The sequence below is a fragment of the Rhinatrema bivittatum genome, chromosome 12 (assembly GCF_901001135.1).
Source record: "Rhinatrema bivittatum chromosome 12, aRhiBiv1.1, whole genome shotgun sequence".
In the NCBI taxonomy this organism is placed as follows: Eukaryota; Metazoa; Chordata; class Amphibia; order Gymnophiona; family Rhinatrematidae; genus Rhinatrema; species Rhinatrema bivittatum.
Genome location: NC_042626.1, coordinates 67555379 through 67819434, shown reverse-complemented (window position 1 = coordinate 67819434; position 264056 = coordinate 67555379). Strand labels below are relative to the sequence as shown.

At 46.1% G+C, this 264056-nt stretch overlaps 1 protein-coding gene across 4 annotated transcripts; it reads left to right on the top strand.

Moving 5' to 3' along the window:
- The first annotated feature begins 85153 nt into the window (after positions 1-85153).
- On the top strand, positions 85154-225766 carry MARCH10 (membrane associated ring-CH-type finger 10). 4 transcript variants are annotated; one of them, XM_029573956.1, is made up of 11 exons: positions 85154-85297; positions 103754-103860; positions 118013-118168; positions 129196-129373; positions 130018-130158; positions 130766-132251; positions 184187-184353; positions 204207-204316; positions 207853-207975; positions 208664-208706; positions 225476-225766. In XM_029573956.1, the coding sequence occupies exons 1-11, from the start codon at positions 85207-85209 to the stop codon at positions 225535-225537; spliced, it is 2664 nt and encodes an 887-aa protein (XP_029429816.1). In that variant the 5' UTR covers positions 85154-85206; the 3' UTR covers positions 225538-225766. The 4 variants fall into 4 exon arrangements, with proteins under 4 accessions (XP_029429816.1, XP_029429815.1, XP_029429813.1 ...); XM_029573955.1 differs by having other exon boundaries at positions 129988-130158; positions 207853-207966; XM_029573953.1 differs by having other exon boundaries at positions 129988-130158.
- Positions 225767-264056: the final 38290 nt, after the last annotated feature.

Sequence of the window (264056 nt, the reverse complement as noted above, 5' to 3'; positions counted from 1 at the left end):
AGGTCAATTTTTAGCTGAAATCTTAGACTCCCTAAATTCAGCTGAAAATATGCATCTCACTTAGAAGCCTAAATTTAGGGGCTCAGCTTTTTTGAATATCAGCTTCATTGACCTGAGTAAGAGCCCAGTTCAGGGTAAGGCTTCGGTCATCGGACAAAGACTGAAAAACCTCAGTAAGATGTGGTGCCAGCACTTGGCTCTCACAACTCAGAGGAACTGCTCGGCTTTTCTACAGTAATCGTCCTGCTCTATATCTCACAGCACCCCAGCACCCAAATGCTTACAGATGCATGAACTTCTATTAAAAAAAAAAGTAGTCTTCGGTTCTTTTTAGATTTATTCTACAATCCCAGTGCATTCACACCTTCCAACTTTCCAGTTGCTAATTATAATTCAAGAATGAGAAAAGAACCATAATACTTTCTAAAAGGCTAGAAACAGTTTGCAAAGCAACATCTATTGCTATACTGTGGATTTGAGCCAGAGAGCAGATCCATAGAAACCAGCATACAAAATGAGCACTAGAATACTTCACAATAAATATTTAGTTCATATTTAGTCCTCAGTCTTTCATGATTTGTATTCTAAGTTACATTTTTTGACCCCCTTGGTCTTGCCTTCTATCTCTGTTTCACTTTCTCCTTACTAATAACATTCTGAAAAGCGAAGTGCAGAGACCGAGGTCCTATTGTCAGGGCTAAAACTCAGCTCCTCTGAGTCCTTGCTCCTTTTCAGCACTGGTCAAGAACTCCTTTGAACTTCCTCAATATTTTGAGTGCTGCTCAAGAGTCTTTCCAACCTTTCCCAACATCTTGAGCTCAGGTCAAGAACCTCTCTGAACTTCCTCAACATCTTGAGCACTGGTTGAAAACCTCTCCAACCTTCCCCAACATCTTGAGAAAGAACCTCTCTAAACTTCTTCACCATCTTGAGCACCAGGCTAAGATCCCCAGCATATTGGTAATTAACCTATCCAAACTTCCTCAACATTTTGATTGCTGGTCAAGAACCTCTCTGACCTTTCTCAGCTCCCTTATTAATGAACCGGTACTCCAATTCGTGAACACATTACACCTGTCTTACAATCATTTCACTGGCTTCCAATAACTTATCAGATACAATGCAAACTAGCAACCATTATTAACTCTCTCATTAATAACCTACACTCCCCTTGGATTATTGCTGTTATGAAAATTCATACTCCCACCAGAACTCTGTGCTCAACCAGCCAAAACTGTTAGATATTCCTTTGCCAAAGGCAGATTACCTATTTGAAACCAGGGAACGTGCCTTTTCAGTAGCAGGCCCAACACTTTGGAACACTCCAAAAAGAAATTTGAAGCATCCAAAGGTCTTCAAGAAGGCCCTAAAGACCCACCTATTTAAGCAGGCATTTGAATGTTAAAAAGTGTTACACATAGGCCTCCCAGTACCTGGACAAAATAAGAACACACAAAGGTTTTTGACGCACGTTTTTATTGCAGCTCGCTCTGAAATTGCATTTTATTGGAAAGGCACTAACATGCCGGGCATAGCTAAGATTCAACATAGGTTATACACACATTATCAACTCAGTAGACTTACAGCTGTACTTAGAGATCGATTGGGCGCCTTTGAGAAAATATGGGTACATTACATTAAGTGGCTTGGCTCTCAGGCTTCTCGTCCCACGAATCCGTCTTGCACTTGACTGTTCCCGGGTTACGCTGGTGTTTATTGGCCTATTATGTCATCATATATAGCCACTTGTTTATTTATTCTGGCTTGTTTACCCCTGGTCCCGATGAGGAATCTTTGATTTCCCCATTATATTATTTATTATATTATTTATTACATATTATTTTTTCTCTCACCCTTTCTTTTTCACTATTCTTTCTCTCCCCAATACGTACATATGTCTCTCGCTGTGGGGGTGGGGGGGGGGGGGTATCGGGGATGGGATGTACTTATACATTGTAAAAACTGTTCAATCGTGCTTCCTGTTACATTTGGTTTGGACAACTATAGTCATGGAACTCTTCAGGTTCTGACACGAGTTCAGAGTTCCTAGTTTGTTTTCTACTGTATTGTTGCTTTGATTGACAGTAAAATTCTATATATTAAAAAAAAAAGTGTTACACAGTCTCCATTCTTTAATTTCATCTCATTAAATTTTGTTGTGAAGTATGTGATTTTATATTGTTTATTTTTATTATGATGATGTATGTTATTTTACTATGGTTTGTTTTAATGTAATTGGTTTTGGATGTTATGATATACCCCACCTTGAATGTAGGAAGGGCGGGTAAGAAATGCTTTAAAATAAAATAAATTAATAAATATATTTTGTTATATTTATACTACTTGTGTATCAATATTCAAAATCCTTTTCCCATGACTAGGTCTGGGCCAACAGAAGTGTTTTCTTTATAAAGTGTTCTTTCTTTACCCTCACTTTTAGCCGTTTTTTGGGGGGTTTTTTTGTAAGCATCTGATATGTAATTAAGCATATCTGTTTAACTTGTACATTTGTCATTGCACTATAAAACTAATAGCAAATAAATCAATAATTTAAAAAAACTATCTTCACTAAAATGGATGTTTTAGAGCCAATTCTTGCTCTCAGTTTTCATTGGCACAGAACTGGAGAAGACCCTTCCTGGCCTTTGAAATTCAGGCTCCCGGTGGTGCAACGGAAACACGTCAGTAGTTCATGCCCACGGAACTTGAGCCTTTTACTGAGGACTGAACAGGGCTTTAAAGAATAATACTGCTACTCAATCCAGTTACAAGAGGCTGGCTGGGATCACTTTGGAGTTATCGCCGTATACACTTTCAACTGCATCTCTGAAAAGGACTAAATGAAAAAATGCATGGATTTATCCCCAAGTACTTTAAGATGTTTCTTGGTAGCTGCTCCGAGATATATACTAACCAGTGCCACCACTCACTAAAACAATCTGCAGGCAGGGGAATTTCAGGAGAGAAGAACTGAGAAATGTTATCTTTGAAGAGTCCAACTGAGGGAATCTCCTTCCTAACAGTGGAAAGTTGAAAAATCTGTAATACGTCATTGCTACCCTCATTTTTGTTTTGGCTGGTGGACTAGCACTGTACAATGAGTGCACAGGAGGACATTGCCCCGCATTTGTTGAAACCTTCCTTCATAGCCTATCTCCCGCAGGGATTTCCAATATCTTAACCCCAAGAAGCACAATTATCACTAAAGTGATAATTTAGTATCCAGAATTTCCTAAACACTCCACTCCACCCTGCTACGTTTCAGGAAGCCGATGAGAATGCTGCAGAAATACAGAGTGCAAAACACATGTTTCTAACAGGAATGGGCAGGCTGCCTTGGGGCTCTGTGTTTTTGTAAGCACACCACACCACATTTTTCCATTTTAAGAAGAAAAGTCAACCGAAATGTCCCCTAATTAGCAGAGCTGTTATTATAAAGTATATCTGTGCAGTGTAACACTGTGTTTATAGCATTCCGGGCTGCAGGACTGTCACAGCAAAAGTACCTTTTAAGTTTGTGTGGGCTATAGCCTAGAGATATTCTGACTGCTGACTCGCACCTTTAGCAAAAGGGGCACACTGCCAGGCTTGTGTTCATATACTGTTGCACTTGAGCTACCATGATGTGCATCTCAACCTACAAGCAATGGGGGGGGGGGGGGGGGGGCGGCATTCACCCCCAATTCGTTTTGGGCTCTGATGGGTGGACATCTGCAAATACGGTTTTGCCACATAGCACTTGCCATAAAAGATCTACTGGGGAGATATATGGGATGAATCAAATATAGTCAGCATGGTGCATCAAAGATAAATTGAGCTTGTACCTAAACAGGAGCCACCATACACATTTCATAAATGCCCCCTGCTCATGAAGCAGCTCACACGGGGTTACTCCAGGGCTTCCCAAACTAAGAGGGTCATTTTCTATTGGTATCGCATAGCGATAAGAGGCTATCGCACGCAAAAAGTCCCTTTTTGCGTGCGATAGCTTGCCGGGGGCAGAGTCGGGGCGGTGAGGAGAGGACTCGGGGCGGCGAGGAGGTGGATGCGGCAGTATCTTTACTGGCGGCAATAAGGTAAGCACCGTTATCGTCGCCAGTAACGTGCCCAATAGCGCCACCTTTCACGGTGGCGCTATTGGGTGCGAAAGCCGGCAGCGATAACACCGCGGTGGAGCGATGTCTGCCGGCTTTCGCAGGCCCGCCCCCCTCCTTTGCCCCCCGCCCCCCATTTTCGCTTGATACACCATTCTGCGATAGAATGGTGAATCCAGGCCTAAGGGTCATAAAACCTTCAGCTGGGCTCACAAGTGCCTCAAACAGCAGCAGTCTTCAGGCACCAGAAGCAGCAGTATTAGTGCTGAAATCAGTGTGGAGCCTGTGATTCAGCATTCACTCACAGGCCATGCTGTGGCTCTGCCTTCACATGAGTGTCTGTGGTATCAGGAAGCTCCGTGTGAGAAAACATCAGGGCTTTTGCAGGGTGTGAGCTTGTGCTGGGGGCTCCATGTTGTCATTACTAATGCTGCTGCTGTTGTTGGAAGATCACCATTGGGTATGGGAGGGGAGGCCTCAGTGTGCGTGGGCTGGGGGAGATTACCACTACTTCCCTCGCCTCACCCACCACTGAACATAGCCAAGAAAAAATGTTGCACATGTCATCAGTCTACCTTCTCTTCCCATCAGCTGTCATCCACCTTTGGCCTGGGGCCCAAATATAAACGTTGCTGCTGATCTTGGCCAGGGGGATTTTTGAAAATGGGGTCATTTGAAGGGAAGGATCAGATGCAGGAGGGTTAAAGTTCAGAGACAAGATCTTACATTTAATGTGCCATATAACTGGTAGCCAATGTAAAGATCGGGTGGAAAGGGTTTGGTTAAAATGGTGTGAGAGGAGGTATGACAGAAGACCAACCGGTGAATGAAAGAGAGTAGTTGGGGGTGAGAAGGGATCATTGGGGAAGATGTAAAAAGAAGGGATGGATGGGAAGATATGAAGTTGAGAGGTGAGAGAAAGGAAATAGGAAATAATGGTTAGAAAGGAATAGGGAGTGAGTGTAGAGGAAGGGGATGACAGGATCAGTTAGAGGTTATAAGGGCTTGAGGTGAGAAAGGATCAGCTGTGAAGATGCAAAAAGGGCTGGAGGGGTAAAAGACAGTAGGTGGGCTGGGAAGGTGTTGCGATTCATGCTCACAGAGTTTCCCCTGCTTGCAGGCCTCTTACCTTCCTGCGCTGCCTTCTCCTACGCGGCTGTGGCCTCTGACTTCCGCGGCATGGAGCCGCCCTTTGAGGCCTTGTCCGCGCGGCCAAGTGTCACTGACGTTCCCTTCACAGCCCTACTCGTGCCACCCATGTTCCTTCCAAGCGGCCAGGAGGCCGCTGCTGCCGCCGCACCATTGCGGCCCAGTCCGCCACCCTCGGGGCCATCACTTGCGGCAAGAAGCCGCAAGTCAGCTGCTCTTCAGCGGCAGGACTGCCGTGGACTTATCTTCAGCGGCATGGAGCCGCCACTGCTGGGGCCTGTCCTGCGGCTTGGGGCCGCCCCTAAACTATTAGTGTCAGGAACGCCGCCGACAGTCTCACCTTGCTTCTGCCTGCATCTAGGCGCGTGGCTGTGCCTCTCTACAAGATTTAAAGGGCCCGTGGCCGGATATGCCCTAGGCCCCACCTGATGACATCCTCCTGGGCGTCTTCCTGGTAGCCCTATTAAAGGACTTCATCTCCACTTCTGCCTTGCATCAGAGTTCTTCGTCCCTGGATATTCGTCTTCCAGTGCTCCATCAGGTCTTCGTTGGAGCTCCATGTCTTGTCTTGATTCCTGAGTCTTCGTGTCTTCCTGATGTTCGTGAAGTTCCATGTCCTGATGGTCCGAAGTTCCGCTACTCATTGCCTGTTCCAAGCCCAGATGTCCTGATGTTCCTCGCCCTGATGTTCCGAGCTTCCGCCCCTCCTTGCCTGTTCCAAGTTCTCGTCTGAGTCTTCCTAGCGCTCAGAGATCTTTCAAGTCTCTTGTCCTTCCAGCTCCTCGAGTCCTCCAGATGACATCCTGTTGGGTAAATCTATTCCGTCAGTTCCTGTTTCCGTCATTGGAGTCTCATCTGGCTGGGTTCCCTTCCTGCGCTTGTTCCGCTCTCCGCATGATCCGTGACCAGGCTTCACAGGTTGTGTAGGGCACGCAGTGGGACAGGGTGATCCGTGACCAGCCCATTGGGTCCACCCTGTCGTGGGCTGTGTAGGGCGCCCTGAGAGACAGTGCCAATTTCTGAGTCTTCCACGTTCCTCTTCCACATCCAGAGTCATCCAAGTTCCTCATCCACGTCCAGAGTCTTCTAGTCTATGTCTTGAGCCTTCTACATTCCTAGGCCTCCGTTTGCCCTCATCCTCTGTCCGGCCTGCTGCTTCTTGCCATTTCCCAGTGGCAGGTCCGAAAGGGCTGGGAATGGCCGGAGGACCATTCAATATCCAACATTGCATTGTTGGCCTTCCAGAAGCATGCAAGTCTGGTAAAGGGTTTGACCTTCCGTCTTCACCCATGCTTGGACATGCCTCACCTACCTCGGTACTACTCTGGAGTCTTCTGGGGTCGTGCTGAGGCCTAAGGGCACACAATCTCCTTAAGATGGGATCGCTCTCCTAGCGTTCCCTAACAGAAGGTGAGAGGAGCTGGGGGATGTAAGGATGTCCTCTGGAAGGGGATCAATGGGAGAGGGTGGAGTTTAAGAACATAAGATATTCCAGACTGGGTCAGACCAAGGGTTATCAGTCCAGCATCCTGTTTCCAACAGTGGCCAATCCAAATCACAAGTTCCTGGCAAGTACCGAAACATTAAATAGATCTCAGGCTACTATTGCTTCTTAATTAATAGCAGTTTATGGATTTTTCCTCTAGGAACTTATCCAACCCTTTTTTAAATCCAGTTACACTAACTGTCATAACTACATCCTCTGGCAATGAATTCCAGAGCTTAACTATGTGCTGAATGAAAAATAATTTTCTTAAATTTGTTTTAAATGAGCTACTTGCTAACTTCATGGAGTGCTCCCTAGTCCTTCTTTTTTATCTGAGAGACTAAATAACTGATTTACATTAACCTGTTCAAGTCCTTTCATGCTTTTGTAGATTTCTATCATATCCCCTTCCTCCGTTGTCTCTTCTCCAAACTGAACAGCCCTAACTTCTTTAGCCTTTCCTCATAGGGCAGCCGTTCCATGCCCCTTATTTTGATTGCCCTTCTCTGCACTTTCTCCAGTGCAACTATATCTTTTTTGAGATGTGGTGACCAAAATGGCACACAGTTTTCAAGGTGCGATTTCACCATGGAGTGATACAGAGGCATTAAGACATCCTCCATTTTATTTTTCATTCACTTCTTAATAATTCCTAACTTTGTTTGCTTTTTTGACCACCACAGCACATTGAGCTGACAATTTCAATGTACTATCCACTATGATGCCTAGATCTCTTTTCTGTGTGATAACTCCTAAGATAGAGCCTAACATTGAGTAACTGCAGCAAGGGTTATTTTTCCCTATATGCATCATCTTGCATTTGTCCACATTAAATTTCATCTGCCATTTGGAAGCCCAATCTTCCAGTTTCACAAGGTCCTCCCGCAATTTATCACAATCCGCTTGAGATTTAATTACTCTGCATAATTTTGTGTCGTACACAAATTTGATCATCTCACTCATCGTACCCCTTTCCAGATCATTTATAAATATATTATAAAGTACCAGTCCAAGCACAGATCCCTGAGGCACTCCACTGTTTACCTTTTTCCACTGTGAAAACAGACCATTTAATCCTACTCTCTGTTTCCTGTCTTTTAAACAGTTTGCAATCCATAAAAGGACATAGTCTCCTATCCCATGACGTTTGTTTTCTTAGAAGCCTCTCATGAGGGACTTTGTCAAATGCCTTCTGAAAGTCCAAATATACCATATCTACCGGTTCACCTTTGTCCACATGTTTATTCACCCCTTCAAAATAATGTAGGAGATTTGTGAGGCAAGACTTCCCTTGGGTAAATCTTTGCTGGCTGTGTCCCATTAAGCCTTGTCTATCTACGGGCCTCATTTTCTAAAGTATCGTAGGCCTGCGATACATTAGAAGATGAGGGGCGGGGGGCCGAAACGGGGGGAGGGCCTGCGCTAGCCGGCAGCGATCGCACCGTCGCGGTGCGATCACTGCCGGTTTCGCACCCAATAGCGCCACCATAGGAGGTGTAGCTATTGGGAGCGAAAGCTGCCGCGAAAAGGCACCTACCTTTTAGCTATCCGCGGCATCAGCGCAGAGTCAGCCCCGGTGACGCCCTGATTCCTCCTCTTCCAGGGCCGACTTCGCCCCAACTCTACCCCCATCCTGGTATTGCGTGCGAGCGGCATGGAAAATGAGGCCCTAAATGTTTTGTGATTTTATTCTTTATAACAGTTTCCATGATTTTTCCCAGCACTGAAGTCAGGCTCACTGGTCTATAGTTTCCCAGATCATCCCTGGAGTCCTTTTTAAATATCGGGGTTACATTGGCCCCCTTACAGTCTTTAGGTATAATGGATTATTTTAGTGATAGGTTACAAATTAATTGAAATAGGTCTGAAATTTCATTTTTTAGTTCTTTCAGAACCCTGGGATGTTTACCATCCGGTCTAGGTGATTTACTACTCTTCAGTTTGTCAATATGGCCTACCACATCTTCCAGGTTTAACATGATTTGGTTCAGTTCATCTGAATCGTCACCCTTGAAAACAGTCTCCAGAACGGGTATCTCCCAACATCCTCTTCAGTAATCACCGAAGCAAAGAATTCATTTAGTCTTTCCGCAATGCCCTTATCTTCCCTAAGTGCCCCTTTAACCCTTTGATCATCTAACTGTCCAACCGACTCCGTCGCAGGCTTCTTCTTTGGATATATTTTTTAAAGTTTTTACTGTGAGTTTTTGCCTCTACGGCCAACTTCTTTTCAAATTCTCTCTTAGCCTGACTTAGCAATGTCTTACATTTAACTTGCCAATACTTATGCTTTATTCTATTTTCTTCTGATGGATCCTTCTTTCAATTTTTGAATGAAGATCTTTTGGCTAAAATAGCCTCTTTCACCTCACTTTTTAACCATGCTGGCAATCATTTGGCCTTCCATCCTTCAGCTGGAGCATGGGGAGTGTGAGAGTGGAATAATTTTTGGAAGGGGACTACACCCCTGTGAATTTATTTTGGTCATACTCTGGGGTCATATGAATTGTCAAGTGCTAAAATGGGGTAACATTGGCTTAAAGTTTGGAAGCTCTGAGTTAATCATTTGCACTAGCAGCTTTTTATTTGCCTCCCTGAATGCTCTGGTCCAAAATATATTTACCCCAGCTCACCAGAAAGTCCTTGTCACAACCAGGCACCTCCATTTATAGTCTATAAGAGCATTTTTGGGTCACTGTATTTCTTTTTTTTTTTTAATTTAAAATTTATTGAACAGATTGTAATAATGTATTGCTATTCAAACATGTGCAGGTATATTTATTTATTGTAAAGATTTTATATACCGACAACCGTTTGCACATCGTATCGGTTTACAGATAACTTAAAAACTTATAACTTACAAATAAATAAGGTATATAACATTGCAAGAAAAAAACAGCATATTAATGTAACCATGATACTAAACAGGCAAATAAACCATGGTGTTAGACACGGTCACTGTATTTCTTTTCCTGTCATTGTCAAAACAGTCAACCCAGCTGAAACAGGCCATGCCCTTTTACTCTAACCCATGTAATGGGCAAGAACAATGACAAAATCCACTTTTGACTGAAAACCCACCGTTTAAAAAGATAGTATCACTGCAGATGAAATTGGTTTGTCGGACCCTGTGTAACAGAAGCAGCCCACATTCATATACCCTATTTCTGATCTTCATAATCTCATATGAAGATCATACTTACCACACCTGAATGTCATTTGCCTAGAACTACTACCACTGAAAAGACCTGAGCTAAATACACAATAAAACAAATAAATACATTTACTCTTGCACTCATGTCCAGTAATCATGCTCACACACAATTATATCAACCAGAAAGTACGCTGAACACAATATTTATATGAAAATACAATTTTTACTGGAAATGATCGTGAACATTTTTTTCTTGCAGTTGTCCTCTACAGGGGTGTGGATCCCATGCAAGGAGCTGGAGAGTCCCTCTCATATCTTGAGGGGAAAATCCCAGGGCATACAACTACTGGTGGGGAACCTGGACTGCAGAACTCAGGCCCTTTAGAGAGGCAGCTGCATGGTCTGTCTGCATGCCAAAGAAAATAGAGAACAAGAGAAAAATAGACAATACGAGATGGAAACAGTTGCACACATGGTCACAGACTGACAATGGAAAATTAGAATCTGCACAAAACAAAAGAAAGCAAAACAGAACAAAAGCCACAGGAATGACATTTACTTCATATCCAATTTTCCTTTGCTCATTACACAGTAACAGTAAATATCAGCAGAAAAAAACCCAAGTGGTCCATCCAATCTGCCCAGCAAGCTTTTTTTTAAATTTTTTAGCATAGTAACTGCAGCTCTGTGTAGCTTAACCCAGTTAACATAGGTTATCACTTTTCTTCATTTCCACTAGGGATCTGTTGCACTCAGGGGTGGACCCTTGTCTTGTGGCAGTGGAGATACTCCTCCTGGTAGGGATCAGGAGGCAACTGCCCCCAGGGGGCGGAGCATGGAAGTAGACAGAAGCTAGGAAGAGCTTCACCACTGGAGGCCCGAGGTCCCCCCAGAAGGAGCCCGTAGGGACCCGGGCCGCTTGGACTTAGGTGGGCCTCGCAGGGTCTCCTGTGAGAGTGGAAGTCCAGCGTGCCCACAGACAGAAGGGGAGTGTGGTCAGGTTCGAGACTGGAGGTCAGGTGGAACAAGGAGGACCAGAAGAGTGTAGATGATGACAAGGCTAGGAACAGAGCCAGAATCTGGAGATGAGGTCAAACAGGCAAAGGTCAGAGTCCAGGAGTCAGTCCGAGGAATGGCCAACAAAGCAAAGGTCAGGTACCAGAAGTCAGACGAGGTCACAGGCAGGCTGGGATCAGAAGGCAGGCAGCAGGCAGACGAGTCGAGTAGCAGGTTGGAGTCAGGAGGCAGGTGGCAGACAGACGAGTTGAGTAACAGGCTGGAGTCAGGAGACAGGCGGCAGGCAGGTAAGTAGAGTAGCAGACTAGGAGGGAGGCGGCAGGCAGGCAAGCCCAGTAGCAGACTGGAATCAGGAGACAGGCGGCAGGCAGGCAAGTCGAGTAGCAGACTGGAGTCACGAGGTCAGTACCAGAGACACAGTCCGGGGTACTACCTGGATAGACGAATAGACGAACAGGAACAGGAGGACGCTGGAACTACGAAGCAGGAACAAGGCAGGAACAGAACTGGAACAGAAGGATCCTGGAATGAGACTTGGAACAAGACAGGAACAAGTACATGTGCGGAGACAATCTAGCATAAGCCGACCCGATTGCCAAGGCAAGGAAGTGCAGGCAGGGACTTCCTTATAACAGACTCTCCATCAGGGCGTGCCGCTGAGCTAAGACCCGCCCTTGGCCCTACAAGAGGCCGGGCGGCCCGCGCGAGCTCCGGCGTGAGGCCTGATGCGCAGTAGAGGACCCGGCGACCACTGCCGCGTGACGCCGGGGCCTGGAAGTGCTAGCAGCTGCCACTAGGGAGGCCAACCCAGGACCTGCTGTGGAACCATGAAGGTGAGCAGGCCCGGGCGCAGGACGGGCGCAGACGGGGCACGTAACAGTACCCCCCCTTCTAGGCCTCTCCCTACGCGGCTGTGGCTTGTCAAGATGAGCCCTATGAAAGGCTTTCAGAAGCTCTTAATCAAGGATATTATGGGAAGGTTTCCATGAATTCTCCTTGATCCCGTAACCCTCCCAGGCTAAGAGGTATTCCCATTTTCCTTGACGCCGCCGAATGTCAAGAACCTCTCTTACCTGGAGGGAGGAGTCAGGTTCAGCAGAGACCCATGAAGGAGAGGGAACTCTGCGTGAGGGCCAGGAGAGGACCAACGGCTTCAATAAGGACACATGAAACGTGTTATGGATACCCATGGCACGAGGTAGCTGAAGTTGGTATGATACCGCTCCCATTCTTCGAACTACAGGAAATGGTCCTATGCACTTTGGAGCCAAGCGATGAGAGGGAAGTCTCAGTCTTATGTGTCGAGCACTTAGCCACACCTTTTGGCCAGGACGGAAGAATGGAGCAGGACGTCTATGAATATCAGATTTACATGGAGCTTTCAGTGGCTTGAGAAAGACGCTCTTTTACTCGGTTCCATACCTGACGAATGGTGTGAGCCATGGATTGTTCCGCTGGAAACGGAACTGTCACGGGAACAGGAAGAGGCAGGCGGGGCTGCCGTCCGAATACCACAGAGAACGGGGAAATGTCGGTGGCTGCAGCAACATGCGTATTGTGTGACAGCTCGGCCCAAGGAAGAAGATCAGACCAATTATTTTGCTGATCATTTACATAGGAGCAGAGGAACGTCTTCAGAGTCTGGTTGCTCCTTTCCGCTTGGCCATGATAGGCCGATGTATAGCTTAGGGAGATGTTGAACTTCTTACATAGGGAACGCCAATACTTGGCAGCAAACTGTGGTCCCCAATCGGAGATGATCTCCTTGGTGAGTCCATGAAGACCAAAGATTTTCTTTAAGAACAGTTTCGCAAGTTCCGCGGCTGAAGGGAGGCCCGGCAGAGGAATAAAGTGATCCATTTTCGAAAAATGGTCGATGATGATCCAAATCACCGTGTTGTTCTGGGAAGGAGGCAGGTCCATAATAAAGTCCATCGAGATGCTCGACCATGACTCGGTAGGTGCTGGGAGTGGTTGCAGTAAGCCCCAAGGCTTTCCAGTAGGCGGCTTCTGCTGAGCACAGATGGGACACGAGTCCACGTAGTTTTGGGAGTCTTGCACCATATTGGGCCACCAATAGTGTCTTCGTAACCTCTCTAAGGTTCTGGCACGGCCCGGATGGCCTGCCAACTTGGAGTCATGAGCCCAATTCAGAACTCATTCATGTAATCTCTTGGGAACGAAGTTTTTCCAGTAGGAACTGTGGTGGTCACGGCAAGGGAAAGACAAGCAGGATCATTAATGAAGCTAGGAACTTCAGGGATATCTTCAATTTCGAAAGTTCTGGATAGCGCATCAGCACGAAGGTTCTTAGAACCAGGATGGAAACAAAGCGTGAAGTTGAATCGTTCAAAGAAGAGTGACCATCAGGCTTGATAAGGGTTCAGGAGTTGAGCCTCTTTCAGACGCTCAAGGTTCTTATGGTCAGTGAAGATGGTAAACTTGTGTTGCGCCCCTTCCAACCAGGGGTGTTACTCTTGCAGTGCCAACTTGACTGCAAGGAGTTCATGGTCACCAACGGTGTAATGCTGTTCCGTGGGGGAGAACTTGTGTGAATAGAAAGAGCAGGGAATCAGTTTGCCCTTGGGGGAAAATTGGCTCAAGACGGCTCCTGCGCCAATTGCTGAGGCATCGACCTCCACGATGAAAGGACGTGTGGGGTCCGGGTACTGCAAACAAGGACCGGAGCAGAATGCTTCCTTGATAGTCTGGAAGGCGGCAAGTAGAGATGTGAATCGGAACTGAAATCCGAACCGATTCTGGTTTCGATTCACATCTATAGAGATGTGAATCGGAACTGAAATCTGAACCGATTCTGGTTCCGATTCACATCTCTAGCGGCAAGTACTTTGGGTGTCCATACCCGGGTGTTGGCCCCTTTCCTAGACATAGCAGTATGTGGGGCTACTAGGGAGGAGTAATTAGCAATGAAGCTCCGGTAATAATTGGTAAAACCAAGAAAACATTGCAAGGCTCCGAGGCCTACTGGCTGGGGCCAGTCGCGGATCCCCTGGACTTTCTCGGGGTCCATGGAAAATCCTTGGTCAGAAATGATGTACCCTAAAAAGGGTAAGCGATTACGCTCAAACAGGCATTTTTCCAGCTTGGCGTACAAGTGGTTCTCTCGTTGCAGTACGATCCTGACGTGATCACTATGAGATTCCAGGTCTTTAGAAAAGCTCAAGATGTCGTCAAGGTATATGACTACGAAGGACTACAGAAGATCTCGGAAGACTTTGTTTTATAAGGCGTTGAAAGACCGCTGGGGCATTACATAGCCCAAAGGGCATCACAGTGTATTCGTAGTGACCGTCCCTTGTATTAAATGTGGTTTTCCATACATCATCAGGTTGGATGCGTACCAAATTGTACGCACCCCTCAGATCCAGCTTGGAGAAGATCCATGCCCCTTCAAAGCGATCGAACAGTTCATTAATGAGGGGCAACGGGTATCGGTCTTTGTGGGTTATGGCATTGAGCCCCCTGTAATCAATACAGGGGCGGAGACTGCCATCTTTCTTCTTGACGAAGAAGAACCCCGCACCAGCAGGGGAGTCAGACGGATGGATGAAACTTTTCTCTAGGTTCTCCTTAATATACTCCGACATAGCCTGAGACTCAGGCTGAGACAACGGGTAAGTTCTGCCTTTGGGAGGCGTAGTGCCCGGAAGTTCAATAGGACAGTTGAACTTGCATAACGGAGGCAAGGTATCAGCTTTCTGCTTCGAGAATACATCATGCAAGTCAGAATACTGCGGAGGCAAACCAGGTAGGGTGACAGACTTCAGGACAGGAACTACTGGAGATACGGAATGCAAATAAATCTTCTGGCATTTGGAGCCCCATTGTACCAACTGTAACATTTGCCAGTCAAACTGGGGTTCATAAGCCTGGAGCCAGGGAAGACCCAGAATAATTGGGTGCGTTGATCGCTTCAGTACATAGAAAGACATCTCTTCCTTGTGGAGGGTACCCACGGTAAGACGGACAGCCACTGTCCGGTGAGTGATGAGTCCTGGGAGATGATCCCCCTCAATGGAAGCAATGCAGAGACTCACCTCCAACAGTTGGAGAGGGATGTTCAAGAGTTTGACGATGTCGTCCATAATGAAGCTGCCACTAGCTTTGGTAATCACAAGAGCGGTGGTATCGAAGGTGTTTGCCTTGATGCCCAGGGAGACAGGAAGCAAAAGTTGAGGGCCTGTAACAGTTGCACCCAAGCTCAGGACCCCCGCCGGGCTCAGGCGTTGTAGTTTCCCGGTCGCACTGGGCAGGACTGCAGACGATGTCCAGAAGTGCCACAGTAAAGGCAAAGACCCTCCTTCCGCCGATGTAGCTGTTCGATCGGAGACAAATGCCCACGATTCACCTCCATAGGTACCACCACGGAGGAAGATGATGGTGCAGGATTCTTCACTGGAGGACTGGAGACACTTGTAGGACATGATATAGGAGAGTGTGGAGCCTTTATTTCTAGGCGTGTTTGCTGGAGATGATGATCAATCCTCCCGGCCAGGGAAATAAGGTCCTCTAGAGACGTGGGAGTCTCACGGATGGAGAGTTCATCTTTGAGAGCACAGGAGAGTCCATCTAGGAAGATGGCTTACAGACAATCTTCTTGCCACCCAAGCTCTGTGGCTAGAGTTCGAAACTCCACCGAATACTCGGAGAGGGTCCTTGCCCCGTGACGGAGGTGGAGTAAGTTATGGCTAGCGACAGCCTGGCGGCCTGGTCTCTGAAGGTCTGCTTGAAGAGAGCGATGAAGTCAGTTAACTTAGAAAGAATGGGAACAGAACGTTCCCATAAGGTAGAGGCCCACGCAAGAGCCTTCCCTTCCAAACGAGTCAGAATGAAGGTCAACTTAGTGATTTCCTTAAAAAATAACGAGGGTTGCAGTGCAATGCCCATAGGGACCCGGGCTGCTTGGACTTAGGTGGGCCTCGCAGGGTCTCCTGGGAGAGTGAAAGTCCGGCGTGCCCACAGACAGAAGGGAGCGCGGTCAGGTTCGAGACTGGAGGTCAGGTGGAACAAGGAGGACCAGAAGAGTGTAGATGATGACAAGGCTACTAAGTAGTGTAAGGAAATTTAGATGGTAACCGTGGGCTACTATAGAAAGGACCCATTGGTCGGTGGTGATTGTGTGCCATTTGTTGGTAAAGTGGCACAGGCGGCCTCCCACAGGAAAGGTGGTTGGAAGGGGGGGTTGACTGCTGCTCTCTAGATGGAAGTCAAAACCCTGATGCAGGACCAGTCTGAGGAGCTGGTTGGGCTTTTGGGGGCCTGTGCTGACGAGGCTGGCCTCTGTGAGAGGGTCTGGTCGGTCTAGCCCGGGATGGAGGAGGGTAATACCTACATGGTTTATAGGTTAGTCTTCTAGGTCTCGTCGAAATGTTCTCTTGGTAGTAGACGAGAAGTCCAAGGGGATAGTGGACAGTTGGCACAAAGGTTCATGGTGGTCTTTGAGTTACGCTACTGCCTCTTGAATTTTTTCACCAAACAAATTGTCCCCTGTGCATGAAAGGTCTGCTAACCTGTCCTGGACCTCCTGGCGTAAGTCAGAGGATTTAAGCCAAGCCCAGCCCAGCGCCTGGTGCTTATTACTGCCGCTGATACTCTGGAGGCAGTGTCGAAGATATCATATGCTGCCCTGATCTTGTGTTTCCCAGCATTGAGTCCCTTCTAAAGGATGGTAGACAATCCTTCCTGGAATTCCTCAGGCAGGGTCTCGGAGAAGTCTTGGACTTGTTTCCAGAAATTTCTGGTATACTGTGTCCTGTATAGCTGATAGGTCGCTATCCGGGCCATCAGAATAGATCCCTGGAAAACTCTTCGGCCGAAGGCATTCAAGGACTTCTGCTTTTTGCCAGGCGAGGCAGAAGAGTGAGGCTGGGATCTTTTAGCTTTTTTCTGTGCAGATTCAACCACTACGGAGTGGTGGGGGTAGCTGGCTCTTTTGAAAACCTGGAGCTGACTGCACCATTTATGTAGCATCAGTTTTCCTGTTGGCTGGTGGCACTGTTCCAGGGTTTTCCCAGGTATGGTGTAAGAGGTCAAGCAGAACTTCATGGATCAGAATTGCCATTACCTCTTTGGGGGCATCCATGAACTGAAGCACCTCCAGCATTTTATGTCTGGCATCCTCCTCCTTTTGTAATTTAAAGGGGATGGATTCAGACATCTCCTTTATAAAACTCACAAATGATAGGTCCTTCGGAGGGGAGCAGCATCTTTCTTCCAGGGCTGAAGGCTCTGACAGAAGGTCTTCAGAATCCTGAGAGTCAGATGAATCATCACCCCAAGGGTTGTATGGTGGGTCTCCTCCACCCTGCGGGTCTTCAGATGGAGGCAGAAGTTTAAACCCAGCTGGAGGAGGAGGTGGCACCGATGGAAAATGTGGAGGCACCAAGATAGGTGGAGGCAGCATAGAGGACGGTGGTGGTGGTACCGATGGTATCGGTGTTTTTAATGGACGTTGGTGTACGAGTAAACCCGATGGCCCAGGAATCAGTTCTGGCATCGGTGGCTCCTGTAGAGGAGAAGAGGCACAGTCTGGTTTTTCATTGTCCGAAGACAGAGGAATTGGGATCGATGCCGGCGGAGGGCTCGATGGTTGTGGAGGCTTCGCTGGTCCGGAAGGAACGGGCACGGATGGAAGTGCACTAATAAGGATGTCCAAGCGTTCGAGGAGTGGAGCCAACATAGTAGGCACTGAATCAGGCGTTGGTATGGGAGTTGGTGCCGGCGGTGACTGAAACCCTCGAAGGGCCTGAAGGACTGCCTCTTGGACCATCCAGTCCAATTCCTCCTGGAAGGCTGGTATGGGTAATGCAGCGGACAGGTTTGGAGGCTCAGCAGGCATTGCCGGAGGGTCCACAGGAATTTGTGGAGTCTCGGCACCCAGCACCGTTGTAGGTGGGGAATGCCTCAGTGTCCTGGGTCCAGAGGAGGATGGGGGCTCCTCTCCCTGGGACTTCTTGGAAGGCGGCTCAATCGAAGTTGATGCCGATGGCTTGTCGGTGCTGGCACCGGATGAGGATTCGCGTCGGTGCCGGTGCTTCTCGCGATGCTCGGCCCGGTCCTTCTCCGGCGCCGAGGACAAGGATGTTGAAGACTTTGAGCGGGGCGATGCCGGTGATGGCCAGTCACCGGTGTCTCGATGTTGTTGAGACGTCGAAGGAGAAGGAGTCGAGGATGAAGAAACCTTCCGACTCGATGCACTTTTGGCTGGAGTCAATGGAGACGAGCGCTTAGAGGCAAACAGGTGCGCCATCTTCTCCAGGCGGGCGTGGTGGCCTTTAGGGGTCATTTGGGCACAACTAGTGCACTGTTGGCCATCGTGGGAAGGCCCCAAGCATAAGACGCAGACGTCATGAGGGTCCATAATGGACATAGTCCTCGGACACTTGGAGCACTTCCGAAACACGGTCGCCATTTAGAAAAAGAGGGCAGCGCTCGGTTGGTGGTCGTTGGGCACCGATAGGAACACCGCCGGGAACCAACCGCAACAAATGAGGTAAACTTCCCGGCTTTAGTGGAAGTTGATGGTCGATGGGAGACCCCGGGATGGGAAAAATGTTTACATTTTTTAGAAAAAGTTCCATGAGGAAAAAGTTGTGAGAAATTCTCACAGAGCTCCTAAGAACCGCGATGCAATTGCTGCGCGGAAAAAAAAGAGACTGAAGGGGGACCCCCTGCTGGATGCAGGGTTAGTGGCTTGCTGGACATGCTCAGTGTGCCAGTCAAAGTTCTAGAAACTTTGACAAAAGTGTTCCATGATAGGGCTCCATCCGATGATGTCACCCATATGTGAGGACTACCATCCTGCTGTCCTGGGAGAAAAAATCTATTAAATTAAATGAAGTTAGCTAGTGAAGAGATTTTTGAAGGAACATTTTCAAAGTGTCGTTACATGCTATACTCCATTGCAAACAGAACATGTGTAATGATGGTTACTGGGCAGAGACAGCCTTAGCCTGACTGCTATGGTCTTGTACTAGGATATCTTGTTCATCTCCCACCCTAGTGTATTCTGGTACCTGTACCTGGTATCTTCATTTCCATGCTGAACTGCAGAACTATGGGGCTGCAGATAGAAGGTGGAAAATCAAGGCTGGCTGACTAGAAACATCTAGTGGGTAATTTGTAGAAGAAATATGTGATCAAAATTGTGAGATATCACCTTATATCTTTTATTAATCTGTGATGGAAAATTTTTGGCTAATTTTGGAAACGTATATACCCATGCTGGTGCATAAAGATCAAAACAGCTTTGTTGCTAGATGACAGGCAAGGGATAATCAAATACAAGATCTCACTTCAAAACAGCACAAAAGAACTACCGATAATTCCTGATTTAGTGAACCATCATATACTGGCACTTGGATAGCATCAATGAATTTTATGTCCTCTTAAATGCTCCTATAGTTATAATCATCAGGTTAGTAAGTCTCAGATTGAAAAATCATTTTTTTAAAAATTTTCTTATGCAAATACAATATCATATAGTCCCTTTTGAGATGTTCATGCCAGGAATAACATAAAACAGTTAATGAGGACTTTGCAGAAAGTGTTCTCAAGGAGCCGCTGTTATCTCATGTACTATACTTGCATATCAAAAAATGTACAACACATTTAATAAACAAGGTTTCCAACATCAAGGGTTCTGTTGCCAATGGTGTGGGGATGTGATGTATCTATAAATATGGACTATACCCATATTTCATTTAAAGAATGGACATTTCATCTCTGTTTTCAGACTATGCTCATAAGCATGTCATGAATGCAGTTTAACGAGGATAAGTCATTGTCTTTTTCTTCTCTCCAGTAAGAAGACGATGTATTCTATGAGATATTGTCAATGCATCTCTGATTCATTATGGTTTTTATGTTTGTTTACTCTGTTATTGAAAAACATATGCATATTACTTCCCTAGGGAAGATTACTGTTCATTGCTTGTCTGACAGTAGGGTATTTGCTAGATTACACATAATTCTTTTAACTGTGTTTTTCTTATCTTCTAACTACCCTCACTACCACATTCTTGAACGCATGTGGAGGCATCTTTCAAATAATAACCCACGTCCTACTTTTCTGGAAAACACTAGATACACCTTCTTCAGTAAGTAAGAATAGGTCCTGTCTCCTTATCAAGCTTCAATTCACTGGCTTGACCTCCTATAAGGATTGGACTAAGTCATGCAGGTGTTGATCCTCAGCTCTGCTGAGCGATAACATTACCTGCTCTTGTTGTGCCCCCAGGCTGATATCTGGCTGCAAGCATGACACGTCTGATGGATTAAAAAAAAAAAAGACTGTCAAAAACTGCAGAATAATCCTGTCTGAAGAACAGAATAACTAGAGTTGCAACAGCACCAAAAACACTATTGTGTAAATTCAAAACCTTACAATGGGGTTTATTGATGCATCAGTTGCTTGTTGTCTTGAATAGGCTCTGTATCAGGGTGATTAACTAACTTCAGTTCCTAGCTAGGTAGATATAGAATAAGTCATCATGTAAGGACCCTATGGCATAGCTGGTTCATCCAATTTATTTCCTGGTGTACTGCCATGGACCCCATTTGATCTTAGTCTTTTCCATCACTACACGACTAGGGATCCTGTGGGCTTATTCCAGATTTTGTCGAATTCTGGGACTGATGCAATAAAAGCACATAGAAAACAGGTGCTCGTATTAAGTGCTCATTTTCCTAACGTGCGTCCATCTACTTCTCCTTGGCGTGTGAGGCAATATGTTAATGAGGTGCTGTGCTAAAAAGGATGCACTAGGCATCAAGTGTGCGTCTCTAGTGCATCCTTGTCATCGGGCACCCAAAGAGGTGGTTGTGCATGGGTTAGGAAAACAGAAGCTCAATTTACAAGCAACCATTTACCTAACCTGACCACCATCAAGACTTTTTTTTTCCTGATGCTGCTTTCTGTGGTTCCTCTTCTTAATACTCTACCATTATTTAGTAGGAGAACCATAGAAAAGCAATATTTTCTTCTTTTTTGTGGAGGCTTGGAGTGCCTCAAGACTTTATGCCACCTCCAGGGCTGATATTAATTTCTGGGAATAAAAACGTGCACCTTGGCGCATGGTAAAGTTTTGCATAGGGGGTAAAGCGCAGTTGCTTACCTGTAACAGGTGTTCTCCTAGGACAGCAGGATGTTAGTCCTCATGATGGGTGACATCATCTGATGGAGCCCAACAAGGAAAACTTTTGTCAAAATTTCTAGAAGCTTTAACCAGCACACTGAGCATGCCCAGCATACCGCTATCCACGCGTGGTCCCCCTTCAGTCTCGTAATAGAGAAAAAATACGAGTGAAAAAATAAAACAAAAAACCGTAAGGAGAACCCAACTCCGTGGGGAGGCAGCGAGATTCCTGAGGACTAACATCCTGCTGTCCTAGGAGAACATCTGTTACAGGTAAGCAACTGCGCTTTCTCCTAGGACAAGCAGGATGGTAGTCCTCACATGTGGGTGAGTATCAAGCTCCAGATTGTCCCCTTTAACAGGAGAGACCAACAGCGACCGAACAAGGTGCCAACGGTCACAACTACAACTGCTGTGCTGTGGGTCGGTAGGGAACTGTCTGGTTCCCACGAGAGGCGTGAACAGGAAGAGTTGGGTTCAGGTCTGGAACAGGTTGTGCAGGACGGACTGACTGAAGGCACTGCCTTGACGCCCATCTTTGTCCAAGCAGTAATGAGCCACAAACGTGTGAAGAGAACTCCAGACTGGGGTCGACAAATTTTGATGATGGGGACTGCATGCAAATGAACCACCGACATCGCCATAGCTCGCACAGAATGAGCCTTTACTCTGCCAGCCAGCGGAAGTCCTGCCTGCGCATAGCAGAAGGTGATGCAGTACGCCAGCCAGTTAGACAAGGTCTGTTTACCCATCGCCGCTCCCAGCCTGTTGGCATCAAAGGACACAAAGAGTTGAGTGGACTGCCTGTGGCCGGCTATGCAATCTAAATAGAAAGCCAAGGCCCTTTTGCAGTCCAAGGTATGAAGAGCCCATTCCTCCAGGTAGGAATGAGGCCTCGGAAAGGTGGGTAAAACAATGGACTAATTGAGGTGAAAATCAGTCACTACCTTGGGCAGAAACGTAGGATGCATATATAAGATCACACGATCGTGGAAGAACCTTGTGTATGGTGGGTACATAACCAGAGCCTGAAGCTCACTGACCCTAAGAGCCAAAGTAATCGTCACCAGAAATATAACTTTCCAGATGAGGAACTTCAGATTGCAGGATTGCCAAGACAATGTTGAGGTTCCAGGATGCAACAAGAGGCTGAAGAGGAGGCTTCAGCTGGAGGAGGCACTGCATGAAACGGCCTACTACAGGCTGCACCGAAACGGGCGTGCCAGCAACACCCAGATGGTAAACCCTGACTAAGCTGGTCTGAAGCCCAGATTCGGAGAGGTGCCACAGGTAGTCCAACAGCTGGGGAAGGGGACATGAGAAAGGATCCAAGCCATGGCCCGCACACCAGATGGAAAATCTTTTCCACTTTAAGCTGTAGGACTTCCTGGTGGTGTTATGGTTATTGATGTTTGGGTGGATCCTTGGAAACTGTGGCAGCTGACCATGCCCATGGGGACAGTCCCGTGAGGGACCACAGTGTCAGGCTAGACTCTGGACCCACAAACACAGATTTGAATCTTTTATTAAACAGTTTTGGAAACCACCAGAGGTGGCAGTAGTGAGTAGTAGATGTTGAGCCCGGCTGGGCAGGTCTCCCACAGAAAGCTGGAACAGCGAATCCTCTGCTTGGCTGTGCTGTAGTGGAGAGAGACTGACAGTTATGAGTACATGATAAGAAGCATTCAGAGTCCCAGGTAGAATTAGGAGAAGCTCCGAGACAGGGAGAGCAAGCCCTCGAGGAGCAAATACCTGATCCCTTAGAGCAGAGAGACTCAGTTGTATTGTACTCATGTAGCAGCAACAGAGATTCCACTAGACGAGAGGTTTGGTACCGGAACAGAGGGCAGGCCCTCGAGGAGCGAGTACCTGGTTCCAGTGAAGCAGTACTGTGGAATAGATGGTAGTTGTACTCACAGATGGAAACTGTTAGTGAAGTCTTCCAAGTAGAAAGGTTTGAAGATGCAGGCGGCATCTCAGGAAACATGGGCTCTCGAGGAGCGAGTACCGGTTTCCTGATAGCACCTGAAAGAAGCAGATGAGGCCCCCAAGGAGCGGGTACCCCGTTAGCAACCCCGAAGGGTGTAAGAGTTCCAGATAGCGCTGGAGTGACAGAGTAGCTTCGGTACGGAGAGCGAATCCCATCCGTAGGTTACCGTTGCTAACTCGATGAGCTAGCAAATACTGTAGGCTTAAATATCCAGGCAGCGTGACGTCATATCAGGGGGACGCCCCTGAGGTTCGCGCCAACGTGGAAATAAAGATGAGGGCAGCGTCTGTGCGCGCGCCCTAAGGTACCTTGGAGGAGCGTGGTGGGAGGCAGCACCAAAGCTGGTCCGGGGACGCCGAAGAGGACGGCAAACAGACGCCGCGGCAGCCAGAAGTACGAGGTAAGCGGGAGGAGCCGCAAGTAGTGAGAGGTAGGCGGGGCGAAGCCATCGAAGACCGACGGTCGCAACAGGTGGAAGGCTTCCGAGATGCCACCAGGACCTGGGAGACACAGCCCAAGAGTGCCAAGGGCTGAAGGACTACATGTTCAACAACCAAGCCGTCAGAGCCAATGCTCGGAGATTCGAATGGCGCAAGGCGACTTGATTCTGCGAGATGGTATCGGGTGCCGTCCCCAGCTGGATGGGGGCCTACACTGACAGGTCCCGCAGAAGCAGGAACCAGACCTGTTGGTGCCAAAAGGCACCACAAGGATCATGGTCCATCTGTCCTGTTGAAGCTTCAGCAGTGCTTTCAAGAGGAGCGGTAGAGGAGGGTACGCATATAGCAGACCCTTCCCCAGTGGAGGGAGAAGGCATGGCAGGCTGGATGTCTGCCCTCTGACCACAGGGAGCAGAACCTGCTCTCCTTGTAGTTGTGTGGGGAGGCGAAAAGATCCACATCTGGCATTCCCCACCGGCGAAATAGCTCAGTTGCTATCTCCGGGCTGAGGGACCACTTGTGTGGCTGGAAGGAGTGACTTAAGCAGTCTGCCAACACGTTCAAATGTCCTGGCAGGTATGTGTCTTGCAGAGGCATCCCCTGTGACAGGGCCCAGGTCCACACTTGTACCGCTTCGTGACAGAGAAGGAATGATCCCGTTCCGCCCTGCTTGTTGATATACCACATCGATACTTGGTTGTCTGTCTGGATCAGGACTTCCTTGCATGACAACTGGTCTCTGAATGCCCAGAAGGCATAACAGATCGCCCGAAGCTCCAGGAAATTTATTTGACAGCGGGCTTCAGAGTCGGTCCAGAGACCCTGCATGTGGTTGCTGTCCGCATGGGATCCCCAGCCTTGAGGAGAGGCATCGGTGGTGAGAATCACCTGAGGTGGAACAGTTTGGAAGGGAAGTCCCCTCTCCAAGTTGGAGAACATAAGAACATAAGAAACATAAGAAAATGCCATACTGGGTCAGACCAAGGGTCCATCAAGCCCAGCATCCTGTTTCCAACAGTGGCCAATCCAGGCCATAAGAACCTGGCAAGTACCCAAAAACTAAGTCTATTCCATGTAACCATTGCTAATGGCAGTGGCTATTCTCTAAGTGAACTTAATAGCAGGTAATGGACTTCTCCTCCAAGAACTTATCCAATCCTTTTTTAAACACAGCTATACTAACTGCACGAACCACATTCTCTGGCAACAAATTCCAGAGTTTAATTGTGCGTTGAGTAAAAAAGAACTTTCTCCGATTAGTTTTAAATGTGCCCCATGCTAACTTCATGGAGTGTCCCCTAGTCTTTCTACTATCCGAAAGAGTAAATAACCGATTCACATCTACCCGTTCTAGACCTCTCATGATTTTAAACACCTCTATCATATCCCCCCTCAGTCGTCTCTTCTCCAAGCTGAAAAGTCTTCCCACCAGGAAGTCGTCCCACCAGGACAGGGACACTCACAGAGGTTCCGTGACTGCCACGTGAGTCTCGAGGTCATGGGAGGCCTGTCGCCATTGCAATCTCAAGGTCCATTGAGCCCTCCGAATGCACAGGCGGGCGAGAGGGGTAACATGGATGGAAGCCGCCACGTGGCCTAGCAGATGGAGCAGAAGGTGAGCGGAAACCTGCTGGCAAAGGCTGCCAGTGAGGCAAGGGCAAGAGCCCAATCCTGGGGTAGAAATGCTTTTGCCTGCGCCATGTCCAGCCTGGCCCCAATGAAGTCCAGCTGAGGAGATGGGCAGAGGTGTGACTTGGGGTAGTTGAGAACAAACCCCAAAGCCTGTAGCATCTGCACTGTCAGGGCTAGAGTGCTCAAGGCCCCCGCGCAGAAATCGCTTTTGACCAACCAGTCATCTAGGTACGGGAAAACATGCACTGCCCGACGTCTGAGATACGCCGCTACCACTGCCAGGCATTTGGTGAAGGGGGGCCCGAGGCCAATGTGAAAGGCATCACCCTGTACTGATAATGGGCGTTCCCCACCACAAAGCGGAGATACTCAATGTGGTCGGGGAAAATGGCTATGTGAGTGTAAGCCTCCTTGAGCTCAAGGGAGCAAAGCCAGTCTTCTATTTTGAGGAGGGGAATCAGCGTGCCCAAAGAGACCATCTTGAATTTTTCTCTTGCAAGAAGCTTGTTCAGCGCCCTGAGGTCAAGGATGGGGTGCAAGCCGCTATTCTTTTTCGGAATGAGGAAGTACTTCAAATAGAACCCTTGGCCTGCTGGGGGCTACCGCACCTGCTACAAGAAGGGCGGAGAGTTTTGTTTGAAGTGTAACCTGCTGGGTGAATGAACCTCATGATGGACATGGGGGAGAGGTCTCTGGGAGCTGACTGAAGTTGAGACAATACCCCTGACGATTGATGGCAAGGACCCAATGGTCCAATGTAACATCCTCCCAGCGATGGGCGAAGCCTAGGAGCCTGCCTCCCACTGGGGGATCCAGCATCAGGGGTACACTCAACTGACTTTCGCTCCCTCACCACCAGTCAAAAACCCATAGCCGGAGCTTGCTGGGGTCTGGGCACTCACTGCTGGTGAGGGAAGCCCCTGGAGCTGGAGCGTGGCGGACGAGCCCGGGAGGCCGGAGGATAATACTTCCTCTGCCTGTAGAAGGGCTTCCGAGATCCTGGCCTGGAGGATTTCCTGGTGAGGACGGGGGGTTGGAGGTGCTAACGGAAAGCTGTTGAAGGGTGTCATGGTGATCCTTCAATTGCGCCATCGCATCCCGGACCTTATCCCCAAAGAGGTTGTCACCTGTGCAGGGGAGGTCAGCTAGTCTTTCCTGCACCTCTGGACGGAGGTCAAAAGCTCTGAGCCAGGTCATTCTCCAGGCACTGATGCCCACTGTGGCCACGGGGGCCACTGTCTCAGAGACAACATAGGTGGCATGCATCTCATGCTTGCCAGCTTCTAGACCCAGTAGGACGATGGCCGAAAGTGCCTCTTGCTGTTGAAGCAAGCTCTCTGTGAGGTCCTGGACCAGTTTCCAGAGGTTCTGGTTGTACTGGGTCATGTATAGCTGGTAGGCGACAATACGGGTGACCAGCACAGCGCCCTGGAAGACCTTTCTGCCCAAAGCATCAAGCTCCCTATGCTCTCGCCCTGAGGGGGGGGGGGGGGCAGAGGCATGCATGGGGAAATGCCAAGCCTTTTTCAGGGCAGACTCCATGACCACCGACTGGTGGGGGAGGTGCTGCTTCTCAAACCTCATGGCTTGCTGCACCAAATAAGTGGCATCAGCTTTTCTATTGACAGGGGAGATGGAAATAGGGTGCTCCCACATCCGGAGATGTCGTGGATTGGAACTGCCACGATCTCCTTAGGAGTGTCGACAAACTGGAGTACTTCCAGCATCTTATGTTAAGCATCCTCCTCCATGAGCAACTGAAAGGGAATGGCTTCAGCCATGGCCCTGACAAACCCTGCAAAGGACAGATCCTCTGGGGGTGACCAGCGCCATTCCTCCGATGGGGAGGGCTCTGAGAGGGGGTCGTAAGAATACTCAGAGGATGACTCCATGAAATCATCTCCCCAAGGGTCGTAAGGCCCTTTCTCCTCACTAGGGCCAGTGTGACGCTGGCAAGACCCGTGAGGGGCAACAGCCCTGGGCTCCGAAGGCTTCGAGGCCTCGAGGGCATTGTGGGAATCGGCGGTTCCCCTGGCATCGAGGGGACCAGAGACCGCAGAAGGCCAGAAGAACCCGGCAGGGGCTCAGGGAACCGTGGTCTGGGAAACATGGTACCGGCGTATCTTCCTCCTCAGAGGACCTGAAAATCGGGATTGCTCCGGTGGGGGGCATCAGTGGCCACTGGGGAACCAAAGGCCCCTCAGGGACCGGTTGCATCAGTAGGGCACTTAAAGGACGTCCAGACGCTCCAGCAGAGGTGCTAAAATCGTCACGGAGGCTCAGGCACCGATATGGGGGCCGGTGGCGATGGCAGCTCAACGCTCTGAAGTGCCTTGAGCACTGCGGATTGCACCCTGTGGTCCAGCTCCTCCTTCTCCCCCTCCTTCTCCCCCTCCTTCTCCCCCTCCTTCAGCCCTGGCCTAAGTGGCCAGGGCTGAAGGAGGGGGATGAGGCGTCACCTGCTCTTCCTCGGGTCTCTGAGGTGGCACAGTGCCCGGCACCGATATCAGTGGGGAACGCCTGGGACTCCCGGGGGCATTGGAGGATGAGGAATCCAATGGCTGGTGTTGCTTCTGTGGTGGCCCGGTCACCGCCAGTGCCATACTGGTTCCAGAGCTGTGTGTCGATGGTGACCAGTGGCAATGCTTCTAGGATCTCCCATGATGCTCAGCCCGGTCTTTCCCTGGTGCCAAGGAGGCGAAGGTCAGGACCCCAATGTCCAGGAGAGCGATGAAATCATTGAGGGTCTATCACCATTCCCGCGATCCTTTGAAAACCCAGTGAGAGGAATGGCGAGAGGGAGCGTAACGAAAGGCTCCCCACGACCTCTCAGCATCAATGGTTCCAACGCAGGAGTAGAAGGAGCAGACTTTGAATAACCGAAAAGTTTCTTCATTTTATCAAGGGGCACCCAACGGGCTTTGGGAGTCATCTGGTCACACAGATGACACCCATGGATGTCGTGCGAGACCCCCAGGCAGAGGATGCAAACCTCATGCAGATCCGTGATAGACATGATCCGTGGGTACTGCAGGCACCGACGAAAACTGGTTGCCGCCATGAAAAAACACCTGGCATGTGGTCGTTGACCAGCGGTCACCGTAAGGTGAGTAGTTGGGAATCGACCACAAAGTTGAAAAAAGGCAAGAGTAACCTACCAACCAAGGAGGCACCGACCACGAAGGAGGACCCGATGAGGAAAACCATGAAAAAGACCCAATACTGTTAAGAAAAACAAGAAAGTAGAAGAGCTCCATGAACCACGAGGCAACTGCACCACGGAAAAGAAGAGACTGAAGGGGGATCTTGTGTGGATGTGCGGATAGTGGCACGTGGGGCATGCTCAGTGTGCTGGTGAAAGCTTCTAGAAACTTTGACAAACGTTTTCCGTGCCGGGCTCCATCAGATGATGTCACCCACATGTGAGGACTACCATCCTGCTTGTCCTAGGAGAATAGCTAATAGCCTGATCTACATGGCATTTACATGTGTTGAGCACTATTAGCTACGCACTGGTTTGGACACGCATTTTGAACATGCTAATTCCATTATTGCATGAGGAGTTATTGTAGCGCATCCAAAATGCACGTTCAACCGTGCAGCAAGCTGTGTGCTAGGCTTACTGCACTGTATTGCTTGGCCTGTCTGTTAGTTTTTGTTTCCACTGCCTCTCCTGGGAGGCTTTTCCATCATCCACCACCCTTTCTGTAAAGAAACATTTCCTAATGCTACTCCTGAATCTAGGCCTCAGAGCCTCATAGCAACAACTCTTATGCTACAGATTTCTTTACATTGAAAAGATTTTTTCCTTGTGCATTATTTATGCCTTATAAAATAGCGTAACCACATGGCACCCAAAACTGGATATTTTTCTCCATCCTACTCCAAGCACTCTTGCCCCAGAAGGAAATTCTGATCTACATAGCCTATATAATATGGAGGTGTATATTCAGAGAGCCAGCGAACAGGTAAGTTATCCTGATACATCTATGCATGTACCTTTATTCAGATATGCAACAGAATATATCTATGTCTGTTGCTGAATATACTCTGATAAAGTTCCCCTCATAACTGTACCCAGGTAACTTCAGGACCACTCCTCTTCTGAGCAGGCTTGTGTATGTAACTTTAGCCAGCCAGCTCTCAGTGGAGGGAGGGGAATCATTTTTAACCCATTCATGTGCAAAAAACACATGGATTTGTGCATGGCAATATCTTATTATAAAACAGCTCAGGGACTGTGCCTATTAAACTATGCATATAACCCGATTTTGTGTGTACATTTATGCTCACAAAAGATAGGAATTCGAGGGAGCAGAGTTAGGATTACATGCATATCGTTGATTTTAAAAGTATGTGCATAAATTAACATGTATAAGTTACCCCTTGCAGATGAGTTTGTATGCATTAGTTTGGATAATTTCCAAAGTGGATTTATGTGCGTAAGTCTGTTTTGAAAATTGGTGCATTTTAAACATGTTTTTGCTAACTTCCTTCTGGGGCTGTTGGAAAATGACCCTAAGTTTGTGCTAAAATTTAGCCCCGCCTCTGGAGCACCTCCAGCCCCGCCTCTTTTTATCCAGATAAATTTTGTGTACACAATACAAGGTGTGCATGAAATGCATTCATTCGGCGGGGGGAGGGGGAAATATTCCATTCTTGGCTTTGCATGGCTAACTCCAAAAGCTTGCCAGATAAAGCCTTTGAGTATTGCCCTAGGGTGATCATACAAGTTATTTTTTCACCCATGACCTACATCACGCCAGATATTGTTATGGTATTTGAGGATAAGCAGTGCAACCCAGAAAACTCCAGGCCTGGATTTGCCAATAGGCACACTAGGCCTGTGCTTAGAACAGCAAAAATACGGGGGGGGGGGGGGAGGATGACGACAGCAGGTCAGCTGAAGATTTGCTGCCTCCCAGCTGTGCTGAATCTCACTGAGCACAGAACAGGCTTCTGCCTTGCACAGAACAGGCTTCTGCCTCCTGATCAGCAACTCCCTTCCCAGTGCAGAGAACAGGAGGGGAGTGGTGAGGCTGGAAGGGACAGAGGGGAAAATACTGCTCTGCTCTTTTCCCCATTCTAGCCTCTCCCCTCCTGTCCTGTGCAGGGAAAAAAAGGAGAGCGGTAAGGCCAGAGCAAACAGCAGGGAGCAAAGGAAAGCCACTCTGCTTCCTGATCCAGCCTCCCTCATCCTGTCATAAGCCTGGGGCAGAGGCAGCAGAGGGGGTGGAGGGTAGGGCAACAGTACCAATGGTGCCTAGCAAAAGCAAAAGCCTAAATTTATCACTAAAGACTGAACAAGATGTTCTAGGTGGGATTAAGGCTGGAGAGTGACCTTGTGAGAGAAGGAGAAGAACAAACAAAAGAGACAGTATTAAAGATGGACAGGTGTTAGAGACAACAGTGGTGTTTCTATAGCACAAATTATAGTAATACCAGGTTGTATTTACATCTCACTTTCCCTAGGCAGGGCTGGCCCTAAACCAAATGGCGCCTTCTGTGGGTGTGTGTGGGGGCGGGGGGGTGGGGGTGATTCCCCCTTAGATGGTACAGTTCTGTTGACTCCTCTCCATTGCAATTAATGGGTACCAGCTCTGTCTTGGTGGCAGGGTGGTGCACTGCCCTGTAGAGGGCCTCCAGGTCGGCTGGGGCTGGAGATGCTATGGGGGCAGTGTTGGTATCCTCTGGAGGGTGGGTGGGTGGGGGGAGATTTGGTTATCGTTGTGGCGAAACCTGGCAGCTGGACTATGAATCCATGATTCAGGGTCCTACGAGGAGCCTTGGTGCATGGCTCCTGGTCTCGGGACCACAGAGATTCAATAGTGGGAGGCTGGGCCTGATAAGATAGTGGAAAACTCCCTGGGTAGTTGTGAATGAATGCTTATGTTGCCACAGCGTCGACATTTGTTCTGAGTGTGCTAGAAGGTAAAGGAAAAAGGAGGAACTACTGGGCCAAAAAATATGATGTCCAGAATTTGGGATTTCTTGATCAGTCACAAATTGCAAAGAAGATTAAAAATCCTAAACTGTAAATTTAACAAAATCCCTGATCAAGTTAGTAACTTTGATAGTGATTTTCTTGCGATTCATAGTTGCAGTCAAGGAACCCTTGCCTGACTTCTGGAAGTCCCCAAAACTCTGAGCATGTTTTCACCATCTCTCTGCTATGAAATCCCAGATTCCGATCTACTGCAAAACGAGATTAAAGAATCCCCTCCCCCTTTCTCCTCAAAACTCCTTAATAAGAGCTTGCAGATTGCCTGCTTAAATTGTCTTCTCCAAGGGAAGAATGCACTTCCAGTCAAATTCACATGCACTTCCAGCCTTTTCACATTATGAAGAGTTCTTGAATCCTAAGAAAATAATCAAATTGAAACCCCCTCAACCCGATGCCATCAGCAAATACAAATAGCTACTGTATATGAATGATTTTGTTTTAGGACCTAACATTTCATATAGCTATCACATATTTTAATGCTATGGATATAATAACAATTAACCTTTAACTGTGGCCAGTTATCACTGAAAATCCAGGGTGCAATAAGGGGCCAGATTTGAAATTGAGGCATTATGTATTATTAAATGCCCCCCAAGAGGTTTTTTATTTAATTCAATATCCATGACCCATATAATCCACAGAAACCTCTGGATTAGACATTGTGCTTTAGCTGTGAAGACAACTGCTGTCATAGCAGCCAGATAATATACAGAAGAGTTCTTGTCTTGTTGACCTGCCTCTCTCTACTTGTCTCGCTATGCTGTAAGCAGCCCCATTATTTGTTCACTCCATTCCTGGATTTAGGAATTGCCTAGGGCACCAAATTCCAAGGCTGATGAGGAACCTGCTCTTGCCTCCTTTAGAGCTGGGTGCTGTGGCCCTTGTATTCTCCATCCCACTCTCTACTATTGCCTATAAATGCGGCCTGGATTCACTTTGCTGTGGAAAGGAGCTATCCCTTCCGGAAACCTAAGGATCTCACCCAAATAGGATGGCACCCACCTTTGAAATCCAGATTCCTTCATTGCCTTGCAAGACAGTTTCCACTGCATCATGGCCTCCATCTCTACTTATAAGATGACTTTGTTAATGTGCCCCTCTGCAAGGGTCAGTACATGGGACAGGAAAAGGCTCAGGATATATAGTCTGCCCAAGTATTTAATTCTCTGCAGCTTCAGGGAAGGAAAAATATTTACAGAAATAAAGATGAGTACAAACATATTTTCCACACAAGGTGTTAAATTTAAGCAGCTGACATCAAGCTGGAGATGGCCCGTTGCATCAGTTTATTCCGAAGCCAGAGCAGGGCTTAAAGCTCTTAAAAACAACTCAAAAGCTAACTTAATCCTGCTTCCTGAAAATGTATTTAACGTTAGTTTTATGTCATGGTGCCTTAGCCAGCTTCTGTGATATATAAGATAGATACATCCACTGATATTGCATTTATACTGTGCACATGGGCTTCTCTCTCACACACAGGTGTCTTTCAAATAATAAAAGCAAGGTCCTGTCTTTGTACATATATACACGCTCACAGTAAAGCCTCTGACATAAAACCAAAGTCATGACCCCTAAAGTAAATATTAGATAAAATTTGCAATATCAGTCAAATTCTGTTGCAGGAAAGTTTTTTTTAAATAACAAACAAATATTTGTTCTCTCTCTACCCAAGTTATATGCAGGGAATTGTATTTAAAAAAACAAACCCCAGTAACTACTCTACTGTCTGGTTAATGTTGATCTAAGTGAGTCCGAGAGTGGGAAGGCCATTTTTATTGACAAGAAAACTCTCCTGTGATGTCCTCTACTTAACATGTTTATTCAGCCAGCTATATTTCAACATAGCTTATTTATCCAATTGCTGTTTCTTTTTTTTTTTTATCCCTGCCCATTGTCAGATCCTAGCTGAGGCTGTTTTCAGAGCTTTCTCTCCAGTCTGGACCTCTGAGGATTTCTCACTCAAGACCAGCAGATGGCGACAAATAGGCAAGCACCATTGAAGATTCCAAGAAATGTGTACTACTGCTCACATTGTGTACGATCACTTCCCCTATGACAGCACTACAGATACAGTCCATCCCAGATCAGATAGAAGCTTCAGTCAAGCTAGGTAGAGAATACAGTGTACAAATCTACTTTTATTTCAACTCTCAGCACTCCTACTGACACCCAATCTTCAAAGGCGTCTACTGTCCTGTTTGTACCTGTGATAGTGTATCTTAAACTGCCCCCAAGCCTTCCTTGATCCCTCACTCCGAGATTTAAGTCCACCCTATTATAGTGCTATAAATAGCAATGAGATCTCACTTTGCTATATTGAGTCTCTGTCTCTCTCTCTCCAAAATGCGATAAAAACCTTTTTTTGTCTGGTACCACAAATTGCCATAATAGCGTGGACTGCAATCTCAATTTGCGGTAAAATAACTATGTGTTCAAGTAAATGGGAAATTTGCGTAGCCACGTCCCCTTTTTCTAACACGGCGTTAGGCTTGCTATAAATATAGCAAAACGATAAATCTAGGCCTTACTGTGTGTGCTAAATGGCTTTAGTGTGCATGCTCAGCTTTAGCACACAGGCCCCGGAATCTTTGGAAACTTACTGTAAAGGTCTCCCAGACTGCCCTCTCGTCCATCTGGCTTTCCAGATTATTTTTGCTTGATGCTTATTGCAGCACAATCACGTCTGCATGGTATCCTGCCTTTCGGTACCAAAGCCTTTAGTGTGATGCCTAACATTCATTTCTTGTTTTCTGTGACTTGCTCCAATACTTTCACAATTAACAATAATTTAATTTCTATGACGTCTTTCCAAATAATGCTGAAGACAACTGGTAAGTGAATTTGAGCTAAAAACAGGGCCCTAAATTTCAACAGCTCAGCTTTCTTGTTGGAATATCAGCCTCATAAGTTACATAAATAAAGAAATTGTCCTTCTCAAATTGAATTAACGCACATTTGTATTGCAGTGTGTTGGGAAAGCAGCCGCTAAATTAGTTGCCTGTATTTCAGTCAGAACTTTGAATACTAAATTTTCAGCTGAAACTTCACTTGAATATAGGATCTTGAGAAGGCACAATTTAGGCCTGCTATCCAGCTGCCTCTGTAACTGCACCCCTCGAGCCACCCACCTTTTATGATCCTAAATTTAAGCACACAGCTCTAGTAAATTTTCAAAGGGGCCAGTTTAAGTGCTCAACTCCCAAGTTAGGTACTTACACCCTTTGAAAGACAGCCTCGAAATAATTGTTTTTAAATGAATGAAACCATAAACAAATAAAAGAATGAAGACTCCAGTGCTTCGCTCAGTGAAATGTTAAAGAACTAAGCATGGAAAAAGTTAATTGAATCTTCAGGTATGTAATGATATTCTATCCAGATGTGAAAGTACAAGCACACAGTCCCAGAGATACTATAATACCTGTTTTGAAGAAGATAATCCTGCAGCAGCATTCTTGCTGTCTGCTGGAGGGCCAAAAAGACAAGTCAAATAGCATAAATAGTTAATGCAGTAAGTAAACAGGGTTCAGTGTTTAAAAAAACACATTTTTTTTTTCACAAACAACCCCAAGCTACCCAGAAAAGAGCATCCCTCAGCAACATTGACACATCAGACTTCTCTTCTTGGCACGCTAAAACAGACTTAAAACAAAAAAAGGAAAGTTAAACTGCATTTTTGGAGGAGTTATTCTTGCTTTAGTTTCAAGTCTCTGAGTAGTCAGCCTACACCACAGAGAAAACGAAAACCCTCACAGGCCTCTTAACATGTCTGTGGTAAATGGAATCACTGCTGAGCTGACAAGGATATTTTTTTTCTCCCTATTCTCGCAAGAGCCATAAGGAAATGTAGAGCGAAGGTAATGGAATGTGAAATAGAGCCTGCATTTGGGGAAGATTTCAGACCTGTTCACTGCGGATCTGTGGGTATATTATGTCCAAGCTGACAGAGACTATCCTAAATTCAGCCAGAACACACATGAAAGGCTCCCTCTCAATTGAGAAGAAATGTATGCAGGCACATCTTGGGAAAACGGTAAGACACGTGGCCAAATGATTCAATACGCAGATGTGAGAAGAGACCTAGAGAAATCAGGGTTCAAATCCTGCTTCTCCGGGGAGGTCATGTGATGTGTAGTTAGAGTGCAGAAGTAAAAGTGCAGCACTCCCCAGACCTATTTAAAACATCTGGAAAAAAGTGAGATTTTGGTGGAAAACGAAGGCAAAAGTCAACAAGGAATTGCAGGGGAAGTCCCTACCAGCATTATAGGCTGAAAAGTCCTCTAAACCACCTAGACAGAACAAGTTTAAACTGCTGGAAAAGTAGCAGCCTGTGAGAGGAGTCGGCTTCGGAGGAGGAATGGCTGTTACCCACAACTCCTATGGACACTATAAAAACTCTATAAGAAATGCTAAATAAATACCTGCCCAATTGTTGCTGGGGCCACGGGAGCCTGGGGAGCTCCCAGCAGCCAGACAGAGCCCAAAAGTGCAACGATGAGTTTTTTTTTTAAATAGGTAAATGCTGCTCAGTGCAGTTGGTGTCACACTCAGCAGCAGCGCAAGGAATGCTGCTGCTGCTGCCAGCTTAAACCAGCAGAGAGTGTCAGGGCCGTAATCAAAGCCCTGGAGCGATTACAGTGCAGGCCAAAGGTGTCTTTACAGACTTGAGGCAGTGACATCAGCAAGAAGCTGCCTACACAGTGCCTGTAGGAAAATTAAAGTTTAAAAGTTAATACAACTTTTAATTAAAAATTAATAATTTTTTTAATTTAATACATTTTTTAATTAAAAAATTTTAATTAATTTTTTAATAAAAAAGTTAATAAAACTAATGATCTTAAAAGTATAAAAAGGCGATGTTTCAAAAGGGGAGAATGCAGAGAGTCTCCCACCTGAGTGTCAGCCCCTGGGAAGCACCCTGGTGAACCCAGTACCAATAAATGTAATAATTTTTATTAATAGGCAACATTTTAACATTTTGCAAGTGTTGGTATGAATTAGGAGTGTCTGACCATATCTGGAGTTTGGGATTAGAAGTGAAAATTAATTCAGTTATCCCACCTGTTTTCCCTGGGGGTCCCTGTGATTGAAAGGTGATTAAAACCTGTCAGAAACTGGGGATTGGTTGTGGTGGTCACCAGGTGAGATCATATAAATATGGATTTAACCTTTGGTTTGGAAAAAAATGTTTATTATATAAGTTAAAAAATATAATTAGCTGTAAAAATGTTAAACTAGCTAATATGGTCATGAAAAGACACAGGACTACTCTTACCATTTATTTGGAAACTAACCTGAAAGTTTGGTGTGATTTTGAACTGTGCAAGTAGTTTGTTTTTTTATTCGTTTCATTTTCCCATTCAGTTTAATGGGCAATCTAAAAAGTGATAAAAACAAGCTCCATGCAGCTCTCAGAGAAAAAAAAGAAAACTCTTTGCCATCCCATAGACCATGCCATGGTAATGCTATAGTAATGGTAGCCCACATCAGTGTCTATGCAAAGCAGCCGGGTGATCAGGTCTGCATAGCTACACCAAGTTGAGGCAAAACATAGAAAGATTTGAGAAGTAATTTGCCTTAAAAGAACGTTTTGAACATACTAAAAATTCTTTTAAAGCTGTATTCCTTAGTCAAGGAGTTTTTAAATGATTTCTTGGTGGATAAGAAGGTTTATTTTTTTTTAAGTAGATGAGAACTATTTCTTGAAAGGACTTCATAGAAGTAAGGATCTCTCTTGAGGATTTTGCAGAAAGCATGTGGAGACTGCAGGGAGAGCTGTGCTGGAGGCTGCAGGGAGAGCTATTCTGGAAATCTGAGGCAGAGCTGTGTTGGTGGCTGCAGGGAGAGCTATGCTGAAAATCTGAAGCAGGGTTGTGTTAGAAACTTCAGAGAGAGCTGTGTTGGAATCTGAGGCAGAACTATGTTGGAGCTGAGGCAGAGCAGTGCTAAAGATTGCAGGGGAGAGACACAGTTGCAGGTTTTTGTCACAGAAGCCTAGACTAAGTGGAAGATCACCCAAGTATCCTAGGAAACACTAGCTGTGTGGGAGGCAGTGTGTGAAAGTGGTGCTTATTGTAATTCTAATCCTTTCTAAAGTAAGGAATTAGTTAAAATTAAGGCTAACTTTTTATAGCTGGTCCGCAGTGTTTTTGCCAGCTTTGAAGGTTAAGTGGATGTGAAAAAAGTGGATGACTGATGGTCTGATTCTGAGCTGATTTTATTGAAGTACATACTACCTCAGAAAGAAAAATCTTCATTAAGTCCCACAGACTTCAGATTGTGTATACTGCACACCTGTAGATAAAGATGCTACAGTTTTAATCACAGGACTTGTAAATGTTGTTTCCTTAGAGGAAAACAAATCTTTGAAACAACTTGGAATACAGAAGTCGTACAACTTGTTCCTCTCTTTATTGGCAAATAAGTGCGGAATGTGAGAGAGAAAGAGTGATTAAATATTTTCTTTACTTTGTGAGTTCTCTCAAAGCAAGCATCCTTAGACAGGGTTGAAATAATTATTATTTGATTTCTATTAGCAAGAACTCCAGTTTCATTTAGACGCACATACTAGCAACATTGTACATTGCAGAAGACTGGCGGTGTGAAGCAGTCAGTCTTTATTATTGATTTGGTCTGAGATAGCGTAGTAGGTGAACCACTGTATCCTGAGACTTCTTGGTCAAGAGTGGTAGATCAAGTCTGTGCCATCAAGCAGCGTGAGCTATTCCTCGATCACAAGCCAACAAAGCTTCATATCATTCCTGGGTCAGCGCTTTCAACAATTATTACCCAGTAATGAAAGAAAAGTGAGCTTATCAATGAACTCTGACATAATTTTGGTAAATTGCACTAGTGCAATATACATAGACATGCAAAAGGTCAAAGTCATTGAGTTAAATAAGGTAAAAGATAAAAGTTGTTTCTTAGCGTCCAGTCAGATGAATCCAGAACAAGTGGGTTATGCACCTCTACCAGCAGATGGAGATGGAGCAAACTGACGTCACACTATATATATCCCTGCAGAGTTATATCAGCCTGTCAGTATTCTCCGTCTGCAGCAGATGGTGGACGTGCATCTCCCTACTGGGGATTTATTCATTTTATAAAAGTAGAATTAAAGATATTACATTGCCCTGTTTTCCTGCAGTGATACCAAAAGGTCCCTCCCCCAGTCGAAAATTCCTGAGGTGATATCCATGGGCCCTCAAATGAGTGACTTGGTATAGTAGCTGGTTTTTCAGCCGGCATGGACTTAGCTGCTTAAGCGGCTGAAAGATAGCGGGTATAGGAAGCCAAGTGCAGCGATGATGGCATATGCCCTCTCCCCCCGCAACCAGAGACCATATCTGTACTTAGCCAGGTAAGGCTCAGCTCAGGTAAGCTTTTAAAAAAAAAAAAAAGAAGAAATAAAATATATTTACAGAGACGTAAAAGCAGGCTTTTGTAGCATAGGGTTTCCTCCTTTTTCCTGGTCTCCGTGCTCAGAGCACCGTTCTGACATTCAGCCAGCTCCGTGGGAGGTCGAGGGACGTGGATGCCTAACAGGTTCAGCAGCCTCTGTAGACTAGGCCCTGCTCTGAGGCTTTTTGCTGCATGTCACGTGGTAGGCTGCAACGGCATTTCATGTGCTTTTCTTAGACTGTCCTCTGCATCTAGGTTGTGTGTCCAGTTTTTGAACGCTTAGTCGGGCCTTGTATCTCATGCATCTAAGTTAAGCGGTGCTTTACGTGGCTGCATGCTTACCTGCGCACTTAAATTGTTTTTATGGTGCTTAGTTTTGGGACTCCTAAGTTTTGGATGCCTAGGCATTGGGACGCCTAGGTGTGAGACGCCCAAGTGTTGGATGCCTAATTTTTGGACGCCTAGTGTTTTTGGATGTACGAAAAAAAAAATAGGTAGACATGCCTCCGGCCACTGCTTAAGCACGCTATCAGCCATAATGGCGCCTATGCCTAAGAAACCTAAGATCCTTTCTCTTTGCACTGCCTGTCATATTTTGACATCTCAGCCAGGAGTGCCCGCTAACCTGTGCCAGTGCTGTTTGGAGGCTCAAGGAGAATTGCCTTCTTCTGATTTCACTAAACCTAGTACTTCCCAGACAGATATAGGCCTGGGTGCAGTCAGTTCAGGTGGGGCACCTGATTTTGGAACTCCCCTAACTGGTTTCTCAGCAGGGGATGGTAGCTCAGTGTGTACACCTCAAGTACCTCCTGGATTGGATGCTTCTACCTTTTGTGGGTAGAGTTTTTCCAGGGATTGCAATCCTTTCTCCAGGTGCAATCTTCAGCCCTTTTTAATACTCCCAGGGAAGAGTCACAGGTAGGAACTTTGCCAGGCCTTACTGTTAAGCACCGGAATACGGCTAGTGTGGCAGCAGGATTTCATGATAGAAGTCCAGATGATGACGCCAATCTAGACTCCCTTGAGGATATGAATTTCCTCCAGGATTAGAATCATGTAGAACTCTGCTACAGTTCTTTCATAAAGATGAGCTGCAAGCTCTGATTTCCCAGGCATTGAAAATGCTTGGAGTTCCTGGAGCAGACGCATTGACTAAGCCAAAGAAAAATCTCATTTTGGTTTCCTTGCGTGAGGCCTCTTGTTTTTTCCCTGTGGTGGAAGCCATCCAAGAATTAATTGATCTTGAGTGGGGCACCCCAGAGGTTAATTTCAAAGGGGGGTCAGGTTTTGGAAGGCCTGTACCCTTTGGATCCAGTGACAAGAGAGCCTTTACGTTTCCAAAGGTAGATGCACTTGCATGTGCAGTCTCCAAGCAGACCACTGTTCCTGTAGAAGGAGGAGCGGCCTTGAAGGATGCTCATGATAGAAGGATTGAGACTATCCTTAAGCAAGATTTGATGCAGTGGCAATGACCTTGCAGATTGCTTCTTATTGTTCCCTGGTGGCTCGATCTTGTTTACTTCTCTCCCAGGAGGTCGATGACTCTGGGGTGAACTCCAGGGCAGTTATGGAACCAGCTGCTGATTTTTTGGCAGATGCGGGCTTGATTTGGTCCGCTCTTCAGCCAGAAGAGTAGCTTACATTGTAGCGGCCAGGTGTCAGTTATGGTTGAGAAATTGGTCACCCGATACAACCTCCAAGGCTAACCTTACCAAATTGCCCTTTAAAGGCTCGCTTTTATTTGAAAGATAAAGTTGAGTAGCTCGAGCACAAACTGCATCAGATGAGTGAGAAACTAGATAATATTGAGAATAGGAGCCGGCGGAAAAACGATCAAATTATGGGCCTTCCCAAGCAGGTAGAGGAAGTGCATACGGTTAATTTTTTTCGCAAAATGGATAACTGAAGTGCTAGGCCTAGAAACCAAGAGCGGCCACGTGAAAATCAAGCAGGCATATAGAGCTTTAGCTCCCTCACCAATTCAGGGTGGCAAGCTGTGGGCGGTGATCCTTCAGTTCCATCATTACATGGACAAGGTCAGAGTGATGGGCAAAGCTCAATTGATGGCAGCTATTAAATATCGGCAGAGCCATGTTTTTTTTTTTCAACAACTTTTTGCAAGCAGTAGAGAAGAGGAGAGTGAGTTTTGGTGAGATTAACAAACTGAGGCAGCAAGGTTACAAATACACTCTTGTATCCAGCGAAATTGAAAATTTTTGCGAACAATAAGAACATATTTTTTGACACGGTTGAAGCCACGCAGCACTTCTTGGATGAAATGGGAGATCCTCTGTCTCAGAGCAGCTCGGTGCATTATCGTCGGTGAGCGGTGCATAGAATAACTGGCAGTGGAGTCCTTTTTAGGGTTTCCTTTTGGATGCAGCAATTTATTTCTGAGTTAATGTTCAGTTTTCTCAATTTTCGGGGACTACCTAAGAACTGGTTGTACAAGTGGAAAGTCTGGGGAGGGTTGTGTCCTGACCCTCACCTTTCGAGACTGGAGACAGGAGGAGACTTCAGTAACAGATCACTTTTATTAATGTTTTTATTTTTGTTTTTCTGAGGCTTTTCTCCTGATTTTGTTTTTTTTTTATTTTTGCGGTGAGACTGGCAGATGTGTGAGAAACTATCTCCAGAGGGATATGACATTGCAAAATAACTGGCAACGTTGTGGGAGGATGTAGACCATCAAAACATGGAGGTGGTGATGGAATCTTTCTCGTCTTGATCACATGGCTCAGGACTATTTTTACCATCCACATTTTTCAGTTTGGTATATGGTTTTCTGGGGGACTTATTGGAAATACGGTCTCACTGTACTAATTGTTATACAAGATTCTCCTGTATTATTCCAATCTTTCTATTTTTATTCTTTATTATTATTTTTTGGGAGGCTGCAAAGCGTATTTGGTTTGTTTTGTATGCAGCGATATGGAGCTAGTGCCCGGGATGTGATGTTTTCCCCCTGGGCAATACGCTTTGTTCAATTCACACATAGTGGATGACCTTTTTTTTTGTTTTCCACCACATGATGTTTATCAAAGAGCTGGAGCACTGGTTGAGTTCGGGGGGGGGGGGGGGGGGGGGGAGGGAGAGAGGATGGGGGGAGTTAGGAAGGAGGGTTGTTGACATTGATGTTGGGGGAGAAAGAAAGTTACACCATAGCCACAGGTTTGGAAATCGATGACATGTCAAATGGTTTACAAAAGATGTATTTTCAGAAGCTGTTGTTTGTGTATGGTGTTGTATCGCCAATAATTGTGATGGGAATGTTAAAGGCGTGAACTAAGATGTGTCACGATACTAAGATAGTTTCTCTGAATGTTCGGGGAATTTCTTTACTGGTGAAAAGGTCTAGAATTCTTCAATATATTAAAAAACAATGTGCGTTAATTGCATTTTTGCAAGAAACACATTTAGTGGTTAAGGAACACGAGAAATTTAAAAAGTCCTGGGTGGGGCAAGTGTATGCAGCTTCTTATTCATCTCATAGTAGGGGAATATATATCCTGATTCACAAAGATCTCCCACTGCAAGTACATCAATCAAGATGTGACCTGGACGGTCACTATGTTATCATAGAGGGCAGTCTTTTTGGCTGTATGTGGCTATACTCGGTCTTAATAGTGGTCAGTCAGATTTTTATAATCATCTGAGCAAGATTCTCATGGGATTTTATACTGCAAAATTTGTGTGGGAGGCGATTGGAATCGTTGTGTTGATCTACTGGTGGACCGCTCTCGTACCAATATAGCTGGTGGTGAGGCGAGGAGAGGTCTTGTAAACCTAATGCAGTTATGTAACTTGGCAGATGTTTGATGGGAGTGGAACAGAAGTGGGAAAGACTATACTTTTTTTCCCCATAGGCATCAAACCTACAGTCGTATAGATTACTTTTTATGTAATTGGGTGCAGACTACCACAATGCTAGATGCAGATATCTTATCAAATACTGAATCAGATCATTGTGCAGTTTCGATTACATTTGAATTGAGCCCAATTCAGGGGGGTTATAGACCATAGAGATTAAATGCCTCTTTATTGGGTAGGAAGGATTTTAGGGAAAATACCTTGGAAAGTGTAGGATTTGCCAAATAGCAACTGTCATTAAAAAAAAATGGCCAAAAAATTATTTGGCATGGCTGAAAAAATGTTTGGGGCACACAGGAGGAGCTGCTATTGTTGCTCCATTATCTCTCAGGCCTCTCTAAACCCATGGACTAGCCCACACAGGGTTTTCTCATTGATAGTCCATTTCTCCTCATCTCTCCTCCCAAAGCTGCCGAAGGACTAGCCAACATAGGGTTATTCGCCCATACACTTATGCCATTGAGGCTCCACTTCCTACTGCCGATGTCCTGGGTTGATGTGTTCAATACTGTTGCAATATATCAGGTTATGAAAGAAGACCATTGCTCCACATCTGAATGCTCTGGGGAAGCAATGGGTGCTGTGCAGGATTAAGGACCTGCTGAAGTCCTAAGCTATGTCAACTGTAAGATTCTCCACAGTGACACCAAAAAATGTCAAACTTGAAATGTATTCATTGTTTTTTGTATTGCACCTCAAGGCCCTCGTCTTACATGGAACAGGAAATGTATTTAACATGCAAGGCAAGAAATTGAATGTATCCGCTAATTGGCTCTCCTGCTGTTGCTTTTGGAACACCTGCCAGTGACTGACAAAGACAGAATGTCTTTAGGGCAGCAGATTATTGGAGCAGTGCTTGGCAGGAATGGTCATTCCCTGCCTGGAAGTGCCTGCGTCACACTGTAACTCACCTGCAGTGAAAGTAAGAAATTGCCATCTCTGAAGCTGGCAATCGCCTGCCAGACAACCACTGTGAAAAATTCAAAGAACAGGTTACGGCTGCCTGAAATGAAACACTATTCTGGCACCTAAATAGAGATTTATGGCCTTGTTGAGTTCCAGAAGGTTTGAAAGGCTGATGGAGAGTGGACATAACCATGGTTGGTCCCCCTCCTTCATGGAGGCTGTTTTAAGCAACTGTCCTTAACACTCTGGTACAGACAGAGATTTTCACAGCGCATTTGTCAAATGGCAAGGCTAGAAAAGGATATCTCTTTTTGCCCAAAGAGTATTGCAACCATTAATTATTACCATTGACAGGACTGATGATAGGGAGGGGTGACCAAACAGAGCAATTGCCCAGTGGCCCAGCACACACACCCCCCCCCCCTCCGTGAAAGCTGCATAATGTTACTGAGGAAGTGTACCAGGCATTCCAGCCCTGTTGACACGCATTACAGGAGATGTTATGGTGTAAAACGGTTACCCGATGTAAATTTGATCAGAAAGAGCCAAGAGAGAAAAGTGGTTCTGTACATAGCATGCTTGCACTGAGAGTAGATGGATACATATAGCAGTGCCACGTTGTGCTAGCCAGCAGGAGTTGAAACTTCTCTTGTGCAGGCGATGCCTTTGATCCCAGTAACCCAGCCCACAGAACTGGAGCTCAAGCCTAGGATGGATCCTCCTACTGGATCATCAGACAGAGCCCCACCATTCCTGTTCTGACAACCAGAGTGAACAGTTATTACACTGGCACTACATTCACTTTCAGAGGTGGCTTCCATTCCACAAATAAATGCCTCAAAAGGGTTTAAATATTACAATGGGATAAAATATCATTACCAAAGATACAAAAACATAACAAACCAAATACATAACCCAACCCCCATTCTCACTAGGGGTGTGTAATTTCACATTAGCTAAAACGTTCAGTTGCTCATCCTAAACCTTTATTTAATTACCAAACCACAAACTTCTGCTTCTGCTACCAGCCTGTCGCCATCCTAAATTCAGGGTTAAAAGAAACCAGGAAGAACTGCTGCCATAAAATAAGTGGCTACAGTTTAGGGCAGAGTGTGTAACTGCACCCCTTGCAGGGGTAAGAGAACTGGAGGCTGCCCACAAGGAGGAAAGCTTCAATATGCCAGCTAGGACTTTAACAAAATAACATAAAAACAAAAACTTGGGCTTGGTTTTCACAGCCATTTCTGTGCATAGAGCAGGGTTGTTTGCAGATATTGACTTTTATAAAATCCCCCGAGGCTCAGTCACACAAAAATATGCGTGTACCACTGATTTCTGCATTGGGAAGAGGGATTCGGGGGGGAGGGCAGGGAAGAAGTTGGCACTTAACACACATTCTTTTCTAATGTCAAAAGCAGGCTGGTAACTTAATCTACACGTTAAGCCCTGTGAAGAGTGGGTGTAACTTTGTGCCGGGTTATTCTGCATGTAATGAAGGCCATAATCCATTTATTTAAAAACATTTTTGTTAATCACTTTACAGATGTCAATAAATCGCCCAAAGCGATGTATATGCTCCTGGGCCCAGGACTCATCCTCCTTTTGGGCCCACCTGAAGCTCCCTGGGTCATCCCCCCCTCCGTTCCCACTCAAAGGGGCCAGGTAAGACATTCTGGGTGGTTGCTGATCTTATTACCCTGTTCACTCAGCTGTCTCTAAATCAGCAATATAACTGTATTTGTCCTGTCAGCGTTGCCTCTGGGACTTAGGAGTCTTAGACTCTTTATGATACAGATCTGGATCCTGCAAAGGAAAGAGTTCTGGAAACTCCAATTCTTCACTGTTGTGGTTGGGCATGCCTGTTGTGAGCTGGTTCCAGAGGCTCTTAAAGTTTGAACAGTCCCGTCCTATCACCACGGGGTAGAGTAACCAAGGAAAAACTCTGACTTCACATTTTGTCTTAGCTGACCGGGGTCTTTAGTTGTACTTATGTTGGAGTCATTTCTTGTTACTTTGGTTTAGGATGTATGTAGAGGTTAGGCCGTATGGATTCACCCAGAAACAGACTAGTTTGAAGGCTACAGGCCAACCTACTATTTTATACTGTGAAATGCTTATGAACAGTGGAGCGCACTGTTAGCCCAGGTTTGGACACGTGTTTTTTACGCGCTAGCTTCACCCCTTATACAGTAAGTAATAGTGCGTCAAACGCGTCCAACCCCCCCACCCCACCCCGAACCTAATAGCGCCCGCAACATGCAATTGCATGTTGATGGCCCTATTAGCTATTCCCGCGCGATAGGCTGGCATTAATTTTGGCCGGCACCGGGGAAGTGTACAGTAAAAACCGCTTTTCGGTACACCCTCCGACTTAATATCATAGCGATATTAAGTCGGAGGCCCCAAAAGTAAAAAAAAAAGTAAAAATTAAAAAAAAAAAAAATTAAAAATCAGCCTGCGGCTAAATTATGCTGGTGTCCGTTTTATGAACCCGTGGCTGTCAGCAGATTAGACAATCGACGCCGGAAAATTGAGCGTCGGCTGTCAAATCCGCTGACAGCCACCGTTCCTGTCAAAAAGGAAGCGCTAGTGTCCCTAGCGCCTCCTTTTACCGTGGGCCCTAATTTGCATAGGCCACCCTCCTGAATCGCCACCCAGGAGAGTGGCCTGGGCGCTCGCCGGTTCTGCCACGCGTTTTTCTGTATCGGCCTGTAAGTTTTGTACCTGAGGCAATGGAGGGTAAAGTGACTTGCCCAAGGTCACAAGGAGCGACAGCAGGACTGAGGGAGTTTTCTGTATATCCCCTCACAAGTACTCAAGCATGATAAACACATTCAAGAGATTTTCTCTGACAAAGAGAGTTTTCCAGGCCCATATATCATGTCTTAACCCTCTCTTGCGACACTAGAAAACCCAGTAGCTCCTGATTTTCTGTAACCCTCCAAAAGAAATATTTCTAAAATTCCACAGCACTTATAAATGGAGTCATTGCTACCAACCAGGTAAGGTTAAATATCTATTTAACAAATTCAGATGGATTGTATTGAATTCTGATTCAACATGATAACAAGAGCCAAAAAATTAACTGGTAATGTCACTGATGTTGAGAATCCCTTTAATGTGTCCGAGTTGCTAGCAAAACTCCTAAAAATATCAGAGGATTCCTAGGTTTGTGATTGTCAAATTAGTCTGTTTTAATATGTAGAAACTAGGGCCTGTAAAAAATGATGAGTAAAAAGGCACGCACAGGGGTATCCTCCCTGCCACCTGGGCTGCGCCATATCTCAGCCACGAAACTTATTTTGACAGCAGGTCAGTGCAAACATGCTATTACGCTGCACACGGGCTGATACTCCAAAACAGGCTTGACATGAGTACCCATGCCCTCAGCCGCAGGAAACATCCAGAAGAGTGCCGTCTTTGTGGCTCATAAGAAAAACATTTGTATTATATTTCTTTTTCAGTTAAAATTTTGGGTGGGATACTGAGAGGACAACCTAAGGAAATGAAGTCAGTCATAAAGTCTCCCAACAATGCAGTACAAATATGCTCTTTGAGTGTAACACACACACAGTGACCAATACACAAACAACAAATTATATGTGGACAGAAAGAGTCAACAGACTGTAGGTGAGATCTTTCTATGGGACTAACAAAATAGATCTGTGATGAACCTTGTAAGACTCTGCTCCCTTTGGCAGGTCAGTGAGGCAACAATACAGTTACACTAGGTTTAAAAGCAATGAGCTGGCCAAAAAACACTGACCTGATGAAGGGAGCAGAACTCTCAAAAGCTAGTCGCAGGCGAGGTGAGGAGATATTACCTGGTGACTTCGCATAAAGTTTCCTTTACTTTCCTGCGGCTTTCCACCTGAATTAAGGATTTCATCTTACTACCTGACTGCAACGGGACTTCCGGGGGTAGACGCGAGCCTGCCCCGACGGTAGCCAGAACAGCCAACCAGCAGCTGCAACGTCAACAGGAGGGGCCGAAAGGAACTTTAAAAGCCTTGCCTTCTGTGTTTCTCACTCGAGGTGAGGAGATATTACCTGGTGACTTCGCATAAAGTTTCCTTTACTTTCCTGCGGCTTTCCACCTGAATTAAGGATTTCATCTTACTACCTGACTGCAACGGGACTTCCGGGGGTAGACGCGAGCCTGCCCCGACGGTAGCCAGAACAGCCAACCAGCAGCTGCAACGTCAACAGGAGGGGCCGAAAGGAACTTTAAAAGCCTTGCCTTCTGTGTTTCTCACTCGAGGTGAGGAGATATTACCTGGTGACTTCGCATAAAGTTTCCTTTACTTTCCTGCAGCTTTCCACCTGAATTAAGGATTTCATCTTACTACCTGACTGCAACGGGACTTCCGGGGGTAGACGCGAGCCTGCCCCGACGGTAGCCAGAACAGCCAACCAGCAGCTGCAACGTCAACAGGAGGGGCCGAAAGGAACTTTAAAAGCCTTGCCTTCTGTGTTTCTCACTCGAGGTGAGGAGATATTACCTGGTGACTTCGCATAAAGTTTCCTTTACTTTCCTGCGGCTTTCCACCTGAATTAAGGATTTCATCTTACTACCTGACTGCAACGGGACTTCCGGGGGTAGACGCGAGCCTGCCCCGACGGTAGCCAGAACAGCCAACCAGCAGCTGCAACGTCAACAGGAGGGGCCAAAAAATTTCATATAAATTGACTTCCTAACGGCGCGCTGCCGAAGCCGCGCGCCCAAGGGGCGCGCGGCTCTGACCGGCTCCGACCGGATTCGCAGGATATGCAGGTAATTCTTTTAAAAAAAAAAATTTTGCTTTTGATGAAAGTTTATAGTATTTGCTTTTGAAAAACTGGTGGAAACAGCTGCAAGAAAGAAAAGGTATATTCATATATAATTCCTTAACCTCCCTTAAAGAGTAGTGTATTTGATTATAAGTAAGCACAGCCTCTGCCTGCCTGGAACAGGGTTTTGCTTTAAGATATTTATGCCGCATACGAAACGTAAGGCCAAAATCAGGCCAAGTTCAAGTACACCAATAGCGAACTCTGCTCAAAGGACTGTGACAGATTGGCTTAATTCCCCACAATATACCCCTGTTGAGGGGGCCGCTATGGGGACGGATATGGAGCATATTATATCCCCATTGGCCGAGGACATCTCTTTAAGTCCAGGGGCTCCGCACACTCCAACACCGCCTGGCAGAGAAGGGATATCATCCCTTAATATGCCAATAAATCCCCAAGGAGAAACTGGGAGGATGGAAGAAAGTGAAGTGATAACTGAAGGTGAGCTGGAAATCCTAAATGTAAAGGTTGTGCCCTCCACAAGTGCAGATAAAAAATCGGAACGAGATCAAACATCTGGAAAAGGTTCTAAAGAAAAAAAGGAAGTTGCAAATGAGGAGAAAATATTACATGAATTGACTGTGAGACCTACAAACATAACCTTAGAAACTTTATGGACATTTTTGTCTAAATTGGACTCTTCTATTAATAATTTAACACAGGCAGTGAATGAGACTAATTCAGTAGTGAAAAGTAATGCAGAGGTAATGGTAGCACAACAGAAAGATATGAAAGATATGGAAAAAAGAATATCACAAATAGAAAAAATACAAGTACACCAGATAAAAGGGGAGACTGAGATGTTGAGGAAGTTAGAGAACATAGAAAATTACTCCAGGATATTGAATTTAAGGATCTTAAACTTTCCAATCACTAGTAAACTAAGTTCTATTGAACTTTTTAGATCCTATGTTTTACAAATCTTACAGATACCGGAGGCACTTATGCCAACAATAGTCAAAGCCTTTTATATTAATACAAACACTGGTACCGTAATAAAAGAGCAAATACAACAAGAAAAACAAACTAAAAAATCTGAAGAGAAACTGAATAATGCTGAGTTATCATTAGACTTATCAGAACTCCTAGAAAAATCTCAGGACGAATTAGTAATTGAAAAGAGAGGAAATATGCTAATTACATTGGCTTTCATTTCGGACAAAGAAAACATATTAAGATACTTTTTCCGAAATAGATTGAAAACTTTCTACGGTTACAAGATCTGGATATATCCAGATATAGTTAAGTCAACGCAACTTAGGAGGAAAAGATTTCTTGCTCTGAGACAATCTGTACTTGAGAGAGGAGGGCAGTTTTTGCTTCGATACCCTTGCAAATGTATAGTTAAAATGAAAGGACAGACTTATCATTACACCGATCCAGAACATCTCAGTACACTTGTGGGATTAGATAAGTCGGGGGAGAAATAGAAAATAAGGGAATTAGCTTACTTTTTCTTATTAGCTTACAATAAGCTTTTCATTTGAAATTTGCTCCATAATGTACACTTACTCTTTATTTTCTTGCAATATATTACAGAAAATGGAAGATACATATAATGTGGTTAGTAATAATTTGTAATTGATATTTTTTCTTTCCTTCTCTGTATTTTACAAATACAATAGTTATATCTTTGTATTGTATTTAAAAATCAATAAATAATTTAAAATAAAAAAAAAAAAAGCTAGTCGCAGATGTATAGAGAGAGTCCAATAAAAACATCTTACCTGTATCCTACGGAGGATTCCTGAAAGTTCATGGATGGCCTTTCATAGTGGAGTGCCTCAGGGATCTGTATTGGGACCCTTACTTTTCAATATATTTATAAATGATCTAGAAAGAAATACGACGAGTGAGATAATCAAATTTGCAGATGACACAAAATTGTTCAGAGTAGTTAAATCACAAGCAGATTGTGATAAATTGCAGGAAGACCTTGTGAGACTGGAAAATTGGGCATCCAAATGGCAGATGAAATTTAATGTGGATAAGTGCAAGGTGATGCATATAGGGAAAAATAACCCATGCTATAATTACACAATGTTGGGTTCTATATTAGGTGCTACAACCCAAGAAAGAGATCTAGGTGACATAGTGGATAACACATTGAAATCGTCGGTACAGTGTGCTGCCGCAGTCAAAAAAAGCAAACAGAATGTTGGGAATTATTAGAAAAGGAATGATGAATAAAACGGAAAATGTCATAATGCCTCTGTATCGCTCCATGGTGAGACCGCACCTTGAATACTGTGTACAATTCTGGTCGCCGCATCTCAAAAAAGATATAATTGCAATGGAGAAGGTACAGAGAAGGGCTACCAAATTGATAAGGGGAATGGAACAACTCTCCTATGAGGAAAGACTAAAGAGGTTAGGACTTTTCAGCTTGGAGAAGAGACGACTGAGGTGGGATATGGTAGATATGATAGAGGTGTTTAAAATCATGAGAGGTCTAGAACGTGAATCGATTATCGGTTATTTACTCTTTCGGATAGTAGAAAGACTAGGGGGCACTCCATGAAGTTAGCATGGGGCACATTTAAAACTAATCGGAGAAAGTTCTTTTTTACTCAACGCACAATTAAACTCTGGAATTTGTTGCCAGAGGATGTGGTTAGTGCAGTTAGTATAGCTGTGTTTAAAAAAGGATTGGATAAGTTCTTGGAGGAGAAGTCCATTACCTGCTATTAAGTTCACTTAGAGAATAGCCACTGCCATTAGCAATGGTTACATGGAATAGACTTAGTTTTTGGGTACTTGCCAGGTTCTTATGGCCTGGATTGGCCACTGTTGGAAACAGGATGCTGGGCTTGATGGACCCTTGGTCTGACCCAGTATGGCATTTTCTTATGTTCTTATGTGTTTGAGATTAGTACTTTGGTTAGAAGACAGAGCACAGATCTCCTGATAACCAAGCCCATAGGCCAGGAGAACACAAGAAAATTGAGCATGAAGATGCAAGCCTGGGACATCTACACTAAACCCAACTCAGTAGCCTTTGGTAACAGGAATTGGAGCTCAACTCTGCCTTGTCAATAGTGCATGTGGTGCTCATCTTATTACCAGAAGAGAAAACCCTGATTCTTCTTACTCCCCCACCCCCCTGAGGTAGCCTGCCCTGCCTTCCCTTGCTTTCTGCATGAGCTACAGTCATCAACTGAGATTTAAAAAAAACATAGGCGACAGTAACATGAACTTAACAGTGGCCTTTCCCAGAGCCTTAACACATACTAATTATTTTACACTAAAGAGGCGAAGGAGATAGAATGTAACATATGATTATGATAGTGAGCTCTATTAAAATTTAAAAAAAAGAAGCGCTCTTATGCTGGCTGCATTTCCCAGTTACAGACCCCATAGAAACTGGTTGCTAGGTTACTGGGGGGGGAGGGTGCAGGAGGCTTCAGTTTGGTATCTGCTGATTTAGGATGGGAGCCATAAAACCAGTTCCCGAGTGATACAGTAGTCCAGGCCATCTCTGTTGCCATGGAGACCATTCATAAGTGATAGATCCCAAATTGAAGGCCCTCTATAGGCAAGGACGGCTTTCCTTCCCTTTAGGCTAATTTGTGCTTCATTGCAGAATATGCTTGTGGGACCTCCCATTATATCTGCCTTTTTCCATCTATTTCTATGATCTACCTAGACTATATCTATACTATATACATGTATATGTATAGAGAGAGAAAGTCGTTGTTAGAGATTACAGTTGCTAACTGGCTCTAAATCCACCCAACAGGGTTAATCCAGGGCACGCAGGGACTTGCAGTCTTACTTTTCTAGAGATTGCAATAGAACTACGAGTCCCTGCGTGCCCTGGGGTAAAGTCAGGACTGGCTGAACCCTGTCAGGTGATTCTGAAGCCAGTGGGCCACCCTAATATAGATATAGAGAGACCTGACAGGAAAGTGCTTATGAATGCTTTAAAAACAGGTTACAGGCTCTTTCAGTTTCAAAGAACTCACTGCAAAGCAAATACATTCAGGAATAATCCTCCCCACCATTACTGCGGTGTCATTCCATTCTTACTGAATTATAAGACCAGAGCAGGATGTTTAGCCAATCGGATCTCACTTTGCTGGCACCCTGTGTGAGCAGAGGCTGCTGCCGGGAGCCACAATAGGTGGCAGTCAGTATGGGCACAGTTTTTCCCTATGCCATCTAATGGCAAAGTGTGAGGGGATTTTTGTGGCTGCTTACTTTTATTTTCTCTTTGAAAATTCCCTAACACATGGGTAAAAACGTATCCATGTACTTTCTGACCTGCCATATCTGTGGCTGGGATTGGGTGAGGGAAACTAGGTAAATATATTTGAATATTCAGTATGTATGCATAGTGGATGGAAAACCTTCTGAGCCACGAACAAAAACCAAGCCAGGAACATGAGGCAGCAGTTGTCATCTGGCTTGCACAAACAAAAAGCTGTAAAGCGAAGAAGAAATCAGAGAAAGTGTCCGCAGATTGCTGCAAGCTCTGTGCTGCCTCAAGCCAGTTGCGTTCGGCGGTCCATGGCACAGGGCAGTGGACCACCGCGCTTACCTCCAGCCCTGGACCCGAGCCAGCCTCAGCAGATGCCAAGGAAGACCCCCTGACAGGCACGCGGCAGTCTGCTGTAAGCTGTCTGCCTCTTCTGCTCCTGGGAGCACCGCAGCTGTCCCCACCGGCACGGCAGGCTGCTGCGCCCAATCAGCCTCCAATGCCGCATCAGTCCTGGGCCCTTCTAGGCATGCACGCATGCTAACCTTGCCCTTCTTAAAAGGCCAGTGGCGGGAAACTAGGGCCGGCACTGCCTGATGACATTACTGACTGAAGGATATATAAGGCCACTCCTGCAGTTGCTCCTCACCTTGGCAATAGGTTGACTCCATTGGAGTAGCATTTTGCCTCTTCGTGTTAATGATCCTGATCCTGGCTGTGCACCTTTCCCGATTGTGTTCTTGAGTTCTGTGTCCTGTCCCTGTTTCTTGTGTGGCAGTCTGGTCTGAGTTATGTCTTCTTCATGGTCAGTCTTCCCCTGCATCTGTCTTCAGCGTCTTCTTCCTGCTTGTGTGGCTCCTCGTCCTCCTGCTCCCTCTTTGTTCCTCACCTCTTCGGATGGACTTCTGGCTTTGACTTAGGATTGAACCTTGACACTGCTAGACCTCTGCCTGCCACTGACCACAGAGATGTCATTAGGCAGCACCTGCCCTGGTTTCCCACCACTGGCCCTTTAAGAAGGGCAAGGTCTGCGCATGCGTGCCTAGGAGGGCCCGGGACTGATGTGGCATTGGAGACTGGCTGAGCGCGGGAGCCTGCCACGCCGATGGGGGACTGCAGTGGAGCTCCCAGGAGGCAGACAGCTTGTGGCAGGCTGACGTATGTGTGTCAGGGGTTCTCCCTTGGCATTTGCTGGGCCAGCTCAGGTCCAGGGCTGGAGGTAAGTGTGGCAGTCCACAGCCCCGTGCCATGGACCACCAAATGCACAGTACCCCCTCCCCTAAGCCCCTCCCCTGGGGGTTTGGATTTCTTGGGATGCATGGAATGAAACTCTTTTAGAAGACTCTTATCCAAAATATTGGAGGCAGGCTCCCACGTATTTTCTTCTGGGCTGTATCCTTCCCATAAGGTAAGGTATTCCCTAGGGATGTGCATACATTTTTTTTTCGGTTTGTTTTTGGGTTTGGGGTGGACCATTTCGGTCTACTCCCCGAACCTGGAAACATTTTTCATTTCGTTTTTGGAAACAGACCAAAAAAAAAACCTGCCCCAATCCTTCAAATTTACTTAATTACAACTCTCCCCCCCACCATCCTGATCTCCCCCAAGACTTACTAAAAGCCCTGGTGGTCCAGCGGGGTCCTGAGAGCAATCTCTCCCTCTTGGGCTGTCGGCTGGCACTAATCAAAATGGCGCTGGTGGTGCTTTGCCCTTACCATGTGACAGGGGCCACCGTTGCCATTGGTCAGCTCCTGTCACATGGAAGGAGCAATGGATGGCCCAGCCATTTTGATTCCTGGCAGGCCCAACGTCCCGAGAGTGGAAGATCGCTCCCACGACCCCCGCTGGACTATAAGGGCTTTCAGAAAGTCTTTGGGGGATCGGGATGGTGGGAGGTGGGGGGGAGTTGTAATTAAGTAAATTTGAATGGTTGGATTTGGGGTTTTTTTTTAAATAAATGTGCCCCTCCCCCCCCCCCCGCGCTAACCCAAAAACAAATTTTTCACGAATTTCGGGAAAAATCCATTTTGGGATTCGGGTCTCCCGAATCCCAATGAATTAGGCAATTTTGTTGAAATTGCCTAATTCATTCTAAATTAATGCACATCCCTAGTATTCCCATTTCTTGCCCTGTTGTCTAACGTCTAGGACCTCTTTTACCTTATAGATGACATTATTCTCTGAGGATACTTCTTGAGGTTCAGGCAGTTTCCTAGAAGGTCAAGAGAGGATTAGAGGTTTTTACAGCAAAACATGGAATACGTTATGGATGCTGAGAGGGGGGGGGGGGTAAATGTAGCTGGTAGGTTACTGGGCCAAGCTGGCATAGGATTGGGAAATGTTAGATGTATCGGGAAGCAAGCCTCATGGAGGGCATCCGAAGCTGGATATGACGGGTGCTTAGCCAGACCTTGTCCCCTGGCTTAAACTGCGGTGCAGGTCTTCAACGCAATCCAAGAACTAAGAATGGAATCAAACAGTAGAACGTTTAAAAAGGGCATTAAAACCTGGCTCTTCCAACAAGCTTTCTCATAATACTGGATATATATAATTTCTTATTCATTTTATTTATAACATAGTTATCTATCTTTACTAGAACAATTAAAAATTTATACAGCGCTTAATTGTATTTTATGATATTTTAACTATGCTCTTATAATTTGAATTTTATTGTATTTTATGATATTTAACTGTACTTTTATTATTTGATGTTTTTTATATTGTGATCTCTTGTTATTGAATTTTATTTATTGTAAACCGATATGATGAACCCCACGAACGTCAGTATATAAAAACAAATAAATAAATAAATCTGTAGTGTGTTTGGCCCTTGCGACCGCTCTTTAGAGAATCTCGTTGGTGCGAGTCCAGAGTACTTGGAGCTCCTGGACAGTCAACTGGACTGCCAATGAAGAGACTGTTATTGGAACGGGTAACTGAGGTGATGATTACTTCACATAAACAATTTGGAAAGGCGATGAGCTTATCGCTGCGTAAATGTGTGAGTTGTGGAAAACTTCTGCCCACGGTAGGAGCGATGTCCAATTGTCTTTGTTGAGTGTACCAGCCGCGGCAGGCCCGTGCCTGCTCCAGCACCTCGTTCTGCCTCTCTTGCAGCCGTGGGCAGCCACCTCCGTGTCCGGGCCATTCCCTATGCTCCCAGCTCCTCCGCAGATGTCTCAGCTCTGCGACAGGCCTCCCTCGTGGTCCGCGGGGAGACACTGCCATCTCACGCTGCGCCCTTCCCTAGGAGTGCGCAAGCGCGCATTAGCTCTGCTTTTAAAGGGGCCGCAGCGGGAAACCACCCTGCGGCCTCGGATGATGACGTCACTGGGTCCCGGTACTTAAGGCTGGGCCTAGCCCGTGCTTCCTTGCCTTGGCAACAGGTCTCCACGCTTGTTGTGTGCTTAGTTGTTTGTTCCTGTGTTTCCTCCATGTTCCTGGTTTGTTCCTGCTTCATCTGTGTTCCTGTTCCTGATCCTAGTATCCGTTCCTGCTCCTGTGTTCTGTGTCTACCCTGCCTATCTACCTCTGACTGATACCCTGCTTGACCTCTGCATCATCTGACCACGCTACTGACTGATATCTGGCTTGATCTCTGCTACGTCTGATTATGCTCCTGCCCGTCTCCTGGTTTGACCTTTGCCTTGCCTGACCATTCACTATCTGACTCCTGGTTTGATCCATGCCACTCTTCCTTGGCTGCTGCCTGCCCTGACTTCAGCCTGCTCTATGACGCTACCGTTGAATCTACTCTGGACTTGGCCTCTCAGGCTTCAGCATGTTCTTACTCGGGCACCCTCTGTCTGTCTCCTGTTCTCATTGGCACCCGGGTCTCTGGGACTCTGCCTCGTCCAGACTGGACCACCTACTTCTACCACTGCTGCTGGCCCCTGGCTGACTCCCTCGTCATCCCCAAGAAGACCTTGGATGGAGGCCCACCTAAGTCAAGCCGGCCCCAGTACCCAAGGGCTCAACCTGCAGGGAACGAGGGCTGGTATTGACGAAGCTCCAGCCAGCCTCCGTCAATCAGCCAGCTCCGCCTGCTGACGGTGGGGACCCATAGGGCTTGCCCTGCGGGTAGCGTCAACCCCACATCGGCCCAAGTGTCCACTTCCTGCGCAACAGTCTTGGTGCTCGTTTGCATATGCTCGGAGGAAACTCTTGAGAGTGCGGTTGGTTCGCTCAGACTGCTCATTTGCCTAGGGGTGTAATCCAGAGAAATGTTGAATTTCTTGCAGAGAGTGCACCAATGTTTGGCCATGAATTGGGTCCCTCGATCGGAGACGATGTGTTTGAGCAGGCCATGCAAACGAAAGACGTGGTTTGTGAATAGTCGGGCCAGCTCCGGAGCTGTGGGGAGTCCAGGAAGTGGTATGAAATGAGCCATCTTTGAGAAACGGTTGACTACAACCCAAAGAGAGGGGAAGGTCCACTATAAAATCAGTGCACAAGTTGGTCCTGGGTTCCCTGGGGGCTGGCAATGACTGTAACAGCCCCCAGGGTCATCCTGACAAAGATTTCTGCTGTGAATAAGTGGGACAGGAGTCCACATAGGCCCGGACATCGTTTTGCATCTGTAGCCATCAGTAGTATTGCTGGAGCAGCACGAGGGTCCGGGCCCGGCCAAGGTGACCTGCAACACAGGAGTCATGGGACTGGCCAGTCCTGCAGTTGCTCCTCACCTCAGCAATAGGTCGACTCCACTGGATGGGTGTTTTGCCTCTGCGTGTTTCTTCTCCTGGTTCCGGCTGTGCATCTTTCCTGATTGTGTTCCTGAGTTCTGTGTCCTGCTCCTGGTTCCTGTGTGGCAGTCTGGTGTGAGTTCTGAGTTCTTGTCTTCTTTGTGGTCAGTCTTCTGTATCTTCTTCCTGCTTGTGTGGCTCCTCATCCTCCTGCTCCCTCTTCATTCCTCACCTTTTTGGTTGGACTTCTGGTTTTGACTTCAGACTGGACCTTGATACTGCTTGACCTCCACCTGCCACTGCCTGTTTTACCATTTCTGACTGAACTCCACCTGCCTCTGACCACTGCCTGAACTCTGATACTGAGTGAACTCTGCCTGCCTCTGACCTCAGCCTGAACTTGACCTTGATCACCTGCTGCCTACCCTGACTGTTGCTGGACTCTGACTTTGCTCCTCTACTGTGTGCTGGCCTGTACATCTCAGCTTTACAGATTTTCACCACCACAGAGGCCCACGCCTAAGTCCAGCCGGCCCCAGCACCCAAGGGCTCAACTTAAGGGGCACTTGGGCTGGTATTGGTGAAGCTCCAGTTGGGCCTCTGCTTCAGCCAGCTCTGCCTGCCAACGTTGAGGACCTGCAGGGCTCCTCCCTGCAAGTTGTGCGAACTCCACTTTGGTCCAAGGGTCCACACCCACAACACCAGTTTGTTTGTTTTAATGCACAGTAAAATGCAAATAAGAAGCCGCTCCCACCAAGTAAGCACGGTGCATAGATTCACAGCTTTGTGACTGACACTGCCATATTGTCATGAAAGAACTTGTTGTGTCTGTGGACCCTTGGGCCAAGGCAAGATTGGCTCTGCTTGCAGGGAGGAGCCCTGCAGGTTTTTAAATCAGCAGGCGGATCCAAATGAGGCAGAGACAGGTCAGGACCTTCACCTATACCAGCCCATGTTCCTCCTCGGGTTGAGCCTTTGGGTGCCAGGGCTAGCAGGACTTAGGTGGAGTCTCTGCAGGTGAGAGAAGGGAAGGTCCGAAGCTAGCTAGGGTTGTGGGCAGGTGTCAAGCAGGTGTATCCAAAGTCCAGGCAAAGGTCAGAGGCAGGCGGCAGTCAGGCTTATCCAAAGTCCAGGCAGGGGTCAGAGGCAGGAGGCAGTCTGGCATATCCGAAGTCCAGGCAGGGGTCAGAAGCAGGCAGCAGGACATATGTGAAGTCCAGGCAGGGGTCAACTGGGTATCTGTCTGAAGAAGAGGGAGAGAGACAGATAAGGCTGAGGCAAGCAGGTAAAGGCTGGAACAAGCAGGACAGTGACTGGAGTCAAGCTGGATGAAGACTGGAATGCTGAGAAGCAACATGTATTACTACAGAGTAGCTGGACCTGTTGCTGAGACAGTGAGGGAAGGACTGAAAGGGCCGTTCATAGGGCTTGATGTGTGAGGTTATCAGTAGACTTTTCCTGCCACAAGCCCTTTAAATAGCGCGAGCTGGGGCGTGCACATACCTAAGGAGAAGCATGGCTGGATGGGACCAGCGGCATTCTGCTGCATAAAGAGCTGCTGGCATTGCGCTGCTTTGGAGCACAGCGTCCCGCCACATGGAGGGCCAGTAGTATATGGACATGTTGGGAGCCAACGGGTATAGTCCGGCCGGGGAGGTAAGTGCAGCAGTAAGTGCAGCTAGTTCTGGCTGGCTGAACACTCGAAAATTCCGTAGATAGCTGCCCAGTCCCTACTAACCTGGCCTGTTTCCCATTTACTAACAGCCATTCCGCCTCTGTTCAGCGACAGGGTGTCTTTAAGCTTGTCACAAATATGGAAATGAAAGCACTGGTTGGATAGTGCAAGATCATGCCTTCTGCAAAGATGCTGGCTTGGTGTGCTTTGCAATGTCTAAGGTGACCAGTTGCCTCCAAGAACCCTGGCACATATTTATAAGATTAGTAAACGACGCCTTGGTATTGTAATGCATGACATCCCAAACCCGAAGCATCCCGTTATCTCTGTGTGCCTACATTTTTTTGAATCCTTGGAGTAATATATGTGTAGTTTACATGTGAAAAGTCGCTACCACTTAGTTTTTTTTAAACAAAATAAACTTTATTGATAAAAATGCAATTTAAATTACATAGTAACGTAATAATGTCAGCAGAAAAATCCATCCAGTCTGCCGAGCAAATTTCTTATGGGAGTAATTGCCACGCCATATTTCTGTTAAGATAGTAACTGCTGATCTGTGCAGGTTACCCCCAAGTCTTTTGTTAAGGATAGTAATATAAACAATCAAAACCAAGTAACTGTCAAACCCATAACAAAATTACTGTTAGCAAAATTTCCACGGGGTGAGCAGCGTTCCTGATAATTCAGACAATGCTGCTTTAATGTGCTTTGCTTTTGGATACTTGGTCATAGAAACAGTCCTACCCTTTTTCCTAATGCTTGCAAATCAGTACCCTGGACCATAAAAGTCAGAACCTAGCATTGGCTGTCATCTGAATCTAATTCCCCTCTCCTCGCCATCAAAGTGGAGAGTGATGCTGCAGTTGCATGAAAATCATGTAAGGTAATTGGTTAAGAATAGTAATCCCTATGCCTTCTGTTGGGGTAATATTGCCGCTCCATGCAGGTTATGCCTCTCTGTGAAGAAATAAATAAATATTTCCTGTCTTTGGTTCTGAGTCATCCCCACTGAAGTTTCATATCGTGATCCCCTAGTTCTACTAGGAGTCATTATTAATGATTAGCAATCTTTAATGCAATTCAAAAAGTAGAAATCAGCGACATACCTGTTATAATGGGCAAATTTCATAATGCTTTACAAACTGAATATCTGAATTAAAAACATCAGTCAAAAGCTGTCAGGCCAATACAGTAAAGGTCGCGGGAGAGCTAGCGTGTCCTTAGTGTTGCGATCCTGCCCGCGAGGAGCACGGGCAGGCTCTTATCTCCATTCAGCCAGTCGGGCCGCGGACGCTGACTCCCTACGCGGCGGGAGTGTCGCTGTTGCCGGGCTCCTCCCCAGCTGCCTCCAGCCCTGTGCAGCAGGCTCGGGCTGCTGGGAGCTCCTCCATGCGGCCAGGTCCTTTGTTGCTGCTCCTGCCTCTCCCCGATGAGTTCAGCCGCTCCTGGGGTCTTCAGCCGGCAGGGAGGCCGTCCCTGCCCGTGCCTGCAGCTCTCTGCTCTTCCTGCAGCCAGCCCTTCTTCTCTTCAGTCTTCCAGCTTCTGTCTTCGCGGCTGGGAGCCGCTCCTGCAGCCTGCCACCTCTCCAGCTTCAGGGCAGGGCTGCTGCGCTATCTACCTGGCTTCCTTGGGCCTTCCACGTGGTTGGGAACGCCAACAGCGGATCCTGCTTCTCTTCTCTCCAGCTTCCTTAGGCGTGGGCGCGCGCCTCTCGTCTGTTTTTCAAGGGTCAGCCAGGTGTGGCCCTTTGCTGACCCCTCCCTGGGCGTTGTCCTCTTCAGCCCTACAAAAGGGATCAGCGTCCATTCCAGCTTGGCCTTTGCAAGGAGTTGGTCACTCCTGGGATCCTGCTGTCCTTCGCTCCAGGAGTCGTCCTTGTTCCAGTACTTCTTCAAGGTCCTGTGTTTCCTATTCTTCGTTGAGCTCCTCGTCTTGTCTTATTGTCTCAGTTCCAGTCCTGATGTTCATCTGCTGTTCCAGATGTCCGTGTTCCAGCCCTAAGGTCTGTCTCCTGATCCAGTATCTGTGTTCCAGTCCAGATGTTTGCTCCTGATGTCTGTGACCCAACCCTGATGTTGCTTCTCCTGATCCTGAAGTCCGTAATTCTGTCTTGCTCTCCTGAACCCCTGGTTCCTTGTTCCTGAGTCTTCTGCAAGCTTGGTACCTCGCGGCAAGCCATGTCATGGTCCGCAACCAACCCCACAGGCAGGCTGAGTAGGGCGCTTCATGATGCAAGCCTTGTACCTTGTTCCTGAGTCTTCTGAAAGCCAAGTACCTTGTCCTGAGTCTTCTGCAAGCTTGGTACCCCACGGCAAGCCATGTCGTGGTCCACGACCAGCCCCACGGGCGGGCTGAGTAGGGCGCTTCATGATGCAAGCCTGGTACCTTGTTCCTGAATCTTCTGAAAGTTAAGTACCTTGTTCCTAAGTCTTCCGAAAGCCAAGTACCTCGTTCCTTCCTGCTCTGGTCCCTCTCCCGCGGATGTAGGACAGGGTGGTCCATGACCAGACTAGTAGTACTGGCTGAGTAGGGCGCCCTGACGGATCGCGCCACTGTCCGAATACCCGAGTCTCGTCTGTGCATCCAAGTACCTCGTTCTTGAAGTCTACGACTGTGCGTCCAAGTACCTCATTCCTGAAGTCTACTTCTGTGCATCCAAGTACCTCGTTCCTGATTCTCGTCTGAATCTCCATGTTCCGGTCTTCGCTGCCCTGGCCTCCAACTGGCCTGCCGCTTCTTGCCGTACCCTGCGGCAGGTCCGAAAGGGCTTGGAACGGTCCGAGGACTGTTCATAGGACCATCATTGCGTTGTTGGTCTTCTGAAGCGTGCAGGTCCGGAGGAGGGTCAGTATCTCCAGTCCAGCCTCACTCCTGTCCAGCCCATGCTCGGGCATGCCTCGCCTACCGCGGCACCTCTTCAGAGTTCATCTGGGGTTGAGCCTTGGCCCAAGAACACACATCTCTTGGTAAGTGGGACCGCTTTCCTAGCGCTCCACAACAGATTGCGAAGGCCAGTGTTCGGCGTTCATGTCCTTGTGATGGGCTCATGCCAAGTTCCGGAGTTTCTTTACCAAGAAAAAAAAAATTTTTTAAGGAAAAAACTTCCATCACAGTTTTTTCGCTGTGAACTACCGACCTGCTGGAGGCGCCAGCTTGCTTGAATTTTTTGTTTTCCCACACTGCTAGAGGCTTAGCACCTGTCTCCACCAAGTGCCTTCTTGAGACTTTGTCTGACCTGCAGGAGGTGCCTGCGCCCAGGTTCACCATCTTCCAAGCTGCAGCATCTAGTTCCTGTTCTGCATAACCATCTTGTCCAGAACCTTTTATTTTTCTTCTGAGCACTCTTGTGCTAATCACTGGACTCACCTGCTCCGTAGAGCTTATCTTGCTGGAATCCTGCGCAATTCGTCTATCAAGTTCACCATCCCGCAAGAGATGTCTTCAAATCGCCAGCCTGTGGCACTTCTCTTCAGACGACCTGCAGGAGGCGCCTGCACCCCATCTGTGGTCATCCGTTCAATGGGGCCTGGAGCATCGGTCATTTCTTCAAGTTGAACCAGCAAACTCCTTCGCTCTTTCCGCTCAGTTTCTTCAGTGCTTCCCGTTACCACATGCTTGCCTCACTCACCACTCCAAGCTCAAGACCAGCGACCTCTTCTCTGGAATTCGCTGCAAGCTTCACCATCCAAGTAAAGGTGCCTGTCCAAGTGTGCCTTTTCAAGTACTTCTATTTCCAGCTTGCTCTCAAGTAGTCCAGAGGACATCCATCTCCTACCATCAGTCTAGGACCACTCTAGTATGAGTGTCAACTAACCAAGCATCACCAAGATTCTGCCCAGTCTTGGGGCCCACTCCTAAGATGGGAATTACAGAACTTTTGAGCCTACTATACTTCTGCTCTGCTTTAATCCTGAGTCTCACCACCAGTGACTTTGAACTACCAGTTCTACCAACCTGAACATCGGCAATACGTCTACACTAGGGAGTCCAATTACCAACCAAAGGACTTCACCCAACGTTCCTTGTCAGGTGTCATTCCGTTCGTGACCGCCAGCAGTGAATAAGCATCCCACCTGCCAACCTGAACTAATGCCTTCCAGGAAGTCACGCTTGCCTCTACTTCCTATGTTCTAGAGAATGTCAAAATCATCCGGTCACCACTACTCTTCAGCTCTGATCCTTGAACTACTGGTTGGTACCCAACTCAAAGTGTCCCACCATACTTCAAATCCAACTTGAACCAACTGTGGGATATCTTCCATCTTCTAGTGATACCAAGATTAATCCTTGCCGCATCTCAAACTGCTACCTTGTCTCCATGCATCCACCATGAGTCACTGAAGTGCTAAGTTCCTAAAACCATCAACCCAGCGTCTAGTCTTTGCCTGGTTATTTCATCCTGCACTACAGCTTCAGCCTTAAGAAGTATTAAGGACTTCCGTTCAAAGTCTAGTCTTGGATGAAGCCTAGCCTCTGCCACCTTGATACTAGAACCAAGATGCCATCTTGCGGTTCTGTAACCCTGCATCCTGCCTGATCTGCGCCTTCAGCATTCCATGTTCTGTGTTTCTCTTGCCTGGACCTTGACCGCTTCTGCCTTGTCTTCTGCTCATGTATTCTTCTTGCTACAGTTCTTCACCAAGAAGTTCCAGCTTTCTCCTTGGATACTTGACTGCCCCTAATGGTATATGGAATACCGCCTTCTTCTCAAGCTGTTGACAAGAGGCTTGAGGGGGGGCTTTGAGGAGAGGGTACTGTTGCGATCCTGCCCGCGAGGAGCGCAGGCAGGCTCTTACCTCCATGCGGCCAGTTGGGCTGCGGACGCTGACTCCCTTCGCGGCAGGAGTGCCGCCGTTGTCGGGCTCCTCCCCGGCTGCCTCCAGCCCTGCGTGGCAGGGTAGGGCCGCCGGGAGCTCCTCCATGCGGCCGAATCCTTTGTTGCTGCTTCTACCTCTCCCCGACAAGCTCAGCCGCTCCCAGGGTCTTCAGCCGGCAGGGAGGCCAGCCTTGCCGGTGCCTGCTGCTGCTCGGGTCCTTGCCCGGCAGGGAGGCCATCCCTGCCCGTGCCTGCAGCTCTCTGCTCTTCCTGCAGCCAGCCCTTCTTCTCTTCAGTCTTCCAGCTTCTGTCTTCGCGGCTGGGAGCTGCTCCTGCAGCCTGCCACCTCTCCAACTTAAGGCAGGGATGCTCCCCTACCTACCTGGCTTCCGTGGGCCTTCCACGTGGTTGGGAATGCCACCAGCGGATCCAGCTTCTCTTCTCTCCAGCTTCCTTAGGCGCGGGTGCGTGCCTCTCGTCTGTTTTTCAAGGGCCAGCCAGGTGTGGCCCTCTGCTGACCCCTCCCTGGGCGTTGTCCTCTTCATCCCTACAAAAGGGCTCAGCATCCATTCCAGCTTTGCCTTCGCAAGGAGTTGGTCACTCCTGGGATCCTGCTGTCCTTCGCTCCAGGAGTTGTCCTTGTTCCAGCACTTCTTCAAGGTCCTGTGTTTCCTATTCTTCGTTGGAGCTCCTCGTCTTGTCTTATTGTCTCCGTTCCAGTCCTGATGTTCATCTGCTGTTCCAGATGTCCGTGTTCCAGCCCTAAGGTCTGTCTCCTGATCCAGTATCTGTGTTCCAGTCCAGATGTTTGTTCCTGATGTCCCTGACCCAGCCCTGATGTTGCTGCTCCTGATCGTGAAGTCCGTGATTCTGTCTTGCTCTCCTGAACTCCTGGTTCCTTGTTCCTGAGTCTTCTGCAAGCTTGGTACCTCGTGGCAAGCCATGTCATGGTCCACGACCAGCCCCAAGGGTGGGCTGAGTAGGGCGCTTTATGATGCAAGCCTTGTACCTTGTTCCTGAGTCTTCCGAAAGCCAAGTACCTCGTTCCTTCCTGCGCTGGTCCTGCTCCCGCGGATGTAGGACAGGGTGGTCCATGACCAGACCAGTAGTACTGGCTGAGTAGGGCGCCCTGAGGGATCGCGCCACTGTCCGTATACCTGAGTGTCGTCTGTGCATCCAAGTACTTCGTTCCTGAAGTCTACGTCTGTGCGTCCAAGTACCTCGTCCCTGAGTCTCGTCTGAATCTCCATGTTCCGGTCTTCGCTGCCCTGGCCTCCATCCGGCCTGCCGCTTCTTGCCGTACCCTGCGGCAGGTCCGAAAGGGCTTGGAATGGTCGGAGGACTGTTCATAAAACCTTCATTGCATTGTTGGTCTTCCGAAGCGTGCAGGTCTGGAGGAGGGTCAGTATTTCCAGTCTTCAGTCCAAACTTGCTCCTGTCCAGCCCATGCTCGGGCATGCCTTGCCTACTGCAGCACCTCTTCGGAGTTCCTCTGGGGTCGAGCTGTGGCCCAAGAACACACATCTCTTGGCAAGTGGGACCGCTCTCCTAGCGCTCCACAACACCTAGCGCCTCTTTTTTGATGGAAGTGGCGGCTGTCAGCGAGTTTGACAGCCAACGCTCAATTTTGCCGGCATAGGTTCTCAAACCCGCTGACAGCCACGGGTTCGGAAACCGAACGCCTGCAAAATTAAGCATCCGGTTTTCAACCCGCGAGCCGCGGGCCAATTTTACATTTTTTTTTTTTTTTATTATTTTAAACTTTTAGGACCTCCGACTTAATATCGCCATGATATTAAGTTGGAGGGTGCACAGAAAAGCAGTTTTTACTGCTTTTCTGTGCACTTCCCTGGCGCTGGCAGAAATTAACGCCTACCTTTGGGTAGGCGCTAATTTCTGAAAGTAAAATGTGCAGTGTTGTGTTCCGTGGCTGCGGATGGCCGCGGCTGCGGATGGCCGCGGCTGCGATCCCCTACCTGACCTGCGACAGCGGGGCCGCCGCTGCAGCATCGGGGAAGCCGTGGGAGTCCGGCCCCAGTCACCCCCGCACACTGGTGCGGACCTCCGCAGGGACTGCCGGGTTGAGAGGCGTCCCTGCTCCTCCCTTGCGGCGTCGGGCCGCTTTGCTCCACGGCCGGGAATCCAAGATGGCCGCCATCTTCTTAGGCATGAGGCCGCACCCCCTTACAGAATTTAAAGGGACCTCGTTCCCTAAATTGACTGCACCTGCTCCTAATGGGCTAGGCACAGTGGAGGTATAAAGGGAAACTTCCTCCACTCACTCGTCGACTTGGCAACTTCGTTGTTCGAGTCTGCTTGCTTCGGTGAGTTTTCTGGTACTTCAGATTCTTGATTCCTGGTTCCTGCTTCTTCTCGGTGATTCCTCGGTATGTGACTTCGGACTGGCAAGTGGCGATCCCTCGGCGTGTGACCTCAGACTGGTAAGCAATGACCCTCTGGTACTCGACCTTCCGGACCATAGTCTCCAAGGGCCCACCTAAGTCCCAGCAGCCCGGGCTTCTCCTGGGGGGACAGCGGACTTCCAGTAGCGAAGACCCAGTTGGCTTCTCCGACGTCACGACTCTTCGCTTTCTCAACGGCCGTCTCAGTCTTCAGTGCCGAGGGTCCACCAGTCCTATCTTCTGTTCCGCCTCGCCATCCAACGGGGGAACCTAAGGACCCACCTCCTAAGGTAACACCATCCTCCCATCGGTCCAAGGGTTCACAAGCCTGATCATAACATGCGGCTTGGCTGCACATTTTACTTACTGAATCGCGCTGGAATAACTAATAGGGCCATCAACATGCATTTGCATGTTGCAGGCGCTATTAGTTTCGAGGGGGTTGGACGCTCATTTTCAACGCGCTATTACCCCTTACTGAATAAGGGGTAGAGCTAGCGCGTTGAAAACGCGTGCCCAAACGCGGCGTAACAGTGCTCTCCACCAGAGCGCACTGTACTGTATTGACCCATTGGTTATGTTAGGTACAATGCACTTTAAGAAAATCAATGACATAGCTGCTATAGTATTTAGCAGTTAAAATAAAGTATTTACGGAACATTTTGTGCACTGGCATACTAATATAGTAACATTGTAACATAGGCCAGGCCTCATCTTCCTCCTTGGGCCTGTCAATTATTAGTTTAGTCACAAAATAAGCTCTGGATCAGCCTGCTTGACTATTTCTCCCTTGGGAGTATGGGATGACTCCTGGCGAAGGAGATATCCAATGCTGCTGCTTGACCCTGCCATTGTTCTGGTGGCTTTGCCATATTCCTGAAGTTATCAGCAGCAGATGATGAGAAGAACCCTGCCACCAGTGCTGGGATCCTACAGAGGAGGGGAGTAACTGGGAATACTGGGTTTGTTTATTACAGTTGTATGGGAGTTTGGTGTTTAGATTTGTTTCACTCTTCTGTGAGAGAGGGGGGTGGAAGGATAAGGACTGTATTATATTGGGATTTGTATTAATTTTACTGTGTTTATAGGGTGGGGGGATAAATTGTTTTTGTATTGTGTGCTTTGATATTTATGCTGATAAGCTGCTCCGAGTTATCCTTTGGTGGGTGAGGTATAAGTTGGAAATAGAATTAGATGTCCTTGATGCAGAAGAGGACCTACAGGCATCTCGGGTGGCTCCCCCCAGGTACGGCTTTAGTAGTCATCTGTAGAGTATGGATGCACAGGTCATATATTTCCTAAGGATTGTGAAGATCAGCCAGTGCTCTCTCTGCTCCAAATATCATCAAATAGCTGCCAATATATGATTCAGAACCTCTAACTTTGCTCTCTATTTTGGACAGAAATATTAGCTTTATTTCACTGCTTTCAACCTAAAAATACCCTGATTCTAATGTATTTCAGCTCAGACACTAATGCATCTCGCCCTTGACAGCTTTCAAAGGCTGCCAGGTACAGTTGTTTAACAATATCATCACGAGCATGGAGGACGGGAAAGCTGAACTTTTCACTGTCTAGAAGCTGGGAAGGTAGGAACGTGATTCAAAGCTAGAAAAACTGCACAAGTATGAACTGGAAGCCAGTGAGCTGAGAAACCAAATGTCTCTCTGTATCTCACAAAGCAGAGAGACATTGATTGCCATCGCAAGAGCATTCTGGGCACTGTAATTTTACTGACTCAATAGGACATACAGGACATACAGGATATGCAAATAGTAAGAATACTTTGGAGAAAGAAAAAGGGGTTGATAAACCAGGACTGGATCAAATGAAAAGCATGTGTTCTATTCGTGAATTTATTTATTTAAAATCTTTTCTATGCCGTCGCTAAGTTATATACCATCGCAACGGTTTACCTGTGGGCACATAAATTAAATGTAGGTGAGGGCGTACAATAGTACATTCTAACAAGTGCCGTTCAAGGTTCAGTTACAATATATCATTAAAGACAATCAATTGTTTAGTGAAGTAGGTCATCACCAAATGTACCAGTAAGGTACTGTTCACGGGTAAAATTCACTATTCATAACGTTACAATTATGTTTATAGTGATGTAGAGTTTGTAGACCAATCTACTGTGCATTCTTAAGTGCTGTGCGCCGGCGTTCTTCTGCCTATTCCTGTATATTTTCTATTCTCCAGTCTCTTTATAAAATGCTTGTTTAAAAAGCCATGTTTTTAATCTTTTCTTAAATGTTTTGAGATCTCTTTGTAATCTGATCTCTAGAGGCATTGTGTTCCAGATTATGGGTCCTGCTAGTGATAAGGTCCTTTCTCTCTCACTTGGGTTAGTTTTGCCATTTTTACTGAAGGAATGGTTAAGAGTGCTTTATTTGCAGATCGAAGGTTTCTGTGTGGGACGTGTACTCGTAATGCTGTGTTTAACCAGTTTGATTTCTCATCATGTATTAGTTTATGTATGGTACATAGGGTTTTGTATTTAATTCTGTATTTGATGGGTAACCAATGTAATTTCGCCAGGGTTTCAGTTATATGGTCTCTCCTCCTTTTTCCGGTTAGTATTCTAGCTGCTGTGTTTTGAAGTATTTGAAGTGGCCTTAATGTTGTATTTGGGAGTCCTAGTAGAAGGGCATTACAGTAGTCTGTGCCGGAGAAGACTAGTGCCTGTAGAACTGTTCAGAAATTAGTTAGTGATAGTAGTGGTGAATGCCCCCACCCCCCACCCCACTCTGATATCGGGCCGCTAAACCTGGCTGGCAGCTTATATGGACTGAACCACAGCTCTCAGAAGCAGGAAAGTTTCCACTTGATTAGCCCTTGGCACATTTAGATGGATTAAACTTTAATCTCTAAGGCTGTTTTCTGGACCAGTAAACTAACTGACTGGCATATTAACTGCGGTGTTACCTATTAGTTACTCTGCAGTGAGCCGCACACGAGGCAGCTGTCAAAACGAGCTCCAGTGCAAAGCATAAAACCTTATCCAATCCATCAATTGATTGAACGGACTTAAACATTCTTATGCTCCCCAGGCCTTGAACAATGTTTCCAACAACAAATGCACTGGGCCTACTGAAGTGGCTGAGGGACAGACATGTGGGGGAAGGTGGGTTATACTGAGAACACATTTTATTTAAAATTAAAATTGTAAAAAAATGCCAAACAGTTTTCCAACATGATGACAGCAGTCAGAAAGTTCCCTGTAAACGAATGACTGAGTATTGTTTGGGAGCTATGGTACTGTAGCTCCTAGTCTGCCAAATAGCTCAGTAGGCCCCCTATAAATATAATCCAAGCCCAGTGAACTTCAGAAGTGATATAAACACATCAGGTAACGTGAGACTTGAGAAAATAACACTTACAGATTTTCTTCTGCAATGTATGCTTATATTACATTAGACAAAAAGAGTCCACAAATCCCAGATAGAAGTAAAACAACCAAAAACAAAACATTGAGATACGAAATGCCAAATGTAACGACGCCGGTCAAACAAACAAATCTAACCAAAAAACTGATGGTAAAAAATAAGGTGTCGGGGGCGCTGTTGAGCGCGTGTTGTGGATGGTTGTGTGAGTCTCGAGCTCCCGCTTTAACCCCTTCTATTCGCTCCAAATTATGCCTTACAAATACAAGGCAATAATTTTGTTATCGGAGGCTCTGTGTACGACCCGGGATGGCTACAAAACGAAAAACAGGAGATTTAAAATCCTATGGCTTCCAAAAGCAATCGCAGGAGATGCTGCAGGAGGCTGATGTGCAGACCTGAAGTGTTTCCAGACGGAGACGAGATTTCTGAGCTCGGCACGGTACAGCTTATTAAAGATATCCCTAGCCGCGACAAGATTCGCGGCTGGTTTATGGAGATACGAGCCGACCTCTGTCAGCATAAGAGTGAGTTGTTGGCCTCCATGGTGGAAATAAAAGAGGACATGGCGCAGCTGGGAAATCGAGTCTATGAACTCGAACAGTGGGCTGAGAGCCAAGCGGTTAAAATGGCAGCGTGCACTACTTGTTACGCACCCCGCCCGCGGCCGTCCCACACACGGGACCGCTCACCTGCATAGCTCCTCAGCAGGTCCCGGGACGACCTCCCTTGCGGAAGTTGCTAGTCCAGCTAGGCCCCGGCGGTCTGCGGCGGCGGTTGCCAGGCCTTCCACTGCACACCAGGCCTCACGCCGAGGTTTGGCGTCTTCCTCCATGCTAGCCGCGCACGTGCGGCCTGCCCCAAGACTTGTAGGGCTGAGGGCGGGTCCGGGTTCCACGGCGTGCCCTGATTGAGCTACGGTATAAGGAAGTTCCTGACTTCACTTCCTTGCCTTGGCAATCGGGTCGGCTTGTATGCTAGATAGTCTTCGCGCTTGTTCCTGCTTGTTCCTAGTCTTGTTCCAGGATCCTTCTGTTCCAGTTCCATTCCTGACTTGTTCCTGTATCCTCATTCCTGAGTCCTGCCTGTTCCTGTGTTTGTCTATCTGCCTTCCCAGGTAGTACCCTCGGACTGACTTCTGGTACTGATCTCGGCTTGTTCCTGACCTGTCTGCCTGCCTGCTGCCTGTCTACGACCCTTGCTAGTTCCTGACTCGTCTGCCTGTCTGCTGCCTGCCTCAAGACCCAGCCTGTTCCTGATCTACTCGTCTGTCTGCCGCCTGTCTCTAGGACCTCAGCCTATTCCAGATCTACTCGCCTGTCTGCCGCCTGCCTCTAGACCTCTGCTTGCCTCTGACTACATCTGACCTCCGGTATCTGACCCTTGCTTCGGTGAACACTGCTCGGACTGATCTATGGACATTGACCTTTCGCCTGCCTGACCACGCCTCCAGATTCTGGCTCTGTTCCTTGCCTTGTCATCACCAACTCTGTTCTGGTTCTCCCTGCTCCAGCTCGAACCTGACCGCGCTCCTTCTGTGTCTGTGGACACGCCGGACTATCATTCTCCCAGGAGACCCTGCGAGGCCCACCTAAGTCCAAGCGGCCCGGGTCCCTACAGCTCCTCCTGTGGGACTGCGGGCTTCCAGTGGTGAAGCTCTACCTAGCCTCTGTCTCCTTCAGTGCTCCGCCCCCTGGGGCCAGTTACCTCCTGTTCCCTTTCAGGAGCCATTCCACCCTTGCCCCAGGCCAAGGGTCCACCCCCGAGCGCAACACTACTCAGTGCCAACATCTACAGAGTGATAATCAAACCATCCTTGAAAAATTGGAAGACCTGGAATAATTTGCGGTTTAGAGGAGTGCCAGAGACTGATTTATATAAAGATGCTGCTGATGTGGCAAGGAAAATGTGTGCTTTTTTTTTTTTTTTTTTTTACTTAAAAGCTCTCCTGATCAGTTAACAGCATCATTGGAGACCCAAAATCTGATTGCCATAGAAGGCACTCATAGAGCACTGGGCCCCAGAGCAGAAAACAGAACACGGGACATAGTCCTCTGTCTTCAAAGCTTTTCCCAGAAGACCCAAATCTATGACGCTTCAAGACAAAAACAACCATAGCAATGGGATGGCCATAATATCGCCATCTTCCAGGATCTAGCCCCTGCCACCTTGAAAAAAAACGCTTTGATTTGAGGGACGTAACTAGAGCCCTACGAGGAGCCCAAATTTGCTATCGGTGGACTTTTCCATTTGGACTTGCCTTCTCTGCACAAGGTACTACCTATCGCATCAAGACCATCACGGATGAGGTAGAGGCTTTTAAGTCCGCGAGCCTCCCGGTTACTTTCACTCTGCCATTGACCACCACGGCTCTACCACAAAGGGACGTTTACCCCCGATGGCAAAGACTGGCTAATGGCCAACGATGGTTGCAGCGCCACTCTGGAGATGAGGGGCCCACCCTGTCAGAACAAGGTTGACAACGTCCAGGAGGAGCCTTACTATACTGTTTTTTATTACCTGTGGGATTTTTTTTTCTCCTTCTCACAGCTAGTTGAGCTACCTGCAGCTCATACTCGTTTTGCTTAATCAGCGCAGTCTTTCACATATAAGCTAAACTCTACATTAACAGCCATACTACCAGGTTCATACGTACAGTTGACGGTTTGTTTTAGCCTGTTGTACAATATAAGGAATGGGGTTGGGGTGATTTATGGGTGACTAACTCGACTACATGTCCTTCTTCACGCTTGCCCATGCCCCCATGGGGTTGGTGTTCTGCCGGGTAGGTTGGGCAGATTCTAGGTATGTTAGGGGGAATCTTTACCAAACACAGCTTTATAAGTTATTTCATTATCTCGCTGTATGTTATTCTGTTTTTCCCTCCACAGGCTGTGGCTATGTAATATATTGCTGCTTACTTCGAAGCTATGTTTTGAATTATGATTAAATTGATGTCACTGAATGTCAAGGGACTGCAAACCTACAAGAAACGTCATCTCCTGTTCCAGGAACTGGACAATCTTCGTATTGATACAGCTCTCTTACAGGAGACCCACTTAAAAACCAGGTATGGGAGAGCGGATGACGTCACCGCACAGGACGGCAGCTTGAGCTCCGGGCTGCTCAACCCCCGTGCCAAAATCGCATGCCATCGGCGTTTCCAGGCCTCGGTTTTTCAATTTAAAATCACCCAGCGATAGCCCCAGGTGAAAGGATGACGGCTACAAAAAAAAAACTGGACCTCAAAAGATTTTCTTTCGCCGCTGCCGCGGCTGAAATGGAGCCAGATGAGGGAACCAAAATGGCGGACGGGCCGCATTCTCCGCTGGAATCGGCGGTAGAGGTAATATCGGGGCCCCTGGGACAAGGGGACAACTCAATCCCCACCAGGGAAGAGTTTAAAGCCTGGTTCGGGGCCCTACATGAGGACATGGCACAGTTCCGTCGGGGGATGGAGGATATTGTTGCGGGCATTAAAACGGACGTAACTGAACTCCTGCACCGCGTGGAGTCCACAGAAGATAGTTTAGAGGAGCAACATACCTCAGTTCAAGCCTTAAACACAGATTATCAAAAACTGAAGGACTCACATAATGAATTGGCCAGACATGTGGAGGATATGGAGAATAGACTGCGTAGATCCAATCTTAGGTTTCGGGGCATCCCCGAAGAGGCGACCTTCTCCGACAGTGCTAAGGTGGTTCAGGAAATATGTACCCAGCTGCTCGGGGACGGTGAAAGCTCAGCAGATATCCCCAGTATTTTGCTGGACAGGGCGCACAGAACTCTTGGAGCACCGAGGAACAATCAAGCCCGGGACATCATCGCTTGTTTTCATAATTTTGCTATCAAAGAAAGGGTGATGGGGATCGCCAGGAAACAAGGGACGGTGACATGGAACGGACATAAGATTGAAATTTTTCAAGATCTAGCGATCACCACTATTCAGAAACGGCGAGAGTTCAAACCAGTGGTGCAAGCGCTACGCGAACAGAATCATCGCTATAAATGGCTTTTTCCCTTTGGTCTCAGCTTCACAATAAATGGGACTACCTCAAGGGTCCAGAAAGTGCGGGAGGCAGAGGACATTTTGAGAGCAGCGGGCATCTCTCCAGGGGAAAACAGTTCTTCTGCGGCAGAGAGCATGGATACTTCGCGTCCACGGGAATATCCCAGGTGGCAGCGAGTGCCCAAAGGAGGGAAGCGGCTCCGTCGGCATCCGGAAGAACCTTCCACCTCTAAAGGCCCAGGTTGAGGCGAAGGGACAATTTAGAGCTTTCAGCAGGCTCTGGTAACATGAACTCCAAGTCAGGTCATACAGGTGAACCTTAATAATGGCCAAAATTTGGTTATGGTATGGTTTGGTTGGTTTATTGCAAAAAGTTCTGCGAATGTTGAAAGGTTATACAGGTTTGGTTACAAATGAGGGGGGGACAGGGGGGGGGGGGAGCCTGCCCGATGAAGTCATCGCTCTCGAGAGGCGAGATCCACGGTCGGATGAGTGGGTCACTTAGGGAAGGGGAAGGGAAGGGGGGGAATGGGTGGGGCCAGGGCAACACATTTCTAGCTATGGCAGCTCCGCGGAACATGTCTGGAGCAAGTAGTGTAGGGCAGACGCATTTTGCAACTTATTTTTGTAGTTTTTTAAACCAGCATGGGGGTCAGACTCGCGCGTTTCCTGTTTATTATTCAGGCAAATGGCTAGTCTGAAAATAGTATCCATAAACACTAAAGGGTTAAATAGCCCGAGGAAACGGAAAACATTTATTCATGAAATGAAAATGCAGAAGGCAGACATAGTATTTTGTCAGGAGACCCATATGGCAAAAAGATTTGAGAAACTTTTGAACTCTAAGGAGTTTCCCCAATATTTCCATGCGGCTGTCGCAAAAGGTGGTAAATATTGTGGGGTGGGCATATTGATCTCTAAGCATCTTACCGCCGAGGTAGGCACGGTCCTCAGAGATGTAGAAGGTAGATTTATTTTCTTGAAGGTGACCATACAAAACACGCTTTATACACTGGCTAACATTTACGCCCCCACAGGTGACCAGGCGGACTTCATCCATAAGCTATCTACCATACTTGGGGAGTGGACGGAGGGCCACCTAATTCTAGGGGGGGATTTCAATATCACCAGAAATCCTTATCTGGACAATACAGGTACAAGACATGGAGGTGGTCAAAAGGGGAGATCAGCACTAATGCACCTTATTGAAGACAGGGGACTTACAGACATTTGGAGGTTACTTAATCCTTCCACACGAAACTACACTTTCTACTCACATCCGCATCAGTCTTATTCGAGAATTGACTTCTTTTTAATAGATAAAGCTCTGGTGAGTCGAGTGTTAGCAACTGATATCGGTTGTATTACTTGGTCAGACCATGCGCCGATCTGGTTAACCTTAAGTCAAGCGGGAGAGAACCAGGGGACGCGGTTCTGGAGACTTAATGACCGCTTATTAGATGATAAAGATTTCGTAGAGGAGATCAAAAAGGGCATACAGGACTTCCTTGACATTAATGATGATGGGGAGGTATCGCCAGGCACGTTATGGGAAAGTCTTAAGGTGGTACTGCGGGGCCTTTTTATATCTCGTGCCACACACGTTAAACGTGAATCTGCACAGAAAAGATTACAACTTTTGGAATCCATTGAAGCCCTAGAACTGCGTCACAAACAGTTCAGGGAGAGCCACATTTTGCAGCAGCTAAGGGAAGCGCGCAGAGAGTTACATGATTTGGAGATGGGCAGGCTTGCTTATCAGCTTGATTTACTTAAACAGCGCCACTTTGAATTTGGGAATAAGGCGAGCAAACAGCTGGCGAGGAAATTGAAGGAACAAGAGGCTAATTCACAAATTACCAAAATTAGAGATATGGATGGCCAGTATATACACTCCCAGGGGAAGATCGGGGAGCGATTCAACCGATTCTACCAGGAATTATATGATCGTGACGGGGCGATCTTAGACTCGGAAGTCGCTCACTATTTAGAGACCTTAAATCTCCCGGTACTTGACAGGAAAAATAGTGAGATTTTGGACAGAGCGGTGACTATTCCCGAAACGTTGCAGATCATCAAAGAGCTGAAATCGGGGAAATCACCGGGATTGGATGGCTACACGGGGAAATTTTATAAGGTCTTTAGTCAGTCGTCAGGGGCCTCTTTAACAAACATGTTTAATGGGCTAAGGACATCTGGACGGATATCCCCGCAAGCAAACACGGCGGGGATCACTATATTAGCGAAGCCGGGACGGGACCATACACTATGCGGGTCATATCGACCAATCTCACTCATTAATATAGACCTGAAGATCTTGGCCAAAATTCTAGCTAGGCGCTTGGGCCAGGTGGCACTGCTTTTAGTTGCACCTGATCAATCGGGATTTATACCTGGTAGATTAGCGTCTGACAATGTTCGGAGAGTGATCGAGTTAGTTGAATATGTCCAGAAGAATAACATACCTGCCACTCTTCTGTCAGTAGACGCTGAAAAAGCCTTTGACAGAGTGCATTGGCCATTCCTCTTTCAAGTTCTTACCAAAATGGGTCTAGGGGCTCAATTCACCAATTGGGTGGCTAAATTATATGATCATCCCCAGGCACGTATTAAGATCAATGGCGCATACTCTCCCTCCTTTGAGGTTAAGAGGGGGACTAGGCAGGGGTGTCCGCTTTCTCCACTCCTGTTTGCACTCACACTGGAACTCCTTGCCGCTCAGATTAGAAGTCTACAGACCATCCAGGGTATTTCGGTGGGGGGCTGTGATTATAAAATCTCTCTTTTTGCGGATGACCTGCTCTTCACCATCACTGTACCTAAACTATCACTACCAGCTCTGGCTCAGGAAATCAGGAACTTTGGGAAAGTGTCTGGGTTTAAAATGAATGAGGACAAATCGGAATTGATGAATATCTCTATGGATACGGCCCAGTATGAGGAGTTAGCGGGCCAACTTCCCTTTAAACGGGCTAAAACGTGGGTAAAATATCTTGGGGTCAAGCTATGTCCTAACCTCACCCAGCTGTACGCCCTTAACTTTGAATCCCTGACCAAATCAATTCAAAAGGATCTAGATCGCTGGGATAGACTGAATCTATCTTGGATGGGGCGCATAGCTGTTGTAAAGATGTCTGTTCTACCAAAATACTGCTACCTGTTCCAGACACTCCCGGTTCGGGTTCCAGATACAGCCTTGAAAGTGTGGCAGAGGAAGTTGTTCCATTTTATATGGAAGCGAAGGCCTCCTAGGGTGGCGCGTTCTGTCCTATACAGGGATAAGCTGCGTGGCGGCCTGAACGTCCCTAACCTAGCTTGGTACTATTATGCTAGCCTTTTAGCAGTGGTGGTTAGCTGGCACAGCAGAAATTCCCCTAAGCCTTGGATAACGATAGAGCGGACACTGGTGGGGGATCCTCCCTTAACTTATAGAATTTGGTCACCCCAAAATTTACGAGGGACGGTCCTTACGACCTTCGCAGAGGTGGTGATGCAAGCCTGGGTGAAATGGAAAGGGAAACTCATTGGGAACAATCTTCTTCATCATAACACTTCCTTTTTATACAACCCATTATTTCCCCCGGGGATGGAAGGGGCCTTTATTAAGCGGTGGCAGAGCAAAGGCATTACTACACTAGGTCAATTATGGAAGGACAATAAATTTGTGCCTTTCAGCGATTTACAGGTCAGATATTCTTTATCTGCATCAGACCACTATGCATATCTGCAACTTGCGCATTTTTTTTCAACTCATAGCTTAGGTAAAGTGCTGGGTCAGGAAAAAGCTTCGTTTGTCAGGTTTTGTGAAAATGCTGATCATTTCGGGAAACCCATTTCCAATATCTATGCACTACTAAATGGTCAGCCCGTAGCAAAACCAGCGCACCAGGTGAAATGGGAACAAGATATTGGGGACACTCTATCGGCCCCGGTTTGGGAGAACTGCCATCTAAGCATAGGTCGTAGCTCAGTATCAGCATTGTTAAAAGAGAATGGTTACAAGGTACTATATCGCTGGTATCTAACCCCTGCTCGGTTGTACCGGATGTCCATCCGACCAGATGATAAATGTTGGCGACAGTGTGGTATGGCTGGCACCTTTATGCACATGTGGTGGGATTGTCCGGCGGTGAAACATACCTGGCAGGGGGTTCAGGAATACATTCCTCACATTTTAAAGATACCAGTGGTTTTAACGCCACGGATTTGTCTGTTGCAGGATGTCTTGGCTGGGGGCACGCTCTGGCAAAGACAGCTCGTTGTACAAGTGATTCTGGCTACCCGCTGCGAGATAGCTTTTTGGTGGAAGAAAGTGGAGACACCTACTTTGAGTGCTGTACAAGCCAGGCTCGATAGAATATACCACTTAAGTCATCTTACAGCTATCCGCAATGACCAATTGCCCAAATTCCGAAGAATATGGGAATCTTACCTATTAGGGAGGAGCACAGAACCCAAAGCTGGGGGGAGCATTGCGGTTAGCTCCGGTGTTTCTGATTGAGCTCTTTCTGGGAGGCAGGATAATGCAGTTTAATGGGTGTACGAGGTGCCGTCTGAAAAATTGGGTTCTAACTATAACACTCAAATTACCTGGCTGGTTGATTGAATGCTCTTTATGGTCGCAGCACTACACTACTGTTGCTCTACTTAATGTCGCACTATCGCTCTAGCGGTACTCCGGCTCTGCTCTTTAGGCAGTGGCGGGAGGAGAAGATCTGCGGATAGATGATGAGGGTTCCGGGAGGGGAGGGGGGGGGGTTGGGGGAGGGAAGGGTTGGCTAGGTGGGTTACACAATGCAGTACGATTGGCACCATGTGATAGTAAACACTCAGCCGTTTGATTGTTAAACATATGTTTGTTTAGCGGTACCAGCTCTACTTCAGGATCAAGTACATTTTCTATGCCCATATCATGCTTACATTTATATAGGGATAATGTACATTTTCCTATTAATATAATGTCTTGCTTTGTAAGATTATGTACATGGTTTCTAACACTTCTCTGATCGTAGAGCTCGGGCCGCTGTTTGCTGTTTTGAATTTATTATGGTATTGTGTTGTGGTTCTGTAATGTACTGCTTGATATAAACTAATAAAAATAATAATTTACAAAAAAAAAAAAAAACCAGGTATGAACGATTACTCAATTATAAAAATTATCCATCACGATATTATGCATCCAGCTCAGTGAGAGCCAAGTATACGGGGGTAGCTATACTGATCTCAGCCACAGTGGTCCATGAGGTTCTCCAACAATACGTGGACCCCGACAGTCGGCTCCTTATACTCACTATCCGGATAGGAACCGCGGTCCTAACAATAGTCAATATCTACACCCCTAATACTGACCAGACAACATTTCTGCGAAACCTGGACGATAGATTAAATTCAACAAGCAGATTCATGCCTAATTATTGACGGCGATTTTAACTTGACGCTAAACCCCAGCCTGGACAACTCCCTTGTGGGTGTTATTAGTGCAGCGGCTGCTCAACGGTCGCTCCTTCATCTTATAGACAACTGGAGTGTAATAGATATCTGGCGCCAAAGAAATCCACACTCTCACCAATACACCTTCTTTTCTCATGTTCACTCCACTTACACCCGCATAGATTATCTCTTGGTAGATAAAGGATTACAAAACAATATTCAGCGTGTGGAGATTGAATCGATAACGTGGTCAGACCACGCTCCAGTATGGATGGATATTCATTTTCCAGACACTTCCCGAGGTATTCAATACTGGAGATTTAACGAGACGTTGTTGGAAGATACAGATTTTGCTACAACAATCGCACATTTACTGGAGGACATTGTCCGCAATCAAGACACTACCGAATCCTCCCCTACTATGCTTGAAGGTGTATGTCCAGGGAGAGTTTATCTCCAGAGCCTCATATTGCAAAAAACTCAAAAAGGAAAAGAGGGCACAACCTTTGAGGGACATTAAGGATCTGTCTCACAACATATGCTCCATTCCTCGCCGACAGTTCTACGACAGCTGACAATGGCTAGACAAGCACTGCAGTCCTTGGATGATGCTCAATTAGTCCACACCTTGAATATCACTAAGCAATCATACTATGAGGGTGGTAACAAAGCGAGTCGCCTCTTAGCAAGATGCCTTAAACGAACAGGACTTCATAACAATGTAGCCAAAATTAAAAGCAACAATGGAGATTTGATGACCCAAATTATAGAGGGGCAGCCCACTACCATCGGGCACTTAAAGAAAACTACATCTTGTGAGAAAAAGACACAAAAAAATAGTAAAAATGAACTGAGATGTGCTCCCCTTCGTGCTAACCTTTGTGCTCCTTCTAATATAATTATATTTATGTTTATGTTAATAATTTAACTTTATTAATGTTATTTAGCTTTTTACTTTGTTTAAAATTATTTCATTATTGACGTTTAAATGTATTAGACTAAGGAATTTTACTTCCTGCTTATTCTGTTTCATTGTAAACCGGTTTGATATGCATTTTATGCAGGAAAATCGGTATAAAAAAAACCTAAAAATAAATAAATAAATAAATATTAGTCATTGCTTCACCCAATTTTATGCTGCCTTGTATAGCGCATGTACTGATATCACACTAGCAGATATAGATCGATACCTGGATTCTGTAATCCTTCCCTCTCTCACTCCTTCATAACGGTTCACCTTGGACAGTCCTATAACTTTGTTGGAAATCCATTTGGCAATTACATCTCTCAAAGCTGGCAAAGCACCTGGGCTTGACGGTTTGTCTAGTAAATATTACAAAACCCTATCGACCACCTTAGTCCCTTATCTAGTGAATATGTTCAATGCCTTGAGAGATGGAGGGACTTTGGGTCCATATTCTAACACAGCTGGCATATCAGTTATCGCTAAACTCGGAAAGGATCCCACATTATGTGGGTCATATCAACCCATTTCTTTAATAAGACTGAGATTCTAATCATTTCACAAGATGGTCTCGCAACTCAGCCGATCTTGCCGTCCTCCTCCCACTCAGCCAACGCTTCTTTCAATAACGCTCCATTTGTGAGAGACTTAGGCGTAATCTTGGATAAACAGCTTAACCTAAAGAATTTTGTGAACACCACTACAAAGGACTGCTTCTTCAAACTGCAAGTCCTAAGAAACCTAAAACCACTACTTCACTTCCAGAACTTCAGATTAGTCCTGCAATCCATCATCATGTCGAAATTGGACTATTGTAACTCCCTTCTTCTCGGTCTCCCGGCCAACTCCATAAAGCCCCTTCAAATGGTTCAGAACTCTGCGGCTAGGATCCTTACCAATACCAATAAAAGGGAACATATCACCCCCCACCCTTCAGAGCCTCCACTGGCTACCTATCAAATACAGGATACTCTTCAAAGTCCTCACGATCATTCATAAAGTTAAAAATAATCTCACATCTCTCCACATATCTACCCAACTAAGACCTCATACTTCTTCTAGACCTATCAGGAGTGTCTACAGGGACACCTTGTATGCCCCTCAAGCGAAAACTTTCCTCAGAAAACGCGCCATTTCGACAGCAGGACCCCATCATTGGAATGCGTTGCCCCCGGACCTCAGACAAGAAGCTTGCCCATCTGCTTTCAAAAAGAAACTTAAAACATGGCTATTCAGCCAAGCCTTCCCGGTCACGTAATCTTCCTCACTTGCAACCCCTCTCTCACGTAAACTTTCCATGCGGTCACCATAGTCCAGTTTATTATCTCCGTTGTTTTATCCAGTTCTCATCTCATCCATTCTGAGATGATTGGCATTGAATTATTTTATAAGGTTTATGTTATGTTATGATCCATTTCACTGTTAATATTCCACTTCTGTTCTTTGTATCGCCCAGAGCGAACGTTGTTGTTACATTGTAAACCGTTGTGATATGTATATTTTACAGGAACATCGGTATAGAAAAGCAAATAAATAAATAAATAAATAAATAAATAAAATAAATCTGGATCTCAAGCTCTTGGCACGCATACTTGTGGAGCGACTCAACAACTTGCTTCCAGGGCTGGTACATCAAGACCAGGCAGGATTTATACCAGGTCGATCTGCCTCAGACAAGATGCGCCGGACCGTAGACTTAATTTGGTGGGTCAAAAGAGAGGCTATACCCAGTGTCCTACTAGCGGTCGATGCGGAAAAAGCATTTGACATGATGCATTGGCCATTTTTATTCCGCACTGTTGCTAAGATGGTGTTGTGTCCCGCGGCCGTGGCGCTCCACGACCGCGGCCCCCTACCTGATTCACGGCGCTCTCTCGCCACGGGAGCCCTGGGGGAGGGCTCCGATTCAGGCCGCCGCACCCTGCACGGCCTCCGATCCTGCTCACTGCAGGGAAAGCCGTCCTGCTTCCCCCCTCGCAGTGTCTAGCGGCGTCTCCCCTCCACGGGGGAGATTCCAGATGGCCGCCGCCATCCTTAGGCGCGAGGCCGCGCCTCCTCCACTGATTTAAAGGGACCTAATCCCTTTAAATGCCTTCACCTGTTCTCTATCAGGCAGAGCAGAGGAAGTATAAAAGGCAGCTTCCTCTGCTCATCCAGCGACTTGGCAACGTCCACTAGCGCTGTCTAGTCTGCTTGCTTCGGTGAGTCTTCAAGCCTTGGATCTTGTTCCTGTTCCGTCTTGACATTCCCGGTGATTCTCTGGTTCCTGACTTCGGATTGGCAAGTGGTGATTCTCTGGCGTATGACTTCGGACTGGTGAGCGACGACCCTCTGGCACCCGACCTAGGACTCCTTCAAGACTACTGTCTCCAAGGGCCCACCTAAGTCCCAGTGGCCCGGGTCCCTACGGGCTCCTCCCGGGGGGGACTGCGGGCTTCCAGGGTGAAGCTCCAATCAGCCCTTGCACCGTCACCTGACCTCTCAAAGGTCCACCTAAGTCCCAGCGATATGGGTCCCTACGGGCTCCTCCTGGGGGGACCACAGACTTCCAGTGGTGAAGACACAGCGTCTCATCCCATCTCTTCATCGCCTTCATGCTCGCCTCAGTCTCCAGTGCCAAGGGTCAGCTGGTCCTGTCTCCTGCTCTGCCTCACAACCCGACGAGAGAACCTACGGACCCTCCGAAAGGTATACCATCCTCCTGTCGGCCAAGGGTCCACAAGTCCGAGCATAACAGATGGGGTTTGGGGAGTCTTTTATAACCTGGATTCATCAGTTATATCACCAGTCCGCAGCCCAAGTGAAAGTTAATGGAGGGATGTCCTCTCTCCCCCCTGCTTTTCGCCCTTTTTCTCGAACCTTTCACCTCCACTGTTAGCAGAGACGCAAATATCCAAGGTATTCAATTGGGAGAGCACCACTACAAAATGATGCTTTTTGCTGATGATGTGCTCTTTACCCTCACTCAACCACAAATTTCCTTGCCTGCTGTCCTGATCGCTATTCAGAACTCCAGCTCCATCTCCGGTTTCAAAGTCAATTCTGAGAAGTCCAAAATTCTTAATGTTAATGTTCCCGCTCCTGAAGCTTGTGCAATACAAAACAAACTCCCGTTCCGCTGGACGACTAAATATTGATTGTGTTTGGTAAGGGGAGGTGGGAAGGGGATGGGATTGGGAAGGGACAGAAATATACTCTCAAAAATGTTTGGCACAGTTTATTCTGTTTGAATAATGTTTTCATGTATCATATTCTTGCCAATAAAAGCTTTAAATACAATAAATAAATAAATAAATAAATGTGTCAGCAAGCCTGAAGGTGTGTCATGCAGAGAAGTGCTAAGGCTGCTCGGACTGATCAATCATCCACCTTCTTAAAGAAAGATATATTTTTTTTTAAATTTTTCAAAGCAAGTAAAAGCAAGAAACAGTCCGAAGTGTGATCAAATTAGTGAACCCAACAACACGGCCGGTGTTTCACTGGAAAGCTTCCTCAGGGGTAAATTCAAATTAACAATCCACTGTGAGTGTGAGTTGAAAAATGTAACAAATTTCAAACCCATCAAAGTGATAGATCAAAAACAATACTTATCTTGAAGCCGGTAATACCATTTGTAGGAAGACAAAAAGCCTCAACCAAGTCTTCAAAAGGAACCACTGAAACCAACGGCGCCCTCTTCATATAGCGCACAATAAACACGTCATGGGCCCTTCACCTGCAATAATCAAAACATGTAATGGTGACGGCAGGAAAACAGAGTGACGTATAACATCAACCTAGGAATACATTGAAATCCCAGTCGGCATTAAGTCCCAAAGGTGCAACCAATTGCAGTTTACATATCCAACTCTGCTCAAGTTGTAGTAGTTTGCGGTTCATTTGGCATTTTGTATCCCATTGTTTTGTTTTTGGTTATATTACATTAGGCCATCCTGCCCCCTCCAGCCCAAACCCTGTAGCAAGAGAAAGAGAGCAACAGAAACAAACAAAAAAAATGGCATAGTACTGATGCAAAATATACAGTTTACAGTGAACATTAGCAAATGATGTGGCTTAGTTATTTTTCTGCCAGGTAACCCTGGAGCTCTCCTCCTGCCTTTCTGCAGACCAGCCAGCTGTCACTTGCCGGGGCCCATCCTGCAAAAGCATTTTCTGCCTCTTAGGCTCACAACCGCTGTGCCCAGCTCACAGGAGGGGGGAGGGGGAAATCTCCCTCCCCCCCCCCCCTTCATCAGATGTGTGTTCAAAACATGATTTCTTCCTATCCACAAGCTGTTGTTTAGAGTAAAACTGAGGTGGGAGTTGGCTTGCTTGAGATTAAAAAAAAGTCAATTTGGGTGTGCTCATGATAAAGGTGGCAACAAGCCGATCTGATGAAACAGCCAGCTACAAGGGGCATGTCAAAAGCCAAATGAATACACGAGGAGTTTGCAAAGCATTAACCTAGGTGAATAAGCCTGGCTGAACATTGCCCTCCTCTGTCCAGCTTCCACAGTGCAGGTTCTTTTTTCAGGGTTAAAAATAGGTGGGATTGCTAGGTCGGGGGAAGTAAAACAGCACACACACATTTCATTTTCCGCTGTACAAGCGCTATTTTGCCCCCCGTACAGCGGGTGTAGCTCACACACTCTACAGCTGCTTATCTTCAAAGGAAAAGGACATGGACGGTTTCCCTTTCAAAACTGGCTGCAATGAACATGGGCTAAAAGTGCCAACAAGGCAGGCCGGACAAAGGTTCCCCCACCCTCCACAAGGGTCTAAGGTATGGCTAAAAGTTTTTTTCCCATTTTTGACTGTAGGAGAAATGCTGAGCGCATAGGCCCCTCTGCTCCCAAACCATGGTTTAATGGTTGAGTGTTCAGATATGATGAGCTTCTATTGGCAGGACAGTATTTTGGCTGCATGAACATATAAAAGGGTCAACAGAAGAGCTATAGCTGAGACCTCCTTTTTACTGCCTAACTCAATACATCTATGACAAGCTTTCGATGACAGGGTCTTTCTCCAGCTGCAGCTTTGCTTCTTACTAAAGCCTGAAAGAGGCCAAAATTCCTATAAAGTTTAGTTCCCGTTAGCTTAAGCTTTATCATTCTGTAATAACCCCCACTTTTACAATGGAATCATCCTGTTATCATAGAACCAAACTGTTCATTACAAGAGAAGGCACGTGTGTCCAAAAAGAGAGATAGTGCATCCAAAAATAGCGAGCAATTAAGTTACACTACCTTTACCCTCTTAGCATCCCCCCCCCCCCCATAAAGGGAATATTCTGAAAGGATTCAGCTTGGGCAGCCAAGGTATTTTACCTTCAAACAGAAACCCAATGACAGGTGTTTTGCTATAAAACCCAGCTCATTCTATGATGCACAAAGTGATTCATCCGACATATTGTGACATCAAAATTAGATCTGATGACCTTGATTTAGAAGCTGACTTAGAGGGAGCAATAAACCGTTAGGTAACAGGGAATACATCACCACTTCCTATGCACATCACGAAGCACCTATGTCCCCTGGGCCAGGACCTTGTTCCCAGCCAATATGGACCATGGATTTTTACAGACTTCCACACCTCAATGTTGACATCTTCTTAAAAGGTAACGACTACGGCCTGTTAAAAGCATACAGCTTAATGGTTTTCTAATTCTGCTCTGGCTTAGGTCCCAGAGGCGAGTTTAGTTTAATATTTCTGTTTTAACTCAGTCTCTAGGCAATGCCCAAGACTTGTGCTAGCAGCCTTTTAAAGCCTAACACAAAGAATCCTCAAGCAAAAGAAAATCAATATTTTAATTTCAAAACATACCATTACCAATACAGTGAATGATGACAATAAAAAATACCCAGTTGGCCCATCCAGTCTGCCCAGAGGTTTGAGGCTCTTTCTGAGATAATATTTATATCAGAAGATCTGCTACAGGAACAAACATGGAAGTCAGTGCTTTCCTCTGGCATGGTGGTGGATAGCTCACCGATCCCCCCTCTCGCAAGACTAAGAAGCCAAGGGAGATTGTAAGCTCTGATTGTCTTCGCACATATAACATTATGCATAACCTTTTGTGCAAATGTTTAAAAGGAATTATGGCAAATTCTTGCAAGCAATAATGCAAAGTCAGTCCGTAATGGAACGGTGCCTTACCCACGGAAATGCTGCCCACTACATGGGTAAACTTGCATGGCTATGCTCTCTATCCGGGGACATTTACTCAAACTGAGTGGAGGGGCATCCCCAAGGGCAAGGGTGGGGAGAGATTTGGACTTATACACACATACTTTTACATTTTCAAAAGTATGCACACAAAATTTCAAGAAAAAATTCTGCGCAGAGGTTAATTGTATGCGGGCACTTCTGGGGGGATAATTTTCAAAGGAAACTTACGGGCACAAGGTGGCTTTGAAAATTGGTGTAACTTATGCGTGTTTTTGTCCTCTTATTTATGCAGGATGTTACAAAATTATCCAAGTGCACAAATGTGAGTGCAAATGACCTTGTTCATACATTGCTATCTTTCATGTATGGTATACTGTTTTTGGTGAATTTTGTATTCAAGGAATCTGGCAATAAAGCCAAGTAAATAAATAATCACCACAAAGTCCAAAAAATAATCAAATTATCAGGGGAAAAAAGCTCTATACAAATCCTTCGGAAAAGGATGCAGCCAAAATGGTTGTTAAAAAACCCACAAGGCCGATTTTTAAAGAGCAGCTGAGCAGCCAAGATAGCCAGCAATCCTCATTTGCAGCATCAATCTAGCAGTCTAGGGTTATGGCTGAAAATAGGCCAGCTATGACCTTGCCTAGTGACAGCCAGCAAAGTTAGCTAGCTAGTGCTGAAAATTAAAGCCATGTGGCCTTCCTTCATGCATTCCCTCCCCCTCCCCCTCCCCAGGACTGCCCAGATTTTGGGAAGCCAAACACACTGCTTAGTGAAACGACATTGGAGTTAGGTGGCTAGTCGCTTTTGATTTTGACCTCTGCATATGTGCAAACAAACAGGCCGATACAGTCATTGGACGCGCGTTTTCCCTTACCCCTTATTCAGTAAGGGGCAGAAAACGCGCGTCCAACCCGCCGAACCTAATAGCACCCTCAACATGCAAATGCATGTTGAGGGCCCTATTAGGTATGCCCATGCGATTCAGTAAGTAAAAATGTGCAGCCAAGCCTCACATTTTACTTTCAGAAATTAGCGCCTACCCAAAGGTCGGCGCTAATTTCTTCCGGCACCAGGAAAGTGCACAGAAAAGCAGTAAAAACTGCTTTTCTGTGCACCCTCCGACTTAATATCATGGCGATAATAAGTCGGAGGTCCCAAAGGGTAAAAAAAAGTAAAAAAAAAATGTTTTTTTAATTTGAAGTCGGCCGGCGGCTGTCGGGTCGAAAACCGGACGCTCAATTTTGTCGGTGTCCGATTTCCGAGCCCGTAGCTGTCAGCAGGCTCAAGAACCGACGCCGGCAAAATTGAGCGTCAGCTGTCAAACCCGCTGACAGCCGCCGCTCCGGACCTAATTTAAATACTGCATCGCGCGCACAGGCGAGTGGTCTGTGTGTGCGCCGGGAGAACGGGCATTTGCCCGCTCTCCCACGGACTTTACTGAATCGGCCTGAAAGCTGGGTACGTGCAGGACTGGCCAGTTCTGTACCTTGTGACCGCACACCTCAATGCGGGCTACAGCCAGCATGGAGTTAACTAACAAGACGGATTCAGCATCAAGACGTGCTATTTCCTATTGAGAGTTTAGTTTCTTTTTTAGTGGGTTATTATTAGTTTACTATTAGACTTGCTATACTGCCTTTTTTGAAATAGTTTATAATGAACTGTCATTGTAAGTCACAAATTAAATATTAATTTTAAAAAAGTCATAAAAATACAATCCTAAAAAGTAATTAAGCATTTAAATAGCATAACAAAATAGAACAGTCATATATACATAAACAGGATCTTTAATAAAGTCATTAAATAGCTACCATAAAATTCTAAAAATAAATCTGATCCAGAATCTAGTAAATTTAAAACTCTAATAATCAGAGAGAAAACTAATCAAAAGCTTAGCTAAATAACCAAGTTTTTACTCCTTTCCTGAATTTCAGAGCAGAGGCTTTCACAGGTACAGTAAGCTGAAGCATGCACCATGTTGCTGGCATTGTTTTTATATTTTTCTCCACTCTATGTTAAACATTCCAGCAGAAATTAAGACCCCAAATTGTATTCTGGACGTTGCTGTAATCTCTGGTGTTTCCCCCCTCCCCAATTCTGCATTTTATTGAGTCTCGGGTGTTTATAACCCCCCCTTCCCTATTCTGCATTCTGCTGGCAGGGTCGCCACCTCACCCCAGGTGAACCGAACGGGCAGATCCAGGCCTGGTTTTGCCCCAGTGCATGCAGGGATTTCTCTTTCTAATTGTATTTATTGTATTTCAAATATTTATTTCACGCATTATCAAAAATATCTAAGCAAGTTAGTTGGGGTTTTTTTTTGCAATTTAAATTTATTAGAGTAAAATTCAAACGTTTATACAGGCAAATGCTTTTTCTATAAGATTCCATCAGGAGAGGCCTGGAATCTACCCAGGGTTTTGTGCTTGTCAGGTTGGATATATCATCCGCATTTGACACGGTTGATCACAAGATTATGTTACATAGACTGAAGGAGATAGGTATTTTTGGCACTGTTTGGCAACGGGTCTACTCCTATTTGACCAACAGACAGCAAATGATAAGGACGGAGGGAGAAGGCTCTGACTGGTTCCTGATACATTTGGGAGTTCCTCAGGGATCGGCCCTATTGGCTCTGCTTTTTAATATATTCTTGGCACCAATCTGTCAAGTTCTTTCTACCCTATGCTCCGGTTATCGTAATTATGCTGACAATGTCCAGGTTTTCATTTCAAGTGCCAAATCTTGGTCTGATACTTCAGACTCAATTTCTAATTGTAGAAATAACATCAAACAATGGCTTAACTACAAGCTAGCCCTGAGCCCTGCAAAAACAGAAATTATAGTTATTCAGTGCAAGGATTTAATTGAGGTTCTTTTGACTACTCAAATAGAGGACATTCCTATCTGTATCTCAAAGAGTGCATGTAGTTTAGGAGTACTTATTGACTTCAAACTGGATTGTATACCGCAGATTAGAGCTGTGGTCTGTGCTGGTTTTATAAACTGCACCTATTAAGGGATTTGAAACCATTATTACTCCCTCATAATTTCTGGACAGTAGTGCAGGCAATTTTACTGACTGCACTGGATTACTGCAACTTGCTGTACATTGGCTTCTCTGATTCCTCAATTAAATCATTGCAACTACTGCAGAAAGCTGCAGCGAGATTATAGGCACAGGCAGAAATGACTGTATTTCACCCGCTCTTTTCAGTCTCCACTGGCTGCCTGTTAAATGGAGAAGTACAAAAGTGCCATGTTGACCCCCAAGTTCTTAACTTTAAAAACACTGCAATGGGCAAACAGAATACTCCGGGCATATGAGCCAATAAGAAATCTGACGTCTTCATAAAGGGCACTATTTGATATTCCTCCCATTAAACAGGCGAGGAGTCATGCTACTCAAGAACGCATTTTTTCCATTACAGCACCCAGCCTTTGGAATTCCCTTCCTTTGGAAGTCAGAGTAATTGGATGCCCAAAGTTGTTTAAATCTGTATTAAAATGAAAACAATGAGTAGTCCAACAGTCACCAATTAAAGATCCATTACATGAGAATATTGAAATAATAATCATGTATAGAAGGCAGAAAATGTTTTTAATATCCAAGAATCATTTATTTAAACCTTAGAAGACTGATATTCACAGATGTCTCTGAAGTAACTGAGTCCCCCAACATATATGTATTTTGCATAAGGCAGTGGCTCCTAAACCTATCCTGGAGGACCCCGAACCAGTCAGATTTTCCACAATAACATAACATAGTAAATAGAAAAAGACCAGATGGCTCATCCAATCTGCCAGCAAGCTTCTTATGGTAGTAAGGTGGGTGGCCAATGTAACCCCAATATTTAAAAAAGGCTCCAGGGGTGATCCGGTTAACTATAGACCAGTGAGCCTGACTTCAGTGCCGGGAAAAATAGTGGAAACTATTCTGAAGATCAAAATCATAGATCATATAGAAATGATTTAATGGAACACAGTCAACATGGATTTACCCAAGGGAAGTCTTGCCTAACAAATCTGCTTCATTTTTTTGAAGGAGGTTAATAAACATGTGGATAAAGGTGAACCGGTAGATGCAATGTATTTGGATTTTCAGAAGGCGTTTGACAAAGTCCCGCATGAGAGGCTTCTACGAAAACTAAAAAGGCATGGGATAGGAGGCGATGTCCTTTCGTGGATTACAAACTGGTTAAAAGACAGGAAACAGAGTAGGATTAAATGGTCATTTTTCTCAGTGGAAAAGGGTAAACAGTGGAGTGCATCAGGGATCTGTACTTGGACCGGTGCTTTTCAATATATATATAAATGATCTGGAAAGGAATAAGACGAGTGAGGTTATCAAATTTGCGGCTAATACAAAATTATTCAGAGTAGTTAAATCACAAGCAGACTGTGATACATTACAGGAGGACCTTGCAAGACTGGAAAATTGGGCATCCAAATGGCAGATGAAATTTAATGTGGATAAGTGCAAGGTGATGCATATAGGAAAAATAACCCTTGCTGTAGTTACATGATGTTAGGTTCTATATTAGGAACTACCACCCAGGAAAAAGATCTAGGCATCATAGTGGATAATACTTTAAAATCGTCGGCTCAGTGAACAGTTCTTTCTTCAGAGTAGGTTCTATTTACCATTACACGCTGTCTCCTATCAGTCAACCAGTTTGTAATCCATGCCATCACTTTGGCGCTCACTCCCAAGCTTCTCATTTTATTCATAAGCCTCCTAGTGGGATCGTAACAAAAGCTTTGCTGAAATCTAAGTAGATCATATTGAGCGCTCTTCCTTGATCCAGTTCTCTAGTCACCCGATCAAAAATGTCAATCAGATTTGTCTAGAAGGACCTTCCCCTGGTGAATCCTTGCTGCCTTGAGTCCAGCAACCCACCAGATTGTAAATAGTTCACTATCCTTTCCTTCAATAAAGTCTCCATTAATTTTCCCACCACTGAGTTGAGGCTAACTGGCCTGAAGTTTCCAGCCTCCTCTCTGCTACCACCCTTGTGAAGAGGTTGATGGCAGAGATACACGAGATAAAATTTGCATATCATAGAGGAAGTACATACAAATTTATCTCATGCATATTTATTGAAGATATCCTAAAAACTGGACTGACTTGTGGTAGCTTTGGGAACTGCTGATATAGGATACCTTAACCCCCCAGCTAACACTAACACCAACAATCCAATTTAGCATCAGGATACATTTTTTGAAGTCTCTCTGGCATAAGATACCATCAAAACAATTTATAGCCATTTTCAACCAGTAGAGTTGTTATGAAACTTCTCCCCACTGACAGAAAACAAAGATCCCAAGCGGATTCATCTAAACATTCTCACAGGTCCTCCCAAGCTACAATATGTGGAGGCTTAGAGAGCAACTCTCATTCAACCCTACATACAACTTTAATAACAGCTCTCTAATAGTTCCTGCTTTTTCACAATAGCCCTCCAGCAGAGATTAATCTTTCATGGGGTCAATTCTAATCATATAATGAAATAATCGCATGTAGGGAGACTTATCCCGATCAATCAAATGGAACTTCCGGCTAAGATCCTCAAAAATCAACACCCATGTACTACCCCTAACCTGGCCCTTAGAAGATAACCCCAAACCATGCCATCTCTGGAGAATCTACTCCGATGGAAAATCTGTATTATACCTCGAGTGTCCTAAGAAAAATTATTCCTTCTTACCCACCAAAGAATATTTCCATGAATCCCACAATTGCAACGTAAACAAAGTGAAGGGAGAGAGCCCAGTGAGTATTCGCAGTCTCTTAAGAAGCCACATCAAGGCTTATTTAAGCGGGTTATATCATAAAATACACATAATAAATCACAATAACTTCAATCATAGAAACTATAAAATAAAGCATACAATTACATAAGAGCAAATCACACCCACTAATACCCTGCTATAACTGGCCCTAAGCGACAGCAGGGACTACATCTCCCGGCATGCACTATGGAAAACCAGGACTGAATCAGACTGTTGGGTGGAGCCGCACTGATGTTGCGGCCCCAGCTGCCTAAGTCTCTGGTAACGAGGATGTTTTCTTTTACCGTTGGCAAGTGCTGGAGAGAAAGGAACTGCAAGGCTAAAAGAAACAAAAAAACACCAAAGACCGAAAACGAATTTGTCCGTTTTAGGCAGGCGAAGAGGCGACCCTGCACCCTTTCCTCCTCTGTCACTAGGCGGCGCCCGCCCCCCCGCGAAGGCTCTAAACCACAGCCAGCCATTACTGGGTAACGCGAGCGAATTGTGCGGGCGGGCGGAGGCAGCCGAGGGAGCGCGCATGCGCCAGGAGACACGCCCTCGCGCCTCCTCCTAGGGCTGGCGCAGACGCAAGCGGCGGGCGGGGATTGGGGGACGGTTGCTCTGGAGACGGGAGGACGCTTTCTCTTCCTTTCGTTCCCTCTCCCCGTCTCAGTGCCCTTCCGCCGGGGGACAGCGGGGAGCAGACCGGGCCCGCAGCTCTTGAAGGCGGGCAGAAAGCCATCCATAGCTCGCTACGGCAGGAGGCTGCCAGGTAACCGCTTGCTTCTCATGGCCTTCCTCAGCATCTGTGCGCCCGCACCAGTAAAACATCCAACGTCCTTCCATCCGAGGGGGAGGGAGGTTCTGTCAGTGTTCATCACCGTCTGATCCCGTTCTAATTATATCATCAGTCCTATATCTTTCCTTAAAGGCAACCCCCCCAAGAAAATCTAAAATGACTAACAGGCTTTTCATGTGCTGCTGATCACCTGCAGTAAAATCATAACAGGGTAGGCATGGACAGAGAGGGACCAGTTGGTTCCTCCCGTCTGCCCAGCTGAGCTGCTTCTTCCCTAGTTCGCTAGCAGTTTGGGTAGATGAACAGACAGGAGTCCCCACCTTCATCCAAACACCCGCCCTCATCTTCTTACTACACCTTTCAATTCTGTTGCTACTGCTATGCCTTACATCTGTCCCAAGCATGGTTAAAGTGGTCCTGCCGCTTCCTGCCATTTTATATGGGGGGGGGGGGGGGGGGGGGGGGGGAGTGAGAGGCAGGTGGCTGTGCCCATCCCTAAGAGCATTCAAGTTCCTTTCTGCATTTTACAATTCTTTATGGATGGACGATTTATATGGTTTGTATTATGTGTGTTCATCTGTAGATTCACTGAATGTAAATAAAATAAAACTTACTACCACTGTTCATCCAGCCACCTCGAGCCCATCAATGTTAAGATTATAGCCATGGTTGCTTTGTACATAATACTCCAGCCTTCTTGGACCCTTGATAGAGCCGGACCACCACTCTCTAATCATTAGCTTTTATGTCCCTTTTTGACCCTCTAAAATTCCCAATGGCTGTGCAAAGCAATCACTCAACCCCCTTCCCTTTTTTTTTCTATAACCGCCCCCAGCTGCTCTTACCACCACTGTACGCTGCGGCTGATTCAGGCTTATTTAAATTCTCTCACTGTGTGTGTTGGCACGTCCACTGCTGGTATCTATGGCAGGCATCTACTACCTTTGCTATACAGAAGTATTTTCTCATGTTTCCTTCATATCATGCTCCATGCAACTTAATATCATAACTTTTAATCTGTGCAGATAGGAAAATCCATTTATATATCCTTCATCTATTCAGGAGATTGGCATAGTATATGTTAAGGAGGAGTAGGCCCATCCAATCTGTCTTCCTGGCTGATTCCCCACCACATTGAGAAGATAGATCCTCTCACCCCCATTCTTCCACTGCTCTCTGTGTCTATTCCAAGCATATTTAAAATGTAGTATGGTGCTAGTCTTCACGCCCTGCACTGGTAGGCTATTGGTCTTTACAAATCCCATCCTTACACTACCACAGCTGTGGTCAGTATCATTCTGGGCAGCTTTTTTTTTTTTTTTTTTTTACAATAAAATGATCACAGATAGGCTGATGCAATATCAGTGCATGGAAAAGGGGTGTTCATGATTGAGTGCCCGCTCTCCTAACACGTGCTGATGTACCATTTCGGGATGCTCGATGCAATATTTAAATGGGCTGCTGCAGTAAAAAGGAGGCACTAGGGGAAAACTGTGCGCTCCTAGCACCTCCTTGGCAGTGTGCACCCAGGAGAGGTGGGTGTCATTGCGGGTTAGGGAAACAGACCCTCAATTTTATGAGTGTCCGTTTTTCTGGCAAAGGACTGGCAACTTTTTTTTTTTCCCTTATTCCTTGTTTCTGTTCTTCCTTGAATATCACCTCAATATTAATTCAGGGGAACCAAAAAAAGGAACAGAAAAGCAGTATTTTCTGCTTTTCTATTCATTCTTGAGGAGCCCCTAAAGTTAACACCTGCTCCGGGGCAGATGCACATTTTTTTTTTTTGCATCAGGGCTAATAGCCTCATCAACATGAATTTATATGTGATGAGCACTATTAACTACACACTGCTTTGGACACGTGTTTTGGACATGCTAATCCCCTTATTGCATAAGGGGCTTTGGATGGGCGGCCGAGCGCACTATATTGCATCGGCTTGATAATTGTTTATTGTATAATATGTATAGCTGGTGGTAGATGTGAATCAGATATTCAGCTGATTCCATGATCAGGCTCAGTAAAATGACATTGTTGGCCATTGTCCTCTAACATTCAAAAATTATGCACAGAACTAAATATCAGTATAGGCCTGTGCTTCCCAAACCTGTCCTGCATAGGCTTTCAGGAGATCCACAATGAACATGCATGAGAGAGATATACACGCACTACCTCCATTGTATGCAAATCTAGCTCATGCATAGGTTTTCAGGAGATCCACAATGAATATGCATGAGCTAGATTTGCATACAATGGAGGCAGTGCGTGTATATCTCTCTCATGCATGTTCACTGTGGATCTCCTGAAAACTGACTGGCTAGGTGTTTTATTTTTATTTATTTATTATTTTTATATACTGACATTCGATCAGAGATATCACATCGGTTTACATTCAGGTACTGTGGGTATTTTCCTATCCCCAGAGGGCTTACAATCTAAGTTTGTACCTGAGGCGATGGAGGGTAAAGTGACTTGCCCAAGGTCATTAAGGGCCGTATTTAGTTGGTTATTTAGAGGTGTGTCCCTGAGGCCTGGGTTTGAAAAGCACTGGCCTATACCATGCCTCTTGCTTTAGCAGGACTTCATTGAGAAGCAGTGCTTACAGAAAGTAATTTTCAAAGGCATTGCAACAGCTGCTTTACCACAGAAATGACTTGCTGTAACATTGTGCACCTGATATGCAGTTAAACTTATATGGCTATGTCATGTACGTGAGTTAATTTACCTGGACTAAATGGAGGCGTTCCCAGGGCAGGAGTGGGGAGAGGTTTGTATTATGTGCATACTTTTGGATTTTCAAAAGTATGTGTACAACATAGTAACATAGTCAGGATGGCAGAGAAAGATCAAATGATCCAGCCAGAAAACAATTGTATATAAATTAACAGGTGTAAATGTGTGGGTAATTTTCAAAGCATACATGCATAAGTTCACTTTGAAAATTGGTGCAATTTGTGGAAGTAATTTTCAAAGGAATTACGTGCATAAATGGAAGTAATTTTCAAAAGAATTACGCACATAAAATTAAGCATATACACACACATAAGCAGCTTGTATTTGCGTGCATGCTATTTTCTAAATAGCAAAAGTACTGCACATGTGTATTTTCGGCTTCATACACACATTTACCTGTGCAATAAAGGGGCAAGAGTTACATGTGGAAGTTATTTTATAAGAGATTTCTGCAAATACATCAAGCAACTTATTCACACAGTTTTACACCTGCTAATTATCTAGCACACAATATCAGATTGATCAGTTGTCTTTTTTATTTTATGTTATTTTTTATTGCATTTACAATAAAGACAACCACGGAATACATCATACATGATGTCAAGGAATAATCAGATACAGTTACAATTAGTCATAATTCAAAGGGAAATACTGTCCAACACAAGAAAAGGATAAATTGTAATCTGTGCCCTGTGCCTAAGGAAATTTGGGGGGGGAGGAGTTTTATAAAGCGCAAATAACAATGGAATATATAAAAGGAAATAGATGAGAAAAACACCCCAATAATCATCTATTGCCTAACCTCACAGACCTATTAGGTGTGCGAATCTAAAAATACACAAAGTTGTGAAGGCTCAAAAAAGAGATATTTATTTTTATTTAAAAACTTTTCTATAACGTCATTAAGTTAGGTACCATCACAACGGTTTACAATAAGGCACAAACATTAATGTTGGAAAAATATCTTGATTTCTATCCACTAAACAGGTGCCAACAATTTACAGTAACTGTTATAATTACTCAATGGTGGGTGTGATACATCATGTCCATTCTTATCAGTGACAGATTTAAAATAGATAACTTATAGTATCTTATTCTTAGGTGGTGAGCGAAAATATATAAAAATAAAATACATACCCGTATAGATTAGGGTAGTGTGCGTGGGTGTCCTCCAGATCGCCTCCCATTTTCCTTGTGTTCTACTCTCCTTTCTCTTTGTTGTACGCTTGTTTAAATAACCATGTTTTAAAATTTTTTCTGAAGGTTTTGATGTCTCTTTGTAAGCGGATCTTGACAGGCAAGCAGTTCCATAGCATAGGTCGTGCTAAGGAAAGCGCTCTTTCCCTTACTTGGGTTAGTCTTGCTGTTTTAATTGAGGGGATGGTCAGTAAAGCTTTATTTGCTGATCTCAGGTTTCTGTGAGGGACGTGTACGCAAAGGGCTGTGTTCAGTCATTCAGCTTTTTCATTATGTATTAATTTATGTATGGTATATAGAGTTTTGTATTGTATTCTTTGCTCGATGGTTAACTAGTGTAGTTCAGCTAGGGTTTCAGTGATATGGTCTCTTTTACTTTTACCAGTCAGAATTCTTGCGGCCGTGTTCTGCAGTATTTGGAGTGGTCTAATCGTGGTGTATGGTAAACCAAGTAGGAGGGCGTTACAGTAATCAGTGCTAGCGAAAATTAGAGCTTGTAACACTGCTCGGAAGTTATTAGTTGTTAGTAGTGGTTTTAGTCTTCTAAGAGTCATGAGTTTGGCGTATCCTTCCCTTACTTTAAAAGATATGTGTTGTTTCAGGTTAAGCTCTGTGTCAATTATCACTCCAAGGTTTCTTACTTTCTCTGCTAATTCTATTTTTTGGTTGTTTTTGAGTATGATTGGGTTTTGAATGATTTCAATGTTTTTACGTTCTAAATGTAGGAATTCTGTTTTCTCTATGTTAATAACTAATTCCATCTGGTTTAGTAACTGTTTGATGACATCCAGATACATGTTGGCTATGTTCAATGTCTTTTCAATTGTCATCAATGGGTAAAATTAGTTGAATATCATCAGCATATATGTAGTGTGAGATGCCTAGACCAGCTAGCAGGTGACATAGTGGCAGCAGGTATATTTTAAATAGTGTGGCCGATAAGGCTGATCCCTGTGGGACTCCTGTTTAAAGGTTTTTTTTTTTTTTTACATTACGTCTTTGATCTGTTCTTGGTAGTATCTATTATTTAGATATGATTTGAACCATTTGATTGTTTTGTTACTTAATCCTATTTCTAATCTATTTAGTAGGATGTTATGATTTACAGTATCGAATGCCGCTGATAGGTCTAGCATCATTAAGATGTATTGTTTACCGCTGTCGAAGGCACTCATGATGTTTTCTGTTAGGGCGAGCAGTAGAGTTTCTGTGCTGTAGTTTTTGCGAAAGCCATGTTGTGATGGGTATGGGATATTGTTGGTCTCTAAGTGTTCTGCTAGCTGATTTTGTATAGCTTTTTCTATTAATTTTGCGATTAGTGGTAAGTTTGATACTGGTCTATAATTGTTCAGGATGCTCGGATCACTGTTTTTTTTTCTTTAAAATTGGTTTTACGATTGCCCCTTTTAGTGTGTCTGGCATGGTTCCTTCTTATAAGGATAGATTGATAATCTTTGTTAGTATCGGGGAGCCTGTGTTGGCTACTTTTTTTATGTCCATGGTTGGTATTATGTCGTATGCATGTGGGGCAGGGTTTATTCTTTTTAGCATGGTTTTGACTTCTAGTTCTGATATTTCATTGAATTCCGTCCGTTGTTTAGCGTCTCTTTTTTGCATTTTAATGTTTTGTTTGGTTGTGTTTGGAATCTTGTTTTTTAGGTTCATAATTTTGTCATTGAAGAACGTGGCTATTTCATTACATCTATTTACTGGTAGGTTTTGGGGAGAATCAATTTTGTCATTAGTGAGATTTTTTACAATGGTGAAAAGGGTTCTTGGGTTATTTGCAAATTTTTCTATTTTAGTATTGTAATATTCTTTGCGTTGAGGATAACTTGTTTATAATAGGCCAGGTGTTTTCTGTATTTAGTTAGGTTTTCAGATGTTTTGTTTTTTCTCCATTCTTTTTCTTTTTTTCGTCAGATCTCTTTTGGCTTCCTTTATCTTTTCATTATGCCAGGGTTTTGTTTCTTTGGGTTCGTTTATTTTAATATATTTTATTGGGTTTATCTCATCAGCTAAATTCTTAGTTGTTTGCATCCATGCTATGGTCGCGGAGCAGCAGTTGGTGTAATCCATTTCAGTTAGTTTTTCTTCTGATTAACATTCCCATATTTAACACGGCATTTACATGGATACAACAATATGAAATAGGCGCCCCTTGAAAGAACCTCATCACGCATTGATAGAAATTTTTTTTCTCCGGTGTTGAGTAGATCTTGTAACATCTGGAAAGATCCATATCTTCTGTCCATGGAATCTCGATTGCGAAGGAAAATCGGGGGAAAAGTGTTAAGATCAGATAGGAAAGCAAATGCGACCAAAAGAGATCCTCTTCTAGAAACTACCATCGCATACGACTGTTCCAGAAATTGAGTTAAATTCCATCAGACTTAGGAAGAAAATATGACTTAGCGATCACAGGCATTACTGTTTCAGAAATTTTCAGTACTTGAGAGAGGTAACTTTTTAATAAATCTGTAGTGGGAAAAGATTTTATAATCAGGAAATTCAAAACTCACAAGCTGTAACTCCTTAGAGAGTTCTCAATATTTTCCAACCTCTTTGATGTAATCAAATCGAATTGGACCAAGGTTTGTTGAATTTCCACTGCAGTAAACCGTGAATCCACCACTTCAAATTGTGTTCCATACCGAGAGATAGAATCAACATTAGCCAAAACCTTGGAGTTAGTGTCCATAAGTATCTTTGTAAAATTAGAAATAGAAGATTCTAAAGACACAATAGCTTGCCATAAAACATAAGAACATGCCATACTGGGTCAGATCATCAAGCCCAGCATCCTGTCTCCAACAGTGGCCAATTCAGGCCATAAGAACCTGGCAAGTTCCCAAAAAACTAAGTCTATCCCATATTACTGTTGCTAGTAATAGCAGTGGCTATTTTCTAAGTCAACTTAATAATTAATAGCAGGTAATGGACTTCTCCTCCAAGATCTTATCCAATCCTTTTTTAAACCCAGCTACACTAACTGCATCAACCACATCCCCTGGCAACAAATTCCAGAGTTTAATTGTGCGTTGAGTGAAAAAGAACTTTCTCCGATTAGTTTTAAATATGCCCCACATGCTAATTTCATGGAGTGCCCCCTAGCCCTTCTATTATCTGAAAGAGTAAGTAACCGATTCACATTTACCCGTTCTATCCTCTCAATATTTTAAACACCTCTATCAAATCCCCCCTCAGCTGTCTCTTTTCCAAGCTGAACAGTCCTAACCTCTTTAGTCTTTCCTCACAGGGGAGCTGTTCCATGCCCTTTATCATTTTGGTCGCCCTTCTCTGTACCTTCTCCATCGCACCTATATCTTTTTTGAGATGCAGCAACCAGAATTGTACACAGTATTCAAGGTGCGGTCTCACCATTGAGCGATACAGAGGCATTATGATATTTTCCATTTTATTCATCATTCCCTTTCTAATAATTCCCAACATTCTGTTTGCTTTTTTGACTGCTGCAGCACACTGAACCGATGATTTCAATGTGATATCCACTATGACGCCTAGATGTCTTTCTTGGGTGGTAGCTCCTAATATGGAACCTAACATTGTGTAATTATAGCATGGGTTATTTTTCCCTATATGCATCACCTTGCACTTATCCACATTAAATTTCATCTGCCATTTGGATGCCCAATTTTCCAGTCTCACAAGGTCTTCCTGCAATTTATCACAATCCGCTTGTGATTTAACTACTCTGAATAATTTTGTATCATCTGCAAATTTGATTACCTCACTCGTCGTATTTCTTTCCAGATCATTTATAAATATATTGAAAAGTACGGGTCCCAATACAGATCCCTGAGGCACTCCACTGCCCACTCCCTTCCACTGAGAAAATTGTCCATTTAATCCTACTCTCTGTTTCCTGTCGTTTAACCAGTTTGTAATCCATGAACGGACATCGCCACCTATCCCATGACTTTTTACATTTCCTAGTAGCCTCTCTTGAGGAACTTTGTCAAACACCTTCTGAAAATTCAAATACTCTACATCTACCGGTTCACCTTTATCTACATGTTTATTAACTCCTTCAAAAAAAGTGAAGTAGATTTGTGAGGCAAGACTTGCCTTGGGTAAAGCCATTCTGACTTTGTTCCATTATACCATATTTCTATATGTTCTGTAATTTTGATATTTAGAACACTTTCCACTATTTTTCTGTTATAAATAGTAACTGGCATTCTGTGCAGGTCATCCCAGTTGATATAGATTACCCCTTTTCTTCATTTCTATCCTATAGCCACAAGGGATTCTCTGTGTTCATTCCACACCCTTTTGAATTTCATTACTGTTTTTGTCTTCACTTCCTCTTCTGGGAAGCCATTCCATGTATCCTCCACCCTTTCCATGAAGACATATTTCCTGATATTGGTTCAAAATCATTCCCCTTGGAGTTTCATGTCATGACCCCTAGTTCTATAGCTTCCTTTCCATTGGAAAAAGTATGATTTTTGTGTATCAATGCCTTTCAGGTATTTAAAAATCTGTATCATATCTCCCGTCCCATCTTTCCTCCAGGATATGCATATTTAGATCTTCTAGTCTCTTCTCACAGGTCTTCTGGTGTAGACCACAGCATTTTGATTGGCTTTCTCTAGACTGCTTGCATCCTGTCCTTTATTCTTTTTGAGATAAGGTCTCCAGAACTGACCACAGTACTCCAGATGAGGCCTCACCACAGACCTGTACAGGTGCATTATTCATCTCCTTGATTTAATGACTGTAAGAGGAACAGTGTGCAAATCCAAGGCTCTCGTGCTAAACTTTCAAAAGGGAAACTTTGATAAAATGAGAAAAATTGTTAGAAAAAAACTGAAAGGAGCAGCTACAAAAGTAAAAAATGTCCAAGAGGCGTGGTCATTGTTAAAAAATACCATTCTAGGAGCACAGTCCAGATGTATTCCACACATTAAGAAAGGTGGAAAGAAGGCAAAACGATTACCGGCATGGTTAAAAGGGGAGGTGAAAGAACCTATTTTAGCCAAAAGATCTTCATTCAAAAATTGGAAGAAGGATCCAACAGAAGAAAATAGGATAAAGCATAAACATTGGCAAGTTAAATGTAAGACATTGATAAAACAGGCTAAGAGAGAATTTGAAAAGAAGTAAAAAACTTTTTAAAATATATCCGAAGCAGAAAGCCTGTGAGGGAGTCAGTTGGACCGTTAGATGATCGAGGGGTTAAAGGGGCACTTAGAGAAGATAAGGCCATCGCGGAAAGATTAAATGTTTTCTTTGCATCAGTGTTTACTGAAGAGGATGTTGGGGAGGTACCCGTGATGGAGAAGGTTTTCATGGGTAATGATTCAGATGGGCTGAATCAAATCACGGTGAACCTAGAAGATGTGGTAGGCCTGATTGACAAACTGAAGAGTAGTAAATCACCTAGACCAGATGGTATGCACCCCAGAGTTCTGAAGGAACTAAAAAATGAAATTTCAGACCTATTAGTAAAAATTTGTAACCTATCATTAAAATCATCCATTGTACCTGAAGACTGGAGGATAGCAAATGTAACCCCAATATTTAAAAAGGGCTCCAGGGGCGATCCGGGAAACTAAAGACTGGTTAGCCTGACTTCAGTGCCAGAAAAAATAGTGGAAAGTGTTCTAAACATCAAAATCACAGAACATATAGAAAGACATGGTTTAATGGAACAAAGTCAGCATGGCTTTACCCAGGGCAAGTCTTGCCTCACAAATCTGCTTCACTTTTTTGAAGGAGTTAATAAACATGTGGATAAAGGTGAACCGGTAGATATAGTATACTTGGATTTTCAGAAGGCGTTTGACAAAGTTCCTCATGAGAGGCTTCTAGGAAAAGTAAAAAGTCATGGGATAGGTGGCGATGTCCTTTCGTGGATTGCAAACTGGCTAAAAGACAGGAAACAGAGAGTAGGATTAAATAGGCAATTTTCTCAGTGGAAGGGAGTGGACAGTGGAGTGCCTCAGGGATCTGTATTGGGACCCGTACTTTTCAATATATTTATAAATGATCTGGAAAGAAATATGACGAGTGAGATAATCAAATTTGCAGATGACAGAAAATTGTTCAGAGTAGTTAAATCACAAGCAGATTGTGATAAATTGCAGGAAGACCTTGTGAGACTGGAAAATTGGGCATCCAAATGGCAGATGAAATTTAATGTGGATAAGTGCAAGGTGATGCATATAGGGAAAAATAACCCATGCTATAATTACACAATGTTGGGTTCCATATTAGGTGCTACAACCCAAGAAAGAGATCTAGGTGTCATAGTGGATAACACATTGAAATCATCGGTTCAGTGTGCTGCAGAGGTCAAAAAAGCAAACAGAATGTTGGGAATTATTAGAAAGGGAATGGTGAATAAAACGGAAAATGTCATAATGGCTCTGTATCGCTCCATGGTGAGACTGCACCTTGAATACTGTGTACAATTCTGGTCGCTGCATCTCAAAAAAGATATAATTGTGATGGAGAAGGTACAGAGAAGGGCTACCAAGATGATAAGGGGAATGGAACAGCTCCCCTATGAGGAAAGACTAAAGAGGTTAGGACTTAAGAACATAAGAACATAAGAAAATGCCATACTGGGTCAGACCAAGGGTCCATCAAGCCCAGCATCCTGCTTCCAACAGTGGCCAATCCAGGCCACAAGAACCTGGCAAGTACCCAAAAACTAAATCTATTTTTGTTACCATTGCTAATGGCAGTGGCTATTCTCTAGGTGAACTTAATAGCAGGTAATGGACTTCTCCTCCAAGAACTTATCCAATCCTTTTTTAAACACAGCTATACTAACTGCACTAACCACATCCTCTGGCAACAAATTCCAGAGTTTAATTGTGCGTTGAGTAAAAAAGAACTTTCTCCGATTAGTCTTAAATGTGCCACATGCTAACTTCATGGAATGCCCCCTAGTCTTTCTATTATCCAAAAGAGTAAATAACCGATTCACATCTACCCATTCTAGACCTCTCATGATTTTAAACATCTCTATCATATCCCCCCTCAGTCGTCTCTTCTCCAAGCTGAAAAGTCCTAACCTCTTTAGTCTTTCCTCATAGGGGAGTTGTTCAGCTTGGAGAAGAGACGACTGAGGGGTGATATGATAGAGATGTTTAAAATCCCTTTGGGGTCTTTTAAGTCCTTAAAATATTAATGCAATTACAAAATAATCTAAACTTAGAGTACAGAAAAAGAAAATTCTAAAAGCAAGTGCTCAGCTTTGAGAAGGTTACTTACACATTTTTGCTTCATCCATGATCTGTATAATTTCAGTGTCACTATAAAATCAGATCCTGATGAAGGATAAGCAAGTAAGGCAAGATAACATAGGCCAAAGCGTCCCCTCCTTTGAGTTTAAATTAGACGTGTTTGCTTTGCACCTGTCTGCAGGCTGCCGTTTGCCAGCCGTCATGCATGAGGCATGGGAGAGACAGAAAGCAGTCACAGACCCTCGCCACATGAAGGAGATGCAGCGCAGGATCGATTCCGAATATCAGGTACGGAGCTATTAACCACACTGCAAAGCATCTGGCTGCAGGTAGTTCATTTTCAGAGTTATCCAGGAGCAAAATAAAAAAAAGACTAATTCTGGATAATCTTCAAAGCCATTTCTGCAGATAAGCCCGGTGAAAGGATCTCCTTGGAAAATGCCCATCAGGTGGGCAGATAATGGTATGATTCAGGCCTCAAGACCTCCTTGAAGAGCTTGCTTGGAACGTTTTCTATAGTGGTCTAACAAAGATGGGCAATTGTAAATTACATTTAGTTCAGAATGCAGCTGCTTGCCTTTGAAATGATAGAAAATATCACATCCGTCCTTGTCCTGAAAAAGATTCATGCAATAACAGATTTAGCGGGTTTTAGTTGCACTATTAGTACTTTGGTTTTTTAAGAATATTAGTTTCAAGAATACTAGTTTCAGTTTGTTTGCCAATTGCCCTTTTTAGATTCTTGTTAATATTATTCTGCTGCTATATATTATACATGTTTTGTACACATGTTTGTTTTTACTTTTATTTATTTTTATTTATTTAGCGTTTTTCTATACCGGCATTCAAGATAAGAATCACATCATGCTGGTTTACATTTAACAGGGGGTGTAAAATGAAAATAAACTAAAAAACTGTAACAAGTGAAGAGAAACACGAAAGTTACAATAAAACAAGGATATTCAAACTGGGTGGAGGAATTAGTATACTTTGTAGTATACTTTCTGTTATTGTATTGACTGTTAGGTTGTAGTCTATAGCATAGATTGTTTTGAGCTTCAAACAGAACCCTCATTAGAAGTATGGGTATAATTAAATAATCTTAGCCATTCATAATAGGCACTACTGGCATGTCAAATGCCTTCCTTGCCTTCTAATCATAGGCTAGCACATAACTTTTTTTTATACATTTTTCATTATTGTAAATAAAATTTCTTCTTACTAATAAAATTTCTACTTACAAGGACGGATATTAACAGGCACCCGCAGAAAAGAACACATCACACCTATTCTCAAACAACTTCATTGGCTCCCCATCACAGCCAGAATTCAATTTAAAACCCTCACCCTTATTCACAAAGCCATCCACAATCCAGACATGCTCTGGTTCTCAGACTGTTTACACATCCGTTCCTCTTCCAGACCTACCAGAACGCCCTACTCAGCAAACATTCACACACCTTCCCCCAACTCTTCCATCTAACAGCCACCAAACAACGTGCGCTATCCCTAGCTGGACCCTCCTTATGGAACTCTATGCCCACCCAACTACGCCTTGAAACCTGCTCCAAGAAATTCAGACAGAACCTCAAGACCTGGCTGTTCACACGATCCTAAGCACGAGCCCCCTCTTCTTATCACTCCTACTCTCCATCACCCCTCCCCTCGCCCCCTAGGTCCATGACCAAAAACCCCTTTTCTTAATTCTCCCCCTCTAGTATTTTATTGTACATAATCTAAACTTGTATTTAACTATGTTTTTACGTTTACCTATGTGTACAGCATAACCTTGGTTTCCCGCACCCTCCAACCCCCCCCCCCCCCCTTCCCTCCCCCCCCCCCCCCCCCTACCCCTCTCCCTAGTTTCTATTATCAGTTTCACTGTAAAGCCCTGTTGGCTACTTATTGTTCTATGGAAACCGATGTGATGTTTTCTTAACGAATGTCGGTATACACAAACTTTAAATAAATAAATAAAATAAATAAATAAATAAATCTTTAGTTTAAATCTGTTTTTATTGAATTCACAAAATAATACAGGGTGGCCCTTGGAAAAGTAGCCCATCTCCAATACCAGTGCATTGGTTCTGCATCAACTTACCTTTAAGTGATTTTTGGTTTGACAAGATGGCCTTTCAAAGTGTTGTTTTGTATTCTGCATCAGGGGGCTGAAGATGGAACGGGGGTAGATGTCATCTGATGCACGCAACCATTTATTGCACAATATTGAATCTGCAAAACAAATGTACAATAAGCCTACATTCAAGTCTGTTAGTAAATAGTGCAGAGAGAAACAAAAGTGCTGGTGCAGTGCTCTCATTTTAATGGCATCTCGAAACTCTTTGGCACCTTGGGGAAAACCAGAAGTCGCAGGATTAGTATACTACTTATATAGTTATAATGTAAAAGTTTTTTCTAAATAGTTTTCAGATAGTCAAATACCACTCTAAATCCAGATTTTGTCCTGCCGGTGAAACATTATTAAGAGTAAAAATCCAAAATTGTTCACGAATATGTAGCTGTAACTCCAAATCGCCTCCTTGTGGATGAGAGGAAAGGTGTTCAACAATCACCCACTTCAGATCTGCAAGCATATGATTAAATTCTAAACAGTGTGCCAGGATCGGTGCCTGAATTGTTTATTTTTAATGCAGCTTTTGTGCTCCGTCAGCCAAATCTTGATTTTTCTTTTAATTTTGCTGATATAGAGTTTGCTGCAAGGACACATCAAAAAAATATACTACATATGTAGAAAGACTGTCTGTTCTGTCGAAAAGTTGTATTGGCTTAGCTGTACCTGGAAGAAGCCAACTGGGTCCTTCTATGGTCTGTGAACAGAAATTACAAAGTCCGCATGTGAAATGGCCCGCATTTACTGAATTGTCTTTGATGTCTTACACAGGCTCATCCGATCTGAACACCAAATCACAAATACTTTTCCCTCGGGGAAAAAAGCTATGGTGGGTTTTTCTCCAAACACTGAATGTAACTGAAGAACATTTCAGTGTTTAAGAATAATAGATGCTGTGGCTGAAGTTAAGTGTGAATATCATAGAATATTTACTATTTTGACCTCATTTGATTTCATACTGTCCAATAATAGCCATGTGTGTTCTGTATTAAAAGTCCACTTGTAGGCTTTTTTTTTTTTTTAATGCTTTTAAAATGGGTATCCTCTTGCCCATAATCTCATCCTGAGATCACAAGCTTGAAGAGCAAAGTCCTCTTTAGTCCTCTTGCTCTAATCTAAGAAATTGGACAACAGGTAGATTGGAACGCAAATGAAAAGAATGAAAACTAGTGTAATGTAGCAAGGTGTTTCTTTCCATATATTTCTTATAAATTGTGGCTTGTAGTGAATTGCTAAAAGAAAATTAAAGATACATCAAGACTCGGCTAACAAGCACAAAAGTTGCATTAAAAGTAAAAGAATTCAGGCACTGATCGGGGCACAGTTTAGAATTCAATCATGTTTTTGCAGATCTGAAGTGGGGGATTGTTGAACACCTTTCCTCTCATCCATGAGGAGGCGATCTGGAGTTATAGCTACACATTCGTGAACAATTTTGGTTTTTTACCCTTAATAAGTTTCACTGGCAGGGCAAAACCTGGATTTAGAGTGGAATCCAACTATCTGAAAACTATTTAGAAAAAACTTTTACATTATAACTATATAAGTAGTATACTAATCCTGCGACTTCCAGTTTTCTCCAAGGCGCCAAAGAGTTTTGAGACACCGTATCAGTTGTTAGGTTTGCTGCCTTGTATTCCTTGCTCCTGAATCCTGCTCCTGGTCTTCGGAGAGCTTGTTCCAGCCCACGGTCCATCCTGATCTTCAGTGTCCACCTGGTCCTTGTCTTCAGTCTTCACTTGGCTCCTCATCCTCGTCAGGATCCCTGTCTTCAGACTTTGCCTGGTTCCTCCTCTTTGTATGGACCTTGTCTTCAATCTTTGTCTGGACCTTGTATTTTCCCCGTAGATAAGCAGCATGAATTAGCCATGCTGTCTGGGACGTCCTCCGGGTGGCTAGGTGGCGGAGCTCTCTTAGAACACTGAGTCTTTCAGTGTAGTGTGCCTGCTTGGATCCTCCTGTGCTTCCCCCATCCCTCTCAGTCCATTTTTTTCCATGCACCTGACTGTATGCGGAGCTCCTCTTCTCCTCAGCGGAACTCTTCTTCTGACAAAAAAAAAAGATTTTTTCTTCATTTTTTCAATGAGATGCCGCGGCCACCGGGCTTCAAGTTTTGCCAATGTGGCAAAATCATGTCGTGACCAACGGGCACACCAGATGCTACATCTGCCTCAGACTGGAACACGACCAGGCGACCTACAGGGACTGTGGATGCATGTCCCCTCGAGCTCAGCGACAGAGGGCTGCCAGGATTGCCAAATTACATGGGCATTGGGATCGTATGCCCCTTCTGAAGACTTGACTGGGTCCTCCCTGGGACCCCCCTGGGCCTCCAAAGAGTCAACGCATCACCAAGCCTCCTCAGTAGGGCTTCCTGGTTGATCCGGGCCAGCGCCAAAGCGAGCTCCAATGGCGCCGACACATGACGCGTCGATGTTGACGGCGCTGAAGTCGCCATCTGCGCCGAGCAGCATTGGGCCCTGATGCATCACCAACGCACCGACGTGGAGAGCCAATCGCATGATTTGGCATCGAAGCACAAACACAAGACATCAACGATGCATCGAAGCAAATCGAAGCCTACGCGCTCGACACACAGTATCACAAAGACGCCCAAAAAGCACTCAGGGCACCTTCCCCACTCTTAGTAGTGGACTCAGATGTGGCACCTTCTTCTCCAGCCGGCTCTCATACAGTAAAGTGCGCAGGAGAGTCGGCGCTCTGAGGCGAGCGCCTGCTCTCCTGACGTGCGCCCAGCCACCTCTCCTGGGCACGCGATTTTGTATTCAAATTAGGGCCCGCGCTAATAAGAAGGCGCTAGGGTCACTAGCACATCCCTAGCGCCTCCTTATTGGCATAAGTGGCAGCTGTCAGCAGATTTGTCAGCCGATGCTTAACTTTACCGATGTCGGTTGTCGAACCCGCTGACAGTCACAGGTTCAGAAAACGGACGCTGGCAAAATTGAGCATCCGTTTTCCAACCCGCGGGCAGATTTTTTTTTTTTAAGAAGATTTTTTTTATTTTCTATTTTTGGGGCCTCCGACTTAATATCGCTATGATATTAAGTTGGAGGGTGTACGGAAAAGCAGTTTTTTCTGCTTTTCTGTACACTTGCCCGGTACCGTCTGAAATTAACTTCTGCCTTTGGCAGGAGTTAATTTCTGAAAGTAAAATGTGCTGCGCATTTTGCTTTCTGTATTACAGGTGAATAGCTAATAGGCTCATCAACATGCATTTGCATGTGATGAACGCTATTAGTTTGCGGGGGGGGGGGGGGGGGGGGGGGGGTCGGCCGCGCGTTTTCCACGCGCTATTACCCCTTACTGTATAAGGGGTAAAAATAGCGCATCAAAAACATGCGGCCAAACGGGGGCTAACAGTGCGCTCGGCCGAGCGCACCATACTGTATTGGCCTGATAGTTCCTCGGCCTCATCCAGGGTCTACTCTGGCCTGTCCACTGCCTCACAACATAAGAAAAAAATCAGGCCTCCAGGAACCTTTGCATAAGAAACACAAACGGCCTCCTACGGACCCTCTCTCACCTAGAGGTCCAGACACGGAAATCCTGTTGGGTGCAGTACCTCCCAGCGGTGCTCCCAGGGAACCTAGGCAGCTACCCAGCGATGCTCACAGACAGCCTATGCCGAGCCCCCAGGACACCTTGGTCTCTCAGGCAATGTCTCAGATTTCCCTTATATTCTCTCAGTTCCTTACCACCATGGAGCAACAAGGGAAACGTCCAGCCGAGAAACCTCTGGAAGCCCTTCCATCGCCGCAAGACAGCCTCAGTCCAGATCCTTCTCCCGGCCAACCTCTACCGATTTCTCCTCCTGGGGATGTTTCCCCCCAGCCTTCCACTTCACTAGGATCCTCTGCGGGGCACCCCTCTGACCCGGCGGAAGAACAACTGGAGCTGATCTCTCCACCGGAGGACTTATCATATTCTAAGTTCGTGGAGAAAGTGGGGCAACATCTCAATGTTGAGACTAGAAGAATTCCTGACCCGAGAGCAGAAGTCCTGGGTATCCTCAAAATATTTGAATCGCCTTCTGAGCCCACGGCCTTGCCCTCTCACCCAGTCCTAGAAGCGGTCATGACCAGGGCCTGGGATTCTCCTTTTGCGGGACCACCAACCTCTCACAAGACGGACTTGAAATTCCGTATGTGGCAGTCCCCATTCTATTGTACAGTGCAACTTCCTCATGCCTTTGTAGTAGTGGAGTCCGCTATGCAGGTGGCCAAGAAATCACCCCTACACTCCAATACTCCACCTGGAAAAGATTCCAGGTACTTGGAGACTTTGGGAAGAAGGCTTTCCAATCTGGGATGCTGAATGCCAAAATCCAACAGCACCAGCTCTATATTACGCAGTACCTATACGAATGCCTGCAATCCTTAAAACCCCTGCTTTAGGAAGCGTCCCCAGACCACCGACTTCCTGAACAATTTCATGACTTAGAGGAAGGATTGCGGCACCTGCTGTGAAAGGTTTATGAAGGATTCAAGACTTCGGCTAAGTCCACGGCCAATGCCATCGTGGCCCTACCCTTAGCGTGGCTGTGAGTGAGCACCATTAGCGAGGACATACATGAGAAACTCGCCGACCTTTCCTGACTCCCAGATAATCTGTTTGGAGACAAATTGAGAGAGACGGTAGCTCAGCTCAAGGAGCAGAAGGTGGCTGTAATGTCGCTGACCTCTCCTTCAGACGATACTTCTTCTCATATACAAAGCCTTATTACCCGCAACGTCCTTACTGGCCTTACCCGTCCTACCGGCCTCCTCAATGTACAACGAGTCGTCCTTAATCTTCCCAACAACAGGGGACTCGGCAACGCCAACACATTCCTCGGCAGCCTCGTCCACCTCAGGATTCCAACCCCCCTAAGCCCCCCAGGGTTTTTAGGACGGGTGAACCCATTGCTACCGCTTCTGGTGGGGGGCAGGCTCTCCCACTTTATTCCGGCATGGAAGGTGATCACATCCGACCTCTGGGTTTTATGAATCCCCTCCATTCCACACCTGGTGCGCCAGAAACACCTATCGCGCATTGCGGTCCACTGCAACTGGAGATCAACAACTTGCTTCAGCAATAGTACATTCACAAACTGCCCTCGGTGCAGTTCCACCAGGGCTTCTACTCCCAATACTTCCTCATACCCAAGAAGTCAGGAGGGTTTATGACCCATCCTAGATCATTGCTTTCTCAACAGACACTTGACGAGGGAAAAATTCAAAATGACGTCACTCAAGTCCATCCTTCCCTTCCTTTGCCCCGATTGGATGTATTCACTGGACCTCAAGGATGCCTATTCACACATTCCGATGCATCCCACGTCCTGGCGGTTCCTATTCTTTATGGCCACTGGCCGCCATTTTCAATACAAGGTCCTCCCATTGGCCTCTGCTCAGCCCCCAGAGTTTTTACCAAATGCCTAGCGGTAGCAGTGGCTCACCTCAGACGACGGGGGATTCAAATATTCCCCTACCTGGATGATTGGCTGCTGGTGGCCTCCAACCTATCCCTCCTACAGACCAATATTCTTGCAACCATACACTGCCTGGACAAACTAGGGTTGCTTGTCAACTAGGAAAAATAGAATCTGCAACCAACTCAGGTCTTACATTTCATTGGAGCTCATATCGACGCCATTCGGGACAGAGCCTTCCTCCCGGAATCGCGAGCCCTTGCCCTGACATCGCTCGCTGGCCACCTCCAGGAGGCCACCATTGCCCCTGCTTGCCAGATCCTGACAGTTCTCGGCCACATGACAACAGCTATCTTTGTCGTTCCACACACTCGCCTGCACGTGTGTCGTTTGCAATGGGGCCTGAAGGCCCAAAGGAACCAGTTTTCCAATCATCTCTCCACTCCTAACGCCCAGCATGAAACGAGATTTGGAGTGGTGGCTGACACCCACAGCTCTCATGGCAGGAGCTCCCCTGCGGGCCCCAGCGCATCACACCGTCCTCACCACAGACACTTTCACCAAAGGATGGGGCGCTCACCTTGTCCATCTTCAAACTCAGGGCCTGTGGTCAGCCTGGGAACGATCACAACAGATCAACCTACTGGAGCTCCGAGCCATTTGAAAAGCTCTTCGAGCCTTCAAACAAGCACTCCAAGGGAAGACAGTGATGGTCCACATGGACAACCAGTTGGCCATGTTCTGCATCAACAAGGAAGGAGGGTCTGGTTCCTGGAATCTTTGCAAGGAGGCTGTGGGGATCCTGGAATGGGCAGAGAGCAGATCCATCACCCTGCAGGCCATGTACCTGCCCGGCATCAACAACACCAGGGTGGACAGATTGAGCAGAATCTTTCACCCCCACGAGTATGAACTCCATCAGGTCGTGGCGGACAGACTGCCACGCATCGATCTCTTTGCTACAGAACACAATCGAAAGATACAGACCTTCTGCTCGGTGTATCCCAGCTCCCAACGACTAGCACAGGATACATTCCTCATTGACTGGACTGGGGGGGGGGGGGGGTCTACTGTATGCTTTCCCCCCTATACCTCTAATGTATTGCACAGTCCAGAAATGCATCATGGACAACGCAGACCTCATTCTCATCACTCCAGTGTGGCCCAGGCAACCGTGGTATGAGTATCTAGTTCGACTATTGGTGGACCGACCGATTCCCCTGGGCAACAGTTCATGCCTCCTCACCCAAGAGAGAAGCTCCCTGCTTCATCCTCTTTACTCATCTCTCAGTCTTACTGCATTGAGATTGAAAGGCTAGTACTCCACCACCTGAATCTTTCACCTCAGCTTCAGGATATCTTATTTTCCTCCAGGAAACCCTCCACAAGAATTAATTATCAAAGGAATGGGCCCGTTATGCCTCCTGGTGTTCAGAAAACAGGACAGACCCAATCACCTGTCCGACTGAGCGATTACTGGGCTACCTCCATCTGCTCTATCGGAAGGGACTAGCCACGGCTTCAGTCAGAGTTCACCTCAGTGACATAGCAGCCTACCATTTTCTGCACAACGAAGCCCCAATCTCATGTCACCCGCTCATCTCAAGATTCATGAAGGGGGTTTTACGTCTCTGGCCTCCAATCCGGAAACCTCCAGTTCCATGGGATTTGAATGTAGTGCTAGAGCAATTGATGCTACCACCCTTTGAACCACTGGACACTTGCCATCCCAAATTCCTCTCCTGGAAGGTGCTGTTTCTGGTCGTCCTCACCTCCGCAAGATGTGTCAGTGAGCTGCAGGCCTGGTGCGCTAATCACCATACCTGGAGTTCTATCACAATAAAGTTAAGAACATAAGAAAATAAGAACATGCCATACTGGGTCAGACCAAGGGTCCATCAAGCCCAGCATCCTGTTTCCAACAGTGGCCAATCCAGGCCATAAGAACCTGGCAAGTACCCAAAAACTAAGTCTATTCCATGTTACTGTTGCTGGTAATAGCAATGGCTATTTTCTAAGTCAACTTAATTAATAGCAGGTAATGGACTTCTCCTCCAAGAACTTATCCAATGCTTTTTTAAACACAGCTATAGTAACTGCACTAACCACATCCTCTGGCAACAAATTCCAGAGTTTAATTGTGCGTTGAGTGAAAAAGAACTTTCTCCAATTAGTTTTAATGTGCTACAGGCTAACTTCATGGAGTGCCCCCTAGTCTTTCTATTATCCGAAAGCGTAAATAACTGATTCACATCTACCCATTCTAGACCTCTCATGATTTTAAACACCTCTATCATATCCCCCTCAGCCGTCTCTTCTATGTTGCGTACGCGTCCCGCCTTCCTTCCTAAAGTGGTTTCAGTTTTCCACCTCAACCAATCCAATTCCTTTCCAACTTTTTATCCATAGCCACATAGTAATGAGGCAGAGCATAATCTACACACGCTGGATTGTAAGCGGGCACTCGCTTACTATAAATGCCGCACGCACACTGAGCGCAGAGCCTCCCAGCTTTTTGTATCATTTACCCCTAACTCTCCAGGACTTCCGGTTTCCAAGAGGACCCTTTCGTCCTGGATCTCAAACTGCATACAATTCTGCTATCAGAAATGTTTGTAGATGTTGTCTGCCTCCCCTAAGGCTCACCAAGTTTGTGCTATGGCTGCTTCAATAGCTCACCTTCATGAGGTGCCTATTCTAGACATTTGCAGAGCTGTCACCTGGTCCTCGCTGCACACATTCACAGCTCACTACTGTTTAGACAAGCACACTGCAGCTGACACAGACATGGGCAAAACAGTTCTCAAATCGTGCACTTCTTAAAGCTGCGAAGACAACAGAGATGAACTGTCCGCCTAATTTCTCCACTGTCTTGAGCGTACCACTTCAGCTCATCATTGGGAGATGATCAGAAACTTTGCGCTCAATACATCAGCTGGGGACTCCCAGACAGCATGGCTAATTCATGCTGCTTATCTATGGGAAAAGAGCAAGTTTGCTTACGGTAAACCTTGTTTTCCATAGATAACAGATGAATTAGCCATGCTGACCCTCCCGCCTCCCCCGACAGTTATTGCTCACTTCCTCTGCTTGGATACGGACTGAGGGGGATGGGGGAAACACAGGAGGATCCAAGCAGACACACTACACTGAAAGACTCAGTGTTTTAAGAGAGCTCCGCCACCTAGCCGCCCAGAGGACGTCCCAGACAGCATGGCTAATTCATCTATCTATGGAAAACACAGTTTATGGTAAGCAAACTTGCTCTTCAGCCTTTATCTGGTTCCTCATCTTCACCTGGACCTCTGTTTTCAGCCTTGATCCTGGTTACGCATCTCCAGCTTGGCTCCATTTCAGTCTTCAGTTCCACCTTGGTTTTGCTGCAGTCTTGGTTCCTGTCTTCAGTGGATCCTTGTCATCACCTAGCCTGTGTCTGGATACACTTACCCGCCAGCGACGTGGACCATGGCCAGCCCCAGGGTTGTGTCGGTCGAGTCATGGCACAGAGGCTCATGTATACCTGCGGTCCGAAAGGACCTTTGGAGAGGCCGGAGGGCTACCCCCAGAGACCAGCCCTGACTGCTGGTTCTCTCTGACACCAGTGGGAGCACTGTAGCAGTACTTTATTTTCTCTCTGCCCTATTTACTAACAGTCTTGAATGTAGGCTTATTGAACATTTGTTTTGCAGATTCAACGTTGCACAATAAATGGTTGAGTGCATCAGATGACATCTATCCCGTTCTATCTTCAGCCCCCTGACACAGAATATGAAATATGGCCAGTGATGGGCACTTTTAGTAGACAAGATAGACTTTAAAAAATCACTTAAAGATAAGTTTAAATTTTATTTGCAGTAAGAAAAAATGTATTTAAAAAATCTGTTATGTGCTAGCCTATGATTAATTAGAAAGCAAGGAAGGCATTTGGAATGCCAGTAGAGTCTATTATGAGTAGTGAAAATAATTTAATTATGCCAATACTTCAAATGAGAGTTCTGTCTGAAGCTGTGACCTTAGTTCCCTCAGTTTTGTGACACACAAATGACAATGGATTGTTTGAGACTTATTTTTTCTTGTTATTTATGATTTAGGTTCTTATGGTATTTACATTGTTTTCAAGCTGCTGTCATTTTTAATTTTTATTGTTATCGATTGCATTTTAAGGTTACAAACTAACTTAAACAATCAACGCAAAAGCGAGAGAAGTTGGAATAAATAAATAGAAGTAAATAATTCTCCCAGCTTGTCCCACTAGTCTGTCTCCAACAACATACTCTCTTCCCCTCACCCCAGCCAGCCAGTCCCTTCTGTTTCCTTTAGCTAGTGCCCCACCCCCTCTCCAAAGCAGCCAGACAGCTCTAGGGATGTGAATCGTTTTAGGACGATTAAAATTATCGTCCGATAATTTTAATATCGTCTTAAACCGTTATGGAACACAATACAATAGAGATTCTAACGATTTATCGTTATAAATCGTTAGAATCGTGAGCCGGCACACTAAAACCCCCTAAAACCCACCCCCGACCCTTTAAATTAAATCCCCCACCCTCCCGAACCCCCCCCAAATGAGTTAAATAACCTGCGGGTCCAGCGGCGGTCCGGAACGGCAGCGGTCCGGAACGGGCTCCTGCTCCTGAATCTTGTTGTCTTCAGCCGGCGCCATTTTCCAAAATGGCGCCGAAAAATGGCGGCGGCCATAGACGAACACGATTGGACGGCAGGAGGTCCTTCCGGACCCCCGCTGGACTTTTGGCAAGTCTCGTGGGGGTCAGGAGGCCCCCCACAAGCTGGCCAAAAGTTCCTGGAGGTCCAGCGGGGTCAGGGAGCGATTTCCCGCCGCGAATCGTTTTCGTACGGAAAATGGCGCCGGCAGGAGATCGACTGCAGGAGGTCGTTCAGCGAGGCGCCGGAACCCTCGCTGAACGACCTCCTGCAGTCGATCTCCTGCCGGCGCCATTTTCCGTACGAAAACGATTCGCGGCGGGAAATCGCTCCCTGACCCCCGCTGGACCTCCAGGAACTTTTGGCCAGCTTGTGGGGGGCCTCCTGACCCCCACGAGACTTGCCAAAAGTCCAGCGGGGGTCCGGAAGGACCTCCTGCCGTCCAATCGTGTTCGTCTATGGCCGCCGCCATTTTTCGGCGCCATTTTGGAAAATGGCGCCGGCTGAAGACAACAAGATTCAGGAGCAGGAGCCCGTTCCGGACCGCTGCCGTTCCAGACCGCCGCTGGACCCGCAGGTTATTTAACTCATTTGGGGGGGGTTCGGGAGGGTGGGGGATTTAATTTAAAGGGTCGGGGGTGGGTTTTAGGGGGTTTTAATGTGCCGGTTTTGCGATTTTTAGATTTTTAGATTTTTCACGATATTTTACCCCCCCAAACGGCAACAATACGATTCCCTCCCCCTCCCAGCCGAAATCGATCGTTAAGACGATCGAGGACACGATTCACATCCCTAGACAGCTCCCTTCCCTGTCCCCACCCATCCAGCTAATTCAGCTAGCCAGATTGTCTTCTCTCCCCCCCCCACCCCCCAGCCATTTCCTTCCAATCAGCCTTTCTCCCCACTCCATGGCACCTATACTCTTGCAAGACCCGAGACGGCAAGACCAGTGTGAAAGTATGGTCAGCGTATGGCACAAATTCACTGAAAGATGAGACACTGGTGGGGATAGAAGGGAGAGACTGGTGGAGTGGGAGGGAAGGGGGAAGAGAGAAACTGATTGGTGGGTAGGAAGAGAGATTGACTGACTGGCCAGTAGTGGGGTTGGGAAGGGATATATGATAGTAGAGACATCAATTTAACCACAAATCTTTTGCAAGTTTCAACTGGTGGGAAAATAGTATCGAATGGGTGCAAATTGCTATTTCTTTTTTATTTTAATTTGAAAACAAATTAAATGATACTGCATGCAATGAGTCTGGTTCCATCACCAGAAACAAAACAGAGTTTGGATTTAGCTGGGGTGGAGGTGCGCTCAACCAATTGCATGTGTGAAAAAGAGGGCCCACCACTAGGTATCAAGGGTCCTCCCCTCCATCTGTCCTCCTTCCCTCCACCTGCACACACAACAGCTCAGGGAGTCCCCATCAGTATTCCCTGAACAAGGAAAGGAGAGAGAGAAGGAGCCCTCGGCCTCCTCTGCAGGGAACAAGTCCTTCCATTAAGAAGGTGGGGGGGGGGGGGGGGGGTAGGTATTCTGTTGGTGCAGCCCCCACTGAGAAACAGAAAAAGACTACAAGTCCTGCCAGTGTTTGCCTGCTTTTCTTTACTTTTGCAGCATTGCAGACTCTCCTTGATCTGTTTTATCTCTTTCCCCTCCCCCTCCACTGCTAATAAGTTTCCTCAATGGTTTCCAGCCTGGTCTGGTGCAAGGTACAGGTAGATGAAATGCAGATTTTACCCACTATCCCCTCCCCATTCAGCAGATGGCACCAGACTGGTGGTGGCAGAGCTCAGCTTGCTGGGTGTTCACCTGCTGCCCTCAGCCAGCATGCCACTCTCAAAGGGAGAAATTCTCAAACTGCCCGCAAAGACCTGAGGGTTTTAGCTCCATGCTCTTCTCCCCGTTTTCAAAGCGGAAGGACACATGCAGATTTGAAAATGCAATCTCCGAGCTTTATTTTCCTCCCCTGATTTCAACATGGGTTGTGGAAGCCTGGGCATGCTTCTAACTGGGGAAAGGGTGGGTGGTTTTGTAAACAGCTTTCACATCTTATCCTCAAGAAGAGGGGCAGGGACAGAGGTAGCAGCAGATAAGATGGCAGGTGGCCGATGATCCTCCATCCCTGTGGCAGATAACTGGAGGCGGGATGGAGGGTGGATCACAGAAGCTTATCCTTAGTCCGTTACAAAAAAGGCAGAGTTGTGTTCCCTAGGCTGACCTGCGAAAGAGGGAGGAAGAGAGAGAATGGGCCGAAATGAAACGGGAGCAACGCATCAAGAAGGAATGCAGGCCATCCTCCTTATCCTCCATCTCGTCCACACGCAACTATGAGAGACCATGGATCACCTCCATGCCAGTCCACAAACAGGTACCAGAGCCACAGGCTATCCATGGGGCAAGGCCTGAGCTACAATCAGTTTATAATTAGCAGTGGTACACATGGGGGGGTAGTGGAGGTGGGGGGATTTTCCAGATACCCTGCCTGCAAGCCAATTTCCAAAGGAAAACTCCAGCTGCTGCCGCCAAGGAGTCTTTATCCCCCATTCTTTGCAGGTGCAATCTACGCAGAGCAAAGCAGTCTCAGGGATTTCAAAATGCTCCTACTTCATGGCCCCTGCCCTAACCCCATTCCCTGGGGTAAAGTATGCACACTGTGGACAGTACACATTCTTTTCCCAGCATAGGGAGGGAAGGTCATTTTAAAAGTTTTATTTTCCTCTAGCTAAAGAAACCTCTTTAAAAATCCCCCCCCCCCCCCCCCCAAAAATGCAGTGTGAAGGGTTAACATGTACTTGAATAAGGGTGAAAGAGAAAAGACGGACAGAAGCAGTTACCTGCAAGATAGCAGCAAGTGGGGAACCATAAGGGTCAGGTCAGGAAGTTTTGATGATCAGCAGTGCCCTCTGCTGTTCACCTGCTCTTCTTTTGTTACGAAAAGTTCAGGAACTTCACCTTGAATTCAGGCCTAGTCCCATGAGAGCACTGTCCCCTCATTCCTGGGAGAAACTCTGGTGCCCTCAAGGAAGAGGCACATTTATATTAATAATCCCATTTTTGGAACTTCTTTGAATAGTAACTTTAGTGCTCCTTTATGATTTAAATTTGTGCATCCCCTCCCTAGACCATAATTTCAGCACTCATGTTTATGCTTGAAATAAATCATAAAGATCTGTGGTGCTGAAAGTGGATTTATCAGAGTATTGACGGCAGAAAATGAACAAATGGTCCATCAAGTCTGCTCAGCAAGCTTCTTATGGTAGCATCTGCTGTGCCGTGCAGGTTACTCCCTTGTTTCTATTAAGGATAGTAACTGCTACTTCGTGTAATTATCCCCAAACCTTTTGACAACCCATACAAATTGAAGCTAGCAACATTTTTTACTGGGTAATGAAGCTTTCTTGAAAATTCATACAGTGCAGCTTGATGTACTTTGCTTATGGCCATAGAAGCAATCCTGTACTTTTTCCCTTATGTCTGTGTATCAGTACCCCAGACCGTAAAAGTAAGGGCTCATGTTGGTTGTCATCTGATTCTAATTCCTCTTCCACCCTTCACCACCCCCTTTGCTATCAAAGTGGAGAGCGATGTTGCAATTGCGCCAAAAGCATCAAGGGTTAAGGGTAGCAATCCCATGCCTTATGTTAAGGGTAGTAACTGCTTCTCTGTGCAGGCTACCCCATGCTTATCAGTTCCTTGACCTGTAAAAAGTAGGGTCCTTGTTGGTTGATATCTAAATCCAATTTTCCCTTTTCCCTGTCAATAAAGTGGAAAGCAATGTTGCAGTTGTATCAAAAGTATCAAGGCTTATTGGTTAGGATAGTAACCACTGCAACCTTGCACCCCTTTCTTCATTTCCATCCTCTAGCCTTTAGGAATCCACAGTGTTTAGCCCATGCCCCTTTGACTTTTTGTCTTCACCACTTCCTCCGGAAGGGAATTCCAGGCATCCACCACCCTCTCCGTGAAGAAACATTTCCTGATTTTGGCTCAGAGTCATCCCCCTAGAGTTTCATTTCATGCAAGTGTGAATCCTGCCAGCACTAGAGAGCACCGGCCGTTGTAAACAGCAGTTAGCCAGGCAGGGCAAGAAAGCCCCGTCTGAATCCTCTCTATGGTATCACTAGCATGGAACTTGTGTAACCCCCACTTTGGGAGGACACTCCGTGAACCAGGTAAAGGGCTACCTTTGAGTACTGAAAAGAGAGGAAAAACTGGCTGCAGCTCCAGATCCCTCCAGTAAGGAACAGCTTTCTCCTGTAAAACCCAAGAGGATCACACAAGTCAATAAAAGAATGCTTTTCCACAAAGAAATGTGCTAATAATAAGGTTGTGGAAGAACAAAAGAATCCATCTCAAACTTAGGATTCCCCTCCCCCCCCCCCCCCCCCCCCCAAGAGTTACAGTTCATGGACCAACAAGAAAAAAAACTACAAAGCAGTAAAAGCAGATTCCAGGAACTCTCTGGCATTTCCCTTTGCCTCCAAAACCTCCCCAGAAACTGCATTGGCTCTTCTGTTACAATTCTAGATTTTTGCAGGTACCTAAGGGCACTGCACTCCTTCAGCAATGGCTCCACTCTCCTCCCTGGAGCTGGGCACCCTCCAAAGGCTGCACCCACGAAGTCCTCACCAACTTCTGCACAAAACTAGAAGTTAGCTTTCTAGTACCTCACTAGAGGTCCTTTGACAAAGATGATTTTGCAGAGGGTTGAATTTTCTTCCCTTTGGCAGAAAAAGCAAAAGGAAACTCTCTCACTCCCACGCAGTATAAGAAATATAGGAAAACAGACACAGACCCCCCTCTGTGACTGGGAAAGGACAAGTGGCCTTCCCTCTAGAAGAAGGGAGAAGTTGGAGAAACCTCTCCGGAGAGCGGACCAGCATATTAACCTCCTCTTTCCATTCCTCCTAGTGCCTCTTAGAGATACTTATATAGATAATGAGAAAAGAGACCCACCCTGGAGGGACGGACCATATCACCCATTCACTACGAGATGTACTCCCCTCACACACTTCCTGCTGGAAATGTGCACACCCCTAGTCTATGGTGAAACGTAATGGACTTTACACTTGCCTGTAAGCAAACCACACATTACTGATGGTCCAAATAGAGTTCTGCAGACAATGAGCAAAATATAATTGGTGACCCATGATAGACGCCAGCAGGAATTTTGGTTATTTTTGCATCATGCTTTATTTAATTGATGCTGTTCATTCCTTTCACACATGGGCAGGGCAGATCTCATCCAGAAGCATCTGAAAAAAAATTATTTCAGATCACTTTATGTCCCTCTCACTACATTGTCTCCCGTGTCTTTCTGTTTAGAGGCTGCAGTTAAATGTTTGGGCAACTGGGAATAATAAGACTGCAGCAATGCTATTAACTTTTCTGGAAACAGAGTTACTTATTCTGTCCCTAATGAAGATGGGTAAACCAGAGCTAAAACTAGAGAGCGCTGCAGACATCTCCAGTGGGGATCAGTTGACCTCTGCTAATCGTTTGGTTCAGTTTGAGGTGTTGGATATAATCTGCACACACACCCTGTGGTTTCTGGGGGAAAACATCTTCCTTCTCAGATCCAGCACAGAATATGTTATGAGGTCTTTCCACCCACTAGAACATTTAGCTTAAATCTCTATTTCATCGTTGATATAGTAATAAATGATTTTCCTGGTCTCTGAAGTCAAGATGAATCACCAAATCACACTGATGGGTGATGTCATGGAACATATTTCCAGAGCTTTCCAGGGAAAACCTGAAGGTCCCTCTGAGTATGCACATGGATATTCCCATGGCTGCTTGGGTGTTCAAAGTGAAGTCATACATTCTTTTGGTCTCTCTGACCCAGTGTCGCAAGTAATCTGGCTTCCAGGAAGGAATCCATTATACGACACTATGATTATAAATGGAGGGGCTTTGCTGGCCCTAGATCTCTTCTCCTATTCCACACACAAACTGAATACCTTCTTCATATCTCAGAGTCTGGACTGAACACGATCAGAGTGCAATTGGCCTTACCATCTTTATTTAGAAGGGAGAATGATTTCTCTACATCCCTTAGTTGTAAGATTCAGGTGGGGCTTGCATCATGTCAAACCTCCCACTGTGTCATGGAACCTCAAAGTGGCACCTAACCTGGAAGGTTGGGTTTTTTTGGTGGCGGTCATTTTATCCTGCATAGGCAGAGAGCTTATTGACCTAGAAACTTATCCACCTAATATACTAATTTCCATTACAGCAGGGTAGTGCTCTAAAGAACATCCGAAGTTTCTACCTAAGGGGTTGATTTAAGAGTTAGAGGGATAAATCCTGTGGTTTCAGATTTCCTCCCCACTGCTTGGCTAAATTTTGTCTGGGAAAATCATTTAGCTGGATAAAGAGAGATGGCGCTGGGGGCATTCCTGGGATGGTTTAGCTTTGGCTGTTCAGTTCTGATATGCAGTACTGTTTGGCCAAAGTTAGCAGAGTAGCTCTGGTCAGCCAAGTAGCAGGCCTAAAATGTTAACCAGACAATTTTGTCCAGATACATTTATTTTATTTAGGGATTTTATATACCGATTTTCTTGATACAGATCAAATCAACTCGGTTTACATAGAACGATAGTACATTAACAGTAACTAGTCAAACCTCAAAAGAGGAGACAGATTAGGAGCAGAAGGTAAAAGTTACATTATAACAATGGTTTATTTACTCACTCTATTTATTTATTTATTTATTCACTCTAGGCTGGCCGAATATCGGCCTCATAATAGATGATGGCAGAAAAAGACCAGCTGGCCCATACAGTATGCCCAGTTATTCCTGTCAGAACCGCTAAGGATGCATCCCAGCTGCCAGCCAGTGAATATGATACATCTCCATATCCAGGACAATTTTTGTCATCTTCATCATCTTTATTCTCCTATCTTAGGCAGATGAGCATACAAGAGCCCCCCCACTTAGTTTCTCATCCAGCACCCCTCCCCATGTCTATCCACACATTTTTGTAATAATCTAATGAATTACCCATACCAACATGGCTGTTGCCTGAGTATCTGGCCTCCTAGGTCCTCTGCATAGCTTTCCAGATAGACCCTGCATTTCCACTAGGACTGCATGGTTCCCACTTTGACGTTCATTCTGCAGCACCTAACACTAGTTGCACAAATATTTGAGTAGGACATGATCAACACTTAAACATGTGCCACAGAGTTGTGCTTTTGTTATCTCTCAGCTGGACCTCCACCTCGATCAGTCGATCATTTTTCCCAAGGCCACATGCCACCAAAGGTGAAACAAGCTCTGCATGCCATTGTCTTCTGTCTTGAGTGGATTAAGGCCCTTGGGGAGAGTCATTTTTATAACAACCCACGTAATGGTGAAGTCTGCGTGTGCATCGAGCCCACAGGCGTTACCAAGGATTTTCTAAGCAAACAAGTACATGGGCTCACGTTGGAACTCCTTGGCTACAGACTACCTCGCATGGAGTCACACCTGCTCCAAGCAGGACAGCATTTGCGCAGGGCAGCTTCCATGCACACTTTTTAAAATCAAAAGTGTGCATGTAGGTTGACGTTCTGCTCGGCCTGCAGAAAAGTACCTGGGTTATGCAGGTACTATTACACACACTGAACCGGCCAGATCTTATGCACACAAATGGCTTTGATCCCTCAAAGTCCACCCAGCTTCTTTGTTCTCCGACAAGCCTGGGAGTCCTGTTTTGATGAGAACTCTTATCTGAAATAGACAGCAGGTTTCATTTCCTTCACTTACGTCAGAGCCATGTCTGCATCAGAGGTCAGCCTTGCTGGAGAGAGATGAAGCAGTGCGACCGACTTCTGTTCATACGTTTCCATTGCAAGGATGCAGAATCTCAACATGACAGCTGATTTATCCAGTCCAGGGTATTTTTGGGGGTTGGAACCGCTAGGATTCTTTAAATTAAGGCTGCCTTCCTGTTAGAAACATAGAGTTGTTCCTATTAATACCCAGATCAGTCCATATCCTGGATTTTGCCCCCTTCCCAGCAGATGGAAACAGAGAAAGTTATGCTAACACTGCCACATAACCTGGTGTGTCATCTGCAGTCCCTCAGTAATTCTCTGTCTCCAGCAGAAGGTAGAGGTGCAAAACCTGCAGTCTGGAAATTAGGTTTTTTTTAAAAAAAAGTTTGAGTTTCTTCTTTTTTTGTGTATGGGTGTTGGTCGACCTGGGGTGGAGACTGGAGCGGCAGCCTTGCAGGAGCTCGGCTGCAGCGGCTCTCATGGCATTCTCTGGAGTCCTTTTGGCGGCTGACTGTCCACGCGGTCCAGGCTGGCTGAAGTCATAGCACGCAGCAGTAAGTGCATGTGTGCGGAGTTACATGTGCGCGGCTGTCCTGTGCCAGCTTCTGTTCCCGTTGCCTCTCTGGGGGAGAGGGTGGCTTGCGAATGACTGAAACAGTGTCAGGGAAGCAGCGAGAGCCTGGAGGGCTTGCAGGTGCATCGTGTGTAGCAAGGGGCCTCTTACCGGTTGGTGCGGGAATGGTGGCCATTTTGTTTTCACTCATGGCTGCTGCTGAAGCCGTGAGATGGGGGAGGGGGAGCTTACTTGGCCAGGAAAGCCACTGGGCAGCATGTTTCCAGGCAGGAGAGGCGGTGGGCCCATGGCCCAGGAAGAAGTCCAGGTTTTCACAGGCTAATGGTGTGACAAGGGTTCGGCGAGTCCTTGGTATGTCCACACAATCAAACGCTGCGGACGAGTTCTCAGAGGACAGAAATCTTCCAGAAGAGGACTCTCCTGAAGCAGATACTTCTCCAGAAGGGCAGGATCTGAAATAGGGTCTGGGACAAGCCCAGACTGTTGAGGGGGACGATCCGAAGGTGGTTTGTCTTTTCCACAGGGAAGAGCTGTGGCCCCTGATCCCCTATGTCCTTGAAGAGCTGGGGATAAAGGTTCTGCGAGAAGAATCCAATCAGGAAGAGGTGGATCTGTTCATGGATGGCTTAAGAGGTCAAGCGAAAGCTTTCCCCTTCCATAAGTTAGTTAAGAAGTTAGTGGTCAGGGAGTGGGAAACTCCAAAGACTGGTTTGAAGGTTGGTAGAGCAATGGATAAGTGCCTGCAGTCACTAAGAAGACAACCATTCCGGTGGCTGGTTCTGCAGTGCTGAATGATATGCAGGACAGGAAGCTGGAAGTCCATTTCAAAAAGATTTTTGAGGGTCTGCCCTAGTCATACGTGCTGCGGTGTGCATCAGTTTTATGCTGCGGGCTGGTCTACGCTGTGTACAGCAGTTGCAGGCTGAAAAAGCAATGTCTGTATCAGAGGTGAAGCAGGTGGAGCGGCTAGAAGCTGTGGTGGCCTATGGAGCAGACAAATTATATGACTTCATCAGAACTTTTTCTAGAACTATGTCATCAGCTGTCTCGGCCAGACGACTCCTTTGGTTACAGAACTGGTCGGTGGACGTTTGGTCCAAGTCTCAGTTAGGAGTGCTGCCTTTTAAAGCAAAACTGCTCTTTGAGGAGACTTGGAGGAGCTCTTGAAACATTTGGGAGAGAATAACGGGCATAGATTGCATGAGGATAAGCCAAAAGGAGGAAAAGGATCTTTTCCTAGGCATCCTCACTTTAGGGCGAATAGGTATTTTCAGCAGAATAGGGCTTTGATGGGAGCCCAGAGGCAAGGCACTGGGAGACAGCAGTCCTGGAGCTAGTCCTTTCAAGGTCAAAAGTCGAACAGAGATAGTTCCAGCCAGGGTGCTGGTGAAGCCAAGTCCTCCCAATGAAGCGAGGCCGGTCTACTCCTCAGTTCAGGCTATAGGGGGTCGGTTGACTCTTTTTTTTTTATAAGGAGTGGGCCAAGTTCACAATGGACCAGTGGTCTTAAGTATGATAAGACAAGGTTATGCTTTAGAATTTGCTCATCCGCTAAATGACTTATTCATGGTCTCCCCTTGAGCTTCCATGGCCAAAAGGTGGGTAGTACAGGAAACCAACTGCTTACAGATGCTGGGAGCCATTGTTCCCATCCCTGTAGAAGATCGAGGGATGGGAAGGTATTCCATTTATTTCCTTGTCCCAAAAACGGAGGGGACCTTACGCCCGATTTTAGACTTAAAGAAGGTGCACTTGGCTGTCAAAGTTCCTCGTTTTTAGATGCAGACCCTGCACTGTCATTGCAGCAGTGCGCAAAGGAGAGTTCTTGGCCTCCCTAGATTTGACAGAGGCATACTTGCACATAGTGATCTGACCAGATCATCAGAGGTTTCTGAGGTTCATAATCCTCAGGACACATTTTCAATTTTGTGCCTTTCTGTTCGGGTTGGCAACTGCTCAGAGGACCTTCACCAAGGTGATGGTCATGGTGGCGGATGATTGGTTTATTCGAGCAAAATCAGAGGTCCTTTGCAGGCAGACAGACAGTGGCGTTGGTGCCACAGTGGTTGAGATCCCTGGGTTGGGTGGTAAATCTGTCAAAGAGTCATCTTATTCCTACTCATGTGTTGGAGTTCCTGAGGGCATGCTTCGACACCAGGATCGGGAAAGTGTTTCTCACCAGGAAACGCATTTCCAAATTGCAGAGGCAGATCAACAGTTTATTAAAGAAAGCAGTGCCCAGGGTCTGGGATTATCTGCAGGTTCTCTGTCCAGGCTTCCACTTTGGAACTGGTTCCTTGGACATTTGCTCATATGAGGCCTCTGCAGAGGGCATTGCTTTCCCGGTGGAATCTGTTGTCAGAGCAGTTTCATCTTCCACTACCTCTTACGGAGCTAGCCAGGTCCAGTCTCTCATGGTGGTTTGCGGAGTAGACATGGAGGCTCCGAATTGAATAGTAGTTGCCACCAATGCCAGTCTCTCCAGATGTGGAGTTGTATGCCAGACTCAGCACAGGGCCAGTGGTTGGCGGAGGAGGCATTGTGGTCTATCAATCGGTTAGAGTCAAGAGCGGTGAGGTTCATGTTGCATGCTTTTCTACCTCTCTTGAGTGGTCGGCCAATGCGATGACGGTGGCTTACGTCAACCGACATGGTGGTACCAAGAGTCAGGCGGTGGCTCAGGAAGCCCAGGAATTACTTCGCTGGGCAGAGCAGTATCTGGCATTATTGGCAACATCTCACTTAGCTGGGATAGACAATGTGCAGGTGGATTTTCTCAGTTGACAACAACTGGATCCTGAGAGTGGGAGTTATTGGAGGAAGCAATGCGTCTTATCTGTTGCAAATGGGGCATGCCCCACATAGACTTGATGGTATTTCAGCGAAATTCCAAGGCATCATGCTTCTGCAGTCGCAGAAGGGAACACAGAGCAGGAGGAGTCGATGCCTTGGTACTTCCATGGCTGTGGGATATTATTTTATACTTGTTTCTGCCATAGCCGCTGGTGGGCAAAGAATTGTGGCGAGTAGAGATTCATCCTGGAGAAGCGATTCTAGTGTCACTGGAGTGGCTGCAGTGGCCATGGTTTGCAGATCTGGTCAATCTAGCAGTGGGCGAGCCATTGTGGCTTGTCCAGCTACCAAAACTTCTTCACTAAGGTCCCATATTTTCAGATCAGGCAGCTCAATTCTTTATCATGGCTTGGCTTTTGAGAGGAAGCATTTAAGATGGAAAGGGTATTCCGAGGATATTTCTACTCTGCTGCAAGCTAGGAAGACATCTTTAGCGTATGTGAGGATCTGGAGAGTTTTTGAGTCTTGGTGTGCAGAACAGGTTGTTAAACCTACTCGAGTGTCCGTGGCACACATTTTAACCTTCTTGCAATGAGGGTTGGTGAAGGGTTTGGCCTTTAATTCGCTCAGAGTACAGGTGGCAGTGTTGGGCTGTCTTCAAGGCAAGGTGCAGGGAGTGGCCTTAGCTGCACATTCTGATGTAGTGCGTTTTCTCCAGGGGGCGAAGCATTTGTGACCTCCGGTGCAGAAGTTGTGTCCCTCCTGGAGCCTTAACTTGGTCCTTAAGGGGATCTGTTCGTCTCCGTTCGAGCCTCTTAGAAAAGCAACTATGAAAATTCTCACCTTAAAGGTTATTTTTCTGATGGCAATTTGTTCCACTAGAAGGATTTCAGAACGTCAGGGATCTTTTTTTGAGGATTATGGAACCTTCCGAAGGTGGTGTCGTTATTCCACTTGAACACTCGATAAGGCTTCGGGCCTTCCCAAACCTGGATGCGGCAGCGCCTAAAACAAGAGTGTTGAGACTAATGGATGTAAAGCGGGCATTTTTGCTTTACATCCATTGCTTAAGGTCACTAATAGTTTCTGGCTGTCGGGTCATCTTTTTGCGCTATGGAGTGGTGCAAAAAAGGGACACAAGGCTTTAAAATCCATCATAGTGCAGTGCTTGAAGGAAGCAATAGGTTCAGCGTACATCTGTCAAGATCATCCTATTCCTGAGGGCTCACTCTACTCAATGACAGTGACGTCTTGGGCCAAATGTCAACAGGTATCGCCACAAGAGATTTGTAGGATGGCTACTTGGAACTTGTTGCACACTTTCGCCATCCATCATTTGGATGTCCAGGCTCTGGAGGCCATAGGCTTTGGTAAAAGTGTGTTTTGAGCGGGACTTTCGCAGTTCCAGTCTGGATTGATCTGGGTATGAACAGGAAAGGAAAATTGATTCTTACCTGCTAATTTTCATTCCTGGAATACCACAGATCAGTTCAGAGTCCTGCCCAGTTGGTGTGGGGAGAATTGGAGAGTCCACTCGATCTATTATTGTAAATAGGCTGAAGAATAGCACAAGTTTCATTTAGTTTCTCATGCTATTAAGGTTGGAGAAGTTTTTCCATTATAAGGTTCCACTTCCTACTGCTTGTTCAGGGGGACATGATTATGTTTGTAGTTGTGTTCGTTGGTATCTTGGCTTGGGTGCAGGTTAATACAGAGGGACCTCAGGTGGCGCACCAGGTTATATGGCAGTGTCAGCAAAACTTTCTTTGTTTCCATCTGCTGGAAGGGAGGCAAAACCCAGGAGTCTGGACTGATCTGTGGTATTCCAGGAACGAAAATTAGCAGGTAAGAACAATTTTCCTTTCCATCCTGTTGGTGGGATTCTTTTTCTTACCGTTTCCCCTTTTTTGTTAAAGACCACCCTTAGCTAGGGAGATCCATCAGTGTGACTCTATAAGTGATGTTTCTTACCTGTAATTGCTGTTCTCTGAAGATAGTGGCATCATCTGCCACACATACCCTTCCCTCTCTACCTTCTGAAGTTCAGCTCATTAGCTTAATAACAGAACTGAGGCAGTGTGGACTGGCACACATGCCCAGAGGGGCCTTTGTTTTTTTCCTGGAAAAATGTTCTGTCTTGACGCTGTCAGATGACATCATTCATCAGTGTGACTAGTGGTTCCCTTGTCTTTGGAGACAGCCTGTCACAGGACAACAATGTCACTTTTCTGCTACTGATTTATCTCCCTTTTTTGCTGTTCTAGTCCGATGTTGGTGGGGACCCAGGGTGCGTGCAGAAAACTGATACTAGGGTACCTAGTATCCTGAAAGAGCATAAGCTTCCTGCTATAAACAAAAAGAGAGACAAGAAGCCACAGAAGCTGTCAGTGAATTCCAAGAACCTGGGAACCCGGGGCCAGTACCTGCAGCATGAAACCACAGGTGAGAGTGGCTGAAAAAAGTCATCCTTTGGTTGTAAATTTATTTTGCAGAAATGAATCCTGATTTTGCCTATGTATGCCTGCTTTGGGACTTGTAGATCTGCACTGTGGTAGGGGGTATGGGGTCAGGGCTCCAGCAGCTGAGACCATGGGGTGGCAAGTTTAGCCTGAGCTTGACCTCAGGATATTGATGAGAAGCTTTGGAAGGGGTGTCCTGCTATGCCTTCTCCCAGAACTGCCAGAAAGGATGTGGATAATGGAAAAACTGCTCAATAGATTCCTGAGGGCTCCTGCCTGCACACTTACTTTTATCTGGGTAGTACAAAGGGGGAATTCACCCATAGAAGCAGCATTTCTGGGCTTGTGCAGGTTATTAGAAGCTGATACCAGACATTTTTTTTTTTAATTCTTACCTAAAAAATTACTAGTTAGAACTCAGACTACATATAAACTGATGATATTGTAATAAACAGTACTGTAAACCAAGTATTGTATATGTTAACTTTGACAGTATATAGAAAAGATATTATATAGCATGAGGTTCTGCCTGATATTTTATCCTTGTACAAATTAAAATGGACAAAGTATATTTATAAAAGTGTTCACATTTAATAGAGGTAATCGATAAGGTATTACACACAACAGCTCCGCAGATGCAGATTTTCTCAAAGAGGAAGAAGTTGCAACCCAGGAAACTGCCAGATTTGCTGAGCAAGGCCGAGGTGGGGAATGCAAGAGGACCAAAGAACAGAGAAGGGAAGACCTTGAAAGCAGCTAGAGAGCAGGGTGAGAAAAGCAAAGTGCTAGAAATTACTGCAGATGCTCCATGAGTGGTTAGCAGTACAGTGTAATCCAAACCACTTTAACCCGATTGCAACAATCCCTAAGCTCAATGTATGGAAGCTCAAAGAACTGATATTTATGCCTAAATACCAGTCTCGAGTGCAAAGCTTCCTAAATATACTTTGCTGAGCAGAGAAATATACTGTATCTCAGCTTCCAATTCTAGTTTAGCTTCCTGTCAGTAGACTACCACCTCCCTAGAACAGGTATTTCACTCATCTCCCATAGAAAGCCTTATAGGCCCTCACGTTACCACTCACTGCTGAAACAGGCAATGTCCCAGTAACTTTCATTTGTGGCAGCTATTTTATTTACTTCCCGGAATATTCTCCGCGTAGGCTTAATGGATTAAACACTTGGACTGTTGCATTGCATGCAAGAGAAGAGCAAAACTAAAAGAATGTTTAATTGAATGTAGTTATTTCTTGTGACATATGATAGGTGTTTTGCCAGACGTCTGTTAAGTGTGAGAAAGCCTGTCCATGAAGTTTGGAGGCGGGGACTGCAAAACACATCAAATACTTAAATTTTGAATGTATTGTCAATGCAGATCCACTGCCAGATGGCAGTAGGCAGATGAGCAAGACCGAAGCCCAGGATCGTCGTCATCAAAGGAGAGAGAAACCAGTCCAACCCAGCCAGCCAAATGCAAACCCTCAAGCGGGTATGACTGGAAATAGAAATGCTTTTCCTCAAGCTTACCGCTCCCCATATCAGTCATCGGCACCAGCTTCCCCAAGAACTAATGGCGCTTTGGCACAGAGAAAGTCAAATGGGCCATTCAGAGTATCTACTAGCAGAGTACAAACCAGAATTTCTCCTTTCAGGTTCAGAGATGAAGATTTTTATTGTCTATTGGATCAGAACACTGAAGATGCCCCAGAAGAAATCAGTGATATCAAAGATGATGATCTGTTTCAAGAAGATAATCTTTCATGTAGTGCAGAAGTGCCACCAATTATTTTCAATAAAACTGATAGACTCAGCAGGAGTAGCTCAGTGCAAATCATACATCCCAGTTCTGAAGAGGAATATAGTGATACTGCTAATGTTCCATCAGATGCAGCTGAATCTTCCAATAAGTCATTAACACAGTTCAACTTGATGGCTGCATCTGCTGAACATTCTCCATTAGAAGAGATAAAGTCTTCAAGTCCTTCTGCCAGGAATTCTGTGTTAGCTGGTAATAATGAAGATGAAAGGGAAACCAACTTATTCAGTCCAACAAGTGCCAACTTGGAACATAATCCTGAGAGTGCCAGTCCTCCTGAGAGTGCCAGTCCTCCTAAGAGTGCCAGTCCTCCTAAGAGTGCCAGTCCTCCTAAGAGTGCCAGTCCTCCTGAGGCTTTCGATACAAATGAGAATTCTGTAGACAATGTGCCTACATTCAATATTCATGATGAAGGATGGCAAGCCAGTGAAAATCCTCAAAGGCCATCTTCTGCCTCAAGTACTAGGTCATCAACTCATACACCAATATTAATTTCTTCCTATAACCTTCCAAGATCATTAATATCTTCTTCACACACAGAGGTAGTCTTAACCAGCCAGCATTCTTCAACCACTTCTATTGGGTTGGAGTTGGAGTTGGAGTTGGATATGAATGAAAGTCCAAGGACTTCCTTTACACTTACAAGAAATACAGATTCTTCAACCAGGACAGAAAACCAAGACTCTATAATTCCTGTGAGCCAGGAACCTGAAGAAAGTGTCAGGGAGCCTCAAAATATCACACACAGCCTAGATAGCCCATCTCCCAGGGGTGACCCCAACAGAGAAGAATCAGTCTTACCTAATTCACAGAGCTCTTCTTCATCTGTGAATGCTCCTTACCCCCTGGCATTGCTGAATGTTGCAACCAATCACCAATTAACAGGCACTCTACAAGAGGAATTGCCATTTACTCTGGTCACCATTTCTGAGCTCCAGAACCAGGCCAGCGTCATAAACAGAATAGCGGCCCTCACTGCGGCCAGTGAGAAAGAGAGGAGCAAACCCCAGGCAGACCCGGAGAAGCTCAAGAAGCTACAGGAAAGGTGAGGCATTTTGTTTTTTCACAGAGCAGGGACCGAATGGCTGCTATATGTTTTTTCAGTATGGCTTTGCTAGCGCTTAGATAAGTGTAGAGCTGAATGGAATTTCAACTTGTAAATCTAAAGCTGATATCTGGCCATCTTGTTTTCACTGAGTAAAACTTACCCAAACAAATCAGAGATGTTCTGAGAGTATTCAGGTACAGGGCTAATTATCCAGATAACTTAATGCCAATATTTAGTGTTATCTGGGTAAGTCTAGTCATGCTGGAGAGTAGTCCTAATGTTATTTGGATAACTTTCTGAATAACTTGGACTTTATCCAGGTATATTCAGCAGATAAAGAAGACTGGTTTTGTTTATCCTGTTTTGTTTTTTTTTCTTTCTTGCCACTTTGTCAGCTGTTACTACTGTATCCCATATTATCTTTTTCTGCACTGCAGTGATTCTCCCTGGGCAAAAGCATATTTGATGAACTGTGGGTTTATCTGCTGATGCACATAAAGCTAAATTCTGCTTTTTACATTAACAACTTATGTCGAAAGATTTTTTTTCCCATTAAACAAAAACTTTGCCGGGATTTCAAACGCTTGGAAAATATTCCTTCCCATAGGATGCCTCTCAGAGGAAGAAAGTGAAGAAGGTCTGGGACAGGCAGAGAGGATTTCTAGATATGAAAATATGAAGGGAACACCAGAGATCAGGCACTGGCCCCACAGTAGCAACTTCAGGAAAAAAGATTCAGTGTGGGCCCTATGGTGCCTTGCCCTCTCACATAGTCTTCCTGTTGCTATTGAAACCTATGCAAGGGGCGGGATGCCACAAGGCCTCTGAGCACACAAGGGCTCACAGGCCTGCCTGCTGAATTTTTCCTGAAGTTGCTGCTGCTGGGCCAGCACCTGTATGGAGGACAGTGGCAGCAGTGACTTCGAGTTAAGTGGGGTGGGTGGGTCTGTATAATATCAATCTGTTGGGGGGAGAAGACTCCTTCCTCCCCTCCCCCTGCCTATGGGAATCTACACCTACATGGTAAAGCCGGCCTTGGCATTACCACCACAAAGGATCCTCTGTGCTTTCCCTATGCCCCTCCATTGCCTTCCCTGGAAGGCCTTTCCATTTATTTTATTTATTTATTTATTGTTTTTGTTATACCGAGTTTCATGATAGGCATCACATCAACCCGGTTTACAAATAACAAGGAGTGTAAAGCATAACGTAACGTAAAAAACAATATTTTCAATAAGAACCTTAAACTTTAAATACAGTGAATCAGAAAAAGGGAGAGGGAAAGTTACAAAAAACAAGGAAAATAAACTTGGGATGGAAGGGGAGAAATTGAACAGCACAATATTTACATTTCAGCCTATTGATACATTAGAATAGCAAGTGAAAAAATAAGACTATGAAACGGTACATAGGTAATCAAATGAATAAATATGACAGTTGTGAATGGTAATAGTATGATAAATATTCAGCAGGAATTAGTGAGAGAGGGTTTGAGGTTGGTTGATTCGTGTTTACATTCCATGAAAAAAGCACTATGTTACTCCCTTCTCTCACCTCCTCCAGCATCAGGTAGAGCTTTTTAACCTACTACATCATTTTTTAACCTACCTTAGGTAGGTGAGTTTTTGGATGGGAAGTGACATTTGTTGACCATAGATCATTACAGTTAGGGGCTTGTTCTCCTTGAGGTTTAGGTAAACTGGACAAAATACAGCAATTACAAAATGTCCTCCATTTACCAGCTAAACTTTAGCCTAATAAAAAGAGGTAGTGTGGTGGAGGATGGCATTCTGAGGGCATGACTAACAATTCATCTGGCTAACGCTGCCATACAGTGAAATTACTTCCTGATAATTTCCTTTCCTCTGGGACAGACAGGCCAGTCCACACAAGTGGGTTATGCACTGCAACCAGCCGATGGAGACAGAGAACACAGATTTGCTGATGTTACTCATATATAGCCCTGCACAGATATCAACCTGCCAATATTTTTACAAAAGCCAACTGTGGACAACTGAACAACTCAAACGATAATACAAACTGTTATAATTTTTTTTTCTTCTGGATAACCAGAAGCATGGACTCAGCAGGAAAAGCCAGGGAGGAAAACTACAGTGAGATATCTATCCTGCTGAAGGCACTCATTTAACAGATCTCACACAGAACAAAAAAAAAAGGTCCCATTATATCCTCATTCTGCCTTAATGAATATTTCTGCTGAGAACCAGCAAGGAAAATAGACCAGACCACAACAAGGCAGCCCCGAGCAGGAGTGTGGACTGGCCAGCCTGTCCCAGAGGAAAGGAAATTATCAGGTAAGAAGTATTTTCACCTTCTTCTTCATACTCAAATGGGATGTACCAAACCTACTCCCCAGAAGGGTGGGAGGTTGCCTGTGCTCCCAACAGAACCATCCTGGCAAAGGATGCATCTCCCCTCTCCCCGACATCCAACTAATAATGCTGGGTGAAAGTATGCAAAGAAGACCTGTTCACTCCTCAACAGATGTCTTCTGGAGAGACCAAACTCAATTCTGCCCAAGGCACAGCCTGTGTTCAGGTAGAATGCACCTTAACTTGCTTTTGTAAAGGTGTACCCATGTCCACATACGCCATCGTTATCACATCCTTAATTCAATGAACCACTGTAGCATGAGACGCTGCCTCACTCCCATGGAGGAAGAAAAGCCGGTCCAATTTGCGAAAATCATTAGTAATCTTAAGATACAGCAACAAAAGGCGATACACATCCAAAGAATGCAGAACCTTAAATTCCTGCGCATCCAAATCCCTATCCAAAGATGTTAAAGAAATGGACTGATTCAAGTGAAAATCCAAAACGACTTTCAGCAAAACGGAAGGTACAGTTCTAATCTGCACCCTATCCGGAGTAATAACAGAGCCTGTAGTTCCGAAATCCACCATGTTGAACAAATCGCAGCCAGGAACACTGTTTTCATGATCAGTAATCATAAGGAAAGGCGCCGAAGTGGGTGAAAGGTGGGACCCACCAAAAAAAAACGCCAGATTCAAATCCTAAAGGGGCACCAAAATATGTAACAGCAGCCGAATATGCTTCACTCCCCTCAAAAATCAAGACACATCTGAATGAGGTCTCCTCTGCACATGGCCTCGATAACATGCCAATGCCACAATTTGCACTTTTAGCATATTCAGGGACAATCCCTTAAAAAGGCCTTCCTGAAGAAATTCCAAAATTAATAGAATGTGTTGCGAGGTCTTGGTGGACCCTTGGGCCGGCCTGATGGAGAAGAGGGATGGTGAGAAGAGGAGTCTCCGTAGATGGGACACAGGCCGGGAGGCGGATACCTGGAAGAGCGATGAGGTAGATCTTCACCCTGGAAGCCCGAGACTCCCCCGGGAGGAGCCCGTAGGAGCCGGGCCGCTGGGCCTTAGGAGACTGAAGACGAGGACTTCACCCTGGAAGCCCGAGGCTCCCCCGGGAAGAGCCCATAGGAGCCGGGCCGCTGGGCCTTAGGAGACTGAAGACAAGGACTTCACCCTGGAAGCCTGAGGCTCCCCCGGGAGGAGCCCGGGCCGCTGGGGCTTAGGCGATCAGCAAAACCAGTAGAGACGGTCCGGGGTCGAGGCAGGCTGAAGTCGGAACCAGAGAAGCAGTACCGGGACAGGCAGGGAAGATCCAGGACCAGAACAGAGGCAGAGAAGAATCTGGAACAAGAAGGACCGGGACTGGAACTGAAGCAGAAGCTGGAGCACGAGAGGAAGATCCAGACCTAGAGCTGGATCAACTGGAGCTGGAACAACTGGAAGAACTGGAAACAGCAAGGAAGCAGGCAAGCGCCCAGAGCACACAGCAACAAGTACCAGAAGGTAACCTTGTTGCAAGGCATCAAACAGAGGCAGACGCCGGCCTTAAGTATTTGCCGGCGTCTGATGTCATGGAAAGGGGCGGCCTGCGAAAAGCCCTTTAAATTCACCCTTCTCACGCGCGCTTAGGAGGGGAGGGGATGAACTTAGCGCCTCGGCGGCGTCTCCCTCGTGGAGACGCTGCCGCAGATCAGGCCTTGCCGGCCCGCCCGGGCACAGCAGTTGCTGCCGGGAACCAGGCCCACGGACCGGCGAACCAAAGCGGAGCTCCCGGGCCCGGGACCCCAGAAGAGAAGGTAAGGTCCCGGTCGTGAGTGCTGCGACCGGGACTGCAACAGGAATGGATGCTTTCGAAGGAAGACATGACTGCTCTTGGCACCAAATTTTCAAAAATCCACCAGACTTGAATGTAGGTCAAAGAAGTAGAAAATTTACATGCTCAGAACAAGGTGCTTACTATGGCCAATGAATAACCTTGCCTCAAGAGTCCAGCCTTCTTAAGGGCCAAAACCGAAAGACAAAACTGAGCCGGGTTTTCGTGAAGGATCAGACCCTGCCAAACTAGATTCCTGCATATTGGCAGCCTCAACATCTTGCCCTTCTCTCACTTAAGATCGGCGTACCATGGCCTTCGTGGCCAATCTGCATCAAGCCTGGATGCTGAACCACCTTCTGCAGCAACCTGCCTATCATGGGCCATGGAGGGAACACATAGAGTAACTTGTCCCATGGCCATGACAACCAACATATCGATCCTGAGCATCTCTCCTCCAACTGTAAAAATGATCCACTTTCTCATTCTCTTGATTCATCGTCAGATCCAGGCAAGGCTGGAACTATGAGCTGAAATGCCTCGTGCGCCAGCTCCCATTCTCCTGTGTCGGCTGAGATAGTCTACCCAAACGTTTTTGAGCCCTGTGATATTTATTTATTTAGGTGTTTTATATTGTTGTTCCAAGCTAAGATCACAACGGTTTACAAAGTCATTGTTTGGTTTCAGGTTCAACATTCCCATTCTAGGCCATCATTCATATTCTGGGTTAATACAAACAGCTACTACGTAGTCTAGGTTATATTCATGCATTATTTAGTTTCTTATAATTATAAATACCTATTCTAGGTCAACACAACAGCATCAAGTATGAGCTAATTAAGGTGCTATTTTGTTCCATTATCCTATGTGTCATAGTCAGAATGGTGTCTTTTTTACTTTACATCGTTCAAATCTTTTTGCTCAATTTAATACTAAAGATCTGATAGTGACGAAATTCATTTATTGGCTATATCATTAGATTGTAAGCTTTTCTAAACAGCCATGTTTTCAGTTCCTGTTTAAAACTCTTTCTTTTTGTTATCAGATGTAGTGACTCTGGGAGAGAATTCCATAACTTGGGGCCCACTATGGAAAACATGCGATCTTTTATTTGCATTAAGTTTGTGCTCTGTTTTATTGGCATTTTTTGAAGTCCTTTATCTTGCGATCTTAGGGCTCTGCAGTATGTTTGGTTGAAGAGTCACTTCTAATAGGCATGGGTCAATGTTGTTGACGATAATTAAAAATTAGAGTCAATACTTTATAATGAATTCTGGAATGTACAGGAAGCCAGTGCAGTGCAATTAGCGAGGAGGTGATGTGGTCAAATTTCCTTGTCCCTATGGGAGGCTGATAGTGCCTGAAGATGCTGCTCTGCTCAAGGCAGCAGAATGTCCATCTCCAGAGAGAACTGTTGACTCCGCGTCCCTTCTTGATGATTTATGTCCTTCTTGATGATTTATGTAGGCTACCACCATGGCATTGTCCAACATCACTCATACTGTTTTCCTGTTCAGCTGGTCTGCAAACCTCAAGAATGCCAGTCGAATTGCTTAAGCCTCTAACCGATTGATGGACCATGCCATCTCCTCAGGAGACCACAGTCCCTGAGCCACTTACTGCTGGACATGGACTCCCCAGCCCTGGAGGCTCGCATCTGTAGTGACTACTATCCAATTGGGAACTTCCAAGTCCACCCCTTTGCTGAGATGAACCTTCTGCATCCACCAGAGCAACTTCTGTTTCACCTCCGGCAGCAAAGACAGCCATACACCGTACTCCTAAGATTAAGGACTCCACCTGGCCAGCAAAGACCTTTAAAGCAAGTGCGCCCTCACCCATGGGACTACCTCCAGCATCGCTGCCGTTGAGCCCATCTGTAGGTTTGTCCACACCATCAGATGGTGCATCACCCAAAGTGCCTGGACTTGTTCCCAAATTTTTCTGGATAAGCTATTCTGGGAGAAATACTTTTCTCAGAGCTGTAACAAACTGAACACCTAAATATTGCAGAACCTGGGAGGGTTGCAGCCTGCTATTGGCTAAATTTACCACGCATCCTAGCTCCTGCAACAGCTGGACTACTCTGCGAGATACTACATGACTCTATGCTAGCGATTTGGCTCTGATTAGCCAGTCATCTAGATATGGGTGAACTAAGATGGTTCCTTGCAAAGAGTTGTATCCACCACCACAATCACCTTGGAAAAAATTCTGGGCACTGTGGCCAAGCCGGATAGTAATGTTTGAAACTGATAATGGCATCCTAGTACCACAAAAAAGCAAAAATGCTGATGCTCTTTGTGGATCAGGATATGCAAATAGTTAGATCGAGCAAAGTGAGAAATTCTCCCTTCTGAACCGTCATGATCACCAACTGCAAGGTCTCCATTCTGAAGTGGGTCACCCGAAGAAAGCGATTGACCCTTTCAGATCCAAAATGGGACAAAATGAACCCTCCTTTTTGGGAACCACAAAGTAAATGGAACAACAGCCTGCACCTTCCTGTTCCTTTGGAACTGGAACCACTTCAACTCAATCAGCCACTGCAAAGTGGAATGTATGGCAGCCTTCTCGAGAGAGTTGCATGGGAAAACTATAAAAGCATCTGTAAGTGGTCAGATTAGCTCCAACATAGTCTCTCACTACCTCCAACACCCATTGGTTGGAAGTGAGTTGGGCCCGTCTTCGATAAAAGACAGACATCCACCTATCTCTGGCACTGAAGGATGGACCCCCAAAACTTCATTGCGAAGAACAGGCAGCCCCTGAACCGGAGCTTCCATCCTTACCAGGCTTCTTTGATTGAAAAGACCGAGTCCGTCTGAAAGATCAAGATTTCTGGCTTCCAGAACGCTGGATGGTCAAAACCAATGCGAGTCGTGAAAACATCTCCTCGAGTAGAAGCGTGGAGCCAACTTCTTTGTCCTCTGGCAACTGAGGAAACTTGGAATTTCCCCACTGATTCACCATCTTTTCTAACTTGTCCCCAACAATAGGTGACCTTTGAAGAGTAACTTTGTGAGATTCAATTTAGAAATAGTATCAGCTGACCAGTTCCACAGCCAAAGTAGGCGTCCAGCCATTATTACTGAAGCAATTCCCTGAGCCGCAGTATGTGCCAAATCATAACCAGCATCCAACAGGAACGTAGCCCCTGGCTCTAAGTAAGGGCCACTGTCTCCGAACACTTTCTGTGCCTCCTGGGTCAAACGCAAACTGGCTTGCACTAATATACGGTAATTAAACAGAGGGAAATCCTAACACAACTCTCTGATATCCTATAAACTATATTACTTCACAGAGAGACAACATACATAATAATATAATTTATTATTTATTTAGAAAACACAAGGTATTCACCTATCTAAACATTTTAAAATCTAAACTTACACATTCAACCACCATTCACACACCAACATAAAAATTCTGTGTTACACAAACAATCCTGAATTACAGTTAACCAATACACATCATTATTACAATTTTAAGACAAAGATTTATTTTATATTGCTTGACTTATTTTATATATCCTATCCATGTCCTATCCATATCCAGGACATGGACAGGACATGGATAGGATATATAAAATAAGTCAAGCAATATAAAATAAATCTTTGTCTTAAAATTGTAATAATGATGTGTATTGGTTAACTGTAATTCAGGATTGTTTGTGTAACACAGAATTTTTATGTTGGTGTGTGAATGGTGGTTGAATGTGTAAGTTTAGATTTTAAAATGTTTAGATAGGTGAATACCTTGTGTTTTCTAAATAAATAATAAATTATATTATTATGTATGTTGTCTCTCTGTGAAGTAATATAGTTTGCACTAATATACAACAGCAAACGGAAATCTGCAGATTCATGGCCATCGCTTCATAGGCCTGTTTCAGAATAGCCTCAGTCTTCCGATCCTGAGCATCCTTCAGGGCTAGAGGATGGGAATAAATAAAAAAGTTTAACCGGCATGGAGCGGCAGTTACTACCTTGGGAAGCTTGCTGGGCAGACTAGATGGACCATTTTGGTCTTTTTCTGCTGTCATTACTATATTACTCCACCTTCCACCAGTATGCTGGTCTGTTTAGTCACTGAGCACCTTCCACCAGAATGGTGGTCTATTTTGTCACTGAGCACACCAGTGCATCCACCTTCAGGAAACACCACTGGTCCCGTACTATAGGGATCCAGGGGGTAAATACTGGCCAAGGATCATCCTCTTTTAAAATTTGCCTGTGGAACACTCCACTCCAAGTCCTTCAGCTCTTGCATCACTTCGTGGAGAGGGAAAAAAAAGAGGAAACCTTCCATAAGCTGACCATAATAGGATCTTTCTTTTGCATCTTGACCATAACCGGAGCTGTCCCATCACAACCCAATGCCTTTAGTGGCTGCAAAATCAGCCCAGAGAACTCTTCCTGATGAAAAAAATCGCAATGTAATTCTATGTGGAATCTCGCCCTCCTCCAATGCCACCTCTGTGGTGTCTGTCATAGAGGAACCAGGCTCTTCCTCCATCATCTTCCCCTCTTTCCTCCCTCTGTCCATTTTGCTGCTTAGCATGCATGGATGGAGAAGAGGCTGGGGTCACTCGTTTGCTACTGTGCGAGGAGGGCTTCTTGGCACAAGTTTGCCCACGGGCACCCAAATGTGAATCATCCTACTCTTAAAAAATTCCTACTCTTAAAAAATTCAATCCAAGAGAGGGCTGACAGGCCCATGCCCGGAATCAGGGAAATAGGCAAAACCACCTCCAAAACCTGTCCTGTGGGAACATGAGAAAAAGGCTGTATTGGAGGGAGGCGAGCCACCAGGAAAGGAATTGCTAAATCCCCCTCCCCTGCCCCCCCGGGTGGCAGTTTCCTCTCCCACCAAGGAAGGCGTAGCTAAATTCCACCCCCCCCCCCCCCCCCCCCACCGAAGTCTCCCCCGGCTCTTGCTCTCGCACCTGGTACCCCCCCTTCCTGTGCCTCCAAAGCTGAGCGACACTTTAGGAGTAATTACCCTCATGACAAGCAGCACATAACAGGAGCCATTTCCCACACGCTGGCTGCCCTGCACTATCTTATCAAGTTTTCCGGCAAATAATATTGTAAAAGACAACATCAACAAGAATAAAAAACAGGGTACAATATACAAAGGGCATTGATTTCACAGTTACAAAATAATTCAAGTTCCCCAAGTTATTTTGCATTAATTCACACAAGGCAGGGCCTAAGGTGACCATTTGTTCTGATGGCATATTCCCCATATATTTTCATACTTAGAAGATTCCCCTTTTAAATCAAGCTGAAGCTTTTCCAAATCAGCTATGTCTCTTACTTGTGCTTTCCAGTGAAACATTGTAGGATAAAATTTCCAGAAGATTGCAATAGAAAATCTAGCTGCCAGTAGCCGCTGCCCTACCAATTTATGAAAGTTTTGGAGTATAAGTGAACCTGTCCACCTATCCAGCAGACCTAATAAAGGCGTAACATGAAACAATGTTAAGAATATCAGATATTTCTTTTTCCTTTTTTATTTATTTAAATGTTTTATATGCCATCATTCCATGTGAGAATCACTAGTTCATAACGGTTTACAGGTATAAAACATTCATAATTAAAATGAGTGTTACAAGGTGGACAAACATTCATAATAAACTGAATTATTACAATGGTAGACAAATAGTATGAAAACAAAGCTAGATTATAGGGGTTTGCAAAGGGGGTTATTATTCAAGACTTATTTTGTTTATTTGAGTCATGGGGAACTGGGTGTTTCTGTCAAGTAGAAGGCATTTTTGAATAGCCAAGTTTTTAAGTCGCTCTTGAATTTCTTTTTGTCTGTTAATGATCAAAGTTCCTCTGGCATGGAGTTCCATAGTTTGGGTCCAGCAAGTGATATCACTCCCTCTCTAATTTGCGTTAGTTGAGAATTTTTTAAGTTCGGGATTTCTAGGAGGCTTTTGTTCTGAGATCTGAGCGTTTACAGGGGGCTTGTTGGTTTACATTTTATTCCCAGCAGATCATTGTTGTTTGGGTTAATGTCATTGAATATTATTGTTAGAACTTTATAATGTATTCTTGACTGTACAGGAAGTCAATGCAGAGCCATCAGTGTTGGGGTGATATGGTCAAATTTCCTTGCTCCAGACCATAGTCTAGCTGTGGCATTTTGCAGTAGTTGCAGAGATTTTAAGTAAATCCTGGAAGACCTAGAAATAAGGAATTACAGTAATCCAGGTTTGAGAATATGAGAGATTGTAATACTGTTCTGAAATCTGTTGTGTTTAGTAGAGGTTTCAATTGGTTTCTGCAGCTGGTTTCCGCAGCTTGTAGAAACCAGATCTAATCATTTTGCTTACGAGAGATTTCATTGTTAAATTTTCATCGATTTTGACCCCTAGGTCTCTCACTTGGGTTGCTGGGATTAATTGGCAACTTCCGAGATCTATCCCTGGGGGTACAGATTTTGGTGGGTTGCGGCTCAACCAAATAATTTCAGGTTTTTTGGGGCTCATCAAGGGTTTCCATTGCACTAGATTTTCTTTTCTTTTAATCATATATTCAGAAATGAGTTATGATGTTTTTTTCAAATGATTGTTAGATTTTAGCACATTTCCATCAATCCCGATATTTTTCAACTGTTGGCATAGCAGCAACAGTGTCAAAGGCAGCTGTTAAATCAATCAGGACTAGGCAGTATGATTTGATAGAGTCAAAACCCCATAATACAGGATCTATTATGTATTGAAGAAGAGTTTCTGTTGAGTGATTTTTCCAGAATCCAAATTGGTTAGGATAAAGTGTCTTTTTGTCTTCAAGATGATTCTCTAATTGGGTAAAGACTGCTTTTTCTACTTTTTTCACAATGAAGGTTAAGTTGGAGATTGGTCAATAGTTATCCCAATTTAGAATAAAACTCAGGCCTATGGTAAGCTGTATGCAATGCATCAGTTCAGTATGCTTGGCACATATAGTAATATGGTGTGCCGATGTCCAAATGTTCTTCCAGGCATTAGCATCCAGATTTGACCCTAACTCCTTATTCCAGGCTTCGATCAAGGAGAGTGCAGGGTCTGAACCATACTTCCCCTTTAAAAGGCCCCTATATACCATAGCAATCCCTTTGCATTTGGCCCCTGAATCAGTCAAATATGTCTTCACCCCATTCAGGGGACAAAGAGGATCAAGTAAATTAAAATGTTGCCCCACAGCAGCCCTTAATTGAAAGAAGGCAGCCCTTTCTAAATCAGAAAAATCTACAAAAGTATCATCCTCCCACAACTGGGATATAAAAACTAAGCCCTTATCTCTCCAGTACTTAAAGATTGGAGAAAAAGTATGGGGTTTTCATACAAAGGTGCTATAGGGGAATGTTTATCACTATGAATCCCCCAAATTGTATTTACTTGTCCCCAAATTGTGAGAGTATGTGCCAGTATAGGGCTTGTTCGACAGATTTTACGGCATATAACAGAACTAGGTGAAAGAAAAGGGAGCATGGCTAAATTAACCATTTCAGCCTGCACTTTTTCTAAAATCAGCCATGCTGCCTGTCCCCCATTCAGCCAATTATGCAGGCTTACCAATCTGTTGGCCAGTAATACAAGTGCAAATTGGGAGCGCCATACCACCCTGTGATTTAGGCAACCATAACTGCCCTAGCTTCACCTGGACTTTTTGCTTTCTCCAAATAAATTGAGTCATTGATCTGTTAAGCTCTTCAAAAACTGTAGCAGGCACCAATCGGGGGAGATATTGAAACAAGTACAGCAGTTTAGATAGTATGTTCATTTTAAGTAAAAACTAATATGACCCACCCACGAAATGGTAAGGTGAACCTACACAATTATGTCTTGTTTGTTTGTTTGTTTATTTATTTATTTATAGGTTTTTAGGTACCGAAGTATTGGTGAAGGCCTTCACTCCGGTTTACATTTTTAACAACGAGATAAAGTTACTATTTGATTGTTATTGTAACGTATAACATTGAACGAGGGGTATTTACAGGTAGCATATGCGAGGTGTGTTAATAGACGAGTATATTCACTTTAATATGAAGAGGGTTGAATTGGAAAAATACATTGAGATCGGAGGATCAGCAAGGGGGGGGATGGAGATGGGCTGGAAGGGATCATGAAGGGGGAGAGAAGAATATACATAGGTGTGGCAGGAGAGGGGGCTAGGGGGGTGGGATTGGAGGAGAGGGCAATGGGGTTGAAGGGGGTAGGGGAACTGCTGTGGTTGTCGAACATGTTGGTTTATCCAATCCCATCTTTGTAGGCTCGTTTGAAGAGCCATGTTTTGAGTAATTTTTTGAACATAGAGGTGGTGTTTTGCGTCCGGAGGTTGGACGGGAGGGAGTTCCAGATGTGGGGTCCGGCTATTGAAAATGCTCTTTTTCTGGTGGTGGTTAATTTGGCTGCGCTGACTGGTGGGATTTCGAGTTGTGATTTGTTGGTTTATCTTGTGCATCGTTGACAGTGGTGAGTTTGGATTAGGGATTTGAAGCAATCAGAGTCATTGTGGTGGATTGCGTTGTGAATGATTGTCAGGGTTTTGTACTCTATCCTTTTTTCAATGGGGAGCCAACGTAGGTCTTTTAGTACAGGTGAGATATGGTCAGTTCTTTTGAGGCCGGTGAGAATTCGAGCAGTGGCATTTTGTAGAATTTGCAGAGGGTGTATGGTTGATTTTGGCAGACCTATCAAGAGGGAGTTGCAGTAGTCGATGCCTGAGAATATCAAGGCTTGGAGAAAGGTTCTGAAGTCGGAGTGGTTAATTAAGGGTTTGAGGTGTTTGAGGATGGAAAGTTTGTGGAAGCCTTCTTTTGTTTTAGTGGTGATGTGTTTCTTGAGGTTGAGTTGGGGGTCGATCCAGAATCCTAGGTCTTTGACAAATTCTCTTAGTTTGATGGGGGTGTTATCGATGAGGATGGGGTGGGTCAAGTGATCACCAGAGATGTTTCTTTCGATCAACATACATTCAGTTTTGTCAGTGTTGATGCAGAGCTTAAGTTGGTTTAGTAGGAGTTTGATTCGGTTGATGGTTGTGGCGGCGATTTTTAGAGTGTTTTCAAGGGAGGCTGAGACAGGGATGATTAGCTGAATGTCATCAGCGTATAGGAAGTGGGTGATGGAGAGGCTTGATAGAAGTTGGCAGAGTGGTAGTAGGTAGATGTTGAAAAGGATGGCGGATAGTGAGGATCCTTGGGGTACACCAGTTTCGAGAGGGATGGCGTCAGAGATGTGGTTGTTTAGGTTGACCTTGTAGGATCTGTTTTGGAGGAAGGAAGAGAACCATTTTAGTGTTTTTCCAGATAGGCCTATTTCGAAGAGCCTGGCAATTAGGCTACTGTGCTCGACTGTGTCGAATGGGCAGATAGGTCGAGTAGGATGAGAATGTACCATTGTCCGTGGTCGAAGCCTCTTAAAATTGTGTTGGTTAGGTTGGTGAGCAGTGTTTTCGTACTATGATTTTTTCTGAAGCCGTGTTGAGATGGGTACCGGATGTTGTTTGTGTCAAGGTGGTCGTTCAGTTGTTTAAGGGTGGCTTTCTCGGTTAGCTTGGCGAGGAATGAAAGGTTTGAGATTGGACGGTAGTTACTTAGGTCGTAGGGGCCGAGGTTCTTTTTTAACCTTTATCATCATTGGACCATAATTCTTAGCATATAATCTTTTAACATTTTTAGTTATATTTATACCCAAATATTTGAAACCATCTATTGCCCAATGAAAAACAGAAAAACTGTTACGGTCCAGGGCCGTGCCCCGGGCCCTCCACTCACCTCCCGGCCCGGCCACGGCAGTCCCTCCTCTTCGGTCCCAAAGGCCCGAAACGAGGTCTACCGCTGCGCTCTCCCTGCGAGGGAGATGCCACTGCCGATCTGCAACTGGCCCTGCCCCCTAGGTGCACACGCACGCCGGGGCTTCAGTCTTAAAGGGGCCAGCGCGGGAAACTCAGGGACAGCCTCCCACTGACGTCAGACGCTGCCGGGTTATTTAAACCTGGTTGTCGCTGACATGCCTCGCCTTGCAACAAGGTTCACTCAGTCCCCTGAGTTGCTAGTTGCTGCGTTGGATCTTGGATAGTCTCTTCTACTTCTGGCTTCCGACCCGGCTTCATCCATTAACTTCGTCTTCGCTCCTGCTCCTGGTTTGGACTTCTGACTTCTAGCTTCCGACCTGGCTTCGTCCATTGATTTCGTCTTTGCTCCCGTTCCTGGTTTTGGTTTGGACTTCTGACCCGGCTCCGTCCACTGGTTCCAGCTTCCGCCCCTGGCTTTGACTTCGGACCTCTGACTTCTGACCCTGCTTCGTTCCTGGACTTCGACTTCTGTTCACTCCGCCTCTTCAGGTATCCGGTTCTTGCTGGCCCAGGGGATTCTCCTAAGTCCCAGTGGCTCGGGCTCTCATGGGCTCCTCCCGGGGTAGCAGCGGGCTTCCGAGGGTGAAGACTCTTCCAGCCTCCTGGGCCCTACCACCCTCATCTCTTCGACCACTTCCTGGATCCTTGGTTGCAGAGGGTCCCACCTAAGTCCAAGAGGTCCAGGTCCCTATGGGCTCCTGGGGGGGGACCTCGGACTTCCAGTGGTGAAGTCTTCTCCGGAGTCTCTCGTCAGTGCCGCCTCCCGGCTGCGACACTCACATTGGGTCTCCACAGTGCAACATCTACAGTCTCAGCCGGCCCATGGGTCCACGACCATAACAGTAACATTCTGGAAGAAGTATACGATCAGTGAGAAAAAACATTTCCAACTTCTCTAAATTTGTTTTTTATCCTGATAAACCCCCAAATTTTATAAGAAGGTCAAGAAATGCAGGCCCCGATGCAAAGGATTTAGTGATGTAAAGAGGATGTCGTCAGCATACAAAGAAATAAGATGCTCTCACCCTCCAGCCAAACTTGTAATCTCTGGGTGCTGACGTATGGCTTTTGCAAGGGGTTCAATGACAAAGTTAAATAATAAAGAGGATAAAGGGCACCCCTGCCTAGTGTCATGCGCAATTCCCCCAAAAAAGGGGACAAGGTGCCGATAATAAACAATTGCGCTCATTGTTGTTCGTACATTGCTGAAATCCACGCTAAAAATCTATCCAACATACCTGCACAAGTCATAACGTGAAACAGAAATGGCCAAGACACTTTATCAAAAGCCTTTTTTGCATCTAAAGATATTAAAAGACCTGAGACACTCTTTTGCTTAGCCAGATGTAGGATATTAAACAGTCACCTTGTACTGGAAGAAGAGACCCTACCCTTGACAAAACCAGTTTGATCATTATGGATCAGTTTAGAGAGGACCTGCTGCAGCCTCATTTGCAAAATTTTTGCCAGTATTTTTATGTCAGAGTTAAGAAGAGAAATAAGTCTACATGACCCACACTCCTCAACATCTTTCTCAGGCTTAGGAATAAGAAAAATAATAGCGTCCGCCATATCTCTCAAAGAGGAAGCAGTTAACCCAGCCAAATTGAAAATCAAATATAAAAAGTGTGCCACCTCTTGAAAAAAAATTTTTTAAATCTATAAGGGAGTCATGTGATGCGTAACAGAGTGAGACGTGCATTTCTCGGCTCTGTGCCTTATCCTGCCGAATTCACTCCCTCCCCATCATTAATATAGCTGATTTTGGCATCTTCATCTCTTTGCAGTTCAGGGCATTCGTAAAATTATGCTTCAGTAAGGTATGTCCATGTGTCTCACTAAGCGAGATAAAGAAAAAGTGAAGGAGTCAATACCACTGAACGCAAGCAAAATGGCGGCTGCCTCTCCATCCTCGGCTCCCGGCACCCTAACAAATTACATGATCACTGAGCGCCGTGGTGGTGGCATTAGAGCCTGAATTCAAATGTCTAATTGATAAATTTGAAGAGGTTTCGACATGGTTGGCTACATATGATACCCAGATTGGAGAGATGGAGCAAAGAATATCGACGAACAAAGAGTGCCTGCAAATGACAAATACTGAACTCCAACAACTGAAAGTGGAGGTCAAGCACCACGAACTTTGCATTGAAGATCTCGAGAACCGATCGCGCCGCAATAATCTGCATCTGATCAGGTTCCCAGAGGAGATGAGAAACACAGAATTGGCCCCCTTCCTGGAAAAATGGCTGCTGAAAGAACTAGGCCTCAGCGGGGTGCGAGGCCTCTTGCGGATCGAACGAGTGCACCACATCAGGAGTAGAGGGGACGGAGAAGTCCATCCGCGAGTAGTGATTTTTAAACTGCTGGACTTTTTTTTTTTTATTTGTAATTTTATTGCTGTGAAACATTAACATGTATAATCATATTCATCAATAAACCATAATTGAACAGCATTATACATTCAAACACTTATTCCCCCCCCCCCCACCCCTCCTTCATGCTACCTACCATAAAAGCAATACTATATGGTCAGTACAGTATACTATATTAAGTTGAGAATTGGTGCATAGCAGGATAAGTTTTGCTGTCTTTAAGGATTGGGAGAAAAAGTCAGTTGTCTCCACTTTATATAAGGGTTCTAGACAGAATCAAATTTAGGCAGATGATGATATTTGAGGGCAGTTAAACAATAAAGGGTACAAACTCGATCCAGGCGTAATCAATATTTTTGATGAGGTCGGTGGTAGTGGCTTCTTCCATGAAGCTGCGATTTCCATCTTGGTGGCTGTGCAAACCTGTTGGATAAAGATTTGAGCTGGTAAAGGTATAGTGTCGAAGACATATAGAAGCGCTTGGTCCTTGGTAAGAGAAATAATGAGTTTGAGAACTTCCGACAGCACCTCCAATATATACACTGCCAGACTGGTTGTATGTGTGCACATTCCCACCACATGTGTAAATAGGTGCCCTGGTGAGAGCACTGACGCCAACACTGGGATCCATTGGATAAGCGAAAGTGTTGTAGATGGACAGGAGTTAAGTGCCACCTACATAGAACTTTGTAGTTGGTTTCCATTATCCGGGCGGATATCGAGCCCCGTGATAGTCTCGAGAAAATCGTTGTCCATTCATCCTTGGAAAAACTTTTACCCAGGTCTTTTTCCCAGCTAATAAATGGGTAGGTTTGTTAGGAGGTCCAGTCTCCAGGAGTTTATATATTTTGGATATCAATCTATGGTGTTTTTTGGGGTTGGAACAGAATCCTTCAAATAGGGAGCGCTCTGAGGCCAAAAGACCCTGTGAGTGGATCTTATAGAAGAAATGTCAAAGCTGCATATATGGAAGGAAGTCCACATCGGAAAGTGAATATGACTCCCGAAGAGCTGTGAATGATAGGAATGTCCCTTGAACAAATACATGGGATAATCGAGTGATGCCCTTATCTTTCCAGGTAGCAAAGGCTGTCCCGGGTAGTCTTGGAGGAAAGGCGGTATTGTGGAATAAGGCTGTCTGTGTAAAGTAAGAGGCATCCCCCACAAGTTTATGTTTCCACTTGTGCCATACGTTCAAGGGTGTGTCTGGTGCATGGTGCCATATCGGAAGTAGGTCGCCAGGTATTTCGAGGTTGCCAGATCAAGGCTGAAAGTGGCATGTGTGATAGGCCTGTTCCATCTGGGTCCAAGGCTTAATATCATTGAGTCTGTGCCAGTCAATAATAGGAGGGAGCTGCGCTGTGGCATAGTAGCGAACAAGATTAGGTAGTCCCAGGCCGCCATGCTCTTTAGACTGAAATAGCACTGTTCTGGCCACTCTGGGTGGCTTACATTTCCACAAGAATCGGAGCAATTTTCTTTGCCACAATTTTAAGGTTACAATGTTAACGGAAATAGGCAAGGTTTGAAATAAGTAACGGAACCGGGGAAGTACATTCATTTTAAGAGTAGCCAATCGTCCCAACCAAGTTAAATTCCACCTTATGAGATCTTTATCAACCATTTGAATAAGGGGCGTGTAATTAAGCTGGAATAGCTCTGAGATATTTTTGCTGAGGTACACACCCAGATATTTAAGCTTAGAGGAGGCCCATTTGAAGGTATGAGATGATTGGAATAGAGTTACCATTGCAGAAGGGCAGGATATATTCAGAATTTCCGATTTGTCCCAATTTATTTTAAAACCTGAGACAGTGCTAAATTTGGCTAATTTGTGTTCTATCCCTTTTAAAGAAGATGAGGGATTACTTACTGTAAACAAGATGTCGTCTGCAAATAAGGACATCTTGTATTGCTGAGAGTTAAGAGAAAATCCTATAATGATAGAATTATTCCTAATCATGTGGCCAACGGTTCAAGGAAAATAGCAAAGAGAATAGGAGAAAGGGGACAATCTTGTCTGGTACCCCCTCTGGACATGGAAAGGATTGGAGTATCTATCATTTATTTTTAAACAGGCTGTTGGGGAACTATATAGGGCGGTAAGCCAATTGTGAAAATAAGGTCCAAACTTCATGGAATGTAGTGTTTGGAAAAGAAAAGGCCAATGGACCATGTCAAAGGCCTTTTCCGCATCTTTGGCCAACAGGAGCTGAGCCGTGTGTTGTTTTTTAGTGCCCTATAAGATATTGATAATTTTCCTCACATTATCACTAGCCATACGGCCTGGGATGAAACCCGCTTGATCAGGATGAATAATTTGGGCTATAAAACAATTTAATATGTCAGCTAATATCTTAGCTAATAGTTTAAGATCTAAGTTTATCAATGATATAGGCCTGTATGATGCGCATAGAGCAGGGTCTCTACCAGGTTTGGCGATAATATTAATACCAGCCTTGTCAGAATCTGGTAATAGGGTTCCTCCCTCTCGTAGTGAATTGAAATGGCGTAAGTGTAATGGGCCAAAGGTTTTATAAAATTTAGCCGTGAGACCATCAGGCCCCGGTGCTTTCCCCACTTTGAGACTTTTTATGACATTTAGGAGCTCAGTGGTTGTAACTTCTGCATTAAGAAGTTCCCGCATATCAGGTGAAAGGTGGGGTAGAGCAGCTGAGCGTAGATAGCTCTCGATATCCGTAGTTTGGATATGTGATTCAGCCGCGTATAGTGTTTGATAGAATTTTAGAAATTGGTGTGTGATAGCTGAATTGGTGGATTCTATATGACCCTTGTCATTTTGAATTTTGAGGATATGGTTTTGATAGGTTCGTTTTTTTTAATTGATGCGCAAGCAACTTTCCAGCTTTGTTCCCCCCTGATAGGTCAACTTTGAAATATTATCTCTGAGAAGGGAGCAGGCTGATTCTTTTTGTTTTTTTAGATAAGAAGCATGAGAGATAAAATGGCCCCGTATATAGGACTTGAAGCAGTCCCATACTAGTGTCAGAGAGTCTACTGAGTCAGCATTGTTCTGGAAGAAATCTCGAATCTCCTGTGAGGTTGTTTGGATAAAGGATGTCTCATGGAGAAGGGAGTCGTTGAGTCTCCAGAAATGACTACCATGGTCACCCCCTATGAGTTGTAGAGATAATATGGGGAGCGTGATCTAACCACGTGATTATGCCCACCTCGGTTTTTTGAATCATATAGTATAACGATTTGACTATAAAAAGGTAGTCAATACGAGAGTATGAATTATGTGCACTGGAGTAGTAGGTGTAAGAACGGGAATGTGGGTATTGTGCTCTCCAGGCATCTACCAGATTGTGAACCGTTAGCAGTTCCCTGAGAGCCCTTTAGACGTGTCTGTAGTTGGTGATAACGTAACGTTAAAAATGTCACCCAGTATTAGCTTTCCACTAGAGTACTGCACCAGGATCTGCTGGATTTCCTTGAAAAATACAGCCTGCTCCCTGTTAGGAGCATATAGATTAAGGAAGGTAAAATACATGTCATGAATCTTAATACAAAGAATTAGGTAGTGACCCTGGGGGTCCTTAATACAGCGTATACATTCAAATTCCAGGTGAGATGCAAATAGTTTCTCATAGGACAAGCAGGATGGTAGTCCTCACATATGGGTGACATCACAGGATGGAGCCCAGTCACGGAACAATTCTGTCAAAGTTTCCAGAACTTTGATTGGCCCCTACTGGGCATGCCCAGCATGGCACTAACCCTGCAGCCAGCAGGGGTCCCCCTTCAGTCTTCTTTTTTCCGCGCAGCAGTAGCCACGCGGTTAAGGAGCTCTGCAGAGATTCCTGACAGGAATTTTCCTCACGGAATTACTAAAATTTAATTTACCCTACAGGGGTCCCTCCTTCAACTTTTTCAAGCCGCGGTACTCCTGTAAGTTTTTTACCCATTTTCTGTTGATTACCGTCGAGTTTGGCCCTCGCGGCCTATTGACCGTCGACCGTACCGCGGCTCAATTCTTTCATGGCCATGTCGTCGGGGTTCCGTCGGTGCCTGGACTGTAATTGCACCATGTCCATCACAGACCCTCACAAAGTCTGTGTAATGTGTCTCGGATGTGAGCACGATGTCCTAACCTGCACCAAATGTGCCCTTATGACACCAAAAAGTCGCAAGGCTAGAATGGAGAAGATGGACTTCTCTTCCGTGCTCAAACCCCGACGCCATCTATTGCATCGAATTCATCAGAACCGGCACCATCAACTTCGTGCCAGCATCGACCTCTGGCCGGTGACCGTCCGGCATCGACGACTTCTCAGCCTTTGACACTCTCTACTCCCCCCTCAGGACCGAGGGGATTGTAGAGATAAACATCGCCACCGGCATCGAAAGTCTCGGACCATCAAGGGAGCGAAATCATCGACCTCGCCATTGTCTGAGCCGCCGAAGAAACCCCGTCCAGAAAAGGCACCGACCTTTTCGGCAACTGGGTCACCGAGGCAACCCTCACCCGACAGGGTATTGGGAGCCGCGACTTCGCCTTTAACGGTGGTCCCTCTGGCTATGCCTCTGCCTCCTTCTTCTGTTCCGGAGCCAGGGCTGCTTGCTCCAGGTCTCCGAGAAGAACTGGACCGGATGGTTCAGGAGGCCATCAACAAGGCGATGCATTGACTCCAGGTTCCTCCGGCACTGACACTGATACCGATTGTGGAACCGACCACTGACCCGATTCCAGCAGCGTTGGCACCGCTGCTCTCGAGAATGGAAGCGCTTATGGCTGCTTTTCCACCGATGGACCCCGGGTCACCGATGGCTCCGGTGCCCTCCCCACTTGCTTTGTCATCGGGAGGCATCGGCATCCCTCCATCGGGAGTTCTGCCGATGCCTCAGCCGTCAATGTCGATACGTCTGGTGCCACCGATCGACCCATCGGTGCCGACGCGTCCACCGGCACCACTGAGCCATCCATCGATGCCCTCGATGCCCTCATTGGTGCCTCCAGTTATTCCTTCGAGTCCTTTGGAGCCTCGACCAGGACCTTCAGGGATCCACCGCCCCGTCCTCCTCTAGTCCCTAGAGGAGCAGGTGCTGATCCCTACGACACCTGGACTGATGATTCTTCACCAGACACTGATGATTTGCCTTCACCACCTTCACCTACTGAAAGCAGAAAGCGTTCGCATCCAGAGGACCTTTCCTTTATAAATTTTGTGAAGGAGATGTCCCCTTGTGAAGGGATGGTTCCCTTCCAATTGCAGACTGAACAAGATGACAGGCATCAAATGATGGAGCTGTTACAATTCCTGGATGCTCCCAAGGAACTAACCTCCATCCCTATCCACCAGGTTCTTCTGGATCTCCTCAAAAAGAACTGGGAACATCCTGGCTCTGTTGCTCCAGTCCACAGGAAAGCTGACACCACCTATGTCATTCAGTCAGCTCCAGGCTTTTGCAAACCTCAATTGGATCACCAATTTGTGGTTGTCGAATCTGCCCAGAAAAGAGCAAAGAGATCAAAACCTCACACTTCCTTTCCCCCAGGCAAGGAACAGAAATTTCCAGATGCCATTGGTCGCCGTGTCTTCCAGGGATCAATGCTCATCTCCAGAATTGCCTCTTATTAGCTCTATATGACCCAATATAATAGGGTCTTATTTAAGCAGATACAAGACTTGACAGACTCTCTGCCACAGCAATTTCAAGAGCAACTCCAAACCCTAGTAAACAAGGGTTTTGAGGCAGGCAAGCATGAGATCAGATCATCTTACGATATCTTTGACACTGCTATCAGGGTATCTGCAGCTGATATTTCGGCAAGACGATGGGCCTGGCTCAAGTCTTCCGACCTTCACCCTGAAGGACAAGACAGATTATCTGACCTGCCTTGTGTAGGAGATAATCTGTTTGGCGAGCAGATTCAATGAACAGTGGCGGAACTCAAGGACCATCATGAGTCCCTAAGACGGCTCTCTCTGATGCCTTCTGAGTACTCTTCAAAACAGCCCTTTCAGAAGGACTCTAAGAAGTCATTCTTCTGCCGGAAGAAGACCTACCCGCCACCAACTAGAACCCGTTCTACGAGACCATTTCAAAAAGCCCAGTCTCATCAGACACGAAAACAAAAACCACAAGCAGCTCCTCAGCCGGGCCCTGCCTCCGGTTTTTGACTCCTGCATAGAGAGCAGCAGCCAGCTTCCATTGCCCTACATACCAGTGGGAGGTCGATTGTGCCATTTCAACAACAGGTTGCACTCAATCACCTCAGACCAGTGGGTCCTAGCGATAATTGCTCAAGGTTATCATCTGAACTTTCTCTCCATTCCACCGGACTCCCCACCTCTACCAAAGTGGAGAACATCCGATCACTCCATCCTTCTGGAACAGGAGGTCTCCCTCCTCCTCCAGTCCAAGGCAATAGAACCAGTACCCTACTCTTAGCATGGCCTAGGGTTCTATTCCCGGTACTTTCTAATCCCCAAAAAATCGGGAGGCGTTCATCCAATTCTGGATCTACGTGCCCTCAACAAGTACCTCCAGCGAGAGAAGTTCAAAATGGTAACCTTGGGCTCTCTTCTTCTTCTTCTACAAAGAGGAGACTGGCTCTGCTCTCTAGACCTCCGGGACGCATACACTCATATCGCGATAATTCCATCTCATTGCAAATACCTGAGGTTTCTAGTAGGCCCCAAGCACTATCAGTACCGAGTGCTTCCATTCGGCCTCGCGTCTGCACCACGAGTCTTCACAAAATGCCTTGTCATAGTTGCAGCCTTCCTCAGGACTCAAGGTGTTCACGTCTACCCCTATCTAGACGATTGGTTAATCAGGGCTCCCACTCAGCAAGCTGCTCTGTCGTCCCTACATCTTACTTTACACACTAATTTCACTCGGATTTCTCGTCAACTACGACAAATCCTACTTAGTCCCATCTCAAACCTTATCGTTCATTGGGGCAGACTTGGACACCTTGCAGGCAAAGGCTTTTCTGCCTCGACAGCGAGCTCTCACTCTCGTGTCTCTTGCACACCAGCTGCAGTCTCAGCACTCCACGACTACACACCACTTTCTCATCCTCCTGGGACACATGGTGTCCTCCGTTCAGGTCACCCCAATGGCCCGCTTGGCCATGAGAGTCATGCAGTGGACTCTAAGGTCACATTGGACTCAATCCATTCAGCCCCTGTCGACCATTGTCCACGTAACTGACTCACTCCGTCAGTCTCTCGCCTGGTGGAGAAATCAGGTCAATCTCCTCCAAGGCTTGCCCTTCCAGGCTCCAGACCCTCAAATAACTCTCACCAACGATGCTTCCAACCTCGGCTGGGGAGCCCACGTGGCCGATCTGCAGACACAAGGATCTTGGTCTCCAGAGGAAGCCGAACACCAAATAAATTTCCTGGAGCTACGAGCAATCAGATATGCTCTCAGGGTATTTCAGGATCGCCTTTCCAATCAAGTCGTCCTGATCCAGACAGATAACCAGGTGGCCATGTGGTACATCAACAAACAGGGAGGGATGGGCTCCTACCTTCTGTGTCAGGAAGCTGCGCAGATATGGGCGGAGGCCCTCTCCCACTCGATGTACCTCAGGTTCACCTACTTACCGGGAGTGGACAATGTGTTGGCAGACAAGCTGAGTCGCACCTTTCAATCGCACGAGTAGTCTCTCAACCCCTCAGTTTCAAACTCGATCTTCCAACAATGGGGTTATCCTCAAATAGACCTTTTTGCGTCACCTCAAAATTGCAAAGTAGACAATTTCTGCTCTCTCACTCGCAGCCAACACTATCAGCCAAGAGACGCGTTCTCCCTATCATGGGCAACCGGTCTCCTATATGCATTCCCTCTACTTCCACTTCTCTCGAAGACTCTCGTGAAGTTACGTCAGGAGAAGGGAACCATGATCCTGATAGCACCCCACTGGCCGCGCCAAGTGTGGTTTCCAGTACTTCAGGATCTCTCCATTCGCAGGTACATTCCCTTGGGAAAGGACCCGCTTCTAATCACTCAAAATGACGGGTGCCTACGCCACCCCAATCTTCAAGCCTTGTCCCTGACGGCATGGATGTTGAAAGGTTAATCCTTCAGCCACTTAACCTTTCTGAACCAGTTTTCCGTGTCCTGATTGCTTCACGGAAGCCTTCCACGAGGAAATCGTATTCTTACAAATGGACCAGGTTCACGTCATGGTGCTCTTCTCAATCCCTTGAACCCTTTACCTGTTCAATCACGAAGTTTCTGGACTATCTCTGGCACTTGTCAGAGTCAGGTCTCAAAACTTCCTCAATCAGGATGCATGTCAGTGCGGTAGCCGCCTTCCATAAAGGTGTCGGGGATGTTCCCATATCAGTACAACCTCTTGAAACACGTTTTTTGAAAGGCTTGCTTCACCTCAAGCCTCCTCTGCATCCTCCGGCCCCTTCTTGGGACCTCAACCTAGTTTTGGGTCAGCTCATGAAACCACCATTCGAGCCTCTTCCATATCTCACATGGAAAGTGATTTTCCTTTTGGCAATCACTTCCGCTTGCAGAGTTAGTGAATTACAGGCTCTAGTTACCTATCCGCCTTACACTAAACTTCTGCGGGACCGGGCAGTACTCCGCACTCACCCTAAATTCTTACCTAAGGTAGTTTCAGAGTTTCATCTCCTTCAATCACTACCTACCTTTTTTCCCAGGCCCCATTCCAATCCAGGAGAACAGGCTCTGCATACCGTTGACTGCAAACGGGCTCTAGCGTTCTACTTAGACCATACAGCTGCCCACAGGAAAAGCACTCAATTGTTTGTCTCTTTCCATCCTATCAAATTGGGGCAGCCTGTGGGTAAACAGACTCTCTCCTCATGGGTGGTGGACTGCATATCCTTTTGCTATGAGCAAGCGGGCATTCCACTTCAAGACCGTGTTAAAGCACACTCTGTGAGGTCCATGGCGACTTCAGTAGCACACCAATGATCGGTGCCGCTTTCTGACATTTGTAGGGCTGCCACCTGGAGTTCTCTCCATACCTTTACAGACCATTATTGCTTAGACAAAGCCGGAAGACAAGATTCCATCTTTGGCCAGTCTGTCTTGCGCAACCTATTTACAACGTGAAGTACCAACACCCTTCCGCCTGCCTGGTGGGGTTCAGGATGCCCTCAGCCAAATTTCTTCCCAGGCCTAGGGCCTTGCATGCCTGAGTACATTTGGTGCATACTCGGACATCCTCAGCTTGGTACTCACCCATATGTGAGGACTACCATCCTGCTTGTCCTGTGAGAAAGCAAATGTTGCTTACCTGTAACAGGTGTTCTCACAGGACAGCAGGATATTAGTCCTCACGAAACCCGCTCGCTGCCCCGCAGTGTTGGGTTCGTAATGTTTTCTTATTTTATTTTCGGCACTACCTGTAGCTTTTTAACAAGACTGAAGGGGGACCCCTGCTGGCTGCAGGGTTAGTGCCATGCTGGGCATGCCCAGTAGGGGCCAGTCAAAGTTCTGGAAACTTTGACAGAAGTGTTCCGTGATTGGGCTCCATCCTGTGATGTCACCCATATGTGAGGACTAACATCCTGTCCTGTGAGAACACCTGTTACAGGTAAGCAACATTTGCTATACCAACTCCTACATATTTAGCAGTTTTGTTGTTTGCTGCATAATATTGGTGATTAAATTTGTTCAACTTCATAAGAGATTCATGGCGACTCGAAAGAGGAGTCTCCTGAACAAATACAATGTCTGGGAGTGAAACTGCCAGTTCTTTGTAAAAAAGAGAGCGCTTTTGTAGGGAATTCAGTCCCTTGGCATTTACAGAAAGGAGTTTTAAATTTGTCATGGCAAGGTTAGGGTTAGTAGGAACGATTGGTCACCATGATACACCTCTCTCAAGAAAAGGAAAGTTGGACCTCCAAAGGGACAGGGTCGGGAGATTTTCGGTATATGTGGAGGGCTTAAAAAGGGTGTCATTGGTATCACAAAAAGAATAGGATGAATATTTAGCCTCAGCTATGTTAAGAACTAGACCATAGATATGAAAGGTAGGATATAAAAATGGTGAGAGAATTAGCATGATTCCCCTGGGGACTCGATATATCCCCTAGAACTGTATATAAGCCTGCAATAATCTCCCCGCAGGCCATCACCATCCCCGAGCAGGTGGGAAAATTACGTCACACTCGAGTGGAGTGACCCTCCACCATCGCCTTCCCGGCAATACCAACATAGAGAAATATACACAGATATAAAAACAATACCCTATTCAAAAACCACTGGGTAACAGCTGACAAACCATGTAATCTCAGTAACAAAATGTAACAACAATCATTGAAGACTAGTGACTGACTCCTAGGAGTTTGAATCGTAAGTTCTGAATATCTAAATAGTATTGGGCTGAGAGTTCAAGCAGGTCTTTGGCTGCCAGCAGGGCCTCTGGAATGGCAGCGCACCTGCTATTCCGTTTGCCCACACTTTGCCACGCTGGTTATTGCAATCTAGTAGCTGATGCGCTAGGGGCTTTCAGTGGAGCTTGAGTGCTGATAAACCCGCAGGGAGATAAGATTGGAGACGCCTCCGCGGGTTCTAAAATTTTATAGGTGGTGCCTTCCAGAACAAAGGTAAGCCCGAACGGGTGCATCCATCTATATTTTATGTTCTTTCCATGCAGAAAAGCGGTAATCTCTTTTAGCGATTGCCAGTTTTGCAGAGTTGTCATGCCCTTCCCAGGACCATACGTTACGAGCCCTGGCTGCTATAGCAATTTTCTCCTTAATAGCAAAGTCGTTAAAGCATACAATAATGTCCCTGAAGCAGTTAGGTTGGGGTGCTTTAAGGGCTCTATGCGTGTGATCCAGCTTTATGTTGGGAGCTTGAAAGTCTTCTGAAGTGCATGTCTCCTTCAATATATATTGGCAGAATTTTTTGATAATATCCTGACAGTTTTCCGAATTTGCTGCCTCAGGGAAACCCCGAAAACGGAGATTGCTCCTGCCCGAGCGATTTTCTATGTCAGTGATTTTTTATGTCGGCTGGTAGGTTTCCGACCGTAGGGAATCGCAGGCGAGTTTGTTAGAATTAGTGAGCTCTACTTGCCCGTCTAGGTGCGCATCCATGTCATCGACTCGGTGTCCCATGGTCATTAGCTCTTCCCGCATCTCCTCGACATGGGCTAGCAGCTCCTGCCAATATTTTTTTTTTTATGTCCATCCGGAGGCTAGCGAACCAGTCCCTGAATTCAGCACGTGTAGGGTGATCCGATTCAGATATGCCCAACAGCTCAGAGCCGAACCTATGTGGTTCAGGGCTTTGAGAGTGCGAAAAGATGTCATCTTGGGCCTCTGTTTCGCTATTGGCATGGCCCTCTGTGGCACGTCTGCCATCTTTTGAGAAAGAAAAACATTGAAAACCTTTTTCTTTTTTGTCACCATAGCGGGGTGTTTATCTGTTTTTCCCAGCTTCTAAAAGTGCTTAGGGCGTCTGAGAGGGTGACAGTGGTAACTCAGGAGTTAGGCTGCCATCTCAGCACGTGACATCATGGTCCAAACTGCTGGACTTTGCTCACAAAATTGAGATCCTGCAAGCAGTGCACTCGGGGAAAAAATTGTCCTATGACAATAAAAATATCCTGATCTTTCAAGACTACTCTTCAAAGAGAGAATTTTCACCAGCTTGTATGAGGCTGCATAAGCTAGGACTTCAGTTCACATTAGTTTACCCTGCCAAACTCAGAGTACAGCTACCTGAAGGCCCTAAATGGATTCAGTTGGCTACAGAGGCTATTAGGTGAGTTGAAAGGCTGGAAAAGGATTGAGAGAATCTGCCCACATGTTGACTGATTTCAATTGATAACAAGTGCAATCTGCGCAGTACCTTTATTCTTTTGGAAGACGATCTTACTGGAGGTCATAGAACAGTTTGCCATACAACCATCAGAGATGTTACAGGGATGCTGGAGCAGTTAGAAACATCAAAGAACATCCTGTACCAGGAATGCAGGGTGTGGGCCTCTCCAAGTGATTATGGCCATCCACTAATGCTGATGCAACCATGGTATAGTGACTGGGTTGTATTGGACAGAACTTATAGCTCTTTTAGAGTCTATCATTTATTTTTTCATCTCTCCTATTCACTCGTTTCATAAACTCTTTCACTCACTTGGGGGTGGATGCATCACACTTATAGTGACTCCATACCACTTGTGGGTGGGATTATACTTTAGGAAAGGGATGGGGGGAGGGTGGATTTACACAGGGGCTTTATTAGAAATGGGTAAAGATATTAAGAGTCAGGGTCAGACTGTACTCATAATGAGCGATGCTGCCGCAGATGGTTCGGGTGGATGCCATAGCTGGGGTGGTATCTACCTTTGTTTACGTCATGTTAGCTATCACCATTTTGTGATGCCAATAAAACCTGATCCAGGGTAAAATGGTCCTAAAAATTGTCTCCTGGAATGTATGTGGCATAGGGTCACCCATTAAAAGATCTAAAATCCTGGCTGCTCTGAGGAAACAAAATGCAGACATATGCTTATGCCAAGAAACCCATCTAAGCGATAAAGAACATCAAAAACTCAAAAGGGAGTAGGTGGGGCAAGTTTTCTTTGCTTTGGCATCCACCCATTCTGCTGATGTAGCTGTTTTAATACATAAGGTAGTCACATACAGGTCCATTCAAGAATACAAAGATCCACAGGGGCGGTTCCTTAGTCTGATATTCAAAATTTGAGGGAAATGGATAACTATTTGCAATTTATATGCTCCCAATATCTACACTCATTCGTTCTTCTTGCAAACAATACAGAAAGTTACCACATTATGTGAAGGCATGCTCATAATAGGAGGTGACTTTAATTTAGTTGCTGATTCCTATCTAGATTGCTCTGCTACTGCTAGAGGCCCCCAACACAGTCACAGGAAGGGGAATCCTTTTATGCTCTCTGAACTGCATTTGTTAGACTCCTGGCGAAACCTCCATTCTACAGAATGAGATTTTACACATATTTCCAGAGCACATGCTACACATTCATATTTAGATTCTTTTTTGGTTTCTAGGCAGCACCTATCCCAAGTTGAGGATGCAGGTATTGGCACTATAAAGATCTCTGATCATGCCCCTATATGGCTTACGATCTTAGGATTGGGTGGGAGGCCTTGTTCCTCACACTGGAAATTTCCATATTTTCTAGCAACAGGCACAGCTTTCCAACAGTACGTGCAGCAAAAGTGGACACAATATATAGAAACCAATGGGCCACACTTTGATGAATCCCTATCCCTATTCTGGTATACTGCTAAGGTGGTTCTACATGGGGACATTATATCCTATGTAGCTAGGTGGCGGAAGGCTATAGATAAGCAGATTTTGCGCTTGGAAACCAGCTTACAGAAATATAAGCGCTGATTGCTTCAAAACACTACAACTGCAATTCATGAGGCATATTTAACAGCCCAAGTAGCTTTAAACACTTTTTTACATCAGAGGGCAAAGAAAAGCATCCTGTACTATACATTTAAACTCTATCATCAGGAAAATAAACCAGGGAGGATGATAGCCCGCTGTTACAACTGTCGCTGCCCGACATCTCCACTCCGCCCTCCTTACCTCTCTGGCGACTCTTCCCGCGGTTGACGGACATTTGGCTGCTGCGGCGTCTGCCTGCCATCCTCTCCGGCATTCCCGGTCCGGCTTGGGCGCTGCCTCCCACCATGCTGTCCAGTTGCCTTAGGGCGCACGTGCGCCGTGCGGCCCTGCTTCAAATACCTTCTTTGGCGCAAACCTCAAGGGCGTCCCCCTGTGATGACGTCACACATCCCGGATACAAAAAGCCTACACTATTGCTAGCTAATCGAGTTAGCAACAGGTATTCATACTGGTGAACTCCTTAAGGATGGGATTCGCTCTCCGTACCTAGCTACTCTGCCTCGCCATTATTGGACTTATTCTATTTGGGGTACCCGCTCCTCGGGGGCCTCTCTCTTCTCTTTCAGGTCACTGTCTGGAACCGGTACTCGCTCCTCAAGGGCCCATGTTCCTGGACTCGCTGCCTGCACTTCTGCCTGGAAGATACCACTGCCTACACCATCAGTGAGTTACTATCTACTTCTCTCAGAGCTGTTCCCTGGAACCAGGTACTTGCTCCTCGAGGGCCTGCCTCTACTCCAGCTCCTGTGATTCCTACCGAGAGAAACCGCTGTGTGAGTACTCAACCAATGAGGCTCTATTCCAGAACCCTGCATATACTTCATTGTACTCACTATCTCAGTTTCTCTTCACTACAGCACAGCCATTGTGGGATCGCTGTTCCAGAGCCCTGAGGGACTACAAGCCCAGCCGGGCTTCATCTTTGCTCAGTACTGCCACCTCTGGTGGCTCCTCAATACTGTTAATAAAAGATCTATCCGTTTTGTGTGTCCTAAAGCTGAGCCTGACCTGTGGCCCATCACGGGACTTCCCCCGTGGGCGTGGTCAGCAGCCACAGTGTCCAAGGGTCCACCCAAAACCTTACAAACAATAACACCCACTTAATCAAAGGATATTCCTATGTGAATCTCTCAACTAAAAGACCAGAGGGGCAATTTGATTCGCTCTACTAAAGATATCTTAGGATAATTTGTGAACTTATTCACAACTATACTCTTCTGAGGGTTTCAACCCAGCTAAATGCCAACATTTCTTTTCACAGGTAGGGCATAAGACTCTCGAGGTCCACCATTTACAACAATTAGTACTGATGAGCTTAAGGTGAATATCCAATCAGCTAAGCCCCTAAAAGCTCCAGGCCCAGATGGCTTCACTGCAGAATTCTATAAAATATTAGTAGACATACTCCCACCATTGCTGAGAAGGACATTTAGGGGCAGATTTTCAAAGGGTTACGCGTGTAACCCCGAAAACCTGCTCCTGCGCACACCGAGCTTATTTTGCATAGGCTTGGCGATGAGCGCAAGCTCCGGGATGCGTGTATGTTCCGGGGCTTTGAAAAAGGGGTGGGAAGGGGACAGAGCCGTGGGCGTGGCACCAGTCTGGGGGCGATACGGGGGCGGGACTGATGTATCCGGCACAGTGGCCGTGCCGGGGAATGGCGTGCTGGCAGCTGGCCAGCCCGCGTAACTAATGAAATTTTATTTATTTGTTTGTTTGTTTTTCTATGCCGACATTCTATTCAAAATATCATATCGGTTTACATATAACAGAACTGTCTCCAGGTATTCTTTTGGAGACAAAATACAGTGTAACAGTTAACAATGTAAATATAAGTAATTATAAGATCAATAACAAATTAAAATTACAAAAATTTAGTTAACAACCAACATATAATGATTTGAATTGCTATGTTTCTATGTTTAACAGTTTTTATTGCTTTTTCAAACAGAACAGATAAATCAATACAACAAGCTGGGCGCCGTTGTCCTTCAGCGCCCAACATCAGAAAGCAAACAAATCTCCAGCACAAAAGAACTCCCCCTACCCCCCTCCCACCCCTGCCCACCCCCCCATTTTATAGAAAAAAAAACCCCATACTGTATCAGGGTCTAATACATAGCCTGAAGGGTCCAGAGAAAGGAAAAGAAAGAGTATTCATTAGTCATTCAAAATCCAACTACGTGCACGAGGCGGTAATGCCTGGATATAGGGGTCCCAAATCTGCAGAAACTTGCGCCGATGACCAGGAGACGTCTGCGCCGCTAATCGTTCCATCTGCATCAGGCGATGGAAGTGGTTACGCCAAGCCCAATAAGAGGGCGCAGACTGTTTTTTCCAGTGCAGAAGTATCTTTTTTTTCCCTACAAAGCAAGCTTTCATAAATAACAGACGGGGGCCCAACTCCCGAATGCGCAATGGAGGGATACATTCAAAAAGTAACAAAAGAGGGGACATTCGTACTGAAATATCCAATAAGCCTGCCAAATAAGAGACAGTGCGCCTCCAGAACCATTGAATAAGGGGGCAATCCCAGAACAAATGAGAGAGGGTGCCCGTCGCCTTGTTACGCTTCCAACACGAAGTTAAAAGAAAGGCCACCTGTGTAGACACATAAGCTCTCCAAAGAAATTTGTATTGCATTTCACGGTAGTAGGAGTTGGAGAGACCCGTGCAATGTGTCGGAAACAGGCACCCACTTGAACATCTGTGACTCGGAATACCCCCTCCTTATTCCATCTCTCCGCAATAAGCGAGCATGGGTTAGGAGACATCAAGTTGCGCAGTTTTTTTATAGTAGTGCGACAAGTACGGCACCCGTGGTCGTTCAAGCCAAAACCAGTCCACTATGGCGCGAAAGCCTTCAGGCGAAAGGCTAGGCTTTGGTAATGAATGAACATAATGTGTTAGTTGTGCATAAGAAACAGAGACATTCCCCAGGCCATAGAGGTTTGACAACTCCTGAGGGGGTGAGCAACTGCCCCAAGGTATTAAGAGCATGACCCACTTGTGTAATCCCATGTGCTGCCCAAGTCCTAAAGACCTTAGATGTTGAGCCTGGGTAAAAGTCAGGGTTGCCTTGCAGACGCAAAAAACATGCACAGCCTTGCGGCAATTGCAAAAGTTTTAAATGGTAAAACCAGGCATGCCGCAATGGAAAAATCAACCCCACCAAGGGCTCCGGCAGGTTCACTTTATCCCTTGTGGTCTGCATATCAAAATATAAGTGGCTGGGGCCCACAAGTGTACTCTCTGCAGCGTGATTGGTAAAGAACCCGTCCCCCACCAACCAATCTCGCACCACCCGTAGGTTACACGCCCAATTGTATAAACGAAGATCTGGGACACTGAGGCCACCTGCACCCCACCGATTTTGCAATCTGCGGAGCGCTATCCTAGGTTTTTTCCCCCTCCAAAAAAACTTCCGCATGCCCCTCTCTATCTGATGTAGGTCACAAACTTTGAGGTGGAGCGCCAAATTCTGGAGGGCATAAAGCCATTTAGGCAAAATTATCATTTTGAATTTATTTATTTATTTAACACTTTTCTATACCGACCTTCATGGTAATGACCATATCAGATCGGTTTACATCGAACAGGGTAGAAAAACTGAAACAAAAATAAATAAATAGATAAATAGACATATGAACGGAGGCGGCAAAAGTTACATTCAACAAGGTAGGTGAAACTTGGAGGCTTAATCAGCAAGAAAGAGAGGCCTAGGATGGCAGAAAACTAGTAATATAATACAATAAGGTAAGCGGGCTAGCGCTTAATGAACTTAGAATAATTTCATTAAGTTCATTAAGCGCTAAGTGAATAAGTGAATAAGTGAATGCGGCCCCCTAACGACAGTGGGAGGGCCTTCCATTTATGCATGCGGTCCAGGGTATACGTCACTAAAGGAAGTACATTCAAAGCATATAACTGCGAGATCTCAGTGGACAGGTAAACACCCAGATACCGAAGGCGCCCCTGGGCCCAAAGCAATGGAAAGTGTCCCTTCCAACCCTCTCGCATCATGTCGGGATATGCCAGTGCTTCAGATTTATTTGGATTTAGACGAAAACCAGAAAAAGAGCCAAAGTCACTGAAGAGGGACAACAAGGGGGGTAAGGAGGATTTAGGATCGGTTAAAAAAACCAGAATATCGTCGGCAAAAGCCGTATATTTAAACATTTGAGATTGAAATTGGACTCCTTTAACATCCCTAGCCGCCTGAATGGCCAAAAGAAGAGGCTCTAATTGAAGTAAAAACAACAAAGGGGAAAGTGGACACCCCTGCCTGGTTCCCCGATGGATGGAAAAACTATCAAAACATGACTGATTGACCAATATTCTCGCCACTGGGTCTCGATACAACAGGCTAATCGCCCCCTGAAACCAGCCCGTGATATTCATCTCATTCAAAATGTGAAATAAGTAAGGCCATTCCACCCTATCAAAGGCCTTTTCTGCATCAAAACTTATGGCCAAATACGGCACTTGAAAACGAGTGCTTAAGGCAATGGCTGCCAAAACCCGCCGAATATTAGCCAATGCATATCGTTTCCTGACAAACCCAACTTGGTCCGCTCGAATTAAAGAGGGGAGGACCAGGGCCAGCCTATCAGCCAAAATCCTGGCCAACATCTTCTGATCTACATTCAGCAAAAATATAGGTCTATAGGCTGCAGGAGATTGCGGGTCGCGGCCAGGCTTGGGAATTAGGGTAATATGGGCCGCATTGCCTTGAGCCGGATAGAATCCCCTTTCAATTAAGGCATTGAAATTTTTTGTCAGAGGGCCTATGAGAGCATCTGTCAGTGCCTTATAATATTCGGCCGTAAAGCCATCCGGTCCTGGGGCCTTATAACATTTATTCTGCCCAATAATCCGCCGAGTTTCTGACTCAAAGATCGGCTGGTTCAGTTGACATTGCTGTTCGGGAGTAATCTAGGGTATTGTATCTTATCACAGAACAGCTGGCGACGGTCCACATCATGGGTGTCTACAGTATATAAAGAGGCATAATAATCCCGAAAAATCTTTAAGACAGCGGGAGTCTCAGTGACCAGTTGACCAGTGGGAGATTTCAAAGCAGCTACATAATGGGATGCCCTTCGAGCTCTAATGAGGTTAGCCATTATTTTCCCCGGTTTCTTCCCCATTTGAAACAATTTATACTGATAATATAGCACACTTTTCTTTGCTCTTTGGTGTAGTAGCGAGTTAAGAGTATTTTGCACTGAGATATACAAAGCTCGCTGTGTCGGCGAATTGTCAGAAAGTAATTTCCGCTTGGCGCAACGGAACTGAGAGCTCAGAGCAAGAATGCGTTTATCTAACATTTTCTTCCTGTGTGCCACATATGATATAATCCCCCCCCTCATAACTGCCTTAGAGGTATACCAGTATAAGACCGGGTCTTCCACATGCTGGCTGTTACAAGCAGCATACTCCTTCCACTTAGCCTGAAGATGAGCACGAAAACCGACATCTTCAGCCAGGTAGTACGGATAGCACCAGTAGAACACATTAGTACTCCCCAGTGACCAAGTCAGCTCTACCCAGATCGGAGCGTGGTCTGATAGTACAATGTCCTCGATACCCGCATCAGTTAATTGGGAGAACAACCCAGCACTTATCAAGAAATAGTCAAGGTGGGAGTATGAGGCATGCGCCTGCGAAAGGTGAGTGAAATCAGTGGCCGTGGGGTTTAGGGTACGCCAAGCGTCCTGAATGTGAAGTTCCCGCTCAAAAAAGGAAAAGGGTTTACCCCAGTGGCCCCTCCTTTGGCCAGCCGTTCCCCCTCTGTCCAATTGAAGATTGTGGATTGTGTTGAAATCCCCCCCTAGAATAAGGCTATGATTCATATAGGGCACCAAATGATCATGAATAGTTTGAAAAAATTGCATGCTGGGATTGTTGGAGGCATATAGATTACACAGCATCATTGTACGCTGAAAGATTTCCACAATCAAAATAATAAATCTACCCCTCGGATCTCTGATTTCCTGTTTAATGGAAAGGGGTAGACGTTTGTGTATCAAAATAGCCACTCCCACTGATATAGTGGATGCTGAGGCATAATGAACTGAGCCCACCCAGTCTCGACCTAACTTCTGGTGCTCCGCATCAGTAAGATGCGTCTCTTGAAGAAACACTAGATCTGCTGATTTTTTCTTGAGGAGGGTGAGAATTTTTGTTCACTTGATGGGTGAGTTAACACCACAAACATTCCATGAAAACAGACGTATTTGTTGTTTAGCCAGTTCTTAACCCATTAGTATAATAAAAGAGAAAAATACAGGTTAATTGGATAACAGGGATCCTCCCAGCTAAGATCCTCGTTATGTCCTTCTCTCCAGCCCTGGTATAAAGATCAGAAACTGCACCAGTAAAGACCCCAGTACAACATTGAATCCCCATGTGAGCTATTAATTTTCCCCAACCCCCTGTAACCCTCTTCCCCCTCTCACACCCCCCCCCACCAAACACATAGAAATACACATCCCTAGGGATAATGTAGATCACTTCAATGCATACGACTATCCCCCCCCCCTCCGCCCCCTCCATTGATGAAAAAAAAATGCTCTTGGTTCAGGTAAAAGCACTGTAAATTCGCCAGAAACCCTGTGACCTGTAGTAAAGTCCGAGAAAAGAATATTTTGCTCAAATGTACAAATGGCTGTTCAACCATTATAACAGCAACAGTCTCCAGCTTATCTAGTCCAGCTAGAAATAAAATGAGGAACAACGGGAGAGAAGAATTCCAAGAAGAAGAAAAAAAGGAAAACAAAAACAAAAAAAAAAAAAACCTGAGGTTGAAGGACCACAAACCAGAGTCAGGAAGCCGCGTCGGGGCATGGACAAAGTTAATCACAGAAGTAGATCTGGTGCGCTGGGCTCCTGCCCAAGTGGCGACTCCGGCAAATCATAGTGTGACAGTCCCCCCGCCGATATCGATCGTCCCCTGCTTACAGTCAGCCAGCCACGGGACCCCCAACCAAGGTCCAAGCGAAGGTTGAGCCGAAATCCAGCCGGAGCAACTAAGGGGCCTCGTAGTAGAGGCAGCCACCTGACTCACATGACGGCCGCCATTTTCAATGCACAATCCCGCTTACCGGCCCCTCCAACCGCGTCCGACTCCCGCTGAACTTACAGTGATGGGGCTTCAGCCGATCCGACGAGGCAGAATCCAGGGCTTCCAGGTATTTTTGGGCTTCTGCGGGGGTATTAAGCCAGCGAACTCCGGTCGAGGTTGGGACCCGGAGATGCGCCGGGTATACCAGAGTGGCCCGGATGTTGAGGCCCTAGAGACGTGTACAAAATGGTGTCATGGCTTTCCGCTGTTGGCTCAGGCTGGCGGAAAAGTCCTAACACACCAATATTTTGCGGTTTTCATACTCCAACCCTTTGCCGGTACGCGCCGCTCTAAGGATCGCCGTCTTGTGCTGAAAATTGAGGATTTTCGCTATCGCTACATGGGGCCTCGTGTCCTCCGAACGCTGTGGGCCTAAACGGTGAGCCCTTTCAATCCGAACTGGCCCATGTGTCAGGGGGAGCCCTAAGGCCCGAGGTAGCCACTCCTCCAAAAAGGAAGCCAGGTCTTTCTCAGCTACCGACTCAGAGAGCCCCACAAATCTTAAATTTGCGCGTCGGGACCGATTCTCAAGGTCCTCTAGGCGAGTGGAGTGTTTCTCGAGGGTGGCCTTAAGGGAATCCAGCTCTTTCCGGGCCACTGCCTGCTCATCTTGCACATCTGAGATGCGCTGCTCGATAGTGGTGAAGCGAGATTCAAAGCCTGTAATGGAGGCATTTAATTCAGTTAATTGGTTGGAGATAGTGAGTAATTCAGGCCCCAGCGCCTCACGGACTGCTGCACGAATCTCCGCCAGTGCCACAGCTGGGTTAGCGTCCGAGATGGCCTGCTCCTCCTTGTACAAAACCCACCATAAATTTGGAACCTTTAAAAATTTGCGATAAATGTAAATTTTGTCCACTGAAATCTTCTCAGACTCATATCACCACAGCTACCGGCAAAACAATAGCGTTACGAGAGTTTTCTTGCCACTCTACTTATGTGGTTTATGCCATTTTCTGTCCATGCCCGCTAATATACGTAGGCATGACAAAAAGACCAGTTAAAGTTCGTCTCACAGAACACAAATGTTGCATAAAAACAGATCAATTAGAGGAACCCTTGGTTGCACATTTTAAGGAATTAGGACATGAATTCAAAGACATTAAATGGACTGTTTTGGAAACTGTCAATCAACATTGGAGAGGGGGAACCGAGTAAAGACTCTGAGACAATGTGAACAGAAGTGGATTTTCTATCTACAATCAGTCACTCCCGGTGGACCTAATAAAGAGATCGAATGGTTTCACTTCATGTGATTTCCTGCCAAAATCAGGACTGAATTGGATGTCAGGTGGTTTCTTGAGCACTTTATTTAAAGTTAGACCTGGCCCGAGCTGTTTCACCACTAAAACTTTAAGTGGAGAAATGGTGTCGGGTCCAGTAAGTATGTTTACAAGCTATGCCGTCCCAACTGCGAAAAAATGCATCGTTAAAATAATTTTAGAAAAATGTTTATATAATGCTGGAAAAGCTAAGATCGTTATAAAGATGATTTAGTTCTAGTTGATGTATTTAATGCACTCCCGTTTCATGTAAACCAGCACGATATGTGCTCATGATTGCCGGTATATAAAAACCTTAAATAAATAAATAAATAAAATTTAACTTAGTCTTTGATTTCTTAAAAATTATAGTGGACCTTCAGTTTCTATTAAGTTCACTTCAGCAACATTTGGCGATTTCTAAAGCAACAATGGCGCGGAAGTTTTGCCCACAATCCCATCTGTAAGGCGCATGGGGTGTGCTGGACCAAGAGAGTCAGAAAAAATTCATGTCTCTGAAGCAGCAGTGTTGCGAAACGCGTGCGTTGGACTACTGACCCCGACAGCCACTGAAGGGAAGTTATATCTCCTGTACTCTTTTTATATATAAGTTCATAAAAAAGTTAAAAAGTTAAAAATTGAACACTTGAATACTGGACTTGTTTGGACCGATGATTAAAAGTGACCCAACAAAGTGCATAAAATACAAGTTTTAACTTGCAAGCACAGTGGGTGGTATGATGGTCCCTAATTTCAGATAATTCTGTATCTTTAAATTTATAAGAACATAACACACAGCATTACAGATTGAAAAAAATATTGAACCACGTCCTTTACTTTTATGTTACATTAATTGTGGGTCTATAGACTAAGAGACATTGTTTGTATTTGGTAATTGAAATCTCCCATTACTACTGCACTGCCAAACTGGTTAGCTTCCCTGATTTCTCTTAGCATTTCATCATCTGTCTGACCATTTTGTCCAGGTGGACGGTAGTATACTCCTATCACTATACTCTTACCCAGCACACATGGGATTTCTACCCATATAGATTCTACTGAGCATTTAGTCTCTTGTATGATCTTTATCCTGTTGGACTCTATACCCTCCTGGACATAAAGTGCCAACCCCCACCAAGTTGATGCTCCCTATCATTGCGATATAATTTGTACCCTGATATAGCACTGTCCCATTGGTTATCCTCCTTCCACCAAGTCTCTGTGATGCCAATTATGTCAATCTCATCATTTGCTGCTATACACTCTAACTCTCCCATCTTACTTCTTAGACTTCTGGCATTGGCATACAGACATTTCAAAGTGTGTTTTTTGTTTGTATTAACCTGCTTTTCAGTTGTTAGGGATAATTCGGAAATAATTAGCTTTGGTGATTTTTTACATATAGGCACATGGACTATATTTGCTTTTAATGGAACCTCTCTGTTGGGATGCCCTAACTCTCCTGTTTCATTAGGATCCTTCAAAGATACATTTCTCCAAACCATGCACTGCTGAGTGACTGTCGGCTTTCCCCCTTGTTCTAGTTTAAAAGCTGCTCTATCTCCTTTTTGAAAGTTAGTGCCAGCAGCTTGGTTCCACTCTGGTTAAGGTGGAGCCCATCCTTTCGGAAAAGTCTCCCCTTTTCCCAAACGTTTCCCCAGTTCCTTACAAAGCTGAATCCCTCTTCCCTGCACCATAGTCTCATCCATGTATTGAAACTCTAGAGCTCTGCCTGCCTCTGGGGACCTGCACGTGGAACAGGAAGCATTTCAGAAAATGCCACCCTGGAGATTCTGGCTTTCAGCTTCCTACCTAAAATCCTAAATTTGGCTTCCAGAACCTCTCTCCCACATTTTCCTATGTCATTGGTGCCCAAATGTACCACGACAGCTGGCTCCTCCCCAGCACTGTCTATAATCCTATCTAGGTGACGCATGAGGTCTGCCACCTTTGCACCAGGCAGGCAAGTTACCAGGCGGTCCTCACGTCCACCAGCCACCCTGCTATCTACATTTCTAATAATCGAATCACCAACTATGATGGCCGGCCTAACCCTTCCCTCCTAGGCAGTAGCCCTGGGAGACTTGTCCTCAGTGCAAGAGGACAATACATCACCTGGAGAGCAGGTCCTTGCTACAGGATCACTTCCTGCTACACCAGGATGATGTTCTCTTTCTGGGAGACCTTTCTGATCCAAGGCAGCACTGGGGCTGCCAGACTGGATTTGGGACTTGGCTACTATGTCCCTGAAGGTTTCATCAATGTACCTCTCTGTCTGCCTCAGCTCCTCCAAGTCTGCTACTCTAGCCTCCAGAGATCGGACTCATTCCCTGAGAGCCAGGAGCTCTTTGCACCGAGTGCACACATACAATCTCTCACCGGCGGGTAAAAAATGCAAAAGACCGGAAAGCCCCCCTCTTGCTGCTGGACTGCTGCCATCATCTTAGTTTTATTGAGTTCCTAGTTAAGTTTAGGATACTAAGGGAGTTGGAATGAGAGTACTTTAAATTTCAGGTGAATTTACTAATTAATCAGCTTGTGTCCTACAAGGGGATGATTAAACTTTCAATAAGGGCTGGTACAATATTATGATTTAGATAAGACCCTGATTGATTTTTAATGAGAAAGTGTCTCGTGCCTAAAAATCAAGGGTTGAGTGGGTGGGAAAGACAGACACTAGAATTAACTTTCTCTGGCTTGCTTATTACCTCAGACACACACAAACTCTAAAGAATATATTCCTCAATTTCACCTTTCACCAAACTTTTATAAGCCCAAACATTTCTGAAAGCTATACTTACCAATCCTCTTTAACCACCGTTAAATTAATCTTCATTCAGTTAATGGAAGGGTTGGAGATTCGGCGCTTGCTTCCAGTCCTCCTCTACTGCAAAGGGTGCGGGGCCTCTGGAAGCTGTGGCTGTGGAAGTCAATCCCTGGATCGCTTGCGGTGACCTCTGGACTCCTCTCCCGGGGGATGCTGGGAGAACTATGCAGATGAGCCTTCCGGTCCTCCTCTACTGCAAAGGGTGCGGGGCCTCTGGAAGTTGGGGCTGTGGAAGTCAATCCCTGGATTGCTTGCGGTGACCTCTGGACTCCTCTCCCGGGGGATGCTGGGAGCAGTATGTAGATGAGCCTTCCAGTCCTCCTCTACTGCAAAGGGTGCAGGGCCTCTGGAAGCTGGGGCTGTGGAAGTCAATCCCTGGATCGCTTGTGGTGACCTCTGGAGAGAATGGATAAGATGGATAAAATGGATACTTTATCCAAAAATAGTTCCTGCACCATGGTAATGTTAGGAAGAACATAAAGACCCAATAGCCAAATAGTTGGATCCAGGGGAATGACTTGATTCCATAATTTAGCCACCAGTCCCTTCAGAAAATTTGCAGAGTTGGACAAAATCAAAAACAACGTATAAAGTCTGCTATTGGATGAGAACACCTGAGGCAATTAGGGGTCTGTATAATCCCCTTGCTGTAGTTACACGATGTTAGGTTCCATATTAGGAGCTACCACCTAGGAAAAAGATCTAGGCATCATAGTGGATAATACTTTAAAATTGTTGGTTCAGTGTGCTGCAGCAGTCAAAAAAGCAAACAGAATGTTAGGAATTATTAGGAAGGGAATGGTTAATAAAATGGAAAATGTCATAATGCCTCTATATCACTCCATGGTGAGACTGCACCTGGAATACTGTGTACAATTCTGGTCGCCGCATCTCAAAAAAGATATGGTTGTGATGGAGAAGATACAGAGAAGGGCAACCAACATTATAAAGGGGATGGAACAGCTCCCCTATGAGGAAAGACTAAAGAGGTTAGGACTTTTCAGTTTGGAGAAGAGACGGCTGAGGGGGATATGATAGAGGACTTTAAGATCATGAGAGGTCTTGAACGGGTAGATGTGAATCAGTTATTTACACTTTCGAATAATAGAAGGACTAGGGGGCATTCCATGAAGTTAGCAAGTAGCACATTTAAGACTAATCGGAGAAAATTCTTTTTCACTCAACGCACAATAAAGCTCTGGAATTTGTTGCCAGAGGATGTGGTTAGTGCGGTTGGTGTAGCTGGGTTCAAAAGGGGTTTGGATAAGTTCTTGGAGGAGAAGTCCATTAACGGCTAATAATCAAATTTACTTAGGGAATAGCCACTGCTATTAATTGCATCAGTGGCATGGGATCTTCTTAGTGTTTGGGTAATTGTCAGGTTCTTGTGGCCTGGTTTGGCCTCTGTTGGAAACAGGATGCTGGGCTTGATGGACCCTTGGTGTGACCCAGCATGGCAATTTCTTATGTTCTTAAGAGGTGTGGGTTAATTTTTAACAACTGAGAGATATAATGCCTTAGCTGCAGCTAGCCATAGAAGTCTCTAGCAGGAATAGAGAACAACTCCTGCAAATTTTGAAAACTCGCTATAAATCTGTTTCCTGTTCGGATATCATTTGAGAAATCATATTCAGCCCTTGAACGCTCCATCTAAAAAATAGTATGTTCTCCACCCCAGCGGAAAAACATGGGTTTCCTTGTATTTTCAAAAAGGCCGTAGCCATATGGAGAATTTGGAGCAAGCAACACAAAGCTTTCCAGGCCCTCCGCAGAGATTGGAGAACACAACTAGATTGCAGTCTACCAGGCAACAGCTTGTGGTCTACATGTAAGACCACACTTAAGGATAAAGGGGAAACCCATTGTTTAAAATGAGTTAAAAGGAGTAGTGTAGGATGTATCAAAAAAACAATCTTGAATATGTCATAACAGACTGGCTAAATTATTAAAAAAACAGGTTGGGGAAGTTGAGCCCTCCCGCATCTTTTGGACGCATCAAAAACTCTAGGGGTATCCTTGATTTTCCCCCCCATAAGAATTTTTTGATCCCTTGATTAATTTCTGCAATGTCTTGTTTGGAAACCCATATAGGCAGCATATGGAATATATAGAGCCACTTATATAACTCCATCATTTTCAAGAGATTGAGAGGGGTAGAGTTTGCCAAGTTTGAAGTTTTTTTAAGCAATTTTTGTTTTAGTGGGGTGATATTCTGCTCGTAGAGTTGTGTGGGATTGGCAGGAATATACATGCCCAAATATTTCAATTTTTGCTTCACAGATTGAAGCGGAAAAATGCCAGGCCATTGGGCCTGCATAGTTCCTACAACGTCTAGGGCTTCAGACTTTTCTCAGTTTATTTTTAACCCTGCAAATTTTCTAAAATCTTGTTAGATTTCAAGGACAGTTGCCAAGTCTTGCATGGGTTGGCTTAAAAAGATTAATACATCGTCTGCAAACGCCGCCACAGTAAAATTGTTGCCCTGTGAGCTGTACCCATGAATCTGTGGTGAATTATCTATTTTTCTAAGTAGGGGGTTTATAGTGAGGATATAGAGGATGGGAGAGAGGGGGCATCCTTGGCAGACTCCCCTCTGAAGTCGGATAGGTTCCGAAACAAAATCATTGGCAATTATGTGTGAAGTCGGGGAACAATACAGGATGCTATATAATCTAAAATTGGCCTGTGGAAGCCAAATCTACTAAGGACCGAGAACATGTAGTCCCAAGAGACCTGATCAAAAGCCTTCTGGGAGTCAAAGGCAATAGCCAGAGTAGGGGTGTTAGTCTTCCGAGAGGATTCAATCGCAGTAATTAGCCGAACAGCATGGGAACCCGCATTACGGTTCTTAATGAACCCAGCTTGATGCGAGGAAACAATATCTGGTATTACATTACTTAATCTTTCTGGCAGAACACGTTCATATAGTTTTAAATCACAATTTAGCAGAGATATTGGCCTATACGATGAGGCTAGCAGCAGATCCTTGCCGGGTTTTGGGAGAACTGTAATAAAAGCTTTTTTAGAGCAAGTGGAGAACTCCTTTTTTTTTTATATGCGTCATGAAAGAAGCTGGACAAAGGAGCCACTAATTGGGGGCATAAAATGATGTAAAAGTCGTTTGTGAACCTATCTGGACCAGGGGTCTTATGAGATTTGCTGTTTTTAATAACGTTTAAAACTTCCACAGTGGAGATCGGCCGGTTTAAGGCTATTAACTGGGTATCTGTTAATTGAGAAAGCTGGAGATCGGTGAAAAATTGATTCATTTTAAGAAGTACCTGACCGGTCTTCAGTATATAGTTTTTAGTAAAATTGATGAATCGTTTCACAGATTTCTGGGCCTGCTTTAGCAATTATCCCAGATTGCATTTTTAATCCTTGTATTATAGATTTCCTTTTCTTGATATAAACGAGTTAGGGCTAAGAGCTTCCCAGACTTGTTGCCAAATCTAAAAAAGGAATGTTCCGAAGTGCATAGGGCTTTTTGAGCTCTGAGATGTAGATGAGCGTTGAGAGCATTCAGAGTAGCCTGATAGGCCTCCTTATGACACTGTGACGGGTTTCTCGCTAAAATTGATTTGGCTACCTGCAACTTAGCTTCCAAATCTAAAATTGTTTTATTAAGTTTTGTGAAGAAAGCAGGATCAGGTGAGTTAGAAGCATACAAGATACAGAGGGTGACAGGTTTGCTTTCTAGCTGACCCGTGATTATAACATATCAGCCTTGCGGGTCTTTTATATCTCGCATCATAACAAAGTCTGATTTCTTTTTTACTAGAATAGCTACCCCACCCTTTCTACCCACAGCAGGGGCATAGAAACAGGCTGAGACCCAATCTCTACAAAGCATCTTGCTTTCTAAAGCATTCAGATGGGTTTCCTGTAAGTATGCTAAATTTACCTTGAAACAATTCAAGGCCTGAAAGGGTTTTTTTCTTTTTATAGGAGTCCAAGGCCATCAACATTCCATGAAATAAATCTATATTTACCCACCATTATGCAACCAATGCATGAATGTGAATTGGGAAAAAACAATCATACACATATGGAGAGGGCTTCCAGCCCAACCCCCCCCCCCCCCCACACACACACACACATACACACAATAACCATAATAGATTACAGACTATAACAAAAACATATACCTTCAGAGGTAATAGCATCAATATAAGAAAGATTACGTATGATACCATGGAAGATAGGGTGAACATATCAAATAACATTACCTTCCCCATCCCTTTCCCAACCCAAATAACCCCTTTAGATAACCATTGACTCCAGAAGTCAATATCGGAGATCATGCCCTAATGAGACTGGGCGCCACGTCCCCTCACCAAGCGATAGAAATTAGAACTGTAGCAAAACCAGGAAGATAAAGGCACAGTCATTGCTTAATCTCATTTAGCCATGTTTTAGCTGCCTCAGGAGACTCACATACTGACCATTTCCCTTCATAGAAAATTTGAGCTTTGCCGGGATCAAAAGTGAGAAATGTATTTGCTTGTTCACTAGTTCACCACAAACTGGCGAGAAGACCCTCAAAGCAGACACCCTGGTTGAGTAATCTGGGGCCAGGCGAACTGAGGCGCCCTGGAAGGGTAGCTCTGATTTCTTTCTAGCTGCCTGTAGAATTCTCTGCTTATGGAGATAGTTGAGAGCTTTAAAAATTTCAGTTCTTGGCCTTTGTGTAGCTATTTTCCCTGGGCCCAACCGATGAGCTCACTCGATTTCTACGGTTCCTCACAGGTCGGGCAAGTCGAGTGCTTCCGGCAGCCATGTCAATAAAAGACTGCAAAGGGATTTTTCCTCAATCGTCTCCAACCAGCCACAGATTAGATCACCTAGATCTATTTTCTAGATCGTCAATCTTATCAGAGTTCTCTTGTAGCTGCTTCTCCATCGCGGTAACTTTCCTTCGGGCCGATACAGTAAAGTGCGCTCCGATGGAGCGCACTGTTAGCCCATGTTTGGCCACGTGTTTTCGACACGCTATTTTTACCCCTTATACAGTAAGGGGTAATAGCGCTTCGAAAACGCGCTGCCAACCCCCCCCCCCCCCCCCCCCCCGAAACTAATAGCGCCCACAACATGCAAATGCATGTTGATGGGCCTATTAGTCATGCCGCACAATACAGAAAGCAAAATGTGCAGCGAAGCCGCACATTTTAATTTTGGCCGGCACCGGGAAAGTGTACAGAAAAGCAGAAAAAACTGCTTTTCTGTACACCCTCCGACTTAATATCATAGCGATATTAAGACGGAGGCCCCAAAAATTAACAAAAAATCAAAAATTAAAAAAAAAAATTAAAAATCTGCCCGCGGGTTAGAAGACGGACACTCAATTTTGCCGGCGTCCGTTTTCCAAACCCATGGCTGTCAGCGGGTTTGAGAACCAACGCCAGTAAAATTGAGCGTTGGCTGTCAAACCCGCTGACAGCCACCACTTCTGTCAAAAAGGAGGCGCTAGGGATGCACTAGTGTCCCTAGTGCCTTCTTTTACTGCGGGTCCTCATTTGTATGCGAGCCAATACTGAATCGAGCGCCCAGGACACTGGCTTGTGCGCATGTCGGGAGAGCCCTTCCTATGAAAAAGCAGCAGTGCAGCACAAATGCATGTCCTATCGAGAATGAGAAAAAGCAACAAAAAAGATTGATACAAATCCCTACCTACTAGTAAAATACCTCACTTCATTCACACATACAGATCCAACCTTCATCAAATACAGAATAAAAGACCACAAATTACAAACATGGAAACAAAAACTGGAATGGAAACCTCAAAAAGCCACTCTGCATGCAGTGCAAAACTGCAGAGCAGAAACAGAAATACATCTCCTCCTACATTAAGCAAAGTACAAAGATAGAAGAAATGTGCGTGCCCAAAATTGACATATTAAGCATCTTGCACCTCGTCACTCCCCTTAAATGCTTCCTTCATCCTTCACTTTTTCCAATTACTCCTTTTCAATCATTCGCTCACATTCATATCCTTGCCCCGCATTCTTGACCCCTGTGCTCCCTCTCTCCCCTGCTTTACTCACCCATAACCCCTTCATCCCATTTCCCTGCCTGCCTAGCCCCCACACTCCCTCTCCGTTCCACCTTCATCTTCCCAGCATCCCCAACTTCCTTTCCCCCACCCTCCACAAGGTGAAGAAATCAGCAGCAGCATCACAGCCAGATTCAGCAGGGGAAGGTAAAGTTTGTGTCTCATCAGGCCCAGAACAGCAGGAGCTGGCAGTGTCACTCTGATCTGGGTGAAGGAGGAAACAGCCTCCCACTGGGTCAGAAAGAAGTGAGAGTAGCGTCCTATCAGCCCAATGTAAGAGAAGTCAACCAACTCCCTCGCGACACACCTGGTGAGAACCACTGCTGTAGAAGGCTGCTTAACCCACATTTGGCCCATAAACATGCATTAAAGTAAGATTAGTAGAATAAAGGGTACAATCTAAGGTGACGTACCATCCTTCATCATCACTTAAGGATCTATTCTCAATGACGGGCAAGTTTTTATCAAGAAGTATGAACACTTCCCTACTACAGGAATTGTAGGATGGATAAGCCGAACCCACCCATCCTGATTTAAGCTTCTTATGTTCATGCTCAGTAAGATGCGTTTCTTGAAAAAAAAAAAAAGGATCTGAACATGACTCTTTCGAGCTAATTGAAGGATTCGTTTTCTCTTAATTGGGGTAGAAATGCCTCTAACATTTAGTGACAGTTCAGTTTGTTAGCCATAAAAATGTGTGAATATGTAACATGACTAGAGACCTGGGGATTTAAGTAAGAAATGAAGACCTATACACCAACTAATCCACTCCTTAATGCTGAGTTTGTGTGTCAGGGGCTTCAAATCACTACCAGACATCACATAAAAGTTAGCCCATCGTGCAAACTGCATTTCAGTACACTTTTTTAACCTCTCCCAGGAAAACCAGAAAAAATGAAACCTTCCCAACCTTCGACACCTTATAATCTAAAAAACCACCCGAAGCTCTAGGACCCCCCCCCCCCCCCCAAGTGGGAAATTCTTTGTGACTCAAGGGGAGAACCATCCCTATTAGAGAACCCCAAACAGAAATCCCAAATCCCCCCTCCACTCCCTCCCATCTTACCCCATCCACCAGAGTTTCATATTTCCCTCGCACACTTAATATCCAACTACCCCAGTAATAAAGAAAACATCCCTTCCTCATTGTGTTTCTCCATGCAAGTATCAACATATTGCAGTACAGCCAAGAGAAAAATGTATATAAACAATATTAAAGTAAAAAGTGGAAAGGCACAAGGAGGAGAAAAACAATTTGAGTCTATTTGTAGATCAGGTTGCAAAAATATTAATCGTAGTAGACCCCCCCCCCCCCTGGCAAAGGCATATGCAGACAGAATAAAAAGATGTAGATTCCAAGGGTTGGCAATGGGCTCAATGAATGAGTCATTATTGATGACAAGAAAAAAAAAATCTCCAGGCATTACAAATTAAAAATCTTAAAAGATAAGGAAGTCTCAGAAAGCTCCAGTGAGGGAAAGATAAAAGGATGTACATCACCAAAATCTGCAGCAGGAGGATTCACCTCTTTCAGCACTGGGCCAAAGTGTTTTTCTTGCAGCTTTAGTCTTAGCAGGTATCTGTTCCTTTGGATACTGAACACAATCTATTCTCACCGGTGTGTGTGGGGATGGAATCTCGCTGTGCTTCAGCCGAGGTCTAACATACAAACCATTGACACCAAACACAGCTGTGTTTTAAACAAAACAAACAATTGTACTTAGAAGCAAGGCAAAAACAAAAGTGCATGCGCTGCAAAAGTCTCATTTGGCGCCAACATTTTAAAAAAAATAAGCCGAGAGTGAGCAGCATAGCTAAAAACTGAAAGGCATTACAGCTTCCTGATCCACGATTCAGAATTGCCTCCACCAAACCTTAACCGTTCTTCCCGCTGCATCTTGTAAGGTGGATAAAGTATCATTGCAAATTCACCCTTTATTCAGGTTTTTCCAAGCGGCCATCTTGGTATGTTCCACTGCAGCCGCAGACTCCAATGTGACTTGAGTACCATTGGCAAAAATCTGCAGTTTGGCCAGGTTCATCATTGCATATCACAAGTTAGCTTTCTGAAGTGCTTTCTTAACAGCAAGATATTGTTGCCTTTTTCTTTGTAAATCAGGTGAGAAGTCAGGAAAAATAAGAATATGGTGACTATCAAAAGACAAGTACTTAATATCCTGTGCAGCATTCATCATCAGCCGCTTGTCCGCTCATCTTTTCCCACTTAGACTATTGCAACCTGCTCCTCACAGATCTCCCTAGACATCTCTCTCCACTGCAATCTGTCCTAAATTCAGCTGCGTGACTTATCTTTTGCCAAAGTCACTATGCTCACATAACCCCTCTTCTGAAGTTACTGCATCGGCTCCCTATTTGCTAACGCATACAGTTCAAGCTCCTCTTTCTCACCTACAAATGCCTTCGCTCTGCAGCACCTCACTTCCTCTCCTCTCTTATCTCTCTCTACACCCCTCTTCGTGCACTCCGCTCATCAGATAAGACACTCCCAGCTGTGCCCATCTCTTCTACTGCCAATTCCAGACTCTGTGCTTTCCTCCTGGCTACGACGTGTGCTTGAAATAGTCTTCCTGAACTGGTGCATCATGCTCCCTCTCATTCCATGTTTAAATCCAATCTAAAGACCCACCTTTTTGAAACCACTTTTAAATCTTATGCCTGATTGTCTGCTTTTAGTCTTGACTAACTTTCTTTTCTTTTAACCAAGTCTCTTGTCCTATATGTTTGTCTTATTAGATTGTAAGTTCTATTGAGCAGGGACTGTATTTTTGTATAGCACTGCATATGTCATGTAGTATTATAGAAATGTTTAGTAATAGTAGTCTATAAAATTTTGAAGTTTGATGATAACGGTCCTTTGTCGCCCCCCTTAAGATGGCATTTGGGCTAGTGCTCTATGTGCGCAGTCTAGCTTAAGAGGCCCACGGCTCGCCTCCATTTTGAGAAAGTTAGGCAGCCACGAAGAGAAAATTTGTACTGCATCAGAACCTACTGTCCATTCTGGATCACCCTGGATCCAAATGTTACAGCAGTGCGACCGGTTTTCCAGGTCATCTGTCTTTTCCAAGATGTCTGAGTAATTCCTGTCTACCTTGTCTAATTTAGCAGAGGTAGCAGTGGCCACTATTTCTAGCTTCACTAGCCTGCCCTCGTGTTTCTCCAGTCGCTCAGAGTTGTCGCTAACGCTCTCTGCACCAGCTTTTCGACAATAATACTTAATCAAGAATCTAATTTATCAGAGATCCTCTCAGCAAAACTATCCATAAATTCCCACAGTGATTCAGATCCTACCTCCAGAGATCAAGCTTCTCCCCGATCTTCATCAGGGGCTGAGTCATCGGCCGGCAGCATATCTTCCAGGCAATTCTTTTTACATTTTGCACTGTTTGCTTTTAGTTTCTTTATCAGCCCATAAGGAGGGGATCGATTGCTTCCTTGTCTTTTTCACAGGCAGTATTAGTTCTCAAATAGCGAGTTTATAGTTATGAAACGAGTGAATTTGTAGGATATCAGCAAGAGCTCAGCCAACGTGCGTCTGCTTCCTTCAAAGCATAACCGAAGTCTGCCCTGCACTATTTTGACAGCTCTGTTGTACACGGTCTGCTTACATGCGGTCAAGCCTGCCGCTACAGTAATGGTGCCGGTCGCATGCCTGCTTTGATGCTGTTCAGTATACTAGCTCCTTCAAATGCCACCGAAAAAAACGCTCGTTCACAGGCCACTGACCTCCCCTGCCATCGAGAACTGTTCAGCTCCAAGTGCGAGAATTCGGTGCTTTCTTCTGGTTTTGTTTTTTTTTTTATATATTAAACTTTCTTAGTTGGCACACTGCTGCAATATCTCCCTCACAAGCCTGATGCTGTAAGTTTGACAAAGGAAAGAGAAAGATAACATAAGGAAGGGAGAGACAAAAAGGACTGAGCTCAAGGCTTCCTTTCCCATGCAATTTCAGCCGCCAAACGGTGAGGGAGAGGGCCACCAGCCTTCACCCCCAAAATTTCCCAATATTATTTTCTTCTTCTTTCTTTTTAAATATACTGCGCTTCCTCTGGCTACTGAACTGAGGGAGGAAGACCTTGCTATCACACTTCAGAAGTGCCATGATTAAACCTGCCCTGCCTGGCAGGCCCATGTCCACATGAGTATGCATGTCCACCATCTACTGGAGATGGAGAATACTGACAGGCTGATGTCTGTACAGGGCTATATATGAGTGACATCAGTGAGTCAGGGTTCTCTCTGTCTCCATCTGCTGGTTGTATGGCCTGGCCTGCCTTATGTAGAGGAAAGATAAAATTATCTGTCTAAAGCTGATCAGGAAATTTGCTGTCCTAAAGTTAGCCAGATAATAGAAACAAAACCAGAGTGCCGAACGGGTGCCAATCCTCCCCTCCCTCATCCCTTACCTTATAAAAAAAAAAAAAAAAAAAAGAATTAGCCAAATCCCTACCCCTACAACTCTCAAAAGTGGCTACCTGGGCTGAATATTATGTGCAGTAGAGCTGACAGCTTCTGACACATTTATATTAATGTATTCACATCACTCCAGATGAAAAGACCAAGGATTAGTTCCTTCATTGACAGCGAAGGAACCAATCCTCATTCAGAACTGAGCAACTTTATCTGACTAAAGCTAGCCAGTGAACACTACTCAGTTCTGAATGGGAATTGGTCCCTTCACTGACAGCTGTCAATATTCAAAAGCCTGTTGAGTGGCAAAGCTACCCAGATAACGTTGGGTAACTTTAGCAGAGTATATTCAGCAGGAGACTTACCTGGTTAAACTGCCACTGAATATCCTGACCAAAGTTAGTTGGTTAATTTGAACCAGCTAACTTCCTGCTCACCGCCCCACTGAATATTGACCTCTTTTTGTTTAGCCTACTGGAAGAAGAGTCTGAAGAGGAAGGGGATTTGTGCAGGATCTGCCAGATCGCCGGGGGCAGCCCAACCAATCCACTGCTGGAGCCATGCCAGTGTATAGGCAGCCTGCAGTTTGTTCATCAGGAGTGTCTTAAGCGATGGCTGAAAGTGAAGATAAAGTCAGGTAAGGACAGGGGGAATACCACTAACCAATCTGCAGCATCAGGACGCCCTGGCCTAAAGCCCTCATTCCCAACAGGCCCTTGGCACAGCTAAAGTCTCATTAGAAAATACTGGGTCAGACCAAGGGTCCCTCAAGCTCAGCATCCTGTTTCCAACAGTGGCCAATCCAGGTTACAAGTATCTGACAAGTACTCCATTCCTGGAGCTCGCACCTGAAAGCCCACTTTAAATCTTAGAATCCATCTAGTCAGGCTAGAGATGTACTGGACCAAATCAAGGCTTAAAAACCACTGCAGTGTACAGGAATGGGACCTGGTTTGTTTGTTTTTGTAGCTTTCATTTTCTCAAAATGGATTGTTTGCAGTCCGTGTCACTGTTTTATGTAACAGCATAAGAATTATCTAAAGACCTGTGCTTCTGAGGCCACGTATGTCCTTTCTTCTCCGGTGCCATGTTTGGATGAGTTTTGTGCTGGACCAAGAAAAGGTATCACAGATGGCAAAGAATCCAGGACCCCTACGAGCCACCAAAGCTCATTGTCCCAAATTAGAACAAAGTTCAGCTTGTCTGTCTCTTATCACTACCTTCTGACATCCAAGTTCAGAAAAGCAGTAAGCAGACAAGTTATCCAGCTAAAGTTAGCCAGATACTTGTCATGGATATTCAGCAAGATACGTCTCCCACTGAATATATCCAGCTAATTTTAAACCTAACCAGATATATTCTGAATATAGCTGGGTAATGTAAAAAAAAAAAAATGTTTTCTGGGTCTTCAGGCTGTATTCCCCAGCCCCCCAGCCCCTCTCAAAATACATCAAAGTAGTTGCAGGCTAGTTTCTGCTCCCCCTCCAGCCCCCAAAATTGGAAAATAAAAGTGGTCCTAGCGACCTAATGTCAGCTCTCTTCCCTATGATGCTGAAATCAAAAGAACTGAGCCCCTTCCTTCCATACACCGCACCATACCTCACCCTCCCCTCTTCCCAGAACCTTAAGCCCACCCTTCCAGACCCTAGCCAGGAATGCAATAAAGTTTTACTTGTTCCTAGCCGTTTCCAGTGTCGCTCCCAGCTGGGGGTGGAAGGGGTCTGGAGAGTAAAATAGGAAACAGCATAATCACTAGCAAGTTATATGCAAAGCATTGATAAGGAAGGCAAAGAGAGACTTTGAAAAGAAGCTTAGGAAAAACTCATAAGAAACACTTTTTCAGGTATATTTGAAGAAAAAAGCTGCGAGGGAGTCATTTGGACCATTAGATGATCAAAGAGCAAAAGGAGCACTTAGGGATGACAGAGAGACTAAATGAATTCTTTGCTTCAGTATTCACCGAGGAAAATGTAAAAGATATATATATATACCCATGCCAGAAATGATATTCAAAGGTGATGATTCAGAGGAACAGAAACAAATCTCAGTGAACCTGGAAGATGTATTAGGGCAAATTGACAAACTAAAGAGTAGCAAATCACCTGGACCAGATGGTATACATCCCAGAGTGCTGAAAGAACAGAGAAATTAAATTGTAGACCTGCTATTAGAAATTTGTAAACTATTAGTAACATCATCTATGGTATCTGAAGACTAGAGGGTTGCCAATGTAATGACAATTTTTAAAAAGGGATCAAGAGGTGATCCGGAAATTACAGACAAATGAGTGTGATGTCTGTGCCAGGCAAAATTGTAGAAACTATCATAAAGAACAAAATTGCTGATCATATAAGTATAGTTTAATGGGACAAAGCCAACATGGATTTAGTCAAGGGAAGTTTTGCCTCACAAATTAGCTACATTTTTTTGAGGGCATAAATAAACATGTGGATAAATGTGAGCCAGTTGATATAGTGTATATGGATTTCCAGAAAGTATTTGACAAAAGTCCCTCATGAGAGACTTCCTAGGAAATTAAAAAGTCATGGGATAAGTGGCAGTGTCCTATTATGGATTGCCAATTGGTTAAAAGATAGAAAGAGTAAGGCTAAATGGTAAATTTTCCCAATGGAAAAAGGTGACTAGTGGAGTGCCCCAGGGATTTATTCTGGGACCGATACTTTTTAATATATTTATAAATGACCTGGAAATGGGAACAACAAGTGAGATAACCAAATTTGTCAATTGACACAAAATTATTCAAAGTTCTCAAATCACAAGAGGATTGTGAGAAATTGCAAGCGGTCATTGCAAAACTGGGAGACTGGGCATGAAAATGAAATTTAATGTAGACAAGTGCAAAGTGATGCACTTTGGAAAGAGTAACCCAAATTATAGCTACAAAATGCAAGGTTCCCGATTAGGAGTCACCACTCATGAAAAGGATCAAAGCGTCATTGTTGAAAATACATTGAAATCTTCTGCTCAGTGTGCAGCAGCAGCCAAGAAAGAAAATAGAATGCTAGGGATTATTAGGAAAGGAATGGAGAATGAAACAGAGAATATCATAATGCCTCTGTATCGCTCCATGGTGCGACCTCATCTTGAGTATTGTGTGCAGTTCTCAAAACACAATACTCAAAAAAGATATAGCAGAATTAGAAAAGGCACAGAGAAGGGTACCAAGATGATAATGGAAATGGAACAATTCCTCTATGAAGAAAGGCTAAAGAGCTTATAGAAGAGAAGGCTGAGGGGAAATATGATAGAGGTCTATAAAATAATGAGTGGAATGGAATGAGTAAACATTAATCAGTTGTTTATTCTTTCGAAAAGTACAAAGAACAAGGGATACACAATGAAGTTTCTGGGTAATATATTTAAAACTAATAAGAGAAAATATGTTCCTGAATATACACAGATAAGTCCAGACAGGTGGGCTTATGCATCCCTACCAGCAGATGGAGGTAGAGAACAAAACTTTGAGGCACTGCTACATAACAGAGCGTGCCACCTTCAGTCCTCAGTACTTCTCTGTCTCCAGCAGATGGTAGAGGTGCATACCTGCAGTCCTGACTGATCTGGAGTTGGAAAGTTGGAGCTGCTCCTCAGGATTACCAGGTTCCTTAGTGGGCTATCCCTCAAGTTGAGCCGGGCGAACGGGGGGGTTGGATACCTCTGGCTGGTGTTGCTCATAGCGTCTGGGCCACTGATAGCCAGGGGACTGGCTCCCAAGGTCCCCTCCTGCCCATTGCCAGCACCCTCAGGGAAGAATCCCCACTGGGGGGTCTTATGCTTAATTCTTTGTATTTATAGTAAAATTTGTTTAAAAAAAAAAAAACCAGGTTCTGTGTTGAGGGGCAGCCGGGAGAGTTGGCCTGGGGTGCAGGACCACGGCGGTTGGGGAATACCTTGCAGGAGTGAGAAGTTGTGGTTTCTGGCACTCGGGGGTGGGTTTCCCAGGCAGGGAATCCCTTTTCATCAGCACGCACAACTTCCCCCGCTCGGGTAGCAGGTTTATTTTTAGCTCTATGCAGGCCTCTGCCTGACCCAGGGTTGGATTGGCCTATTGGATTGGTTTTGGGGAAAATCCCCGGGCCGATCTTTACCTGGAATCCGCCCCTGGCCCGACCGCATGGTGCTGAACAGACAGCAGGCCGGGGCTTCTCCTGTTTCTGCCGTGTTTTTACTGTGCTCTGCAGCCTCATTTTTCCCCGCGCTTGCTGACGTTCCTGCGCTCGTTTTGCTGAGCAACCACATGGTACGGCCTTGTTCTCTCTGGGGGTGCTGCAGCCCTTAGAATGTCGGAGAAAGTGCATGTAAAGGCCTCTGGGACCTGGTCAGACCTCCTTAATTCCCTTTCCCTGTGCACTGGCTGTGCTGCAGAAGGGGAAGGATCCTCAGCTAATGGTCCTAGGAACCGAAGGGGACCATGTGAGGGGCCAAGGCGGGGATCGCTCCCTTGCCTATTCCCGTGGGGAATCACAGTCAGGGAACTTCATCAGACCGCAAAGCGGTTGACTCTTCCACCTCTCTCTCCTGTGGCACAGATTTGTGAGGAGGGTGTTGAGGAGGGGGGAGGTCTCCATACCTAGCAGCCCTGAATGGGTTTTAGAAGGCCTTTCCGGATTTTCTCAGAATTTGTCCTGTTTATTCATGAGGCCTTTTTAGCTCGATTCCAGGTAAAGGCAGCCAATTGGAGACCCACGTAGCCCTCTTTGCGACCGTTCAAAAGAGCTCGGGCGACCTTGGGAGCACCCACTCAGAGGCTCGACGGGCGTTGGGCGTAGCAGGCCACTTATCCGGATCGAGACCCAAGGGTCCTGGGGAACTCTGACAATCTGTTGGAGGCGGGGGCTGCCTCTCCGGCTATGGACCCAGGCTCTAACCTGGATGAGGACCAACCTCCAGAAGAAGGTGGCAAGGATGACCTGGACTTCCCGGAAGCTGCTGGAGTGGAGGGGGCGACCCCCGGATGGTGCACTTATTTAAGAAAGAGGAGTTTTGGCCACTCATTCCTCAGGTTTTGGAGGAATTAGGGATCAAACTGACTCAGGAGGAGTCAGATAGCGAGGGCATTAACCCTGTCCGATGGTTTGCGGTGTCCTCCTAGTGCCTTTCCCATTCCAAAGAAGATTCAGAAGCTCATTAGCTGTGAGTGGGACTCCCCGGAGGCAGGCTTCAAGGTTGGATGGGCCATGGCGAAGCTGTATCCCTTGCTGGAGAAATACACCTAAGGCTGTAACCAATATGATTATGATTCTGGTGGCCGGAGTGGCGGCCCTCAAGCGACTATGTGCCCCAGCTTGATGCAGCATGCATGCTTATATTGGATTCAGAGACCGCAGGAGCAGGGATCTCCAGGGGTGCTGTCCTCCACTCAGGCGGCCTGCCAGGAGGTGGGGGTGGCCTATGTGGCAGATGCTTTGTATAATCTAGTGTGGACTACGGCTAAAAGCATGGTGGCGGCTCGTCGCCTCTTGTGGCTGCATAATTGGTTGGCGGACATGTGGTCTAAGACTCAGTTAAGTAACCTCCTGTTTAAGGGCAAGCTGCTCTTTGGAGAGGCCCTCAACCAGCTCATGTAATCCCTGGGTGAAACCAAGGGCAATAAACTCCCAGAGAATAAGAAGGTCATCAGGAGGAATTTTCCCCCTCACTCTCATTTTCGGGAGTCGCGGAAGTTTCGGACCGGTAGAAGTTCTTCCACTGCGGGACCGAAATAGTCATCAAATCGCCAGCGGACCTTTCGGGGCCTCGGCCATTCTGCTAGAGGCGGCTCCAGTCAAGGCTCCAGAGCCAGTAAGCCGGTCCAATGAAGCCAGAGGTGCCCACTCCTCATTGGTCCCAGTCAGGGGCAGGTTATCCCGTTTTATGAGGAGAGGGGCAAGATCACCTCCGATCAATGGGTACTGGAGGTAATAAGGGACGGTTATGCCTTAGAGTTTTCTCGTCCACTCAATGATGCCTTTCTGGAGTCACACTGTTCTTCTCGAAACAAGCGTGATGCAGTAGAAGAAACTCTACGCAGACTGATAAGCCTGGAAGCCATCGTCCTAATTCTCCTGGACAAGCAGGCGCGGGGAAGGTATTCCATCTACTTCATGGTACCAAAGAAGGAGGGCACTTTCCGGCCTATCCTGGATTTCCAGTAAGTGAACTTGTGCTTACGAGTGCCGCGCTTCCAGTTGGAGACCCCTGATTGCTGCAAAGGAGAGTTTCTGGCATCCTTGGACCTCACTCCATATTCTTATCTGAAAGGAGCAGCAAAAATTCCTGCGATTCAAGGCACTTGGATGCCATTTCCAGTTTCAAGCTCTTCCCTTCAGTCTGGCCATTGCACCTCGCACTTTCATGAAGGTGATGATGGTGGTGGCTGCAGCCTTAAGATGGGAGGGGGTGTTGGTCCACCCTACCTGGATGACTGGCTCATCCGGGCGAAGTTGGAGGAGGATTGCACTTGTTCCGTGCTGCAGGTAAGGCAACTCCTAAGCTCTCTGGGCTGGGTGATCACTGTGGCGAAGAGCCACCTGGTGCCCTCTTGATCTCTGGAGTAATTGGGGGCGCTTTTCGATACCCAGCAGGGCAAGGTATTTCTGACGGAAGACAGGACGTCAAAGTTGCAGCGGCAGGTTTCCCACTTACTGAATTGGCTAGTCCCGAAGGTCTGGATTATCTGCAGGTACTGAGGTCCATGGCGTTGATTTGGAGCTGGTTCTGTGGCCCACGTGCGTCCATTACAGAGGGCATTGCTGTCTTGATGGAGCCCGATGTCCGAGGAGTATCATGTCCCCTTACCTCTGACACGGGAGACCAAAACCAGCCTGGAGTGGTGGTTGTCCTGGACCAATCTGGATATGGGCATGCCCCTGGAAGTCCTGGACTGGGTGATATTGACCATGGATGCTAGTCTCAAAGGCTGGGGAGCAGTATGCATGGGGCGGGTGGTCCAGGATCTCTGGTCGGCTGTGGAAAAGACCTGGTTGATCAATCATTTGGAGACAGCTGTGCACAGGGCATTGGAGCGTTTTCTACCCCTGGTCCGGAATCAGATGTTTCAAGTGTTGTTCGATAATGTGACAACGGTGGCGTATATCAATCGTCAAGGAGGTACAAGTCATTTTGCTGTGGCTCGGGAGGTCCAACTGCTGTTTGCATGGATGGATCACCACCTCGAAGGGATCGCAGCCTCTCATGTCAGGGGAGAGGACAATGTGCAGGCGGATTTTCTAAGCTGACAGCAACTGGACCCTGGGGTGTGGGAACTGTTCCCGGAAGCCTGGAACCACATCTGTGCCAGATGGAGAGTTCCTCAGCTGGATCTCATGGCAACCAGGGCCAACTCAAAGATGTTCAGGTTCTTCAGCCACAGAAGAAAAAATAGGCTTGGTAGGCCTAGATGCCCTAGTGTGTCCTTGGCCAACGGGTCTTCATCTGTATGTTTCCCCCTTGGCCTCTCAAAGGTCAGGTGCTTTGTTGCATAGAAACACATCCAGGGTCAGTGGTTCTGGTCGCACTGGAGTGGCTGCATCGTCCATGATTCGTGGACTTGTTGCATCTGGTGGTGGACGATTCTATTCGGTTGGATCACCATTAGGGCTTGCTTCGTCAAGATCCCATGTTTTCGGATTAGGAGGATCACGTTTGTCTCACGGCTTGGCTTTTGAGAGGCAGTGACTGCATCTGAAAGTATATTTGGAGCCGGTGATTTCTACCCTTCTTCAGGCCAGGCAGCCTTCCACTTCCATGGCTTATGTTAGAGTGTGGAAGGTGTTTAAGTCCTGGTGCGTCCAACAGTGGGTGGATCCTTTGCTAGCTTCTATTTCACAGATTTTGTCCTTCCTGCAGCACAGACTGTCCAAAGGTCTAGCTTACAGTTCACTCCAAGTCCAGGTTTTGGCTCTGGGTTGTCTCAGGGGCAAGGTGCGGGGCAGGCCTTTGGCGTCTCATCCAGATGTCATTCGTTTCCTCAAGGGAGTGAAGCATTTGAAGCCTCCAATTCGCAAGGTCTGTCCTGACTGGAATCTTAACCTGGTCCTCTGGGTCCTCTGTGAACCTCCCTTTGAGCCTTTTGGTCAAGCCTCCTTGAAGGATCTTGTGTCAAAGATGGTGTTTCTGATCGCAATCTGCTCAGATAGACGTATTTCGGTGCTTCAGGCTCTTTCTTGTCGCGACCCTTTCTTACATATTTCCACCAACAAAATGTCTCTGAGTACGGTGCCTTCCTTTTGCCAAAGGTTGTCTCTGCCTTCCATGTCAATCAAACAGTGGAGTTGCCGTAGTTTCCAGATTGGTCCAGAGACTCGGCCTTGAGTAGAGATCTTCACCTTTTGGATATTTGACGTGTGCTCTTGCAGTACTTGAAGGTCACCGATTCCTTTCGAAGGTCGGACCATCTTTTTGTGCTGTTCGGTGAAACAAAAAAGGGAGACATAGCATCCAAAGCTACTTTGGCCAGATGGTTGCAAAAGGCTATTTCTGCAGCCTATATTGCTAAGGGTCATGTGGTCCCCAGTGGCCTTAAAGCACACTCTACTAGAGCACAGGCGGCTTCTTGGGCAGAGTTACAGTTGGTGTCTCAAAGGGAAATATGTAGGGCCACGGTGTGGTCCTCCCTGCATACTTGCACCAGGCATTACTGTTGGATCTTCAGGTGCCTGAAGATGCGGGATTTGGTGAAAGTGTTTTGAGAGGGGGTCTTCGGGTTCCCGCTAGATATAGGGTTGCTTTGGTACATCCCACTTGTTTGGACTGATCTGGGTATGTTCAGGAAAGGAAAATTGGTTCTTACCTGCTAATTTCCGTTCCTGTAATACCACAGATCAGTCTAGATGCCCGCCCCAGTATTGTTACCAAAAGCCTTACCCACCTGATACTCAGATGTGCGGTATTGTTTGAATATCGCTACTGCAACAGTTGAGTTATCTTTAGTTTCTTGTTGGCAGGGCATTTTTTTTGGGCCTTGTGGTTTTGTGTAACTATTCCACTTTAGGGGAGTCCAACCCCTCGCTTTTTCTGATTCGCCCAGGGAGGGTTGAATTCTATGTATATCTTGGCTTGGGAACAGGTCAATACTGAGGACTGCAGGTGGCACGCTCAGTTATGTAGAAGTGCCTCAAAATTTTGTTCTCTGCCTCCATCTGCTGGTAGGGATGCATAAACCCACTTGTCTGGACTGATCTGTGGTAATACAGGAACAAAAATTAGCAGGTAAGAACCAATTTTCCTTTTTCACTCAATGCATACATAAGCTCTGGAATTCGTTGCCAGAGGATATGGTGAAAGCTATTAGTGTAGCTGCATTTAAAAAAGGTTTGGACAGATTCCTGGAGGAAAGGTCCATTAACAATTAAGGTAGAGTTGAAGAAATCCACTGCTTATTCTTGGGATAAGCAGCTTGGAATCTATCTACCCCTTGGGATCCTGCCAAGTACTTGTGAATTGGCTTGGCCACTGTTAGAAACAGGATACTGGGCTTGATGGACCCTTGGTCTGACCTAGTATGGCAAGCTTTATGTTCTTATGAGTAGGAAGAGTGGGGTGGAGAGGTTCTGTTTGGGGACAGGAGAAAGTTTGATGTTTTGATTTCAATCTTTGGCAGGGGGATGGGGGGGAAGACAGCCTCGGTTCACAATAGCCTGGTTTTTTTTTTAATTTTGGGGGCTATGTGGTTTAGGGGGTGGAATTAGACACTAGTCCACAACTACTTTGAAATATTTTGGGGAGTGGGGGCTGGGAGATCAGGCCTGAAAAAAAAATGTTTTTTCAACTAATTGACTATAGCCGGTTAAGTATCACGTTATCAGGATACACGCGGCCAGATAACTTTATAACTGTTGTGAAACAGTGCTAGAGTTATCCAGCTAACTTAGCCAGAGATCAGCTAACTTAAAGGCTGATGCAGAAACCTTTACGTGCACACTTCAACATGCATATTCTGCAGGCAAAACTTATTGCTGATGCAGCAAGGAATTTTGAATGCAGAAAATGTGCATTTCCAAACAGGAGTACTGTTTAGCACCCTCGCACGGAAATCCCATGCAATGAGGACACTAAGCATTACCCCCATTGCAGAGAGACTGCATCTGGCCAGCACGCCTTTTTAGCTCTGAAAACTTAACCCCTGGTTAGAGCTGGAATTAAATTTCCAGTATATGGAAAAAAAAAAAGTTTTTAAAAAGTTCAAAAACAGTAAAAACAAAAAAACAAAAACTTCCCTCCACCACTTACCCAGATAATAACTGACTTAAAGTACTTATCCACCTAAGTAGCGGTGACCCGTGGCAGATAGCCATATAAATACTGATTTATGCATCTTTCTGGCAACTGTTTCCTGCTGCCAGATAAATGGATAAATCAGTATTTAGGGGCGGATTTTAAAAGGCCTGCGCGCATAAATCCCAGGATTTACGTGCGTGGCTGGGCCTTGTGTGCGCCGCAAGAATTTTCAAAGGGGGCCCAGCCACGCGCGTAAACCCCGGAATGCACACAAGTTCTGGGTCTCTTTAAAGGGGTCTGGGCGGGAAGGGGTGGGCTGGGACAGCTCCATTGTATGCTATCCCGATGACGCTGGCAGCCAGCCTGCGTGCGCAGCTTACTTCAGCTCCGGGCCTGAAATAAATTGCGAAACAAAAAAAAAAAGATAGATCGGTAGGGTTTAGTGGGTGGGGAGGAGAGGAGAGGGGAAAAGGGAGGGAGTTTAGGTAGGCGGGGAGGGCACTGGGGAAGGCCTGACTGCATCGCTACGTGGAAATTGCAAAAATTGACTCCCCTTGTGCGCACAGCTACCCGAGTTTATAACATGCACATCCATGTGTGCATGCCGGGAACCACGCGCACATGGATTCACGCACATATGTTTGAAAATCTACCGCTTATTTGGATAAGTGGTGGCGGCAGCTGCCGCCACTTACCCGGATAGTCTGTCAGGGATGCCTCCACTTCCTTCCCTAGTTAAAATGTGTGTTCGAGCTATGCCGAATGCACATTTTTTACATTTTTATTCAAAAAATGTATATACCACCTATCGAAATTACTTGGTGGTTTACAATAAAACAATCAGACAGACATTAGTGACCAACTAAAACACCATAAAATATACATCAAACAATAGCATCATAAAATACTATGTATAAAATAAAAAAAAATAAAAAATAAAATATACAATAATATAAAAAATACAAAGGAAAACCTTTAGTTATCGTTTCACTGTTAGATTAATCCATACACCAGAAAACAATCTCCATAATCATCTCCATGATTATAATTTTTCAGCAAAAATAGACAATGTGACAGGATAGATCACTCTCAAAACTTCATTACATGTTTTTTTTTATAACTCCTAATGCATTAACATCTCATTCCTGTTCATACCCTGGATCAGTCCAGACAAGTGGGGTTTATTCATCTCTACCAGCAGATGTAGGCAGAGAACAAAACTTTGAGGCACTACTACATAACCGACAGTGTCCATCTGCAGTCCCTCAGTATTTCTCTGTCTCCAGCAGATGGTACAGGTACAAACCTGCAGTCTGGAGTTTTTGAAAAAAACCCCAAAAACTTAAGGAAGAATTCAGCTCCCCAAGGTGTTAGGTTCCTTCGTGGACCATCACTCAGGTAGAGCAGGGCGAGCAGAGGGTTGGAGATGCCTGATTGAGCTCAGCCTTTGTTGTCGGGGGAGGGGGAGCGGTGAAAGCCAGGGGTTCTGGTTCTCTCACCCCCTCTGGATCCCTGGCACCCTCAGTGCTTGGCCTCCTTCAGAAGCAGGGAAGTATTTAAGTTTTCTTCCCTTTTCTGGCCCTGTGTGTGTTTGATTTTAAGTTTTGTTGAAAAAAAAAAAAGGTTAAATGGAGCAGGCCTGAGGCAGTGTGAGTGGCTGCGTTTTCTCTGGTGGGAGGCAAGTAAGGGTGCGCGGGGGGGGGGGACGACCAAATTTGCTTCTCGGTCAGTCCTGGGAGCAGGTTTCAGCACCAGACAACACCGATTTTCTCCTCACATCAGGGGCTGTTTTTAGGCTCGATCACGCCGGCATGCCACCTCTCGCACAGTGTGGCAAGGTTTGTGACGGTTGCGGTTTTTGTCTGGGGGGGCCTGAATTCAAATGCGTTTTGCCAAGTGTGTCTCGGGGGGGGGGGGGGGGGGGGCGGCAGGAGCATGAGGTCGGATGGGCTCCATGGCTTCTAAGCTAGAATTGGTTCCATGGGCCTTTGCGCACATGCGTCCTCTGCAGAGGGCTCTGTTGTCCCGTTGGAATCCGCTTTCAAAGGAATTTCAGCTGCTGTTGCTGGAGGAGGCCAGGTCCAGTCTCTCATGGTGGCTGTCTTGGCACATTTTGGAGAAAGGAATGGACCTCGAATTGCCTGACTGAGTAGTAGTCACCACAGATGCCAGTCTATCGGGCTAGGGGGCGATTTGTCAAGGGAAATCGGCTCATCAGAAGAGGCAACCTGGTCCATCAATCAGCTGGAAACTAGGGCAGCGTGCGAAGCCTTACTGGTGTTTCTCCCGCTTATTCAGGACAAGTCGGTATGAGTGTTCTTGGACAAAGTGACGACAGTGGCGTATATCAACTGTCAGGGTGGAACGAAGAGCCATCTAGTAGTGTTGGAGTCGCAAGAACTGTTTGTGTGGGTGGAGAAACATCTAGTAAGGATAGCTGCTTCCCATGTGGCTGGAGTGGACAATGTGCGGGCAGACTTCCTCAGCAGACAGTGTCTGGACTCGGGAGAGTAGAAGTTGTTGGCGGAAGCGTTCTCCTTGCTGCAGGCAAGGTGGGGCAGACCAGCGGTGGACCTCATGGTGACACCGAGAAATTAAAAAACGGATCGGTTTTCAGTCGCAGAAGAGAGGTCAGATCGTAAGACATCAACATAATTGTTCAACTGTGGCTGACACATCAGTTACTTTACGTGTTCTCTCATAGGTCGAGTGCTACGGCGCATCGAGATTCATCCGGGCAGGGTGATTCTGGTGGCGCCCTAGTGGCTGCGCTGGCCGTGGTTTGTGTAGTTTCTTCATCTAGTGGTGGACGGTCCCGTTCACTTGGCCCGTCTGTCAGGGTTGCTGCGACAGGGACCTGTATTTTCAGACTGGGAGAATCGCTTCTGTCTAGCGGCTTGGCTTTTGAGACGCGACGGATCCTCTTGAAAGATTATTTGGAGCCTGTGATTGTGACTTTGCTTCAGGCAAGGAAGTCTTCCATATCTTTGGCTTATGTCCGAGTATGGAGAGTCCTTCAATCCTGGTGACTGCAGAATAAGGTGCAGCCTTTGAAGGTGGATATCCCACAGATTCTAGCATTTTTGCAAAGTGGCTTGACTAAGGGTTTGGCCTATAATTCCTTTTGGGTTCAGGTGGCAGCCTTAGGTTTCCTTCGAAGTAGGATTCAGGGAAGACCGTTGGCATCTCATCTGGATGTGGTTCATTTCCTCAAGGGGGCAAAACAAACCTAAAGGGGGGCTCAGAAGATTTGTCTACCTTGGAATCTGAACTTGGTTCTTTGGATGCTCTGTGGGCCTCCCTTTGAACAGGTTAGGGGGGCTTCTCTAATGGACTTAATCCTAAGGCTGTTTTCCTGGTGGCTATCTGTTCAGCTAGAAGGATTTCTGAGCTGCAAGCTTTGTCATTAGGCACCCTTTCCTGCGTTTTTCAGAGGAAGGGGTTGCTCAACGGATGTTTCCTTCCTTTTTGCCTAAGGTGGTTTCCTCCTTTCACCTCAATCAGGTGATCAAGTTACCAGCCTTTCCGAATTTGTCTGTGGATGCTCCTATGGCAAGGGAGCTTCACTTGTTGGATGTGCGTAGAATTGACTGGCACACTGAGCATGCCCAGCATGTCATAATCCCTGTAGCCACAGGGGTCTCCCTTCAGTCTCATTTGTAGCAAAAGGTGCAAGCGAAAATATAAAATAATAAAACGTTTTGGACCCAACTCTTCAGGGTGGCAGGTGGGTTTCGTGAGGACTACATCCTGCTGTCCTGGGAGAACACCTGTTACAGGTAAGCAACTCTGCTTTCTCCCAGGACAAGCAGGATGGTAGTCCTCACTTGTGGGTGATTAGCAAGCTACAGCCTGACTCATATTTGTTTTGGACCAACAGCGTACAACTTGTGCAACAGGCACAACAACTGGTGTACTGTTGAGAAAAATGAGGCAGCCTGAAAATTACAGCAGATGGATGTGGAAGGAGTTGGGATTATACTGGAAATAAGTTCTTCAAGATGGACTGGCCAAAGGCAGAGTCTTGACGTCCTTCCTTGTCCAGGCAGTAATGTGCTGCAAATGTGTGAAGAGAGCTCCATGTTGCAGCTTTACAGATCTCAGCAATTGGTACTGAACAATAGTGTGCTACTGAGGTTGCCATGGCTCTCACTGAGTATGCCTTCACTCATCCCTGGAGAGCAAGGCCTGCTTTGTCATAGCAGAATTCGATACAGTTTGCTAGCCAATTGGAGAGAGTTTGTTTGCCTACTGCAACTCCCGGTTTGTTTTTATCAAAAGAAACAATGAGTTGGGTGGATTTCTTATGGACTGCAATGCGGTCTAGGTAAAAAGCAAGTGCATGTTTACAGTCCAAGGTGTGTAAAACCGTCTCGCCCTGGTGAGAATGAGGTCTTGGGAAAAAGGTGGGTAAGACTATAGACTAATTCAGATGAAAGTCGGTTACCACTTTTGGAAGGAATTTAGGGTGAGTACGAGGACCACTCAGTCATGTAGGGACCTTGTATAGGATGAGTATGTGACAAGTGCTTGTAACTCACTAACCCTTTGAGCATATGTAATGGCTACTAGGAAGAGAACTTTCCATGTAAGAAATTTAACATCGCAGGAGTGCAAAGGCTCAAAAGGGGAGCGCATGAGCCTTGTAAGTACTACATTTAGGGCCCATTCAGTGACTGGTGGCCGTAGAGGGGGTTTAAGTTGTAGTAGGCCCCTCATAAACTGGCTCACAAGGGGTTGCGCTGTTACCAGGGCATCTCCCACTCCCTTGTGGTACACTGAGATTGCACTCAGGTGTACCCGCACCGAGGAAGTCTGGAGACCAGAGTCTGAAAGGTGCCAGAGATAGTCTTAAAGAAATGGAGTGGGGCAGGAAAAAGGGTCGATACATTTTTGCGTGCACCATGTAGTAAATCTATTCCACTTAGAACGAAAGGATTTTTGTATGGAAGGCTTTCGTGAAGCTACAAGCACTTGAGAGACATCAGTTGAAAGGTTGAGCGGTTGCAGGATCAAGCTTTCAACATCCAGGCTGTGAGGGATAGGTTTGAAGGTTTGGATGGTGTAACATGCCTTGGTTCTGAGTTATGAGAGTGGGCGCTGTGCCCAGGTGAATTGGTTCTCTGATCAAGAGGTCGAGAAGCATGGGAAACCAAGTCAAGGCCAATAGGGGGCTATGAGTACCACTGACCCTTTGTCCTGTTGTAGTTTCACAAGAGTTTTGGATATCAGAGGTATCGGGGGATACGTGTATAGGAGGCCTGTGTTCCAGTGGCGAGTGAAGCGTCCATGACTAACGTGTTTGTTGCCTGTGCAGGGAGCAGAATTTGTCTACTTTGTGATTCAGTTCGAATGCAAAGTCGTTGATTGTTGGTTGACTCCAACGCTGGAAGATTCTCCTCATTAGCACAGGATCCAGAGACCACTCGTGAGAATGGAAATGTCAACTGAGGTGATCTGCTAGTACATTCTTTATGCCTGCTAGATAAGTGGCCCGTAGATGTATGGAGTGTGCCAGGGCCCAGACCCAGATCTGTGCAGCCTCTTGGCAGAGAAGATAAGAGCCTGTGCCGCCCTGTTTGTTCAAGTACCACATTGCAACTGTGTTGTCTGTTTGTATGAGAACAGTCTTGTGTGATAGGCAGTCCTTGAACGCATAGAGAGCATAAAGTATAGCTCAAAGCTCTAGGAAGTTGATCTGAAACGTTGCTTCGAGCTGTGTCGAAGTACCTTGAGTTTGAAGATTATTCACATGAGCTCCCCAACCCAAGGTGGTCTGTGGTTAAAGTTACTTGCGGAACTGGTTGCTGTAGATCTGCTAGCAAGTTGGCTTTGATTGTCCACCAGAGAAGCGATAGTCGCAGCTGGTGGGTTACATGAATCTGGGATGAAAGCAGTTGAGTGGCTTGGAACCACTGAGATTTCAAAGTCCATTGAGTTATTCTCATGACCAGTCTGGCCCTAGGAGTGACATGGCCCGTTGAAGCCATGTGGCCCATCAATGTTAGGAATAGATGGGCTGAGGCTGTTTTCTTTGTACGCAGAGACATAGCTAGCTTGGAGAGTGTGTCTGTGTGGTCGTTGGGTAGGAAGGCCTTTGCGACTGTGGTGTCCAGATCTGCTCCGATGAAAGAAAGGAGGTGAGATGGAGTCAGGTGGGATTTTTGGTAGTTGATGAGAAATCCCAACGAGTGTAGAAGATTGATAGTGAGCTCAAGAGCTCCTTGCTTGGATTGGCTTTTGATGAGCCAGTCATCTAGGTAAGGAAACACGTGTATGCTGTTCTTGCGTAAATGGGCCGCAGCCACTGCTAGGCACTTTGTAAACACACGGGGTGCCGAAGCAAGTTTGAAAGGCAGAACCCGGTACTGAAAATGTTGATCTCCCACTATAAAATGCAGGTATTTGCGGTGATGTGGGGATATTGGAATGTGAGCATATGCGTCCTGAAGATCCAGAGAACAGAGCCAATCTCCTTTTTGCAGAAGGGGAAGCATGGTGCCCAGGGACACCATCCTGAATTTTTCTTTCTGGAGAAATTTGTTGAGATTGCGGGGATCTAGGATGGGGCGGAGGCCACCTGATGTCTTTGGAATGAGAAAATAGCGGGAGTAGAATCCTGTGCCCTGCTTTGCCTGGGGAACGGCTTCCACAGTCTTGGTGCTCAGAAGGGTGGAGAGTTCTAACTCTAGAAGGTTTGTGTGATCTTTTTGGATCCACAGCGGTTTGGGTGGTGAATCTGGAGGTACCATGAGGAAGTTTAGATGGTATCCTTGGGTTATAATGGATATGACCCATTGGTCTGTGGTAATGCTGAGCCAGTTGGTTATGAAGTGGTGAAGCTGACCTCCTACCGGCAAGTCTGGATTTGGATTTGTGGAGTGTGCTGCTGTTCTCTGGATAGATTTCAAAATCCAGAGGCTTGGCCTGCTTGAGGAGCTGGCTGAGGTCTGGATGTCCTCTCTGAGGTGGTTTGGATGGTCTCATGCGAGACGTAGGTGGATAGTACCTGCGTGAGCGATAAAACGGTCTTCTGTGGTCCCTTCTCGCGGTTCTTCTTGCAGAGGAGGGAGCCTCCATAGTAACTGCGGACAGCTGACGCAGGGTCTTGTGGTGGTCTTTCAGTTGAGCCACTGCATCCTGTATTTTGTCGCCGAATAGATTTTCTCCAGTACATGGTAGATCAGCGAGCTTGGAATTCAGCTCGCAAGTCAGATGCCTTAAGCCAGGCCCACCTTCTGGTGCTGATTCCTGACAATAAAGAAGCAGTCTCAAAGGAATCATAAATTTCCACAGTTTCCTTTGGTATTGTGTCATGTATAATTGATAGGCCGCTATGCGTGACACTAGCATAGAGCCCTGAAAAACCTTTCAGCCCAGAATGTCCAAGAATTTTTGGTCCTTTCCAGGGGGTGCAGAAGAATGTGGACGCAGTCTTTTGGCTTTCTTCTGCACAGATTCCACCACAAATGACTGGTGGGGTAGCTGTGGTTTCTGAAACCCTGGAGCATGTTGGACTAAATAAGTTGCATCTGTCTTTCTGTTAACTGGTTGGACAGTGCAAAGGTGCTCCCATAGGCAATGCTGGAGGTCCAGGAGTACTTCGTGGACAGGAATAGCCATAATTTCTTTGGGGGCATCCACAAATTAGAGGACTTCCAATGTCTTATGACGTGTGTCTTACTCCGTGACCAGGTCAAAGGTCTGACATTTCCTTTATAAAAATTAGCAAAGGAGAGGTCCTCTGGGGGAGACTGTCTCCTTTCTTCCGGGGGAGATGGTTCTGAAAGTATGTCCTCCGTAGAAGTGTCGGTGACAACATCCTGCCACGGGTCATACGGGCTCTATGGCTGATATCCTGAGGGAGGAAAAAGACCTGGTACACCTGGACATGTTGGCATCGATGGATCCCTCGATGGCCTCTATGGAGGATGCAGCAGCACCAATAAAGATTTCAGCTGTATCGATGGGAATCGTGGGCGTCTCGATCCCGAGAGCCCTGACGGACCAGGAACCGGTTCCGGCATTAGTGGAAGCGGCGCTGGAAGAGGACTGGAGTCCGTGCCTTCGTCTTCCGATGACGCTGGAATGGGTATCGGGGGTTTCGGAGACTCAGTAGGTCGTTTCGGTACAGATGGCCCCGGCTGGTCAGAAGGGCACTGATGAATGCGTCCAGGCGGTTGAGTAGCGGTGTGAAGATCGATGGCTCCGGTGTCGGTATGGGGGCTGGCCTCGATGGAGGATGAATGCTCCGGAGGGCATCAAGGACCGCCTGTTGGGTAAGCATGTCCAGCTCCTCCCTGGAAGCTGGCATGGGTAACACAGCTACAGGGGGAGGCAGGCTAGGCGCTACTGGCACCTCCACAGGAGTCTGTGGGGGCTCAGTACCCGGCACCGATGTCAGTGGGGATCGCCTTAGTACCTCAGGTGAAGAAGAAGTTGGAGGCTCTTCTACCCATGTCCTCTTCGGCATCGGCTCGAGAGCCATTGAAGCCAATGCAGTGTCAGTGCTGGCATTGGAAGTAGACTCGCACCGGTGTCGGTGTTTCCCTCTGTGCTCGGCCCAGTCTTTCTCCAGCACCAAGGAAGAAGATGCCGATACCCTAGATGTCGTCAGTGACGGATGATCACTGCTGCCTTGCTGCTCCTGGCGAGGTTTGTCGATGGTCTGTAATTGACATCGTGCGAGCACACTCCGGGCATTTTCGAAAGCTCATAGCTATGTTGGAAAAAAGGGCCGCAAAAACAGTCTGTGGCCCGTGGGAATCTAGGGTAAGGTAGCCAGAATCGACCGAAAATGGTGGAAATTACTCACCGAGCATAGAGGAAAACAATGTCGCAATGGGAGACCCCTATGAGGGAACTTTTTGTGAGGAAAACTTCAAGTTTTTCCATGACGAAAAGTAGGGAGAAAATTCTCACAGAGCTCCTAACCCTGAGGCAAACTGCAGCGCTGAAAAAAAGAGACTGAAGGGAGACCTCTGAGGCTACAGGGATTATGGCATGCTGGGCATGCTCAGTATGCCAGTCAAAAGTTCTAGAAACTTTGACAGAAAAGTTTTCCCGTGATAGGGCTCCATCTGCTGACGTCACCCACATGAGAGGACTACCATCCTGCTTGTCCTGGGAGAATGCATACTACTAGAGCATAGGCAACCTCGTGGGCGGAGTGTCAACTCTTTTTTCCGCAGGAGATTTGTCATGCGTAGACTTGGTCTTCTCTTCACTCTTTTACCAAACATCACTGCTTGGATGTGCGAGTGCTGGAGAAAGTGTGTTACGCGCAGGTCTTTCAAGTTCCCACCCAGAATAGAGGGCTTGGGCACATCCCACTTGTCTGGACTGATCCGTGGTATGAACAGGAAAGGAAAATTGGTTCTTACCTGCTAATTTTTGTTTCTGAAGTACCACAGATCAGTCCAGAGACTCGACCCCATTTTGGAAAAGACTTCCTCACTTCTGGATGTTGCTGAGCTGGTATGTTATATATTCAGAATAATGAGAAATGTACATAATTTGAGATGTGCGTTCTGTTAGGTTAAGATGACCTAGTTTTTTCAGAGGGCTCCAACCTTTAAAATATCTGTTCTCTCCAGGTTTATTGGGGCTTGTTAAGGTAATCATCTTAGCTTGGGTACAGGTCAATACTGAGGGACTGCAGGTGGCTCTCTCGGTTATGTAGCAGTGCCTCAAAGTTTTGTTCTCTGCCTCCATCTGCTGGTAGGTTTGAATAAACCTCATTTGTCTGGACTGATCTGTGGTACTTCAGGAACAAAAATTAGCAGGTAAGAACCAATTTTCCTTTAGTTTACTCCCTCAGGAGTTAAAAAATAATAATCTTGGTGTTAAAAATGTGTGCTGAAAACTAGCACACGTTTTATTAGTGCCAAGATTATTGCATTGGCCTGTTAGTTGGATAACATTGCTCCACTCCAGAATGCCCCCAGCCCTCCCCTGACTTATCCAGCTAAGGTTTTAGCCAGATAAGTTGGGGGGGGGGGGGGGGTGAAACCAGCAGGATTTGTCCAGAACCCAGCCAGACAAATGCTTTGTACGTGGATCCCTTTGTTCCTTCCACCCAGAATTCAGATGTTTTAACCAGTAAGACAGTAGCTATTGGGAGAAAAAAAAACAGTTGGCTCATAACAGCTGTCCACAACTTTTGAAAATACATTTATCCCATTGGCAGTCTGGTAGGGATCTGAAAAACATTAAGCTTTGCTTTCTTCCATTCTCACAGCAGTAAAGCTCTGCGGCGCGCGTCTGTTTCAGGTGCGGAGCTGGTGGCTGTGAACACGTGCGAACTGTGCAAGCATAGCCTGAACTGTGACCTGGATGATTTCAGCGTGGATGATTACTACAGAAAGCATCAGCAGTCTCAGGTGGGGGCATTGGTAGAGGCCAAAGAAGGGCCTGTTATCCTGCCTAGCAGTGTATACAGTCAGGAAACCCAAAAGTCAGAAAGACTAGGCTTACCTTCCCTTGCACAACAGACAAGCCTCTGTGCTTTGTTTTACACAGGACAGAGCAGCAGAGCAAGTTTCCCCTCAAACCATCTTTCATAAATACTGAAGTACATTCAAGTCCTGAGCCAAAAAGTTACTTATCTTCCTTCCACATTCGACCCGGTTAGTACAGAATAGGCAGCGGGTGATAATGATCTGACCAGAGTAGGATTGAGATTGGCAGCCTGGTTTGAAAAGGCCGCCATCCTCTCCAAACTAATCTACTGAACCATCTCATCCCCACTTTAGAAAAAGGCAGCCATAGTGAAGCAGAAGCGAAGGGAGAAAGATGTACAAACATGAGGCACCTAGTCATGCATATATGGTTAGGGGGATGGACTATGTATATTCCCCTTTCGGAGATCTATTACAGGTTAGTAAGAAAGGTTGGAGGAGTTCTAACAGTTTCCTCATAGTCGTGGAGGAATTTTCCTTGTTTCTCTCTCTAGTCGCTGTGAAATGGGGGGTTGGAGTTTAAACATGGAGATGTGTCACAGCTGAGGGTTCCCCACGGGAGCAGGACAAGCCAGGAACTGAGCTGGGGAATCTTCTGCCTACCTATCTACCAGCCATCTCCCCCGCAGGTTGAGGCCTTGGGTTCTGGTGGCTGGCAGGACTTCAGGCTGTGGATACTGGAAACTGAAGCAAGGCTGGAGGTTGGAAACAGGCTGGGCTGGAGCATGGCTGGGTAAGCAAGAGCAAGGCTGGAGGCTGGAAACAGACTGGGCTGGGCTGGAGCATGGCTTGGTAGGCAGGAGGAAGGCTGGGCTGGGCAAGGTGGAACAGAGCTGAAGCAAGGCTGGTTCATGGGGCAAGCCCTGGACAAAGGGTAAAACAAGGTACAGATGTGGACTAGGACTAGACTAGTTAGTGACAAGACAAAGACAGGGACAGGACAGACCTAAGAACACGGATGTCCAAAGGCAACAGGCTATATAGAGGGTCAGAGGGGCTACAAGGCAAGGCTAGAACAGAAAGCTTGAAAAGGCCGCAAGGCAAAGCTAGACAGAACCAGAAAGCCCGGAGGCCTCACAGCAAGCCAAGAACAGAAAGCCTGAAAGGCCACAGGGCAAGGCAAGAACAGAAGACCTGAAAAGGCCGCAAGGCAAAGCTGGACAGAACCAGAAGGCCCCGTCCTCAGAGCAATTCACAGATGAAGGGGCCAAGCAGGGAACTGAGTAGACTTAATGACAAGGTACTGAGTTTAGCCAGAGGCAGAGTTAAATATGCTGAGCCCTGCTGAGTCATGGGATAACAGAGATTGAGTGGCGCGAGGGCAGGAATAGCTCCATGGGGACCTCTGCTGGCAGGGAGACTACCTAACAAGATGTATATGGGTATTTAATGATTGTGTAGTGACTACTCAGTCCTTTGATGAGAGGGGGGGTGGTTTGACCAGGTATTTTGTTGGTTGGAGTTGTTATATATTGTTTTCATACTTTGTATTTATTAAGTATTGTGTTTTTAAATATATGTATTTACATATTGGATTGTGTGTGTTTAGGATGTATTTACTTATTTTATTTTTTGTTTGATGTAAACCGCATTGGCTGGTTTTTTGGTAGACCAGAACAGGATACACAACTCTAGATTACTACTACTACAAAAGATATATAGCAAATCCTTAGTACCCTCAAGGGCCTGTTTTACGTGTCATCACAACTCTGGCAAAGATACACAAAGTAAAGTTGTGCCTGTGTTTGGGGTTTTTTTTTAATGTTGTGTGTGTGTGTGAATTATAAATGCAATGGTTTTTAGCCCGTATAAATAATCTGATCTTACAGATGGGTCACAGTTAGGAGTTAATATCACCAAGAGGGTACTAAGTCACAGGTCTGCTAAATATAACTGTTTTTCCTGTTTCAAACGATAAGAAATTAGGAGATCCATATTAAGCATATTAGTCCAGCTAAGTTTGGCATTTAGTCGGACAAACACCGGAATTTAAAAATATTGCTCATCTGACACTCCAGACTTAACTAGCTAATATTTTATCCAGCTAAAATGTTAACCAGATAAGTCCAGGCAGGGCCTGTAATCCAGCTACCATACAGGCTGATGGTATATAGTGCGTTCAGGCTAGTGCACCAGGTAACACGCTATTGGCTGAACATTTTGGATGTGCTAAAATAACTCTGATGCAATACGGGGATTAGTGCGTCCAAAACGCATGTCCAATCGAGCGCATAGCTATTAGCACTCATCATATGCAAGTTCCAAGTAGATGAAGCTATTAGCTATTACCTTGCAATTCCAAAAATTGAGGATGGCCAAAGTGCCCATTTTAATGTGGCAAATTTAACGCCTGCCCAGGATGCATGCTATACTTAAGGGCTCACTGAAAAAAAATTCCTCTCTGATTTCTCCTATTAGTTATCATCCCGATAATTAGTAAGAGGAACCACAGAAAGTAAAATCATGCTGTGCTCAAGGGCTCAAAAAAAAAAAAATCACGCTTTGTGGTTCCTCATAGGAGCAGCCAAGTGGTCCAGGTCGGACCCTGGTTCCTGTACCTGAAATGGCGCACCTGAGGTCCCTGTGGTAAAACAGCCCTTGCCAGATTCCAAATCCACCCACTCCTGCCAGCAGTAAGTGGAGTGAATAAATTAATATTAAGTGCTGGGCACTTAATTTATTCACTCCTTCACTTACTGGACGGCCTTCTGAAAGGGGATTGGTTCTGTCACTGACAAGTGACAGTGAATGGACCAATCAGGAACAGCCCTGCCGGGGGTGGGGATGGAGCTCTGGCCAGGCTGTTGTGGGCGCACAGCCACGTCTCCTGGGCGCCCAATGCAGCGCACTAGTGATGCACAAATTACCCATTGCGTGTCCCTTTTAGCGCAGCAGCTCATTTGCCTATTGCATTGAGCGACCAGGAGAGGTGGATGTGCGGACACACATTTTTTACACGATGATATTGCATCAGCCATATAGGTGGATAACTTAAGGATTGCTGAAGAGCAGTAAGCAGTGGCTCCAGAAATGTTTATTTGGAAGGAGGGGGCGTGGGGGGGCAAAGACAGGGCACAGTAAATTTCAGGGTGGGCAAGTACCAAGTGCTCTTCCCTCAAACCAGACTGGGGGGAGGTACAGCTTGGGAAGGGGCAATCTCCTCCTCCCTCCTCTATAACCACTACAAGAGCAGTCCTTAAATTTGCTGGATTAAATATTATTCATCTAAGTTTATCCAGCTAACTTTTCTAGCTAGCCAGCGGCTCAGTATTTACTTTTAGAAGAGTTGGCGCTATTGTTCTGCTTGTTTGAGATTGGAAAGTTTGTACAGCACAGATTTAGCAAATCCAAGGTTGTGATTGGCTGGCAGAAATGTCTTCACCGTGTTCTTATGGTATTGCAGATTCTGACCTTGGTTGGTTGTGAACTCACTCGTAGTCTCTTCTGTCTACTCTCAGGCACAGAGTGATCTGATGGATTCAGGGCTGTATCTGGTGCTGCTGCTTCACCTCTATGAGCAGAGATATGCTGAGCTCCTGCGCCTCAGCCAGAGCCGCACCCGAAGAGGCCTGGTAAGAGAGGTGCGCGGGGGGGGGGGGTTGGAAAACAAGTGGAAATGGGGAGGGTGCAAGGGTTCCACACCTTTTTAAAAACTGAAGCAGGAGAAAGCAAACTATAACCCAGAACCTATGGAAACCCTTTCAGAAATCATTCTCACTATGCAATATCCTATGATGCAGACACAAACTTTGTTTTTAACCAGTAAACTGCATCAATTATGAGCTGGAAGTCAAGGATACATGACAGTCAATGTTATTCCAGCATAGTGATTTGTCCTTGGAAGCAAAGGGTTACCAGGCCTGGCTGTGCCCTACTGCATGCAAGGTTGTGTAGTTCTGGGTTTTTTAAATCTAGAATAATTAAAGGGAAATCAGAACTACATGTGCCTACATGCAATGGGGCAATACAAGAACTGACTCAGTCTCATCCTTGATGATGTGAAGCCATCTGGTAAAACGACTGGTGAGACACTTTAAAGTACTAGCATTGGTGACACTATGTGTGTGGTCACATGCACAACTGAGATTAAATCTGTATTACCTACAGTACTGCTTTTTCCCCTCACTTACCTTGATAGCAAAACATTTCATGCCCAGAAAGCATTTTCCTGGTGTCCCTGTCGCTTGCAGTGGTGGGAGATGATAGCTTTTCCTTTGCTCCCAGGCCACACTGAAGCAAGGTCATTAATACTTTTCTCATTTCCCATAGCTCTTCAGAAACCAACCACATCTTAGAGCAGAAGAAAACGAAAGTAGGTTTTATAATTTTTTTTTTAACTGATGCATAGAACTGCTCTTTGGTAGTACCTATAAATATCCTTAGCAGCAAGTCAGCTCTGGGTCTTCTGAGCTGCCAGCTAATGACCTGAGCGTGTGAGAATAGTCAGAGTATGCTGACAAATGGATACCTGACACCTTCTTAAGGTTTTATTGTGTTCAGAAAACCTTCCATGTGTGATTCAATTTAAACAGACTAATTTTATAAAAGTATTTGGACTTTAGATTTTATTAGTTGCCTTTTCCAAATCTGAGTTCAAGACGTACCTGGGGCAATGGAGAGTAAAATGTCTTGCCCAAGGCAACAAAGTGTTGGTGGGCAGCATGGGATTTGAAGTCTTGCTTCCTTCTGCTCTAACCACTAGATTACTCCTCCACTCCATGTCTTGAAGGCACAAAATAGGTTGGATATACTTATTTTTTTAATAAATCAGGTGGCAAACAGTTGAAACAAAATGACTGGATTCCCTGCAGACAGTGCATTTATTGGCCTAGTACAAGAAGTGTCCACGGATGTTGCTGGATATGAACTTTCAGGACCACATTATGGTCAAAAAGATTCTGAGGCAAGATTCAGCCTAGAGCCGTAGTGTGCTTATGGCCACTATGGCCATAGGCGCCGCTACCAAAAGGCGCCAAGGAGTCAGCAGTGCGGACAGTGGGTCCTTAGCAAAGAAGCAGTGCAGCCCCTCCGAAATCACTGTGGGAGCGCGCTGCTTTTTCACTTATTAAGGCAGCACTTACGATGTCATTGATTTTGGTGGGGCCGCACTTCTTCAGAGAAGGAGCAGCGCCCTGCCAGAAGTAGTCCAATACCCCATGGCTGGAAGTCATTCCCTTGGCCACAAGGGCTGAAGGAGGCTGCTGCTACTTATTTATTTATTTATTTATTTTATTTAACAGTTTTTTTTATATTGACATTAAAATACACATCATATCGGTTTACAATTTAACAAAAAGATGGAAATTACAATAAAATGGGAGGGGGGAAAAACAGGACAACCGAAGAATAATTTATAGGAAGCAGGGAAGAAGTAAGAGTTTACCAGAACGAAACCAAGGAGAGTAAAATATAAACCGAACATGGTATTACAAAAAAGTAACAGTGTTACATAAAAAACAATGGTATGGTATGTTACCATGAGGCAGTGGGCTGGAGTCGAATGCCAGAAAAGGAGGGGCAGGAGTCAGCGGGAATTAATCTGGGAAAGCCTGGTGGAAGAGCCAGGTCTTTAACATCTTGCGGAATTTGCAAAGGCTTGGCTCTTGGTGGAGATTGAGAGGTAGGTTATTCCAGTGAGTAGGGCCAGCAATAGACATTGCACAAGCCCTTGTGGCTGTAAATCTGGCTTTCTTAAGTGGGGGGACTTGTAAAGTAAAATTGCGGTTCGTTCTAGTGGGTCTGGTCGAGTGTTTAAGTTTCAATGGATCGCTAAGCCATGAAGGATTATGTTCGTGAATGGCTTTGTGTATTAAGGTAAGGATTTTAAAGAGTATACGGTATGAAATGGGGAGCCAATGAAGATCCTTGAGTATAGGGGTTATGTGATCGGATTTACGAGCATTACTTATTATCATAGCGGTAGCATTTTGCAGAGTCTGTAGGGGCTTAATGGTAGAGAGAGGGAGTCCTAAGTAGAGGGAGTTGCAGTAATCAAGCTTGGAGGATAGTGTGGCTTGTATGACAGTTTTGAGATCATGGGTGTGGAGTAGGGGCTTGAGCTTTTTTATAACCATGAGCTTATAAAATCCTCCTTTTATGACAGAGGTAATATGGTTTTTCAGGCTCAGATGCGCATCGACGAAGACGCCAAGGTTTCGTACAGGGGATGGAGCCAGGAGAGTGGAGAGTTTAGGGTCGTTGGAAGGAGAGAACTTGAGGGTCTGTTTGTTATGGATGAGAAGGAGTTCGGTTTTTGAGGTGTTGAGTGCAAGATGGATGGATGTCAGAAAGGTATTAATGGAGGAGATGTTGCGGTCCCGACCGCTTCCCTTCTGTTAGGGCTCAGGCCCACCTACCTCCGCTTCAGTGATCACCGCATTCCACCCGCTCCGGACCCCGGGGACTTCTCTCACTCCACATGGCGGCCGCCATTACGGCCTGCTTCCCTTCGGTCTCGCGCGCAAGGACGTCCCTCTTGAGCGTCCAGCTCCCGGAAGCCCGGCCCCGCCAGCACTGCTGACGTCACGCCCAAGTCCCGATATAACCGGCGTTCAGACTCTCTCTCAACGCCTTGCACGAGGTTCACAACTTCTTAGTTGCTCTCAGTTGCGTACTTGTTGATCTCCACGTTGCTTGCTTCTGACTCCGCTTCAGCTTGCTGCCTGTCTCCGACTCCGGTTTGCTTCTGACTCCGCTTCAGCTCACAGCCTGCCTCCGACTCCGGTTTGCTTCTGACTCCGCTTCAGCCTGCAGCCTGCCTCTGACTCCGGTTTGCTTCCGACTCCGCTTCAGCCTGCAGCCAGCCTCTGACTCCGGTCTGCTTCCGACTCCGCTTCAGCCTGCAGCCAGCCTCTGACTCCGGTCTGCTTCTGACTCCGCTTCAGCCTGCAGCCAGCCTCTGACTCCGGTCTGCTTCTGACTCCGCTTCAGCCTGCAGCCAGCCTCTGACTCCGGTTTGCTTCTGACTCCGCTTCAGCCTGCAGCCAGCCTCCGACTCCGGTTTGCTTCTGACTCCGCTTCAGCCTGTAGCCTGCTTCAGACTCTGGTTTGCTTCTGACTCCGCTTCAGCCTGCAGTCTGCTTCAGACTTCGGTCTGCTTCTGACCCCGCTTCACCCACTGCCTGCCTCTGACTCCGGTTGCTACAGACTCCGCAGCCGCCCGCTGCCCTGCCTTCTGCCGGCCCTCGGTCCTGTGCAGCCAGTCCCCTGCCTTCCGGGTACCTTGGACTTCCTATTCATTCTGCTTGCTCTGGTCCCAGCCTACGCCCTTCGCAGCCTCTGGACATTCTGTAGACAACTCCCAGTCCCGAGGACCCGGGACCCTACAGGCTCCTCCCGGGGGGTCCCTGGTTCCTGGGTGAGCCCTTCCAGCTTGTGGCTCCGCCCCCCAGCCTACCCTGTCTCCCTAGGTAGGCTGGCCTAAGGGTCCACTATCTTCTCCAGCAGCATCAAACTGCAACAGGAGAGGCATTTTTCCCAGAAATTTAAGGTGGCGGTTAGAGAGTCTTGGATGGGGATGATGATTTGTACATCATCTGCGTATATGAAGAATTTAAGACCGAGATCTGTGAGATGGTGGCAGAGGGGGAGAAGGTAAATGTTAAATAAGGTAGAAGAGAGGGAAGAGCCTTGGGGCACACCATGCGAGAGGGTGAGGCTGGTGGATTCAGATGTTCCAAGTTTAACAGAGAAACACCTGTTGGAGAGATAGGATCTGAACCATAGTAAGGCAGTGCCAGTGAGACCAATATCAGCAAAGCGTGAAATGAGTAGATCATGGCTTATTGTATCAAATGCCGCAGAGATGTCAAGGAAGGCAATGATGAAACTATGGCCTTGATCTAGTCCAATGAGGAGAAAGTCAGTGAGTGAGAGTAGGAGGGTTTCGGTACTTAAGTTCTTGCGAAAACCAAACTGTGAAGATTGAAGTATATCGTTGTCGTCTAGGTAATCCATGAGTTGAGTGTTTACAACCTTCTCCATGACTTTAGAAATGAAAGGAAGATTGGAGATGGGACGGAAATTGGCTGGGTTTTTAGGGTCCAGGGAGGGTTTCTTGAGAAGGGGTTTAACGACTGCGTGCTTGAGGGGGGTGGGAACTGAGCCGGAGGAGAATGAGCAATTAATAATCTCTGCTAGTGGAGTAGCAATGATGTTTGGGATGGAGAGTAAATTTTTTGTGGGAATGGTTTCGGATGGGTGGGAGGCAGGCTTGGATTTCTTTAGGATTGTCTCAATTTCCTTGCTAAGTCTAGGGAAGTGAGAGTGATAGAGAGCATGTGTGCTTGTGTGTAGGAGAGAGAGAGCATGTGAGTTTGTGTGTGGGAAAGAGACAGCATGTGAGTTTGTGTGTGGGAAAGACAGCATGTGAGTTTGTGTGTGGGAAAGTGAGAGAGAGCATGTGTGCGGGAGAGTGAGAGAGAGAGCATGTGTGTATGTATGTGGGGGAGTTAGAGAAAGCATGTGTGTATGTATGAGAGGATGTGTGTATACAGCTACCCCAGATACTATCTGCCTGCTAATCCATGACAATTTCAGGGCATCTGGAAATCAAAAGTTCCAAGGTATGGATAATGGAGAATTTTTTAAAATCCTTATTTTAATTGTTGGGTGTTATTTAATGTGTCTGTTTTGAAATATTTTATTGATGTTTGGAAGATTTGTATATGAGTTTTTAATTATTGAATGTTAGATCTGTATATGAGTTTTGAATTGAATGTTATTCTATTCATTAATTGTTTTGAATTATTCTTTTTATTGGTATGGTTTTACTAATTTTGTTTTATGAGGAATGATAATGTTTCTGTTTTTTTACATTGTTGTTGTTGTGCATACAGAATTTGGCGTGTTGTGGTTTCCAGTTCAGTTTTTGTCTGTAAATTTCTATTTATATTGTATGGTCTCTTTAGTCAGTATTTGAGGGTCTATATGTGTGTTTTGCATATGTGACTGAAGTGAAATATTCTGTTAGTGTGTAGTTTTTATTAAGGATAAATAGGAGCTTGAATTGTTCTGTTTTCCCAATAGGGGGTTTATTACTATTTTAGGCCTTTCATAGGTAGGGTTGTTGCTGTTTGACTGGCTCTCTGAGGGTTGTGCCCATGCCCAAGATGCATTACAGTGGCCTAATACTATATAAGTTCCAAGTATCTCTTGCTTTTTTGCAGGGTTTTCTGGTTGGCACCTCAGCAGTGCACGTAAATATAATATACATTTTGTAAGTAATATTTTTACCTCAGAAGACTCTGCTTTGAATGTTCTTTTTCCTGTAAAATCTATTATGAATGCATAATTTTTAATTGTATGTGAGGAAGGTGTGAAGGGGCTGTAAAGTTTTCCTAGGGCACCTAATACCCTTGGCACTGGTCATGAGCATTACTGTACAAACATTGAACAGAATCTCCCAACTCATGGTGTTGTGTGTTGTATAATGGGTGAGGACGCAGTTTTTCACTTGGCCATAGGTGCCAAATTGCTTGGCTACAGCTCTGATTCAGCAACTCGATAGTAACCTTGATCTTGATTCGTCAATAGCATTTTAGTCAATAGTCCCAGGGCTAAGAGGAGCCAGAGACTGGTTTTAGGAGTTAACATCACTGCTCTGCATTTAGTGAAAGTCCTTTGTGTTGGCTTTAAAATAAAGGTCATTTATTTTCCACCTGTTCTACATATTCTCCAAGGACAAGCAGGATGGAAGTCCTTACACATGGGTGACATTAGATGGAGCCCCGATGCGGACAGCTTATGACTAAGTTTCTAGAACTTTGACTAGGTAAACTGAACATGCCTAGCATGCCCTAAACCACACGTCCACCTCTCCAGTCTCTCTTTTTCCATGGAGCTGTAAGCTTTGCAGTGCAAGTAAGTTCACTTTGGCTGTTTTTTGGCCTTGTGAAAAACCTTTCCTTCTCGCATTTTTTTGCAGTGTTTTCTGTGTTAATCTATCACTGGATCCCTCTCAGTGCCTTCCTGTAGTGCTGCTAGACAGGGTTTTTGGCGATTATGGTAAGTTTCCTTTTGCAGTTGATATCCCATGTTGGCTGTGCATCGATGCCTGCAGGACATAGACCCCCCACCGCCATCGTTCTTGGTTCGTGCCCTTTTGTTTCATCTGACATGGCCACCTCCAGTTTTCAGCGATGCACCTGGTGCCCGAGGACAGTGTCCACTGATCCCCATGAGATGTGTCCTCTGCCTGGGGGCATCACATGATGTCCGGGGTTGCCATTTATGTACCTAGATGACCCCGAAGGCTTCCATTCGACAAAATGGAGCAGCTCTTTGGGTCAAAGAAGTCCGATCCATTGGCATTGAAGGACCAAGGAGCCGCACCGATGGACACCGAGCCATCGACATTGGCAGGAACACTGGAGACCGACCACCGTAGATCTCCTCCAGGCCGAGAACATCTGTTTCTTCATCATCAGCCTTGGCACCAGGGAAGAACTGTGCCGAGCATCAAGGGAAGTCGAAGAGCATCGACTCTGGTCCCCATCAATGCATGGTGCTAGGCTGGAGGATGCACTGGCTCATGCTGGGATATACCCAAAGTGGGGTACTAGTCCTTCATCAGAGTCTCCACCAGTACTGTTGCCAGTCACTGATCCACTTCAAGGGTCCAAAGAGGATTTGGCCACCCTTCTTCCTCCCAGTCGGTGTTGGCAATTGCAATGTTTGAGGAGAAGCTAGAGCACCAAGTCCAGCTAGTGGTGGACTGGGCACTGCAGGGCTTTGGTCCTGTGGCACCGACGGCACTGGACTCTATGCTGCCCGTTCTTGTACCACTTCTGGAGAAGCTCAACATGATCATCAGTGCGTTTCCGACCCTTCTGGCATCGGTTCCCGGGACAGCATCGGTGCCCCATACAGTTTTATCGGTGCCTGCACCTCTGGATGAAGGCCGAGCACCTAGGGACCTATCTCCTGTTGCTTACAGTGAGGATGAAGAACCCTAGGACCACTGGGGGGATGATGCTTCAGAGTCCTCCTCCAAAGGCCTCCCATCAGACCCTTCTCCTCCAGAGGAGCAAAGGAAATCTCCGCCTGAGGGATTTGACCTTCGCAGGGTTTTTTGAGGGTAATGGCGGAAGCCATAACATTTCAGCTATTAATGGAGGAAGATGCCAGGCACAAAATGCTTGAGATCCTCTAGTTTGTGGAGCCTCCTAAAGAGATCATGGTGGTCCTGATGTACAAAATCCTTAAGGAGCTGCTGCTGAGGATATGCTCCCTCACAGTGCCTCATGTTAATAAGAAGGCGGACGGGGTCTACCTCATCCAGAAGATTGCTGGATTTGATAAGTATCAGCTGCCCCACCAGACAGTGATTGAATTCGCCCTCAAGAGGGCCAAGCACTCTCAGACTCATTCCTCAGTGCCACTGGGAAGGACCATAGAGTGATGATGCTCTTAGGAGAAAGGTTTTTCAAGGCGCCATGCTCATTGCCTTTATTGCTGCCTACCAGCTCTAAATGAGCCAGTACTTGCGGGACATCTGGAAGCAGGTGCAGGAGGTGGCTAATCAGCTAATCAACCCTCATGTCACTGTTGCATAAAGGCCTGGAGTGTGGAAAACACGAGGTCGAAGCGACCTCGATATTTTAAAGACAGCATCAAGAGTCTCTGCAGTGAGAATCGGTGCCTGCAGAATGTCATGGCTATAGGCCTCGGATCTCTGACCAGAGGTACAGTAATGACTCACTGATGTGCTGTGTACCTAAGATAATCTCTTTGGATATAGGTTATTGATGCTGTGACCCAACTTCAGGACCCCCATGAAACCCTCCAACAACGCTTCACCAGCACTCCAGATCTGCCATCCTCTTCTAAGAGGCCGTTGAGACAGGAGCCAAGGAAGTCTTTCTTTTGCCAAAGGAAGTACTATCCTCCACCCCCTCAGTCCCATCCACACTATCAGAGCTCTCGTGGCCGTCCCAGGCAGCAGAGAGCCCCCAAGCCCCAGCTGGCTCCTCAGTCAACTCCAGGGATGGGGGTTTCACTGGGTCATAGGGAGTGTAGGCCAATCGCCCATACCTGGAACGTTGGACTCTCCAGTTGAGGACAGGCTGCGGTTCTTTGCGAACCAGTGGGTTCTTTCCATCGTCCATCAAGGGTACCAACTGAATCTATTGAGTGTCCCACCAAATTGCCCTCCATGCCTGTTTTGCGGGCCAGTAGCACATCGGGAGGTACTGCTAGCAGAGCTCTCTCATAGAAATGATGGCAGAAGAAGACCAATAGGCCCATGCAGTCTGCCCAGCAAGCTTTCACACTTATTTTCTCATACTTATCTGTTATTCCAACCGCTGAGTTCAGGGCCCTTATTGGTAGCTTTTTGATTCTTATTTCCTTCCACCCCTGCCATTGATGCAGAGAGCAGTGTTGGAGCTGTATCAAAGTGAAGTATAAGGCTTAATGTTTGAGGGTAGTAACCATCGTGTTGAGCAAGTTATCCCGATGTTTGTATACTCATACTGCTCAGATCAATGCCTTGTTAGATGTTGACTGGATGTAAATCCTATTTCTTTATTCCCCCCTGCCGTTGAAGCAGTGAGCTGCGCTAGAATTGCATTCAAAGTGAAGTACCAGGCTTAATTTGTTTGGGGGTAGTAACCACCGCAATAAGCAAGCTACTCCCACGCTTATTTGTTTACCCAGACTGTGCAATTCAGTCCTTGTTGGTTGTTGTCAATGTCTCTCCTCCCTCTTAACGGCCAGGGCAGTCAAGCCCATACCACCAGGGCAAAGAGGGTGGGGATTCTACTCCAGGTACTTCCTGATTCCAAAGAGAACAGGACGACTCCATCCCATCCTAGACCTAAGGGCCTTGAACACGTTTCTAAAAAAAGAAAAGTTCAGAATGATTTCCCTGAGCACCTTGATCCCCTTTTTACAAAAGGGACTGGCTATGCTCCCTCGATCCCCAATTCTCATCATGCAAGATCAAGGCAGGCTGTGATATCCCAACCTCCAGGCCCTGTCGCTCACAGCCTGGATGTTGAGAGGTTAATTCTGCAACCGCTTGATCTTTCAGAGAATGTGTCTCAGGTCCTGATGGCTTCAAGAAAGCCTTCCACTAGAAAGTCCTATGGACTGAAGTAGAGGAGGTTTTCCTTGTGGTATAAGCAGAAGGCCCTAGATCCGTTCTACTGCCCCACACAAAAACTGCTTGATTACCTTCTACATCTGTTGGAAGCTGGCTTAAAGACTAACTCCGATAGAGTTCATCTCAGTATAATTGGCGCATACCACCAAGGTGTAGATGGTATGCCCATCTCTGTACACCCTATAGGTGTGTACAAAGATGTACATACCTGTACACCTATAGGGTGTACAGGTATGTACACCTATAGGGTGTACAGAGGTGGGCATACCATCTACACCTTGGTGGTACGCGCCAATTATACTGAGATGAACTCTATCGGAGTTGGTCTTTAAGCCAGCTTCCAACAGGTGTAGAAGGTAATCAAGCAGTTTTTGTGTGGGGCAGTAGAACGGATCTAGGGCCTTCTGCTTATACCACTTCAGTCCATAGGACTTTCTAGTGGAAGGCTTTCTTGAAGCCATCAGGACCTGAGACACATTCTCTGAAAGATCAAGCGGTTGCAGAATTAACCTCTCAACATCCAGGCTGTGAGCGACAGTTCAACAATTCAAGACCCAAAGATTCAAGTGGGGTCTGCTTCAATTGAAGCCTTCCCCCTAAGGCCTCCCACTGTGTCTTGGGACCTCAACGTAGTGTTAGCTCAACTGATGAAAGCTCCTTCTGAGCTGCTACGCACCTGTAACCTGAAGAACCTGACCTAGAAGATCATATTTTTGGTGGCTGTCACCTCAGCATGCAGGGTCAGCGAGCTCCAGGCCTTAGTGACTTATCCATCTTACACTAAGTTTTATCATGACTGGGTGGTCTTGCATACGCACCCTAAGTTCTGCCTAAGGTGGTGACGAACTTCCATCTTAACAAGTCAATCATCCTGCCAACATTCTTCCCCAGGCCCCATTCGCACCAAGGCAAATGAGAACTGCACAGTTTGGACTGCAAGCAAGCCTTAGCCGTCTAACTGGAGTGGACAGAAGCCCATAGACAGTCCACTCAACTTTTTATTTCTTTTGATAGGAATAGGTTGGGCATTGCTATTGCCAATCAGACACTATCCAATTGGCTAGCAGGTTGCATCTCCTTCTGTTAAGCCCAAGTGGGACTGCATCTTGGGGGTCATGTCAAGGCTCATTCTGTCAGAGCCATGGCAGCATCAGTGGCCCACTTATGAGCAGTTTCCGTGGAGATCTGCAAAGCTGAGACCATGGAGTTCTCTCCACACCTTCACATCTCACTATTGTCTGGATAAGGATGGCCGATGCAATAGTCAGTTCGGCCAGACTATCCTTCAGAACAACAGTACTGTCTCCCCCCTCTGATACCAACAGTACTGTTGTTGTTGTGCCCGTTGGCACCTGGTTAGCCATCTGTGGTCCCCTTTTGTGTTGGGAAGAAGCCTGTAGCTAGGGTTTCACCCATGTGTGAGGACTACCATCCTGCTTGTCCTCTGAGAAAAAAGAGTTTCTTATCTGTAACAGGTGTTCTCTGAGGACCACAGGATGTTAGTCCTCACAAAACCTGCCCGCCTCCCTGCAGATCTGGTTTCTCCTATTTTTTGTTTTAATTAAAATTCTATATTACAAGTCTGGAGAGGGATTCCACATGGACCTGTGGTATAAGTCATGCTGGGCATGCTCAGTGTGTCTGATCAAAGTTCTAGAAACTTTGACATAATTTTTCCGCATCAGGGCTCCATCTGATGATGTCACCCAATTGTGAGGCCTAATATCCTGTGCTATCTCTGAAAACACCATACATGCCATGGGTCATTAAAACATAATCCCTAGGGGAGCGTGACGTCACGCTACGAGATGGCAGCTTGATCCCTGGGCTCCCGCCGCCTCCCCACTATATCCACAGCAATCCGCGTTTTATCTGATCATTTTGGCCTTAATTAGACCTGGGAGAGTGCAGATCACCCGAAAGATGACCAGTAAGAAAAAAAATCCGGACCTCCAACGCTTCTCCTATCAAAAGGAGAGCTCTAAAGAGGTGGGCACTTTTCCTGCAGAGGAAGATGGCAGCCAAGATGGCGGCGATTCGCGCGCCGAACTATCTGAACCCTCTTTAAGCATAATAAACGCGGCGGATGACTCCCCTTCTGAACACCCGTCTCGAGCCGAATTTAGGGAGTGGTTCGCCGGGATAAGGGCTGATCTAAAGGCGTACCGGCAGGAACTACTAACCCGCGTTGAGGAGGTGAAGGAAGACCTTACGGCATTGGGCCACCGGGTGGGAGATATTGATGTTCGAGTCGAGGGTCAGGCCATTCAAATAATCACCAATAAAACTTCATGCGACTCGATGCGGGCTGAGAATGCTCAGTTAAATGCTAAAATCGCTGACTTGGAGAATAGGGCGAGACGAAGCAACCTTCGCTTCAGGGGCTTCTTAGAGACGGCAGAGCCTGAAGACTGCCATACGCTGGTCCGCGATTTCTGCATTTTTATGCTTCGGGAGACCAGCTTAACGGAGCCATTTGAATTACCTGACATACAATTTGAGCGAGCGCACAGGGCTCTACGTGCTCCCCTGCCCAACCGCCAGCGTGACATTATCGTCTGCTTCACCTCTTTTAAAGTCAAGGAGAGAATTGCGGCGGTGGCACGGGAGAAAAATGAGTGGGCTTGGAACAATCAGAAAATCGCCATCTTCCCGGATCTATCACAGGCAACGCTACAAAGCAGGCAATCATTTCGAGAAGTGACCACATTTCTCCGAAATAAAGCTGTTAGATACAGATGGATTCACCCGTTTGGCCTCTCATTTTCCCACGAGGGCGTTACACACAAGTACCTGACTCCGGAGGAGGCCCTGCCAAGTCTCTCTGCTATGGGCCACGTGGGGCTACAGTCTTCTCACAAGAACGCTGGCTCTCTCCCTGCCCGTGAGCTCCCACCGGCGTGGCAGCGCGTGGGGAAGAGGAGCAGCAGGCTTTGACGGCAAACAGGGGGCCCCTCCTCAGATCAGGGCCCGACCTGAACTTTATGACCACTCAAATTGGAAGTAATGCTCACTTATCTGCGGTCAGGAGGCCATGAGACTGGGTTGCTTGTTTAAGATTATTTTACAGTTTATGTAACCAATGTAAAGCAGTTGAATAGTTTACCTATACTATATGTTTCTACTGCTGTGGGTTGGGGGGGGGGGGCGGTGGGGGGTCACCATCTCTTGCTTCTGTGATTTCACTCACTTCCCCTATTTGGGATGGGAGTTAGTCTGCTAGGAGGTTATGGCAGACGCTTTTTCAGAGGATCGCAGGAATGCTCGAGTCCTCACAGGGGGAATGCTAATTCATTTCATTATTGTTCTGGTTGTCGTTGTGTCACTCCTCCATGCTGCATATTTTTTGCTAATGGCAGGTTTTTTCCTTTTCAGCTCTTCTCTGACACTAATGGTCTCCCATCTCAGATGGTTGTTTGGATTCTAGAGTTAGTGCAGATACCCACTATTACCATGGCTGGTATTTTTTGCTCACACGGGGGCGCAAGTTCCTCGTGGTTTGCCCCTCGAGCAGTTTTTGTTTATCTGCATGGCTCTGATTAAAATTCTGTCCCTAAATGTTAAGGGGCTCAACTCTCCTCAAAAACGATCTCTCTTATACAGGGAGGCGGCCTCCTCTGGGCCAGATATAATTTTTGTGCAAGAAACGCACTTAACTCGTAGGTATGAAGCCTTAATGAAGTCTCATAAGTTTCCCAATCAGTTCTTTTCTGCAGCAAATAAAAATGCTAAGTATGCAGGAGTGGGCATATTGTTTGCATCTCATGTGGTATTTGAATGTAAGAAAATAGTCTCTGATCCGCAAGGCCGGTACTTGTTGCTAGGGGTCAAAATGTTCGATATTGAATTCACACTCCTTACAGTATATGCCCCGAATAGGGAACAGGCTGTGTTCTTTAGCCATTTACACCATATTCTTACTCAACATGCGTCAGGCTTCCTTATTGTGGGTGGTGATTTTAATGTAACCTTTTCCCCAGCCTTGGACACCTCTAAGGGCCTATCGCACACAGCTATGGTACATACTAGGGCTCTTAAGGATCTCTTACTAGAGCATAATTTGGTTGATTCATGGAGAACTACTTATCCCCATTCCCGGTCCTACTCCTTTTACTCTAAGCCACACGATTCCTACTCCCGCATTGACTATCTGATGATAGATAAGAATTTATTTCACCGGATCCGCAGTCCTGAGGTGGGAGTGGTGACCTGGTCTGACCATGCTCCTGTTTCCCTACAAATTTGTTTGCCTGACGGGGATCATGACACCAAATTTTGGAGGCTCAATGATTCTCTCCTTCAAGACCCTCAGTTTACACAGACTACTATGCAGGTTATCCGAGATTTCTTTCTCATAAACGCTGGGTCTGTCCCCTCTCCGGTCACTGTTTGGGATTGCTTTAAAACATATATGAGGGGACATTTCATCTCACATTCCTCTTATGTTAAAAAGAAGAGGGAGGAAGCCTGTTCTCACCTCAGGGCTAGAATAGCGGATCTCACAGCTCAGCATAGTAGATCGGGATCCACACGTCTTCGGACGTTGCTAACTCATTCCCGAGAGGATTTACATAGACTCGAGCTGGACCATATTACTCATGCACTAAATCTCACCAGACAACTGCACTTTGAAGGCGGCAACAAAGCTGGTAAAGTTTTGGCTCACCAGTTAAAAAAACAATCATTTCAAAACCATATCCTTAAAATTAAGAACGAACAGGGGCAGATTGAAACAACTAATTCCGCTATAACACGACAATTTCTTTATTTTTATCAGACTTTGTACTCAGCTGAATCCCACATTCAGCTTGAAGATATATGCCATTATCTTCATGCACTCCCTCTTCCCAGACTTAATAAGGAAATGCATGATAGATTGAATGCGGAAATCACGACACCTGAGATCCTCGAGGTCATCAAATCCCTTAAGGTGGGCAAAGCCCCGGGACCCGACGGACTAACCGCTAAATTTTACAAATCTTTTAGGCATCTCCTGGTCCCACACCTACAGAGTCACTTTAACTATTTAAGGGGTGGGGGAAAGCTTAACCCAGATTCCAACACCGCGGGCATTACAATTATAGCCAAGCCTGGCAGGGATCCAGCCCTATGTGCCTCATATCGGCCGATCTCACTAATTAACCTGGATCTTAAAATTTTGGCTAAGATTTTGGCTGATAGGATCAATAGCTTTATCATGCATATTATTCATCCTGACCAGGCTGGTTTCATACCAGGCCGAATGGCTAGCGATAATGTACGTAAAATCATCAATATTATCTGGGGGGGCCACACAGCGTCAGATCGACCATCTCCTTCTGGCCATAGACGCGGAGAAGGCCTTCGACATGGTCCACTGGCCCTTTCTATTTCAAACACTGCGAGAGATGGAGTTTGGCTCCTCTTTTCATAATTGGATTCAGGCTCTTTATCACAGGCCCTTAGCCTGCCTAAAAATTAATGGCAGCTATACCGCTCCCTTCTTAGTCCAACGGGGTACAAGACAGGGATGCCCACTGTCGCCTTTGCTTTTTGCCATTTTTCTCGAACCCCTGGCCAACTCTATTCGTAATAACACACTGGTGCAGGGTTTTCCCTTACATACTTGTGAGCCCAAGCTATCACTGTTTGCTGACGACATTATTTTCACAGTTGGTAACCCGGTGGAGTCTCTCCCAGCGATAGAGACGGAACTGGCTCACTTTAGTGCCCTTTCGGGCTTCAAAATCAACTGGGACAAATCCGAGATTTTGAATATTACTTGCTCACCAGCCTTGGTAGGCAAACTCCAAACGACTCATGCATTTAGATGGGCGACCACTAAACTTAAATATCTTGGGGTTTACTTGAGTAACAACATATGTGATCCCTACTTAAGAAAATAGATCTGGACTTGGAGAGATGGAATTCCCTGCCTCTAACTTGGCTTGGAAGATTGGCTACCATCAAGATGAATCTGCTGCCTAGGCTCCTTTATCTCTTTCAGACACTACCTGTTACACTCAATCGTGCCCTGTTACTTCAATGGCAACAGAAGCTGCTCCGTTTTCTATGGCGTCACCGCCCACCACGTGTGGCGCAACACATCCTTTATCAATCCAAAACGGCGGGAGGTTTGGGTCTCCCTAACCTGCTCTGGTATTATGTGGCCGCCCAGCTTAGACCTATCATTGATTGGCACTGCTCAGTGTCCACAAAGCCGTGGGTCACCTTGGAGCAGGATTGGATCGCACCAGCGCCCTTGGCTTCACTCCTTTGGCAACCTGATAAAACGTGGAGGCCCAAACTTCAGCTTACTCCTTGCACGAGGCAGACTTACAACGTATGGAAGCAGTGGAGACACCGGCTGGTGGGACACCACACCTACTTCTCGCTTACTCATTTATTCCATGATGTCACGTTCCCAGCTGGACTTCCACAAAAAGCTTATGAACTATGGAAATCTGGAGGCATCTCTTGTTTCCACCATGTTATGCACCATGATCAACCAATATCCTTTTCCACTCTTCGTGACAAATACCAACTGCCTTCCACGGAATTTCTACCCTACATGCAGCTTCGTCACTTCTTACTCTCTATTCAATCCAGGGGACTTATGGCGCCCTCACACACACTGTTTGAGGGCTATTGCGTCTCCACTAAAGTTGTAGGAGGCCTCATCTCAAAAATCTACCAACAGCTCCAGACCCGTCCGTTTAGCAAACATGCTCATATGAAAGCATGGGAGGCTGACCTTCAGAAATCACTCTCTGAGGAGGACTGGACTACCATATTCTCCAAAATCTCTCGTGGCAATGTTTCCACTCGGATTATTGAAGCCAACTACAAGATCCTATACCGGTGGCATTTAACTCCGACCAGATTACACCGCTGCTACCCCAATAGGGATCGTCACTGCTGGCGGAACTGCCACCAAGAGGGGACATTTCTTCATATGTGGTGGAACTGTGTTTTTATTAATCCTCTTTGGTCATATATCTCTACGTTATTGTCCGACTTGCTTCAAACCACTTGCGTACTCACGATGGAGCAGGCGCTACTATTTTCGCCTTGTGAATCCTTGACTCCTTCTGCTCAAACTCTAGTGCAGCAAATTTGCACGGCGGCAAAAATGGAGATCGCCTGTCACTGGAAGAGGCCTCTTCCACCTACTCCTGATGAGCTGTTAAAACGCTTGGATGGTGTCTGCCTTCTCTATCGCCTCACGGCGATGAAGTATCAACGTCTAGCCAAATTTAACCAAGTTTGGGAACCATACATCACATGGAGATCATTAACTTTTACGGTGTCCTAAAGGAATAACCTGTAGCTTTTCACGTATCTCATTTAACGTCTTTTACTTAACTGTTTTGTGCACTGCCATAGCGCTGTCGAAGTTCGGAGTGATACCTCGATGACCACGACTATTTGGACTTTAAATGGCATGTGGGGGGGTGGGGGGTAGGGGATACTTATACAAACCTTGTTGCTGTTATGGTATTAAGCTGTATTTTCAACCTTGATCCATGTTATAGATGAGTGTTGTGTTTTTATAAGTGTTGTACCTGTTTTTTGATTCTTACAGCAATAAAAATCATAAATTAAAAAAAAACAAACCATAATCCCTCATTCTCATTACTTGACCCAAATGGCCCAAAAAGTAGCATTTTAAAGTTTGCCGCCCTGGATCAGCAATGAATTGTCACTCTGGGTCTTTAGTGCCAGCCATTCCTGGAGCATCTTGCAGAAAGGAATGAGATGGAATAACAGTATACTCTGGCTGACTGGCATTCTGGCAAATCCATAAGGTCTGCCACAGAACCTCTGAAGATGATGATTTACCAGGGCTTACCTGAAACAGCTAGATGGAGACCAACTGTTGTTCTGAGGCAGTTTTATTTAAAAATAAGAATAAACTTTGGAAGAAAATTTTTCTGGAGTAAGATGGAGTAATGTGTTTTATGTTAGGCGTCTCAAGTTTGTTTTTCAATTTCCAGGTTCAGAACCAGGAGACAACAGAGAAAGAAATGGAAACGAAAATCCTAGTAGGACTGTCTGAGAGAATCTTACACCGAGATCATGGAAAAGAAATGTCTCCTCTCCTCATGGTATTTTCTGTCTTCTGAGTGTTTTTATCCAGCTTTATCCCAGCAGAAACAAAACCCGCAGGGTTAACATGTTAATATTCACCACCTTGAAAAGTCCATTGTGCTTCTGTTGAAACTAACAGTTCTGTGCACTGTCACATCACATTAAAAGGGGCTCAGAAAAGCTATCAGGGAATTAAATAGTACTTGTGCCTTAACACCTCCTTGGTTGAAAAAAGCAAAGGGTAGAAGAAAGATTGCTTTTTTTTTTTTTTTAAGAGCTATCATCCATGACAGCACTGGGTATGGTTTGCAACTAGTCTTATGCTTGGCTCTTTCTTTCAAAAACACTGTGATAGTTTCCCTGTGTGCTGTTGAGTTCATAATCCAAGACGGTGGCAATTTTCCAGGGAGCAAGCAGAGCTAGATGGGTTTACACTTTGCCTCATGGCTACTCGGCAAGTGTGTTTTGCTGTAGGTGTTGTGTTTGCTAGGGATGTGAATCGTTTTTTGACGATTTAAAAAATCGTCCAATATATTTTAAATCGTCAAAAATTGTTAGAGGCACGATACAATAGGAATTCCCTCGATTTATCGTCAAAAATCGTAAATCGGGGGAGGGGGAGGGGAGGGGAAGGGGGAGGGCGGGAAAACCGGCACACTAAAACAACCCTAAAACCCACCCCGAGCCTTTAAAATAAATCCCCCACCCTCCCGAACCGCCCCAAAATGTTTTAAATTACCTGGGGTCCAGTGGGGGGGTCCCGGTGTGATCTTCCACTCTCAGGCCACGGCTGCGTTAATAGAAATGGCGCCGGCACTACCTTTGCCCTGTCAGGGCAAAGGTAGCGCCGGCGCCATTTTGGTTCCTGTCCCCTGACGTCACGAGTGCAGGAGATCGCTCCCAGACCCCCGCTGGACCCCCAGGGACTTTTGGCCAGCTTGAGGGGGCCTCCTGACCCCCACAAGATTTGCCAAAAGTCCAGCGGGGGTCCGGGAGCAACCTCCTGCACTCGGGCCGTATTGCAAAATGGCGCCGGCCGTATGGCCCTATTGCCGTATTGCAAAATGGCGCCGGCCGTATGGCCATACGGCCGGCGCCATTTTGCAATACGGCAATACGACCCGAGTGCAGGAGGTCGCTCCCGGACCCCCGCTGGACTTTTGGCAAGTCTTTTAGGGTTGTTTTAGTGTGCCGGTTTTCCCGCCCTCCCCCGATTTACGATTTAAACAATTTTTAAAAAAACAAAACCGTGACGATCAGATTTCCTCCCCCCCAAGCCAAAATCGATCGTTAAGACGATTGATCACACGATTCACATCTCTGGTGTTTGCACAATAGCATGGAGAACTCCTGGGGGGGGGGGAGGTGGCGAGAAACAGAAATCCAGGACAGTTCGTGAAACACCAACAGCCCACAGGAAGACACAGCAGAAGCAAGTGAACAGTACTTGATATTTGCCTAATAGAGATATGAATGAGAAAATGGGTACTAGAAAGGATTAAAAAGTAAATCAGGAGCTAGCTCAGTGGCAGGTGCTGTGTTCAATTCCTGTCCGTACTCTAGATCAGTCCAAACAAGTGGATTTTGCATCCCTACCAGCAGATGGAGGCAGAGAATAAAAACTTTGATGCACTGCCACATAACCAAGAGTTCCACTTGCAGTCCCCTCAGTATTTCTGTCTCTAGTCGATGTAGAGGTGCAAACCTGCAATCTGAGTGACAGTAGGAAAAAAAAAAGAAATTGGAGATTTAAGAAGAAGCAAGAGAGAGAGGTGTTAATGCTTCTTTGTGGGCCATCCCTCAGGTAGAGCCGGGCAACCGAGGGGTTGGTAATCCCTGGCTGGCTCTGTTCACATCTTCCCAGGGGACTGATAGCCAGGGGTCCTGGTTCCCTCACCCCACAGAGGGCTTCTCCCTAGTTCGCCGGCAGCTTTTGTATTCTTTTATATTTTGTTGTCAATTTTAAGTTAAAAAAAAAAAGTCCTTTGGAGCTGAGGCTGGGCTCGATTGCGGGCAGGCCTTGGTGCAACAAGGCTGCGATCGCATCAGGGAGAGGCTGTTTGAAGTATCCGACGTCGCGGGGGTCACGGAGCTTGTCGGGCTGCCGGCTGATTTTTTCCCGTTCAATTTCTGTTAACGACTCGTGGGGAGAACGAACTGTGAACATAATATCGTCCGCAAATAGACATAGCTTATAGTCCGCATCCCCAACTGCAAATCCCTTGACCCTTTGATTAATTCGTATACTAATGGCCAAGGGTTCAAGGAATAGGGCAAAGAGGGCCGGAGAAAGCGGGCACCCCTGCCTCGTCCCTCTCCTCACAGTAAACGCATCCGAATAGCCCCCATTGATTTTTAAACAGGCTTGGGGAGAATCGTATAGTTTCTGTAGCCAATTACAAAAATAGGACCCAAATCCCATCTTCTGTAATACGGTAAACAGAAATGGCCAATGGACCATATCAAACGCTTTTTCAGCGTCGATCGAAAGAAACAGGCTCTCAGGGTTGTCACGATGAGCTACCCACATCAGATTAATTAGCTTCCTAATGTTGTCGCCTGCTAGTCTCCCCGGCATAAACCCCGCTTGGTCTGGATGCACTAGGGATGTGATATACTTGTTAAGCCGAGTCGCCATAATTTTAGCCAGAATTTTTAAGTCGAGATTTATTAAGGAAATTGGTCTATAGGAGCCACATACCGTGGGATCTCGGCCTGGCTTTGGGAGTACTGTGATGCCCGCTAAATTCGCACAGCCACTTAATCTGCCTCCCTCCCGCAAAGAATTATAAGTTTTCTGCAGGTGAGTCACTATATGTGGACCAAACAGCTTAAAAAACTTTGCTGTAAGACCATCTGGTCCCGGCGACTTGCCAGCTGTAAGGGATGTAATAACAGCTAGAATCTCTGGGGTTGTGATTTCGGCCTCCAATTCTCTTTGTGCCTCTACTGCTAGCTTAGGCATGGGTATTTGATCTAAGTACTCCTCTATGTGGGCCGTAGAAATGGAGGCATCCGCACTATATAACTGAGTATAAAATTCCAAAAATCTCTTTCGGATAGCTGTGTTGCTAGTAAGAATCACATCTCTCTGCCCCTTTATCTTCGGGATATTAGTTTGCAGTTTGACCTGCTTCAATTTATTAGCAAGTAATTTTCCCGCTCTATTACCTCCTACGAAATACTCTTGTTTGGTTAACTGGAGCCAATGAGCCATACTAGCTGTTTCTAACCTCATGAGATCTTCTTTTGCTTTTAATAACTGTACCAGCGTGGAAGGGTTTTCGGTAATTTGGTGTTGGCGCCCCAATGTGATGTCCTCCACAAACGGTTATATCCCTGAAAGCCACTCACCCATTTCGTTGGGCGTCGAAAACCATTAAATATCTGGGGGTAAAGCTAGCAAGCCATCCCAAGGACCTATTTCAACTAAACTACACTCCCCTAATACAACAGATATACCGGGATTTAGATATTTGGTCAGGCTTCTCTTTCTCCTGGTTGGGACGAATAGCCACGGTTAAAATGAATGTCCTGCCTAGGTTGTTATACCTTTTTCAGTCCCTCCCGATTATGATCCCAATGGCGCTTTTACGCCGGTGGCAAAGAAAACTGTTTAGCTTTATTTGGAAGCGTAGACCCCCGAGAATAGCTCGATCAGTGTTATATTTGCATAAACTAGATGGTGGTCTCAGTGTGCCAAACCTATCTTGGTATTATGCGGCATCGCAATTACGGAGTCTAGTAGTGTGGCATGAGGACCGAGCTCCTAAACACTGGGTGCAGATTGAGCAAGCGTACATGTCTGGTACTCCACTGGCTTCCTTGCCTTGGCAGCCCAGGAAGAGCTGGAGACCTTGTCCCTGTATGTTGCCAACAACGAGGCTCACTATGCAAATCTGGGATAAGTGGAAAGCTAAGTTGGTGGGGAAGCAGAATGCCTACTACCTTACGGCACTATTCCACAATATGGATTTCTTGCCGTGTCACCCATTGAGGGCCTTCGCTGCATGGAAGACTGCAGGTATCACCCGCCTAGAGCACCTTTTGAAGGACAATGGGATGGCACCCTTCTCCCTCTTATGCCACACTTATGGTCTTCCGGGCCAGCAGCTACTGGCCTATAACCAAGTCTACCATTTTCACAAAAAGCTACTCACACAGCAGACATTATCTTTTGGAAAGACGCTGTTCGAGGGATTTTGCTCCTCACCGAGTGTAACACACAAACTGATATCTAAAATCTATAGACTATTAAATAGACCCCTTCCGTGTCCTCCTTCATTTATGAGGCATTGGGAAGAAGATGTATCGGGTGGTATTGACCCTGATACTTGGTCCCACATTTTCATGCAAATTAGTAGGGCCTCGATTTCTGTTAATCTACTGGAGAATGGATATAAAATCTTGTATAGGTGGTATATTACCCCCGAAAGGCTTAGTAAAATTACTCGCACAAGGCCCAATACATGTTGGAGGGGATGTGCCGAAAGTGGAACGTTTATTCACATGTGGTGGACGGGCGCTTGCATTGCACCAGTGTGGAGATGGCTTCAAAGTTTGCTTTCGGGCATTCTTAACAAGGACATTCTATTGTCTATGGACTTAGCGTTGTTGCATAATACTGCAAGCATGGATAAAGTGAGCGGAGAGGCTTTCAGCTTGCAGGCATGTATAGCCATGCGTATTGAGATTGCCCGTACCTGGAAGACTACTCACGGACCGGACACGACGGCTGTTCTGCGGCATTTGGACCATATATGTACGATGAATAAACTGACAGCGGCAAAAAATCATACCATGCATAAATTTACTCGAATATGGGATCCTTATCTGAGCTGGCGGAGTAGCGAAGACAAATGACTTATTTCTTAGAGACTCTGGACACTTCTCGTTTATTTGGAGTATTCTCTGGTTGATGATGGGGGGGGGGGGTAGGGGGGGGAGGGTGGGAACGGTTATTTGAAATTGTTGTATACTGGTGACTACATGTGACATGTTCTTTTTGAGTGTATGTTTCTGAGTTCACTAATAAATTTTAAATACAAAAAAAAAAAAAAAAAATCCCACTCTCCATACCTGGGGATTAGTGGTGGAGGGAGGACACACAAACCCTCTCCCTTCTCTCTCACATATATGCGCACACACTCTCCCTCTCTCCCACATATGCATGCATGCGCGCACACACACACTCATACACTCTGTCTCACACACAGGCTTCACCTTTTCTTTTTTTAAATTTGCTCCCCTGGGAGCTCTGGGCCCATTTCTTCACTTGGCCTCTATCGGGTCAGGATCATAAAGTGGCCTCCACTCCACTTGAGCTGCTGGTGGGATGCCGTCCACCGGCAGCCCAAAGCCTCTTCTCCACTTAGGCCATTGGCGGATGGATGGCATCCACCAGGCAGACTGCTGCCTCACTATCTTGGATCCTTCCCCCCCCCACCTCTCATCCCCCTACCCCACCACCAGCAACTCCTCCCCTCTCCCCCTCGAGACTCCCCCCTCCCCTTCTCACACTATCTCAGCCCCTCCCCTAAGCATCCCTCCAGACACTCCCCTCCTCACCCCCTATCTGATGATTCCCCTTTCTCACCTTATTTCCTCATTACCTCAGCTTCCTCCCCCTCTTTCCCCCTCTCCTTCCTTCCCTTACTCTTTCCTCCCCTTCTTATGGGGGGGGGGAGCGCTCTGTAACCTTGCTGTATCATGTAGGACTGGCTCGGTCCTCGGGTGAGATGGACCCATGCGGATGCCAAGGATTATTTTAGATCTGGAGGATCCATTTGAGACTGTTAGAGACCCGGGGGACGATCCGGGAGACAACCCAGGGGTTGTCCTAGGAACGGGCATGCCGGACGGTGATCCAGGGGCGAATAATGATGAGGCCGATCCAGAGGAGACTGCGGTGACCAAAGAGATGAGCCAAGGGTTGTTCAGCTATTTCAGAAGGAAGAGTTGAATCCCCTCATTCCCAATGTCTTAGATGAGCTGGGTATCAAGGCCACTCAGGAGGATTCAAACACTGAGGGTGTGGATCCTGTTCTGGATGGCCTGCGGGGTCCATCAAAGGATTTTCCTTCGCCCAAGAAGATCAGGAAGCTAATAGATCGAGAGTGGGATACTACCTAAGCCAGCTTGAAGGTCAGCAGAGCAATGGCGAAATTGTATCCGCTGTCGGAGGAGACCATGGAGCAGCTGAGGCTGCCCAAGGTGGATGAGGCAGTTTTGGCAGTCACAAAGACACCTATCCCTGTGGGGGGGGGGGGGGGGGGGTTGTCTGCCCTAAAGGATGGGCAAGACCGATGGCTGGAGATCCAGGCGGCGATTTATGATAGCCTGATGCAGCAGGCCTGTTTACGCTGGGTGCAGAAGGCACAGGAGAATGATGATTCGCCAGATCATTCTATGCATGCGGCTTGGCTGGAAGCTGGGGTGGCCTATGTGGCGGATGCACCATATGACTTGGTCAGGACATCGGCCAGGAATATGGTCTCTGTGATGGTGGCAAGAAGGCTACTATGGTTGCGTAACTGGTCGGCGGATGTATGGTCTAAGTCGCAGTTGTATAATCTTCCTTTTAAAGGAGACCTGGAGCAGTTGATGAAAACCCTGAGGGAATCCAAGGGGAATAGATTGCCGGAAGACAAGAAGGCTGTCAAGAAGAACTTTCCACCGCATGCCTGGTTTAGGGATATGCGGTGTTTTTGGTCTGGCAAGATGGCCTCGGGCGCAAGACAAAAGAAGGCCTCAGGTTGGTAGCAGTCCTTTCTGGGTTCACGCCAGATACCTAGGGATGGTGCTGGTGAGGGAACCGGAGGAGGGAAGACTTTGCAATGAAATCAGGCTGGTCCATTCTTCGGTCGAATCAGAAGGAGGAGAATGTCCTGCTTTTATGAGGAGTAGATCAGGATCACATTGAACCAGTGAGTTCTAGAGGTGATAAAAGATGGGTACGCCTTAGAATCTTCTTGTCTGATACAGCATACTTTCATAGTGTCACATTGCATATCCTGATCCAAGTGAAAGGTTTTATGGGACCCTCTACTTTGCTTGCAAGAGCTGGACACTATTGTGCCAGTTCCTGGTCTGGAAAGGGGGCAAGGAAGGTACTGGATCTATTTATTTATTTTAAAGCATTTCTTGCCCACTCTTCCTGTGTTCGGGGCAGGGTACAGCATCACATTCATAGTTACTTAACATAAAAATATTAACAAATAAAGATGTTAAATAAAATGCAAGTAAAAATTACAAAGTAAATTATAAGACCACATTAAAACATCATGAAAAATCCTAAAAGCAGATAAAGTAAAACAGAATAAAAACATAAGATCAAATTAGCCTTCATAGGCTTGTTTAAAGAGGTGGGTCTTTAGGGCTTTTTTGAAAAACTTGGGTTCCTTCAAGTTTCTGATCTCTTTTGGGAGTAAATTCCAGAGGGTTGGGCCTGCTATTTAGAAAGTGCATTCCCTGGTTTTGTCTAAATGGGCTGTCTTCGGAGAAGGGATGTCCAAAAGGTTTTGGTTAGATGAACGTAGTGCTCTCAGGAGTATGTATTTTCATTATGGCGTTGATTCATGGTAAGTGTAAGTTATTAATGAAAGAGTGCACAATGGTGGCTAATTTGTATTGTATGTGGAAAGTTATTGGTACCCAGTGGAGTAATTGTAGTATGGGAGTGATTTGTTCATGAATTGGTATATTGGTTAATAAACAGGCAGCAGAATTTTGAAAAATCTGAAGTGGACATATAGCATAAGTCGGAAGACTGCAAACATATCTTATTTTCCTGGTACCCAAGAAAGAGAGTATGTTCCGACCCATCTGGGATATTCAGAAGGTCAACCTGGGGCTGCAGGTGTCGTGTTTCTGGAGATGCTGCGAATGGTCATTTAGCCTGGGGGAATTCTGCGCTACTGCGGGGCGCAGAATTTGCGCAGAATTCCCCCCTGTGAGAAAGGAGAATTGGTTCTTACCTGCTAATTTTTGTTCCTGTAGTACCACGGATCAGTCCAGACTCTTGGGTTCATTCCCCCCTGCCAGCAGATGGAGACAGAGTAAAAGCTTTGCTGACACTGTATCATAACACCCAGTGCCCCCTGCAGTTCCTCAGTATAGATGTCTATCAAAGCAGAACTTAGCATAAAACTTCTAACAATCAAACAAAAATCAAAAACACGGAATGCATCAGAGAACAACCTCACAGCTGAGCGGAGGACTCCCTCCTAAAGAAACTCCTCCTTAAGTGGGCGGGCTATGGCCTGATTCATGGTACTACAGGAATGAAAATTAGCAGGTAAGAACCAATTTTCCTTTCCCTGTACGTACCCGGATCAGTCCAGACTCCTGGGATGTACCAAAGCCCTTATCCAGGGTGGGACCTGGAGAGTCCCGTTCGCAGAACACTCTCGCCAAAAGAAGGGGTTGCCAGATCCCCCACAACCAGGCGATAGTGCCTTGCAAAAGTATGTAACGACTTCCAAGTCACAGCCCTGCAAATTTCCTGTGGAGAAACAAGTTGTGATACCGCCCAAGAGGTCGCTTGCAAACGTTTGGAATGAGCATGCAACCCTTCTGGAACTGGACAACCCCATGTGATATACACAGAAGAAATGGCTTCCTTCAACCAACGTGCAATAGAGGCTTTAGAAGCCTAGGAACCTTTATTCGCACCACTCCACAGCACAAAGAGGTGATCGGACCTCCTAAAGTTTTTCGTGACCTCGAGATAACACAACAATGCTCTCCAAACATCCAAACGTCTGAGATCCCTCGCCTGAGGATCAGACGCTGATAAGGCAGAAAAGCCCGGAAGCTCCATCGACTGATTGACATGAAACACTGAGACCACCTTTGGTAAAAAGGAAGGTACTGTCCGTAAAGAAACTCCAGAATCCGAAATCTGAAGGAAGGGATCCCGGCAAGATAGAGCCTGCAACTCAGACATCCTTCTAGCCGAACAAATGGCCACCAGAAAAACCACCTTAAGCGTTAAATCCTTCAACATAGCCCTCCGGAGTGGCTCGAAAGGAGCTTCACCCAAACCTCTAAGGACAAGATTAAGATTCCAGGACGGACATAACCTCCGAACTGGAGGATATAAATTCATCGTCCGTCTCAGAAACCGAATCACATCCGGATGAGCCACAATAGAGGAACCATTAACCTTGCCATGAAGAGAGCCCAGTGCCGACACCTGCACCTTAAGCAAACTGAGAGACAAGCCCTTGGTGAAGCCATTCTGCAAAAACGATAGAATTTCAGGGATTAAGGCCCTGAGTGGACGAATGCCCCTGACGGAACACCAGAACTCAAAATTTTCCATACTCGAACGTAAGACAGGTTAGTAGACTTCCTTCTAGACTGTAACAACATAGTGACTACCGAGTCCAGATAACCTTTCCTTCTCAAATGCCTCCTCTCAAAAGCCATGCTGCTAGACAAAAGTGAGCAGCCTGGTCGAAAAATATGGGACCCTGTCGAAGAAGTCGTGTCAGGTGGCCGAAGCGAAGCAGCCCATCCACTGCTAGGTTGACCAGATCCGCAAACCACGGGCGCAAGGCCACTCCAGAATACCAGAATCACCTCGCCGCAATGCTTTTCTATGTGACGCAGAACCTTGCCCTCCAGCGGCCAAGGGGGAAAAACAAAGTAGAACCCCCTGAGGCCATGGCAAAAGTAGAGTGTTGACCCCTGAGGCCCCATGCTGCCTTCGTTGACTGAAGAACAAAAACGCCTTGGCATTCAGAGGAGTCACCATTAGGTCTACAAGAGGAGCTCCCCAACGATCTTGAATCAACTGCATGGCTGTCTCTGACAATTCCCACTCGCCCGTATCCAAGTGAGTCCGGCTCAAGAACTCCGCTTGAACATTCTCCAGCCCAGCGATGTGGGATGCCGCTAATTGCTCCAGATGTCGCTCCGCCCAGAGCACCAACCTCTGCGCCTCCAGAGCCATCGCCTGGCTCTTGGTTCCACCCTGTCAACTGATATATGCCACTGTTGTCATGTTGTCCGACAGCACTCATACTGGTCAATTCCATAGCAGAGGAAGAAACTCCTTCAAAGCCAAGCAAACCGCCCTGGTCTTTAGCTGGTTGATAGACCACACAGACTCTCTCCTGGACCAGGACCCCTGAACCAAATGAGACTGACAAACTGCTCCCCATCCAGAGAGACTGGCATCGGTGGTGACCACCATCCAATCCGGAACTTCAAGGTCCACTCCACGAATGAGATTGGAAGTCTGAAGCCACCACAACAGACTCTCTCTCATGAAGCCCTTGAGAGGCAACAGGAGATGATTCTCCTCTGACCCTGGCTTCCAGTGGACCAACAATGCCATCTGTAGAGGTCTCATATGGGAAAATGCCCACGGAACCAAGTCCAGCGTGGAGGCCATCGAGCTGAGAATCTGCAAGTATTCACAGACCTTGGGCATGCGCAACTGCAAGAACCGCTGAATATGCGTCTGAAGTTTCAGAACTCGATCTTGAGAGAGAAGCATCCTGCCTACCAGAGTGTCGAACCGGGCCCCTAAATACTCCAAAGTTTGCGTCGACAACTGACTCTTGGCATGATTCACCACCCAACCGAGAGACTGAAGAACTTCGAGCACTCAATAAACTGATTTGTGGCACAGAAACTCAGACTTGGCCCTGATCAGCCAATCGTCCAAATATGGGTGCACTAGAATACTCTCCTTTCGAAGGAATGCTGCCACCACCACCATTACCTTGGTGAAAGTCCACCGAGCTGGGGCGAGACCAAATGGAAGGGCCTGAAACTGAAAATGTTGTTCCAGAATCATGAAGCGAAGAAACCGCTGAGAGTCCTGATGGACGGGAATATGCAGATAAGCTTCCATGAGATCTAGAGAAGCTAGGAACTCGCCTTTGCGCACTGCTGCAATGACTGACCTAAGGGTCTCCATCCTGAAGCGTGGCACCTTGAGCGCTGCATTGACCTTCTTTAACTCAAGTATCAGCCAGAACAAGCCCTCCTTTTTAGGAACCAGAAAATAAATGGAATATCTCCCCTGACGGAGCTCTGACTGGGGAACCGGTACCACAGCACCTAAGCAATATAGGCAATCTAGAGTCACTTGAACTGCAGACCTCTTGTCCAGGTAGCCGCATGGGGAAATCAGAAAAATCTCTTGCACGGGACGAACAAATTCTAAAGCGTAGCCGTTTCTTACCACGCTGAGAATCCACTGGTCCTGAGTGACCTTGGCCAACTCGTCGTAAAATTGCCGTAAGTGACCTCCTATAATAGGAATAATGGAGTGGACCATCCTCGCATCATTTGGAAGACTTGACTCCTGCCAAAGAGCCTCCAGGGGATCCCCTGAAAGACCTCCGGGCTCCATGAAAGGACTGCCCCCATGCCTGCCCACGCAAAAAAAAATTGCCTCTGAGGCCCTGACACCCCATGCGTAGTCCGCTTCCTTCTGTCGGACCGAAAAAGAGACCTTGATTGAAAAAACAGCCTTAGGCTTATCCTCGGGCAACCTGAGGACCTTATTGTCTCCAAGAGACTGCATCAACTGCTTGAGATCCTCCCCAAATAAGAACTTACCTTTAAAAAGTAAGAAAGCCAATTGCGCTTTAGAGGAAACATCCACTGCCCAATGTGGAGTCAGAGCAACCTTCTGACAGCCACTGCTGATGCCATAACCCTGGAAGAGGTACGCACCAAATCATATAGGGCATCAGCCCCATAAGCCACAGCTGCTTCCTCTCTTCTCTCAGTCATGTCCGCGTCCACACTTGACTGATAAATTTCCTTGGAGCTGCTGTACCCATCGAAGATAAGCATGCTGCAAGAAACTGGAACAAACAGTTGCACGCAAACCCAGGGACTCCACCTCAAAAATCCTTTTAAGATGCAACTCCATCTTACGATCTTGCACATCCTTCAATGCGGCTGAACCAATCACCGGAATCGTGGTTCATTTAGTCACAGCTGAAACTGCCACGTCTACCCTCGGGAGAGAAAAAAAATTCCAAATCAAGTTCAGGTAGAGGATAAAGCTTCCCCATGGACCTGCCAATCTTCAAACCGGAATCAGGGGTCCCCCATTCTGCTTCCACTAGCTTCCTAACCGACTAGTGATACAGAAAAGAAGTCGGGAGACCTCGCATGCCATTCAGGACCGGATCCTCTTCCTCTAAATCCTGGTCCTCCTGTGGCATTTTCACCCCAAGGACCTGAAATGCCAAAGGGAGCAAAACATCCAGCTCCTTCCTTTTAAAAAGGTGTACACCTTAGGGTTCTCCGTCTCATGAGTAGAAGACACCCGGTCCTCCCCTTGACCCAAGTCCCTGGTTGCTGGCTGAACCGGACCATCAGAGTACCCTGGCCAGACACAGACCCTGTGCCCCCAGGGGCCATGCTAGACTCTTCTGATTCAACCCCCAGAGCTGAATTCTCCAGTAAGAGTAGAAACGAACCATGCGCTGAGAGAACTCTCCTACCGGGCATGGTAGACCGACTGGGACCACCTGAAGGCTCCTCAGTGGGCTGACCTAGCGGGGCAACCGCCCAAGTCGCCTTCTGTCTAACTAAATAAGCATCAACAAAACGAAATTTGTGGAAAACAGCTTCCCTGCACCAACCCCTGCAGGGCCCAGCTATAAAACGAGCAGCAACCAAGCTTTCCTCCCCTTCTAAGCCTCCCTGTCAGTTTCCCAACTCTGAACGGGCCAAAGACAAACATGGGGGACCTTCCCCCACCCTCTCCTGCAACACGGGAACTGCCGCGGAAAAATCCAAAATGGCTGCCATTCCCGCGCCAGCCAGGTGAGGGAGATCAGAAGCCCCAGAACATCCACTCGCAGCCGGCCCTAAGACAGCCGAAACACAGTGCTGCTTAGCGGGAGGAGGACCGACCAAGGAGCCCTCCCCCACCATTGGCACAACCCGCGTACAGCCCCAAATGGTTGAGGCGCGAAGAAAATCGAGCCGCATGAGTGGCATGGCCTGCCGCAAGCCATCAAGGAAGGGGAAGACACCTGCGGGACAAAAGGTACCTACTCACCCGAAAACAGTTGCCCCCGAAGTCTGCTAGACCACCAGAAAAAACTCCTACCTGAGGGGAGGAAGCTGCTTACAGAGCTGAACTGTGCTCCAGTGCAAACACCCCGATTTTTGTTTTTTTAAAAAAAACTTTACCTCAAAGAGAGAAACTGCCCTTAAAAAGACAGGCAAACTCTCAAAGGGGCTAAAAATAATGAAAAATAGGAGCCTGCAGCTGCCTCGTGAAGCGGAGGGATCTGGACAACCAGATTTACACAGACCAAGCAGACACAACGGCACCAACCCCCAGCTTGGCCGCCTCAACCGGACAGGGAAGAACCCACAAGGATTCTTAAAAACCAAAATAAACCCCCGGGAGGAAGACTCAAAAGAAAAAAGTAGCTGTAAAAAAATTAGTAAATTCAGAACTGCAGGATTCACACCCTCTGCCATCTGCTGGAGACAGAGAAATACTGGAGAACTGCAGGGGGTACTGGGGGATATGATACAGTGTCAGAGAAGCTTTTTCTCTGTCTCCATCTGCTGGCAGGGGGGAATGAACATAAGAACATAAGAAATTGCCATGCTGGGTCAGACCAAGGGTTCATCAAGCCCAGCATCCTGTTTCCAACAGAAGCCAAAACCAGGCCACAAGAACCTGGCAATTACCCAAACACTAAGAAGAACCCATGCTACTGATGCAATTAATAGCAGTGGCTATTCCCTAAGTAAAATTGATTAATACCTTTTTTGAACCCAGCTACACTAACTGCACTAACCACATCCTCTGGCAACAAATTCCAGAGCTTTATTGTGCGTTGAGTGAAAAAGAATTTTCTCCGATTAGTCTTAAATGTGCTACTTGCTAACTTCATGGAATGCCCCCTAGTCCTTCTATTATTCGAAAGTGTAAATAATAGAGTCACATCTACTCGTTCAAGACCTCTCATGATCTTAAAAACCTCTATCATATCCCCCCTCAGCCTTCCCTTCTCCAAGCTGAACAGTCCTAAGCTCTTCAGCCTTTTCTCATAGGGGAGCTGTTACATCCCCTTTATCATTTTGGTCGCCCTTCTCTGTACCTTCTCCATCGCAACTATATCTTTTTTGAGATGCGGCGACCAGAATTGTACACAGTATTCAAGGTGTGGTCTCATCATGGAGCGATTATAGAGGCATTATGACTTCTTCCGTTTTATTAACCATTCCTTTCCTAATAATTCTTAACATTCTATTTGCTTTTTTGACTGCTGCAGCACACTGAGCCAACGGTTTTAAAGTATTATCCATTATGATGCCTAGATCTTTTTCCTGGGTGGTAGCTCCTAATATGGAACCTAACATCGTGTAACTACAGCAAGGGTTATTTTTCCCTATATGCAACACCTTGCACTTGTCCACATTAAATTTCATCTGCCATTTGGATGCCCAATCTTCCAGTCTTGCAAGGTCCTCCTGTAATGTATCACAATCCGCTTGTGATTTAACTACTCTGAATAATTTTGTATCATCCGCACATTTGATAACCTCACTCATCGTATTCCTTTCCAGATAATTTATATATATATATTAAAAAGCACCGGTCCAAGTACATATCCCTGAGGCACTCCACTGTTTACCCTTTTCCACTGAGAAAATTGACCATTTAATCCTACTATCTGTTTCCTGTCTTTTAACCAGTTTGTAATCCACAAAAGGACATTGCCACCTATCCCATGACTTTTTAGTTTTCGTAGAAGCCTCTCATGAGGGACTTTGTCAAACGCCTTCTGAAAATCCAGGAGTCTGGACTGATCTGGGTACTTACAGGGAATTGCCACTGTTCACAGCGAAGATGAAGGCCATGGCACACCATGTGCGGCAAAGATGAAGGCCCTGGCATGCCGTGGAGCGCACACCATTTGTGGTGAAGATGAAGGCCCCAGCATGCCGCAAATGGAGTGTGTGCATTCGCAGCGAAAATGAAGGCCCCTATGGGACACACTCCGCTTGCGGCGTAGATGAAGGCCCTGGTGAGAGTGAATGTGTGTAGAGACGTGTGTGTGTGTGTGTGAGAGGGGAAGGGGAGGGGGTATGGGGGAGAGGAGCGTGAGAAAGCAGAGAGGGGGGGAGGGGAGAGAGGGGGAGGGGGAGAGTGTGTGAGAGAGAGCGCGCAAGGGGTTGAGCAGGAGGGTGTGTGAGAAGGGCAGGGAAGGTGAGAGACCAGGGGTGTGAGAGAGACCAGGGAGGGTAAGCAGGGGGGTGAGAGAGAAAGAGCAAAGGGTGTGAAAGAGAGCAGGGGGGGGTGGGGGTGCTTGAGTGTGAGTGCCAGAGAGAGGGAGCCTATATGAGGAGTTTGTGAAGGAGTGTATGTGTGTGTGAGAGATTGGGAGCTGGTGTGTATGAAAAAGGGATTGTGTGATTGTGAGGATGCTAGCCTGTGTGAAGGGATTGTATATGTGTGAGAGAAAGCCTGTGTGAAGGGGTCCATGAGAGAGAGACATAGGTACCCTGTGTGAGGATGTATGTGTGAGAGAGAAAGGGAGCTTGTGTGGGTGTATATGCAAGAGAGAGGGACACTGTATGAGAGGATTTGTGTGTGTGCGAGAGAGTGAGGGAGCCTGTATGAGGGTGTGTGTATGTGTATGTGCACTAGAGAGAGGGAGCATGTGTGTGAGAGAGGGAGGGACATAGGGAGCCTGTGTGAAGGGCAGTACTGAGAACGGGGTCAAACTCTGGGACTGGCGATAGAGTGGAAGGGGTTCAGCCTAGAGGTGGAGGGGAGAGATACTGGCAGGTGGAGGAGTTGGGGCCTGAGAGGGCAAAGTGGCCAGAGGAGTAGCGAGAGCGAGTGGAAGGGACACTTTTACAGTGAATTTCTAGGGAAATTCTGCTCAAAATATTTAAAATTCTGCATCTCTAAGTAATAACTTTTTCCTGTATTAATTTAAAATGTAATTACTTAAAGACTGTCATGTAAATTGTGTTATTTTGACCAATATAAAACATGCAGAATTTTAAGTTTTTGTGCACAAAATTCACCAAGGAGTAGTCATTGCAAGGGATCGGAAAGGAGAATTTCTGGTGGCCCTGGATCTGATGGAAGCCTATCTACATATCCCTATTCAGCCAGAGCACCAGACGTTTTTGAGGTTTAGGGTGATAGGCAGTATTTCTACTTTCAAGCCCTTCCCTTCGGGTTGGCCATGGCACTACGAATATTCACAAATATGATGGTGGTGGTGGCGGCAGTGGCATTAAGGAGGGAAGGGATTCTGGTCCATCCTTATTTGGATCACTGGCTCTTTTGAGCAAAATCCGAAGGGGAATGTTGTTAGGCGGTGTGCCAGGTGATGGAGATGTTACAGTCGCTTGGATGGGTGATAAATTTGTCCAAGAGTCATCTGGTGCTGATCCAGTCATTGAACTATCTGGGGGCGCAATTTGATATCCGGGTGGGCAGGGTTTTCTCACCTCTGAGAGAATCACAAAATTCAAGGTCAGATAGGGCGTTTCTTGAGGCTGCCAGTTCCTAAGGCCTGGAATTATTTACAGGTGCTGAGTTCTATAGCATCTACGCTAGATTTGGTGCCATGGGCAGTTGCCCATCTGTGGCCGCTTAACAGGCCTCTCCAGCAGGCGCTGCTGTCCCATTGGAGTCCGTTGTCGGAGGAGTATCAACAGCCTTTACCACTGCAGGGGAATCCAGATCCAGTCACTTGTGGTGGCTGTCTGCCCATAATTTGGAGAAGGGGGTGGATCTGGAGGTTCCAGACTGGGTAGTGGTGACCACGGATGCCAGCCTCAGTGGTTGGGGGGGCAGTCTGCCTTGGACGGATGATTCAAGGTTGGTGGTTGCCTATGGAATCAGCCTGGTCTATCAATCATTTAGAAACGTGGGTGTGTTCTTCCTCTCTCAGGTCTGGGGACATATGGTGAGAGTTTTCTCAGACAATGCAATGACGGCGTATATGAATTATATAAAAAAGCGGTATTCACGCTGTTGTGTGGTTCACCATTCGTTTAGATAGTCTTACCTCATACTTCACCGGTACTTTATCTTATATTGGCGTATATGAATCGGCAGGGTGGCACGAAGAGTCATGCCATGGCTCAGGAAGGCACAAGAGCTTTTTGTCTGGGTGGAGCGGTATTTGGAGGGATTAGCAGCTTTGCATGTGGCTGGTGAGGACAATGTGCAAGCAGATTATTTCAGCAGGCAACAGCTGTACCCAGGGGAATGGGAGTTGTCAATAGACGCCATTGACCTGATTTGGGTTTGCTGGGGCAGCCCCCAGCTGGATCTGATGGCGTCGTGGAGCAATGCCAAGATGCTGCGGTTTTTCGGTCGCAGAAGATAGGTTGGAGCCAAGGGCATGGACGCTCTAGCTCTCCCATGGCCGACAGGGATCATGCTGTACATGTTTCTGCTGTGGCTGTTAATAGGTCACGTGTTGAGACGCATCAAGAAACATCTGTGTCGGATAGTACTCATGGCGTCGGAGTGGCCACGTTGTCCGTGGTTCGCAGATCTGATTCATCTCGCTGTAGATAGGCCCCTCAGGTTAGCTCATCTTCTGGGCCTGTTAAAACAAGGGCCTATCTTCTTGGCATATCGCTTTTGTCTCACGGCCTAGCTTTTGAGCGGTGATGTTTAAGGTTACTCAGAGGCGGTCATTGGCACTTTGCTTCAGGCCATGAGACCATCCATGTCTATGGCTTATGTCCGGGTGTGGAAGGTCTTTGAGTCTTGTTGTACAGAGGAAGGTCTAGACTCGTTGCACTTGGAGAGCCTCATATTTTGGCCTTTTTATAACCGGGCTTGTCCAAAGGCTTATCTTACAATTCCCTTCAGGTGCAAGTGACTGCCTCGGAAAGCTACAAGGGAGGATTTTGGCATCGCATCAGATGTGGTACAGTTCTTGAAGGGTGCCAAGCATTTACGGTTGCCAACGTGAACATTGTGTACTGCGTGGAGTTTGAACTTAGTCCTTTGAGTGCTATGGGGATCTCTGTTCGTACCGTTATGGAAAGTGTTGCTGAAAGATCTCAACCTGAAGGTGTTTTTTTCTGGCGGTGATTTGTTCGGCCAGACAGATTTCGGAGCTGCAGGCTTTGTCCTGTAGAGCAATGGTTCTCAACCTTTTTCCCATCGTGACACATCTGACAGGCCACGCTCACATGTGTGACACACTGCTCATTATAATTCACGGCGGAAATAAAAAGTAAAGGTCCAGTAATTATTTTTATTGTTTAAAATGACACAAGGAAAAGATACATATTTCTGTCTGAACAGAAATTGCATAAATAGTAAACATCCCACACCAAAACAGCACCAATTTCCAGCACTTAAACAGTAACCACCTTACCTAAGAAAAGGCAACACTGAAATATTACACCAGGCCTTAAGACACCAATACATCTCCTATTAGGAAAACAGACCAAGTCAGGCTGCTATAGAGCCATACACAGAAACTACATGCCAGCAGAAAACCTCACCTAAATCACATGTGCTGACCCTCACCTAACAAAGAATAAAGAGACCAAAACGCATAACTAGAAGCATGCAGAAAAAACTGAATTGGAAACTGCAACAAGCCAGAGTTCTGTATGCAGTGTAATAAAGGAAAAAAGAAACATCACCCATCCTCATAAAACAAATCAAGAAATATAAAATCAGTAGCAGTAAAACCATACTAACAAAAAGAACAGATTATTTCAAAACAGCTGATGAGTGGAATATCCAATAATTAAAAACTCATAAAAAATTTCTAGATACCAATAAAATGTTTCAAAATAGCAGACACAAAGACCCAATAATGAAAAATTAGGATACAAAATTTTTTTTGCTCTGCATACCTGGAAATGTTTGATATCCAGGTGTCCTGAGATTGTTTTGAAGTAGCAGGAGGAGGGGTGGTTTGCTTGGAACTTTCTCCTCTCTCTGTCACATACCAGCACACTCTCTCACACTGGCTCTCAATTACACACCTATACACATGCTTTTTCTCTCACTTATATAGGCTCTTAATTACACATTTTCACACATGCTGTCTATCTTTCCACGCTTACACACACAGGGGCGGATTTTAAAAGCCCTGCTCGCGTAAATCCGCCCGGATTTACGCGAGCAGGGCCTTGCGCGCCGGTGCGCCTATGTTCCATAAGCCTACCGGTGCGCGCAGAGCCCCGGGACTCGCGTAAGTCCCGGGGTTTTTCGAGGGAGGCGTGTCGGGGGCGTGTTGGATCGGCGCGGCGTTTTGGGGGCGGGCCCGGGGGCGTGGTTTTGGCCCGGGGCGGCCCGGGGGCGTGGCCGCACCCTCCGGAACCGCCCCCAGGTCACGTCTCGGCGTGCTAGCGGCCCGCTGGCACGCGGGGATTTACTTCTCCCTCCGGGAGGCGTAAATCCCCCGACAAAGGTAGGGGGGGGTCTAGACAGGGCCGGGGGGGTGGGTTAGATAGAGGAAGGGAGGGGAAGGTGAGGGGAGGGCGAAAGCGAGTTCCCTCCGAGGCCGCTCCGATTTCGAAGCGGCCTCGGAGGGAACGGCAGCAGGCTGCGCGGCTCGGCGCACGCCGGCTACACGAAATCGGCAGCCTTGCGGGCGCCGATCCAGGATTTTAGCGGCTACGCGCGTATCTACTAAAATCCAGCGTACTTTTGTTTGCGCCTGATGCGCCAACAAAAGTACGCGAAGGCGCGCTTTTTGAAAATCTACCCCACAGGCTTTCAATCACACACATACATGCTGTCTTTTTCTCTCACACACAGACTCTCATTCACACGCTTACAAACATGCTCTCTCTCTCTCTCATTTACACACAGGCTCTCAATCACATACTCAGATGCTCCCTCACCTAAACCAGCTCTCAATCACACACAGACACACATGCTCTCTCTCTTACTTATACACACAGGCTCTTAATCATACATACACATGCTCTCACACACAAAGGATCTCAATCATACACACATACTCTCACACAAACAGATTTTCAATCACAAACTTACACATACAGGTTCCCAATCATAAACTTACATTCATGCTCTCTCTCTCACAGGCAGGTTCTCAATCACAGACATACTCTCACATATACAGGCTCTCAATCACACACATACATGCTATCGATCTCAAACACACATGCTTGCTCATTCACTCTCTCTCCCTCCCCCCGGAACTAGCGGCAGCAGCAGCCTCCTCCCAACCCTAACCTCCTTCATTTTCAGCCCTCGTGGAGGAGGAGTCCCATCGGCCGCGGGGGTTGACGCTCTTCTTCATTTTCCTCTGAGCCGCACTGCACATTCTTCAGACCGCGCCTCTCTTCTGTTCTTCGGGCCGATTCTGACCACACTAGCATGGTCTCCTCTTCTTCCCGCGCACGCACCCGATGCTCACCATTTTCTCTTCCGAGCCGAAGGGGGGGAAGGGGGGGCGGTGGGAAGAAGAGACCATGCTGATGCCGCTGACTCCAGTTGTCCTGCCGCGTTCCGCCTGGGCTGACAGCATTTTAAGCCTGGGCGGAGGAGGACCGGGGAGCAGCTGGGTCAGCGGGGGACCGGGATGTGTGGTGACACACCTGCATGTTCTTGGCGACACACTGGTGTGTCACGACACACCGGTTGAGAGCTGTTTCTGAGAATTACGGAGGAGGGGGTGTCTTTTGCACACAGTACCCTCTTTTCTGCCCAAGTTTGTTTCCTTGTTTCAACCTTAACCAGATGGTGGAACTTCCTGTGTTTCTGAATTGGTTGTCTGAGATGCCAAAGGAGCTTCATTTGTTAGAACATAAGAACATAAGGCTTGCCAATCTGAGTCAGACCAAGGGTCCATCAAGCCCAGTATCCTGTTTCCAAGCCAGATCACAAGTACCTGGCAGGATCCCAAGGGGTAAATAGATTCCAAGTTGCTTATTCCAAGAATAAGCAGTGAATTTTTGCAACTCTACCTTAACTGTTAATGGACTTTTCCTCCAGGAACTTGATCAAACTTTTTTAATCGCAGCTATACTAATAACTTTCACCACATCCTCTGGCAAAGAATTCCAGAGCTTAATTATGCCTTGAGTAAAAAAAAATTCTCTTATTAGTTTTAAATGCATAGCAAAGTTGCTTACCTGTAACAGGTGTTCTCCCAGGAGAGCAGGATGTAGTCCTCACATGTGGGTGACGTCAGACAGAGCCCTGTCACAGAAAACTTGGTCAAGTTTGCCCAGCATGCCATAATCCCTGTAGCCACAGGGGTCTCCCTTCAATCTCATTTGTAGCAAAAGGTGCAAGCGAAAAAATAAAATAATATAACTGTTTCGGACCCAACTCCGTGGGGTGGTGGGTGGGTTTCGTGAGGACTACATCCTGCTGTCTTGGGAGAACACCTGTTACAGGTAAGCAACTCTGCTTTCTCCCAGGACAAGCAGGATGGTAGTCCTCACATGTGCGTGATTAGCAAGCTACAGGCTGACTCATATTTATTTGGACCAACAGCCTACAACTTGTGCAGGCGGCACAACAACTAGTGTACTGTTGTGAAAAATGAGGCAGCCTGAAAATCACAGCAGACGGATGGGGAACGAGTTGGGATTATACTGGAAATAAGTTCTTCAAGACGGATTGGCCAAAGGCAGATTCCTGACGTCTTTCCTTCTCCAGGCAATAATGTGCTGCAAATGTGTGAAGAGAGCTCCATGTTGCAGCTTTACAGATCTCAGCAATTGGTACTGAACGATAGTGTGCTACTGAGGTTGCCATGGCTCTTACTGAGTGCGCCTTCACTCATCCCTGGAGAGGAAGGCCTGCTTTTTTTTATAGCAGAATTCGATACAGTCTGCTAACCTGTTGGAGAGAGTTTGTTGCCCACTGCAACTCCTGGTTTGTTTTTATCAAAAGAAACAAAGTTGGGTGGATTTCCTATGGACTGCAGTGTGGTCTAGGTAAAATGCAAGTGCACGTTTACAGTCCAAGGTGTGTAAAACTCTCTCGCCCTGTTGAGAGTGAGGCCTTGGGAAAAAGGTGGGCAAGACTATAGACTGATTCAAGTAAAAGCTGGTTACCACCTTGGGAAGGAATTTAGGGTGAGAACGGAGGACCACTCGGTCATGGAGGAACCTTGTATAGGGTGAGTTTGTGACAAGTGCTTGTAATTCACTAACCCTTCGAGCAGATGTAATGGCTACTAGGAAAATAACTTTCCATGTAAGAAATTTAACATCACAGGAGTGCAGAGGCTCAAACAGGGAACGCACGAGTCTTGTAAGTACTACATTTAGGTCCCATTCGGTAACTGGTGGCCGTAAAGGAGCTTAAGTTGCAGCAGGCCCCTCATAAACCGACTCACAAGGGGTTGCGCCGTTATTGGGGCATCCCCTACTCCCTTGTGGTACGCTGAGATGGCACTGAGGTGTACCCACACCGAGGAAGTCTGGAGACCAGAGTATGAAAGGTGCCAGAGATAGTCTAATAGGGATGGAGTAGGGCAGGAAAAGGGGTAGATACCTTTTTGAGTGCACCATGTGGTGAATCTATTCCACTTAGAAAGATAGGATTTTCGTGTGGAAGGCTTTCGTGAAGCTACAAGCACTTGAGAGATTTTACTTGAAAGATTGAGCGGTTGTAGGATCAGGCTTTCAACATCCAGGCTGTGAGGGATAGGGTCTGAAGGTTCGGGTGGCGTAAACTGCCATGGTTCTGAGTTATGAGATTGGGCGCTGTGCCCAGGCGAATTGGTTCCCGGATGGAGAGGTCAAGAAGCATGGGAAACCATACTTGATGAGGCCAATACGGGGCTATGAGTATCACTGACCCTTTGTCCTGTTGTAGTTAGTTTTGGCTATCAGTGGTATTGGAGGATACGCGTATAGGAGGCCTGTGTTCCAGGGGCAAACGAAGGCGTCCATGGCTGTGTTTTGTTGCCTGTGCAGGGAGCAGAATCTGTCCACTTTGTGATTCAGTTCAGATGCAAAGAGGTCGATGGTTGGTTGACCCCAGCGTTGGAAGATTTTGGTCGTAACCACAGGATCCAGAGATCACTCGAGGGATGGAAATGTCAACTGAGGCGATCTGCTACTACATTCCGTATGCCTGCCAGATAAGTGGCCCGGAGATGCATGGAGTGTGCAAGGACCCAGGCCCAGATCTGCACGGCTTCTTGGCAGAGGAGTTAAGAGCCTATTCCTCCCTGCTTGTTCAAGTACGACATTGCAACTGTGTTGTCTGTCTTTATGAGAACAGTCTTGTGTGAATGGCAGTCCTGGAACGCATATAGAGCATAACATATGGCTCGAAGCTCTAAAACGTTGATCTGACACTTTGCTTCGAGTTGTGTCCAAGTCCTTTGAGTTTGAAGGTTGTTCACATGAGCTCCCCAACCTAAGTTGAATGCATCAGCGGTTAAGGTAACTTGAAAAACTGGTTGCTGGAAGTGTAGACCTGTTAGGAAGTTGGCCTTGTTTGTCCATCAGAGAAGTGAGAGACGCAGCTGTTCGGTTACATGGATCTGGGATGAAAGAGGTTGAGTGGCTTGTAGCCACTGAGATTTCAAAGCCCATTGAGTTATTCTCATGGCTAGCCTGGTCATAGGAATGAGGTGGACCATGGAAACCATGTGGCCCAACAACGTGAGGAATTGATGAGCTGAGGCAATTTTCTTTGTGCGCAGAGATGTAGCTAGTCTGGAGAGTGTGTCTGCACAGTCGTTGGGCAGGAAGGCCTTTGCGACTGTGGTGTCCAAATCTGCTCCGATAAAGGTAAGGAGGTAAGATGAATTCAGGTGGGATTTCTGGTATTGATGAGAAACCCTAACAAGTGTAGCAGATTGATAGTGAGCTTCAGCGCGTTGCGAGCTTATTCCTTAGACTGGCTCTTGATTAGTCAGTCGTCCAGGTAAGGAAACACGTGTATGCTGTTTTTGCGTAGATGGGCCGCAGCCACTGCTAGGCACTTTAAGAACATAAGAACATAGAAATTGCCATGCTGGGTCAGACCAAGGGTCCATCAAGCCCAGCATCCTGTTTCCAACAGAGGCCAAACCAGGCCACAAGAACCTGGCAATTACCCAAACACTAAGAAGATCCCATACTACTGATGCAATTAATAGCAGTGGCTATTCCCTAAGTCAACTTGATTAATAGCAGTTAATGGACTTCTCCTCCAAGAACTTATCCAAGCCTTTTTTGAACCCAGCTACACTAATTGCACTAACCATATCCTCTGGCAACAAATTCTGCTTTATTGTACGTTGAGTAAAAAAAGAATTTTCTCCGATTAGACTTAAATGTGCTACTTGCTAACTTCATGGAATGCCCCCTAGTCCATCTATTATTCGAAAGTGTAAATAACCAATTCACATCTACTTGTTCAAGACCTCTCATGGTCTTAAAGACCTCTATCATATCCCGCCTCAGCCGTCTCTTCTCCAAGCTGAACAGCCCTAACCTCTTCAGCCTTTCCTCAGAGGGGAGCTGTTCCATCCCCTTTATCATTTTGGTTGCCCTTCTCTGTACCTTCTCCATCGCAACTATATCTTTTTTGAGATGTGGTGACCAGAATTGTACACAGAATTCAAGGTGCGGTCTCACCATGGAGCGATATAAAGACATTATGACATTTTCCGTTTTATTAATCATTCCCTTCCTAATAATTCCTAACATTCTGTTAGCTTTTTTGACTGCTGTAGCACACTGAGCCAACTATTTTAAAGTATTATTCACTATGATGCCTAGATCTTTTTCCTGGGTGGTAGCTCCTAATATGAAACCTAATATCGTGTAACTACAGCAAGGGTTATTTTTCCCTATATGCAACACCTTCCACTTTTCCACATTAAATTTCATATGCCATTTGGATGCCCAATTTTCCAGTCTTGCAAGGTACTCCTGTAACATATCACAATCCGCTTGTGATTTAACTACTCTGAATAATTTTGTATCATCCACAAATTTAATAACCTCACTCATCGTATTCCTTTCCAGATCATTTATATATATATATTGAAAAGCACCGGTCCAAGTACAGATCCCTGAGGCACTCCACTGTTTACCCTTTTCCACTGAGAAAATTGACCATTTAATCCTACTCTCTGTTCCCTGTCTTTTAACCAGTTTGTAATCCACTAAAGGACATCATGGGTTAGGAGGCGATGTAAATACATGGGGTGCTGAGGCAAGTCCAAAAGGTAGAGCTCGGTACTGAAAATGTTGATGCCCCACTATAAAACGCAGGTATTTGTGGTGATGTGGGGATTTGGGAATGTGTGTATAGGCGTCTTGAAGATCCAGAAAACAGAGCCAGTCTCTTTGTTGTAGAAGGGGAAGCATGGTGCCTAGGGACACCATCCTGAATTTTTCTTTTTGTAGAAATTTGTTGAGATTGCGGAGGTCTAGGATGGGGTGGAGGCCGCCTGATTTCTTTGGAATTAGAAAATAGCGAGAACCTTCTGCCGTGCTGTGCCAGGGGAATGGCTTTCACAGCCCTGGCACTCAGTAGGATGGACAGTTCTGACTCTAGAAGGCTTGTGTGATCTCTTTGGATCCACATTGGATTGGGTGGTGAATCCAGTGGTACCATGAGGAAATTAGATGGTATCCCTGGGTTATGATGGATATTACCCATTGGTCTGTTGAAATGCGGCGCCAGTTGGTTATGAAGTGGTGTAGTCGACCTCCTACAGGCAAGTCTGGTCTTGGATTCATAGAGTGGCTGCTGTTCTCTGGACAGGTTTCAAAATTCAGAGGCTGGGCCCGTTTGCAGGGCTGGTTGAGATCTGGCTGGTCTCATGCAAGATGTAGGTGGGTAGTACTTGTGTGATCGATAAAAGGGTCTTCTGGGATCCCTTCTCGTGTTCTTTCGAGCAGAGGAGGGAGTTTCCATAGTGACTGTGGATAGCTGACACAGGGTCTTGTGATGATCTTTTAATTGAACCACTGCGTCCTGAATCTTGTCGCCAAAGAGATTATCTCCAGTACACGGGAGATCAGCAAGCTTATACTGGACTTCCGGCCTTAAGTCAGAGGCCTTAAGCCAGGCCCATCTTCTGGCACAGATTCCTGTTGCTGATAAACGAGAAGCCGTCTCAAAGGAATCATATGCAGCTCTGACCTCATGTTTCCCTGCATCAAGGCCTTTTTGGAGAATGGCAGTGAGGTTCTCCTGTTGTTGTTGGGGGAGGGGGTCTGCTATCCCCTGGACTTGCTTCCACAGATTCCTCTGGTATTGTGTCATATATAACTGATAGGCAGCTATGTGTGTCACTAACACAGAGCCCTGGAAGACTTTCCGACCTAGCCAGCCAAAAATCTTTGTTCCTTTCCAGGGAGAGCTGAAGAATGAGGGCGCAATCTCTTGTCCTCCTTCTGCACAGATTCCACTACCACTGATTTGTGAGGTAGCTGTGGCTTCTGAAAACCTGGAGTGTGTTGGACCAGATATGTTGCATCTGTCTTCCTATTGACTGGTGGGACAGTGCAAGGGTGCTCCCATAGGCGATGTTGCAGATCCAAGTGCACTTCGTGGATTGGAATGGCCATAATTTCCTTGGGGGCATCTACGAATTGAAGGACTTCTAACGTCTTATGACGGGTGTCCTCTTCGGTGACCAGGTCAAAAGGGATGGTTTCTGACATTTCGTTTATGAAGTTAGCAAAGGAGAGGTCTTCTGGAGGGGACCATCTCCTTCTGGAGGAGAAGACTCTGAGAGTATGCCCTCTGTGGAAGTATCCGTGTCAATATCCTCCCATGGATCATAAGGGGTCTCTGGTTGAGATCCCGAGGGAGGGAAAATGTCTGATGCTTCAGGATGTGCAGGCATTGATGGAGGCCTTGATGGAGGATGCAACATCACCGATGGAGACTTAGACGGCATCGATGGGAACCTTGGGTGCTTCAATCCCGAGAGCCCCAACGGACCTGGAACCGGTTCCGGCATCGATGGAAGCGGAGCTGGAATAGGACTAGAGTCCAAGTCCTCGTTCTCCGAGAACCCTGGAATGGGTATCGGGAGCTTTGGAAGGTCGACTCTGTACCGATGGCACAGGCTGAGTTGGAAGGGCACTAATGAGGATATCAAGGCGGTTGAGCAACGGTGTAAACATCGATGGCTCCAGTTTTGGTGCAGGGATTAGCATCGATGGCGGATGCAGGCTCCGGAAGACATCGAGGACCGCCTGGCGGACAAGGGTGTCCAGCTCCTCCCTGGAAGCTGGTATAGGTAATGCAGCTACAGGGGTAGGCAGGCTAGGCGCTACTGGCACCTCCACAGGAATCTGTGGGAGCTCAGTACCCAGCACCGATGTCGGTGGGGATCGCCTCAGGGTCTCGGGTGCAGAGGAGGATGGAGGCTCCTCTCCCTGGGCCCTCTTCGCAACTAGCTTGGATAGCCATCGAGGCCGATGCGGTGTTGGTGCCGGCACCAGGTGTGGAATCGCGTCGGTGCCAGTGACGATGTTTCCCTCAGTGGTCAGTCCGGTCCTTCTCCGGCACCAAGGAAGATGCTACCGCTGCCCTGGATGGTTTCGGTGACGGATGGTCACCGCCACCTTGCTTCTCCCGGTGAGGTTTGTCGATGGATGAAGACATTCCTGCCAGTGATGACTGGGTGGAATTCGATGGAGCTAGTTTTATTTTGAAAAGAGACTCCATTTTGTCTAAACGGGCACACCTGCCCTTCGGGGTCATTTGAGCGCAGCTAGGACACCGATGTACATCGTGTGATGGGCCGAGGCACAGCACACAAACATCGTGCGTGTCAGTAATGGACATTGGGCACTCTGGACATTTCCTGAAGCCTGTCGCCATGGCGAAACAAGGGGCCATGAAACGGTCAGTGGCTTGCGGGAACTGATAACAAGTTAGCAGGAACCAACCGGAGACGGTGGAAAATTACTCACCAAGCATCAAGAAATGGTGTCGCGATGGGAGACCCCTACGAGGGAACTTATTTATGAAGATAACTTCAAGGTTTTCCGTGAGGTAAAGTGGTGAGAAAAATCTCTCAGAGCTCCTACCCTCGAGGCAAACTGCAGTGTGGAAAAAAAAAAAAGAGACTGAAGGGAGACCCCTGTGGCTGCATGGATCATGGTATGCTGGGCATACTCAGTGTGCCAGTCAAAAGTTCTAGAAACTTTGACAGACGTTTTCCATGACAGTGCTCTGTCTGATGACGTCACCCACATGTGAGGACTACCATCCTGCTTGTCCTGAGAATACCCAGTAACTTCATTGTGTGTCCCCTGGTCTTTGTACTTTTCAAAAGAGTAAACAACTGATTAACCGTTACTTGTTCCATTCCACTTGTTATTTTATAGACCTCTATCATATCTCCTTCAGCCGTCTCTTCTCCAAGCTGGAGCCCTAACCTCTTTAGCCGTTCTTCATAGGGGAATTGTTCCATCCCTTTTATCATCTTGGTCACCCTTTTCTTTACCTTGTTTGTTGAATGTTCTTCATATACTGTTGCAGTATGTGAAGGTCACCAGTTTTCAGCAGTTGGATCATCTGTTTGTAGTGTTTAGCAGGCCAAAGAAGGGATGTAAGGCTTCTAAGGGTACTATTGCTCTTTGGGTGAAGAAAGCTTTTTTTTCAGCCTCTCTCTGCAAGTGTCGGAAGGTTCCAGAGGGGTTGCGGGCGCACTCTACTAGGGTGCAGGTGGAATTTTGGGCTGAGTGTCAGTTGGTGTCACCACAGTAAATCTGTTGGGAGGCAATGTGGTCTTCGTTGCACACTTTCTCTTGGCATTATTGGTTGGCTGTACAGGCACCAATGGAACTGAGTTTTGATGAGATTGTGCTGAGCAGGTCCTTTCGTATGCCCGCCCAGGGTAGGGTGCTTTGGTACATCCCACTTGTCTGGACTGATCTGGGAGATGAACAGGAAAGGAAAATTGGTTCTTACCTGCTAATTTTCATCCTGAAGTACCACAGATCAGTCCAGAGACCCAGCCCCTTATTTATGAAAGACCAAAGACCATTTGACTTGCATGGATGCAATCTGAGGAATTTCATTATAAATATAGTCAGAACCTAAACAGGATTACCAGGTTTGATTGGTTCTGTGGGGCTCTAGTTCTGAGGGCTCCAACCCTTGGTTTGACGTTTGTCCTGAGAGGACAGGGGATAGTTGTGTTTCACTCTAGTTTGGCTTGAGTACAGATCGATGCCAAGGGATTGCAGATGGCACTCTCAGTTATGTAGCAATGCCTCAAAGGTTTTATTCTCTGCTTCCATCTGCTGGTAGGGATGCAAAACCACTTGTCTAAATTGATCTGTCTTACTTTAGGAACAAAAATTAGCAGGTGAGAACCAATTTTTCCTTTCCTGGATCAGTAATTTTTTCCCCAGGTCAGCCAGTGTTGAGGATGCTGTGGAAGTGGTGTCCACAGACCCTGGGAGGAAAGCCTCAGTCCTTGCCCAACAGTGACACATGGCAGCCAGCCAGACTCATGAATGTGTGTTCCGAAGGGAGCATGGATGCGTGACCCCTGGCCAAAGTGTGTCACTGTAATGACCAGCTGAAAAATAGGGAGGGAGAGGGATATAACCCCTCCCCCCCAAAAAAGAATAGTGAATCCAAAGAAAAGTGTAAATAGCAAAAGTCATGTTGCTAACAACACTAGGCAGGAGGAGTAAATCAGGCAGCCAAGAGAAGCAATCCTATTAAAGAACAGCGGAAGCCAGAGGGACTTTGTGCTTTCTGATATTACAGATAACATGCCCACTGTCACTGCGTTAGCCCAAGAAATGGCAAATCCTTGGCACACCATCACTGCTGGGAACACGTTGATGGCTTAAACCCTGAAACCTTGTATGAGGCAGCAAGTGCTCCAGAGCTGACAAGGGAATTCAGGATTTTGAGAGCTCTTTTTGACCATATTAGAATTTCCACTCCATTGCATTGCGAGTTCCTGTTTCTGCCATCTGAAATTGGCACCACAGGTATCAGAATGCATTGGGAGTGCTGGTAGGAATTAAAAAGCCAGGATGGGTCTAAAAAGTCTCCCTGCAGCACCTGGCAGCTGCTGTTCTCTCTAAGGTGAGTTTGAGCATGGTTGCACAGCATTCCTCCAGTGGCCGCTCATGCTCAAACCAGGCTGTGCAGAACCTAATAGGCGGGTGGCCCATGGCTGCTGAAACATCCTGGGCTAGTGCCGCACGCATATTCAAAACTCAGACAGGCATGCCCGCTGCCTGCTGAACAGTTTGAAAATGCTCAGTGCTGGCACAGATGGGACAAAGTGGTCAGCCACTGTGGAATGGGCTCCAACCACTCAGGTTACTTGAGGGAAGCAGGGGAGAAAGGACACTGGGCCCAGACTAAGGGAAAGAGGCAGGAGGCAGATGGTGAGATTGGAGGGTAGATGTGGGGGAAGTGGGAAAGAGACAGGGGCTGATTCTGGAAAAGGGGGGGATGGATTGAGGGGGAGGTAAAAGGAGGGGAAATGGATGCTGGGGAAGAAAATGGAGGGTTAGTGCCCAGAAAGGAGTAAAAATAGAGAACAGAAGAACAGGAGGAGGTGGCAAAGTGGAGGGGATGGCATGTAAAAGAAAGAAAGGATTGGTAGAGAGGAAAATGAGTAGGGAGGGGAAAGATATGAAAAAAGCTAGGGAGGCGTGAGAAGGAAGCTGAGAGGGGAATGGGGGAATGAGGGAGCTCGGGACCCTAACAGTAGCAGTGGGACCTGGTGGTGCTATGGTAGAAAACCACTCACGGGGATAGGGAGGAGTAAGAAGGAAGCTGGGAAGAGAATGAGGAAGCTTGGGGCCTCGGCAGCAGCAGTGGGATGTGGTGGTGCTATGATAGAAAACAGCTCACAAGGATAGGGAGGGGGTTTACAAACAGCACGATGCTAATCCACAGAAATTAAACACACAACAGCAGTGCGCACACACCCATGCCCTGAAAAACGCGAGGGAACATTGCTACCAACGCCAATACTTAAACATCATCTTTCAGTCTGGCTCTTTCAGTCACTAGGTTGTGTTCTAATTGGGTTGTTTTTAATTTTGTGATCGTTTAGGATACTGAAGGGTGCAAAGGTCCACCCATGGTCAAGTGACCATATGCTTCCAAACACTTGGCTTGAATTCCCATCTTCCCATACATCTTCTCTATATGGAAGATGACTCAGGGGTTTGTAAGGTATACAATCACCCGCAGCATGCACTCCTTTAGAGTGCCATTCTCACCACCCCACGCTTAGATCCTGTAAGATGTCAGCTTGCTCTTTGGCACTAAGTGGTGAAAGCTCCCCTCCCCCAATCTCCTGTGCATGCTGACAATAAAGACATAAACATTAAAGAACTGCATGGTAAAACCTCTGAGATGCAGAGTTAAATAATTTATGCTGCTAAGGACTGAATGGAAGACACCTACTGCCTGTGACCAATTTTGAACTAATCTGAACACAATACTGAAAATAAAATATTTCCAACAGTAAAGGATAAAAAGTTATCAGCCATGCAAAACAGGCTTGGTGGGAGCCACTTTCATTATAGGCTGAGTCATGCCACAAAGATAAGGGGACCCCCATGGCTTTTGGTAAGTAGACAGTAAGCCCTTCAGGGGTTGGGTTCTCCAAACTTCTATGTGCCTTCATCTTTTCTGATGCTCAATGTGTTGCATCTTTTCTGTTTTTAAATACATCTCATCTTCTCTAGACATGTTCAGTGCTGTGTGTATTGATGGTGCTTTTCTACCTAAACACTCAAACATTAAAGAGGATCCTTCATTTGGCTGCAATAAAATTATCCGCTTTTGAATTAAAGAAAATTCTCTCCTCCCACAAAAGTGCATAGCTAAACATTTGTAAAAGGAAAAGATGAGAGGTTGGTCCAAGGCCTCACTGAATCTGATGTGGCCAACAAGGGGCACATAGCATGCTGCCCACAGACTGGTATCTCTGGGGCTTTTGTAGGAGGAATGAAAAATGTTCCACTATCTATTAAAATAATAGGCAGGGTTACTGCAGTGGGGGGTTGGCAGCCCTTCATGAATCAAGGGGTAGATACTACTTTAGACAGACTAACAGTAACCCTCCTATATTCATTCAGGTTTATACTCTATAGATCTGAATGTTCTCAATGTAACTTTTTTTTTTTAATGACTTTAAGCTGAAATGACAATCTCCTTTCCCACTAAGATGGATTCATTGAATGGAAGTTATCTCAGGAAATATATATTTGTTCTCCTTTTCATCCATGTGTGTGTGTTTTTAGTAATATTACAGTTTTATGTAGCATTCTAACCATGGTGCCTACCAAAGACATGAACAATTTTTGCAGGAAGATCAGTATGACATCTTGATATACACAATGGACTCGCTCAGCCTCTCTGAGGTGACAGGGAGTCATCGGGGAGCCCCATCCAGGACCATCCTTTGCAATACAGCTTCTCCTGGACCTCTGCTCCATGCCACATGTAAGCCAGCTGTTGTCACAGAGATTTCACTACTGAAAAGCACCCTCTGCCCAGAGGCAAAGGAGATCTCAAAATGTGTTTGTGCTCTGCAGCACTGTCCGATGACAACCAGTTTAGGACTACACTGCACAAGCAAAATTAGAAAGTACATCAACAGACAAGGACTCATTATGGAGTAAGCAGTTAGCAACAGGGTTCTGGTGCCATGACTCCAGCTGTGGCTGGTTGTGCTTGGTAATTTAAATTCAGGTAATTAGCTAATTAACCTCTCTCCAATATATTGTGCTTTCAAACAAAAAGAAAATATATCTCGTTTTCCCAAATGTTGACACTGTTTAATTTACTAAAAGGGAAATTTTAAGACCCATGTGCGGGCATCCATGTGCGTGCGGTTCCTGGCGCACACACACAGACATGCTGATTTTGTAAAGTGCACGTGCTGACGCACGCACATTATAAAATCTACTACCTGCATGCCCCATTTTATATCGGCACACATATGTGCACGGCAACATGATAGGCTCTAATCCCAGTGCCCGGAGGGAACTTCCTAAACAACCCACCCCACCTAACCTGTCTCGACCTTTAAAACTCCACTAAATACCTTATTTTTTCTTGTTTTACAACTTACCTGCTCTCTAGAGCAGCTAAAAGGTACACAGGCCGGTTGTCTTCCGGCACGCGCTTCAGCGGGACACTACCTAATGGCGCTGTCCCAGCCCGCCCCTTTTTCCAAAACCTGTTCCTTCTGTGTGAATGGGCACATACGCACATGGCTGCAGGCGTTCGAAAATTCCCACGGCACGCGCATGACCAGCCATCGCATATCTGCCCGTTTCAGCACGCACTGGGTTTTTAAAATTAGCAACACATTTTATTAATCAATTGATTAATTGCCTGGCCATTTCTTCCAACCTAGACAGAAGCAGCATTGGGATCTGGTGCCCTGAACCTTCATTTGCAACCACTCATCTTTCCCCTCCCAATTTAGTTTAATTAAATAATTGTAGTGACAGTCTTTTGGGCCAGGGTCCATGCACCTCGGCCCCTTCTGTAACCCTGCAATCATGAACCCTAAATTCAACCACTGGGTGTCACCATCGTGCAATGATTGGCACACTCCCCACCCATGCCCAGCATGCCATAATCCCTGTAGCCACAGGGGTCTCCCTTCAGTCTCTTTTTTTTTCCGCGCTGCAGTTTGCCTCACGGTTAGGAGCTCTGTGAGAATTCTCTCACAATATTTCCTCACAGAAAAAACTAAGATTACTTCATTAAAACGTTCCCTCATAGGGGTCTCCCATCGCAATATTGTTTTTCATTGCTTGGTGAGTCAAAATCCACCATCTCAGGTTGGTTCCTGCTCCCATTTCCTCGGTGTTCACAGGCCATTGACCATTTTTGCGGCCCCCCTTTTTTTTTCTCCATCATAGCAACGGGTTTTCGAAAATGTTCGGAATGTCCCTGTACCATGTCGATTACCGACCCGCATGATGTCTGTGTGCTGTGCCTCGGCTCATCTGCCCAAGTTGTGCCCAAATGACCCTGAAGGGTAGGCGGGCCTGCCTAGACAAGATGGAATCCCTTTTTAAAATCAAGATAACTCCATCGACATCCACCCACTCATCACCAGCAGGAACATCAAAAAGATCCATCGACAAACCTCGCTGAGAGCACCAGGGCAGCGGTGACCATCCGTCACAGACACCATTCTAAGGCATCGGCATCGTCTTCCTCGGTGCCGGAGAAAGACCAGACCGAGCACTGAGGGAAACAGTCACCGGTGCGATTCCACTCCCAGTGCCAGCACCGACACCACATTGGCCTCGATGGCTATCGAGCCGACTGCGAAGAGGATGCGGGTAGAGGAGCCTCCAACCTCCTCTTCACCCAAGATACCAAGGTGATCCCCACAGATATTGGTGCCGGGTACTGAGCCCCCACAGACACCTGTGGACGTGCCACTTGCGCCTAGCCTGCCTCCCTCTGCAGCTATGTTACCGATACCAGCCTCCAGGGAGGAGTTGGACATACTGGTCCAACAGGCGGTCCTGGATGCCCCTCCAGAACCTACAACCGCCATCGATGCTGGCTCCTATACCGGCACCGACACTGGAGCCATCAATATTTACACTGCTGTTTGACCACCTCAAAACACTCATCAGTGCCCTTCCTACCCATCCTGGGCTATCGATGCCAAAACAACCTATTGAGCCTCCGAAACCCCGATACCCATTCCAGAGTCCTCAGAAGATGAAGGCACGGACTCCAGTCCTCTTCCAGCACCGTGTCCACCAATGCCGGAACCGATTCCTGGTCTGTCAGGGCTCTCAGGACCGAGATGCTCACAATTCCCCTCGATAGAGGTCTTTAAGATCATGAGAGGTCTTGAACGAGTAGATGTGACTCAGTTATTTTCACTTTCAAATAATAGAAGGACTAGGGGGCATTCCATGAAGTTAGCAAGTATCACATTTAAGACTAATCGGAGAAAATTCTTTTTCACTCAACGCACAATAAAGCTCTGGAATTTGTTGCCAGAAGATGTGGTTAGTGCAGTTAGTGTAGCTGGGTTCAAAAAAGGTTTGGATAAGTTCTTGGAGGAGAAGTCCATTAATGGCTATTAATCAATTTTACTTAGGGAATAGCCATTGCTATAAATTGCATCAGTAGCATGGGATCTTCTTAGTGTTTGGGTAATTGCCAGGTTCTTGTGGCCTGGTTTTGGCCTCTGTTGGAAACAGGATGCTGGGCTTGATGGACCCTTGGTCTGACCCAGCATGGCAATTTCTTATGTTCTTATGCTGCCGAAACCTTCATTAGTGCCACCACTTCCTCCATCAAAGTCATTGAGGGATCCGATGACAACACGTCCTACAGTACCAGCCTTTTTCCCTCCCTCGGGATCTCAGCCAGAGACCCCGTATGACCCATGGGAGGATGTTGACACCAACAGTTCTATGGAGGACATACTATCAGAACTATCTCCTCTGGAAGAAAGGAGACAATCTCCTCCCGAAGACCTCTCCTTTGCAAATTTTATAAAGGAAATGTCAGAGACAATCCCCTTTGATCTGGTCACAGAAGAAGACACGTCATAAAACTTTGGAAGTCCTCCAATTTATTTATTTATTTATTTATTTTTTAAAATTATTTTTATATACAGACTTTTCATGCAAGCATGTGGATGCTCCCAAAGAAATTAAGGCTAGTCCAGTCCACGAGCTACTCTTGGACCTCCAACATAGTCTATGGGAGCATCTCTGCACTATCCCACTAGTGAATAGGAAGACAGATGCAACATATCTTGTCCAACATACTCCAGGATTCCAAAAGCCACAACTACCCCATCAATCAGTGGTAGTTGAATTGTCGCAGAAAAAGGCCAGGAGACTGCGCCCTCACTCCTCATCTCGCCCTGGAAAAGACCAAAAATTCCTAGACATCTTAGGTCGGAAAATCTTTCAGGGGTCTATGCTAGTGTCATGCATAGCTGCATATCAACTCTACATGACAATATCAGAGGAATCTGTGGAAGCAAGTTCAGGAAATAGCTGATACTCTTCCCCAACAGCATTAAGCTAACCTCAATGCCATACTACAGAAAGGCCTTTATGCGGGAAAGCATGAAGTAAAGGCTGCTTACAATTCTTTTGAGACTGCTTCTCATTTATCAGTGACGGGAATCAGTGCCAGAAGGTGGGCTTGGCTTAAAGCATCAGATTTACGAACTGAAGTCCAAGACAAACTTGCTGACCTGCCTTGTTCTAGAGAAAATCTATTCAGTGACAAGATACAGGACGCAGTGGCTCAACAGACCATCACGAAACCCTGTGTCAGCTGTCCACGGTTACTACAGAAGCTCCCTCCTCTGCAAGAAGAACCACGACAAGAGACCCCAGGAGACCGTTTTATCGCTCATGCAGGTACTATCCACCTACATCTCACATGAGACCAACCAAACCACCTCAGAGAGGACATCCACGACAGCCTAAGCCATCCAGACCTCAGCCAGCAACACAAGCAAGCCTAGCCTATATATTTTAAAATCTATCCAGAGAACAGCAGCCACTCCACAAATCCAAAACCAGACTTGCCAGTAGGAGGTCGAATTCACCACTTCATAACCAACTGGCTACATCACCACAGACCATATAATAACCACAGTTATATTCATCATCACCCAGGGATACCATCTAAACTTCCTCATGGTACCCCCGGATTCACCACCCAATCCCCTGTGGATGCAAAAAGATCACACAACCCTTCTAGAGTCAGAACTGTCCACCCTTCTGAGTGCCAGGGCTGTGGAAGCTGTTCCTCTGGCACAGCAGGGCAGAGGGTTCTACTCCTGCTATTTTCTCATTTATAAGAAATCAGGTGGCCTCCACCCCATTCTAGACCTCCGCAATCTCAACAAATTTCTACAGAAGGAAAAATTCAGGATGGTGTCCCTGGGCACCATGCTTCCCCTTCTGCAAACAGGAGATTGGCTCTTTTCTCTGGATCTTCAGGAAGCATACGCTCACATTCCAATATTCCCACATCAGCGCAAATACTTGAGTTTCATAGTGGGACATCAACATTTTCAGTACCGGGTTCTGCCTTTCGGACTTGCCTCAGCACCCTGTGTATTTACAAAGTGCCTAGCAGTGGGTCTGGCCAATCTACGAAATAACAGCATACACGTCTTTCCTTACCTGGATGACTGGCTGATCAAAAGCCATTCCAAGCAAGGGGCTCTTGATGCTCTCAAGCTCACTATCAATCTGCTACACTTGTTGGGATTTCTCATCAACTACCAAAAATCCCACCTGACTCCATCTCACCTCCTTACTTTTTATCGGAGCAGATTTGGACACCACAGTCGCAAAGGCTTTCCTGCCCAACGACCGCGCAGTCACCCTCTCCAAGCTAGCTTCATCTCTAGGCCCAAAAGAAACAGCCTCAGCCCATCAATTCCTAACGTTGCTGGCCACATAGCTTCCACGTTCCACATCACTCCTATGGCCAGACTGGCCATGAGAATAACTCAATGGACTTTGAAATCTCAGTGGCTCCAAGCCACTCAACCTCTTTCATCCCAGATCCATGTAACCCACCAGCTACGGTTATCACTTCTCTGGTGGACAAACAAAGCCAACTTGCTAACAGATCTAACTTTCTAGCAACCAATTCCGCAAGTAACTTTAACCACAGATGCATCCCACTTGGGTTGGGGAGCTCATGTGAACAATCTTCAAACTCAAGGTACTTGGACACAGCTCGAAGCAATGTTTCAGATCAACTTCCTAGAGCTTCGAGCTATACATTATGCTCAATATGCGTTCAAGGACTGCCTTTCACACAAGACTGTTCTCATACAAACAGACAACACAGTTACAATGTGGAACTTGAACAAGCAGGGCGGCACAGGCTTTTATCTCCTCTGCCAAGTAGCTGCGCAAATCCGGGCCTAGGCCTTTGAACACTCCATGCATCTGTGGGCCACTTATCTGGCAGGCATACAAAATGTAGTAGTAGATTGCCTCAGTCAACAGTTCCTTCCCCACGAGTGGTCTCTGGATCATGTGGTAATGACCAGAATCTTACAACGCTGGGGGTCAACCAACAATAGACCTCTTTGCTTCCGAACTGAATCACAAAGTGGACAGATTCTGCTCCCTGCACAGGCAACAGAACACATTAGCCCTGGACGCCTTCGCTCGCCCCTGGAACATAGGCCTCCTATACGCGTATCCCCCGATACCGCTGATAGCCAAAAGTCTTGTGAAGCTACAACAGGACAAAGGGTCAATGATACTCATAGCCCCATATTGGCCTCGACAAGTATGGTTTCCCAAGCTTCTCGACCTCTCGATCAAAGAATACATTCGCCTGGGCACAGCGCACATTCTCATAACTCAGAACTAAGGCATGCTACGCCATCCGAACCTTCAAACCCTATCCCTCACAGCCTGGATGTTGAAAGCTTGATCCTCCAACCACTCAGCCTTTCAACTGATGTTTTTCAAGTGCTTTTAGCCTAATGAAAGCCTTCCACATTAAAATCCTGTCATTCTAAGTGGAATAGATTTACCATATGGCGC

Excerpts from the sequence above, each read along its gene's own strand:
- MARCH10 (XM_029573953.1), top strand. The coding sequence starts at position 85,207 with ATGTCCCCTGGGCCAGGACCTTGTTCCCAGCCAATATGGACCATGGAT. Across the intron at positions 103,861-118,012 it reads GGATCGATTCCGAATATCAG|GCTGACCTGCGAAAGAGGGA; the intron begins GTACGGAGCTAT and ends TGTGTTCCCTAG. Across the intron at positions 208,707-225,475 it reads TAGAGCAGAAGAAAACGAAA|GTTCAGAACCAGGAGACAAC; the intron begins GTAGGTTTTATA and ends TTCAATTTCCAG.